Source organism: Podarcis filfolensis (genome assembly GCF_964270895.1).
Source record: "Podarcis filfolensis genome assembly, chromosome: 15".
In the NCBI taxonomy this organism is placed as follows: domain Eukaryota; kingdom Metazoa; phylum Chordata; class Lepidosauria; order Squamata; family Lacertidae; genus Podarcis; species Podarcis filfolensis.
Window position 1 is genome coordinate 13,465,119 of NC_139618.1, and position 281,692 is coordinate 13,746,810.

Below are 281,692 nucleotides of genomic sequence, written 5' to 3' on the forward strand. Positions count from 1 at the left end.
TCGAACTGCTAGGTTGGCAGGAGCTGGGGCAGAGCAACGGGAGCTCACCCCGTCGTGGGGATTCGAACCGCCAACCTTCTGATCGGCAAGTCCCTTCAGGCTCTGGCTGTACATGTGTGTAAATAAAAATATCCTAAAGACACCATTGTCTCCATTGACCTTCATGCCAAAGAAACCAAAGTGCAGGCGACGTTGGAGTCTTTTGCCACTCAGAGGTTGGAGTGCACATAACAGTCTATAATCCATCACCCAGAATTCAGCCCAGACCACCTCAGGCTCCTCTTGGCTTCAGCCAGGAACACTGCAACTTTCTCAGATTCCGAGCAAGGCGATGGAGACGCATTGCTTGTGGCCTGGCGACATGCTGCTGGCATGATTCCCTCACACGCTGGCATTGGTTGTAGCAGAAATTAGCTATTAATCTCCACAACCGCTTTACCTTGCGACCTTCATTCTGAGAAGGGAAATCTAGCAATAAAGAAATAAAGCGAGTGAGTTCTGTGGTGAAACACTGGGCGAGGAGCCAGGGCATTTAGAGGAAATGAGGCAATGGGCCAAAGCATCGACTAGACCCTCGGTTCTGATTTTGGTTCGCTCCCTGAGCGATGACAAACTCTAGGGCTTCCAGTGTTTAGACAGGGTTTGGTTTCCTTGCAAAACTGATGCAGGAATGTGGAGAACTGAACTTAAGAGGGGGGATGAGAAACTGGAGAGAGAGAAAATGAAATTAACAGATTTCTCTACTGTAGCATGAAGAGGACAAGTGGCACATTATTCTGATCAAAAATCAGTGAGAGTGGCTTCAGACCAGAAGTCTGGAGGATGGAATTCCTAGTGCATGGCCCTGTTTCCCGTAGGGTCATTTTAGTCGCCATCTTTCCTGGACCTAGCAAGTGTCAGGACTTAGGATCAAAGAATCATAGAATTATAGAGTTGGACATATTTAGGAGTTGAAAATAGACTGCCTGTTTGACTCCCCTATGGGCAACTTCAACAATGAAGAAAGGTTGTAGCTTTTTGGACCTTTTCATTTAGAGAAAAGGTAAGAGGTGACAAGACAAAAGATGATAAAATTAGGTATGGCATGGAGAAAATGGATAGAGAATTTTTTCCCCCCCCTCTCTTCTACCTATGGGACCGCCTCTCCTGGTATGTCCCACGGAGGACCTTACGGTCTTCAAATAAAAACACCTTGGAGGTCCCGGGCCACAGGGAGGTTAGGCTGGCCTCAACTAGAGCCAGGGCTTTTTCGGCTGTGGCCCCGATCTGGTGGAACGCTCTGTCACAAGAGATTAGGGCCCTGCAGGACTTGACATCTTTCTGCAGGGCCTGCAAGACAGAACTGTTCCACCAAGCCTTTGGCCAAGGCACAGTCTGACCCCCTCTCTCCTTCTGTAATCTTCATAGAACTCTAGCCCAATGGTTGCCTTTAATTTGATTCTGAACTGATTTTAGAATGTACTTCAATTAATTGACTGTGGTTTTATGTAAACTGTGCTATTTTTACTGTTGTTAGCCGCTCTGAGCCCGGCTTTGGCAGGGGAGGGTGGGATATAAATAAAATATTATTATCATTATAACACTAGAACTCACGGATATCCCATGAAGCTGAATGTTGGAAGACTCGTGACATATAAGAGAAAGTCCTTCTTCACGCAGCACAGTTAAATGATGGAACTCCCTCCCAAAGGAGGCAGGAATAGCCACCAACTTGGATGGCTTTAAAATAGGTTTAGGGAATTAATGGAGGAGAAAGCTCTCAATGGCCACTAACCACAATGGCTATGCTCTTCCTCCATGACCAGAGATAGGGATGCTTCTGAATTTCATTTGCTGGAAACACAGGAGGAGAGAGCTCTCCAGGGTTTCAGAGATGTCATCTAGGATTATCTATGATCATGGATGAGGATGTTGATGCACGCAAAGCAGATTGTCTAATCCTGTGGTATGGACACCCCTAGACTTGGGAATCTTCTATTACATTTAAAGGGACTTTGGGATTGTCTCCCTTTGGAAATGTGGCTGATCTGATATAACAACATGAACCCCAAAAAAGAAGTTTCAGCAAACCAAACCTGCAGACGGAACAGCAGGTGCTTCAAAGTTCTGAAGAAACATCAGGAGGGGCAAGATTGGCCCAGGGTCAATGTGGGTGGGTTGCCACGGTAACAATGACTTGCCCTCCTTTGTGACATCTTACTTCTCACTTAAAAGCCACCAACTACAAGGGTCCATTGTGGGTTAGTGAGGAGAGATCAGGAGAGATAGAGGTGTGGATGTGGTTGGCGGAAGGAGATTTAGGAGAGGCTTTGGATTTGGATTTTCTCATTTTGACTTTTATTTATTTGATTTTTTAAATCTGATTTTATTTGTTTTAATTGTTTTAATTTCTAATTTAATTTTAATTGTTTCAATTTTTTAAAACTTTTGTTCTTTATTTTAATTTTTTATTCTTTATTTGAATAAAGTTTCAACAGTTTCAGGTTAAGAACAGACCTCCGGAACGAATTAAGTACTTAACCCGAGATACCACACTATATTCATTTTGTTCATTGGCTCCCTCAGCCAATAAAGCGAGGTGAGCGCCGCAACCCCAGAGTCAGCCACGACTGGACCTAATGGTCAGGGGTCCCTTTACCTTTTACTTCAAATACAACATAAATTTCTTCCAGTCCTTTAGGAAAGTCTGGTCATGCTGGTTTCGAATTTTTCCTGTTAGTCGTGCCAGCAATTCTCTATTAGGCTAAACGTATTTCTGTCCCGCATCATCTTTTCTAAGCTCAGGCAACTGAGAAATTTTATGAACATCAAGAGGAGCAACAAAGTGGCACCACTCCAGCGCCAGGTGAGCAAGTGCCCAGCTGCTGCCATTTTTGGGAAGGGAAGGGCAGGAATAGGCTAGGGTGGCAGCTCAGGGTATAGGATTTGTGGGGGAGGGGAAGCTAGTAAAAAAAAAAATCAAAAGAGCTAGACTGCTGGATCCGACCCAAGGCTTATCTGGTCCAGCATCTGGAAACCCACTCCAGTGGCTAGCCAGTTTTGTGGGGTCTGATGAAGATGCTATTGACTGAGAAAAGGCATTTCTAGTGGAAGCAGGAGGCAGAGGCAGCTGATTGGACAGGGCTGGGTAACAGTTGTCAATTAGAGGGCCGCATTCTCTTGTGAGCCACATTCTGGGAGCTGCAGGCCAAGACTGGTCCCCAAGACCCGGGGTTTGCCAGCCCTGTAGTAGGAATGTAGAAACAGGGAAATCCAGGAGAAGATTCTTGGAATAATCTTGGAAGCTGCTAAGGGATTAACTAACTTGTCCCCATGTCCTTCTCTTGTTGCATTTGTGCCAAAGCTCTTCAAGGCTTTTCCAGAGCCTGAGATTAGTACTGGGGAAAACAAAAGAGTAGGGACTGGATCCCTCAGACCCTCTGCCCGCTGACTGAGGTCTTTGCCCCCAATTCTGCAGTCTCTGAAGTGGAAAAGCCCTCACCTCACTATGAACTAAGAGCCTGACCTTTGCCATTTCAGCCACTGGACCTTGAAAAGCTGTTTCTTTTAACGGATAAGGGTTGTGGTGGTAGTGTAGCCTTTTTAGGGAAGAAGGAGTCAACAGAGACACCAAAGGGTAAAACCAGAGAAAAAGCTGTTTATTCTACCATCCGGGCTAGTAAAAGGATCATTCACAGCAAGCACAAACCAAAAACATTTTACAAGCAGGTTTTATCCATTTTTTCAAATCCCCCTTCCCTCCCAATCTCCTGAACTTGCATAGAATTGTTTCTCTCTCTTGTTCTACTGGCCCAGTTCCCGGATAAAGTTGCAACAAGCTATGCGCGGCCGGCAAGGTCAAAGGCCTGGGAAGCACAAAACATTGTTCTTCTCAACTACCTTTGTTACAGCAGAGCAAAATGCTTAGCTAATGCTTTTAACTACTGAGAAAGTAATTTTGAAACATCTTGAGGCTTGAGGCCTGGTTTGAGGCTTGACGCCTGGTTGGGGGGCGGTGACTACACAGGCCTAGGTGGGGTCACCCACCCTCACCTCCTTCAGTAGCGCAGAGCTCTGGGATAAGCTTGGTGTGGGGAACAGCGGTCGCCAATGATAAGAAGCTGAGGGAACTGGCTGCCAGCAGCGTATCTTCGCTGCTGGCTTATGCCAAAAGGTTCCCTGACCTCAAAGTAAGCAGCTCACTTTCTTTTACTCATTTCTTTGAATACTTCCACCCCACACCCTCTAAGAGGCTCCCAAAGCAACTAATGCAAATAATGTGTGTCCCTGGGGTGTCAGGATGATGCCAGAGGCAGGTCCGGCCTTCTTCCCTAGTGCTGCCCTTCCACCTCTGCCCAGGAGGCTGCAGGGCCCATGGAGGTCCTGTGGGGCAAGCGATTGGGCCCAAGCCTGAGGGAGGCCAGTCTTTCCTGGCATGGGCCTGCTTGTGGGCTCCCTTGCACCTGTTAATGGTGGGTTTTGTAGTGTCACAAAAGACATCTGATCCAGCTTTCTCTTTCCTCTGCAGAAGGCAATAGTCAAATGGCAGCTGTCATGTATGTGGCCAGCACCCGAAGAAGGTAACCGAGTCTCCACACCTTGGGGATGCAGAGTGTGTCCACGGAGCTGACGTTTCACTTATTAGCTTTATTGTTTGACATCCCAGGCCTTCTTGCAGTGTTTGCTGTGCCTTGCAGGCCTTTTCCACTTGGCCTGAGAAGGCAGGGCCCTGACTGACGCCAGCTACAAAAATGACGTCCCATTCTGGGACCAGACTCAGAGGGAGGGGAGGGGGTTACCCGAGGCTGTAAAACCCTCCGAAAACCCCTGAAGGCAGTTGGGGGACAAGGGCACCTGTGGATGTCTTTGTGCCTGTTCCTGCTGAAGAAGAAGCAAGGGGGTTATGATGCTGTGTCTCAAGCCCTCCGCCGCTGAGGCAGTCTCCAAGTCCGCCATTTCAAGACACAGAGCTCCTTCACCATTTGGAATATTGGATCAAAATTAAAGGTGCCTCCAGATATGTGGACAGGGAGCTGTAATCTGAATGAGACTATTGAGATTGAGGGATGAAATTTGAGGATCCTGCCTTGATTAAAAATGGAGAGAATTATTAATTTTATTATTATTATTTAAAGTCTGCAAGGGCTTAACACCTACCCCATCTGGATTAAAGAAATGAAAGTATCACAAGTGAGGTTTGTTAAAGGGGAGCTGTAAGTTTGTGAAATGCTTGAAATTCTTTTTCTAAAATGGATTGCAGACTAAGAGAGGACCGGACATAAATTTCCAACTTAGTGAACTGTGCTGATATCAGACTATAGACATTACAGTAGACTATAAGTGATGAGAGGAGAACCATTATCTGGAAAATAAAGAAAATTGTACAGGAAGATTTTTGGATAAATGGATCTGGTATGCTAGCAGGTTTTAAGGTTAACTGTCAGGAAAACAATACGACTACAGAAGAGCAAAAGACTGATGGAGAAAACTGGATTTAAAAGTAAAAATAAATAAATAAAGTATTTAAGTTTTATTGTATGAACTGTATGTTATTTCAAAATCATTTTGTTAAGACATGGATGGAAATCCAAAAGGATATGTTATGATGGGAAAACTAAAACTGTCCTTGCTGGGTAGAATTTCTATGATAAAGATTATACTTTCTCCCTCCCGGTTATTAAGGAAATTCAGGCAACTGTTCCCAGAGTGGTTTAATTATCAATCCCTCCTCCCAGGGAATTGTAGCTCTGTGGAGAGTATAGGGTTCTCCTAACAACTCTAGGCACCCTTAACAAACTACAGGTCCCAGAATTATTTGTGTGGAGCGGTGACTGTTGAAAGTGGTATCCTGGAGCTTTAAATGCAGGGTGTGAATGAGGCCTCAGAATCTGTACACTCTAGTAACTGCCAAACCGATTTCAGTGTTTTAAAAAGCCCCCGTTCCCCTTTATCTCCGCTTTTTCTTCTTGGTGCTTCCCAAATAGCCGTTATTAAGCAGATACAAGTCTCACGCTTCTCCAGTCTGTTACAGGTTTATGATTTTGTCTCAGCCTCCTCTGGGGGACTGCTTCCTGCCAACCAAGGGGACTCTGATTGATGGCAGTCGAGTGTCTTTTATGCTTGGTGAACGGCAGGGAAGGTTGCTTTAGAGTTGGGCATCTTCCCACCCGCCCTGCCCTGCATCACTGACACCAACCAGGAAGAAATGGAGAAAAAGCAAGATTGTCCTTCTTCGGTGATTTCTCTCCTGCTGAGTTAGGCCTGATGGCATGAGGAGGGCATGGCAAACTTCTGAGAGGCTGGCACACAGAAAACGTAGGCTTCTGAGGCAGGTGTTAGGGCTGGGTATCTGCTGAAGTGTGGGTCCCTGTAGGCCGACTCCTGCAGCATCTACTTCTCATCCTTGCTGTTCCTGCCTGTCCACTTCCCCTGTCCAGGAACACATTAAGAGCCTGCCTGCTGAATCAGGCCAATCCCCCATCTCCAGTCCAGCATCCTGCTCTCTCAGTGTTAACTGGATATGTCTACCCTGGTAAGGAAGAAACTGAGAGGAGGTATAATAGCCAGCTTCAAATATCGTAAGGGCCGTCACATGGAAGATGAAGCAAGCTTGTTTTCTCCTGCTCCGGAAGGTAGGACCTGAACCAATGGCTTCAAGCCACAGAGATTCCGACTAACCATCAGGAAGAGCTTTCTGACAGCAGAACAGACTCTCCTTCCTTGGGAGGTTTTTAAGCACAGGTTGGATGGCCATCTCACATGTATGATCTAGTTGAGATTCCTGCATTGGAGGAGGTTGGACTAGATGACCCTCAGGGTCCCCTTCCAACTCTACAATTCTATAAACCTCAGAATGTATCATAAATTTGTATTCTAGTAGCTTTATGATGTGAAGAGGGTCTTAGTATCTCACTGCCGAATTTCAACCACCATATAAACAAGCAGGGAAAGAATCTGCATTCCAGGGACAGCATGACACCTACAGGCAGAAGCAACAGATTCAGGGTGCTGGAGGAAGTATCTGCAAACTATTCCCCTCCAAGCTGCCGGTGGTCACAACTTTACAGACCCTGCCCTCCAGTAAAATTCCTTGAATATACATGAGCCCAGAAGGGAAAGTGTTTTGCTATCTTGTCAGACATGTTCCATGTGTTAAGTATTCAAACATCCAGCCTTTCTACCTTCAGCCTGTACAACACACTGCCAGACCCTCCAAGTGTCCCTATTTTCCAGGGATGTCCATGATTTCGAGAAGACATCCCAGTTTCTGATTTGTTCCCGGAATGTCCCACTTTTCCTTAGAATGTCCCTATTTTCATTGGAGAAATGTTGGAGGCTATGGAGTTATCTGACCCCCGAGCCGTCTGAAGACAATTCTGTTTAAGAAAGTTTTTTAAATGTTTAATGTTTTATTATGTTTTTATATATGTTGGAATCTGCCCAGAGTGGCTGGGGCAACTTAGTAAGGTATGTGAGGTATAAATAGTAAGATTATCGTTATTGAATGTGATGTCTCTATTTTCATTAGAGAAATGTTGGAGGCTATGTACTGCTCTATCAGGCACGGGGAACCTGATTCCCATCAAGAGGTGTATGTGCAGAAACATCAGAGGGGCCATATGTCTCCACCACAGGGCTGAAAGCATAACAATCTGCTTGCACAGAAGCAAAGCTATCTTAGGACTCCCCACCAACCACCTCAACATCTGCCCAAAGAGGTATGTGGGGATAACCCTACTACGACCCCAAAACTTCCTTGTGGAAAAGCTCTCAAGTCTCAAAGCACTGATCTTGGCCTCTTTTAGGGAACAGGTCCAGATAGACACACACAAACACATGCATGTGAACACGCACACGCGTGCGCACACACACACACTCAGATCACCACACACTGGTTACACCCAAGGAACACATTGGGGAAAAATAAACAGGTTGTTTTTTAATTGTGGAACGGAATTCCAATCAACAGATTTATAGGGCAGGGCTAACATCAAGGCCTGGAAGCAGAACTCAATGCTTTGCTCCGGAAGCCTTTAAAGTGACATGATGCACCTTAAAATAAATTAAGGGGGCTGCAGTTCTCTTGTCATCAACAGATCTTCACTTCATGCTCTTGGCAAACTCTTCCCCTTTCTTGATGGAAGCTTTCAGCTCCGAAACCGCCTCTGCCACCATCTTCTCTTCAAAAGGAGAAATCTTGCCAATGCCTAGGTTCTTCTCAATGCCGTTTTTCTAAAAGGGAAGGAGGGGGGAAGTGAGGTGTGGGGAGATTAGCACAATGAAGCAGACACTAGAGAGACAAATGTTGCTTTAGCTAGAAAAGTCTCTGTTACAAAGGCCACATTCACACCACAGGTTTAAAACACTATGATGACAACTCCCATCAGCCCGAGCAAGAAAAACACATGGAGGTTAGAGAAGGCTTCCCTAAACTACCTAGGGCCAGGTAATGCTAAAGACCTCCTTTGCAAAATCTGGCTGGTGTAAAACCCTTGCCCTGAACTCTGCTCTCTCTCTCCAAGCAAGGTCACCCAGCCTGGCCCCAGAGGGATTTCAATGCCCGTTCACAACCCACCACTTCCTTCTGGCATTGTCAAAGTTATCTCCCTCCTCTATCCTTTTTTCTTCCACTCCCCTTCCCCCCGTTTGGGTATCTTGTCTTTTTAGGTTTATGAGTTTGAGACCAAGGCTTCTCCAACGCAATGCCAGTGACAGGCATATGCCTGAAAAAATGGGCAGAATTCGAGAATCAAGTGGTCGGAAGGTGGTCTACACATATATGCAAATAGACACAAGTGTCACCACAGCTCCATACCCCAAACAGCAGTGGCGTGGAGAAATATGGGCACTCGGTTTCCTCTGACCGGACGAAAGAGCACTCGATGACCCCCTCCTTCCCATTCATCGCATCCAGGACGGAGAAAACAAACCGGGCACCAGCATAAGCCATAGAGAGCGTGGCTGATCCTGTTGGGGGAAAATGGGAAAAGATTCAACAGCGTGGAGGAACACGGACAAGGGGTCTGCCTACCTAACGTGCCAGCACAATTCTGAAGCCATCATCTGGAGTGACGTGGGAAATGTTCCAGTGGTGAACCCTGCCCCCCACAGGCCAACTGTTTCCCCAAAAGGAATACAGCAAAAGCTTCCCAGCACACAGCATGCCTCAAAAGATGTATGCTGGTGCAGCCTACTAGCTAACAACATGAGCTAATAATCAAGGGGTCCTGCATTTGAATCTCACTTTTGCCATGGACCAGCTATTCTCTCTCAGCCTCAGCTGCCCATCTGTAATAGCCGACATGGTGCCCTCTAGATTATTTTTTACTCCTAATGCCTACCATCCCTAACCACTGACCACATTGGGTGGGGTTGGTGGGAGTTGGGAGTCCAACAACATCTGGACAGTACCACGTTGGATACCCCGATCTGCAATTACAAGGACAGTAATACTCCTCCCCCACTTAACAGGGTTGCTTTAAGACAAGACAGAAAAACATCTGTGGCCCTCCTCTAGATGTGGTTGGACTCCCAACTCCCAGCAGCCAGTATGGTCAATAGCCACGGATTATTTGGGGGGGGTACAGTCTGATAACACCTGGAGGACCACAGGTTACCCACCCCCACTTTAAAGATTGCAAAATAATGAATTCATCTGCAGCAATGGGAGATGAACTCATCAGCTGAACTACATACCAGCCACTATATGGCTCCTCCTCCTCCTGAACCATTTTTTCCCATTTCAGTTGGCCCTTATAGAAACTTTGTTCCTTTTACACCTTACTCCTTTTCCTTTTCCCTCCTTTTCCCTTTCATGCCATGTCTTTAAAATCTGGATTGTCACCTTCATGGCAATAACCATCTCATACAGCCCTTTATGAAGTGTCTAAAGTTTCATTGAATGGGAACAAGGGTCACTGGGACACTGCACCACTTTGTCTCTCAGGAAGAATATGAAGGCGGCTGGGGGGCGGGGCGGACCAGCCTAAACTCTATCCACTGGTCAGAGAAAGAAACCGTAGGGACCTTGCTTCCACTGGCCCTGCCACAAAGAACACTCCCAGCTGCCAGCTATTCTGGGACTGCAGAGCTGAAGGGAAGCTCAACACTCTCGCCTCAGCTGGAGCATTTTCACCTGCTTCCTTTGTGGTTGCTGGGCTGGGAGAGGGATCAGTCCAGCTGGACAAGAAGAACAAGCTGCACTGCTGGCCGGCAAAACACCTGGTGAGGAAGGGGAAGCCTGCGGCTGATAACTCACTAAGCCCCACTGATAGCACTGCCCCACTTAAGGATACTACATGGGAATCCAGAGGGGGAACGTTCCTGTGAGTCAACCTACCTGCACCTGCTTTTGCCTTGACAACCTCCGTCCCAGCCTCCTGAATCCTTCCAGTAAGGGCTGTCAACTGGTCCTGAGGGAAATCTACTTTGGGCGTACACTGTAAGAGGAGGAGGAATAGATTTATGATTCAGCCATGTATGAGTCATATATTAAGTTTTGTTTATTTTATTAAAATTATTTTAACGAGTGTTACATGTACCCTGCTTAAGCATTTATAAGATTAAGGGTTGTATCCAACATGTGTCACATTCAGAGGAGACCCACTGAAATTAAATGACATAACTCAGGTTTGCCGGTATCAATGGGCTGACTCCCAAGTAGAGTTTGGCTGGATACAACAACATGGGTGGGGAATCTCTAGCCTGCAAGTTGAATGAGGCTCAACAGAGATTCCTATCTGGCCCACAAGGGTGTTTCCTCCAAATCACACTCACTTGCCCCCATGGGGAAATCAGTAGCACACCCAACCCTTGCAGGAAGTAGAGCCTGAAGGAAGTGCCTATCAGCTGACAGCCACTGACTTCAAGCTTCTGGCATCGAGCGTCACTGAGCTCCCCACGCAGAATTTTGTCATCGGTCGATCAGGAGAATTTTAAAGTGCAAGAACAAAAGAGCCTGCTGGAGCACACCAATGGTCCAGCTAGTCTAGCACCCTGTTCTCAGTGTGGCCAAACAGCTGGGAAACCAGCAAGCAGGATCCAAGCGCAAGAGCACTCTCCCCTTCCTGTGGTTTCCAGAAACTGCTATTCAGAAGCATGGCTGCCTCCAACTGTGGAGGCAGAGGATAATCATCAAGGCTAGCAGCCATCAATAGCCCTCTCCTCCATGAATTTATCCAATTCTCTTTTAAAGCCAACCAAGTAGCCATCACTACCTCCTATGCAAGCCCCCTCTGAACTCACTATCGCATGCTCTAAGATGAGACTGACTGTAGGGCTTTCAGTCTCTCTTTCCAATTGGTCACATAAGCCTTTCTCTTCCCATTCATAGCCAAACTCTCCTGGAAGGCTCTGCAGCTATACTTCCGATAACAGACACTTTCCCCACATATACACACAGGCAACTTTTCCAGAGCCAGAGCTATCATGAAACTCTGGAACAGTCAGGACTCTAACACAGACCTGAGAAATCAGAGGGATGATAGTCTTTCCTGCATGGCCGCCGATCACAGGGACGTTTACACGAGCTGGATCCAAGCCCTGTGGAAGAAAGGCAGGTTTCAGCAAGAATCTGTAGTCAACATCTGCAGCAAGCTGGATGGGCTCACTGAAAAGAAGGAATTGGCACACTGTCTCTGCCACAATTAGCAGCAATCATATGAACTTAAAAGGCCAGCAGACCCAACAGTATTGCAAGTACACCAGCCCTTTAAATTTGTGCCTACCGATGGGCTGGTAGCCAGACGGGCTGGTATCAGTTTAAGGACTGATAAAGGCCACAATAACACCATACATTTAAAGCACTATGACCATCATGGCTTCCCTCAAAGATTTCTGGGAGTTGTAGGGTTTTTTTGAGGTTGACGAGAATTGTTATGGAAACTCCTATTCTCCTCAGAGCTAAACTTCCCAGTGGTTTAAAAGCCAATCCTCTTCCAATGGAATTCTGGGAACTGTAGTCTGAGAAGAGGAATAGGGAGCCTCCGAACAACAGTCAGCACCATTTAAAAACTACATGTGTCAGGATTCCTTGGGGGAGGTCATGCTGGCTTAAAGTGGTATCACAGTGCTTTACATATATGGCGTGAACACAGCCAAAGATTGGTACATCCACTTCCAATCTGGAAATGATCTGATGCATGTTGTTGTTGTTATTATTAAAGTGTAAAACTGAACTGTTGAATTGAAAGGAAGGTTCTGGGCACCAATCCCCAAAATACATGTATTATGTACTTTTCTTTTTTTAAAAAAGAAATTATGTACTTTTCTTTTTTAAATTTTTTTTAAATATATGTGCATGCTCTTTGCACCTGCAGATGGATTGCGATGATACAGAACCAATATTCCCAAGATCCCGACTTTCATTTTATGATTGGGGGGTGGGGGCGGGAGTTCCTATCCCTCATGGAACTGAGAAACGCTCAAATTAGTGGGAAATGTTCGGTTAAGACTTGGGCCCTTCCACGGCGTGATTAAGAAGTGAGGCTCTAGCACCTCTGCCATTATGTCTCTCCCAATTCCCATGCCTATCTTTCCTTCCCAAAAAGAAGTGGTAAAAGGCAAAAACTTTTATAAGGTACATATTCAATTTAATTTGCAAAATGCAAATGAATTGCAGGTGGGGGCAGAACGGAAACATCAAGGTAACCCAACACTGCAACCCTGAGAAAAAGCAGGTATTTAAAGTGCCCTGGCTGCGAAAGAGCAATGAGCACAGATTTGAGAGGCCTGATTTCTGGAAATACAGCTGCACACTTGAACCCACAATCTGTGCAACAGAACTGCGCTCAGAGGTTCTTCGGCCACCGCTTCTTCCCAACTCCAAGAGCGGGCTAATAATATGCGGAAGATAGATCTGGAAATGTTTTGGCCTGCAGCCGAAGTGCAAAGGAGTAAATCAAAACCACATCATGGGATTTCTATTTATTATCCCTGCAACCTTATGCCAAGGTGAAGGGAGGACATGCTGTTCTGTTTCAGCGGACAGCAGCTGGCCAGAGATCAGTTTTTCTTTGGCCCAGGACAATAGGCCTTCCATGTCTTTCACAAAGTGTGCCTAGCTGGCAAAGAGATCACAGGGCGTTGAAACATCAAGCTGCCTTCTGCTTTGTGACTAGACAGGCAGAGAAGGACCCGCAGAATCTAAGGAAGTTAGGATGCTGATCATCCTAGCAGACCCTGAAGCAGCAACCAGGCTGTTGAAAGCCAAACCACTCAAGTAACAGCTAATGTGTCACCTACGGAAGGATGTCTGCCACCCAGTCAACAGCCTGCTGGGCATGGCAGCTTACAATTTTTATAGGTTTGATTCAGCCGTCTGTAGTTGCAAAGGAAAGATTAAAGGGTACAAGGAATCCAGCTGTTGTTCAACAACAGTTCAACAATATCCAGAGGGCACCACGTTGGCTGCCCCTGCTTAGGTGTAATATGATTTGCCCTCTTGACTGGCTACTTCCTCCTGCAGCTGCTACTCTCTGAACCATGATTCTGTTCACAGTCCCTTGTTTAGATTATCCACATGCTGGAAGATAAGTCCCAAATCTGCACTCAGTAACAAAGTTTGTAGCATTAAACACTGGCTTAAGAAAATTAAAATCCAGGCACATTTTCTACAGTAGAGTCATTTCTGGCAGGAGTGGAGGCAGCTCAAGGACTTGGGCTTATGAAAGGACATAGCCAAAAATTCATTTTCTAATTGGGCCTGTACCACAGACAGAAATCTGGGGAAGTTCCATCACCACAAATCCTTACGTTACAGTGAGACCCAAGGACATTAATGGAGTCCTAAACGCCAAATGTGAGCCCAGACTGCAACAACATACCTTCAGTTCAGCCACAAAAGTGTTTGCTCGGACAATGTCCAGTGTTGTGACGCCGAAAATTTTGTTGGGGTTGTATACCCCATGCTTCTTAAAGACCTCAGAAGTAATTGGGATGGTAGAATTGACCTGAAAGCAAAAAGAAAAAATCATTGCCCTTTTAAATGCACAAAAGCTCCCTCTATATAGCAGGGGAGAAGAGAGAAAAAGGCACACACCTGTTTCCCAATCCGGCTACTGTCAGACACACTGAACTCCTTTACTCACAGGCAAAGGGAGGCTGGAATTTGCTTACCGGATTTGCAATCACACAGATCATGGCTTCAGGGCAGTGCTGGGCACAAGCAGCTGCCAGGTTAGCAACAATGGTGGCATTCGTGTTGAAAAGGTCATCACGGGTCATGCCTACAGAGCACAGTGGAGAAACTTATTAGCTGCTTTCCAGTATCTATCTAACCCCCATTCAGATGAAGAGAAATCACATCATAGGTACACTCATAGATAAGTCCCCAGCTGGGCACTACACACCAGAGAGTCTGTGGGATGAATGCGGCCCTCCATATCTCTCTGGCCCTCAGGGCACTCCCTAGACCATGCCTCTCTCTGCTCCTGCTACACACCCACCACAAGTGCCTTTGAACTGTGCTAATGCCTCTTACTTGCCTAGAAGGGCAATGGAGAGATGTGGAGACTTCTGCATGGCTGGAATGTAGTCTACCACACCAAAGCAAGAGTTGTATATCCATTGCCCTGCCCATCACTGACTGGCAGAAGGCTGCCCATGAGGGAATGCAGTCCCTGGGCTGAAAAAAAGGCTCCACCTGTGCTGTCGACATACATGCCCCAGGAAAAAGCAGGTGCCTCCCTTGTCTGCAACACCACTGCACTTCAACCATCTCTGGTTGCCAGCATGGAACAGAGTAGGCTGAAGCACCCCTTCTGGCAGCAGCAGGCAGCAAAAATTTCGGCTCTTCCTGATCCCCTCCAGAGTGGAGGGAGGAATGACACCCCTGGTGGCAACTGCACACTGAGCGCTCCAAGTACCTCTGAGGCCCAGTGTAATTGTGCAAGCTGGGTTGAATTTCAGGATTCAGCTGCATTGCACTGAACCACTTTGAATGCCAAACAAAGAATACCTCCCCCAAAGCGGATGAAAGAGCAGGGTCTCTCCCCAAGGCCTCACACTGATTTTCCCCTCAGGTTTCAGAAGAGGGCAGGAGCTCTTGACAAATTTAAATTAAAAGGCACGGTTGCCAGAAGTTGGCAAGCATGTCTGTGGATGCTTGCAGCACTGGGTAGCCCATGAGCCAAGTTCTCAAGTGTCAGATGGAGACAGCGGCAGGAGGCACAACAAGCGGGTAAGTATTTCAAGGAAAAACAGACTTTGCACTGCCTAAAAGGGCTCCAGCCTACCTCTCTCCTCCCCCCAAGCATTCTTGGATTGTGGGGATTAGAAGCACTGGAGGTCTGCAAGAAGGAATTCAGATCAGCAAATGTTGGACAAGGCAGCAAATTAAGGGGACATGGGAAACTGCCTTACATGGAGAGCTGAACCAAAGGTCAGTCTAGCTCAGTGTTATCTACACCTTGACTAGTGGTGGCTCTCCAGAATTTCAGGCATCGATCTCTCCCAGTCCTAGATATGCCAAAGATTGAACAATGGCCCTTCTGCAGTCAAAGCAGGTGCTCTACCACTGAGCTATGGGCCTTCCTATGGCAACTGGGAGAAGCCTGGAGAATAGAGAGGGAGTGAATTAATAAAATATTACAAGCTATTTTAAGTTTGCTGAGCTTTCTCCTCAGGCCATTCTGCTGCCAACTGCCCGGTGGGAAGACTCCCAGTTACAGTTTATGCATGCTGACGTTGTTTATTGTGGTTTCTAAAAATACAGTTTAATGTTTCCTGTAAGCTACCTCAGAAAGCAGGATATAAATAATTGTACACAATAAATAAAAATAAAATACAAGGTGTCAAGCGCTTTATTCCAGCTTCACTGAAGAGCCACCAAGCGAAGACTTATGCACAGCCCTTTGAGTCTAATAGAAGCTCAAGCAGGAACTGTTTTGATCATTGGCCTACAAGGGGAGGCAGAGGTACGAGTTGTCCCGGAATACTATACCTATTTCTCAGGCACAAAGTTGAGTGCCTCAACAGGGGCACCGGGAGATGCCAGGTGCGCTCACCCAACAATCCCACATGACTTGGCATTCCTTTAGAATTTCCGCAGATTAAAAGACTTACCCGGCTTTCTAGGAACACCAGCTGGAATAACAACAACTTCGCAGCCCTTCAGAGACTCTGGCAACTGCTCAGGTCCTAGGAAACCTGAAGTGGAAAAAAAGAGATAGCTGCATTTACACTTTTCTATTGGCAGATCATTCTTCCAGATGAATTCAACATGCTGAATTATGTGTGTGTGCAGGAACTGAAGACACATTTAGACCACGACATGAGCGGTGCTTAAGAATTTGCTGTTGATGAACCTATTTTTTTCTATTGTTTATTTTAAAAGCAGCATCCTGAAGCAGTATTCCATTGCATCAAGATGCAGCACCTTGCAGCTTCCAGTCAATACTTAACACATTTCTATACCACCCTTCATCTAAACAGATTGACAATATAGACAATACATTAACTAAAACCCAACACATCATTTATAATTAAAACTTAAGACAATGCATGCTAACATCAGGAATCTACATTGAAATATTCACCCTGAAGATTACACAAATTAAAATATCCGGATAAATAAAAATGTCTTAACCTTCATCTTAAGACACGGGCAGGCCAAGATGCCTCTTCAGGTAAGTGGGTTCCAAACTGTTTATGGCTTTATTAACAGCACTATGCACTGATCCTCAATGGGGCACAAATATAGGCAGATTAAGAGCTTCATGGAGCAGGAGCAGCAGATAGCATGTCAAGCAAGCTAGCTAGCCAAGCTCACTTACTCAAATTGGGAAGGCATATTCAAACGGGGGTGGGGGGGAATCTATACACAGAGCTCTGAGCTGAGCAAGCTCAAGCACCAACCAATAGAAGCCTCTCAATAAGCTTTATATTATTTTTAATTAAACCTGCAGTTGAGTGTGACTGAAGCTTTGTCCTTCTCAACACAGAGATAGGGTTACTGTGGAGGACAAACAAAGGGCCACCCTTTGCTGCTTGCTCAATTCACAGTGTGGGATACTGCAAATGGGAATGTGTTTCTCTCTAGGCAACCTTCCAACAGCGAAAGAGGAACTCATGAAGAGATTCATAGCCACTGCAGCCGCACACACACAAACTTGCATTTCTTACAATGTCCTCCAGTAATAAGAGGGCAGAGGTAGATCAGGAGAGATAGATAAGTAGAGATTCTCTGTCACTGTAGTTCCACCTCCCACCAACGATCACGGTGGGAAATGGAAGGATGAGGCCAAAGCTTCAACTCTGCTAACAGCCACAACACAAAAAAGGAACCACCCTGCTCTCCCTTGTTCTACACTCCAGAGCATTCATGGGTTTGCACTTTAGCACACAGATATGCCTTTGCAATAAACACAAATCACACTGATGCCACATCACCAGCCTGAATACCCTTTGCCCAACCGCAATTATGACAAGCATCTCCACCTTTTCCAAAGCAGAGAAGAACAGGAACTTTTCCAAGACCTCACACACACTTTTCCACTGGGCAAGTACATTTATAGGAAGCCTGTAGTGGTAGGTAGCCCAAGACTTTTCTAGTTTTTTCAGCACAGCAACCAGCCCATTCTGCAAACAATTTGACTCTGTGTGCAAAGCTCTGAAAAACCTTGTGGGGATAAATTAGATCTACCACATTTGTCTGCCTTTGGATGACACAAACCAAAACAGAAGCAAATGCTTCTTAATCCCTTTCTACAGCCACACCAGAGAAGTGCCCAAGCCAATGGCTCACTGCAGCTCATTATTGCAATGCTAAACTATAGTTTAGTGTAGGGGTGGGGAACATTTCTCATCCTAAAGTCCATATTTGGTCCTACCTGGCTGTGCTCACCTGGGTACTGGTTGCAGCACCAGGGCAGACTTGAGGTTTGGAGAAGGGGAGTTGCTGTATATAGACATTCTCTCCCCCTCCAGGCTTTCTGTCCAGTTTTGCAGGGTGGGGAGAATCTAAAGCGTGTACTCCTTGCATTGGGCGATGGATGTGCTGTTGTCTTGCTTCAGTTATGGACTGGATGAGAGCCAACAAAATGAAGCTCAATTCAGATAAGACTGAGGCACAGTTAGTGGGCGGTTCCCTTGACTGGATGGATGGAAGGTTGGCTATGAATCAGAGGTGGGAACCCAGGGGTGGGAATCCTCTAGTTGCTGCTGTACTACAAAGTCCCATCAATTTCTGACCACTGGCCATAGTGGCTATAGCACTGGGAGTCCAAGTTAATCCACATCTGGTGGGCCACAGGTTCCCTGCTCCTGCTATGAATGATTATTACAATCATTTAGAGAAAGCAATGGACTGGATAATCTGAAGCTGAATCCGGAGAAGACTGGAACATAGTTAGTGGGTGGTTCCCTGGACCAGATGTACCTGCATAGGAGTACTTCTGAATCCATCAATGTTGCTTGAGGCTCAGGTGGCATGAAGTGCCTTGTCAGCTTCGGCTAGTGGCTCAGCTCACTCTAGTTCTAGGGAACGCGTATCCATTATGGGTTCTTACAACCAACTACATCTATAAATGCTGTGGATTAGGAGCACACAAATTATATATAAACACAGAGCACTAGGCCAGAAGTTTAACTGGCAACTCATACCTTTCACTTCAGCTCTCGTTTCGATGTGGCTGAGGTCAGCTGCTACACCAGGAGTGTGGGCGATATCATAGAGGTTGAGGCGACTGATTAAGGGGCTGTTCTTCAGTAGGAGAGAGAGAGGTTGGCCAATCCCACCAGAAGCACCAAGCACGGCCACCTTAGCATTGTTCTAAGAGCAAGCAAAGAGAAGAAAATGATTTAAAATGGAATATTCTCAGGCGCTAACCAGAAGTGGTCAAGTAATGCTCTTGTGCAGAGCTTCCCAAAGCTTTACATGGTCACATCACATCCTTCATCATAACATGAAGAACATGTGAAGTTTGCATGACAGCCTGGATGCCCTGCGCTGGCTGTAGTGCAAACCTTCTGGAGGGTACCAGCTTGGCAAACGCTGCCATATAGCGTAAGTCCAAATCTTGCTTCATCACCCAACAGTTCCTATCTCACTTCCGGAAACACAAAACAGTACCCCGGTTGTCCCAAACACCAGTGGTCTAAGTATTTTCCCCATCCAAGGAAGAGTTTTTGAACATACACCAGAGATCAGTATACAAATTACTTTATATGTTTATGGCAATAGCCAAACAAACTGGTATTCTCTGGTTAGAATTTGTAACCTTCCTGGAACTAAAGATCTCAAATTTGAAAGAGCGCCCTATATCCTATACAGGAGTTTCTGTAAAAAAAATTATGCAGCTTACTAAATCACTCTAAATCAAATCCTTCCTTAAGCCCCACTTTTTTAGCACAGACTCTGGCTTGGCTGGAAAGTGAGCACCAAACCCTTCTCCTTCATTTCTTTAAGAATTCCCCACTATATTAGCAGTCATTGATTAGGGATCGTAGGAGACTTGGAAGCAGCTCTGCTGATAGACAAGAGGGACTTCTATCCTTTGGCCAAGGAGAAGTTAAGCCACTGCCAAGTTCTCCAATTACTTCCATGGCAGACTGATGCCGCTGACAGTGCAGTTTTGAAAGAAGGAAACAGCCAAGACTACTGAACCAAGCAAAGGTGATCCCAATGCCTGCGTTACAGGTGGTTAATAGCCCAAGGAGGAGGGAAAGGAAAAACATTGAGGATAATATTGGCTGAACTGCTCCCCCTGCCTTTGGAGGCACTCTGACCTCAGGGCTTTGAGACTCAAAATGGAGGATTTTTCAAGGTCAACAGGGACAAGAGGATTCACAGGCCAGATTAACAAACTGGATAACTTTCTCAGGGCTTGTATTAACAACTGACAAGAAACAGAATAAAGCTGCCTGCCAAGTCACACATTTTATTCCTTAGGTGGAATGCTCTGGTGAACAGAAAGCCCTGTCTCATCAAGCCAGCTCACTGCACCCGCAAAAGCTCTTGTCACAATAAGCTAGTTAGATCAAGGATGGGCAACTTGCACCCCTGGCGTCTAACTGTGTGTGTGTGTGCGCGCAGGCAAGGAAAAATGAAGGGGAGAGAAATAGAAAGAAGGGTTGGCACGCAGTCCTTCCCCGATAGGTTGTCCCATGGGAATGTAGCCTCTCCCCTGCCCAAAGTAAATGCTTAAAGAGACACAGTCACTGCTTTTCACCTCCAAAGATCTGCGCATACTTTAATCCCCCATTCTCCACTATTACTTCTAGAGTCCAGAAGATGGAAGGGGGGAATTTCAGTTTGAACAAGCCAACTAGACACATAAAGCTGATGTGTATTTTAATCCATAATTTTAGCTTAGAATACCATTTTAAACTGTTGATATTATTCATTTTGCTTTTTATAAACTTGTATTTTAAATACTTTGGTTGACAATTTTAATGTGCATTTTATATTGTTTGCAAACCACCAAGAGATTTAATTTTCAGTTAAGCAGTATACAATTTTTGTTAAATAATTCAAAAAAAGTGGCTCCAGGTTTTTAGAATATTTGGGTTTGCCCAGAAATGAAGCTTAGGCCCTCACTGGCGCAGATCAGACTGACTGGATGGACAACGAGTTTAGACTAGCATTTCAAATAGAGGACACTTAAGATACTAATATTTTACAGTGTCCCATTGAATGTTAAAATACACTGAGGAAGCCTCTCCCTCTAATGAGCTTGAGCCCCATGCCACATTCTCAGCCAAACCAGGATAGCTTCCTGCTTATGTATCTTGATAAATGCAGCTGTGCAAAACTATTAGAATCATATAATTGTAGAGTTGGAAGGGACCCTGAGGATCTTCTAATCCAGCAATGCGGGAATCTCAACTAAAGCATCCATGACAGATGGTCAACCAACCTCTGCTTAAAAAACCTTCAATGAAGGAGCGCCACCGTCTTCATAGGAAGTCCATTCTCTTGTCAAACAGCTTTGAGTTGCCAGACTTTTCCACAGCTCTAGCCACTGACCCATCCACAGGGGTAAAATATAGCCAGCTGCAACACAGCTCTTTGATAAACAGAACTGCCTTCATCCACAGCAGTTCCACCAGGCTACATCTGTGGGAAGCAAGGCAGCAATCCCACCACCACCACATGTGCCTGGAACCAACTGCAATCTGGCTCCTGTCCCTCCTAGACCTGTATCATGCCATGCCTGGGGCTGACAGGGAGTTTTAGTGCAAGCAGGCTGGAGAAAGATGACTCCCCTAAAGACACAAGCAGGGCAGCACAACAATAACGTTCCACCAATTGGCTAAAACATTCAAGGAAGCACTCCTGTGCAGTTTTTTTAGTACCGGTTCCACTGAAAATTCTGGACCTCTCTAGTATTTGTGCTTCTTTGTTTTTTACAGGTTTATTGCGCAAATTTTATCCTATTAACTGTCTTGCTATTTTATAATGAAAGTCTGGCTACAAATCTTTGAATAAATAGAATTAAGCAGAGCAAATGGGGGAAAGTTGACAAAAAGTAACAGGCACGAGCAAAAGCCCTGCAAGTTTAAGGCCAGCAGTGAACTGAAGAGTAACAGATTCTGTCTCCCACCTCCCTCCCTCTGCAAAGCCCAGGAATTTAATGTAATCAGAGGCCACTGATATTGCAGAGCTTTCTGCAGCGAACACAGATGATTCAGAAGGGAGTGTTCTTGCCCCAGTGGGAAGTAGCGGCAATTGTGCAAGAACAGGAGAGCCCCAACCCTGAAAAGAAACGAGCATAAATGTTACCGTTAATAGGTGGCAGCTGCAAAAGGCCCTGACTAGGAAGGGGAAAAGGTCTGTAAAGTAGCCAGGATGAGGGATGTCGCAAGACATTTGTACAAATTAAATGTGAGGCCTGAACTTGTTAATGAAGTGCTTTCCTGGCAAACAACCAAGAAGCAGAGCACTAATGAGGAACAAAGCCTAAAAAAAGGAATAGGATGAGAGTCCTTGTGTTATTCTGAGAGGCGAAACAAGCTAAAAGGAACTGGTGCAGACAATGCCATGAAACTTTATTTATTGACCACAAGGTCATTTGCCATCAGGAACCTGCGCCTCCACCAACACACACCTCCAAGTCTTGCTGCTTCCATCCTGTACCCCCAACAAAGTGAGACTCATTTCCTCAGCAAACCTTCCAACCATGCTAGCCTGACTTGTGCTCCTCCATCACTAGTTTGAGTCTTCCCATCCCATTCTGGCACTGCCAATACAAGTTCCTCCACACCTCTTTTTCAGTCTAGCCTCTGCTCAGTCATCTGCAAAAGGGTCATGCCATTCCTACCATCTGAATGGGACTTAAAATACAGTATTAGCCCAAATCTTTATCTGAACTGGCTTTTCACACCTTCTTGGGCTAATAGGCAGCTATTCACACTAAGCAATTTACTGAAGATCCTTCCAGTGGACTTTTAACAAGCAGTTCTTTCCCCCCACCCCCAAAGCACATTTCTCCATTCCCAATAGAATTTACTCACGAAGACTTCTAGAGTCTTAGTCAAGAGATTGGACAGATCAATTAAAAAACATATTGGTCAACAAACAACATTTGTCAGAGACCACACATTCCTTCTGGAAGTAAAATTTATTCATTGCATTTATATCCCACCTTTTTTCTTCTAAGAGCTTGAGGTGGCATATATTGTTCTCCCTTTCTCAATTTAATTCCCACAACAAGTCTGTATGGTAGGTTAAGCCGAGAGGCAGTGACTGGCCCAAGGTCATGGCTTCATGGCTGTGGAGATTTGAACCCTGGTCTCTCCCAGGTCCTGGTCTGACACGCTAACCACTACACCACACTGGCTCTTGGTGTGAATAAATAAAATGAATTAAAACGAATTATTTTAAAATGAATAAAGAAGACTACCACATTTATCAAGGGGATGACCAAAATAAGACAAAATGTTTTCATTATAATGGTATCATCCAGGACACACAGCTGTTTTTTATGCAACTTTTCTCCTTGCAGAGAGACACAAGTAATAGCAAAGACTGCAAAATTCCCAGCAGCTGCTATTTAAAATAAGGAGCACCCATGGTGCTCTCTGAATCTTACCTTTGTATAATTCTTAATCTGAAAGCGTTACCCACTCAGTTCTGTTTGTATATGCCAAATGCATTTCGCATAAAAGCTGCAATGACTGTGAGATGCAGCAAATAAATGCCTATTAAGACAAAATGCATCAGCTGCATATGCAGATGAATGGATTACACCTCCACTCAACATTAGGAAGTTTCTCTCTCATCTGCAAGCGTATGTGACTGAATGAATTAACCAACCCAAAAGGGAAAGATGAAGTCAGCTATAACCTCCAACGCTGAGCCAGTGTGGTGTTAAAGACCTGGGGGAGTCCAGTCCCCGCATGAAAGCTCTCTGGTTGACCTTGAGGGCCAGTCACTGCCTCCAAGCCTAACCTACCTCACAGGGTTGTTTTGAGGATGAAATGGGAGAGGGAGGAGAACCATGTGACCACCTCGAGCTCCTCGGATCAAAATGCAGCAGAGTAATAACAAAAATAATCAAGTGGGCAACAGCCGACCAGCCCCCGTAACCACGCGGGGTGCAGCGCCACCGAAGCCTGGCTGCCTTGCACAGCGCCGAGCACAGAAAACCAGACGCATGCGCACTATCTCATTCAAGCAGGCCCAAGCCACGGCTACTCGCTACCGCCGCTGCCTCGTCCCACGTCAGGTAACCCTCGCGGGCCCCCGTCGCCTCCCCGTTTCAACTACCTGGGAGGAGGTGGCGAACCCTCTGCGGAGCGCGGCGGAGGCGGGCCGGGTAAGGCGGGAGAACATGGTCATCGGCTGCGAACGGCGTGGGAAGAGTCGGCGCCTTCTTTCTCCTTCGGGAACGACCTCCAGGCAGCGAGGGCACCGCGAGACTTCGCCGTCGTTGTCTCGCGAGAGCTCGGTCTCTTGCCGCTTTGGGCTTTCCGTTTCCACGCTCGCCGCGCCCACCCCGTTTAAGCCCCTCTCGCGTTTTCTCGCGATGTTTTTGCACACTGCCTCGCAAGCTATGTACCTGTCTGGGAATTTGATTCATATTTATATATATATATTTTTTAAAAAAATATTTTTACACATTTTATATATGTGTTAATATAGTAATCAAAAATACATTTTGGCGTTGGTGGAAGAATCTTACACACACCCACACACACCTACCTACAGTGAGTTGCAAACTCAGAGTAAATCCATTTAAATTAATGGATTTAAATGCAGATGCAATTCTAATCCCATTTTCATGGAAGTAACGCCCCACTGAATTCAATGGGACTCATTTCTGCATATACCGTACATTGATTGGGAATGCGCTGTAAAATCACGTTCTTTAATTTGGATTGGTTTAAGTCTGAGTCTGGCGAGCACTGGATACACAAAGGCTTTATTTCAAAGACCTGTAATTTTCAAATTTTCATTTATCCATTTAAAAGAGCGATTGGCCGCCTTTTTAAACGTTAATGCTGATTTAAACCCTGGGTGTCATTTACACAAAGACAGAAAACTTCATGTTAATAATAGTAACCTGTAAACACTAAAAAATATTTAAATTTTTCCGTGAAGTTGCACAGTAGCAGAAGGGGGGGGGGGGAATAACCCTAATAAAGTACAATTGAAGAGACCTGATATTATTTTTCCTGTGCAGATACAGCGAAGGGGCATAAAGCCAATATACAGAATACCTATCAGTTCTTCAGAATGTCAGTTTCTTTATTTTTCCTTAGCCTTTAAACTATCCGGAGAGTAGAGCAATGGGGAAGGGGATGAATGGAGATGAACCTACTTTAAAAAAAAAACAACCACACAAAACCGATATTTAAACATTTAAATATTTAAAACCGATAAAAGGTACTTTTGATGTCCTACGAATAGAACAGAGCTAGATGCAAGCGGGGCGGGGAATAGGGTTTTTTTGCAACTCTCGCGAGAGTCTGTTGCGTCTAGGACCCCGTGTCCTATGGGCAGACGTTGCGCCAAAGTATCGCGCTAATCAGCGAGCGTGAGAAGACCGGCAGTGGCGTCAGGCCTTGGGTACCGTGAAGCCTCGCTGCACAACAAGAGCGAGACGATGGGCCTAACGAGAGTGAGGGAAGGCCGTGGGGCGGTGAGCCAAGCCGATAACGAAGAGATAGAGCCTGGTGTCCCGTTCGCCCGTCGATGGGCTCCTATATTGCCCGCTGTGAGCCAACCTATCTGTCAAGCAAGGCAGTCGCTACGAAGGTGGGCGTGGCCTCCGTGACTATGACGTCGCAGCTGCCGGCATTGTGGAACACAAGGTACCATGGTTACCGTGGCAACAGTTGACAAACGCACCATGGCAACGGGAGCCACAAGTGTCATAGCAACGGGAACCTGAGGCCACTCAGGTTGGTGGGCTTCCATCATTCATCATCATGCTGTGATGATGATGATAATAATAATTCAGTCAATAATAATAATTATTAGTATTATTATTTGTTTTCATGAATTGGATTGATTGATATTTGAGGAACATTTCCTTGCTTCATTTTTTAAATAATTGCCTCAGTTTGTGATGCAAGATGGAGTATATATTTCTTACGCAAAGCGACTAAATGGTCACAATCTGCCTGTTGTGGTCTGGCCTCACCTTATTTTTCAGAAGCATACAGTTAAAATCTTGCTGTTGCAGTGATAACCCATCTTTCCTTAAAGGGTGATTTGCAGGCTTCATCCCATTGCATCCTTGCATCACTCCTGCAGTAGGCAGGTCCAATGGGCATGATTATTATTATTATTTTATTGCATTTGTATCGCAGCTTTTTTTCTCCAAGCTTCTCAAGTTGGCATGCATTGTTTCTTCTCCCCATTTTATCTTCACAACAATGATGTGAGGTAGGTTAGGCTGTGTGAGGCAGTGACTGGCCCAAGGTCACCCAGTGAGCTTCATGGCTGATTGAGGATTTGAACCCTGGTACTGCAAGTCCTAGTCTGACACTCTAACCACTACACTACACCTACTTGATTGATTTCAGTGAGTATATTCTTAACTAGATACAACCATGAACCTCCAGAGACAGAGAGCGAGTCTTTTTTTTTTTTTTTTTGCAAGCTGCAGGGGCAGCACAAAGCATCACCCTCTCCTGAAGTTTCCAACAACTGGTGTTCAGAAGTGTTACCACCTCTGACTGTGGAGGCAGAACATAGGCATCGTGGCTAGCATGATTTGGTTCAATCCTTTTTTAAAGCCATCCAAGTTGGGGGCCATCACTGCTTCCTGTGGAAATGAGTGCCAGAGTTTAACTGCATATTTCTATATGCATCTATATTATTTATTTTATATTGTTGTTGGCGTCCCTCTGTCTTCACTGACAATGGAGGATAAAATGCTGGGCTAGATGAGCCATTGTCATGATCCAGCAGGCTCTTCTTATGTTTTTAATTCATTAAAGGTGGTGTGATTTCTATAACTAGATGGAAGCCCTGGTTAACAATCCACATTTTCTCTTTGCTTTTTCGGTTGAACAGTATCCAGACACCCAGATTCCTGCACAGAACAAACTACCTGGATTTCCAGACTGCAAGCTGAGATATGAAGAGGCCTTTTTCTGTTTGTGGATGAACTACCTGAATGTGAAGTAGCCTACTTACAGGAGTTCAGTTTTTTGAGAATACAGTTGTGTCCTCAGTGTTGAATCATTCTTGTCTAGCATCATGGCTGGGGTGGCATTGTGTGAACCAACAGAACTGTATAATATGTTGAACCAGTCCACAAAAATCTCTAGACTAGCAGAACCAAACTATCTCTGTTTAATGGGTAAGTTATGTTCTTTCATACTGACTGACTATGTCTTCTATTTTTGTTCATTGAACATTTATGTGACTTCTATTATTTGTGACTCTGATATATTTTCTGTCTATGTATTTTGTATAAATACTTGTTAGCACATTATTAGTTGTGTGTTGCTTGTGGTTGTTCAGAGTTTACCTCTCCCATTGGCATCAGCTGGACTTCCTGTCACATTATCATTAACCACCCTGTAGCTTGCAAATGACATTGTACATACACTTAATCCTTATAGCAAGGTATCATTAATAACAAGCCCATTGACCTGCGCCTGTTTCCTCAGCTACAAAATTAGTATCTTTCCCCACCCTACAGAAGCATGTCAAGGGTTTCTTGACTTCCTCCTGTTTCCAAATGATGAGAAATGAAATTGCTTAAACAATTGAAGGCTGCCCTGAGACCCATGAATGCATCCTCACTGACCGGTGCATGCCTCCTTGATTTTCACTTTTGTGACTGCTCCTACTTCCATCTGCTGGCATTGGGTGTAAGAATATAACGAGGGCTTCACTGAAAGAGATGCAAGTTCCATTTAGTCTGCAGTGACCAAGCAGATTGACCTGCCACAGAATGTGGAGATGCTACATAGCCATCAAGACCACCAGCCTTGTAAAGGCTTGAACCCCATATTCTATGGGGCTTTGTCATTCTGCTCCCTGTGCATCAGGTGTCCCTTCCAATTGCAGACCTGCAACAGGATTACTTGCCCCAGGTAAAGCCAGAGCAGTGACTCAAGCAGAAACACAGGGCAAGGGGGAATTCTTACCTTTTCACAGAAGTAAATCACATTGTTTTGCAGATAAACAGTTCATGTAGAGTAGAAATGAAGAAAATGCAGAAGCGTTTGAAAAAAATAGCAAAGGCGGAATAAAATTTCTCATTGTTTTCAGTTCAGTCATTTGCTTTCTTCATGTCTTTCTTTTCTGTTGCATTGTTTTCAGATGCTCGTACGAGGAGGGAGTACAATGAAAGCCACTTGATGACAGCGATACGAGTCAGAAAGGCGAGTGACATTTTGGGGTGTCTTGGTTGTTTGTTTTCAGCCATCTCCTGTTGTTGGACAGACCCTAAGTGAAGCATTAGATTCTCCCCTGCCGGAGCCCTTTCACTGTAAGGCAAAGGTTGGCGGAAGCAATTAAACCATTAAAATAAAATAAAAGCCATGTTATATATGTTGGTGCAATAGATCATTGGATTCTGAGATCCAAATTTCTTTTTGGTGAGAGAACCCCTGCAGAGATTTAACATCACAAAATATGTAGTAAAGTAAGGAAATGCAGGCTGTAAAACCTTTAAAATATGCTCTTTCAAGTGAGTTCCAAAATGTCCCCTGAAAATATTTTTTTCCAAAGGTTCCCTCTTCCCCCAGCATAAGAAAAGACCACAAATGGTTTATGTTCATGTGCTTCAGAGAAGTTGCCCAGGCAGTAAAACTTAGGTTAGTTACAAAGTTGTCAAAGTTCTTAGATCATTAGTATACAAACTCAAGAATGACTGGTGAGAGCCATGCGCTTGAGCTGGAGCAACCAGCTCAAACCTCTTCACACACTGAGCTTCCCAGGTGGACTAGAGGCGAGCAAAGGCTTGACTACCTAATTTGTCCCAAGGTGAAGGGAATGGACGTAGCTAAGTCTGGCAGAACATCTTCTGCATGGTATTATTCCCTTCATGCATTAATTAGACTTAAGCATGTTGGTTATATGAGGCTGGTTATTTCACAATACAAGTAGCAGATTAAAAGTCCAACTAAAGCTATAATCAGCACAGTGGGATTTAATTATGAGTAAATATGCATCTGATTGTGCTGTTTCACTGTACCATGAGGCTTGCCTGGCGCTCACATCAATATCTGTTCAGTGCCAGGTTAAGACATGCCTCAGAGCTAACTCCCAGAGGCCACATGCCAGCAGGAAATGTAACCAGAGAGGAAAGTGGGTGGAGATGTAAATTTTACCTTTATGCAATCAGTTTGACTCTCTTGTGTGATGCCCCTCCATTCTCCAACCAGGCAAGCAAGAAGCATTGTCAGATTCCAGCCAGGCAAAAACACTCAAGGAGAGTACAAAGTAGGGCCGGTGTGGGGCATGGCCTGAGGAAAAGAGAGGAGGAGTTTTAGCCTGTGGAGAGTCCCAAGGGCCAATTAGAAAGGTCTAGAGACCACATTTGGCCCCCAATTCTGAGGTTCCCTCCCCTCACATACCTCTTTTACCAGGCTTTTGAGACAGTTGGGCGTAATGCATCATTTGTTTAAAGCGGGGGACGGACATTTGTTTTAGCGTTAAACTTGCTGGCTGTTTTCTTTAATTATTCATCTAAAGTTGGTCGCTGAGAGACTTTTGGAGCAGGCAACATAAATTGAACAAAGAATGCTAATGGTAACAAAACAACAGAAAGGTAATTGAAAGGGTCTCTGTGCCTACAGTTCCGTTGATGCGAAAGGTACAAGATTTGACCTGGGCCTAAGAGGTAACAGGGCTCCAAGCACACACGTCTTTTAGAATGCAAGTATCTTTCATGCAACACAGTAAGAAGTGTATTCCTTTTCACAAAGTCATTAATCCAGCCCCCCACCCTTCTTTCTTTCTAAAGAATGCATTGGGCAAATTCATAGTTCCTCCGTCCGTCAATCTGGAGTGTGTTCGATACTGCGTGGTATACGATGGCAAATCTACCTCGGTGGATGCTGCTTATGACATAGATTATGATTTGTATGAAGTGGATAAAGAACTAACCCGTAAGTCTTCCTCTTTTTGCTGCAGGTTGCGCAGCCTTGCTGTTTTGATCTCATAATCCTAGCTCACGCAAGAGCGAAGCTTAAAAAGGGCTGGGACACATCTTGAAGTAAAAGCTCTTAATAATCTGTTACAAATTTTCTCATTTTTTTCTCCTCCACCCAGCATATGACATGGGAGAGGACATCAACAAATTAAGAACCAAGCCATCTTCTGAGGAGAGTAAGTTCTAACTGTAATCACGATGGTGGCAGTCTAGAGGTTGTTAAGACAAGCCAGGGAGCTACGAGCAAAACAGGCAGACACTATGCCGAGCCAAAGGGTCTGGTTTTGAAGTGTCCTCCTCACTGCACTTGGTGTGAACAAAACACATTATTGAGATCTGAGGGCAAAAGAAAGTGACTCTGCAGGTTTTGATCAAAAAGCCCCCTGTGGATGTCAGCATGGATGGGCAGTTAGTTAGTTGGCAGAGCACCTGATTTGGATGCAGAAGGTCCCAGGTTCAGTTCCAGGCATATCCAGGGTGGGGCTGGGGAAAGACTCCTGCCTGAACTCCTGGCGAGCCACTGCTGGTCATGGTAGACCAGGGTTTCCCAAACTTGGGTCTTCAGCTGCTTTTGGACTACAGTGGTACCTTGCTTCTCAAACACCTTGGTACTCAAATGCCTTGGTTCCCAAACACTGAAAACCCGGAAGTAAGTGTTCTGGTTTTCAAACGTTTTTCGGAAGCCGAACGTCTGATGCGGCTGTCGGCTATTGTTTCTGGGGATCCTGCACCAATCAGAAGCTGTGTCAAACAGACTTCTGGAATGGATTGAGTTTGGCACTTTTGTTTTTGCTATTTATTTTGCGTTTTTGCTTTTGAGGCTTTTTTGGTTAATTTGTTTTTGTCACTGTGTGGAACCTAGTTCAGCAACTGATGGATTGTTTGATTGTGTGACTATGGAAATGGATAAAAGCCCCCCATCCAAACAATGACTATCATCAGTGCATGTAAGAATTTTTTTAAAAATCATCTATAATACTGTCTTAATTATTTTATAGTATAGGACATTGATTATTGCTTTCATTTTATGGATCAATGGTCTCGTTAGATAGTAAAATTCATGTTAAATTGCTGTTTTTGGGGTTGTTTTCAAGTCTGGAATGGATTAATCCATTTTTCACTACTTTCTATGGGAAAGAGCGCCTTGGTTTTGGAACAGACTTCCGGAACGGATTAAGTTTGAGAACCGAGGTACCACTATACAGTTCCCATCATGACTGACAGTTGGTCCTGCTAGCTAGGGATGATGGCAGTTGTAGTGCAACAACAGCTGGAGACCCAAGTTTCTAGGTTGACACAGCTTCCTATGTCTCTATGTGATATCACCAGACACACTACAACACTCCAGGGGAGGGAGTATATGGGAAGAGGCATGCCTTCAGAAGCAGGTGGTCTTGAACGGTGGGAGGAAAAGGTAACAGAGATTGTCATCAGACTGTTTTGAACGGTGAGCTAAAAAAGTAATGGGAGAAATGCAATCAATAGCAAATCCAATGGTTCCGCTGGTGACAAGGCCAGAAGCGGGTGCCTCTGGAGTGCTTTTCTTTTTAAACACATGCCTCTCACAATTTATCTAGATGCCCCAGTGGGATCCGCAGCTCGCTGTGCCAGGATTATGCAGCGGTTCACCAGTTACCCAGTCCTGGTCCTGAGGGGCGGGTACGAATTGTTCACAGCGACTTACCATTACCTGCGGACCCAGAAGATATTCTGGATGCCTCAGGTGAGAGGGATACTTCAGCAGAGAGCAGGCTTTCAACCTCTTAATGAGGTTGTTGCCATCTCCTCTTCAGGTTGGGCTGCTGCTCACAGCGTGCATATTTTTGGCAGGGTATGGGGTGTTGGCGTATGTTGCGTGCACCCCCCTTTTGATTGGACCTTCAGACCAGGGTGGGGGGCCGCATTCCTTAAAGCGCAACCTTCCCTGGGCCACGTGGCAGTAGGCAGGTCCAGAGGCAAGTGTGGGCAGACCAGTGAATGTATAGTTTACCTTTGTGCAGTAGGCTGGTTTCTACATAAGCTCACTCCCCCTCTACCCTCCAGTCATTTGAGGTGTTATCAGAGCTCAGGGATTCCTTCCAGCTGGGCCAAAACACCCAGGTGTGAAGCACCACCAATGAGGATGGCCTGGGGAGAGTTCCAAGTGCCAGATAGAGTAGCTGTCAGGAGCCTGTGAAACACCAGTGTCAGTGAAGTTAACTCTTTATTCAAAGAAACCCAAACAGCACAGGCCTAGTGATCCTAGCAACTCATCCCAGTAGGTCTTGCCCTAATGAGGCAGTTGCAAGGACTAAAGGACCCCTGCTTTCCACTGCTCTCTTAAGATTCCTCCTCCAGGTCCATCCCAAGCAACCCTCATGAGGCTCCTTCATCATGTCTCTCTTTGCTTCACCCTCTTCATTCCTCTCTGTGTTATGGGAGACCAGGGGAGAGAGGAGCTTTTTGCGGGGGGGGGGGACGACTCTCTGGATTCTTCAGCAGCAGACATCATGTGTGCCTTATAGTCACTTCTTGCTGATCTAGGGTTGCCATATTTCAAATAGTGAAAATCAGGAGACAAAAGTTGCTGAGCTCTTGCTGACGTGGGTTGCCAAACGTCTGGATTTTCCTAGATTTTCCTGGCAATTCCCACCCGGACACTGCTTCCGACTATGCTGATCCCTTAGCCAGGTGCCTGAAGAGGAAACCAGGCTGGCAGTCCTTGAACTTCTTTGCCTCCAGAGAAGCTCAGGAGACCCATCCTCCCCTGGTCCACTCGTTATTTCTGCATGTTCTAGGCCACTCTCCACAACTCACCTAGGCCTTATTCACAATATTTGGCTTCCCCCAAAGAATCCTGGGAGCTGTAGTATGTTGAGGGTGTTGTTCAGAGGCCCCTGTTCCCCTCACAGAGCTAAAATTCTCAGAGGGAAGCTTGTTAAACCCCTCTAAGAATACTTTCAGGATCAACCCTATTATTGTGGATATAATATGTTTTAACTGTTTTTAAATCTGAACATGCCATGGTCCTGCTGGTGATGGGCAAGTCATAAATATGAAGTTGCTGTTGATGATGATTATGATATTTCCTTCCCCTAAAGGAGCTAGAGGCCTTCAAGCCCTACCCGGTGGAGATCCTGCCAGCTCGCTTGTACATGGGAAATTACGCCCAGGCCTGCGACAGCCAAATACAGAAGGATCTGAAAATCAAAGCCCATCTCAATGTCTGCGAAGAAGCTGGCACATTGTAAGTTCCGGTGACAACCAGCTGAGCAGTAGTTGGCTGTCAGGTTTTTTTTCCAGGGAACCGCCAGAAGGCCCTTGGAGGAGGACCTCAGTGTCTAGGCTGAATGAATGAAGCAGGTGGAGACCCTGCATCTTAGTGCCCCCTCCCAGAATCTCACTGTCCCTTGGGGTACCGCCCGTTTTGGGAGCCGCTGCGTTAGAGTGTTGGGCTGGGATCAAAGGGATCCCAGTTCAAAGCCCCATTCAGCCATGAACCTCTTGGGGCTTGCCATTATCAACACTGTCCTTGGTGTCTGATTGTGGGCCCTTCTTCCCCCTTTATTTGTTGCCTTTTTATCCCCTCCCCTTCCCCCAGGGAGCTAACCTTCACAGAGTTTGCTCCACCCCATGAGGTAGGGTATGGTGAGAGAGAATGACCGGCTCAATGCCACCCTTTGGGCTTCAAGGTGGGCTGGGGACTTGAACTAAACACTGGAATCTGTGACATTCCAGATGGTGCTGGACTTCCAGCTCCCATCATTTCTGCCATTGGGCAAATAGGTTGGTGACTATACCTGCATCATTTGCCATCTTTTGCTGGGCTGGTAGAGGTGTTTTTTTTTGCAAGTGCCCCAGCAGGTCTTCTCTTTGCTGTTCCCCAGTTTCCTTGAAGACAGTGACAGACTGCTTCATATCCCCATTCCGGATTCTCCAGATGCAGAGATCTTTTCCTACTTTCCCAAGATTTGCCACTTCATTGGTGAGTAGACCAAGGTGGCTTCTCCTCTTACCCCATGCCCTAAACATTGGGAAACGCCAAGGAGGGGCACCAAGCTCTGGTAGGACGGGGTGGGGAGCCTTTTCATCACTATCATACCCTTGCAGGCCAACTTTAACAGGAGGGTTGGGACAACTCACCTATCAGAGGCCCAGTTGATAGCTGGATTATCCCACCCGCTTTGTCAAAATCCTTTGTGTAGCGCTTCCCAAGCACCCAGAACCCAGCTCATAGTTGGACACTCGGAAAGCACAAGCCAAAGGAGCTTTGCCAGCCCTATGCTTTCTGCAGAATCACCTGTCTGCCTGAGTTCCCCATGGGGAGCTTGGTCATGCAGTTCATCCAGCTGTGTCTCTATCTCCCACTCTGTGTCTCATGCGTATATGATATCAGGCTGGAGGGCAGGTGGGTGTGGGGTTTTTTTTGGGGGGTGGGGAGGAACAGCCTTCCAGGCCAAATTAAGACCCATGCCAAGCTAAATCTGGCCTGCAGGCCAGAACTTCCCAAGCCCTGTAGAGAAATCTTATACACTTGACTTCCTGGTTGTGGAAATATTAATAATATTTATTAAATTTATTAGTTGCTTGTCACCCAAATGCTCTCCAAGAGACTTATATTAAATAGATATGCCTTATACCATAGAAAGGTCAGTGGTGGTGGGAATTAAGATTCCATATTGGGGAGACAAAAAACAACAACCCCACCAGCTCCTTCCCCCTGTAACAGTAACAAAAAAATTAGCAGTACAGTACACCAACAATAAACCGAACAATACCCCCACCCACCAGCAGATAAACATAAAAATTCAACACGCCAATACTCCTCTCCCCAGTCCAAAAATATACCCATTAACCCAGAATTTTCTTTTTTAATATCCCCAGCTCACCATGAAGTCTAGTGTCAAAGTCAGTGAGGGTTTATGTCTCTCAGGGAGTTGTACATCAGCCACTGCCGGTCTGGTGCCAACCAGATGCAGTGTGTGCTACATTTCCCAACAGCCTGAGACCAAATTCCAGCTATGCAAAAGCCTGAGATTTTTGTACATACAAACACACACACACATTTTCATCAGCACAAGCATGGGGGATTATCACAGTTCAAGGACACACTGCAGCCAGGCAGGTGCACTTGAGGAAGTGGGGGGGGACCCATGATTATTTAGCAACCCAGTGGTGCGCTTGCCCCTTTGAAGCTGACTTGACAGCAGACTGGCACTGAAAATTCCTTCCACCCTGATGATGAGGCAATGTCTTCCACCACAACTGTGAGCAGTGGGCCATCTTAGGGGCTGCTGTCTCCCAGAATCTCCTAAGGTGGATGCTTCATTCTGCCTAATGGTAGGGCTGACCACATTTAGCCAGCAAGCCTTACCCAAACCCTACAGCCTCTCCTGGTCACTTTCACCAACTCGACATCCACAATGAAAGCTGAAAAGAGTCTTTTGCTTAGAATGTTCAGTTACCACACTGGCATTAATTTTTGTTCCTCTTCTCTAGACAGTCACATCCACAAGGAAAGAGTCCTGGTTTTCTCCACCATGGGCATAAGCAGGTGCAGCACAGCCGTCATGGCCTACCTCATGCATTCCTGCAGGCTTTACTTAAAGGTAAGTGGAGGCAGGAGGTGGGCAGGAAGGATTGCTTCCTTACAATCCATATATCCTGCCTTTTACCCCTCCTTGGGGTGTTCATTTGTGGCTGCCCAAATCCAGAAGCACGACAGAAAATGACATTGCCCTCGTTGTTTGTAAAGCTCCATGTACTTAGCAAAGGCAGATATAAATAATCACAACAGTAGTGCCTGCTTTGCACAAAGAATGTCACCAGATAAGGCTGGGCAGAAAGACCAAGTTCTTTGGTAAGGATGTCTTTTCCATCACCAGACGCTTGAGCTGGAGATTAGTTACCTGGCCAAGATGCTAGGGGGTGCGGTGGAGTGTCCAGATCCCTCCTCTCCCTGTTGTTAGAAGACAGATTCCTCCCCACTCCCCCTGCTACTTCTGCTGTTTGCTTGCTTTTTTTGTAGAAGTCTTGGAGCTACGTTCAGAAATGCAAAATCAACATGCGGCCCAATCGGGGGTTTGTGCGACAGCTGTCAGAATGGGAGACACGCATCTACCTGAGCGACATCACCGATATCTCCGAACCCAATTACTGACCAAGAGCAAGTGACAGAGAAAGTCCCTGAATCACTGCTGGCTTCCTGCAGTGGCATTTCGATGGCTTTCGAGTGGTGGTGATTGAGATAGAACTCTATATTTTTGGAGGTTGATTTTTTTAAAATAATAAATAATAATATTTATTTTTCATTATCATTATCTCTATCCTGCCAAGTTTATGACATATCTCACAGGTTCTCTTTACTCCTGTGTACAGAGCTGAGTGGTGTTAGGAGCTTTTGTGTCCTTTATTCAGAAATAAATACATTCCGCCTCTGTGTATCTGGAACTTGTCTATCAAGATCATCGAGAACTTGCACCGGGGAGCTTTCTGGCCTGTCTTTATTTGTTTATGAACTTGAACGATTTCTGTCCCGCCTCTCAGCAAAAGCTTTTCAAAAGGCACCAAACAATAAAAGAGAAAAATGCAAGTATTAGCATGGAAAACAACAATAATGGGATATTAAAAACTGCAGAAAATTAAAAGGTCGTAAAAACACAGACAGGAATGATAAGAAATCACTGCCCTGTGGAAACCTGGGAAGAATTAGGCCAGCAGGCAAGTAGACGATAGCAGAGTATCTCTACAGAGAGCATCCCACAGCCAGGATACTACCACCATCACTGAAGATTTCCTGTCTCCAGCCATGGTACAAGGGAAAGCATGACCCTATTCTTAATGGCAATATCACACCAAATAATCCAACACATTTGAAAAGGGCATTGGATGTCAGTCGGCCCACCTGAGAGGTGCCAGAACTGAGTTCTGGCTGAAAGTCAGTTAAAACAATTTATATTCAGAAGAAAAGCTTGTATCCAGAGAGAGAGAGCTCAGTTGTCAAGGGCCAGGATAATAATTAGGTGTGTCAGCATATGATGGAAGTTATACAGTCGTGCCCTAGTTCCTGAACGCCTTGGTACTCCTATGTTTCGGCTCCAGAACGATAAAAACCCGGGTGTGAGTGTTCCGGTTTTTGAACATTTTTTGGAAGCCGAATGTCCAATCTGGCTTCTGCTATTTTTTCTGGCGCGCCTGCACCAATCAGAAGCCACGCCTTGCTTTCCAAACGTTTGGGAAGTCGAACGGACTTCCAGAACACATTCTGTTTGGGAACCAAGGTACCACAGTATACTCATGCTAGAACAGGAATGGAGAGCCTTTGGCCCTCCAGATATTGCTGAGATACAACTACTGGGCAACTCATTTTGTGGGTGGGTGGGTGGGTGGGTGGAGAAATGGGAGACAGGTTTTTCTATGTAACAAACCTTTTCCAACCTAGCAACTTCCAGATGTTTTGAGCTGAGACTCCTATCACCCTTCCCCAAGAATCCAAGTTGATGGCCTTCGCTGCCCCTGCGGGAAGGAGTTCCACAATTTAAGAATGCAACTGTGTTAAGAAGGACTTTCTTTCATCTCTCCCGAATCTTCCAACAGAAGCCCTGAAATGGCTATTCATGCTTGCATACGCTTCCCAGGGAAAGGCTGTACAACAATTTTATTTTCCTATAAATATGCATACATCTGCATCATGTATTCCTGAATTAATACAATATGATGCCTGGCAAAGTCTCTCCTTGATCATGCTTCTAGGACAAAAGGAAGCGCCAGAGTCCCATAAGCCCCGCCCACAGCCCCTCACCTCTCCGTGCCCTCGCGACGACGGTTGCCCCTGGATACGTCCCGCCCCCTACTGCCTAGAGGCGACGTCGATTGGCTGCGCCTACGCAGGGCAAGATGGGGGGCTCCGCCGCGGATTGGCTGGAGCTGCTTTCCGGAAGTGCCACTCTCTCTTCCTCCCCTTCTTATTCCTCGGCGCCCCAGCGCCGCTGAGGGGCTTCTTTCGCCGCCGCCATGAACCGACGGGCCTCGGTCAGCGACTGCCTGCGGGACTGGGAGGAGCTGCAGGACGGCTTCCAGCGCGTGCAGGTGCCGCCCCCCCACCTTCCAGGGGAGGGGAGGGCAGGAGAGGGGTGGGGAGGTGGCGGGAAGTGACATAATGGGGAGGGGCGTGACGTCACTCGTGCTGTGGCTGAGGTGGCGGGACCTGAGCCCGGGGACCTGACCTCCGGGTGGGGGTGGGGGTTCTAGCTCGGCATAAAAAGATAGAGGTATTCTGGGCATGTGCAGAGTACCTCTTTGTGTGGAGAGAAGGTACCTTTGGGCATGTGCAGAGTGCCTCCCCCCTTTCTCCCTGTGTAGCAAGAGTGCCTCTGGGGATGTGCTGAGTGACTTTGTGTGCTGAGTGCCTCTGGGCATGTGCAGAATGCCTCCCGTGTTTTATGTATATCCGTGGGGCGAGAGTTCTTTGGGCATATGCATAGTCACTGAGTTGACAGAGAGTGCCTCTGGGCATGTCCAGAATGCCTCCCCCTGTGTGTTTATAGCAAAATGTCTCTGGGGGGTTGCTGAGTGACTGTGTGTGATGAGTGCTTCTGGGCATGTACAGAGTGCCTGTCCGGCTTGTGTGAAGCAGCTTTGAGGATATTTGGACTCCTTTGTCTCACTTGGGACTTTAAAAATAAGCATAGGTTTCCATCCTGCTTTTCCTCCAATGAGTTCAGGGTGGCATGTCTTTTGCCCACCCCAGTTTTATCTTCACATCTACCCTGAGGTAGAGTGTGCAGAAGAAGTGTGTTTGATTGGTCCAGGGAAACCAAGTCAGCTTCATGGCCAAGCGGGTCTCCTGAGTCCTTGTCTGAACCTTCTTAACTACTACGCCCATGTGTGCACGTGAATGTGAAGAAAGTGCCCTTCTTTCTTTCCTCCCTCTGCTGCGTGTGAAAAGTAAGCAGCATTTATGAGCATGTGTGGAGCGCTTTCCTATCCCATCCATAACTTTGAAGAGGAGCACATCCTTGGGCATGTGCAGAGTGCTTTCTAATTCTACTCCCTCTGTGAGATGGAGTGCTTCTGAGCATGTGCACGGTGCATTCCCTGGCAACATGGTTGAAGCTACCAAGGAGCACATACAGAGTATCCTTCCCCAGTATTAAATAAAAACAGTTGAACAATAGGGCTTTTAATCAGTGGCTACTAGTCCTGATGTTGAAATCATATTTCTAGTATCAGAAGCAGCATGACTCTGAACACAAAATTGCTGGGGGGGGGGGGGGAAGAGTTCTTGTAAGCTTTTCAGAGGCCTAAGAACCTAAGAAGAGCCTGGTGGCCGGATCAGGCCAATGGCCCACCTAAACCAGCATCCTGGCCAAGCAGTTTTCCCATTGAAAAGCCTGCAAGCAGGAGCACAACAGCCCTCTTCTCACTTGTGATTGCCAGCCACCAGCATTTAGAGGCAAGCTGCCTCAGATGGTGGAGGTAAACCACGGTTGTTGTGGCTAGAAGTCTCAGATAGCCTTTTCCTTCATGAAAATAGAGAGCCACTGTCAAAAACAAGATGATGGTCTTAATAGGCAGACTGTGCTAGACATATTATCCTAATTATTTAGTTCCGTCCCTCTTGGGACCCTTGAAGTAGCCATGCCTTCTTGTAGCTCAGTTGTTTATAATCCGTGCGCACAATCCTGCCTTACAGTGTCCTGCTCAAATGTTTTATACAGCCAAAAAAAAATGTCCTGCAGCAAGAACGCGGACATAATTTGTAAACGATGCTGTAGTGTATTGCAACATGATAGCATCTTCTGTGGTTTTTTGGAGATGTACATAAGTTTGCGAAAGAGTGGATCATGCCATTTCTAAGATAGGGCAATTCAGAACATAAGGGGATAATGGATCTTCTAGATTCCTTCTCTAGAAAGCCAGCAAGAAGGATGTGAGCACAACTGGCATTCAGATACATTACTGCCCCCAGCCATGGAGACAGAGCATAGCCATTGATAACCTTCTCCAATAATTTGTCCTATCCTTTTTAAGAGCCATCTAAGTTGGTGGCCATCCCTGCCTCCTGTGGGAGTGAGTTCCATAGTTGAACCATGTACTGTGTGAAGGAGGACTTTTTTTTTACCTGTCCTGAATCTTCCAATATTCAGCTTCATAGGATGTCCACGAGTTCTAGTGTTATGACAGGGAGAACAACTTTCCTCTGTCCACTTGCTCCATGTAATGCATAATCATATAAACTTCATGTAGTGTTTAAAAAAACCCTCATTTAAAAACCCTTCAACTTAAAAAAAAAAATAGTTCATCCAGATGGGGCTGATGGGAGTTGTAGTCTGGGTAATACTAGGTCCGGGGAGGCTGCTTTCACGGATCAAAATATTTCCAGATTGCTAACTGGTTGATCGGCTAAACATCACAGCCATAATTGATGTTGTTTTGTTTGCATATGTGATCTCATGGCAGCACTGTCAGTTTATTTATACGCTGTGGACATCTGGCTAGTGGCCATGTTTGTGTGCCCTGTGAGTTAATGACTGAGGAGTGTGGCATTAAAGTCATTTTACGTGCTCACCACAGAGATGCAAGTGATCTCTGGGTCACCCTGGAATCTGGAATAATTAGGACACACCTTTTTAATGATCACACTGAAACTTAAATAATGGCAGAGTTCATTGCTCTGTCTCTCTGATGTACATTTGCCTCAGATGAAAGTTTATTCTTCTCTCTTGCAAAATGCAACAAATTAAGCAACGCCTCCCCTTTTCCTTGAACCAAGAGGCTCAGTTGCGACAACTCCCTTTCCCCCTTCCTATGCGTGCAAGAGTAGGCGATTAGAAACTTTTGTTTCATTCTCAAGTAGATGCTTTGCTGCCTTTGGCAACTTTCAGACAGAAAGGGTAGATAGAAAGAAATGTGTTACGTACAACCAACTTTGGATGGGAAAGCAGCAAGCCTGCGTATATAGATTATAAGTGGGTAATACAAGCAAACACCTTTGCAAACACTGCCAAAAATTTCCTGGGAGTAAGCCCACTGCAAATGAGCCCCCCCGTCCTCCTTTTTGTCTGTTTAAGGCAGTCTTTGCCAACCAGGCGCCCCCTTCCCCAACCTTTTGGATTCCAACTGTGCCGTTGTTGGAGTTGGGAGCAGCGGTGCCCAAATCCCGACCTAGGATGTCAGCTTTCAAAGCTGGGCTTGGGGATGCCCTTTGAGGGAGGCTGGAACTGGGACAAGAGCTTCAGCTGGAGGTGCTGCTAGGACAGGTGGCTGATCTCCAGGTATTTATACCAGGGCGACTCAGAAGCTTTGTGCTGCTTCCTGATCACAGGGGCCAACACTGTGCAGCCCCTGCTGTGTCTGAGACCCTCACATGGCCCCTCACTGTGCTCAATCCCACCATTGGGCTGAGAGAGTCTCCAATGTCAAAGTGTGTGTGCATGTGTTGGCCTGAGTGGTTAACTGGTAATAATAGTAATAATAATAATAATACCCTGCCCATCTGGGCGGCTCCCAGCAGAACAGTAAAAACATGATAAAACACCAAACATTAAAAACTTCCCTAAACAGGTTGTCTCCTAAGTCCTGACTCATTCAAGAGAAAGAGAGAGCCTGTGTGGTGTAGTGGTTAGAGTTTCGGCACCAGGGTTCAAGTCCACACTCAGCCACGAAGCTCAATGGGTGACCTTGGGGGGGAGCCAGTCTCTGCCTCTCAGCCCTAACTGACCTCACAGGGTTGTTGTGGGGATTAAGTGAGGAGCAGAGAACCATGAACACCACCTTGAGTGCCTTGGAGGAAAAGGTGGGATGTAAACGCAATAAATGATAAAATACATTGGAATGAGGGTGATGTAATAATGAAACATGTTCTTACCTCCCTTCCCCTTAAAGATGTTTTAGGCTGCAGCCTCAGTTGACACCCTTTCCCCCCTTTCTCTCCTTCCTGGCTAGGAGACTCACAGGCTGTACAAGCAGAAGCTGGAGGAGCTGACCAAACTCCAAGATGGGATTTCCAGCTCCATCAGCCGGCAGAAGAAGCAGCTGAAGGAGCTCTCTCTGGCCCTCAAAAAGTATGTTGAGGGCAACTGCGGCGGCAGCGCCTGCTTCCCTGGGGGAGGTTGCCGTGGGTCAATTTGTGGCTTGGCTACCGGAGCCATCAGGACCGCCTGAGCGCTGCTGAGTCAAGCATCGCTTGAGCAATGTGGGTTTAGCAACTGGGTGGGCAGGGACTGTCATCTAGTCCTGCAGCTTGCAACCTTTTGGGTATGTCAACTCACAAGTCCAAATTTATTTGGTATGGTGACCCGTCAGTTGTTTATTGCCACGAGTGTCAACAAAGGAAGATTATAGGCCAACGAAACCAAAAGGTGTAGGAGGAGGTATTCATCATACCAGTTAAGGATTGCAAGCAACAATTGTATTCTTTTTATAAATGACCATTGCTAACAACCCCACAGTGCAAAAGCAGGGTACAGTATTCTGTCACAGCATATACAAAGCAAGCAAACAATAATAAGAGGAAGAAGTGGTAACATACCAGCAAGAATCAAGGTATCCATTTTTCCTGAACTGGCATGGAGGGTGAATGTTGGGCATCTAAGCCTGAAGCATAAGAAATAAATTCTCACATTCTGAGTCCTCCGTCCCTCTAGCGACATGCAATTTATGTGTTATGTCTTCCACAACAGCCAAATTCCATAAGTACTTACACTGCAAAGAAAAATGCAGATTTTTCAAGGTTTTCCCTTTCTGGGCTACTGAAATTGTAGTTAACTGCCCTTCTAGCTCATAATGAGACGGACACAGGGACCTAAATCCACCACCATCATTGAAAATCTTAGCCATCTATAATCCAGTATTTAAGATTTCAACACCACAAGGTCTGGAAGCTTTCATTAACAGAAGAGTGAATTAATCAACTAGGTTAACTGGGTGATTAAATCATGAGCACCTTTCCAAGCAATTAGGCCATGTGTCATTTACAATATATACAGTTTTAATGCAAGTACAAAGATCTGGAGATCTTAGGAGAGGCCTTCTAAGAGAGAAGGGAGAGAAGGGAAAGTGCTTTTTATACAATGGTGATTGATGAGACACATGCAGAGATATATCCCTTTATAGAGCACACGTTTTCAGAACTGTTGTGTGTTTTTGTATGTAAAAATTTTCCAGGCTTCATGAACATAGATCGGGGTGCCCAAACTTTTTTCAAAGAGGGCCAGATTTGATGCGTGACGGCCAACCAAAGTTGTTGAGCTTTTTTAAGGATTTTACCCCAGGACATATATTGCCACAAGGGCTGCATTAAAGCGACCGGTGCGCCAGATTAGGCCCCCAATATGGACTTCGGAGACATGCCTGACATAGATGAATCTCTTTCTTGGTCCACAGCCAAATCCTAAATTAACTATTACAATAAACTATTGTATAATCTGACATTAGAGGGACTGGTAGACGGGGTGTTTCATCTCCTGTTCTGCCTGACCCTCTTTAAATAGGATAGCAGCTCCACTTGCCTTCCAGCTACACTGCAAGAACCTTCAAGATGTGGCTGTCCACTCTCCCCGGTGAGGTCCTTGGCACAAGGCGTTTGATGGATGATTATTTTGCTGTTTGTTTGTGGTGTGTTTCTGCTGTTGTTTCATTGGGCTTTGGATGGTTGCATGACTTCTCTTGTGCTGTTTTGCCCAGGTGCAAGTGCTCTCTTGCCGACAACAATGAAGAGGAACCGAAGGAGTCCTTCCAGGAGCTCCAGAGCATGATCAAAGAGCGGCAGGATGTCTTCTTTGAAATGGAGGCCTACTTGCCCAAGAAGAATGGGTAAGGGCCCACACCCTCTATTTATAAGAGCATCAGAACTCTGCTGTTCAACCAATGAACGCTTCCAGAGCGGTTGCATACAATCAAGCTGTAGCACACAAGGAAAAAGGCACAGAGAGGGAAGAGGGGGAAGCAAAACTCAGCTGCCGGTTCTTTCCAAGTTAAATAGTACTTGTAATGAACGGAAGTTAGCTCTGGAAGTCCAGCAGCTGGGAGGTTAATGGGACTCTGATGGCTCCCACCCAACATCCTTTTTCTCAAAAGTGGCCCACCAGATGTCTCTGAGGGAACTCACTTGAAAGTAGCAGCCCTCCCTGGTTGGTTGGCTGGTTCTGAGTTTTTTGTATTCTAAGGGAAAGAGAGGCTCCATTTTAGCCATTTGCAGCTAACTGCTGTCAAGAGAACAGGAAGATGTTCCTCCTAATGTGGTCCTACATCAGGGGGTGGGGAACCCTTCAGGTGCTGTTGGACTACAGTTCCCATCAGCCTCGGTGAGAGGTTGGGGACAACGGGGGTCCCAAATCTGGAGGGCCCCCAAATCCCTCAGTCCTGTCCTAATTACCCAGTGTTTGTAATGAGCGCGCACACCCCTTTACAATTCTGCTTTTGACTGTTTTCATAGCTTAACATTTCATACCCTAAACGCAAGCAGGCCTGAGACTTCATGCAGGAGAAGGCTATCAATGGCTCTGCTCTGCCTTCACAGTCAGAGGCAGTAATGCTTCTGAAGACCAGCTGCTGCAAACCACAGGAGGGAGGAGAGTTCTCTTGTGCTTGTATCCTGCTTGCGGGTTTCCCGCAGGCATTTAGTTGGCCACTGTGAGAACAAAATGCTGGGCTAGATGGACCACTGGCCTGATCCAGCATTGCTCTTCTTAAGCAGTCTGCAGTCTGAGATGTTGAGTGCGCTTGGCGTGTGGGAGCAGTTTGGCTTGAGGGTGCGTGTTGCAGAGGTGTATTTAATTATCTCCTCTTTCTGTTGTGATCCAGGTTGTACCTGAGTCTCGTGCTGGGGAACGTGAATGTCACTCTGCTCAGCAAGCAGGCAAAGTAAATGCTGATCTCCTAACGCTTTGCTTCATTGCTTGCCTTGTGGTTTGCACTCATATAGACTATGAACTTGTTTTTTGGGCGGGTTTGTTTGTCTTGTTGAAGGCTGAGGTTCTTGGAACGCCTGGTGCCATGCTCATTACCCAGTGCTGCTGCCTTTCTTCCACCTGACAGTTGGATGGAATTGCAGAATGCTTGCAATCAGGGCTACAGGAAATGTGTGTAGCTGAAGGAGAATTTGGAGACTGGAGTGGGCGGGGGCAGAGAGATGGGACAGTCAGCTAGAATTCTGCACCAGCAGAAGCTGAATTCTGTGGTTTGCATTAATTATGCAAATAAGCAAATGCTTGCATGATTTCTTATTTTGCATGCTGTCATATGCTACTATTTTGCATAACTTCTGGTTTTGCTACTTATAAGAGGGGCACGCACGTTGAAACCCACCATCACTGAAAATCTTAGCCATCCATTATTCAAGATTTAAGATTTCAACAGGCCTTGCTCACCTGCATTCCAGTGTGTTTTGCCACCATGAGGACTAGAAGCTTCATTAATATAATAGCTACAATGTTTAGCTGATTAATCAGCATAACTGGGTGATTAAATCAAGAGCACCTTTCCACAGAGTTAGAGAAGGGAAAGTGAGGTAGTGATTGATGAGACACATGGAGAAATGTCCTTTTGAAAAAGCACATGTTTTCAGAACTATTGTGTATTCAGAATTTTTCAGGCTTCATGAACGTAGATGAATCTCATTATTTGTCCACAGCCAAGTCCTGAATTCAGTTGCTTGCAAACTCTTGCAACTGATAGAGTTCACTGAGTTCTGAAGCCTGGCAATTTTCCAGCTTCTTCTTCAGATGATCTCTTTCGCTCGAATCCGCAGTGGCAACAGATAGCCTTCAACAATTCATGCAATTCCTGAAATCTCCTACCACAACCCAGAGAGTTTGCTGTAACCTGAGCCCTTTTATACACAAAGTTGTTTGCCAGATCTGCCCAGTAACACAGATAAGTCACAGGATGCCTGCAGGTGCATTGTGGGGACTGAAGCATCTCTACTGACTCATGTAGAATTAACCCAATAGCTGCATTCCTCAGCGTACCTGGAGAAAGGCATCTTCCATGATCTTAATGCCTAGGCAGGTTCCTTTGGGGGTTGGCCAAGCCTGTGTCCCAAGCCACAAAGAAAAGCTTAGGCTGAGCCTTGGAAGCTGGGTGCTAGGCAAAGTCCATTCACTGCTCTGCCTCCCTGTTCTAGGTTCAGGTACAAGGATGAGTATGAGAAGTTCAAGCTGTACCTCACCATCATCCTGCTCATAATCTCCTTCACCTGCCGGTTCCTGCTTAACTCCAGGTGAGTCTGCGGCAGCCTTGGATTGGGACCGCACTGCTAAAAGTGAGCCATCATTCCTTTCCCCCCCTGAAAAAATTATTATATTTTCCATAATTATAACAAATATCACATAACAAAATGACACACGAAAACAAAAACAAAAAAATACATCAAAGACAAAACAATAAACAAATAAACAAGAAAAACAAACTTAATTCTTTAAAAATCCAACCTTATAAACATCTTAATTACTTCCTCCAGTCCCTCCCTTCTGAGTTTCCTTGTAAATGAATGTAACAGCTTCCCAATATCATTATTAAACTAAAATATCTCCAATTATAATTCAACTTATTCACTTGATGGAGCTGGTCTTTCTGCAAAGCTGATGGAGCGAATCCTGCTACTACTGCCCATCTCTCCCACTGATGCAGCCCAGGCACCAGTTGAGGGGAGAAGAGGCCTGATAGTGCCAGCCTGTCACAGCAGCAGAGCCGACGGAGGGAGCTGCCCATCTCTCCACTGAGGACTGTCTGATGGACTGTCTGTAACAACCCGAGGTTGTTAAAGGTTGCAGGGTTCCTTGCAGGCAAAAGAAGGAAGACCACTATGAACCCCTTCTCTTCCATCAGGCACAGTAACCCTTTCCCTCTCTCTCCGCTTGCCGCAGGGTGACGGATGCAGTCTTCAATTTCCTCCTGGTCTGGTACTACTGCACCCTCACCATCCGCGAGAGCATCCTGATCAACAACGGGTCCAAGTAAGTTGTCCAGACCCACCGAAAGCTCTGGAGGCAGAGCTGATAAGATGATGAGCCAGGGCAGTGTCCTCTGACCAGCTGAGCTTTCCAAGACTTTCTCCAAGTCTTGCTTCTTGAGATCAACCTTAACCAGCAGTGCCAGGAGCGAAAATAAGGACTCTTGTGGTGGTAGGATAAGAAGCTGCCAGTGATCCATCTGGCGCAGCTGTGCCTGCTGTGATTGACAGCAGAAGCCATTCCTAGACCTTCCGTCTGACCCCTAACTAGAAGGGCTACAAGATGGAGCCTGGGATCTTTTCCATGGCTTTTCCTCGTACAGCTGTATATTTTGGATAGTTGCTTCTTCGCTATGCATTTGGGCACCTCTTAAGAGATCTTAAGCCCATTCACCATGATAGTTCCTGAGATCAAGGAGAAGATATCCTTCCATGATTGGATGCCATTTTGAATCAAGATAGCAAACTGAAGCTTTCAAAACTGCACCGAGTTTAACCACTGGTTTCAAAACGGCACTGATTTTTTATTTATTTTTGTCACTTAGCATGCACAAACAATGCCTCACTGTTAGCAGTAACATAAATGTTAACAGCCTGGTTGTTTGCCTATCTCCTCTAGGACCCTTTGTGACTCACACTGATAGGCATGTTTGGGCAGGCTGACATTTCAAAGACAGCACCTGCACGTTTTGCCCCTTAACTTTTCCTACAAGGCCTGGAGATTTCCTTTTTAAAAAAAAAAAAGAAAGAAAATGAAAGCTGAGAGTCTGGGGCACGGGCACCTGCTTGGTCACCTCTGAGCCAAGGTGTTGCAGGTTGCCACTGGCTGTTGCATCTGGTGGCTTGATAGCCCTCCTTGGAGCCACATTGCAGCTGCCTGTTGATGTTCCCTCGTGATCTTGAGGAGGAACTCCCAAGCAAGTATGCTGAGCTGCAGGGCTTAAAGTTAACACTCTCTCACAAAAGTCCCCTCCCCCATCCCTTGTGTTTCCCCAGAATTAAAGGCTGGTGGGTTTTCCATCACTACATCTCTACCTTCCTCTCCGGCGTCATGCTGACTTGGTGAGTCCTCAGCTAAGCATCCTCTCTGTTGCCATTATATGTTGTCCTGGTGGCCATCAGTGGTCCCCTGTGGCTCAGAGGCCCAGCTCACATTCACCTGGATTTCTGTGTACAGTATTGGGGGCCTAACTCTGCAGAGCTCCCTCTTGGCTGAGATCAAGCTGGCTGGCCCCCTTCATTTTATTTGTTGCGCTAATATCCCACCTGTTCCTCCAAATTGCTCAGGTTGGCGTGCATCTTTTGCCCCATCTCAGTTAATCCTCACAACAGCCCTGTGAGGTGGGTTAGGCTGAGAGGTGACTGGCCCAAGGTCACAACTAGTCAGCTTTGCGGCTAAGCAGGGATTTGAACCCTGGTCCAACACTCTTACCACCACAACCCACAGGTTCTCAAGGTGTGTGTTTTTCCAGTAGTCATTTTAAATAAACATTTTCTGATTTTTGTAGTTAGCTGACTTCATCTTCTGCAAGGTTTCCTGTAACCTCGTGGGATGCTGCTTAGAAACCATGGCATTAAGTAGCGTATAAATTGTCCCAATTAATAAGTACAGTGGTACCTCGGGTTGCATACGCTTCAGGTTACAGACTCCGCTAACCCAGAAATAGTACCTCGGGTTAAGAACTTTGCTTCAGGATGAGAACAGAAATCGGGCTCCTGTGGCGCAGCAGCAGCAGGAGGCCCCATTAGCTAAAGTGGTGCTTCAGGTTAAGAACAGTTTCAGGTTAAGTACGGACCTCCGGAACGAATTAAGTACTTAACCCGAGGTACCACTGTAATAGCATAGGAAGCCAACTTTTACAGAGTCGGACCCTTGGAGATTTCAGTGATTGAATCTGGGACCTTTTTGTATGCAAAGCACAAGATCTATGGCTCAGCTACAAACTTTCCCCTGTGCCGAGAAAATGTAGGTTTGTGCTGTATATTTCAAGACTGTGTGTCTCTGTGAATGTATGGTTACACTGTACAGCTCAGTGTGCTCCCCTCGTTAAAGCCATCACTGGTGGTGGAAATGATTATATCCTGCTTCAGTGAGTTTCCTCGGTTAAACATATGTATGTAGGAAGTTTGCCTAGCCCAGCACTGTTGGAGGAAGCTCTCTTGAACCTTCTTTGAAACTTTCATGTGCTGTGCCCATTCTTCATTTTCCTGTTGACTTGTTTTGCTGCAGGCATTGCCATTAAATGGAGTCAGGGAGCAATTTTGGCCCAGCAGGCCAGAACTTTACCTGAATCACACCACACCAGCCAATTTTTACAAGTGGGTAGGACCGCCCCGCCTGCCAGTCATCTGATGTTAGGACATCAGATGATTGACAGGTGTGTGGTGCCGCCCACCTGTCAAAGTTGCCTGCGGACAGGTGGAGAAATAGCAACCAGGTAGGATTGAACTCTAGGTGCATCAGCTCCCGCACTTCAGAACTCCCTGCCTGTTGACACCAGTCAGGCACCTTCCCTGTGCTCTTTTCGGCACTTGCTAAAAACATTTATGTTCTGGCAAACCTGTCCAGATATGTAGATACTTACATATGTTTTAATCTGGGGTTTTTTTTAGCTTATCACTGATTTTAATTCTTATTTTAATGTTTTGTATAGCTGTTTTTTTACTGAATGTTTTTATTCCTTTTTTAAAAAAAATCACTCTGTGGTTTTCTTTAACAATCATAGACTCGGAGAACTGCAGAGTTGGAAGCAACACACAGGGTAATCTCGTCCAACCCCCTTCAATGGCGTTGAAGCCTTAGATGGAGTTTTCCACCCACTTTGGGCTGCATTCCCAAGCAACCCAACTCCGAGAAGACCTGGTCTCGGCGCGCTGGGTGGCTCTACCGGCCTTTCAGCGTTCCTTCCAACTCTACGGTTCTATGAGTCTACGATTGTTAGAGAAAACCACAAAGTGATTCTCAAAAAAGGATAAAAACAAACGAACCAAACCCCCCATCAAAGTGTTATATAAATTGTATGAAATGCATACCTGCTCCACAATGGGAGCAGGTTGTCACAGTTTGGGGGCCCAATTTGGCCCATTGGATGGAGGGTCCCCACCCTGCGCTAGGAGAACGGGTTATACATTTCTAAATAAGCATGCTTTTCCTTTTATCCTTTTCTCTCCCCCCACTCCACCTGATCTCACTTTTCCGGTGTCCTCGCAGGCCAGACGGTCTCATGTACCAGAAGTTCAGAAATCAGTTTCTCACCTTCTCCATGTATCAAAGTAAGTGAAGCTGCCCACAAGGAAGCAGGAAGGTCAGCTGAGCACCCTTGAGCCTCAAAACCTTGTTGGTGTGGCAACATGCTCAATTAGCCAAGCACATTTTCAGAAGTGGGCTACATGAACTAATTTCAGTTGTGCTAATTTCAGTAGTTCAATTCTTGAGTAGGATACAGGCCTCCAATTCCATAACATGAGCTTGCGAGCAGAATTGTCTGGGTGAGACTAGCAAAACTTCCAGATGTCCTTGTTGAGAAAGAAAGGGGTTTGTTGGATGGAACGGGAAGGCAGGTGTGAGGAAGCCTTTTATAGCCCTGGTGGGCCAAACTCCATTCTAGGCGGTCTTCTGAGGGCCACCTGACAGCCGTGGGCAGGGTCAGAGGCAACTGAGTGGAACAGATGATGTAAATTTTACCTTCCTACATTTGACTGGTTTCTACACACACCTTTCTACCTGTAAGATAGATTAGGCTGAGAGGCTGAGACCAGCCCAAGGTCGCACCCAGTGAGCTTCACAGCTGATTGGGGATTTGAACCCTGGTCTTTCCTAGGCCCTAGTTCAACACTAACCACTACACCACACTGCCTCTTTACGAGTCAAACTTTTGTCCCATTTCTTAGCAAGCAAAAAAGTCTGCTTAAAAAAAAAACCTCATATTCTCAGGACTCTCTTGAAAAATAGGGAGTTGGAAGGGACCCACTGGATTATTATTTTTTTAACCTCTGATGCTCTGAAAGCCTTTGCAACGTCTGAGAAGCCAGGTTTTGGAATTGGCCTTCCAAGCTGCCCGCGACAGTGACCTTTCTCACCACTTCCTTCTGACAGGCTTTGTCCAGTTCCTCCAGTATTATTACCAGAGCGGTTGCCTGTACCGGCTGAGAGCCCTGGGTGAGCGGCACACCATGGACCTCACAGTGGGTAAGTGGCATCTCTTGCTTTGGCCTCCTCTCCTCTTGCTGAGAAGGCAAGCCTCTCCAGGCTTAGGAGAAACCCAAGCTTAGGAGAGGCAAGCTTGTCACCCTTCAAGCTGTTGGACTCTGCATTCCCCATCGCCATTGCTGGCTGGGGCTGATGGGAGCTGCAGTCCAGCTGTGAGATCGTTGCCACTGCTTAAGACTCCTGCCACAAGGTGTAGTGCAAGAAAGGCAACTACCTTATTTTTTGCTCTATAAGACTCACTTTTTCCCTCTTAAAAAGTAAGGGGAAGTGTGTGTACATCTTATGGAGCAAATGCAGGCTGCGCAGCTATCGCTGAAGCCAGAACAGCAAGAGGGATTGCTGCTTTCGCTGTGCAGCAATCCCTCTTGCTGTTCTGGCTGTTTTCCTCCTCCAAAAACTAGGTGTGTCTTATGGTCTGGTGTGTCTTATAGAGCGAAAAAGATAGTTGTTTCCCTTCTCTGCAACATAACTTTTTTCCCTCTCCTCCCGCAGAGGGCTTCCAGTCCTGGATGTGGAGAGGCCTCACCTTCCTGCTCCCATTCCTTTTCTTTGGCCAGGTAAGTGTGCCATGGCATTTGGGGGGAGGGCATCTAGGAATGGTGGGGTGTCAGGGACTGGACTGAGGGAGATGAGACTGAGGAGGAATGGTGGAGAACGCCCCCCTCCTCCTCATGAACTTCCCAGAGAAGAGGAAGGCAGTACAGTGGTACCTCAGAAGTCGAACGGAATCCGTTCTGGAAATCTGTTCAACTTCCAAAACGTTCGGAAACCAAAGCGCGGCTTCTGACTGGCTGCAAGAAGCTCCTGCTTTTGCCTTTTTTTAAAAAAAAAACTCTGTACAGAGGAACCTGCCATTTACAAGTCAGACCATTGGTTCAGCCAGCCCAGGATTGTCAACACTGGCTAGCAGTGGGTATCCAGGGTTTGGGGCAGGAGTTTCCCCCCAGCTCTACACGGAGATTGAAGTAGGAGCTCTGACACTGAACTACAGCCCTCCCTCACTGGTTAGGAAAAACAATGATCCTGCCTTTTTGGGCCACTAGGTGGAACAAAAAGGACATATAAATAGTAATCTGAAGGGTAGATTTGGGATTCATTCAGTCACTGTCCTCCAGTCATACACACACCAGTTTGCACTGGGCTTTATAGAGAAAGAGAAGGTTTGCGGGGAAAAGATCTGAGGAAAGCATTCAGCTTGCAGCCTGCAAGGAGTGTGTGTTTCTCTAATCAGAAGCTGTGACTGTGGTTTCCAATCTTGGGAGTAGGGCCCCCCTGAACACTGAGATGCTCCTATGCTGCCTTTGCAGGGCAGTGGGTGGGTGGGTGGGTGAAGAAGATTGGCTTTGTTCTTATTTATTAAATTTATATGCCACCCTTCATCAGAAGCCCACAAATAATGCTGCAAATAACATAATGTCATATTGATGCAACATAAAATAAAATAAAAACAGTTATTATAAGGAGTGCATAGTATGATGCAGATACTCCTAACAGCATAAAAAGGAGAGAAAACCAGCAACACGGGATCTCAACTGCAAAGGCAGCACACAAATACAGAAGCTTCTCTGAAAGAAAGCGACCCATATCTCCCCTTTTCCTTTCCCTGTCTCTCACCCTGGGAGATCTTCAATCCCCTGCCTCTCACTCAGCGTCCTTCCAGCAACCACCTGTCACTTCCATGTGGCATGGAAACTGGGGGGGGGGGTATTATTTATTTATTTGCTATGTTACACCCCCCCCCCGTGAGCTTAAGGTGGTGGTGCACGTGGGTCTCCTCCCTCTCCATTTCGTCCTCACAACAACCCTGTGAGGTAGGTTAGGCTGAGAGAGGCAGCAACTGGCCCAAAGCCACCCAGTTGGGATTTGAACCCTGGTCTCCCCATCCCTAAAGTCCAGCACTCTAACCGCTGGTCCACACTGGCTTGTGTAAAATGTTGCAAATACAATGTCTGTGCTCCCTTCTCTTCCCCCGACACCTCTAGTTCTGGCAGCTTTACAATGCCCTCACCCTCTTCCAACTGGCCAGGCACCCAGAATGCAAAGAGTGGCAGGTAAGAGCTCCTTGGGGCAGAGAGCTACTTTTCCTTCTTTTGTTTTAACCCTGTAAAACCTTCAGAGGAAGCTTCCATATATGCAGCATCAGGCTATTGGCGCAGCTAGGCTAGCTAGGATTGTCAACACTGACCCTCCTGAGGACAGAAAGCCCTTCTCTTTTCTATCTCAAGGCCTGGTCCCCATTTTGAAGGCTGCTTCGGGGAGGAGGGCTGAGGAACCTCTGGGTGGAGCCGTCATTTCCAACACCAGCCTCCCATAACTCCTTTCCCCCTTCCGTGCGAGGGGCAGGGTGTGTGATTCTGGTTGCCGCTGTGTGAACCAACCGTGGGCTTCTCTGCAGGCCAGGTGCAACTTATAGATCCAATTCAAAAAGAAAACTAGCAAATAGGAAGTGGGAACTTTCTTACTACAACAGACTTTTGGGAACTGATTGCTTTTTATGAAAGGGCTGGTGCTGTGCTGTTTTTATTGTAATTTTGTGTATGGTTTTCAATAGATCTTAAAGTTTTGAATTCTATTAGTGTTTCATTTTTTAAACTATTTTTAAAAACATATTTAGCTGTTCTTATTTTATCTGTAAGCTGCCTTGCATCCCTGTCAAGGAAAAAGGCAGGATATAAATCATTTTATGATAGGATAGATGGTAATGCAGTTTGGCTAAATTAAACTTTAGCTGTGATTCCTGCATTGCAGGGGGTTGAACTAGATGACCACTGCGGTCCCTTCCAACTCTACAGTTTTATGATTATATAAATGTCCTGCTTTCACTGGTGGGGGAGATGGACCTTGAGCCAAAAGGCAAGTAAGATGGGGGGTGGGGGGGGGCGGGATACACAACTTGCTGGAGCTCTGGAAGCAGCATGTAAAATGAGGGCAGAAATAGAGGTTCTTTTGAACAGCTCTTGGAACAAGTTCAAACAAATGAGATTCATCATGCCACACTCTGGTCCTTGACCGCAGTAAATCGATTCATTCATCGTGTTGGGTCTGTGACAGCTTCTTTCTTTGGATGGGGACGGGATGTCCACTCATCTCCAAGAACTACCACCTGGGAGAACTGCTGGGGTGACCCCCTGCCGTCTCCCCCAGGGAGCAGGGCAAAGTCTCACCAAGTCTTAAATTCCTCTGGCAGGTGCTGATGTGCGGCCTCCCCTTCTTCGTCCTCTTCACCGGCAACTTCTTCACCACCCTGCGTGTTGTTCACCAGAAATTCCAGGACAAGGCCAAGGTGGAGTAAAGGGGGCGGGGCTTGCGGGGCGTGTCCCACCCCCCTCTCCTTGTCCTCTCCCCCCACCTTCACCCCCGCCAACAAAACTGTCTTTGCCATCTGGTGTTCTTCCGTTTTTTCGCCTCGCTGGAAGCAGCGCTGGTCCTGCTCCAGCTGGTCTTGAATGGACAATCCGCTCAGCGCTGGGCGCAACTCTCCCGGAGTCCACCGACTTTGAACCAGTGCTTCAAACGAAGCAGCACGTGAATGGGCAAACTCCTGCGCCCTCGTCCTCAACGGTGGGAGGAGATTCTCCAGGATCATAGCAGTGTGCTGGAGGCCTAGAGCGACCCACTTGGACATGACTCTATGGTACCCTTGGGCCCAACCCTCCTACAAGAGCAGGCAACGGATTGCCAACAGCCGCCATGCTCTTTTCTAGCAGACTTTTAACAAGGAAGCAGGTTCAACTGAGGCCACGGTATGTATAAGTAGTGAGGATGTTGTGCAGGGCCTCCCCTGCCCCATTTTGAACCGCCTTGCAAGAGAAAGAAGTCTTTGCCTTTGCCATACAAAGCATCACTTCCTGCCTCGGAGTGCTGCTCTGCTCCTCAGAAGGGACCCTCGTCCTGCACCCTTGTCTGCTTTCTTACATCCTGAGGCCAGGGTGCATGGGTGGCAGAAGGGAGGCTTGCCCCAGCCTTGCACACAAGCAACCTTCCCCCTCCTATGACCCAGGAATGGTTCTTGGCGGTTGGCTGGCAGTGAGAAGTGGATGGCATGCCTCCGCTGCCGAGGGTCCGGCGCTGCCGTTGTTCAGAAGCCTCCAAAGGCTTTCAGGAAAGGGGGGATTAGGAAACAGCATGGTCTGAATTTGCTACGTGATGGTGTAGTAGGGGGACAGTGTCTTGTTCAAGCTTTGTGGTGTCTTTTGTGTGTTTGTGTGCATATCGATGTCTTCAGGAAGCTGGGAGGAGCTGGTCTGTGTCACAATCGTCTTAAAGAATGTACGCATGTTGTATTAAAAAAAGGAAAAAAACTATTGGAATAAAAGAAAAAAAGGGAAATGCTTTTGGTGCCTCTCCTGCCTTTCAGCCAGCAGGGGAGAGGAGGAATGGGTCAGGGTTTTGCACAATCTCCATTGCAATTGCCAGCACCGTTGGCTATTAATGGGTCCAGCTGAACAGGAAGGCACATTTGGGCCATTGCATAGTAATGAGAGACGAGAGATGGGACATTGGGTGGCTTTTTACAGCAAGGTAACTGGGCAGCAAGAGAAAAGGATAGCTTCCTTTGCATGCCTTTGCATTTGGAAAGAACTCTTTCCTCTCTCCCTGCCTTCCTGTGATGGGAATGTGTCCTTGAAGTGTGATAATGCCTCTTGCTTGCGTAAGCATTTTTTAAAAAACACGCTGATTTTGAGGGAGGGCAGCACAGTCTACTAGGCTGTTCTGCTCGTACCCACTTGAAAAGATTGCCCGAAGCAAATGCAGTCCTCAGGCTGAAAGAGATTCCTGTATTAACGAGGAGTCTTGTGCAAGTGCCAAGGCACCTCTGAGCAGGAGCTTCTGGGAGAGCGTCAAACATCTGAGGGAAGTAGAGTTCAGCTTTCATTCATTCTTTTGAAGCGACGCCTCCATTTTGCAGGATAGCAGGTATTGCCCCTCTGCTGCAGTCCTAAAGCAGCCAGCGAGGTGGCTGTGTTGAATTTCTGCTTTATCCTTGCTTCTCCCATGAAAGCAGCATATGTGAAATAGTAAAGAGAGACAGAAAATGCAAGTGTTGTTCAGGTTCTGCAATTTTCGCATGGGATGCAGTGTTTTGTACAGGACACAGAGAGAGAGGTGTTAGGTGTGCTTTGCCTGGAGAAGGGAAGACTAAGAGGGTGACCTTATAGTCATCTTCAACTATCTAAAGGGCTGTCCCATGGAAGGTGGAGCAAGCTGGCAGGACCTGGGCCAATAGATTCAAATGACAAGGAGATTCTTCCTTGCAGGTTTTTCAGCAGAGCTTAGAGTGGCTGTCAGTCATTGATTCTTGAGTTGCGTTTACTGCAATGCAGGGTGTTGACCCCCCCCCCAAGGAGGGGATCTCTCCCAAGTCTACAGTTCTGATCCCATGAGCTCTTCACTTACGGGCTTTGTTAAACTGTAAGCCTTTTGAGGAAGTAATGATGGGCACCAATGTGAATGGCTTATCGGCAAATGCATGGAGGATGAGGGCAAGCAATGGCTGTGAAGCATCTCCACTATTGGAGGAAGTAGGTTTCTGATGGCCTGATCCAGCAGGCTCTTATGTGGATGGCAAAAGATGCTTGGCTGGCCCCTATGAGCTTAGGGGGCTTTGAAAAGGAGAAGCAGACCACCACCCCCTCTTCCCCTCACCATGACAGTAACAGTGGTTCCCACACTTCACAAACACACCCTGACCACTTGGAAGTTGAAGATCCTTGCAGACCTGTTCAGGATTCCCCCCCCCCCCCCGTCTGCTGTAGCCGTTGTAATGCACCGTGCCAGATGCCGTCTGGCTTTGTGGCTTCCTAAGCACACGACAGAGCATGGTTGTCAAGGTTGCAGGTTCGAGCACCGTATGGGACAGCTGCATAATTCTGCATTGCAGAGGGTTGAACTAGAATGGTCCTCAGGGTCCCTTCCAACTCTACAGTTCTGTGATTCCTTCCTTACGTTTCACACAATTCAAATGGTAACCCAGTGTAAGAAATAATGCATTGGCTGTGCTGCCTCCCATCTCCAACCCCAAATCTGCAGACCACGTTGTGGACTCCAAGTGGACCTCAGCTTGGGAAACCCTGTAGTAAAAGCTCTCTCCCATCGGCAGTCTGTAAAGATTAGCAGCATTGGCAAGTGGGTTGCTGCCTTGATAATGTATCCACGAATGGTTTGGTGCATCCGTGGAAGGTATGGTTGGAAGCATCACTCTAGCTCCACAAGCCCCCACCCCACACAAGGCCTAAGAAGGAGGCAGAGCAAAAGAATCAGGTCATATTTTATTTCAAGAGCAAAGTCTCCTTACAGTTATGTACATTCAGTGGACAAGCTGCTCACCCCAGCACTCAATCCAAACGTACATCCTTGGGCACACACTGGCAGCTTCAACACGAACCGTTAAGTTGCATGGCTGGGGTGGCAAGCCACACCGGGACTGAAAAGCGCCATGGCTGGGCTCGGCCACGGCACACACATTTCTCATGCCAGGGGCAGCACCCCATCGGTCTCAGCAAGGGGGAAATGACAGGCGGGCCTAGGAACTGGCCGGAGGGGGCCGCCATGTCCGGAATGGGCTTCCCCACTGTTGGGGGTTGGGGAGAGGGAGGGAAATTAAGTGCCAACGAAAGAGGACTGGACAGCCAGGTACTGTCCTCCAGCCCAGACTGAACTGTGTCACCCTGATCCACTGCCACCGTCAACGGCTGTCTGCTGACACAGCAGAGAAGGGGAGAGTTTCATCCAATGAGGCTGTAACAGGAGGGGATGCAGGCAAAAGAGGCAGCACTGCCATCCCCAGTCAGGTGAGCCTGAGACATGCCAGCATGCAGCACCAGGTATCAGATCAGGACAGCCGCCAACCCAAATGCACACCTCCCGCGTTTGATCCAATTTCACACAGATTGTATAAGGTCTCCAAGCTTGTTCTAGGCACAGTAAGAAGTGAAGGGGGTGGGGAGAAGAGAGCCCCCCTCCGCTCACACTGCTGGCTTCTTAAATATGTCATTTTGCTCTCCACTTGACCCCCACCCTGTTACCCTACTGAGGACCCCCCCCCCAACAGCACAGGTCACTAGTCACTAAAACCCAAAGCAATGCCATCTCTGGCTGCGGCAGGAGCACCTTCCCCAGCAGCTTGGGAAAGGGCGGGGGGAGCGGGTCTGGGGGGGCCTGATCGTTTCCCGCAGGCTAAATGAAAGCTACGCATCTTCCGAGGAGTTAAGGGGAGGAGGTCAGCACCTGAGCCCCGCTTTTGCAGCTTCTCCTGATGCAGAGATGCCCGCCAGATGGGACTGGAGCGAAGTTCCGTTTCCCAAAAAAATGAAAGTAAGTTTTGACATGTAGAGAAAGGAGGATGAAAAACGCTGCGCACCCAGAAGTCCTCTGAAGAGCAGCAGCAGCAATTGCCGAGAGAGAGAGAGAGAGCGAGCGAGCGACTGGTGATTCTGGCCTGAGGTGGCCTAACCCACCCCCTGGAAAACCCTCCAAGTCGCCCTGCGGCACACTCTTAACATGGAATGAATGGGAGGGACGAGGAGGGAGCCAGGTGTGCACACCTGAGCAGAGTCCCACAGGGGGGCAGGATGCGCAGCCAAGTGAGAAAGTCCCTTCCCTGCCCCTCCTGCAGCCCCCCACTGAGAACCGCCCCCCCCTACCCAGCAAGCACCGCCCACCCTAGCTCCAGACGTCCAGGGAGTAGCGCCCCTTGGTCATCAGCTTCTTGACGTAATCCACAGCCTGCTGCTGGTTCATCTTCCCGTATTCAGCCACAATCTCGTAGAAGGCGTTTTGCACGTCGCGGGCCATGTTCCGGGCGTCGCTGCAAAGAGGAAGGCCCCCACAGAGAAGGGGAGGTCATGTTAGGCCAAGTGCAGCCCTTATTTATTGCATTCATAACCCAACCAGGTCTCTCACTAGTTTGACAATCGAACCACACGGAAGTCTCTTCAGATTTGACTCAAGGGCAGGTTTTAGGATGCAGGTGGGCAGGGTAGGGAAACACACAGAGGGGTGAAATTTCAGTAGGCAGCTTCAGGTTAAAAAGGTAAAGGTAAAGGGGCCCCTGACCATTAGGTCCAGTCGTGAGCGACTCTGGGGTTGCGGCGCTCATCTCGCTTTATTGGCCGAGGGAGCCGGCGTATAGCTTTCGGGTCATGTGGCCAGCATGACTAAGCCGCTTCTGGCAAACCAGAGCAGCACACGGAAATGCCGTTTACCTTCCTGCCGGAGTGGTACCTATTTATCTACTTGCACTTTGACGTGCTTTCGAACTGCTAGGTTGGCAGGAGGGGGGACCGAGCAATGGGAGCTCACTCCGTCGCGGGGATTCGAACCCCCGACCTTCTGATCGGCAAGTCCTAGGCTCTGTGGTTTAACCCACAGCACCACCCGCGTCCCTAACCTCCAGGTTAGGCTGAAGCAAACTGTGAAAGGAGTTTTATGCAACTTAATGCAGCCTCATGGGAAAACATTTTTTTGGAAAATGAGCGGAGGACTCATTGCATCCAAAGAGCAAGCCCTTGATTGAAACATCAGGAAGAACTTTCTGATAGTAAGAGCTATTCAACAGTGGAACAGACTCACTCAGGAGGTTGTGAACTCTCCTTCACTAGAGGTTTTTAAGCAGAGGTTGGATGGCCGTCTGTCATGGGTGCTTTGGTTGAGATTTCTGCATTGCGGGGGGTTGGACTAGATAACCCGTGGGCTCCCTTCCAACTCTAAAATTCTACAATTCAGATCCTATGTCTTAATTTTTAATGGCTCACAGCTCAGTGAGAGAGCAGAAGGCAGCAGGTTCTGGGAGGAAACCCTGCTCAACAAATGGAACTCATGTTGGTTTTGAAGACAGATTCCGCATCGTTTTGGGAGACAGGCATCATTTTCTTTCAACTGAAATACGGCTCTTGAGATACACAGCCTTTTGGTGGAGAAGTTCAGCAGGACTGTCTCCTCTTACAGATATACCTGGAGATTGGAAAAGACCTTAGCCCAGTTGCAGAGCACCTGCTTTGCATGCCGTAGGTCTCAGGTTCAATCCACAACAGCATATCCAGGTAAGGCCAGGGAGCCACTTCCAGGAGTGTAGAGTAGCCTCACTTCTGGGCTGAATTGAAGACCTGGAAGTTGCCTTAAGAGTCCCCCAGGCCAACTCCTCTGCTCAAGGCAGGCTCTTCAAGGCAGGACAGACACAGCAACCGTCTGCTTGCATACCTCCTCACTAAAGGAGAGTCCACCTCCTCCTGAGTCAGCTCATTCCGGTCTCGGAGCAGCTGAGGCGTTCAGGAAGTTTCTCCCAAACGTTTAGCCAAAAATTCTGCTCCTCTGCAGTTCCCAGCTGCCAGTTCCGGGTCTTGGCCTCCTTTTCCTGCCTGCTCCATCTTCTGCAGCTCAGAGAGGCAAAGGGACTGCAGCAGCAGCCTCAAGAGGGGGCTCTGCACACCCACAACCAAGCCCCCACTCACCCGCACACGTAGATGTGCCCATTTCCTTCGTGGATCAGCTTCCAGACATTCTCCTTGTTCTTCTTCAACAGGTGCTGGACGTAAATCTAGAGAAGCAAAAGCAGATTGAGGGGGTGGGATGGGGAACAGAAGCTGTTCAAGCTTGTGAAGTCTCCCAACTGTATCCTCTGCAGTCGTATCATAAGAAGCACGAAGCAACTTCCCACCAACCCAAACTCACTCACTCTCAAAACACACATAGGCAAACTCGGCCCTCCAGGTGTTTTGGGACTACAACTCCCATCATCCCTGAACACTGGTCTTGTTAGCTAGGGATGATGGGAGTCGTAGTCCCAAAACATCTGGAGGGCAGTTTGCCTATGCCTGCCTTAAACGCTTTAGTTCGGCCCTTTCCAAGTTTGCTGGGGCTGATGGGAGTTGTAGTCAAAACATCTGGAAGGTGCCGGGTTAGCATACCGTGTGGCATCCACTGGGAGCAGCCAACATGGTAACTTCCAGGTGTTGATGGACTCTAGCCCCCATCAGTCCCCCAGGAAGCACAGGCAATGGCCAGGAATTAAGGGAGTTGTATTCCAGCAACACCCGGAAGGCATTACAGAATCTTATCCTTTGCTTCATTAAAACACACACACACACGGAAAAGATTCTAGTCCTTATGATTGCAAAGGTGACTTGGCACATTTAAATGGAGAGGAGCTAAGGAAGACAACTCCGCGGAAGGGCCTAGGTGGACAATTGCAGTGGCCCTACCACAAACTCGATCAGGAGCATATATATTGGCCGGGCAAGAGTTCTTTGCCATGATGCCATGTTTCTCAGCTGCATGGGGGGGAGAGACAAGGGGGCGCCCCTCCTCTCCCATCAGTGCAACCCCCTTCCCCACCCCCTGAAGGGGCCTGTCATCCCTTAGAAGTGATTTGTGTGCTGCCTTCACTTTTCGGATGCCCCACTGCTGATCTCCTCCTTTTTATGCTGATGCTCTTATGACCATTTGCATTTCATCCTGCATTCCTTATTGGAGTTGCATTTATATAACTGTGTTGATCCTTAGGCCAGACAGATAGGACGTTGTGAAATTTATGTTGCATGTGGTGAACCGCCACGTGGCCTTCGGATGAAGGACGGTACAACAATTTAATTAAGAGGAGGAAGACAAGAATGAAAAAGAGAAGGGCGATGGCCTCACTGCAGTGTCAGAATTACGCTTGACAGATAAAGCCCTGCAAAAATCAAGGGAGGTGCACAGGATCACAGAGTTGGAGGAAGCCCAGAGGATCATCTAGTCCAACGCAGGAATACCTTCTGAGGTTGGTCCCTGGAGAAAGCGACGTTGAGCTGAGTGAGGGCCCCTTCCTTGAGAAGCTTGGCCAGCTCCTCCTTGTAGAGGTAGTCCTCGTTCTCGTGCCGACAGCCGTAATAAAGCACCGTCTCGCCCACATCCTTGCCTGAAATGGAAAAAAAAACCCCATCCTTCACTCTGGTGCAACTTATTGACAGGGTGCCCCCTCTTGCGATGGGAGGCTGCCTACTGCGCCTCTGCATGAAGCCCTGCTCCCAATCGCAAGACTCATTTTATTTTATTTTATTTTATTAAACTTGTATCATGCCCTTACAAAGGAGCTCAGAGACAAAGAAGTGGGTTGCAGGGTGCCATCTAGTTTTCCCTCCCAAGGTGCCAGAGCCAAGACAGGGAGGAGTGCCCTCATTCTGATTTGGTTTCAGGCAACGCCAACATTGCCTGGCAGCGTTGACCTCCATTGCATCAGGAAGTCAGTTCAGAGCAAGGGCAACGCTTCACGCCCTTGCTCTGATTGGACTTCACAACACTACTATGTCGCCTGGCAGCACTGGCCTACAAAGCACTGTTAAGTCAAATCAGAGCTAGACAGTGCTTCATGCTCCCACCCCAGCATTTTACAAGGAAAAAGCCATGGAGAAGCCAGAGGTTTCTACAGAGACACCTCTCCATCTAAGTCATGCAAGGACAAATTTCAGGCAAGCAAGAGCAGTTGCAGCCGGCACAGAGCACAGCCAGTGAGTGGCCAGAGTCCCAAGGGCACTCTAGGCCTTGAGATCCCTCACCCCAGTGCAGATTGTGGAATTCAACAACAAGCCATCCCATTTGCCACTGGCATGGCCAATCAGAGCCCAGTAAAGGGGGTGGGCTTGTTTGGGACGGCACCCACCTTGCTGCTTGAGCCAGCCCCGCTCCTGGATGAAGCCCATGAAGGGGGCAATGCCAGTGCCAGGCCCAATCATCAGGACGGGAGTGCTAGGCTTGAACGGCAGGCGGAACTGGGACTTCCGGACATACATGGGCACTGTGGACTTGTGCCCGTTCTCGTTGGGCTGCTTGTTCTTCAGCCAGCTAGTGGCCACCCCTTTGTTGATGCGGTCCGTCTTGGTCTTGTACTCCACCAGCACAGCGCAGATGTGGATGGAGTTGGGTTGCACCTGAGAAGAGAGGGAGAAGGCTGATGGCAGGGTTGGTGGAGGAGCTTCAAGTCACAGGCCTGGGCCAATGACACTGGAGGAACAACCAGCGACGGTCCTGCAGATGATCCCAGTGACTAAGCCGGGATAGAACGGCTCAGCAAGCCCTGTCTTCCTCTCCCCCACCCTTCACCCCCCAAAGGTATCCAGGCTGCTGCATTAAAATGAAACACCATGAAGGGCCAGGCACGGAATGCCAACTGTCAGTGCAGCTGGCGTGAGGGAAGTAGGAGGTCAGTTTGACCAGTCCTGGGGGAGGAATCCTTCACTAAAAAAAAAAAAGGACCCCTGGACGGTTAAGTCCAGTCAAAGGCGACTACAGGGTTGCAGCGCTCACCTCGCTTTCAGGCCAAGGGAGTCGGCATTTGCCCACAGACAGCTTTCCGGGTTATGTGGCCAGCATGACTAAACCATTTCTGGCGCAACGAAAACCAGAGCGCATGGAAACGCCGTTTACCTTCCTGCCTCAGCAGTACCTATTTGAGTACTAGAACTGGCATGCTTTTGAGCTGCTAGGTTGGCAGGAGGGACGCGGGTGGTGCTGTGGGTTAAACCACATAGCCTAGGACTTGCCAATCAGAAGGTTGGCGGTTCAAATCCCGTTGCTCGGTCCCTGCTCCTGCCAACCTAGCAGTTCGAAAGTACGTCAATGTGCAAGTAGATAAATGGGTACCGCTCCGGCGGGAAGGTAAACAGCGTTTCCGTGCGCTGCTCTGGTTCGCCAGAAGCGGCTTAGTCATGCTGGCCACATGACCCGGAAGCTGTCTGCAGATAAACGCCGGCTCCCTCGGCCAATAAAGCGAGATGAGCGCCGCAACCCCAGAGTCGCTCACGACTGGACCTAATGGTCAGGGGTCCCTGTGCCTTTACCTTTAGGTTGGCAGGAGCAACAGAGATTTGAACCACCAACCTTCTGATCAACAAGCCCAAGAGGCTCAGTGGTTTAGACCCCCCCACATCCCTAACCTCCACTAAAGGCTAGCGCTGGCAGATGGAAAGAACTGAATGCCACACATTAACCAGCAGACAAGGCCTGGTAGGGTGAGAATCTGAGGAAGCCCCGGAACACCTCCCTCCCCCCCCCCTCCCTGCGCCTCCCAGTGCTCACCTTGGACGTCGAAGCGATGGAATAGTAGCGAGCCTGCAGGCGGGGCAGCAGCTCGCAGAGGTGGTCAATGGGGGGCCGGAGGGAGGGCGTGTCCTGCAAGATGGCCAGGATGTTCCTCCGGGCTTCAACGACCCAGCTGAGGTACAGCGACTGCGTGGATCAAGGAAAGAAAAGACGCCCTCCAGTGAGCCACGTATTATGCTGGGCAGGCCCACAAAGAGATGCACTTGCTCGTCAGTGGTTCCTAAAGGCAGAAGTAGCACCCCCTGGGGGCAGGGGCGGTGGGAGGACCTGGGGGTGGGATGCTAAAAGGCAAGGAGGGCTGTTGGGGGGGTGATCCCGGAGGTGTACATTTTGCTATGCATTTTGTGGTTTTTATATTGTAATTTTATGTTGTGAACTGCCCCAAGATCTACAAGCGTAGGGCAGTATACAAATAAATAATAATAATAATAATAATAATAATAATAATGATGATGATGATGATGATGTAGCTAAAAGCTGGTATCACTGGATCAAGTTCATCCATTTTGTTGAATTAAACGAAATAGTTTTAATGGGATTAATTAATTAAATGTGCTATTTGTTGCTACTGTTTTAAATTTTATTCTGTTAGTGGGCTGTGCAATCCACTCTTCTGAATAATGCTTTTTGGAGGGGAGGGGGTGAGTTCATGGAACTCAAAGGGGACAGCGGCCCAAAAAAGATTTGGGAATTACTGAGCTACAGGCCGTCCCCAGAAGAGGTGCGCCTCCCTGCCCTCACTTGTTAGAATGACCCACAATGATGCATGCAGACACAGAGAACTAAGAGGAGATTTCAGTGCAAAAGGACTGTAAGGTCAGTTCTATTGCAGAAGACAAATACTTAAGGCTGAACAGACTTGAGCATGTGCTCAGATTAAGAATTTGTTTTCAGCACCATGAAGGATCCAAGCTGGTAGGGATGAGGAGACAAAGGGGATTCTCTCTCTGGTCAGAGCCCTGGAAAGTCACTGCTGGTCTGCAAGGAAAATCCTAGCGGGAGGAGACCACTTGTTGCTCCCTGTCCTACCCAGCTAAGTGTGAGCTGGTGACCTGAGCTCACCTCCCTCCAGTCAGCTCAGTCAAGGGTCTTGTAAACAAACGCAGGGGTGAAAGATCATTTGAGCGCAGATCATCTCTATGCTTACGTGAGCTGAAAGCAAGTCCTTCTGGGGTGCAAAATCAGGGCAAACCTCCAGCTATTTAAATTTCGAGAACTGCCATTCTGGAAACTGGACGGTTCATCAGCTCGACGTAACAAAAGGGAATCAATTGGAAGGGCTCCTGGGTTAGGGGATGGGGGGAGAATACGAGTTTTTGCCTCTCAGCAATCAAAGCAGGAATCAGACATTCACTGAGGTGAAGCCACAGACAGGGAGTATGTGATTCACCTCTCTTCAACCACCAGATGCTGTTTCCTGCTGGACCACTGAACAAGACTCCTCTAACTCTTGATAGGGAAAGGGTTAAGCAGGCACAGGCACGCACATGCACACACTTGGCTGAAAAGCAGCCCCTGCCCCACTCAGCGTACCCACCACGCCCGACACACAACGACCAGCTCTGGAATTGCAGAACCCTAATCAACGTTTTCCGAGACATTGCCTCCATGCCACTAGGGGGAGCTAGCTGCAGAGGGTGTGGCCGGGACCTACCTTGCCTTCGGTGTGGGAGGAGGCCATCTTGCGCAGGTGCTCCTGCTGGGTGGCGTCCGTGGCGTACTGCGCCAGCTCGTAGAGGACGTTGGTGCGGGGCGGGTTCGTGATGTCCAAGTAGTAGGTCAGGGCTGTGCGGTAGGTCGTGGGGCAAGGGAACGGGTGCTTCTTGTTGGACTCCTCTGCAGGAAGGAGACGGAGAGGGGAGAGTTGGGGAGCTGCGCTGCCACAAAGTACAGCTGCGGGGGTCTTTTTCTGAAAGTCCAAGCAGCTCCCCAACCCTTTGGTGGGCTTGCATGGGCTACGATTATCAAAGCAGTTTGATGCTGCCGTTCGTGGTCTCGATTTGGAAATGGGGTTTCCCCTATATAGAGCCCCAAGAAACCTGGGGATGCCCTGTGAGTGGTTCCATCAGCTATGGAAGTCCACGTGACTGGGGCTCAGAATAATAATAATAATAATAATAATAATAATAATAATAATAATAAAATTTATTTATACCCCGCCCATCTGGCTGGGCTTCCCCAGCCACTCTGGGTGGCTTCCAACAAAATATTAAAATACAGTAATGCATCAAACATTAAAAGCTTCCCTAAACAGGGCTGCCTTCAGCAGTGGTCTCTCCCACTCTGCAATTTTCCCATTTTCTCTCTCTTGAGATTAAGGCAGACCCCCACTCTCACTGAGTTTTGGTGGCAGAAGCAACTCCCCTGTGAAAAAAAGGCTGCAGCTCTTGGGACTTTTTAGCTTAGAGAAAAGGCAAGTGAGAGATGACAGGATAGAAGTTTTCCAGAGATGGAAAGAAGACAAAGTTTCAACCAGAGAAGAATGGCGGACTAAATAGATGGATTATGCTGAACTGGCAAAAACGACCGGAAGAATCAGAAATCAGGAAGACCAAAATTTCAATAAGGAATGGGGAAAGTTTATAACTTATCTTAAAAACCATTGTCAACAGTTAAAACCGTTAGTAGGACTGGAACAACACTTGTAGTTTAATGGTGAATTCTGGACATAGTGGAGATGTAAAAGATTTTGATTATCATAAAAGATGCAGGAGGAAATGATTAACAATAGGACCCACAAAGGGAGGAGGGAACTCCAGAAGATTCTTTGGAATCTTGTTTTTATGTTGTATATTGGATATGTGATTGTAAGTGGATAGAGAAAAATGGTTTCCTCCCTCTCATAGCAGTAGAACTCATGGGCATCCCATTTAACTGAATGTTGGAAGTTTGGGGACAGACAGAAAAAAGTCCTTCTTCACTCAGTTAAACTATGGAACTCCCTCCCACAGGAGGCTGTGATGGCCACCAACTTGGATGGCTTTAAAATGTTATCAAGGGCTAATAGCCACAATGGCTATGCTCTGCCTTTGCAGCTGGAGGCATAGATGCTTCTGAATACCAGTGGCTGGAAACCACAGAAGGGCAGGGCTTTCTTGTGGGTTTCCCACAGGCATCTTGGTGGCCACTGTGAGAACAGGATGCTGGACTAGATAGGCCACTGGCCTGATCCAGCACGGCTCTTCTCAAGTTCTTTTGAAGGGAACTCGTGCAAGCCCATTCACGCTTAAAATCAGAGAGGCTCAACTGAAGAAAGATAACAGCAAATGAATGGGACAAGCAAGAAGAAATGAGCGTTACGAGAACCGACACCCTGAACGGCCTCAACTGGCCACTGGGCAAGGAGCCTGCCTGAGGGAAAGCCAAACTCCTCAAAGATTCTGGGCAAATGGAAAGAAACTGCAAATGACAGAGTTATTCAAGGCACTCCTGGGTCTCCACCGCCACTTAACTGTGAACTCAATGGGGTGAAAAAGCAGAAAATGCATGGGCAATCTCAGGTTCATAAAGAGCATGGGAGAAGGTTCTGGAAGGCAGGCTAGACTTCAAGCCAAGGAACCAGATTGGACAGCTGGGCGCCAAACAGCTTTAGATCCAGAACCTCATGGGAAGAGAAACTGGTTCTGCCAGAAAGCTCATTCCAACTTGGATAGCTGTTTTGTTTTTCTTATTTTACAAAAAGCTTCTTTGCACCAACATGGAATGAGATTGTGCAAGCAGAAGCAAGTGTTGTACAGCAAGTGCAACTCCGCGCGATGCCATAAAGAGCGTTCAGATTTGGAAATGCCTATGTGAGTAGACAATTTTATCAGATTCTTGGAGAGTTACGCCTACTGCGCTGTAGAAGGCGGGTGGACCTCTTGTTTGGTACGCAAAGGAGCACCAAGGAGGGGAGAAGATTAAGGGCGCATCTTATAATCATAGAATTGTTGAATTGGAAGGGGTCCCGAGGGTTATCTAGTCCAACCCCCCGCAATGAAGGATTCTGGGAAATGCAGCTAGTTGAGGGTGCTGAGAGTTGCTGGCAGGCCCCCATTCCCCTCAGACAGTTACAATTCCTAGCGTAGTTAAGCAATCAAACCCTCCTCACAAAGAACTATGGGAAATTTTAGCTCTGGGAGCTGAATAGGGGACTCCTAGAGACCCAGCACCCAAAACAAACTCCAGCTCCCAGACTTCTCTGAAGGAAGCCAGGATTGCTCATAGTGGTACCAGAGTGCTTTGAATGTATTGTGTGAATGTGGCCATAGTGTGCTGTAAGGCGTTAAATGATAATAATGAAGGAGGTTTGGGTAAGGGTTGCCATATTTCAGAAATATGGCAAAGTTGTTGAGGGTTTATTTTGTTTTGGCCAAAGTTGCTGAGCTGCTTTATTTTTTTGCAAAATCTCAAAAAAAGAATTAGTTTTTGAGCTATTTTTAAGGAAATTCACCAAAATCTAGACTTCCGGCCGGGCTTGCCATACATCCCAGACACTTCAGCGATTTCCACCCAGACACTGCTCTCAGAGGAGGGTGCCTGTCTTATCTCCTAGTGAGCTGGTGACCTGAGCTCACCTCCCTCCACTCAGCTAGGTCAAGGGTCTTGTAAACAAATGCAGGGGTGAAAGATCATTTGAGCGCAGATCATCTCTACGCTTACACGAGCTATTTACATTTTGAGAACTGCCGTTCTGGAGACTGGACGGTTCATCAGCTTGACAAAATGAAAGGGAATAAATTGGAAGGACTGCTTTTCTGGGGCAGGGGAGAGAATACTCACCATCTAGATTGTTCAGGGAAATAACCGTATCTAAATCTGCACCAAGGATTTCCCCAAGCTGGTTGACCAGCGAAGTGTCGTTGGCTGGGTACACAGCGACGTGGTCCCCAGATTCGTATCTGGCAAAGAGATGAAGAGAGAGGCCTTGTCTCAGCTGGTCCGTCTTTCAGAGCAGAGCCCCACAACACCCGCCATGAGCAAAACTCTCCCAGGCTGCATGGAATTGGGGTCAAGGAGACCAGATGGCATCTCTAGGTAGGGCTGGGGGAGACCAGAAACCCTGCCTGAAACCCTGGTGAGCCACTGCCAGTTAGTGTAGACAATACTGAGTTAGATGGACTGTGGGTCTGACTATATTCCACTTAAAACACAATCGAAGAAATACAGTGGGATAAATGCATCTGATCAGGTCTCAGCATGTGATTGTATAAGAGAGTGATTATTGCACAAGGCTGGGATCTAGATTCTGTGTAGTGATCCGTGAAAATAATTCCGATCGGATCTTCTTGGACATCTCTAGGGTTGCCATATTTCAAAAGCTGATTCCAGAAGTATGGTGGCCCTATTCTGCATTCATGCACTTCGCTTCCTGGAAGTACGATTTCGAAACACCTGGGCTGTCAACACCTCATTGTCTAAATAGCAGCATCAACTTAAGGAAGACATCGCATTGCTCGCTGTGAAATCCTGCACATTTATAGTTGGAACTGAAGTCCCATTGAGTTCAGCGGAGCTTACTCCCAAGGAAGAGAATACAGGAGGACAGCCTAAGGGAGAGTTTCCACTATGCTGTATTAATTAGGCTAGAGACTGAGATCTGTGGCCCTTCAGATATCCTTGGACTCCCATCATCCATGACCATCACACATCCTTGGCATTTTCTCCCTCCCCCTCCCCCCGCAAAAAAATCCATTTTAATAGAGGCCTCCATAGTTCCAATCTTCCTTTATGCAAAATCATAAGCAAGGCATGGGAAAAGGATTGAAATACCAGAGAAAAACAGGCCCACTTTTACTTTAGGAGAATTTACACAAATTGTATGGGGGGTGGGGGGTGGGTAAGCAGAGTATTTGTACACTTCAGGGATCAGTTATGCCCTCAGAAAATGCAAGATGGTTAACATGCCTGGAAGTACAAAGCAAAATGTTGTGTCGATTAAACACCAGGCAGGCAAGAGGTTCACGAAAGGCAAGAGGAACTGTTTTTCTCCAGGCAACGTAAAACAAATGGAACTGCCATTTTCAGGGGGAGTCTATCTATGAACATCACTTGCTGGCAGGGAGGACAGGAGAGAGACTATTATCATGTTCTGCAGATGGGATCCCTGGAAGAGACATCTGTCTACTGTGAGAATCAAGGGACAGCCCCAGACAGGTTCTGTTTTCTCCTGCTCCAGGAGAGCTCTTCAGATTTCAAGTCATGCAACAAACTCAAGGAAGATGGGGTATGCAGGTGAATCAAATCCATTCTTAGCCATTTTACCTGATTTTTGAGCCTGTAATATCCAGTTCCAGGTGCATGAGGTACCTGTCCCCGCCTTGGTTCAGCTTCCGGTTCACAGAAACAGGCGCCAAGAAGGGGTTCTTGGCATCGAACGGCCTGGAATGAACCAAGAAGACCCATTAGACTTATTGGCCCACGTACCTGAAGTCATCGATTGCACTGCAGTGGGGACACGGGGTTTGACACTTCCAAGGACTGCCCCCAAATGAATGTGTTCCCCCACCCCAGTAATAGTAACACCTTCACCCCAAGTTGAACTTCTCATTATTGGGAAGGATACCGGTAATCAAAATGAAGGTATTGCCAAAAATGTTATTTTTATTACAATCAAAAGCAATGCAGTTTTTCTTTTAGGCATTCTATGTGCCAAAAGACCAGAAAAGACTATTTATGTATGTGGCCACTGCTGCTCGGATGTTAATGGCCCAGAGATGGAAAGAAGACGAAGTCCCTGCCAGAGAAGAATGGCAGATTAAGTTGGTGGATTATGCCAAAATGGCAAAAATGACCAAAGGAATCAGAAGCCAGAAAGACCAAAATTTTAATAAGGAATGGGGGAAATACATAACTTGCCTGAAAAACCATTGCAAACAACTAAAAACATTAGGATTGGAATAGCACTTGTATTTTAATGTTGAATTTTGGGTATAATCAAGATGCGAAAGATTTGGATTAATATAAGAGATGCAGGAGGAAAAGGTTAATACCCACAAAGGGGAGGAGGGAAGTTCAGGAGATTCTTTGGAACCTTGTTTTTATGCTGGTTGTTGGATAATTGTAAAATTTTAAAAGCTGAAAAACTAAATAATAATAGTAGTAGTAGTAATAGTAGTAGTAGTAGTAGAGAAGGTGTTACTATTAGTATATAAAGCCCTTAACAATTTGGGACCAGTTTACCTCTGAGATTGTCTTAACCCGATATACACACACTAGACTTCTTTGATCTATGGAACTTGTGCTGTTAGCAGTGCCATATAATCCCCGTTCCACATGTGTAAGAGATTGTGGAAGCACCTAAATTTTGGCTGCAGTAGACTATGGCTCTGGTAACCTGCAGGTCAATTACTGCAATGCTATTTGAGGCCCAAACTTACAACGACCCTTGGGGGGCGCAGTCCTGATACCAACCCTGCTGCTCCCACAAATGTGGCACTTACGGTTTTTGGTTCTCGTAGCTCTTGAGGCGGCCCACTTCACCCGTGTAAACCTTGTCGGGGCTGATGTCCGTGTGGACCACCAGCTCGTACTGCCGTATGCTGGAGAAGGAGAAGAAGGAGAAGTCAGAGGCAAGGACAAAATGGCCAGCTTCTCAGCTCTCCAGAGGACAACAGAGGAGAGCCAAGCAGATGGTACTGCCCAGTTCTTAGGCTTGGGACTGTTCCGGAAACATTGACAGGGGCCTGTGTGCGTGACAGGGCCTTTTCAGGGGTGGTCCCCTGGGCAAAATTCAAGACAAGGGTCCTAGCGTATAAAACCCTACACGGCTTGGGAGCCTAGTAGCTAAAAGAGTGCCTTCTGCGATACCAACCAAATTCGACCCTGCGATCAGCAGGTGAGGCCTTGTTGGTGCTGCTGCCACTGGGGGCTGCCTAGATGGTGCTGACTCATGACGGGGCCTTTTCAGTGGTGGTTCCCCAATTTTGGAAGGCCTTCCCTAGTGAGGTGAACCTGCAGCAGGCATTTGAAATGCAATTCCTGTGGACTCCGACGCATTGCTGGCTAAAGACTACTGTTCCAAGCAACCCCATGGGATCACCAGATGAAATCATGTGTTTAACTTTTTAAACTGCTATTTAAAAAACTGAACTGTGTTTTAGGTGTTTGTTGTTTTAAATGTGTCTAGAGTGTTCTAATCTGCTTTAAAATGTTGTTTTGCTTTTGTTTTAAACAGTACACTGTTTGCTGCCTTGAGGAGGAAGGGTGGGATATATTTTCAACAAAAATAAAATTAATCATCATTAGACAGGACCAGGTTCAAAAGAGTTTACTGTTCCCATGTGGCAGTCTTGAGACAGAGACAATGGGTTGCATCAGACATAAAGGTAAAGGTAAAGGGACCCCTGACCAATAGGTCCAGTCATGGCCGACTCTGGGGTTGCGGCGCTCATCTCGCTTTACTGGCTGAGGGACCCGGTGTACAGCTTCCGGGTCATGTGGCCAGCAAACCAGAGCAGCGCACGGAAACGCCATTTACCTTCCCGCCAGAGCGGTACCTATTTATCTACTCGCACTTTGACGTGCTTTCGGACTGCTAGGTTGGCAGGAGCAGGGACTGAGCAACGGAAGCTCACCCCGTCGCGGGGATTCAAACCGCCAACCTTCTGATTGGCAAGTCCTAGGCTCTGTGGTTTAACCCACAGCACCACCCGCGTCCCTTGCATCAGACATACTCCAAAGTAAAACCTTTGAAAACAATGGGCAAGGTCCATTAACTTCATTCAGAGTGAAAGGTAGATGCATACACTCCAGAGGGGCCCAGCTGTGGCCACACGGCAAGCCAACAGCAGAGCCCCATCTCCCACACTCAAACTGATGCTCCATCTGCAGCGGTTCTCAATCCCGCTACCGCCACCATCTCTTGGGACTGACCTTGTTTCGTCTCCTGTGGCTTCCACACCAAAATGTTCACAGACTGCCGGCCAGAACTGCTCACGCCACGTGATAAAATCTTCTTCCAGGCTGTCGAGAGAAGCGATGGCAGGGTAGGGGGTGGGAAGCAAAGTTGTCATTTAGAACAAAACAGCAGCAAGCTGAATGCCAGTGCATCGCCCTGAAGGAGGGGAGAGATGCCAGACCATCCTGGGAGGGCACTGGACCAACCCACCAATCAATCAATCAATCAAATAAATAAATAAAATAATAATAATAATAATAATAATAATAATAATAATAATAATAATGCCACTCTGGGCGGCATACATAAAAAATGTCAAAAAATTAGACATTAAAAACTTCCCTTAACAGAGTTGTCTTCAGATGTCTTCTAAAAGTCAGACAGTTGTTTATTTCATCATCATCACCATCATCGTTATTATTACTACTATTATTATATGCCTAGCGTCTCAAGCCTTGTTTCAGGGTCATGGATTAAAAGCTTCTTGCATGCACAGGTTAGGGAGAAGGTTCATTCCAACCCACCACCCACCCCCGACTTCTTTTGCTTCTCTCACGCTCAGCCCTCTCTACAATCACAGAAATGCCTCTTTAAAGTCAGAGAGCCGCTTTTCTCAAAGCAGAACCTGCCACTCAAACTCTTCCGGCTGGGTTAAATCCATTTGCTCTTAGCCACTTTCACAAATGCTCAATTTTGTGGCTGTTGCATTTCAAGTCTTCTCAGCAGTTTCAGCAGAATTAATTTTTTAAAAAAGCATTCAGAATAGCATTTTCTAAGGGGTGAGAAGAGAAGGACAAATTTGGCACTTGAAGTCCTAAAATCACAGAATCGTAGAGTTGAAAGGGTCCCAAAGAAGTCATCTAGTCCAACCCCCTGCAATGAAGGAATATGCAGCTGTCCCATACGGGGATTTGAACCTGCAACCCACGCCAACTGAGCTATCCAGGCTGACCAAGGCTCACTTACTTCCCGTCGTCGTCTCCCAGCCCAAGTTCAAAGATCCGCTGGGCTCCAAGCTCTTCCAGCCTCTTGTCCACGTATTTCCCCATGGCGTTGAAATGCTCATAGGTCTTGTTCCCCAAGCCAAACACCTAAGAAGGCAACAACAACAACAACCGGAATCAGCTTGTTGGCCTTTTCTGAACCACTGCAAAAGGCGCATCTCTCTGGAGTTGGTAAATATTCGAAGGATTTGGCTTTGTTTAGCAAAGAAAAACAACACCGCGAGAGGCGTTTTCTAAAAGTTGTGCGCAGGGTGGAGAAAGGAACTAGAGCCACAGGTCTACAGGCAGTCGGTCTGGACCCACAGGTAGGTCCATGAGGATACCCTGGGGGAGGTTGCGTCAAAATCGTTGCCACCATGTTGAGCTCCAGCAACTCTTCCCTGTAGGTCTTGCCCCAATGAGGCAGTTGGAGGGACTGAAGGTCCCCTGCCTCCCCACAGCTGCTTATGCCCCCTTCTCTCCTGGGTTTTTGGCAAGTGATCAGAGACTGTGCCTGTGCACAACCAATCTCTCCTCTGCTCTATTCATTCCTCTGCGTGTTTGGGGAGACCAGGTAGGAGGTGAGCGGGTCACAGCAGGAGGGGGAGACGCCCTGGATTCTGCGGCAGCTTGCCTCATCTCTGTCTCCTGGTCCCCCTCCTCTCCTGCCTCTGAGTCTGAACCGCTCTCTGCCACATCCTCTTCTTGCTCACTAAACCCTGTTGCCTCTTCTGCTTCTGACCCCTCCTCCTCCCAGTCTCCTCCTCCTTCTCCCTCTGACCACTCATTGTCATCCCGCCACCAATCTCCAGGCTCTGACCCTTCTTCCCCTGGGGATTCCCTGGGGGTCCCCCAGCTGCTGCCTCCCCCCACTCCTCTGAATCTAGCCAGTCCATGACATCCACATTCTTCTGATGAGATGCTCATTTCGTTAGTTTCCATGAGAGCCACAATATGGCAAGAGCAGGGGGCGGGGAGCCTCTGCAGGTTTAACAGGGCTAGGTATGTTTCAATTCTAAAATCACTGAGGTTATTTGCCACTCAGAATTCAGACTCACTGGGAGAAGCTGTTGAATGGTTTATTTAAATATTGAGGTTCATTATTGTTTCACAAGATGTGGATCTCTTTAAAGGCCAGAGTAAATATCATGATCTAGTTTTACAGCTGTGAAGCAGTATAGCAGGTGCTGTTAAGTTGTGTTAATTAAGCTGTGTCAGCAATTGGGTATAGTATATAAAGCACGTACCTCTCTCAGTACCCTGGTGAATGGGTCATACTTATAGATTTAATGTAAGAGGAGTTTTTGTTTTTGTAATTAAAGCCAAGCAAAAGATATTTCTGCATTTCTTCATTGTTTCCTGAACATGTGGTCTCCCCAGCATACTTTCTGCAGTGCAATAAATCTGCTAAATAGGAATCAACCCCACGAAAGATTTCAAAAAGACTGGAGCAAATTTATATATTATTTGAAAGAAAATTGTAAACACATGAAAACATTTGGTAATGTGGAAAGAAGGAGCTAATTTACAAATGAGAGGGTGATTTTTAAAAGATCATATAAGGTAAAGAAGTGATTACAGAAATGCGATAAATATGTTAAAGTTATAGGAAAGTCAGAAAGAGGGAGGGAAGGAGGTCGATGTTCTTTTTGAGTAATAATGTAAGCTTTGGATATGTACAATGAAATGAAATATGGAAAACTCAATAAAAATCATGATTAAAAAAATAATAATCTGCTAAATACGCAACAGATGCAACTAGATTTTGAGGCAAAGAGCCTGAAATAGCCCCAATGCAGCTTCTTTTACACAAACACACATACCACTTACATATGTCAAACCTGAGCCCCGGAAAAAGAATGGCAGAGGGAGAAATAAAAATGCTCACTGCAAATTTGAGGCCGGAGAGGTCAGCATCCGTTTCCTGCAGCCAATCGTAGAAATCCTGGGCGTTGTCTGTGGGATCCCCTTCTCCGTAAGTGGCCATACAGAAGACCGCTAGCGACTTATCGATTTCAGAGAGGCGGCTCAAGTCAGCCTGGGAATGAGAGTGGGGCAGCACGTAAGGAGACAGCTCCTGAGAATGTCAAGAGTTCCCCAGAAGAATCCCAAACACCCCTGGGCATGTGATCTTAAGCAACTATCTTCCTTTGGTTGGAAACGTTCTTTGGGACGAGCCAAGTATTTGTGTGCAAGGCAGATGTTGAAAGCACATTATGCCACCCACTCATCCAACGTCTCCAATGTGAAGGGGAGGACAATGCTTAGGTTGCAAGAAGGCAAAGTTACACAAAGGAATTACTGAAGGAATTCAGGGAAGGCCTTGCTTGTGGGAAAAGCAGAGCAGGGCTTGTCCCTCATCACGTCAAGGACCCAAAAGGGCTGGATTTTGCAGAGAACATACCAGGTCGTACTCCTCTGGGTCGGCAGACATGCCCCGCATCCCATAACGATGGGCGTCTTTAGCAAGGCGGTTGGCAAATTCTTCACCAGTTCCCGTCTGAGATCCATAGAACACCACTATGTTTCTGCCCTGAGAAGGAAAGACAACTCAAGTCGGTTCAAAAACTCTGGGATCGCTCATCACCAAAGGCCTGGTCCCAACCTCCGCCCCTTAAGTGTTTCTGAATCGGTCTATGCAAACTTGCTCTGCTCCACACTGGGGCAGCAGGAGAAATTGGTAAAACCCTCCCTGAACGGCACCCATTTCAGACAGCAGGAAGGTACGGGGGAGAGTTTTGTGGGGGTTTGACGCAAATCGAGCCAAATTTGCACTTCCTGACCCAGTACACAGATTGGACCACAGTTCCACATGCTCCTCTGAGTTTTGCAAGCTGGTCCTCAATTCAAGAAATGCATATTTTCAGAGTTTATTTTGGGGGGGGGGGTGAGTGCAAAAATATTAGTATTTTAGGGAGAAATGCATGCAGTATAAATTCTGGTGGGTTTTTTTTTATTAAACAACATTTATATACCACTTGATTGGCAGAGAGATGCCATAGCTCAGAGGCAGAGTATCAGCTTTGCATGCAGAAGATCCTGGGTTCAATCCCTCCAGGTAAGGATGGGAAATATTCCCTGCTTGAAACCCCGGTGTTGTTGCCAGCCAGTGCAGGCAATACTGACCTAGACAGGCCAATGATCTGACTCTGTATAAGGCAGCTATCTTCCCATTCCAGCCCCTTCCTAAGAACCACAAGGAGTAGAATCATCCTTAGGAACAGCTGGGGAAAGACTTCTGTCTGAAATCCTGGAGAGCAGCTGCTGCCACCCAGGAGCTAGACAGATCAATGGTCTGACTTGGGACAAAGCTACTTCCTGCATTCCTAACCAGTATCACCATTCAGCTGGCTCAGCCACTCCATAGCAGAGGATCAAGGCTTGTGGACAATGCCTTAGGCAGCTTCCATTTCTAGCCCACTAGCTTAAAAGTATGAACATAATAAAAGCCGAACATACCGTCTTTTTCATTTTCTCAATGAAGCTGCCCTCATTTGTTGTCTTCTCTCTGGAGGAAAGAGAAATAAGAGTTATTTTTAATATACATACATACATACATACATATATATACATATATATTTATGATTTTCAGTTATATACATTTCAATAGCTTCACAGTAATTTTAACATTTCAAAACTCGACTTCCTTCCTCCTCTTTCTGCGGCTCCTTAAATTCATTTTTATCATCAGCCCTCTGCTTCTGGAGTCACACTGTCTCAGGCTTCAACATCAGTAATGAAGGGGCAGCAATTCTGGCCTACCTTGCAGGGTCACTCTTAAGGATTACAAGAAAACGATACGCAAGGGCAGTTCCGACACCATCAGCAGCGGTGACATTATTGCAGCTTTTGAATCCCCACTCCTTTTCCTCCAATGACCACCCTTTGAGGTGAGCTATGACTATTTAACTCAGAGGATTTGCATACCACAATTTAAAATCCCCCACCAGACACTGTCTGGGGCAGGAGGAGCTCAGGAGGGCACAATGAAACAGGATCAGCAAGAAGCAATAGACAACACAATGTCATAGCTAAGAGAGTAGACGAAGAGGATCATGTGGAATGGGTAGAATATAAAAGTCAGAAATAAATCAAGTCCTAAGGTTATGCTGAGTGATAATGACTATGCAAAGGACACCCAGAAAACCTTCATGGCCAAACAGGCATTTGAAGCAAAGTGTCATTGTTTAGCTCTTGACCCAGTCTCCTACTATATGATTCCTGCTCACACAAAGAGCTATGCTTATAGGGTTCATGGTGGATTTCTTCCTGTTCAGAAAAGGACAACTGAAATGATCAAGAGGATGACTCCCTTATGAGAAGTTGCAGCATTTGGGAGTAAGAGGTGACATGACAGACGTCTGTAAAATGATGCACAACTGGGAGAAAGGGCATAGGAAGAGGTTTGTCTCCCTCTCTCATAAAACTAGAACTCTTTGGCCATTCAATGAAGCTGAACATGGAAGATTCAGGACGGATAACAGAAAGTCCTTCTTTGCGCACCGAAGTGTTAATCTATGGAACTCACTTCCACAGGAAGGTATCAGTTTGGATGGCTTTAAAAGAGGATTGGACCAACTCACAGAGCAGGAGGCGGCTATCAGTGGCTACTGGCCATGCTGGTTCTGCTCTGCCTTCACAGTCGGAGGCAGCAATAACAACAATAATAATTTATTATCTTTATCCTGCCCATCTGGCTGGGTTTCCCCAGCCACTCTGGGCAGCTCCCAACCAAATATTAAAAAAAAATACAGCATTAAACATTAAAAACGTCCCTAAAGAGGGCTGCCTTCAGATGTCTTTTAGAAGTAGGATAGTTGCTTATCTCTTTGACATCTGATGGGAGGGCATTCCACAGGGCGGGTGCCACTACCGAGAAGGCTCTCCTCCTGGTTCCCTGTAGCTTTGCTTTTTGCAGTGAGGGAACCGCCAGAAGGCCCTCGGCGCTGGACCTCAGTGTCCGGGCTGAATGATGGGGGTGGAGACGCTCCTTCAGGTATACTGGACCGAGGCAATGCTTCTGAATACAAGTTGCTGGAAGCCACAGGAGGGGAGAGGGCTTGTCTGCTCGAATTCTGCTTGCGGGTTTCCCCAATTGCATCTGGTTGGCCACTGTCAGAACAGGATGCCAGACTAGGTGGGCCACTGGCCCAATTCGGCAGCCTGTTCTCGTGTTCCCTGTTGCTCCAGAGGGCAGGAACAGGACCCACGTGGGACCCATTGCAAGGGAGCAAGTTTTGGGTGAGCGTTCGGAAACACTTTGCAAGGGCGAAAGGCTTTTTGACAGTGGAACAGGCTGCTTTTCCTTTGCTGGAGAGACCGGGCTGCTACCTGCATTGCTTCTGGGGGTCCCACCAAACTCTGCAATTCTATGATTCTAGGGGGGGGCTGTGTTGCAACCAGCACTGCAGATCTTGCACCCTGAGCAGGGGCTGGCTGGCCGGTCTCCAATGGGCCCCCCCTTTCAATTCTGATGCCCCGCAGACGGGACTGTTGCGACAACAGACCTTGCCCTGGGGGAGGAGGCAGCCTTGGAGAGAGAGGCCAGGCTGTCTGAAGGGGGAAGAGGCAGACGTACCCCTCCCCCCCCCCAAAAAAAAAGGAAGAAGAAGAAGAAGGGGAGTAGAGAGCCAAGCTCATTAGGCAGGCAAGCAAACAAGAGCTTCAAAAGAGTCCAGGAGGGTCCAAGGCCTGTGCTAGAGGAGGCTTTTGCAAGCAGCACTTCCGGCGGTGAGCAACAAGGACAGCTCATCCGAGAGGGACGTCCAAATTGGCCTGAACGAAGCACACATCTGGATGTGGGAGGAGTGGGCCTCAAGAGGCGAAAGAGATGGAGATGTTTTTATTTTGCATGGGGGAGACACACACAGAGAGAGAGAGAGAGAGACAGGAGGAGGAGTGAGCGAGAGGCCTAATTGGATCCCACAGGAGGCGAGGGTGCTTTTCAAAGGAGGAGGAGGAGAGGGGCTGGCTGTCTGCCTGCTCCTAACAGCAGCCAAGAGCAGAGACATGGAATTGGTTCCCATTCCTGTTTCACAATAGAAGAATGTGAGGCAGGCGGGGAAAGGAAAAGGGGGGGGGGCGGAATCAGCGTGGTTTGCCAGCTTTGGATTTCAAGCACAGCACAACACGCAAAGAGGCATTGCAGGGGGTTGGACTAGATGACCCTGGGCTCCCTTCTGATTCTATTGTCCTTTGATTCTATGACACACACACACACAGTCACTTTCTGCAGGGTCAGAGCTGGAGTGGGTGGGGCCAGAGGTGAGGGCAAAGCTTGGAGGGGATTTCAAAGGGGAGGGGAAGAGTCAGCGAGGGCCACACAGCGGCCGAGGCAAGCCAGTCAGATGGGCGGGGTACAAATAATGAATTATTATTAATAATAATAATAATTACAACTGGCAACAGGCAGATGGGCAAGGCAGATAGACCAGAGCTTCATCTCAGGAGAGCCAGTGGGGGTGGAGTGTTTAAGAGTGCCAGACTAGGACTTGGGAGAGACCAGGGTTTGAATCTCCACTCAGCCACGAAAGTCACCTTGGCAGCCAGTCACTGAGTCGCAGCCTAACCTACCTCATAGGGAGGAAAAGCCATGTGTGCGCCCTTCGGAGAAAAGGGTGAGATATAAACAGAATAAATGAATAAAAGCAAAAATTAATGGGAGCTGTAGTAAAAAGAAGAAGGATAAGACAGGATATTAACCCTGCAGATTCAGGGTAGATATAGATATAGATATAGATATAGATATAAAGCTACTCTTGAGGTACATTTCTCTCCTCCCATTTTACAGGAGGAGATCTGCTGTTGCCAACAGTATAGCCATGGCCAGAGAATCTGTAAGCTGAAACCGTCAACAACACACCCCTTGTCTTTGCTGGTCCATCATGGATCAGCATTTCACAGCACTCACATCAGAGAGCATGTGAGCCCTTTGCCCTGGCATGCAAAGAAGACAGGACTGATTTATTCAGAACAGACAAACAACAGTGGAACTCCCTCCCACAGGAGAGAAGTGATGGCCACCAACTTGGGTGGCTTTAAAAGAGGACAAGACAAATTCGTGGAGGAGAGGGCCATCCAAGTCAACTAGCCATCAGTAGAGTCTCATGCTCTACTGACCAAGCTAGATTTTCTTGCTGCAGATTTAAAATCACCTTGATGTAAAATCAAAAAATCAAAAATATGTATCAGCCCACCCTGCCAGCCACCGCCAAAAGATTAAAAAAGAAAAGAGAACACTGCAAAATGTAATTTTTAAAAAGGAACTTTAGAAGCAGGTAAAGGGATTCCTTTGGAAACCCCAGGTAAACACTCTTACTTGGGATAGCTATTCCTCTTAAATTTAATGGGTCCTTTTTCTAAGCAGGAAGTGCAGAGTTACACCAGAAATTGAATCTGCAGGCTCCTTGCACGGAAACTTTCTAAAACAGATTAAAACAGTCTTGCTAGTGAAGTCCACAGGAGACCCATGTAGCCACATACTCTCATAATTCATGACTCGTACAATACTGACAGCTTTGGCTCAACTCTTCTGGTTTACAAAAACCGCCCTGGCTAGTTGTTCGGAAGAGACTATGACTTGCCCTCAAGCCCAATGGGTATCTGCAAGCATGAATCGGAAAAGAGATTCTCCTCTTGCCTTTGCCATCCTAACTGTGACAGCGGCTGCATAGCTGAATGCTTTTAAAAACTATCCGAGAATCCCTGCTGAATCAGATCCAGGGGCCCCTCTGGTCCAATATCCTGTTTCCCACACTATCCGGCCAAGACGCCTCTTCTGGGAATCGAACAGGCGGAGGCGGCAGTAGATCCCCGTTACATCTGGTCGTCAACGATAGACTGGTTTTGTAAATGGAGGTTCCACTCCTCTCGTGACTAATGATGACATTAAAGGATGAGACTATGGGTCCATCCAGATTTAGCCAATCAGGAAGCTCCCAAGCAGGGCAGAAGCCCCTCCCTATCTTGGTGCTCCCAAGAAACTGACAGATATACTGCCTCCCAACCTGGAGGCTTGATACGAGCTGGCATGGTAAATAATCTATTAAGGGAAGCTAACTATTCCAAACAAATAAACCAATGCTGAATATCGAGAACCATGAATAAGTAAAAATGTGCAAAATAAGGGTTGGCTGGGAAAACACGATACTGACCCACCTTACAAGGCTGACGTCAGTGAACTTGCACAAAGAACAATTATTATTAATATAATTTCCTTAAATGTATATACCCTGCCTTTCCTCTGTTGCAGAATGCAGAGTGGCATATACAGGATTCCCAGATTTGGTGGCTAGTGGCCTCATGTGCCTCCAGACCTACAGATTTATTATTAGTCTGGAAAAGAGACTTATGGAGCCAGGTCAGAGCAATGGACCATCCAGCTTAGCCTGGACTTTGACTGGCAGCAGCTCTCCAGGATCTTTTAACTGGGGGTGCAGGGTGAGGCCTGTGTTGAACCAGGAGCCAGCATCCTGCCATGCACTGAGCCACAGGACCCCTCCTCCTAATTTTGACACCTGGGCCTTTGAGAAAGAGCAGGCTAGCCCCTATGAAGTTTTGGGTGCTTTGGCAAACTGGAACACAAATCCTGGTGGTGTTGGACCTTGGGCCCATCTAGCTCAGTACTGCCTACACGGACTGGCAGCAAAGGATTCAGGCGAGGAACTCTTCCAGGCCTCCCGGAGACGCCACTGAGGTTTCGACCTGGGACCTCCTGCATGCAAAGCAGAGGCTCTTTTCTGCCCTTCCCCAAAACGATGGGGGAAAGAAGAGAGAAAAAGGAAGAGGATTGAGCCATTCTTGCAACGCACCAGCCTCGCATGGCAGCATCCCTGCGAACTGCAGTGTGCTTTTCTCTCCACGGAGCTCCCCTCCGCCAGCCTCCAGGCAAGTTTTTGCATCCAAAACGGTTGGCTCAAGCAAGCTCGAGAAGAGCCAGCCTTGCATCCGAGGCGCAGAGCCACAAAACCTCCCGAAAGGGCACATCCGCTCACTTACCTCCCCGGAGGACCCTCCTCGGGTGGAGACGAGTATGTGCAGCCCATGGCGGGTTCTGACCCTGTACTTTCATGCCAGCTGCAGGGAGCCAGGAGGGCTGAGCCGCACTCCGCCGCGAGACAGGCACACACGCGAGGGGTCCCTCGCCCCCCTGAGCCCTCTCCCGGAGCTTAAAAAGCCAGCGGCCACAGCCCCCCTTTTGTTTAAGAGCGGAGCAGAGCTCTGCATACCAAGTCCCTGCAAAGAGACTGGCTCGATCCCACTGGGATTCGTGCCGGCTGCCTTTGCGAAAGTTACCCGGAGGGTCCGGCACGAACCCAACTATACTCCCAACATCTGGCGGGAGCAGAAAGGAATGAGTGGTGGCGGGGGGGGGAGAGAGAGAAACTCAAGAATGAAAACTCCCAGGGTCCCTTGCAACACTCCCCATCTCTCTAACCATTCAAGGGTTGAAGGGGGGGAGAGAGAGAGAGACGTCTCACGGAGTGAAACGCCCGTTGCCCTAACAACAGGTTTACATCACAGCGCTATTTCTTAATTAAATAATTAAAAGCATCTCTGTCACTTCCCCAGAGTTCTTGTCCCTGCAGGACCTTTTTCAGAACAAGACTCAAGGGGGGGGGGTGCAGAAGAAGCGAAGGGAGGGGAAAGTGTCCTAAAAGGTTAATCCTCTCCCCCAAAACTTTCTTTAATAAAAAAAAGTTGTTCCCCACGGCCAGCCTGCCCCATGGGCCTCGCTGTGGGGGAAATGCAGCACGCAGAAGCCACAGAATTAACACGCAGCGTATCTTGGCACAAGCTGGTTTGTATTATCCTGCTTTTGCACTGAAGGCAAGCTGCAGAGTCTGCGACAGAAGGAATGGCTAAACGCAGGGCTTCCAGACTAAGCAGCATCAACAAATGATTTTAAAGAGTCACGGTTTCCCCCAAAGAATCCTGGCAGCCGCAGTTAACATAAGGACATAAGAAAAGTGTAGTGCTGATTAACGCCAAGGCTGCAGGTTCGATTCTGTTATGAGACAGCTGCTTATTCCTGCATTTCAGAGGGTTGGACTAGATGCTCCCCAGGGGCCCCTCCAACTCTTATGGTTCTATGACTTGAGCAATTGTTTGGGGAGTGGCGTGGGTCTAGTTTGCAAGGCAACCCCCGCCGGCCTAGGGCTCTCCAAATGTTTTGGGACTCTCGACTCCCACCATGCTGCTGTTGGAGAAACCATTGCTTCAGTTCTTGGACAGGCCTGGCCACCTGAGAAGCGATCGGTGAGGAAGGGAAGCCAGCGATCAGGGGCCAAGATTAGAGGCAGAAAAGAGATATTATTCACAGTCAAATGGAAGCAGGAATAAGTGAAATGACAGCAGACTTGGCTATGGTCAAACGAAGCAAAAGATGCATTTTCAACAAACTCCTTTAAACTCCCCAAAAGGTCATGCCTGGTCAGACCTCTGCCTGGGGGGAAAAGGGGGGCAAACTGTAAGTGTGAATAAACGCTTCCTCTGTTCCATTTATTAAGAGAAGTTAATGCATTTTCCTCTAGTGAGGAGGAAGAAGAAAAGACAGCTGTTGATGTATAGAGAGCATCTGGAAAGGAGAGACTGAGGCCAACAGGCTGTGAGATAGAATTACAGAATCAGAGAGCTGAAAGGGGGCCGCCAAGGGGCATCTAGTCCAACTCCTTGCAATGCAGGAATCGCAGCTAAAAAATCCCTGGCAGATGGCCATCCAGCCTCCGTTCAGAAAACATGGAATGAAGAGAGTCCACCACCTTCTGAGGAATTCCATTCCACTGTCAAACAGCTCTTACAGTCAGACTATCGAGTCAGAATCTCCTTTCATGTCATTTGAATCCATTGGTTTGGGTCCTCTCCTCCAGAGCAGGAGAAAACAAGCTTGCTCCATCTTCCATGAGACAGCCCTTCAGGTATTGGAAAGTGGCTCTCATGTCGCCTCTCAGTCTCCTCTTTCCCAGGCTAAACATGCCCAATTCCTTCAAGCGTTCCTCATAAGGCTTCGTTTCCAGATCCTTAATCCTCTTTCTTGCCCTTCTCCGCACACGTTCCGGACAGACAGCAACAGGGGACAAAATGTCTGTAAAGTGGGGGGATCCACCACCCTGCAAGGTCACGAAGCGAGATGGGAGCATCACCCCACAGGAACAGCCAGCCAGCCCCATGGCAAAATGAGTAGATTGCCTGGGAGGAAACGACTGCAGTGTTGGTTCCCCTTTTGGGTAATACATTTTGCATTCTGGAGAATACTTATTCCTTCCCTCTTTTATCATTAGAATGGTAAAAGGCTCATCTAGTCCAGTATTCCTCTTCTCACAGCGGCCAGCCAGATGCCTGTGGAAAAGGAGGATCCCGCTCCCCTCCTGTGGTTTCCAGCAACTGGTTTTCAGAAGCATTCCTGACCACAGCAACTGTGGGGGCAGAGCAGAGCCAACGTGGCTAGTAGCCAACGACAGCCCTCTGCTACATGAATTTGCCCTATCCCTTTTCAAGCCATCTAGGTTAGCGCCCATCGTTGCCTCCTGTGGGCATGAGTTCCACAGGACCTTTCTTTTGCGAGCTGGGACTGTGGCATTCCACCTCTCGCAGGTGCATTAACCAAACCACAGATTCCTTCCCCTGCTCCCCAGGGTATTTTGTAAACAAAATCCAATCCCTCGAGGAAGGCCCAATTGCTGACCCCAGCTGGGGAAAATGATAGCATTCTCACACAGAGAGCCCTGGGTGGGGCAACCTCTAGGCCTCCTCCACACCATAAAGAAAAGTGGTGTGGTTAAGAGGTTGAGACTTTGAACTGGTTGCACCACCCCAGAAAACATGCTCCACGCGATCTCTGCTGCAATCCTTTGGTATCTAGATGTACTCCTTTCTCACACAGCTTTGCCCCTCTGAGCTAATTTTGGAGGTGATGGTGGTTAACAAGCAATTCTCCTCAAATACTCTCCTGGGCTTAGGAAGGCCCCTTCAGTGTTTTGCAAGTGCTGTACGATAGCTTTAAAACCATGACAAAGCACTTGTGAAGCATTTGCAAAACACTGTTAAATCACTCCGCGCAGTAAGCACCCAACAGCCCCGCAGGAGTTGCAACATCCCTAAACAGAGTCATTCTTCCCATTCTATAGAAGGGGGAAACTGAGGCTGAGACAGCAGCTCGCTTAAGGTTACCTCGTATGTTTGCTGCAGAGTTGAGACTTTGAACTGGCGACCTGCTAACGCACCTTCCCATCAGTCAGGTGGGAGGCAAAGGCCAGGATCCAGCAACCCTGGATTCAAGGCGGCTTGCCGCATTTTAAAAGCAAACATGATAGAATGCATCATAAAACAAAGGATCCAAAAACAGTACAGTCATACCTCAGGTTACAGACACTTCAGGTTGCACGTTTTCAGGTTACGGACGTGCCGAAACCCGGAAGTACCAGACCGAGTTACTTCCGGGTTTCGGTGCTCACACATGTGCAGAATAACTAAATTGCACTTTGCGCATGTGAGGAGTGCCAAATCGCAATCTGAGCGTGCACAGACACAGTGCTGCGGGTTGCGGACGCTGCAGGTTGCGAATGTGCCTCCCGCACGGATCACGTTCGCAACCCGAGCGTCCACTGTAGTCAAAATACAATAAAAGCACATTTAGAACTGGGAACTAAAGCTCATTAAAGCCCAGAGATTTGCATTGCCTGCACATGAGTTTCTAAAGGACTGCCTGGAGAGGAAGGTCTTAGCCTGCTGGTGGAAGGATAACAGGAAAGGAGGGAGTCAGACCTCTCCTGGGAGGGGATCTCACAATCTGGGAGCAGCCACAGAAAAGGCTCTGTCTTGGGTCACCACCAGCTATGCCTCTGGTGCTGATGGGGTCAAGAGAAGGGGCTCACCAGGCAGGTTCATGTAGGGAGACACGATCTTTCAGGTAGCCTGCGCCCAAGACACCTAGGGCTTTGCAGGACATAATCGTCAGTTTGGACTGTGCCTGGAAACAGACTGCTAGCCACTGAATTTGTCTTAACGTGCTTCCTGTACCTGGGCCCAGACACCAGTCTGGCCACAGGATTTGGGGCCAGCCGAAGCTCCCAAACCCTTTCCAAAGGCTACATGTGCAACATGACTCCAGCACTCGCCTCTCTGAAGCTGTTGGGTGTATGTCACCCTGGGTGAAACCCATGTACCTCACCACCAACCCACTCACCCCGTTGGTGGCTGGATTTTCGTAAAGTCAGGGACCTCCTCTTTCTTCTTGCGGAAGAAAAACCAGTACGTCAGCAGGCCAATGATGATGGAGAAGAGAAAGACGTCCGTCATGCTGAAGGGGACCGAAGCCTCCGGGGTCTTTGCGGAGGGAGAGTCATCCTTGGATGATGCTGTCCCCATGGCAACGGGAAAACTAAAGCGAGGAAGAGAAAGAGATAGCCGTCACATGTCACATATCGGTTTCAGGTCTTGGCAAGAAAGCAGAACTTCTGGAACCAAAGCATCCTCCCTGCTGCGGGGAGATGAGCAGGGATCAGCTCTGTAGCGGTGAGAAGCAACCTCAGAATATTGTGAAATAATAATAAAGAGCACCTCTGAGCATAGCCAGAGTTTCTTAAACAGAGTAGCTGCAGCCACCTACAGAGTGGAGCAAGGTAGTGTGATGTATATGCTACAACTTTCGAAGATTTGACTTGAGGTAAGAGTTTGACAGCACGCTGTCAGCACTGCCACACCTTATAAAATTTTGCAAGGCATGTGGGAGGATCACGAGTGCGTCAGTGAGTCTACTCCACAAGAGAGGGCAAATACTCCTTTTCTCTCACAACGGCACAAGCTTTATCTGGCCTTTCTAGATGGCAACTTCAAGGCAGCTCGTGTTATTCTTTGCTACGAAAGAGAGCATGGCGTGACAGGCGAAAGACACACAATCCAAACCAGCAGCACCGAAGAACAACTTCATAAAGAAGGCCTTATAGTGAGTCAGACCACTGGCCCATTTATCCGAGTACTGTCTGCACTGACTGGCAGCAGATCTCCAAGGTCTCTCTCAAACCTAGGCAGGGACTGAACCTGGGACCTTTGGCCTGCAAAGCAGGTGCTCTAACCACTGAGACACAGCCTTTCCCTGTTATTCTGCGTGTGGATTGTGTTTGGCTTTCACTGGGCCGCAGCAGAGAGACAGGAAATGAAAGCGGCACCCACTCCAGAATTTGTTTTATTCTGGACTGTTTCATTTGATGTTTTAATGTGTTGCAAACCGCTCTGAGGTCTCTTCTTTAAAATATAAAGCGGTATAGAAATGAAATTAGTAACAATGAAGCACGTGGGCTTTTCCTCTGTGTTTTAGCTGGGGGTTGAATGTGATAAAGACACAGCCTGACTGCAGAGAATAAAATGATTTGTTGCCTGCGTGCAAAGCCATCGCCCCTCCTCTCCGTCACTGAAGTTTCCACAGCCCCTTCGCTCGCTCTCCTTCCCACCCAACACACCCTCTCTCACATCCTAAAATAAATAAAACTTCTAGCACATATGTGTCATGGACTGTCTGGATGCAGAGGAGTTGTGAGAGGCAGCGGCTGGGGAACCCGCTGGGGAACCCGCAGAAGGCGGCTCAGAGCCAGAGGACTGGTGGTGAGATGGGCAATGAGTAGTCAGAGGGAGAAGAGGGAGCAGACTGGGAGGAAGAGGTGTCAGAAGGTGAAGAGGCAACAGGGTTTAGTGAGCAGGAAGAGGCTGTGGCAGAGAGCGGTTCAGACTCCAAGGCTGAAGCAGAGGCTGGAGAGGAGTGGGGTCCAAGAGGCAGCTGAAGAATCCAGGAAGTCTCCCCCTCCTGCTGCAACCAGCTCCCCTCCCCGCTGGTCTCCCAGGACACACAGAGGAATGAAAAGAGCAGAGCAAAGATTGTTGTGTGCAGACTGCATGGGGTGGGGGGAGGAAGCCTGGAGAGGGGGAGTCAGAGAGGGATCCTTGCAACTGCATCATCGGGGCAAGATCTGCTAGGAAGAGCTGTGGAGGCTTGAGCTCTGTGGTTCGTATCCTTGAGTAAAGATTTACCTTCACTGATCTGGGGTGATGTTTGTTGCTGACCTATGCCTGAAGCAAGCCCTGATAATATGCAAAGCTAAGCAGGGTCTGATTATGGCTGTTTCCTATATCTCAACTTTCAGAAAGGCTCCAAGAAAGCTGGGACTCTGGAATCGAGGGCGTGGGAAGAGCCAACAAGTTGTGTAAGAGGGAAAACCCCACTTTCCATGGCTCATCAGTGCGCACCTTTCCTGCTTGAGCTGTGGGAGGGGCGGCGGGGGAAGAGGCTCAAAGACCCAAAAATGTCCTTGGGTTATATAAAAGGCACAACCCTTTACTGAGCGCATTTTTTACCTTCTGCCTCCTGAAAAGAGTTTTCCCTGAGAGGAAGAGAAGTGGGCAGGGAATTCATAGAGCATGGCGGTTAGCAGTTAAACAGGCCAGGCAGCATCGGTGACCTGACAGGTGTGTTTATAACAGTAAACGCAGAGTACACACTCTGTTCTGCATTGATTCATCTGCATTTCAAGCCAACCTTTGCCAATTTCAGCGGGCTGGGGCTGATGGGAGTTGTGACCCCAAATTACTCAGCCCCAGCCCGCTGTAATCCAAAACATCTGGAGGTGGTAAAAATAAATAAATGGTGGCAGCCTCTGATGTCTTAAGAGGGACTGGGCCATGCAACGGATGCTCTGATGTCACAGCATTCCAGCCAATGGCGAGCCTGAGAGGCAGGAAAGGCAAAGGGTGGGGTCCAAAAGAGTGAGAGGAAAATGAAATGGCAAAGAGGAGGGAGAAAAAGAGGCAGGTCAAAGAACAAGGTGTGAATATATAAGTAAGAAAGGATTTGAAGCGGGAGTGGCTCAGAGGAATGAGCAGAATGCTGGAGGAGTTTGGTGAAGAGAGAAAGGAGGCAGAGTTCAAGAGAGGACAACATTTGTATTCCAATCTGGTGCAAGAATGCAGTTGGATTAGATGAGGTGGTCGTGCTTCTCTGCCTTGAAAGCAAAGAATCCTTGTGGACAAGAGCCCCAATTTATATCAGGCTAGAAGCTCACCCAGTCCAGCATCCTTTAGGAAAGGCCGTAGCGGAGTGGAAGAGTACCTGCCTTGCATGCAGAAGGCCCCAAATTCAATCCCCAACTGACATCTCCAGGTAGGGATGGAATATCCTGTGCCTGAAACCCTAGAGTGTGCCTGAGCTAGAGGAACCAATAGTTTAGTTGTGTATAAAGCAGGTTAGGAAGTGCCATAGCTCAGGGGTAGAGCAGGTGCTTTGCATGCAGAAGGTCCCAAGTTCCATCACCATCTCCAAGTAGGACTGGGAGGGTTCCCTGTCTGGAACCCTGGAGTGCTGCTGCCAGTCAGTGTAGACAATACTGGATGAGATGGACCAATGTTCTGACTCGAGAGCCACTAGTGGTGTAGTGGTTAAGAGTGTCAGATTAGGACCTTGGGAGACCAGGGTCCAGCTCTCCACTTGACCACAAAATTCCCTGGGTGACTTTGGGCCAGTCACTGCCTCTTAGCATAAACTATAGTGGAACCTTTGTTCCCGAGTGGCTTAGTTGCCAAATAAATTGGCTCCTGAACGCGGCAAACCTGGAAGTAAATGTTCCGGTTTGCAAACGTTTTTCGGAAGCCAAACATCCGACGCAGCTACCGCTTGAGTGCAGGAAGCTCCTGCAGCCAATCGGAAGCCGTGCCTTGGTTTTCGAATGGTATTGGGAGTCGAACAGACTCCCGGAACAGATTAAGTTTGAGAACCAAGGTACCACTGTACCTCAAAGGGTCATTGTGAGGATAAAATGGGGAGGGGGAGTATGTAGACCACTTTGAGCTCCTTGGAGAAGAAGGGGATGGGATATAAATGCAATAAATAACTGGAATCAAATGGAATGGGGCCGTGTTAGAAACTCAGATATTTAAGCTAATTGCCAAATAGCACCTTAAAGCTCAGTTATGGTATGTCTAGGTGCCATTCTTTCCACCAGTGGGGCTTGTGGTTCTTGATGTCCATTTCTACACCATTTTATATTTTAAGGGGGGGGGAATCTTCCAGCTGAGGATTGCCACTTTGACATCTCCCAAACTGTCCAGATCAGTGCTGTAAATTGAACTCCCACTTCTCCCTGCTGGCCTGGCCTCTCAGATAAAACACCTGGACTTCTCCCTGCCATTCTTATTGCTGAGTGTGGGCACGGGGCCAAGAGTTCCCTACAAAGCTGTGATTTTTTTGGTAGCGTGTCAACAACAAGGCCTGAGTGTGCCGTGCGGGCAAAAGTCTTCCTCAGTCGTGCAGAAACCAGGTGGCATTGGAGAGCTGCAGGAAGAGAAGTGGTTTGCCGTCATCTCATCCACCAACACCCCTGTTTTAGGCCGGCAACCCGGTGCTTTCCCCTATTCCAGGCCAGTTGGTAAACTTGACATCGAAACGCGGGTGAGGAAAGAGGCCGGCGTGGCAACTTTTCCCGGCACAACGGCCCACACGCAACCACCACAGAACGGAACTGCCTCCTGCGGGGCGCTGAGCCCAGCCTCCCACACACATCGTGCCAGCTCTCTGCGCTCCAAAGTCACGTTGTGCAAGAAGGGTTGATGCAACCATGGAGCAACACAATGAAGGCTTATCCGCCTGTGGCTGGGAAGGGCAGCTGAGAGTCACGTTCCTCAGGAGCCAGGTGATCAGCTGAGAGCGCAGAAGAGGGACAAAGGACTCCAGGGCAAAAGCCTCCCCTGAACAGTGCCTAGCACTACGGACAACCAGTTCTGCATCATAAACATTAGGAAGAACTTGGAGGCATTTAAACAGAGGTTGGGTGGCCACCTGTCAGGAATTCTTTGGCTGTGAGCCATGCACTGCAGCGGGGGGTCAGACTAGATGACCCCTGGTGCCCCTCCCAACTCTGTGATGTTATTATTGTTTTGCTGCCTGTCACAGATGCCAGTCTGAAAGGGCGGTAGGCTCAGTGGTCTGCTCTGTATGTAGAAGGTTCAATCGCTGGCATGTCTACGGAGGGTTGCAAATATCCCCTGAAGAGCCACTGCCAGCCAAGGCGGACACTACTGAGCCAAATGGACCCAGTGGCTTAACTCAGTTTAAAGCAGCATCATCATGTTCCTGTTTTAATTCAGTCATTTGTCCAGAGGCATGAGGACTAGAACCTTAGCTTGCTTTTAGGTGACGGGCAACAGCTCAGTGACAGAGCATCTGCTTTGGAGGCAGAAGCTCCCAGTTTCAATCCCCAATTGCATCTTCCAGGTAGGACTAGGAATGTCCCCCCTGGAGAGCAGCTGCCAGTCTGTGTAGACAACACTGGGACTGGTTGACTCAGATCAAACTTACTGTGTCAAAAAGCGCATTAACTGTCTCTACAAAGTTTTTATCATGCAACCAAAAGGAATTAAATTAAGTGCATAACTTTTGGCCCAATGGTACCCAACCTTTCTGGCATGGTGACCCTCAAGTCCCAATCTGTTTGGTACAGTGGACGCTCGGGTTGCGAACGTGATCCAGTGTGAGAGCCAGTGTGGTGTAGTGGTTAAGAGCAGTGGACTCATAATCTGGGGAACCGGGTTCGCGTCTCCGCTCCTCCACATGCAGCTGCTGGGTGACCTTGGGCCAGTCACACTTCTCTGAAGTCTCTCAGCCTCACTCACCTCACAGAGTGTTTGTTGCGGGGGAGGAAGGGAAAGGAGAATGTGAGCCGCTTTGAGACTCCTTAGGGTAGTGATAAAGCGGGATATCAAATCCAAACTCTTCATCCCTGCGGGATGCACGTTCGCAACCCGCAGCATTCGCAAGCCGTGTCTGCGCACGCGCGGGTTGCAATTTAGCGCTTCTGCGCATGCACAACCGCCGAAACCCGGAAGTAACCCGTTCCAGTACTTCCGGGTTTTGGCGGTCCGCAACCCGAAAAAACACAACCTGAAGCGGCTGTAACCCGAGATATGACTGTATATAACAACCCATTGATTTATTGCCACAGACCTGCCTGGAAATGCAATTGATACCAGGGACCTTCTGCATGCAGAGCATTCTACCACTGGGCCACAGGACCTCTTAGAAGAGGGATGTTCTCTCTTGTGACAGTAACCTCTGCTATGGCTGCCTTTGCCATCCACATCTGAAGGAAGCATTTTGGAAAATACCATGTCCTGTCCCCCCCCCCCCCGCCAGATACTTTTAATCGGAGGCATCCGGGATTGAACCTGGTCCCTTCTGTATGGGAGGTGGGTGCTCTACCCCTGAGCAGTGTGGCAATTCCTACATCTCACCTATATAGAAGCAAAGATAAACCACTTACGCACCAGGTAGACCAGTGCATAGAGTTGTGTACGTGTGGAATGGGACACCTGCAACTGTTGATAGGGCAGGGAACTAACTTACTCAAGATGCAGTGGGAGGAGGAGGAGGCTGGCACGCGAACGCCTAGGATTTCACATGTAACTCTCGCCTCCCACCCAGATCTGGGTGCGAGTTCCACCCAGTGGGACATGTGCTGTAACCCCAGGACACAACAGAAGCCTATGACTCTTCCCAAACTGATTAGCATTATTATCATTATCATTATCATTATTAATTTGTATCCCGTCCATCTGGCTGGGCGGCTTCCAACAAAGATTAAAAATACATTAAAATGTCACACATTAAAAACTTCCCTGAATGGGGCCTGCCTTCAGATGTCTTCTAAATGTCAGGTAGTAGTTTATCTCTTTGACATTAATGCAGAGGGAATTATTATTATTTTAAAAATTAAGAATGTCAGGCCAGTAACAGGCTAGTACCAGGAAGTGTGTAATGTCTGACGTTTTACTATGTTTTTATATACAGATAGGTAGCCGTGTTGGTCTGCCATAGTCAAAACCAAAAAAAAAAATAATTATTTTTTTTTATTGGCAGATAGCTCATCACAGCTATCTGCCAATCACCCATTCCCACCACCCTTCTGAGTAATACCCCTCCCCACCTTCTCACTATATAGAAGGATCTGACAACTTCTGTTTCAGTGTATCTGAAGAAGTGTGCATGCACACGAAAGCTCATACCAAGAACTAACTTAGTTGGTCTTTAAGGTGCTACTGGAAGGAAATTTTTTTTTTGTTTTGACTATGTTTTTATATGTGTTGTTGTTGTTGGTCTTTTCCGACTGTAAGCCTCCTGACAGAGACAGCCCAACACCTGAAGAACCACATATTCCCCATCCCTGGGGCAGACAATACAAGCTGGATAGACCAGTGGCTTGAGTTCATAGAAGTTGCTTCCTATGTTCATTACTTAAGACTCCAGCTAAATCTGAGCCCTCATCTTTTCCTCCCCACCCGCTCCAAATTTAGAGCTGCATGGTCCTTGGGGCAGGGACCCATTTGCTTATCCAGCTACCCTTGATGACGCAGAAACTTCAACTGGTCCGAAATGCAGCAGCCATACTGGCTGCATGGATTTGAGAGTCCATTTTCAGGCACAATTCAAGGTGCTCATATTAGCATTTTAAGGCCTCAGGCTCCAAATGCTTGAAAGACTGCTTCTTTCCCTACAGACCCTTCCTTGGGGGGTTGGTATCAGCAGAGGGGGTCCTCTTGACTGTTCCTCTATCCTCAGAGGGGTTGGGAGATGGCCTTCTCTGTGGTAGCCCCCTAAGCTGTGAACTCGCAAATGCTGAGGACGCGCCTTTTTACCCTGGCTTTTGACACCTGAGGTCAGGTGTACACTTCTTGGGTCCACCCTATTTCCGCAATTGGAAGTTGCTTTAAACAGTTTTTAATATCATGTGTTAATTGCTGCAGCCTGCCCTGGCACCATAGGGCGAAGGTCCATCTAGCTTAGCATTGTCTACACAGGCTGGCAGCAACAGCTCTCCATGGTTTCAGGCCAGGGACATTCTCAGCCCTACCAAAAGACGCCATTGGGGATTCAACCTGTGACCTCCTGCATACACAGCAGATGCTCTACCACCAAACCTGGCTGATGAAAAGTAATACCAGTCAGGTGCATCTGAAAGAGGGAAGCACCATCTGAAAAGGGCAAGGCAAGGCTTTAAAAAACACATGCCACCAAAACACTGAAAGCCACGATGTTGTCTCTGCTCACGTTGCAGGGTGGGCCACCGCAAAACCCAAACCTCTCAGGTGTTGATCCATTTTGAAGAGCACACCTTGTCTGAGAGCATGCATGGAAGCCGCCCAGCTATAATGTTTTGTGCAAAGATTAGCTGTAGAGTTAGGGTCAAGTTACATTCTCTGCCCCACGTGTCTTACATAAGAGCCATTAAACACAGGGCTCTTTTGGTATCTTGCAGCAGGCGTGGGACATGCAATACACACGTACACACACAAGCGCAGAAATATTATCTGAGCAAATTTGCTTTTTGAGAACTGCTCCTCTTAATCTGCCCACTACAGGTAATTTGGGTTTTATTCAGACAAGAGGCTATAGAAAGAAAAATGGGACTGAAAGAACTTCCTGAGTGTACATAATTTGGTGCAATTCACAGAATTTCATATTTGGGGTAGTTGCAGTGACCTCAGATGGGGTCGATCTGACATTTAAGCACTCAGCCTGAGATAGGAAAACATCTGCCTGACAGCCTCTTTTGGAACAATACTGAATTAGTTTTTGGAGATCCTCCCCAGCTCTTTCGCCAAGAAGATTTTTAAAGTCAAAATTCAAGAAAAGCGATCCTGCTTTCTGAATTCCTTTTCTAGAGAAGATGTGGGCAACCTATTCCTCTGGACCAGAAGACACAGCTAACCAGCACGATCCCCTACCTCCTGCTCTAAACTGTATGCAAATACACACAAAGAACCATTAAAGTGTGCTTTAATCTATGGCCTTCCAGATGTTGCTGCACTACAACTCCCATCATCCCAGGCTTTTGGCCGTGCTAGCTGGGGCTGATGGGAGTTGGGAGTCCAGCAACAGTTCAGAGGACCTCGTGGTCCCCACGCCTGATTTAGAGGGAAGCGTTGTATCTCCCTGGGAGAGCACCTGCTTTTGTAAAAGATTCCAGGTTCCATCCCCCAGCTGGAAGAAACCCCTGCCCGAAAGCCTGAAGGGCTGCTGCCAGTCAATGTAGATGGTGCTCAGCTAGATGGACCAATTGTAGTGATCAGGTGGGATTGCTAAGAGGAATTATAACAAATATAGAGTAAGCCATCTGTGTCAGCAATGAAAGCATTGCGTTGACTGGGTTTAAACTATTTTGATATGATTTTTGATCAATCCACACCTCTGCATCCCTGTTCCATTTCTCTTTCTTCACAAGTCACGTACACACTTAAGACAGGCAGGCTCCTGGGTCATCAAAGACAGTGGGCAGTTTCTTTGAAGTAGCCTTTCTGATATGTTAATCCCAGGATGTTAATCTCAGGGCCAGGAAACAGATCTCACCTGAAGGTGATAATGATCCTGTCCTCCTGGCCATCCTTCTTATCATGTATATTGCTTGCTTATGACCTCATGGGTTGCCAAATGCTCTCCTTTGTAGTTCTGTTTTATTTAAGGTAAAGGTAAAGGTACCCCTGCCCGTACAGGCCAGTCTTGACAGACTCTAGGGTTGTGCGCTCATCTCACTCTAGAGGCCGGGAGCCGGCGCCGTCCGCAGACACTTCCGGGTCACGTGGCCAGCGTGACGAAGCTGCTCTGGCGAGCCAGAGCCGCACACGGAAACGCCGTTTACCTTCCCGCTAGTAAGCAGTCCCTATTTATCTACTTGCACCCGGGGGTGCTTTCGAACTGCTAGGTTGGCAGGCGCTGGGACCGAGCGACGGGAGCGCACCCCGCCGCGGGGATTCGAACCGCCGACCATGCGATCGGCAAGTCCTAGGCGCTGAGGTTTAACCCACAGCGCCACCCGCGTCCCCTCTGTTTTATTTACCCCATGCTTAATTAGTTTTGGTAGTTTAACTTTGTTCCCACATGGGGTTTGTTGAAATGCTCAGAAGAAATCTGATTGGTTCTTAAGAACACTCTGTAAAAGTTCTTTTGTGAATAAAACGACCTGGGCCGAGGGGTGGAGGCACGCACAGAGAGAGATTATTATACACACCCTTCCCAGAGTCTTGCTGGTTCAAGTCTCTGTGTGTATTCTTATTAATCAGAGTTCAATCCTTCCTTTACTTTGTGAACGCCTCACCAATGGTCCAACTCTGTCAAAGGCAGTGTTTGTATGGAATGAAACAGTCCACTAATCAGGGGTCTAGATCAGGGATTCCTAAACAGGGGTCCATGGATCCCAGGAGGTCAATGGATGGGCTTCAGGGGGTCTGCGAACCAGATTCCCACCCCCCAGTGCAATAAAATAATTTGCATGCAACATTTTGTGTTTGTATGAATTTTTCTGGCAAATAGCTTTCATCAGATTCTCAAAGGGATCTGCGGTCCCAAAAAGGTTAAGAGCCACTGTTCAATTCTATCAGTTGACAATAGGTTAAATAGAGGAGCCTGCTTTTGGACAAGCCATACCATGATGTCTAGCTCCACACATTTTAAGAGTCTGACAAAGGGTCTTGCACTGGCAATTTGTCACCAGCCAACTGGACCCCTTAAACCAAAAATGTTATCTCACAGATATCTCACAGAATGATACTGTTGAAAGGGACCCTGAGGATCATCAAGTCCAACCCCCTCTAATGCAGGAATATGCAGCTGTCCCATACGGGGATCAAACCTACAAACCTTGGCATTGCCAGCACCACTCTCTAACCAAATGAGCTATCCAACTGGTTATCCAAGTTAACAGATGAGGACACAACCATATGCTTAGCTGTTAATACAATAACAGTGTGAGCCCCCACACTGTGGTGTCGCAACGGGGGGTGGGGGGGCGCCCCGGGTGTCATGTCTGGGGGGGTGATGAGAAGGCACCCCGCGGGGGCTCGCCATGCCACCGCGGCACAAACAGGCATCATACCGCAGCAGCCGCATGTGGAGGATGCCGGCGCTGGTGGCAAACCACTATGTACAATTCATGTGTGGCATCACACACATGCACTGTATGTAACACCGCCGCACATGCACCGTACATAGCGGTTTGCCACTGGCGCCGCTCGAGCGCCGTACAGACGGCGGTGGGATCCCTCCATTGCCGCTATAGCCGCATGTAGACGATCCTCCGTTCGCGGCTGCAGCAGTGAGCAGAGGATCCCGGCACCGTCCATATGGCACAAGAGCGCCGGTAAACAACTATGTACAGCGCATGTGCAGCGTCGCTACGTACGGCGCATGCAAATCTGCTGTGTTTTTTGCAAAATCTCCCCCCAAAATGTATTTTTAAAGCTATTTTTAAAGAAATTTGACCCCCAAAATTCAACACTTTTGACATGGGTTGCCATATGTCCGGGTTTTCCTGGACGCCGTTTTCAACAGACAAATCCCATATATGGATGGCAGCCCTATAAAAGTGTAAAAAGAAATGAAGTTGTAGCTTCCCAAGCTGTCCCTACAAGGCAATTTCCACTTTCAGAAGCAATTTGAGTTGGATTATGGGAAGACTGCATGGAATTATGGGAACATGGCCAAGGCAAAACCCAAGGATTGTCACGGTGGTGGTGCCCAGTGCCAGTGAGGTGGGCATGGTCTGTATATTCCACCCATCGAACCTCAGGCAGACGAAGATGCCCCACCAAACCTGGGTAAATAACACTTCACATGTCCCCAGAACGGCTCCAGTACAGCTTTAAGAACAACATCCAGCCATAAGCAACAGGGCAGTTATATAATACCAAAGGAGGCATTATGCATTCATAATGCCAGTTAGCAACACAATCTCAATACCAGGGTGGGGATGAGAGTCTCTTTATTCAAACAGAGTCTCAGGGAGATCAGTTACAGCTCAGCCACTCAACACAACCCTCTCCAAAATGGCTTGCAAAAGCAGCTCAGAGAAAGACTTGTCCCCAAGACTGCAAGTTTTCCTTACGGTAGCCTTTCCCAAGGGACTCTTCAGCTGTGATTCCTGCATTCCAGAGGTGTGGATTTGATTACCCTTTTGAGGTTCAGTGATAGAAACATAGATATATAAGCCAATTGCCAAATGGCACCTTAAACCTAGGTTACGGTCACAACAGAATGTCTAGGTTCCATCTTTCCCCCTGTGGGGATTAATAAATAATAATGTATTAATTATTATAATTATATAATTATATTAATTATAATAATGAACATTTTGGAAGTTGAACAGACTTCTGAGGTACGACTGTATACTTATTATTATAATTATAATAATTATATAGTCGTACCTCAGAAGTCTGTTCGACTTCCAAAACGTTCAGGAACCAAGGCGCAGCTTCCAATTGGCTGCAGGAAGCCATGGAAGCCGCAACGGATGTTCGGGTTCCAAAGAAGGTTCGCAAACCGGAACCATCACTTCAAGGTTTGCGGCGTTCGGGAGCCAAAACGTTCGTCTCGCAAAGCATTTGACTTCCAAGTTACGAATGTAATATCATTTCTATATTGCTTTATATTTTAAAGAAGAAATCTCAAAGTGGTTTACATCACATCAAAACATCAAATAAAACAATCCAGAATAAAACAAATGCAAGCTTCAAGGAAAATATTTCGGATCCTTCTCTAAGTGACATTTTGTTTTCCTCATATTTATTTACCTACTTAATTTATAGAGCTGCCCCATAGCAAGCCAGTGGGGTGTAGTGGTTCAACTGCCAGACTACGACCTGGGAGATCAGGGTTCGAATCCCCACTCAGTCAGGAAGCTCACTGGGTGGCCCTGGAGTCAGTCACAGCCTCCTAACCTACCTCAAAGGGTCATTGTAGGATTAGCCAAGGGGGACAATGAACCATGTACTCCTTGGAGAAAAAGGTGGGATATAAATGCAATAAATAAGCTCTTCTGTTTACCTGGTTAAGAAAGCTGGAGAGGCCAGCCAGATGGAGAGATGTCAGTCACCAACCTGCCACCCAGAGATCTCCATGTGGTTGCAACTGGATCCACACCAATCACAAAATGTGCCCATTGCCTAGGGCATTTTGAATGCTGTTACAACCCTATAGTCTATTAAGCCCGCGGTCTCCTGATATTTTTGTCCACAATTTGCCTTCAGCACCCAGCAAGTAAAAGTTATGCTGTACAGTTGATTATTTATCAAATGCTTGAGGAACTTGGTCTCCAATATATCTAAGGGCTGATTACTGAATTTCTTAGATATCCAAATAATTTGACTATCCCCACATACCGTATTTTTCGCCCTATAAGACGCACTTTTTCCCCTCCAAAAATGAAGGGAAAATGTGTGTGCGTCTTATGGGGCGAATGCAGGCTCCTTGGCTTCAGCGATAGCAACGCGAAGCCTCCGAAGCCTGCGCTCCGTAGGCTTTGCGTTGCTTCCGCTGAAGCCAGGAGAGTCTGCTCTTTGAGGCTGGTGGTGGGGGAAAGCAGCGCTTCCCCCATCGCCAGCCCCAGAGATTGGGGGGCAGCGGGAAGGCGAGCGACACCTTCCCGCTACTCTCCAACCCGGGTTGGAGGCTGGCGGTGGGGAAAGCAGCGCTTCCCCCATCACCAGCCCCCGAGATTGGGGGGCAGCGGGAAGGCGTGCGACGCCTTCCCGCTACTCTCCAACCCTCCTGTGGGCTTTTGCGGGAGTTGGGGGAATTCCCCCACCTCCCGCAAAAGCCGCGCGCTCTTTAAAGGGGCTCCGCGGCTTCTGCTGGCTTTTCTAGGCGCCGCTCTTGGGGGCTTTTCCCCGAGGGAGAAGGGACTGACTGGCCGTTTCAGTCCCTTCTCCCTCCTGGTCGAAAAGCCCGTAGGAGTCGCGCACGGCTCCTGTGGGCTTTTGCGGGAGGTGGGGGAATTCCGCCACCTCCCGCAAAAGCAGGGAGAAGGTCTTGGAGTAGCGCACAGGCTGCGTGCAGCCTGTCCGCTGCTCCCAGAGCTGCGGGAGGGGATCATATTTTTTTCCTTGATTTGCCCCCCTGAAAACTAGGTGCGTCCTATGGGCCGGTGCGTCCAATAGGGCAAAAAATACGGGACTGCCAGGATGGCCCCTGACATCTTCACCATTTGGTGGAACATGCCTGGGGATCCTCGGATCTTTACTGTTTTTCACACACCAGCAACACATCCTGTAGAATTCTACCTGTTAAATTTTATCTGCACAATCAGAATGAAATTCAGGAACCAAAAAATCGTATTGAAAAATACAGCTTTTGAGGCATCTGGCCCAAAAATGGCAACTAGGCATTCTGTTTTGGTGACTGTTGCCCAGCTTATATATCTGAGTGTCTAACACATGGTTTGTGCATGGCTAAAATGGGGCCACTCTTTAAACCAGGTGGTGGGTATTTTCATGCAAATGCTCCCAGCGCCCTTAAACTACAGCTCCGAAAATTTGGGGGGAGGGGAGCCATAACTGCTTAAAGTGGCATCAAAGCACTGTGAATGCATGGAGTGACTGTGGCCCTAAACCAGGCATAGGCGAACTTGGCCCTCCAGATGTTTTGGGACTACAACTCCCATCATCCCTAGCTAACAGGACCAGTTGTCAGGGATGATGGGAGTTGTAGTCCCAAAACATCTGGAGGGCCGAGTTTGCTTATGCCTGCCCTAAACCTTCTCCATTGGAAGAACTTCATGGCAGGGAAAGAGAAATATTATGCAACGCAAAAGTTTCATGAGACAAATTGGTTGGAGTGTGGGAGGGAGATTCTCAAAGCACCTGACCAACCAGAGACCAGGAACGAACCCCATTCCAGGGCCAGGTTCAGCGCATTCTGGGGCACATGCCAAGCTTGGCTTGTGCAGAGAGAAGACACCACCCTGCCAAGTCATGGCAAGGGTTATCCCAAAGGCCAGTGCCAGACCAGGACTGCCCAAACAGCTTAGGCTTCTTGGGAGACCTTGTCCTAATGGAAGCAATGATGCCCTTGAGCCAACAGGTGGCGCCGTCCCTTTAAATCCAACAGCCTGGCAAGGAGCCAGATCCTAAGCAAAAACCTGAGGTTGTTCCTTCCTCAAGTGTTGGAAAGGAACAAGCAAAGTCGAGGGCCTTATGCAACGAGAGAGAAATAATTTCCAAGAATCACAGGGAGGAACATGCAGCTTTAACAAACAAATGTGCTCAGGAAGCTTGGACCCAAAGCAGGTCTGCGCAACCAAGGCTGGAAAACAGAACATTCTGAACAACAACAAGCAACACGCCGGCCAATAATCTACTGGCAATGTTTTTATAACACTACACTGTTTCAAAATTCATACTTATAATTATCTAATAAATGTTCCATGAACAGGAATGGTAGGAGTGGTAAGCCACTGTCAAAGATCACTGAAATGGAGGCAGATGTTGGGTGTTCATCAGCTTGCTACACTTTTAAGCAGGCTTCCTCAGACTCAGCCCTCCAGATTTTTTTGGCCTACAACTCCCATGATCCCTAGCGAGCAGGACAAGTGGTCAGGGATGATGGGAATTGTAGTCTCAAAACATCTGGAGGGCCGAGTCTGAGGAAGTCTGCTTTTAAGTGATCGCTGATCCATGGCCATTTGATGTACCTTTGGGGACAATTAATTTCTTCATTATCAGACAGAACTGTTCTGTCTGCTGCTGTGCTTGGAGCACCCTATTGCGACGTTTGGAGCACCCACCATCTCATGTTTGTTGGATATTGACTGTGGAAAGGCATTCTGCCTCCATTTCAGACCAGGGCTGGCAGGTCAACACTAACCTAGAACTGACTACAGTCATACCTCGGGATAAATACGCTTCAGGATAAGTATTTTTGGGTTGCGCTCCGCGGCGACCCAGAAGTAACGGAGCACGTTACTTCCAGGTTTCGCCGCTCGCGCATGCGCACACGGTCAAAATGACGTCACGCGCATGCACGGAAGCGGCAAAACACGACCCACGCATGCGCTGTCGCGTCTTACGTTCTGTTCAGGATGCGAACAGGGCTCTGGAACAGATCTCATTTGCATCCCGAGGTACCACTGTACCTCACATTGGGGATGGCGGGGAGGCCAAGGCTTTTGATGCCCTTTGAAAACTCATTCCTCCCAGGATGGGGGTTGTCATGGGGATCCAGATCGTAGAGGAACTCTGGTCATGTCAAGAGTCTCATCCGACCACTTTTAACAAACCAGACCCAACACATCCAAGAGCACATATACTAGTTGCTGGAAACTACTGGAAGTCCAAGGGTGCTTTTGTGCTTGGGTCCTGCATGTACAAGATGCTGCACTAGATAGGCCATAGGCCTGATCGAGCAAAGCAATTATGTTAAACTAATCCAGGGGGCTCATTCCCTTTTTTTGTGACTATCCTCCTTCAGTGCTATAGAGAAGAGAGAACCAAAATTATGGAAAGGGCTTGTGACTTTAATTATCCACCACCCCAATCTTTTACTGGTTTTAAACAGGCATGGGGAAGGAAATGGGTACTTGTGGGTTTCATTAAGCTACCCACATACACACCCTTTGGCTAGCACTGTTTTTCGCATCTTGATTTCTTAGAAAATATTGGTTGCATTTCATAGTTTCTTGTTTTTAACTACTTCACAAATCAGCTGGAGGCCTTGACTGATGGGCGGTGCAAAAGTGGCCTAATAAAACAATCTCCTATAATCAGAGTCACTATAATCTGCTACTAACATCTGAAGTCACGCCTAGCATTGAAGAGTCACATGACCTAAGACGTGCCTGGTTGCTGAATCAGGCCAAAGGGATTGGGGGGGGGGTTATAGTCCAGCAACCTGTTCTCACAGTGGCTAACCAGATCCGTTGGGCCTGAACACAACAGTGCTCAAGATCCCCAGCATACTGCCTCCGATACCATGGGACAGCATATAGTTCTCAGTCCACCTATAAAACGTGCTTTGAAAGGCAAGGAGAGGAAAAGCCATCTGCCAGGACTCCCAAATAAAACCAGGTGAAAGACGTCTGAGTTTGCTTGGGGAAGAGCTGTTGATGCCCATGCTCCAGAAAAGACTGGAGTCCAGGGGACCATGATAGTCAAAACATTCCTTGCTGTCACATCTAATCCCAAAGAAGTTGGTTCTTATTATCCACGGTCCAGAAAACTGAACAAGTGCTCCTGGCTCACAAACACTGTGCTTATTCAGGAGGTTCTTTGGTGTCTACATTGCATAACCCCCACAGCAAGCAACGCTCCAAAATCTGGCTTCCATTCAAAGAATTGTAGAGTTGGAAGGGACCCGATGGTCATCTAGTCCAACCCCCTGCAATATTTTGCTCAGCATGGGGATTGAACCCACAACCATGAGATTAAGAGTCTCATGGTCTACCAACTGAGCTGTCATCCCCATCATTATTATTACATATTTATCTATCCCCTGCCCTTTTCCCCTGTAGCTTCTTTCCAGAACACAAGCTCTCTCTGATAGACAGTTTTGGTGAAGTATACATGTAGCCAGGATCAAAGTGCCTGCAAGGATTTGAAAGCCCCAGGGTCCCGAAGGAAGGAGCCCACCCTCAACATCAAGGATGGAGGACACCCTGTAGTCCTCACTATGTTTTTTGGACTCGGGCTCCCAGCAGCCCCAGCTACCATGGCTAATGGACAGGGATGATGGGAGCTGCAGTACAGCAACATTCAGAGCTGCACAGGTGGTCCCCAACCCTGAGACACATCTATTTACAGTGGTACCTCTGGTTAAGAACTTAATTCGTTCTGGAGGTCCGTTCTTAACCTGAAACCGTTCTTAACCTGAGGTACCACTTTAGCTAGTGGGGCCTCCCGCTGCCGCCACACGATTTCTGTTCTCATCCTGAAGTAAAGTTCTTAACCCAAGGTACTCCTTCTGGGTTAGTGGAGTCTGTAACCCGAAGCGTTTGTAACCCGAGATACTACTGTATTGTCTTTATATCCCATCTTTTCCCTCAAAGGACACATAGTACAAGGTTCTTCCAGCTATCCACATTGCTGTTTTTAAAAGGCTTTGATTTTTATCTGTTATGCTGGGGAACTCTGGCTCTTCGAAACATACTCCTTGTTCCTCAAAGAAGACGGAAGCAGCAGCTCTAAAGCAACTCAGAAGTCGCAGACTTAGCAAAGAGATAACATATATTTTAAGACCTTAAAAGAAAGACTTCAGAGGTCTGAGTTCACTTCATTCCTCCGCGTCCCAAGTGAACCCAGGAGTCCAGCACCATTCGCATTTAACTACCAGAGAAACCCTATGACTCCTGATTCTGTAAGACACCCTTGAAACGCCCCCTTGAAAAGGGGGTCCCCGATTTATTTAGCTGTTTGCTGCCTTCAGCCCCTTCGCCCCTCCTCACGTCCTTGCGGAACAAGCACAGGACGCTTTTCCCTACTCGACCTGCAGGAATCTGAACTTTCCTCTACTTCTTACTTAAAGGGACCCAGGCGTCCGGCCTCCGCTCACATCTTCCTTTTCAAAGCAAAATGGACCCAGGAGTCCGGGTGCTAACTCTCTTCCTCTTTTACAAATTAAAGGGACCCAGGCGTCCGGCTTCTACTCTACCCATCTTTTTTATAGACCCAGGCGTCCGACTCTGTACTCCCCCCCCCACCTTTTCTTTAAAGGGACCCAGGAGACCGACCTCTACTCTCCCTCCTTCTTTCAAAAGCAAAAGGGACCCAGGCGTCCAGCAGATTCTACTCTCCGCTTTCCCCCCACCCAGTTTCTAAAAGGGACCCAGGCGTCCGGCCTCAGCTCTCAGCCTCTTTAAAACAAGAGCGACCCAGGCGTCCTGCTCTTCTTCCTCCCCCCCGCCCACCGCCAAGAACCCAGGCGTCCGGGCCCCTTCCCCCGCCACTCACCGAGGAGCCCCCTCTAGAAAGCGGCGCTGGGAAGTGCAAGCCGGCAGCAGCAGCAGAACCGAGCAGGGCCTTCCCTTCGCGCAGGGAGAGAGAAAGAGAAAGGGAGGGGAGAAGGGGGCGGAGCTAGAGGAGGGAGGAATCTACCACTGAGAGACGCGGGGGAGTAGCAAACGGCATCACCTCCACCGTCCCCGTTCATGGCAAGGCGGGCGCCCCCAACGCGCCTCTCAATCTTCCTCTCCCCCTCTATATGCGCGCGTAATGGTACATCCCGTCCTGCTCGGAGTCGAAGGGAGGCAGACTTTAAAGAGACGGCGCATGCGCAGGTGGGGAGGAGTGGATTCTCAGAAGGCCAATTAGTCGGACTTTTTGCAAGGGGAACCAGACTGCAAGTTTTGTTTTAGGTTAAAGCATTGATGACGCCTTCTTTCTGGAACAGAAGCAGCAGGAAAATATGCATTAAAAAAAGCAGCAAGGGTGCCAAACTGACCAGCCTGACTGTTCCAAAAGTCCCTTCTGAAGGCTTAATAATAATAATAATATCATCACTGACTCACTAGGGGTGGAGTTTACTCTCAGGAGAATGCAAAACCCATTTCTTTGTCTCTAATGGAGGTTAGCCTCACCGTGAAACAGGCGAAGCCCCCAGGGAGAGGGCTGCTGACATTTCCTCACATTTCCAGAGCTTCAATCAGCAGGAGAATTTATTAAGGTTATGGGGTTGCTTTTATATAAGTAATTATATAAAATTCTATGCTAATAATATGTAACATTACTCATCGTAATCTTGATCATTTTAATTATATGGTGGCACCATTGTGTGCAGTGTTTTACAGCCTGATGCGCTCTTGAACCAAGCTCACCCAGGGCCAGCTGAAGCAGCCCTGCACACACACACGGAAGTTGTCTTTGCTGTGACTCTCCCAGGGAGCGAGGCCTCACACTCAAGGTGGCTTCTAGCGTACCTCTGAAGTAACTTTTCCCCTTTATTCCTGTTCCAAGAATATAAGAAGAGCCCAACTGGATCAAGCCAATGGCCCATCTAGTCCAGCATCCTGTTCTCACAGATGCTCTAAAGTGCTAACTAATAGTTCACTAGGTAGAACCCCACAAGCAGGACCTGAGCGCAAGAGCCCTCTCCCTTCCCACAGCTTCCAGCAACTGGAATCCAGAAGCATTTCTGCCTCCTGTGTGGAGGCGATCTGTAGCCATCATGGCTTGTAGAAGAAGAAGAGGAGTTTGGATTTGATATCCCGCTTTATCACTACCCGAAGGAGTCTCAAAGCAGCTAACATTCTCCTTTCCCTTCCTCCCCCACAACAAACACTCTGTGAGGTGAGTAGGGCTGAGAGACTTCAGAGAAGTGTGACTGGCCCAAGGTCACCCACCAGCTGCATGTGGAGGAGCGGGGAAGCGAACCTGGTTCACCAGATTACGAGTCTACTGCTCTTAACCACTACACCACACTAGCTCTCTCTTGTAGCCGTGGATCGCCTCCCCCTCCACAAATTTGTCCAATCTTCCTTTGAAGCAATCTAGATTGGTTGCACCATATTTTGTTGTTGTTGTTTGATACTGATTAATCAATCAATCAATCAAGCTCTCCCCTCCCTCCTCTTTTTTCAGGTATCCTGTTGGAGCTTATCAGGATAAGCCGAGAAGAGACAGCAAAGCTAGTCTGCCCAGAATTAGATGTTTTGCCTCATTACAAATCAAACCCAGTGTGTCACATTTTGAACCTGGCATAAATACATCTAAATGTACGTGGGTGGCTATGGCAAATGTGTCTGCGGATGTCATCATTCACCAGGGCCAACCTTACCCTTGTTCTTACAGTAGCCAGCCAAATGATTGTGGGAAATCACCAAGCAGGACTTTTGCAAGAGCACTCTCCTCTTCCTGTGGTTTTTAGTAACAGAAGCATTTGATGCCTCCCACAATGGAGCCAAAACATAGCCATTATTGTGTCTAGGAGCTAATTGATAGCCTTACCCTCCAAGGCCATTGGCCATGCTGGTTAGCAATGATGGGAGTTGGAGTCCAGTAATATCTGGCTGGCCTCAGGTTCCCCACCTCTGGTCTACATTGATGGGCAGCAGCTCTCAGGGTTTCAGGCAGGAATCTTTACCAGCCCTACCTGGAGATGCCATTAGGAATTGAACATGGGATCTTCTGTTTGCGAGACAGATACTTAACCAATCAGTTGATGTCCTTCTGTTCAAATCTAAACCACACTCAACAGCTATTCCCACGGAAAAGCATTTCTTCTGAGCAAAGGATTCTGCTGCTTCCATTTTCAGCTCACTTCCATAAAATAAAATAAAAAGACCCCCGGAAATCCATGGGACTTGCTGTCAAATAATCACGTTTGGGAGTGAGAGGGGGGTACATTTTTGTCGCTAGAGGCTCAACTGTCTTCTGTGGCCAGAAGAGCCTTTCGCCAGCTTTGTGTTGTTCACCAGCTGCAGCCATTCCTGGGCAGGGATAGCCTGACCACTGTAGTCTGTGCGTGGATAACCTCGAGACTGGATTACTGTAATGCACGTGTGGGGTTCACCTTGGGCCTGGTTCAAAAGCTCCTGCTGGTGCAGAATGTGGCGGCCAGCTGGCTAACAGCATGCAACACCTTTGTTAAAACAGCTGCATTGGCTGCTCATTTACCACTGATCCAAGTTCAAGGCCATTGTCTTGCAGTCCACTCTTGGCTTACACTGGGGTTATGTTTCGGGGATAGAGCCTGAAGCTAGAATCAGAAACAGTGGTACCTCGGGTTACATACGCTTCAGGTTACATACGTTTCAGGTTACAGACTCCACTAACCCAGAAATAGTACCTCGGGTTAAGAACTTTGCTTCAGGATGAGAATAGAAATTGTGCTCCAGTGGCACGGTGGCAGCAGGAGGCCCCATTAGCTAAAGTGGTGCTTCAGGTTAAGAACAGTTTCAGGTTAAAAACAGACCTCCGGAACGAATTAAGTACTTAACCCGAGGTACCACTGTGTAGTCAAAACAACCCATAAAAACCATAAGAAGCACAGCACTTAACTTACCACACTCCCCCAGGTGAGTGCGATATAGTGGGTGAGATTACTGACAGTCCCCCCTCCCCCCCCCAGCACATAAAGCTGTAATTGCACAAGTTAAATGCATGTAAATTGTGAGTCGGCTGTAATTTACAGAGCCCTGAACTACTTGGGTCCAGGGAACAAGGGACTGCATGAACCCTTATATCACAGCTCGATCGCTGAGATCATCTCTAAGAGCACCACTGGTCATTCCCTGGGTTGGCGAGACTCATTTGACAACAACAAGGAGCTGAGCCTTTAGCGTCATCAGCCCAGTCTTGCGGAATGCTCTGCCACTAGAGATTTAGTAAGTGGCTTCTGTGCCAACTTTTAAACACCTGCTGAAACCTTTTCTAACCTGTCAGGCTTATGACAGGCAATTGTCGACACATCTTTCCACAAAAGCCAGCTGATTTCTGATTTCAGCTTTCCGATACGGTTTTTCTGGTGTGGTTCCATGCCCAGTTGTTGTATACAGTGGTACCTTGGGTTAAGTACTTAATTCGTTCCGGAGGTCCGTTCTTCACCTGAAACTGTTCTTAACCTGAAGCACCACTTTAGCTAATGGGGCCTCCTGCTGCTGCCACTCCGCCGGAACCCGCTGTGCAGCAGTACCACTGTACTGCTCTGATTTTGGTGAGGGTTGAGAACCACTAACCTGTTCTGAAGTTGGATATGAAAGTTCTTTCAAGAAATCCCAGTGATAGTTCTTTCTTGCGCAACCCAGCTGACGTAAACGTTGTAAAGTCCACACAGAAAAAGTGCCTCTGGATGAATGATGAACTCGATGTCTCCGAGCTGGCTTTGCCCCTTGCTCTGGATCTCAGTACACAATACTTTGCCTTGGAGCTTCTTATTTATCCTAAGCCTCTTCCTGCTAGATTCAGCCTGTGCCAGAGGTCAGTTGCGGAAATGGGTGGAGGGATAGAGGAGGAGGGTGGAGACTGATTGGCTGGCACAGCTGGCTTCGTCCCAATGGGGAAGGCTCTCCAAAATTGGAAAGGTGGCAAACTTTTCAATGAACCATACCGCAGGCAACAGTGTGCAACCCTTTGCTGGTGGAATGTGGTAATTCATGCCTATTTGCTTCTGGGCCAGATTGCCCTGTTGCCACAGAGTCACGTTGCAAGAGACATCACTTTGTAATATAGAATAACAATGGCCAGAGTTTTGTTTGTAAGTTTAGGCTGATTATGGAAGCTGGAGACACATAGGAAAGTCTTGCCCTGAGCTAGACCCAAAGCTGACTGTGGGGCAGTGGCGTAGCGGGGGTGCAAGGGGGGCCGGCCGCACCGGGCGCAACATCTGGGGGTTAGGGTTAGGGGGCGCAAATCCACAGGTTAGGGGGCGCAAATTACTTGCCTTGCCCCGGGTGCTGACAACCCACGCTACGCCACTGCTGTGGGGCTCCCCCAGAAACCTTAAAGGGAGGCCAGATCTTTCAGGGTGTTAATGCTGTGAGCCCATCCATCCTATGCTCAGGTGGTATAGATGTGTAAATAAAACCATATATCCAAAAGACACCACAGTCTCCATTGACCTTCATTCCAAGGAAGCCAAGCTCAAAGACCCCAGAGTCTCTCACCAGGTGCAGGCACTTGAGAAAAGTGCTCCAGATATCAGGGAGAGGTGTGTGAGTGATGTTACAGGCCCTAGCCAGTAGGTCCCTATCACAGCCAACTTTTTCTAGTGTTCAGTGTGGAGACTTGTAGGGTCAGTTTTTTCAGAGTTCACCCTGGGAGAGAAAAAAGGTGCATTTTCTCCAAACCAGCTCCACTATGCTAAAAAAGAAAAAGTGACATTTGTCTTCATTGAGATCACATGGCTTTCAAACTTCCGATCTTTATGGGGCACTAGCGGGGAGAGATGTAGGGCTGTGTAGATGTAGGGCTGTGTAGAAACCAAAAAAGATTGTGATTTTAAAATGGATAGTGCAATTTGTGAGTTTGGACCTGTCACATCAAAACTGGACAAAGTCACTCCAAAGTTATATTTCAGCCTGCCAGCTTGATTCATCATCATTATCATCATCATCATCATAATTTTATTATTTATACCCCGCTCATCTGGCTGGGTTTCCTCAGTCATTCAAAATGGCTCCTGGTATCCAAACATCAATGAACATGGCTAGACCACTTCAGGAACCCTCATGCTGAGTTTGATGATAATATATCGTGAGGCAGCCAAACCTATGCCAAAAAAGTCACAGCCAAGCCGCACTGGAGTCCGCCATTTTGATTCAAAATACTGCCTGGCATCCAAAAAATTGTGCCAAAGTGACGTTTTGGTTTGCTAACTTGATTCAAAATGGCGGCTGGTGGCCAAACATCAACAACAACTGCTGCCCCCACCTTGGGAACTCCATACCCTCCAACATTCTTCAGATGAAAATAGGGGCATTGTTCAGTCCCCCCACTCCAACTGATCCCCTCATCCTCCCCTCCAGCATTTCCTATCCAAAGAAGTGTGAATGTCACCACCATTCCACCAACAGAACGCAGCATGCATGCCCTCCACCGTCCTGTAAAAAACCTTAAACCCTATTTTATTCTATTCTTTGGTAGACTTGCAAAACACACACACACCAATAAATAAATTTTAGAAAGGGGCAAGATTAGATGTGGATGCATAAATAGATTTTTTTAATAAGAAAAAGTCAAGACATTTTGCGCTCCAGTCTGCTCCCCCTTTCTTCCCACCCAGGGTGACCCTGCCCTCTGCCCACCTGTCACACAGGGTTGGGTCTTAGCGGCCGCAGCCTCCTCTCCTCCTCCTCCTCCTCACTCGCTCTCCAGGAGCAGCTATAAGCTGCCCAAGGGAGGAAGTCAGCAGCAGCGCCCATGGGGAGGCCACAGGATGCTCCCTCGCTGCTGCCACCACTGCTCAGGACAAATGCCAGCTCATCCTCCTCTCCAAGCTTGGCAGTGGCAGCACTGGCGGGGAAAACAGGGAGGTTCTGGGATCAAATCAGAAGGCAGGATGGCTTTGGTAATTCCGGAACTGTCCCTGGAAAGGTATGGAGGGTATGGAACCCTTGTGCCGAGTTTGATGACAATATTTTGAGATGGACAGATAGATAGACAAACCCCTTTCCAAAATTCGTTGCTCTTAATTACGCCACCCAACTCAACTATGTGATGCAAAAATATTCTGGTGCTTATTTTGGAATGACTATTCCCAAATTTTGTGCTGGAGGACATCAGTGTCACAAGAGGTGCCCTTTCCAAGCATGTCAGAAAGCAAGCTGACTCACATTCTGTAAATAAACCTGCCAGCTTGCTTGCATAGTAAAAGCATAGCGTGCTTTGCTTGTTTGTTTTCATTTATTTGGCTTGCACATAGAGTCTCTCTCTCTCTCTCTCTCTCTCTCTCTCTCTCTCTCTCTCTCTCACACACACACACACACACACACGACACAAAATCAACCCACACAGTATTCCGGCCTGATTAATCCACTGCTGCAGAAGGTTAAAGGTAAAGGAACCCCTGACCATTAGGTCCAGTTGCGGACGACTCTAGGGTTGCGGCGCTCATCTCGCTTTACTGGCCGATGGAGCCGGTGTACAGCTTCCGGGTCAGGTGGCCAGCATGACTGAGCCGCTTCTGGCGAACCAGAGCAGCGCACAGAAACGCCATTTACCTTCCCGCCGGACCGGTACCTATTTATCTACTTGCACTTCGACGTGCTTTCGAACTGCTAGGTTGGCAGGAGCTGAAACAGAGCAATGGGAGCTCAGGAATACTCAGGATGAAATGGTTAAATCTACTATGATTAAATGGGCACAAGATGTTGGACATAACATTATATTTGCTGACTGAACCGCGACCTTCTGATCGGCAAGCCCTAGGCTCAGTGGTTTAACCTAACCACTATTAAATGTGATGAACTATTTGTAGGAACATAAAACTCAGAGGGACCGAAAGTCTGTTGCATCCATCCAAGCATAGGATTTTGTGCCAAGGCTAGACATAACCTACTCCAAGCTTACCAGATGTGGCAGCTGACACCACATAAAAGCCCCAGCGAGCCTATCTTGCTTTGAGGAGCTTTCCGTCTCCTTCCCCTGCATTGCCTGAAGTATCAAGGATGCACCTATTACTCGCTTTGGCCACTTTCCCACAAGCGTTGATCTGTATATTTAGGCAACAGCCTCTTGTTTGGTCATTCGGTGTCTCTCTCTCTTTCTCTCTCAACATTTAACAAAATGTACATATGTATTACCAGACCTATATTTTAGACATCCTAAGATGCTCATCAAAAATACAGGAAAAAAACAAGTGACTTTTTTAAAAAATTATAATATGAAATAAAACCAGTAATTATAAAACACTAAAATAATGGATTGAGGCTGCAGGCTAAAATTACATGCCTGCATAGGCATTCTGGAGCAAAATATCTGGAACAAATTAGGTGCCTGCCTAACATCAATGAGTAAGGAGTTCCAAAGTGTAGCTGCCACTGCCCTGAATCACTGATTTATTGCAAGTGCAGAATGACTATTATTTGGCACTTGTAAAAGACACAAAGGACTCTCTAAACCCTTAGCTCCAAATGAGGAGAACAGCAAGAGGCTTTGAAGAATCCACCCTTGGCCACTGACCCCAGGCAAAAAAGGTAAAGGGACCCCTGACCATTAGGTCCAGTCATGGCCAACTCTGGGGTTGCGGCGCTCATCTTGCTTTATTGGCCGAGGGAGCCGGCATACAGCTTCTGGGTCATGTGGCCAGCATGACTAAGCTACTTCTGGTGAACCAGAGCAGCACACAGAAATGCCGTTTACCTTCCCGCTGGAGCGGTACCTATTTATCTACTTGCACTTTGAAGTGCTTTCAAACTGCTAGGTTGGCAGGAGCAGGGACCGAGCAACGGGAGCTCACCCCGTCGGGGGGATTCGAACCGCCGTCCTTCCAATTGGCAAGTCCTAGGCTCTGTGGTTTAACCCACAGCACCACCCGCGTCCCTGACCCCAGGCAAAGGGCTCCTTAAATCCCTAGTTTTAAGTGAGGACATCAAGAGGCTTTGGCAGAACCACCCTCCAGCACTGATTCTGAGACTTGGGCAAAGGGCTCCTTAAACCCTGAGCTCCAAGGGAGGAGGACGGCAAGACTTTGACTGCTTCCACCCATGAAGAGGTGAGATGTTTGTGAGAGAGTTGCGCAAAAGATAGTGGTCCCTTCCAACTCTACAATTCTATGATTCTATGTTTCTAGTAGGCTCCTTCCAAAGTGGGAGGTCAAAGAGACCTTAGCATTTCAGGGGCAAGTAAGAGGGGTCAGTTGTGCCTTTCGCTCTTGCTCTATTCAAAATACAGTCCTCCTTTAACGAATTAAGTTGTTGATGCTTGTGTACTTGCAAGTGCATCCTTGAAAAGTGCACCACCCTTCCAGAGAAGGTTACTCAATGAAATATAGGCTATGCTGCAATCGTAAGAAGGCAGAGGAAACACGGCACTGTAATTAGCCAATGGGAGCTGTGCCCAGATTTCGAAGTCCCCATGGGACTCGTGGCATACATGGCTAATTGGGGGTTTAAACCATATGATTAAAATATTTTTAAAACACTTGGCAGATCGATACAAATGGCGGAAAAAGGAAGAAAACTCAGGGCGCAAGACTCTAGGGCTTTCCTGAGTTGAGAGGCTTTTAGCGCAAACTGCGCTGTGTTGCTGCCTGCTGCTGCTGCTGTTATTATTTTAGGAATATGCCGCCTATCTGACTGGGTTTCCTCTGCCACTCTGGGTGGCTTCCAATAAAATTAAAAACACAATAAAACATCAGCCATTAAAAACTTCCCTGAACATAAACGGCTTGTTCGAGCTAGACAGCAGGTAATTGATTTTATCAATGTCACTGAAGGGGGTTTCTTTAAATATTTCGCCCTCAGAATTTCATATAGCTTACAGTACAACATACAATGAATGGGGTCCTCAATTGGCTGACATCCACAGCTGCACAGGCATGTTCTTTGGGAATGTTTTTATATCGCCCTTCCAGGAAGTTGCTTTTCATTGTCTGGATATTTCACTGGCATAGATCTTTCTCAGTTCCAAACTTGTTCTTTCTGACAGGATAGGTTGTGGAGAATCTAGATACTATCACTGTTTCCGTATCCCATTTAGCCAATAGATCCTGAAAATAAACCTTCAGCTAGAATGCACATTAGATGACAGGAATGTCAGTGGATCAAAACATAATTTTTGAAGCAATTTATTACAACTTTCTATCCAAGAAGCCTTAGAGAGCGATTGCAGTTGCTCTGCCACACATAGCTTGACACATCTGGGATCTTTCCTTTTTTCTCTCATCCTGGCAGACCAACATTTCCCCACTTCCCACCCAGGGTGCCCCCCATCAAATTACAGTTTCCAGGAGTCGAGGTAAGAAGCCATGACCATTTCAAGTGGTATGATACCGTCTTAAATGTATAGCACAGGTGGCCCCTCAGTTTGGGTGCTTCCTTGCCAGTGTGTACACTGACCCGTTATTGTGTTATTATTTACTCAACCTTGGGATGCACCTGTTCCCAGGTGAATAATGGAGCTGAAAGCACAGGTGCATTTGCAACAATACACTGAGCTGCCAGTGGGGCTGCCAGTTGCTGATTGGTATCTCATTCAAAGCAGGGACCTTCTGAACCATTATCCTGGGGAGTTTTTCCAGCTGAGGGGGGCTGTTGTTCTCAACGGACCAAGCAGCAATTTTACCACTTCATCTTGCAGGACATTCAATAGATCTTTGGTGACTGCTGCACCTCCCAACCTGGTCTGGAAGGTAAGACATTTGCTCCAGGGGTCTCTGCTTAACAAGGGCACTTCTGATTTCCTGGAACCTACCTGTGATAAATCACTGGGATTTGTCCCTAGTAGGGAGTGTGTTTTTTAAATGTTTGGAGGGGCTGATTTCTGCAGTGTCCGCCCTTCCAGTTTCAGACTTGCCTCCCCACCTCCCAAGGTTTTTAAGCAGAGGTCGGATGGCCATCTGTCAGGGATGCTTTAATTCAGATTTCTGCATTGCAGGTTGTTCAACTAGATGTCTCTTGGAGTCCCTTCCAACTCTATGATTCTGTGACCTTTTTTTTAGCCATCTACTATTTATTGTTGCTTGTATTTTTATTTTTATTTTTTTGGTAACATTGTGATTTGTAAAAATAATTTTTATTATAATTTGGAGAAAGGAATACAAATATCATTATCAAATATCTTTTCGATCAAAACTAAAGTGTTAATCTAAATAAAAACACAAACCAAAAAGAGAAGAAAGAAAAGAAAGAGAAATAGAGAGACAGAGAGCAAGAGCGGGGATAAAGGGGAAAAGGGAAGAGAAAGAGAGTGAGGAAATACTGTAATTTAAAAGAGAAAGAGAAGAGAAAGGGAAAAGGGGGGAAGTTAAAGTTGTTTTTCATGTTGCTGTATTATTTTTTTTACAAACGTGGGCTCTGTAGATAGATTAAATATTGAATTAAATGAAATGTTTCATTTAGATTGTAAATTAAATTAAATATTTGCTAAATTAATTAAATGAATATGGGCATCATGAGACCTGGCAACCTTGGCCGACAAACTGAAGCCTTAGTTAAAAGAGTCCGGCTGTTCAGCTGTCCCTCAGATCCCCTCAGACCTCAGGGGAAGGAATGACTCCAGAGACTTCTTTGTCAAAGAAAAGAGATTTATTCAGTAGCTCTGCATGCAGGGGCAACCAGCAGATAAGTTCTGCAAAGATGGCTGCGACACATAGTAGCAAAACAGCGATATTTATACCTTTCACTTCCCCCCCAACTACGTACCCCTCCCCAGTCCCCCTCCCCAGCCCTGTGCAACGCGTGATCAGCTCATGTGCTATACATTCATTGGTACCTGTGTGCACGTGATTATTACGTATGTGGTGCTGCTAGATACTTGGTACCTGTTACTCTGCCTGGTACCTTATCTTGTTTTTCCTCTTACCCTCTGAACATTCCTTTCCTTATTTAGTCATGTTTTCAGTTGGTTAGCTAATGCAGCCCCCCTTAGCTATATGCGGCTGCCTGTTCTGTTCTATATGTGGTTGCCTATTCTGTTCTATATGTGGCCCGTTCAAGAATTTAAAATCTGTTCCTCACACTCCCTCCTCTTTTTGTGGATCGCTATTGAGCGCATCCACCGATAGCTCATGGTAGCCACGCATGACAGCTACAACCTTCGGGCCTAGCAAATGAGATGTTACACGGCGTATCATGTTTTGCAAGCATTGCATTAAGCAAGGTATACAGAAGCAAAGCAGCAGCAAAATTAGTAACGAAATTAAAAGAGGGCCAGCCACCAGGACCACAAGGTGTCGAAGCCAACTGCCGTCCGGCAGCCAGGAGTACAACCAACTCCATAGATCTGCTCCAGTGTCCATTTTCATGTGGTGAGTCAAATTTTGCAAGTGGGATACCTGCTGCTCTATCGCCTTGGAATTATCAGTCAAATTGAAACAGCACATCCCCTCCATCTGCTCACAGCCATAATGATGGAGCATAAGTAAATAATCGATGGCTGCACGGTTCTGTAGGAGCCCATGTCTTAATTCACTTTGCTCCTTAGTCAACAGGTGAAGGGCCTGTGACGTAGAATTGAGAGCTTTTGCAGCAGAGCAAGCTAACCCATTTATATTTCTGCTATTTCGGGTTGCCAATCCAGGGACTCCTACAAGGGAAACTGCTAAAGAAACATATTCAGCTTTGCTGGGAAGAGCAACAGAATCATCACAGTCATTGGTTAATTCCACAGAGCGCCTAGTCCGTGGTGTATGGTTAAAGAAGTGGTGCTTCTCTGGTAAAATCATTGAGAGACGGCTCAGACAACATGGTGTTCCATGGCTTATGTTTGCAGGAATGTAATTAAATGTGTACCCGGGGCAGGACCAAAACCAACCCCCTGGCAACTCAGTGTATTTGTACACATAGGAAATATTCACATACTTAGAGCAGTTAAAATTGTCTCGGCCGAGCCTTATGCAGTTAGATTTTGTACAATTCACCATCCTGGCACAGGTAGTATTAAAAGAAGCCACGTAAGGGGTCAGCAGATCAATAGCCAAAGGCGGACGGCGTTGATACTGCCTACCCCAATTGTGGTATCCGGGATATCCGAGACCCTGGAGGGAGTCATTTTGGGGCAGGGATGAATAGAACCATGTATCATTATTAATGTCACCAAGATCATGGCATACAGGGATCAAACAAGACCCCAAAAGGTCGCCGATGGAAACCTGCTGTGTTAGGCAAAAAGATGACACGTTAAGGGTTTGTGCAAAGGATTCCCATACATTAGTTGGAGGGGATGCTGGGGTAGGTTTCCCACACCCTAGGCCAACTAAGGCCAAGAGTGCTAGAAGAAAGGGGAGGGAAGTGGGCTTCTTTCGTCCCCAGAAGCGATGGCGCTCATGCCAGCAAAAATAGAATAGCATCCAAAGAATGAGGGTAACTACTAAGGCACCCACCCACCAGGGCCAACTATCCCAGAAATTGAACATTATTTAAAATTAGGGGAGTAGTCCCAAACTATAGCAGTATTTGTCTCGGGTACGTTGGGAGCGCTGCCAGCGGGCGCTCCTCCTATCCACTGCTTCAGCCGTGCGAAGAGATACCAGCCTCCGGAGTGGTATCAGCAGAGCGGTTGTCAGGTGCCTTCCTGGAGATGGTCAGCCTCAAGGGATCGTCAGGATTCGGGGTAGCTGTCCAGTTTGACACGACCTTCTTAACACGAGTGTGGTGGACCCATGGAGTGATGCCAGCGACTTTAACAGCAGTGGGTGTGGATATCAATACAGTATGTGGGCCTCTCCAGCACGGTTGCAGGGGTGTCTGGGCCCAGTCCTTGATCCACACTTCGTCACCTGGCTCGAATTGATGCAGAGACTCGATTAAAACACAAGGCGTGCGAGCCTGGGTCCACCTGTTGAGACAGAGGAAAACTCGGGAGAGTGATTGCACATAATTGTCTAACTGGACATCTCTGCTCGCGTATGGTGTTATCATCCTAACGTAAGGGACCGGTCTCCCAAACATTACCTCAAAAGGGGACAAATGGGTGCGCTTCAGGGGTAGACTCCGTACCCGGAGTAGGGCCAATGGCAACATAGACACCCAATTGGAACCCGTCTCCTGAGTGAGCTTTGCTAATTGGTTTTTCAATGTCCTATTCATTCTTTCAACCTTCCCAGAACTCTGGGGCCTATAAGCTGTGTGTAATTTCCAACCAATGTGTAAGGCTTTTGCCAGTTCTTGTAATACTGAATGTACAAATGCTGGTCCATTGTCTGAGCCAATTGTTCTAGGTAGCCCGTAACGGGGTATGATTTCTTTCAGGAGGCATCGAGTCACTTCGGTAGACCGCTCAGTCTTAGTTGGCCATGCCTCCACCCACCCTGTGTAGGTGCACACTGCCACTAGCAAGTAGCGGTAAAATCCGCAACGGGGTAGCTCAGTAAAGTCTACTACAAGGTCCTCCATAGGGGCACTCCCTGCGTGTTGGGTGCCTGGGGGCACCAAAGGCCCAGTCCTAGGGTTGTTCGCCTGACACAAAGTGCATCCTCTTGACACTTGTGCCGCTAGTTGGTATAAGTTAGCCATATAAAAGCATTTTCCCAGCTGCTGGGCGATAGCATCTGGTCCTGTGTGTGTGGACTCATGATATCGCTGAATGATCTGGCGAGATAAAGAGGCTGGAATCCATATTCGATCATCAGGTGTAAGGTACCATCCTTCTTCAGAAAGCCTGAATTCCTCGGCTGATGCAGTAGCTTCCTCACGTGCAGAATACCTTGGTTTTGATGAGTTGTCCAGAATCTTCTCTGGCACTAGAGCGCCAATAAAAGGTGCTGGAAATGGGGTCCGGGCTGCTTCCTTTGCTATCCGGTCAGCCAAACGGTTTCCTCTAGCTGCTGCACCCGGTCCAGTCTTGTGCCCATAACAATGTACTACTGCCACTGCTTCTGGCTCCCAAACGGCATCCAAAAGGTCCAAGAGTGCCTGGGGATGGGCTACCTGGTTTCCCTTGGAAGTGAGTAGGCCTCGCTCTTTCCATAGTGCTCCATGGGCATGCAGAGTCAGGAAGGCGTATTTGGAGTCCGTATATATATTAATCTTCTGTCCTTTTGCCAGGCACAAAGCTCTAGTGAGTGCCGTGATCTCTGCAAGCTGCGCTGAAGTACCGGGCGGAAGGGGCTTCGCCTCAATAACCTGGTCTTCCAAGGCTACCACTGCATACCCAGCTTTCCGCTGGCCATTTTCCACAAAGCTACTTCCATCCACAAACCAGGTGGGCCAATGTGGGTTAGCCTCATCCTTCAAGTCAGGTCTGCTGGAATACACTTCGTCCATGACTTCTACACAATCGTGGGTCGGCTCCTCATCTTCTCCAACCGGTAATAAGGTCGCTGGGTTGAGGGCTGCTGTAACCTGAAACTTCAAGCGTGGGTGCAGTAGCAACACCTGGCACTTCCTCATCTTCGCTTGAGACAGAAAATAAGTGCCTTTCATATCAAGCAGGGCCGGAACCGCATGTGGCGTCACACAAGTAGTCTCTTGTCCAAAGGTAAACTTGTCTGCTTTTTCCAGCAGGGTAGCCACAGCCACTACTGCCCTCATGCAAGGGGGCAAGCCCTGTTCCGTCGGGGTCAATTGTTCTGATAAATAAGCAACAGGCTGCTGCCAACTTCCCAGTCTTTGGCACAACACTCCCTTGGCCACCCCCCGATCCTCATCTGTATACAAGGTAAACGGCTTTTCTGGGTTGGGGATGCCAAGTGCTGGGGCTTGTTGTAATGCAGCTTTAAGATCCTGGAAGGCTTGTTGTTGCTCAGGTCCCCACACAAATAGATCTTTCTCTGTTCCTCTCGTGGATTCATGCAGGGGGCGCGCTATACCACTATAATTGGGAATCCATATTCTACAAAACCCTGCAGATCCCAGGAATCCGCGAAGTTCCCGGCGGTTCTTAGGTTCAGGTATTTGGATTATGGCCTGCTTCCTTTCATCCCTTAGCTTACGCTGCTGGTGAGATATGTCAAACCCCAAATACCTGACCGTAGGCTGACAAATTTGGGCCTTTTTCTTTGAGACACGGTATCCAGCTTCTGCCAAGTGATTTAACAGCTCTATAGTTGCCCTGAGACACGTGTCCTTATCAGGAGAAATCAGTAAAAGGTCATCTACATACTGTAGAAGAGCCCTAGTGGGGTCAGTAGGGAAGCTTGCCAAATCAGATGCCAAAGCTACCCCAAAAAGGGTAGGTGAGTTCTTAAAACCTTGGGGAAGTCTGGTCCAGGTATATTGTACTTTAGTGCCAGTTCCCGGGTCAGTCCACTGAAAGGCAAACAAGGGTTGGCTCTCTTCCGCTAGGCGGCAGCAAAAGAACGCATCCTTCAAGTCCAGTACAGTAAAATACCGTGCAGTGGGTGGTATAAGGCTGAGCAAAGTATATGGGTTTGGCACATTCGGGTGGAGGGTCTCCACGGCCTGGTTTACCATTCTAAGGTCTTGAACCGGTCTAAACCCTCCCCCTTCCTTTTTTACTGGCAGTAGGGGCGTATTCCACTGGGATTGACAAGGTCTTAAAATTCCATGTTTCAACAATCGTTCCAAATGAACCCACACTCCTTCTGCTGCCGCTCGTGGGATGGGGTACTGGTTTACTGCCACAGGGTTGGCAAAGGGCTTGGTCTTTACGATAATGGGTGGGATGTTTTTGGCCATGCCTGGTGGGTTGTCCTCAGCCCATACACGGGGGTCTGCTTCCCGTAAAATCACCTCAGGGATCTGCCCCTCCTCTTTTTGTAACACCATCAGCCTCCAATGCTCCCTAAGGGGTACTTCTAAAGACAATTCACCCTTTACACCCGTGTTCATAGTTACTTCTCCACTTGGGGTAAAGGTGATCTGAGCTTGCAATTTAGCTAACATGTCCCGGCCCAATAATGGAATGGGGCATTCAGGGATATAAAGGAACTTGTGCAGGACTGTATGTCCTCCCAGCTTGCAGCAGACAGGTTGCAGGAATGGTGCCTTTTGCGGTTCGCCCGTGGCCCCTACAATGGTGATTGCTTGTTGGGTTGGTTTGGATATAGCTGTAGGTAAAACCGAATGGGCAGCTCCTGTGTCCACCAAGAAAGAAAAAGTCTGGTTCCCTGTTTTCATTTTGACCGTGGGCTCATGGGAACCTAAGTCAGTTGGGCCCGGTCTGTCCTAATACTGGTCCTCTTGGAGACTCATGGCTCCAGCAGGTCCTCCTGGAGTGGGGGGGTACCAGGGCGGTCCCTGTCCACGACCTCTTCCCCTTCCCGGCACCCAAGATTCAGCTGCTGGATTCATTAGGTTTCCTCTTCCTTGGCCCCTCCCTTTGGAATTTGCTTGGGGGCATTCTCTCTTCCAATGCCCATCCTGCTTGCAAATAGCGCACTGGTTTCTGCCGAGTCGGGCGCGCCCTCCTCCCCGGGCGCCTCCCCCTGTGGCCCCTGCCTGAAGTGCCATCAATTTCTTAGCTTGGTATTTTTCCTTTTGCTTCTGGGCCTCCTCATCTCTCTGGTTATAGGTAGTCTGCGCTATTTCCAACATCCATTCTAGGGTGTTCCCCATGAACCCCTCGTGTTTTTGAACTTTTTTTCTAATATCGTGTGCCGCCTGGCCCACAAAGGCTGCTTTTATGATGGGAGCATTTGCTCCTTCATCTGGGTCTAGGGGGGTGTATTGCCTGTACGCCTCCTTTAGTCGTTCCAAAAAGGCTCCCGGGGGTTCCTCAGGTTTCTGAACCACCTCCCTGACCTTCACTAAGTTAATGGGTTTTCGGGAGGCCCTCCTCATCCCAATCAGAACATACTGACGGTAAGTATTCAGGGTGTTTTGACCATTTATTTCCTGGTAGTCCCAATTAGGGGTTTGAAGGGGATAGGCAAGATCTTCATTTACATTTTGGGCCCGCAAATGTGCCCTGGCTTCTGTATGAACTCTTCGGACCTCCTCCGTAGTCAGCAAAGAGTTTAAGAGGTACTGCACATCATCATAAGTGGGGTTATACGTTTGAAAAATCCCCTCAAACAACTTTATAATTTTTGCTGGGTTTTCCTCAAAAGAGGGATTCTGGTTGCGCCAATTACACACATCAGAACTAGTAAAAGGGACATGCTGGACGGTATATGTCCGAGGTGGTATCGTCCCATCTTGCCCCGGGGGTCCTGGTGGGTCATAAACTCGGCGCAAAGGGGCTATTGTGCTTGCTTTTTCCTTTTGTTTCTGAGCTGCCTCATGCAGCTTCGCTCTATCCCATGCTTCTAACCAACACCTTTGCAATTTCTTTGTCTGTTTTGGCGTATACATTGCCACGTCCAGCAAATGTGGGGATACATCCACCTCGCTTTTCCACGGCTCAACATCTCTCTTTACCTTCAGTTCATCTTGCTCTGACCACCTCTTCCCTGCCTTATTCCGTTTTTTAAGTCTTTCCCTAAAATGAACCTCGTCTTCCTCACTATCCTTCTCATCATCTGAGGTGTCTTGCTTTGCAGGGGTCCCTCCTGCCCCTCCTCCCGCCCCTGCCTCCTCTGGTAGTTGCGGATCCGGCAGCGGCGCACCTGGTGGTGGCGGCGCCGTTGGCGGGGCATACGGGGGAGGGGGCTTCAAGATCCCTCCTTCTTCCTCTTCTGGCTCTGGGAGGACTGGGGGTACAGGCTTTTCTTTTACTGCACAGACCCGAGCCTCTTGGGCACCACGCCCCAAGGACGTTCGGCAATTCTGTAGCCAAGGTGGATTATTCTCTGTGTTCCTTTTCCAAGTGGAAATATATGGGATTTGGTCTGGGTGGATGCTCACTATATTTCGCCACAAAGGATTTATTAACTGCAAATCGAAGGTTCCCTCCGAGGGCCACCTAGTCCCGTGGGCGGGCCAATCCACTTCGCACAAAGTTCGTAGGCGTTCTTTTCTTAGCTTAAAGCCCCAATCATCGTCCTTCGTGGCCGCTTTCCAGTTATCCAGAAAGCATTGCAGGGGGGTGCATTTACTGCCTCCTGACCCCATCTCCTAATAGGATACTCCGCTCCTGCACAGGGTTTTACAAGCACTCACAATTTCGCTACAGGCTGTGGCTTGGTCGAGCTCGCGCTGCCAAGAACCTCACAGCCCTACACACGCTTAGCCAAGGGGACGCTAAGCCCCGGCCACTCACACATTCATCCTTTCACTGGAGTATCCTTCACTCCTAATACCCCACCACCCAAAACCTTTCCCCCTTGTACCACCCTTTTACCTTTTACTGGCGGCACTTTACTGCCACGGCCAGTCGAGGCTGATCAGGCCTCACGCCCTGCCTTTTCCTTCCCCAGGGCTTACCTGTTCCGCTGCGGACTGTCACCCCTCCGGCCGGCCTCTCTCTCTTTTCTCCCTCGACCACAGGTGTCTCCACGCAGGGACGGTGCAGCGATCTCCCCCTACAAACTGGCAGGGTGCGCGCTGGAGGTTGCAGACGCCGTTCCTGGCTGTTCACCGGTCGAGCCTGGCCCCTGGTCTTATGCGAGGGGCGGGGACATATCCCGGACAGGAGCCCCCAAATGAAGCCTTAGTTAAAAGAGTCCGGCTGTTCAGCTGTCCCTCAGATCCCCTCAGACCTCAGGGGAAGGAATGACTCCAGAGACTTCTTTGTCAAAGAAAAGAGATTTATTCAGTAGCTCTGCATGCAGGGGCAACCAGCAGATAAGTTCTGCAAAGATGGCTGCGACACATAGTAGCAAAACAGCGATATTTATACCTTTCACTTCCCCCCCAACTACGTACCCCTCCCCAGTCCCCCTCCCCAGCCCTGTGCAACGCGTGATCAGCTCATGTGCTATACATTCATTGGTACCTGTGTGCACGTGATTATTACGTATGTGGTGCTGCTAGATACTTGGTACCTGTTACTCTGCCTGGTACCTTATCTTGTTTTTCCTCTTACCCTCTGAACATTCCTTTCCTTATTTAGTCATGTTTTCAGTTGGTTAGCTAATGCAGCCCCCCTTAGCTATATGCGGCTGCCTGTTCTGTTCTATATGTGGTTGCCTATTCTGTTCTATATGTGGCCCGTTCAAGAATTTAAAATCTGTTCCTCACAAAACAGGAAATGGCTTTGAGTATCAGGAAATGCGTAAGTAAGATTAGCAAACAGGCTCTGCATCGGGTGCTAATTGTTAAGAATTAATCGATAACTCTGCACGTGTAGCTATAAAGCTGCAGGCACAATAAGCCCCAGAGCAAAACGCAAAGCACGCAATCCAGCCCAGGGCTGTAATCATATTTTGCCTGTCCTGATTAAAGCTATGTTCACACTCCCAGATCCTTCAAGTGTCCCTATTTTCCAGGGACATCCCTGATTTAGAGAAGCCGTTTGATCTGATCCCGGAATGTCCCACTTTTCCTTGTTGTTGTTTAGTCGTGTCCGACTCTTGTGACCCCATGGACCAGAGCACGCCAGGCACTTCTGTCATCCACTGCCTCCCGCAGTTTGGTCAAACTCATGCTGGTAGCTTCGAGAACACTGTCCAACCATCTCGTCCTCTGTCGTCCCCTTCTCCTTGTGCCCTCCATCTTTCCCAGCATCAGGGTCTTTTCCAGGGAGTCTTCTCTTCTCATGAGGTGGCCAAAGTATTGGAGCCTCAGCTTCAGGATCTGTCCTTCCAGTGAGCACTCAGGGCTGATTTCCTTAAGAATGGAGAGGTTTGATCTTCTTGCAGTCCATGGGACTCTCAAGAGTCTCCTCCAGCACCATAATTCAAAAGCATCAATTCTTTGGTGATCAGCCTTCTTTATGGTCCAGCTCTCACTTCCATACATCACTACTGGGAAAACCATAGCTTTAACTATACGTACCTTTGTTGGCAAGGTGATGTCTCTACTTTTTAAGATGCTGTCTAGGTTTGTCATTGCTTTTCTCCCAAGAAGCAGGCGTCTTTTAATTTCGTGGCTGCTGTCACCATCAGTTAGGATGTCCCTATTTTCATTAGAGAAACGTTGGTGGGTATGGTAAAGGTAAAGGTAAAGGTAAAGGTACCCCTGCCCGTACGGGCCAGTCTTGACAGACTCTAGGGTTGTGCGCTCATCTCACTCTATAGGCCGGGAGCCAGCGCTGTCCGCAGACACTTCCGGGTCACGTGGCCAGCGTGACAAGCTGCATCTGGCGAGCCAGTGCAGCACACGGAAACGCCGTTTACCTTCCCGCTAGTAAGTGGTCCCTATTTATCTACTTGCACCCGGGGGTGCTTTCGAACTGCTAGGTTGGCAGGCGCTGGGACTGAGCAACAGGAGCGCACCACGCCGCGGGGATTCGAACCGCCGACCATGCGATCGGCAAGTCCTAGGCACTGAGGTTTTACCCACAGCGCCACTCGCGTCCCAGGTGGGTATGGTAGGACGTGCCTATTTTCAAGCTACAGGATTGCCTTCAGATGGCTTGGGGGAGCCGGATAACTCCATACCATTCAACATTTATCCAATGAAAAAAGGAAAATAGGGACACTTGGAGGGTCTGCAAGAGCCTCTCCTCTTCTGTGGCTTCTGGCAACTGGGATTCAAAAGCACTGCTGCTTCTGACCGTGAAGGCAGAGCACAACCACCAAGGCTCATCTCCATCGATAGCCTTCTCCATGAATTTGGTCCAATCCTATTCATTCATTCATAAAAATATTCAGTGCTTTTTCTCCTTTAAAAAATGTTTAGGTGCACTCTCATTTTTACTCAAGAAAACCACCGTTTTATAGTACAAATCGGGGAAAATAAATACAGTAAATGGATAAAAGTACAAAGATTTGCAAAATGTTTAGGGGTATACGTACCCCTGCGTACCCCCAGAAAAAATGCCCTGAAAATATTTATGTACTGCTGTATCATAAATATACTGTTTATCACAGCAGTTTACAACAATATAAAAGAATAACATCACAAAATGTTAAAAACTAGTGAAAAGCAAGAAGAAATCAGAAGCAAACACCCATAGACCATTGTGTGAAGTGTACTCTTAATAGCCTGCATTTTTAAAGTCATTTTGCGGGAGGGAGTTCCAGAGTTTAACTACTTGCTGGGTGAAGAAGGATTTCCTTTCTTTTGCTGCTGTTTGATGCCTGGTTTCTCAAACCCAGCACACTGACGGGAGTCCTGAAGCCTTTGCACAGGGCAAAGACATCGAACCCCTCCCCAACCCTATGTTTACATAGATAGAAACCAATCTGGCACTAATGAAGCTGCGCAGATGCAACTTCGCCGTGCTCTAAAGAGACAGCGTGAACACACCCTAAATCAGGCATAGGCAAACTCAGCCCTCCAGATGTTTTGGTACTACAACTCCCATCATCCCTAGCTAACAGGACCAGTGGTCAGGGATGAAGGGAATTGTAGTCCCAAACATCTGGAGGGCCAAATTTGCCTATGCCTGCCCTAAATGTACACTGTGCTTCTTTCATTCCTGTTCCAAGGCAACAACTGCTCCCCAAACTTCCCAGTCCTTCCTTCCTTTTGTCTGGTTTAACTATATTGTTATGCAAAACCTTAATCTTCCAGCATTGAGAGACCCCAGGGATTCCAAGTGGTTTCCCAGAGTTCATTTTCCTTGGAATGAAGGTCAATGGAGACCTTGCCAGCAGATATTGCCCCAAGTTCCTAATATAATGCAATTATTTTTATACTATTTTCACTAATAGATGCATCTTGGTGAGGTTGTTTCCCTCATGGATGCTTCTGGTACATTTCCCTTCCCTTTCTGGGAACTCTAGCTGGGAATTGTGGATTTTTAAGGGTTCCTGTGTTCTGGTTCATGTACAAATGATTCATTCATTCATTCCATTTATAGCACACCTATTTTCTCCAAGGAGCTCAAGGTGGTATATATGGTTCTCCCCCTCAGCATTCCTGCATTGCAGGGGCTTGAATTAGATGACCCTGGGATCCCTTCCAGCTCTACAATTCTATGATTCTATAATTTAATCCCCACAACAACCTTGTGAGGAAGATTTGGCTGAGAGGCAGTGACTGGCCCCTAGGTTCATGGCCAAGTGGGGATTTGAACCCTGGGCTTTCTCGGGTCCCATTCTGACCCCTCTGGTTACCCTCCAAGGGCTGTTTAGCTCAAACTACTTTGAGATTGCAAACGTTTTAATGATTTGAGTAATACTCCAAGGGCCTCTAATACTTCCCTGTGCATCCAAAGCCACCCAACAAAATTTGCCACCAAGACTTAATGTTTTAAGACTGGGTACATATCTATTTACTGCATTTCAGGTGGGTTTACCTCTGTCAGCAACGTGACTACTCTGCAAGACGTCAGAATGGTGCAGTTCCATTACCAAAAGGTAACTTCAGTGTGTGGGTATGTCCCCTCACCATTTTAGACTCACAACAACCCTGTGAAGGAGGTTAGGCTGAGAGATGGTGACAGGCCCAAGGTCACCCGGTGAGCTTAATGGCCAAGTTGAGATTTGAACCTTGATCTCCCAGGCCCCATTCTGACACTCTAACCATACACTATGACTTTAGTCTTGTTTTAAATGCATTTGGTTTTGGGTATGTGCATGTGTGTTTAATTATATGTAAATTGCCTTGAGACAGTGGTTTAGAAGGTGATCCATGAAATAATAATAATCATCATCATCATCATCGGGATCAGTTGAAGTCCCGTTCTCCACACTACATTTTAAGAAGGGCCTTGATAAACTAGAATGTGCCTTCTCTCCTTTGTTTTGGTTTCTGTCCCCTATTGGAGGCAGTGTGCCGGAACAGATGGACCCTTGATCTGATCCAGCGCAGGCAGTTATTACGTGCCAGAGTCAAATGGCTATTTCTGGATCCTCTTTCCGCAGCGCAAGAGGAAGGTGCAACGCTGCTGCATTTGCTTCGTGGAAGTCCTCAGCGGATTCCTCCTCTTGTTGCTGGTAGCGACTGTCTTCACTCTCCTGCGCTGTTTTCTAGGTAAGGCCCTTTCCTTTATCTGTGCCTGCTTTGAATTAGAGTGTAACATTGATTTACTTGTATGCTGCCTTTCCATAACTGGGAAGGGAGGGAGCCTAAACTGGTTCGGTTAATAATGTGGACATGTCCCCACCCCAACAGAGTTCTCCGATCTTACATTAGCAAACAGTGGGAGTAAGGCAGAGCTATTGAGGAATTCAACCACACCTACAAAAGGCCTTGCGTTTCTCAGGACTGTTCCTCACACCTCAACCATGAATGAGATCATTTCTCAGCAGCCCACAGTACCCCTGAAGTTGGTGTCACCTCAGGCCTCATCTCAGAGCAAGATGGGTTCTTCTCCATCAACCACTGAAAATTCCAATCCAGAGACTTCATTGCCGCCATTAATTTCAGTGACGCAAAGTAGTTCGCCACAGCAGCCCGCCTTAAGCACGAAACTGAGGTCCACTCAGCTGGACCTGCACATACAATGGATGCCTTCACAGCAGCTTACCTTGGCTGCAGAACCATTGCCTCCACCAACCACAACTACAAAACTGGAATCTCCTCACCAGCTAACTTCAGATGTGAAGCCGGTGATGCCTCAACATAGCCCCTTAGCAATGGAGGAGTCTTCTGGACAACCAATAACCCCAGCCACCAAGTGGCCTTCTCCTACCCAGCTAAGTTCAGCCACAAAACAGAAGTTTGTAACTCTTCCAATTGCAACTGTGCAGCCGATGCCACGGCACCTAACCAAAACTGCAACCTCAGCTTCTCTGCTGTGGTTAGCTGCTTCCACAAAGCTGAGATTTCCTCAGATCTCCTCAGCCATGCCATCTTCACCACAGCTAACCCAATTCACCAGTCTGCCACCTCTACAGCAGCTGACCACAGCCATGAAAGGAACAACTTCCACCACAAAATCCATTTTTTTACTTCAGTTGATGACAAGCTACAGAGTCTCGACTTTGGAAAGTTCCAGCAGTGAGGCCACAAAGCTGGACTATATGGTAAGCATAATGTTTCACTATCCGTTGCATGTACTAAATGTGAAATGATATCTATGCAACCAAGCCAAATGCAGCAACGTTTTAGCCTGTTGTTCAAACATTGGGTGTCAGGTTTTTTTTCCAAATCTGAAATAGAATTTGTGAACGGGCGCTGTGGGTTAAACCACAGAGCCTAGGACTTGCTGATCAAAAGGTTGGCGGTTCGAATCCCCGTGACGGGGTGAGCTCCTGTTACTTGGTCCTGCTCCTGCCAACCTAGCAGTTCGAAAGCACATCAAAGTGCCGCTCCGGCGGGTACCGCTCCGGCGGGAAGGTAAACGGCATTTCCATGCGCTCCTCTGGTTCTCCAGAAGCAGCTTAGTCATGCTGGCCACATGACCCGGAAGCTGTACGCCGGCTCCCTCAGCCAATAAAGCGAGATGAGCACCGCAACCCCAGAGTCGGTCACAACTGGACCTAATGGTCAGGAGTCCCTTTACCTTTACCTTTAACCCTAAAGATAACCAAAAACTTGATTTTCGGAGGTATTGACAACTGTCAAGAGTCAGTGACAAGGAAATCTCAGGTTGTCAATTTCAGCGTATTTTGATGTCAGACTAGTCAAGAAATATCCACATATTCAGATACGTCCAGTATCATTGGATGCCAAAGACCAGCGTCAAATGTTTCGTGATTATTTGGGAAATGCACAAATATTCAGGGGCTTTCAATATAGTATTGTGGCTATTCAGGAAATATCCAAATATTCAGGGGATGTCTGGTGAATATCCTACACTGAAATTGACAGGGGAGAAGGGCAAGGAACATTGGGAGCAAATTCTTTCAGTCCCAGAGTATGGCCACTATCCTAATGAATCACTGATAAGTTTCTCCCCTCATCTCATGGTGTATCAGTGTATCATAAAAGCTTCTGCTTCCTCCCTTGTTGTATGTGTGGCTTGACTGACTGGCTTGAATCAGCTTGACCCGTTGGTGCTGGCAAATGTGCCCCCTGTTTACACTTACAATGACAGCATGCAGAGCAGCCTCACAAGTCTGCTTGCTCATCCACCTGGTTCAGGATTTCCCACTCTGAGACTGACACCAGTCCCACAGGAAGAAAACAGCCTTTCTTCATCACCTGCTTTGAAACTGAGATATATTAACCAGGGGTCTCCAACCATTTTTGGACTAGTGGGCACATTTCAAATGTTGAGAGTGTGCTGGGGACGCACGTCACAAAATGGCTGCCAGGGAGGGGGCATGGCATAACACAAAATGGCTGCCATGGGGAGCATGGTGTTAGAGAGATAACCACTCCAGTGACCTCATGTTGACCATAGGAAGTAGCTATGTCCTGCTCGTCTTGGTTATGGAGAACACACACACACACACACACACACACACTGTTGTGATGCTGCTGCTTTCTAATAACAACAGAGAGCATTTCTCAGTACCAGGAAAAATATACGAGGTAGCCACACCACTCTTGTTTGGGAGGAATAACTTAAAAGGTACCTCAAAACAAAAACAAAAAATTTCCTTCCAGTAGCACCTTAAAGACCAACTAAGTTAGTTCTTGGTATGAGCTTTCGTGTGCATGCACACTTCTTCAGATACAGAATCTGAAGAAGTGTGCATGCACACGAAAGCTCATACCAAGAACTAACTTAGTTGGTCTTTAAGGTGCTACTGGAAGGAAATTTTTTTGTTTGTTTGTTTTGACTATGGCAGACCAACACGGCTACCTATCTGTAACTTAAAAGGTACCTGTACATTTTGCCCCATAACTATCTTTCTAGGAGGGCTACTGACTTACTGTTTACAGAAAGCTTAGAGTCTGGGGTACCTACCCAGGGGCACCACTAAATGCCTTCACAGGCACCATAACACCCATAGACACCCCCTGCTTTTAGCTGATACCAGGGATTGAATGAGGGACTGGCTGCCTGGTAAACTGAACTCTGGCCTCTCCCTGACATGGCTTGATCTGTAGATTGAGTTGATATGCAGATGGATTACGCCTCCAGTTCGATACCATTATCAGCTTCTGCTGATTTCCCAAGCTTCTCTGCCTATCCAGGATTTCCTGTATTCATTCCAAGAACATACGCATGCCACATTAGTTGGATAACTAAGCCTTTAATTTAGGCTAATAGATCTCATCGGAATTTGAACCCATAACTTGGACCAACAGAGATGCTTCAAAGGTTCTAAATCAAGGCATGAGAACCTCTTCCAAGTGGGTCAGTTGGCAAAGCAAGCAGGGTGGGCACCTGCAGCTCCTGTGGGACAAAAGGATGTATCTAGCATTCGCACAAGCTAGCAGGGCTGATCATAAGAGCGTAAGAAGACCTTTCTGGATTGGACCAATGGCCCGTCCAAGTCAGTTTCCTGTACTCCTTTTAGAATACATCCGAAGGCAGCCCTGTATTGGGAAGCTTTTAATGTCTGATGTTTGATTATGTTTTTATATGTGCTGGAAGCCACCCAGAGTGGCTGGGGCAACACAGCCAGATGGGTGGGGTATAAATAATAAAATTATTATTATTATTATCATCATCATCATCATTAGTTGCCTGGTGATTCGGGGCAGCCCTGAACAAATTCCGGTTTGACAACAGCTGCGTTCACCGCCAGTGGTGCTAAAAACTAGCTACCTCCCTAGCAGGTTTGGGGATCACCCCTGATTGGGGTGCAGGTCAAATAAATGTGCCCCTACCTCCCTTGTTCTCTTAGATTGAGGCAGATGGCTGGGGCAGCTTAGAAGAGCCCTCGTCCAAATGCACGTGTGTGCAATAGTAGAGGCCTGGCTGGAAAGCTGAAAGCCTCTGCCACTACATGGGAGACGGATTGAAGAAGAGGAAATGCGAATTGGCCCTGCCCTGTAGCTTGACCAATCGCGGCTAGGAGCTAGGTGGAGTCATAGTACAGTGGTACCTCGGGTTACATACGCTTCAGATTACAGACTCCGCTAACCCAGAAATAGTACCTCGGGTTAAGAACTTTGCTTTAGGATGAGAACAGAAATCGTGCTCCGGCAGTGCGGCAGCAGCGGGAGGCCCCATTAGCTAAAGTGGTGCTTCAGGTTAAGAACAGACCTCTGGAACGAATTAAGTACGTAACCAGAGGTACCACAGTATAGACTTGCACACACCGGCCAGCTTCCATTTTGACTTGAAATATTCATTTTGGGCTTCTCAGAAATACACAAAGGCAAGAAGCAGGTGAAGGGGGGGAGCACTGGCCCGCAGTGGCACCCACCTGAGAGGCACCGGAATTATGCTCCTGTGTGCTCTAGCTGAAAAAAGCACTGACGGTATGCAGTATTCCAAACATGGTTGCACCAAAGTTTAGTATAACAGCACTGTGCGATCAGCAGTTTTATTTTCCATTCCTTTACTAATGATCCCTAGCAGGGAATTTGCGTTTTCAAAATCTGACCCGCACAGGGTCAATATCTTCGTTGAGCCATCACCATGACCCCAAGGTCTTCTTCCAAGTCCGTCACCCCTTGACCAGCTGTGTGAAATCATGTTACATCACTTTACTGCCTCCAGAAGATGTCCCTGCCATAGCTGTCAACTTTCAGATTTGAAAATAAGGGATTAGCAGCCTCACCTGTCCCAGGGACAGTCTACGGGATATCTAACAATCCGGGATAGCAGCGGGAAGCAGTGGGAAATGGTGCTGGAATAAGGGAATTTCCCGCAAAAAAAGGGAAGATTGACAGCTGTGGTCCCTGCCATCTCCATTTTCAACTGGGAGAGACCCCTCCTTGAACTCCTGGAGAGATGCTGCCAGTCAGAGAAGACAACACTGAGCTAGACGGGCCAGTAGTCTGACTAAGGCCGTTTCCTGTTTTGCACGCTTTACATCATTTATGCAAGTTTTGATGCCTGAAGAGCCTTGTGGCTCACAGCAGAAGGGCATGTTTCACCAGTGGCGTAGCGTGGGTTGTCAGCACCCGGGGCAAGGCAAGTAATTTGCGCCCCCTAACCCGTGGATTTGCACCCCCTAACCCATGGATTTGCGCCCCCTAACCCTAACCCCCAGATGTTGCGCCCGGTGTGGCCGGGCCCCCCTGCACCCCCCACACTACGCCACTGTGTTTCACAGCCAGTGCATGGCCACCCATAAAAGCAACAGCCCAGTCATTTTTCCTCCCATCCCTGTTCCCCCTCCCAGCTATTTTGTGAAACACCTGGTGTGATGTCAATGAGTCACCAGTGTAATTGTCTCCCATTACCATTCATGGAGGAGAGGGCTATTAATGGCTGCTAGCCACAATGGCTATGCTCTGCTATAGTCAGAGGCAGAAATGCTTCAGAGTACCACTTGCTGGAAGGGACGCGGGTGGTGCTGTGGGTTAAACCACAGAGCCCAGGATTTGCCGATCAGAAGGTTGGCGGTTCGAATCCCCGCAACGGGGTGAGCTCCCGTTGCTCGGTCCCTGCTCCTGCCAACCTAGCAGTTCAAAAGCACGTCAAAGTGCAAGTAGATAAATAGGTACCGCTCTGGCGGGAAGGTAAACAGCATTTCCGTGCCCTGCTCTGGTTCGCCAGAAGTGGCTTAGTCATGCTGGCCACATGACCCAGAAGCTGTACGCCGGCTCCCTTGGCCAATAAAGCGAGATGAGCGCCGCAACCCCAGAGTCGGTCACGACTGGACCTAATGGTCAGGGGTCCCTTTACCTTTACTGCCACTTGCTGGAAACCAAGGAGGGGAGAGAGCTCTTGTGCTCAGGTCCTGCTCATGGGTTTCCCAGCAGAGGCATCTGGTCAGCCACTGTGAGAACAGGATGCTGGACCAGTTGGGTCTTTGGCCTTGATCCAGCACTCAGGTTCCCAGGCCCTCCAACTATCCCTATTTTCCAGCAACAGTCCTGGATTTACAGAAGCCGCCCCAGTTTCTGATTTGATCCCAGAACATCCCGCTTTTCCCTAGGACGTCTCTGTTTTCCTTGCAGAAATGTTGGGGGGCATGGAGTTAAGTGATCCCTGAGCCAAGAAGATGCGTAACTATACAACCTTTAGAAGACATCTGAAGTTTTTTTTAATGTTTAATGTTTTATTATGTTTTTATATATGTTAGAAGCTGCCCAGAGTGTCTGGGGCAATTCAGTCAGATGGGTATGAAATAATAATTATAATTGTTATTATGGAAGAGGACGTCCCTATTTTCATTGGAGAAATGTTGGTGGGCATGGGTCCTCTTATGTTCTATATCAGGCACCCCCAAACTTGGCCCTCCAGCTATTTTGGGACCACAACTCCCATCATCCCTAGCTAACAGGACCAGGGATGATGGGAATTGTAGTCCCAAAACAGCTGGAGGGCCAAGTTTGGGGATGCCTGTTCTAGGTCCTTTGTGGGAGGCAGAAGATGCCTCTCAATAATTGCTGGTTAATCACATGCAATTGCACTCAGGCACTGCTTACAGGTTTCGCATTGATACATCTGCTTGGCCCCCATGAGAACAGGATGCAGAACTAGAAGGGCCATTGGCCTGATCCAGCTGGCTCTTCTTATGCCCCTAGCAGCTGTTGGAAGTGGACTGGGGAAAATGCAGTGACATCACAGCACTCGTTTGCATTGCCCCATGTGACGGGGCAGAGCAGAGGTGATGAGCACCCTCCATTTCCTCCTGCACAAACAGAAAATTAAATTAAAATGAGAGCTTTCCTTGTTGCCAAGAGAGCTCCTGCTTTTCTCCTTGGCCAGGTCCTATGACCGCATCTCTGATGCATTGCTAACCACGCTCATGTTTCAGCTGACATACCAGCAGAACAACAAGGCAAGATAGTAATCTCATCCTTGAAGAGTTTTGCTTATTAGCAGCTTGTTGACCACCAAGGAATTTTATCTCTTGATGTGATGCACCTTCCTGAGGGATGGAGCAGATGCGGGGCATTGATAGAATCATTTGGAGAAATGTGACCTCCACAACCCTTGGCTGTGGGTGCACAACATCCTTTTACAACAGGCTGCAATGTTACCAGCAGCACCGTTCTGCTTCCTGCTGTTGGTTGGACAGCAGATAGGACTGGGGAAAGCTTCCAGCCCCCAACGCTTGAGAGCCACTGCCAGGCAGTGCAAACATTACTGAGCAAAAGAGGTTGGTGGTCTGACTTGGGTTCTAGTCACCTCACCTCAAAAATGGATATTGAAGACATGAAGAATGGTTCAGAAAAGGGCAACCAAAAGGATCAGGGAGAGAGAATGACTCCCTTGTGATGCGGAAAGGTTGCAGCAATTGGGACTTTTTAGTTCAGGGGAAAAGTGAGTAAAAAGTGACATGATAGAAGTTTATAAAATTATGCAAGGCATGGAGAAAGTGAGCAGAGAGAATGTTTTCTTCTTCTCGCCCAACTCTAGAACTTGTGGAAATCCAATGAAGCTGAAGGTTAGGAGATTCGGGACAGAAAAAATTAATTCCTTCATGCATCACAGAATTAGACTGCAGAACTCTCCCACAGGAGGCAGCGATGGCCACCAACTTGGTTGACTTTAAAGGTGCATTAGTCAAATTCCTGGAGGAGAGCTCTATTGATGGCTACGAGTCGTGATGGCTATGCTCTGCCTCCTCTACAGCTGCAGGAAGCAATGCTTCTGAATACAGTGGCACCTGAGGTCAAGTACTTAATTTGTTCCGGAGGTCCGTTCTTAGCCTGAAACTGTTCTTAACCTGAAGCACCACTTTAGCTAATGGGGCCTCCTGCTGCCGCTGCGCCGCCACTGCACGATTTCTGTTCTCATCCTGAAGCAAAGTTCTTAACCCGAGGTACTATTTCTGGGTTAGCGGAGTCTGTAACCTGAAGCGTCTGTAACCTGAAGCGTATGTAACCCGAGGTACCACTGTCCCAGTTGCTGGAAGCCACAGGAGGAGAGAGGGCTCTTGTGCTCAGGGTCCTGCTTGTGGGTTTCCCAGAAGAGGCATCTGGTTGGCCACTGTGAGAACAGGATGTTCTGTGAGCCGCCCTGAGACCTCTGGGTATAGGGCAGAATATAGATTCAATAAATGAATGAATGAATGAATGTTGGACTAGATATGCAACTGACCTGACCCAACAGGCTCTTCTTATGCCCCTTGCCTGCAATCAAAACCACAAATAGTTTTAGTCACTTTGTTATTAACTTTGGAGGCAGCTGTATTAAGAGCACAAGAACATCCTTATTTTCATTGATGAACCGACAAGGGTTGTCAGGTGCCACTCCACAACCTTTCAAATTAAAGGTTAGGCAGCCTCTGCATGGCACAGATCACAGAGATCTAGCAACATCGTTTTAATGATGGCCTCTTCATCATTGCAAATTGGTCACTAATGCTGCATGGCTCTCTGTGACCCTTGTTACCCCATCCAGCATTTTCCAGGGAAGCGATGACAAGATTGTTATCAGAACAACATGTAATTATATTTTCTTTTAAATATATTTGCTCTTTCTCTGACTCAGCTTTAACAACAGATCCAGTGCTTTTTTCCCTGGGGGTGCCCAAGGGTTTGCAGTGCCAGAACCATTTTTTCTAGAAGAAAAGCACTGAACAGATCCACCATTTTGAAATGGAAGGTTTTAGCACTCGTGATTGTGCCTTTGCAGCCAATGTGGACAAACTCCTTTGGTTTTCTGCTTATACTGGGAATGGTTCAACAAATTCCCAAACACAACTGCTGGTGGCGCCCCCTTACACTCAGACTCTTGGGTCCATCTAGCTCAGTATTGCCTACACTGACTGGCAGCAAGGGCTCTCCGGGGTTTCAGAGAGGAAGTCTCTCCCAGATGCCACTGGGGATCGAAGCTGGGACCTTCTGCATGCAAAGCAGGAGCTCTGCTATTGAGCTACACGATTTTGCAAAAATATATGTTAAGATTCCACTCCTCATGGTTCTGAACAATGGGCTGATTTAAATAGAAGTGGAGGAATCTGCCTGATGCCAAGTCAGACCATTGGTGCATCTCAGTCAGTAGATACCAGATCCTTCCTATTTAGCCACCCTAGAGAGGCCATTGGTGGCGCTGTGGGTTAAACCACAGAGCCTAGGACTTGCCAATCAGAAGGTCGGCAGTTCGATTCCCCACGATGGGGTGAGCTCCCATTGCTTGTGAACCCAGAGTCGGTCATGACTGGACCTAATGGTCAGGGGTCCCTTTACCTTTAGAGAGGCCATTGGGTGTACAAAGGGGAGGCCATGAGCACCAGCTTGCAGCAAGTAAGGAGCTGGGAACCAGCACTGAGCACCAAAGAGCAATCAGAATCAGAGCACACACCAAAAGGCAGGACTGAGAACGAGCCGAGAGTCTGGACCAACCAGTAAAACTAGAAACACAACACACGTTGGGTCACGTTACCCAAGCAAAGCTTCACTGATGACAGGAAACCCACATTTAATCTTTCAAACTTCTGTGGGTGGAGCCAACCACTAGCCTGGGCGGAGTCAATCTGGAGGGGTGGGGTTCTTCACTAAGAAGCCGCAGTGATACAACTCACCACATGGGGCAGCAGCCAGCTGGCCTTGGAATCATAGGCTCTGATCTGACCTGGTGGGTTGAGCAATTTGCGAAAGGCACTCTGCACATGCCCGCAGATCTCACCTTTCATCTTATTTCACAATCTTCTTATGGCAGGCCCAAGAATATTTGTGGCCCCTGATTCCAAAGCAGCATCGCTCATGTTTCATTCCAAATCAGAAACCGATGGTGGGGCAGTGAAAATTTCACTGAAGCTGAGTTGCAAGCATTTGTTCTGTTCCACTGCAAAGATTTGCAGTCTGCAGAACTCCTTCTTGAAAAATATGCTTCTTGAAAAACAGGCCTGTGTGCAGCCTTGTGCTATGCTTTGGGAAGTTTGCATATTTATATTTATTTATTATTTAGTTTAAAAAGAGCCTTTGTACCCAGCTCTTCAACCAAGAAGGCTCCTGGAGCAGCTTACATACAATAAATTAAAGCAAGACGAGGGCTGATGATAAATGTGGGCCAACAACATCAGGAGAGCACTAACTTGGCAAAGGCTGGCTGAGGGCCTAGGCTAATCTGCCAGAAAGAAATTTGAAAGGCTTGTTATTGCCGGGTTCCCTTGCCAGAGCAAAGGGAGTCTGTCAATTCCATGTGTGTTCTGACAGATGATGTCACTGCTGCTGCTCTGTAGAGCTCTGCTATTCCCCCTGTGACATCATTGCCTCAGGCAAAATTACTTGCGGTGCCTGTTCTGTTTCATGAATTGACACGCTTTTAATGTTGCAACGAACTGTTCTGCTAATTCACTGCAGTGGCCACCCGATCCTAACTCATGATGATGCTAAATTGAGATTTCCATTTCCTATTATTAGGCTACAGGTAAGCTCTTCTCTAGGGAGAAGGAAGGGGAATGCAAACAGCCTAACCCAATTTTCAGGTCCAAAATGCCTTGAGCAGGCAAGGTATGTAAGACAGCAAAAGCGGAAGGTGAAAGGCAGAGGCCAAATGAGGATGTTTGGTTTATGCGAGTGTTACATACAGTGTATGTGACTGAATGCACATGTGTGTGTGTGTGCCCCTCACCTGTAGTTATACACACACTACCAAGAGGTTTGGGATCTTTTGCTAGAAATATGACGTGCGCTCGTTATGAATATGTGTCTGCCCTGAACCTTATGCCCACAAAATTCTCACACAAAATAAATAAATAAAGATTGCTTTATTACATGAAATGAAAGTGATGGAGTATATAAATGCTGCTTCGGATAGCCAAATTACAATTTAAGCAGGCAGCAAATACTACAGTACATAAACACCTTGCTCTGAAGGGTAACAGAATCCCTGTTCTCTAAAGCCTAAAGAAAGTGAGTGTGACAGTTTTGCCACAGGACCCACACTAATGTCAAGGGAAGAAATGCTTCACTGCATTCTAATGGAGAAGGGAGGAGGACTCTGAAATGAGCAATTCTTCTAATTCCAGTATTTATATTGTTCTATTGTCTCTTCTTTGAATTTGCTGCCTATTTCCCATTTTGTTTATTTTGCTTAACTGAATGTTGAAAGAATATAACCATAGCGAGCAATGACTAAAGTAGATTTCCTTGTTTGTTTCCTGTCTTAAAGTTATTTTAGCATTATCTAGGTGGGAACCATTCTTTTACAGGAGGTGTAGATTAAACTTTGCTGGTCACCAGGTTACATATGCTGATCTTTACATAAGGTGTTATGAGCTCAGGGCATGCTGGAGATAAGACTGGTACCAGGGTCAAAAAAGTTCATAATGGGAATCTTTACTCATATTAAGTTATGCCAACCTTAATGTGTGTCATGATCCACAGTAGCAAAGAACAGAAAAAGCTAATATTTACAATAGGGCTGCCATATGTCCAGATTTCAAAGGTGGAATTGAAGTCCAGGGGGGATTTTTTCAAAAGGCAGCGCTTTGTCCTGGATCTTAGGCAAGTCAATAGAAAAATCGCATTTCTTTGGCAAACCTCAACAACTTGGGGGTTTGTCTATGAAAGGCTCAACAACTTCCGGGGTGCCCTGGTTTTTTACTTTTTGAAATATGGCAACCATACACTAGGATTACTAGGATTACAAAAGCCGTATTAGAGTGGCACACTGCACCAGGGCCTTTGTGTGCTCGTTTTCTGCTGCTCCAGAGGGTAGAACCCAAACCAATGGCTTCAAGGGAGAAGAAAGGAGATTCCAACTAAACATTTGGAAGAACTTTCTGGTGGTAAGAGCTGTTTGACAGTGGAACACTACCTCACTGAAGGTTCTTAAACAGAGATTGGATGGCCACCTGTCAGAGATTCTTGAGCTCCAATTCCTGCATTGCAGAGGGTTGGACTAGATGACCCTCGGGGTCCCTTCCGGCTCTGCAATTCTATGATTCTATAAGCCAGACCAGCCGCTTCATGGATGAGCATGGCCTTATTACGAACCGATCTGGTATTCAGCAACAGCACTACCAAACCGGAGGGCTTGGCAGATAAGCTCCCAGTACCTTCTCAAGGAGTAGGAGGGCTGGAACAAGACACAGAGACCAAATATGTATGCCTCTACCGCAGATGCAGGAAAGTCTTGCATAATCGTGCATGCAGGAGCCTCCCCCCATCCCTCAATTGGTCATGCCTGAGATACAGCCTTCCACAGAAACTGGCAGGCTTATAATTAATTTGGATTATTTTGCTCCTGGCCACGAAATGCCGTCTTTACACATGTAATACCTTATATAAAGACTGAGCACAGGTGCTTTAATTCCACTGTGATTTCCTTTTCTTTCTTTAGAGCCCAAAGAAAGGAGTAAGAGGATAAGATACCATCTCATTATTATAATTTTTTAAAAGGAAATAAATAGCTTGCTTTGTAAAGGGACAGATGTGAGCAGGAATTAGTATCCTTGTGGGACCTGATGGACTAGAACAATAACTAGTTTGTTTTCGGAATGAACTTCATCATCCCCTTGACCACTGGCATTCCTGGCACTGGGGCCGATTGGAGTTGCAAGCCAAAGGTTCTGTACCTCTGCTCTAACCACTACACCACATAGGTGAGGGTGGGCTGATGGGAGAGAAGGTGCCTCCCCAAGTTTGCTGGTCTAGAGAGGATAAGATGCAGTGCCCCTGAGCATATGTGGAGTGCCCTTTTCCTCAACGGAGAGTAATTGCAGCCACTGCCCCTCCCTTTAATGCACAGGACAAGAAGGGTAAGGCCTTATTATCTTGGTGTTTCTGCCACCTTAGCCACTGTCCATTGATGAGCTTGCCATATGCCAAGGATGGCAGAGCTCTTCCGCCTTTGATGGTTGTGTGGAAGAGGATTCCAAGAGCAAGAGAACGATAACTTCCACTGACATTGGCCGTAACTTTAAGAACTTATTTTGCGCTTGCTTTCCTCCTTCGCCCTCCTGTTCCTTTTTTCCTCACGTGCCCTGCCTTTTTCAGATTGTGAACCTGCGGGCAGGGACTGCCTTAGAACTGATTCATGCCAGACCTTTTCAACTTAATGGGTGGGGCACAAACGCTGTCAATAGATTTTTCTTTATTTCCTAGGATTTATGAAATCGGTATGTAAAAACCTCAATGCGGTTTGCAAAAAAGAATAAATAAATAAAATTACTAATAAAAAACCAAAACATTCAGAAAACTAAAACCAGTAATAGACTAAGAACATGTTGGCATTCTAGATAAAGTGGTACCTCAGGTTAAGAACTTAATTCGTTCCGGAAGTCCATTCTTAACCTGAAACTGTTCTTAACCTGAAGCACCACTTTAGCTAATAGAGCCTCCCGCTGCTGCCGCGCCACTGGAGCACGATTTCTGTTCTCATCCTGAAGCAAAGTTCTTAACCTGAGGTACTATTTCTGGGTTAGTGGAGTCTGTAGCCTGAAGCGTCTGTAGCCTGAAGCGTATGTAACCCGAGGTACCACTGTATCTGGGTAGGCCTGCCTAAACAAATCAGGCACCGAAATGAGTACAGTGAAGGATCCGTCTGCCTGGGATCAAGAGGCAGGGAGTTCCAAAGTTCAGGTGCCGCCACACTTAAAGATTGACAAATGAGGAACAGGCATTATGTGGCACTTGTAATAGAGCCAGTTCTGCATATCGGAACTGAACCAGATAAGGGATGCACGCGAGCCTCAGAGATCTCCTCGCTCCAAGCAGAAGTACAGGAGCCGCCCATCCTCCTTGGCTTGTGGTCATGCTCCCAGCTGGCTGCCATGGAGACGAGGGTTAAGCCAGGCCATTTCAGAATGTGGCTCCCGGCCTGCATTTTTGTTATGTACTGAGTTGAATAGGATCCAAACTGCAGCAGTCTGATTGGTCCTAGAACAATAGGATCCAAAAGGCAGCAGTCTGATTGGTCCTAGAACAATAGGATTCAGAATACAGCAGTCTGATTGGTCCTAGAACAATGCAGCAGTATGATTGGTTGGCAGGAACCACCCAGTCATGCTCCAGATAGAAGTGAATCCACAACCTGATTGGCTTACAGTAGAATTCCGGAATTAGCCAATCATTTGCAGCCCATTGTGTAAATAATGTATATAAAGCAGACATTTTGGGGGAACTTCCATTCCTCCTCACCACTATGAGCTGAATAAAGAGCATGAAATCACTTTGCGACTCTGAGTATATTTCACTGGCGACGAAGGTGGGATCCCGCTGAGCTGACTGCCACACACAGCACCGCAGTACCGCCACCTGCCGCACCGCTGCCTCGCACCGTGTATCCAGGCTTCAGCTCCGGGACACAAGGAACTCAGAATGGCAACCGACAGCAGCTTCTCGCCGTTCAACCCAGCATCTGGAGACTGGGAAGCGTACGCCTCCCGTTTCACCTTCCTCCTAGAAGCCAAAGGGGTCACCGATGAAGAAGACGCCAAGAAGAGGGCAATATTCTTCAATTTTCAGCTGCTCTTTCACAACATGAAAACCCATCGCAGGGGTGTTTGTACAAAAGTTAGCCTCCTTTGCTGCTCTTTCTCCCCTAGCATTGCAAACTCCTCTGACACGCTCACCTAAATCTGGAACAGCCTTGGGGAGGGTCCAAAGGTCCCTGTTTGGAACAGGTTAGGTGAGAGCAGAGGTTTGCGTGCCAAGGGGTGGCGGTCACCCGAGTTTGCCAGGGTTCAAAACCCCTGCTCTCTGGCAGGCCGCCTCTTCCAGAACATTCAGTGCGCAATCCCAGGCCCTGCCTGAAAACAAGAGACAGGGTAGGCCCCAGGAAGTCAAAGGGAGGAGCTGCTGCTCAACAGGGCCACCTGACTGGGCCTCGTGAAGGAGTTACCAGACCGTAGCAGCCCAGAAGGGCCGCCCCACCTTTTGAACTAGTGGTGGGGAACTTTGATTTCCTACCCCCAGTTGAGGACAGCATGGTAAGCTGTCAAGGGCTGCATGCTGGCCATGGGTCTAGCCCGAGGGGGGGGGCAAGGAGGCAGCTGCACTCCATCAAGTAAATAAATAAAAATACTTAACCAATCACATCTCACATAGCTCGGTTCTGCCCCCCTAACATAAGTCCTGCCCCCCAACATAAATCCTGGCTACGCCCGTGATGGTGGCAGTGGCTCAGAGACAAAGCCTGGGCACCCCTTCTCTCTCTTTCTCTTTCCCTCCCTCATTCTGACACCCCTTTCTCTCTTGCCCTTTCTGAGACACCTTTTCTCTAACACCCCTTTTTCTCTGTGTATAATTCTTTCTGATCCCCCTTCTCTCCCTGACACCCCCTTTTCTCTCTACATAACTGTCTCCCTCCATCTGACACCCCTTTCACTCTTTCTCTTTCTGTGACCCCTTCTGTCACCCTTTTTTCTCTTTCTGTCGGAGATGGTTTTAGACTTTTCTTGCTGCTTCCCCTTCATCCCATCCAATAGGCGGAGCGAGGAGGTTGCCTCAGGTGGTAGATGCTGAGGGGTGGCAGTTCAGCGTTGGATGACAGAACGGTGTGCGAATTTACGCACCCTGTTCTACATTCCCTTAAATTAGCCTTCTGCTCTCAAGGTGTGATGGAGGATGCTGGGCCCATTGCCAGCACTGAGATCCAACAGCCTGTTTGTTCAACTTCCATCCATGCCATATGCCTTGTCCTTCAGACAACAAAGTTATGTGTTTTGTGGAACGTTTTGAACAGAATCAATCATATCTGGAGGCTTTTTTCATTTATCACCAAACTAGTGGGTATTTTCTAGCCTCACTATGAATACTCAGTAGAAGGTCAGCTGAAAAGAGTATTTCTCTCAGGGACCCAGACGTTGATCACATGTAAACTTGGAAAATACTGCATGTACCTAGAAAGGACTTTAACTGGATTTGTGTTGTTTAGTACATAAAATAGTTTTAAACGAGGTTCTCATCCCCACATCTCTCTTTCTTTCAGATCAACAACTCGTTTGCTAAAGGTGTGTTAAACCTCCAATATCGAAGGTCATCCACCCTGGAATTGAAGTAGGTTAAGCTGCTTCTCCTGCAGTTCACTGTTAATTAAGTAAAATAAATGTGTCTATATTTGTCCTTGAAATCCGATGAATGCAGAGTTTAGGATCTTCCTATATTTGTCTCTAACAAACCTGACCTTACTAGACTGCCAGATACACAAGATGGCCCTAGTGTTTCTGCTTATTAGGGTTGCCAACTTAGTAAAATCCATCTTTAAAGATACAAGATGCATTTAATCAACACAGGGTGACTGGTGCATCAGCTGAATCTGAGTCTGTCTGGAGCTGGATAAAATAAGCAGTCAAATAAGCAGACTTGGATTCTAAAGCTGCCAACCAAGGAGGGAAAAAGCACTATCAGTTTGCTGTTGTGCAAGTGGAAAGAGAGAAAGGACTGGGGATGACTGAGTCAAAAGGAAGGATCACGGGGAAATTTGGTTCCGTTTACGCTTAAAGGTGAATCTGCTGAACCCAGACTTCCTGAAATGTGATGGGAACACAAATGCAATCACCCTTTGAAATTTGCATGTCTCAAAATTTTGCAACCCAGTTTGCAAAGCAAGTAAATGTGTGCCAAAAAAAGAAGCATGTATTAGTGAAAGTGACAAACGAAAGTGCATATGGGGAAATGGCTTTGTTTTTCACTAAAAGTGAGACACTAGTCCTCATGATTCTCCATAACGTTCTGATTTAGGACATGCCATAGATGGAACCTGGAACCTTCTGCATCCAGAGTAGAAACTCTACCACAAAGCTACAACTTTATCCACAATGTGCATAAGTTTCGAGGGCAGGCCAGCAGGGATTAGGCAGGAAAACCTCTTTGCGGGGCTGCCATCTCCTGATTTATTTTTCCAGGGCTGGCCCAAAATCCAGAACCTCAGAGCCGCCAAGTTTTCGCAGAAGCACCCAAGCGTCGAAACTGAGCTCCAGCAATGTGACCCAGGAAATGAAGCGTGGCTACCGAGAAACTCACAATGAAACCGGAGTCCTGGTAGATGCAGAGAACATACATATTGAAGGTGAGCTGTGCCACTAAAGTACAGTACACTATTTATTTATTCGATTTAAATAATTTTTATCCCGCTCTCAAAGAAAGAAAGAAAGACTTCTTGAGGTTTTTACAGTTCACTGAAAAGAAAACAAGGCAGCATTAAATGTTGAAGGCGAGAACTTAGTATGCCACCTTGAGCTCTTTGGAGAAAAAGTGGGATATAAATGTCATAAAAATAAAAAAATTCTGCTTAATTTCTTCAGGCTGCATTTCTAAAGAGATCGTGCACTTCACCAGAGAATGATCCCCTTGTAGAGAGCCAGACTGAATTCCTTCCTTCCTTCCTTCCTTCCTTCCTTCCTTCCTTCCTTCCTTCTGTGATTTTCTCAACTTATTTAACAAGCATTGCTTATTCTGCTCCAACCCACTAGCAGATTTAATCCGTCAGATACACACAGATCTCTTTTCTGTACATGACACCAGAATTATGGAATTACGGAATTCAGTTACGAGGTACTACAGGGTCCTAGCATGACATGCAAACACTGCCAATATATTTACCAAGGAGGGAGGCAATAGACTCTGACGTAGTCTGCCAAAGGCCAGAAATGTAGATGGACCTACTTGACTAGGAGGGGCCAGATCCTCTCCCCACAATCCTCTGAGCTGTTCTGTTAAAAACTTCCATGCCTGTCTGTATTCCGCAGCCCCACAACACCACAGAATCACCCCTTTCATTTTTTTAAACCTACACATGCATCTCTCAAGCATCTAGTCCTCAGGGCTGCGTCATGTACTATATTAGGCGAGGAAGGTGGGAGTTGGCAGGCTCACCAGGGCGGGGCTTCAGCACCCTGGACAGCTGGTTTCCCCTCTTCCCTGATTACCAGATATATACAGTGCTGAGGTTCCGTTTCTGACACCTCCAGTGTGTAAACATTAGTATTGTTTATTGTTTTTATTGTTTTTATTATGCTTTGATTATTTTTATTTTTATTACATTTTTATTATTTTTATTACATATTTTGTGCTTTGTATATTGTACCTTTGTGTTGTGGACTGCCCTGAGACCTACAAGTATAGGGCGGTATAGAAATGTAATAAATAAAATAATAAAATAAATGAAAAATGGATCTAGGAGGTAGGTTTGGCAGGGAAAGAGACCTCTTTCTGGCTGAGACCCTGAAGACTCTAAATAAGGGCCCCCTCCACCCAGAACTCCTCCATTGTCCATGGGCCACCTGTCAATCACTTGCCATCATATGGCATTGATTCATATTTGATCCCGCAGTTTGCAACTGTGGAATTGGAAGCCCACTATAAGTATGCTCCTCAAAAAAATTCAAGTCACCTCTGCAAGTGTCCACACCAATACTCCATATTGGGGGAAGCCAATATGGCATCCTCCAGATGTTATTGGACTACGACTCCCATCATCCCTTGCTGTTGACCCATGTTGGCAGGCCTGATGGGAACTGGAGTCCAACAACATCTGGAGGCCACCACCATACTGGCTTGATGGGCTTTACTCAGCCTAAGGCATCTTCAGATGTACTTTTGCCTACTTATTTTCAATATTTAGAATTCAAGTTGTTGGGTTTTTTAAAGGATCAGAATACAGTATGCAGAATATGAAGAATGCCAGTTGTTTGTGAACCCAAAGAAACTCTGATACAAACCTGTTCTCACCCCCACATTTAGATTCCAGCGGATTCTGTTTGTTGAAACCGTCGTTTCTGTCCGTTAACGGTGTGGGTGACAACGCAGGCACCCAGAAGGATCACAAGAGCAACTGGGGTGGCAAAGATCTGCAAAAGAATGGGAAATGGCCTTGGGTAGCCAGTGTCCTGAAGGGCGGAGATCCCATTTGTGCAGGAAGCCTGATTGCAGAAAACTGGGTGCTGAGCGCCAGGAGCTGTGTAGAATCTGGGTGAGTTTCCTGTCAATCTTACCATTTTGCCCTATTCCATCAGTTTGGTCTGCCACTCTTCTCTGGTCTTCTTTCCATCTTTGGGCTAAGAGCATCCTTGCTGCTGTCGTTGCATACATAAACAGTCTTTTCTTTTGGTAGTTCCGCACCTATGATTCCTAACAAAAAAGCCTCGGGGAAATATATAGATATATAAGGTAAAGGTAAAGGGACCCCTGACCATTAGGTCCATTCGTGGCTGACTCTGGGGTTGCGGCACTCATCTCGCTTTATTGGCCGAGGGAGCCGGCATACAGTTTCTGGATCATGTGGCCAGCATGACTAAGCCGCTTCTGGCGAAGCAGAGCAGTGCACGGAAATGCTGTTTATCTTCCCACCGAAGTGGTACCTATTTATCTACTTGCACTTTAATTGATTAATTATTTAAACGCTAATAGAATTAAAACAATTTAAAAACAAATCTATTAAAACACACATAATAAAAACAGCGCAGCACTATTTAAAAGCCCTTTCCAGGAAAAACAGTCATTTCCCAAAGGTCTGTTGGAAGAAAACAGTCTTCACCTGCCAGCAGAAGGACAGCAAGGAGGGGACCAGTCTGGCCTCTCTAGGGAGGAGTTCCAAAGCCTGGGAGGTGCCACCAAGAAGGCCTTCTCCTGCATCTTCACCAAGCATGCCTGTGAGGTGGTGGGATTAAGAGAAGGGCCTCCTCTGAAGATCTCAGAGCCCAGGCAGGTTCATATGGAAAATACAGTCCTTCAGATAGCCTGAACCTCAGTTTGCCCTGTTCAGACTATGCCACTGGCAATTTGATTCATCTTTTGGCTGTTTCAAGTTACCATTCTCAAAAAAGTACCGCATGAAATACTTGAGTAAGCTTAGCAGTCATGGGATAAGAGGCAGGGTCATCTTCTGCATCAGGAACTGGTAAAGACACATGAAATATACTCGGAATCGAGAGTGGATTTCATGCTCTTCAGCTCATAGTGGTGAGGAGGAATGGAAGTTCCCCCAAAATGTCTGCTTTATATACATTATTTACACAATGGGCCCCTCGCGATTGGCTAATTCCGGGATTCATCTGTAGGCCAATCTGGTTGCGGATTCACTTCCACCTGGAGCTGGATTGGGTGGCTCCTGTGGACCAATCAGGCTGCTGCATTCTGGACCCTATTGTTCTAGGACCAATCAGACTGCGGCATTCTGAATCCTATTAGGACCAATCAGACTGCTGCATTCTGAATCCTATTGTTCTAGGACCAATCAGACTGCTGCATTTTGAATCCTATTCAACTCAGTACATAACAACACAGAAAGCAGAGAGTAGGAATAAATGGGCAGTTCTCCCAATGGAGGGATGCAGAAAGTGGAGTCCCACAAGGATCCATATTGGGACTCACACTTTATAAGACATTCTAGAGTTAGGGATGAGCAGTGATGTGGCCCAGTTTGCTGATGAGACCAAATTGTTTGGGGTGGTTAAAACAAACTGAGTGAAAGGGCAGTAAAATGGCAAAAGCAGTTCACTGTAAGCAAGTGTAAACTGTTGCATACCCCGGCAAAATATATATATATATATCTTAATTTTGCATAGACGCTTATGGGGTCTGAACTGGCAGAGACTGACTAGGAATGAGACCTTGGGTTCATAGTGGATAGCTCCATTGAAGACATTGACCCAATGTGCAGCAACTGTGAAAAAGGCAAATTCAATTTTGGGGGTCATTAGAAAAAGGATTTCTGAGAATCACAAGCAGGGAGAGTCCTGTTGCATTCAGGTCCTACCTGGGATCTTCCCACTGGGGCATCTGGTTGGTCCCTTGAGAGAACAGGATGCTAAACTAGTTTGGCCTGACCTCTGCTTATGCCCTTAAACTGTTTTAATGACTTTATTGCTTTATTCCTAGAATCATAGAACTGTAGAGTTGGCTGGGACCCAAAGTTCAAGGTTTATTATTGTTTGGAGCCAATTATCATTACAGTATTATGTTTTTAGATATGCTGTAAGCCACCCAGTGGGATGCGGGTGGCGCTGTGGGTTAAACCACTGAGCCTAGGACTTGCCGATCAGAAGGTCGGCGGTTCGAATCCCCGCGACGGGGTGAGCTCCCGTTGCTCGGTCCCTGCTCCTGCCAACTTAGCAGTTCGAAAGCATGTCAAAGTGCAACTAGATAAATAGGTACTGCTCTGGCGGGAAGGTAAACGGCATTTCCGTGCGCTGCTCTGGTTCGCCAGAAGCTTAGTCATGCTGGCCACATGACCCGGAAGCTGTACGCCGGCTCCCTCGGCCAATAAAGCAAGATGAACGCCACAACCCCAGAGTTGGACCTAATGGTCAGGGGTCCCTTTACCTTTTTAAGCCGCCCAGAGTGGCTGGGGAAACTCGTTCAGATGAGTTTAACAACAACAACAACAACGCTCTGTCAAAAGAGACTAGGGCCCTGCGGGACTTGACATCTTTCCGCAGGGCCTGCAAGACGGAGCTGTTCTGCCAGGCCTTTGGTCGGGGTTCAGTCTGACTCCCTCTCCCCTTTCATAAGAACTTGCATGAAAGTGGCCTCCCAATTTTTCTCTCAGCACAAACAGTTGGGCCTGGTGAGCATTTAAGGTCCCCAACCCTAATCTGCGGGTTGCCATCTGATTGGATTTTATTCTGATCCTGATCTGATTTGAGGATGTATTTTAATTGATTGTCTGATTTTATGTTAATGTGTTATACATTTGATGTTAGCCACTCTGAGCCCGGCTTCGGCTGGGGAGGGCGGGATATAAATAAATATTATTATTATTATTATTATTATTATTATTATTATTAACAACAACAACAGCTCCTACTACATTAAATGCAGCGTAAGCCAGGGACAAACTCTGAAAACACAAACAAACATGATTTAAAACATTCATTTCATTTAAAGTTTCCCTTAACAGTTTTTTGTCCCCATGGCACCTGGTATTAGAGGTATATTTCCCTCACATGGAAGATCCATTTGGCAAATGGCTGCCTAATCTAGGCCAGTGGCCATCTTGGAGCAGAGAGTTCCACAGAAGTTATTCAGTACCTAAGCATAGTACAGAGTTCTTCTGACCAATCAATCAATAATCTTGCTATAAGGAAAATGAGATAGACGCAGCATCAGGAATGGTTTAAAAACAATCGCTGTGTTTTCTTCGTAGAATTGTAAGAATGAGCTCCAGTTTATGATCCCTATTAATCGTTTATCCTATAAAGTTTCTCAACCCACCAAATTAACCTCAGCACACGGCTTGCTCAACTGCAAATCTGGCTCCTCCTGTCTATCTCAAATTTATCTGGCTTTGTCAATAACTGAAATCTGAGTTTGGCTGTCTGCTGATGAAATTAACAGTGCAAGCCCCTACATGTCCACATCAAAGTAAGTCTCAATGAATTCAATGGGGCTTATTACCAGGTAAGCATGTACACAATGGTAACTTAAGCCACTTAGCTGGTTTGAAGTAATGACTCCGGTGGTGCTGGTTACAGCTATATTTCAGTTTTATTGCATTAGCCAGTAGGCATAACACATAATCAAAACTTGGGAATGTTAGATTTTCTGCAGCACAGTTTAAGAACCTAAGAAGAGCATGCTGGATCAGGCCAAAGGCCCATCAAGTCCAACATCCTCATCTCACAGTGGCCAACCAGATGCCCCATAGGGAAACCAGCAAACAGGATTTGAGCATAGGAACACTGTCCCCTCCTGCAGTTTCCAGCAACTGGCATTCAGAAGCATTGCTGCCTCCAACCACAGAGGCAGAGCATAGCCATCAAGGCTAATATATATTGATAGCCCCCTCCTCTGTGGATTTGTCCTATCCTTTTCAAAGCCATCTAGGCTGGTGGCCATCACTGCCTCCTGTTGAGGTGAGTTCCGTACTTTAACTATGTACTGCGTGAAGAAGTCCTTTCTTTGGTCTGTTCCGACTCTTACAACCTTCAGCTTCATGGGATGTTCGCTAGCTCTAGTGTTATGATAAAGGGAGAAAAACTTTGCTTTGCCCACTTTCTTCATACCATGCATAATTTTGTAAACATTCTTTATGACACAATGGTGAACGAGTTCAGCACAGGATCTGGCTAAAGGCAAAAGGAATCGACCCATTTCCTTGATGAAGTGACTTTGATGTTACTAGTAATATTTTAAAAAAGAGAGATAATAGTAACAATAATAATAATAATAGCTATCACAATGGCTGTGTTCTGCCTGCTGGAAATCACAGGGTGGGGGGTGCCCTTGTGCCTGAATCCTGCTTGCAGGTTTCCCACCGCCACTGTGAGGTCAGGATGCTGGAATAGATGGGCCACTGGTCTGATCCAGAAGGCTCTTATGTTATACAGTCGTACCTTGGTTGTTGAACGGAATCTGTTCCAGAAGTCCGTTTGACTTCCGAAAACGTTAGAAAACCAAGGTCCAGCTTCCGATTAGCTGCAGGAGCTTCCTGCACTCAACTGATAGCCGTGTAAACCGCACCAGACGTTCGGGTTCCAAAGAACGTTTGCAAACCGGAACACTCACTTCCAGGTTTGCAGCGCTCAGGAGCCAAAACGTTTGAGTCACAAGGCATTCAATAACCAAGGTACGACTGTATTCTTTTCTAATGTTCCCCTGAGTGGGACATGGTTTGGTTAAGTGTGTGTGTGTGTGTGTGTGTGTGTGTGTGTGTGTGTGTTTGTGTGTGTGAAAGAGAGAGAGAGAGAGAGAGAGAGAGAGAGAGAGAGAGAGAGAGAAGGCTTTTAGATTAGAAGACATCTGAAGGCAGCCTTGTTTAGGGAAGCTTTTAATGTTTAATAGACTACTGTATTTTAATATTTTGTTGGAAGCCGCCCAGAGTGGCTGGGGAAACCCAGCCAGATGGGCGGGGTATAAATAACAAATTTATTACTACTACTACTACTACTACTACTACTACTACTACTACTATCACACACCCCAACGCAATCTAAGCATTTTTGTAACCCTTACCAGAATTCCATATGCTGACTGCGCATTCTAGAAGCAGACGCACTGCCCCAACAAACTCACTGACTTGTGCATTGAGAAAGTTGCCCCATTCCCAAGCACATCTCCTCAGCCCCGAGGGCTAGAAACTTGCATTGCAAAATTCTGCAGTGTGAAAAAGCAATGGGGGCCTGGTGCTCGCAATCCAACCTTGTATCTTGTGCACTAAGTACAGAGACACTTAGTGGGAGCTAAAAGCTGGTGACACCCAGCTTTCAGTGTCCCAAGGAAGGGCAAACCACCCGCTCACCCACCTCCTCACAATTCAGCCTACTATACAGCCCATGTTAGGTCACAAGCAGGAATGTTGAGGCTTGTAATCCTCCAATAAAACTTCATCCTGTTAAATAAAGGCAGAAGACGGGTTTCGTGGCTGAGAAGCCGATCAGTTCCAGCTAATGCTCATCCCGCCTTACCAAGAAGTCAGTGCTTCGGTGCAGCAGCACCTTACACTTTGGAACTCCCTACCTTTTGACAAAAGAACCCCCAAAGAGCCTGGCTGTTGGATTAAGCCCAGGCCCATCTGCTCTGTTCTCCATGTGGCCAATGAAATACGCTAATGGGAAGCTGGCAAGTAGGACTTCAGCACAGTAGTGCTCTTCCCCCATAGGAGAGCAGCTCCATCCCCTCGATCAGTTTGGCTGCCATTTTCTGATGCTTTTCCAACTCTACAATACCCTTCGTAGGTTAAGATCCAATTGCATGGGCAGGGGAAAGCCTGAGCAAAAAGATAAAAAGTCTTCACAAGACAACTGATGCTCCGTATCTGGCAGAGGGAAGGGCATTCTCACATGAACAGGAGCAGCAGCAGAAAATGCCCATTTTCGGGAAACTGCCATGTGATATTCTGAAAGGTGCAGTGAAAGAAGAAAGAGTTTGGATTTGATATCCCGCTTTATCACTACCCGAAGGAGTCTCAAAGCGGCTCACAATCTCCTTTCCCTTCCTCTCCCACAACAAACACTCTGTGAGGTGAGTGGGGCTGAGAGACTTCAGAGAAGTGTGACTAGCCCAAGGTCACCCAGCAGCTACATGTGGAGGAGCCGGGAATCGAACCCGGTTCACCAGATTACGAGTCCACCGCTCTTAACCACTACACCACACTGGCTCTGCAGCAAGTAGAATTTCCTTGATAATCTTTAGAAGAGGCTTTGAAAGAGGATGGGACAAATTCACGGAGAAGAGGGCTATTGATGGCTATTAGCCATTATGGTTGTGCTCTGCCTCAACAGCAGTCATGCTTCTGGGTTTCCCTTTGGAGCCTCTGGGTGGCCACCATGAGAACAGCATGCTGGACTAGATAGGCCCCCATTGGCCTGACCAAGCAGGCTCTTCTAATTTGTTTCTTCTGTACCAGCAGCAAGCTACAGGTGTTTATTAGTTATTTATTTACTATATTCATGTGCCATCTTTATCTTCCAAGGAGCTCAAGGTGGTGTAACTGGTTTTCCTCCTCTCCATTTCACCCTCACAACAACCCTCTGAGGTAGGTTAGATGGTGACTTGCCCCAGGTCACCCAATGAGCTTTGTATAACCCTCCCGCTTTCCTATACAAGCCTGATGACTCTGTTGCGACGCCATCCTCTCCCCCTTGCCCCCCATCACATGTAACTTCCAGCCCATCTTTTTGCTTTGCAGAAACATCTCCTTGTACTCTGTAAAGCTCACTTCTTCAGATGAGCTATATCCAGTTGCCAAGATCACCCCTCGCTCGTCAGGTGCCCAGGATGATGTCGCATTAGTCCAGCTGGCAAAACTGGCACCTATCACATCGACCACCCGTCCCATTTGCCTTCCTGACCCGCTCTACGTTGTACCACCTGGGACTGGGTGCTGGGCGATAGGATCAAAAGAACATGGTGGTAAGCCACAGGTATTTCTGTCTCTGAAGGCTGGGAGTGTCTCATGGGGATGGGGCAAAATTTAATTCTGTTCTCACTTAAAATCATATATCTATCTACGTAATTTGCAGTTTCTGAAACAATATGGAAACCGAAATGCAGCCATCCCTTGAAATGTACACTTCTCCAAATTTTGTGGTGCAGTTCTCAAGCAAAATAATGTGTACAAAAAGGCATAGACTATAGTGACATACCATTCTAATCATTCTGTTTATGGAAGAGTTAAAAAAGGCAAAGGTAAATGTCAGGGAACTAACTGCCATCGGAGCTAGAGGCGGAGGGAAGGCTCCAGAGGGATGCCGGAGAGGGTCCCAGTAGGGAGAGAGGCAGCCCATCTGCTGGGGAAGGAAATCAGCGTAACACCAGTGGAGAAGGGGGCAGATGGGGGAATCAGAGAGGAGGCTCCAGGACTCTTCACCGGAGACCAGCGGGGAGAGCATGGGTACGCCGCTGCCCACGCCCTCCCTGCGCAGAAGACTTCCGCGCAAGGAGAGTAGGAGGAGACTTGGTGTCAAAGAACTTCTTTGCTGGAAGAGGTTCAAGAAACGCCCACTGATGGATTCTGCCAGCGACTGAGACAGTCACGAAGTGAAGGGCTGTCCAGACAGAAAGGGTTCAACCAGGTAACCTAGCCAGGAGTGGCGGCAACTTACGCATGAGCAACCCCTAGAACCATTACAGTAAAGGACCCTGACAGTTAAGTCCAGTCATGAACGACTCTGGGGTTGCGGCGCTCATCTTGCTTTACTGGCCGAGGGAACCAGTGTTTGTCCACAGAAAGTTTTTTCCAGGTCATGTGACCAGCATGACTAAGCCGCTTCTGGCAAACCAGAGCAGCGCACGGAAATGCCGTTTACCTTCCCGCTGGAGTGGTACCTATTTATCTACTTGCACTTTGACGTGCTTTCGAACTGCTAAGTTGGCAGGAGCAGGGACCGAGCAACGGGAGCTCACCCCGTCGTGGGGATTCGAACTGCCGATCTTCCGATCAGCAAGCCCTAGGCTCAGTGGTTTAGACCACAGCGGCACAGTTGATAATTATTAGTTTGTGACTCCCTACACTGTTTATGAATTTTGAAACAGTTTGATAGTGTTATATAAATATTGTCAATATATTATTAGCCTACATGTTGCTTGATGTGGTTCAGGAATGCTGTACAGCTGAAAATCTGTAGGAAAATAGGAAGCTGCCTTATCCAGACAATGGACCCATATATCGCTCAGTATTGTCTACACTGACAGGGTTTCAGGCAGCATACTTTCCCAGTCCTTACCTGGGATTTTTATATTTTGGTAAAGGATTTTAAAATTTAATTTCATGATGTTATATAAAACAAAAACAACAGTTGTAACAAAAGACGAAAATTAAAAGATGAAAAGCAAAACTACAAAATAGGCGCATAGAATGAGTACAGTTGCACATGGGTTAAGTCCAAGTAAGGACCAATGCAGTTGCTGTAGCACCTCTTCAGGAGGTCCTCTGGAAACCCTGTGAATTATAGCAAAATCACCCTATAGGTTTATTTAGGGCATTTCTAACTCATTGGCTCCCACAAGAGGCTTGTTTGTATACTGCACTTTCACATTAGAAAATACTGACCCTCTGGTTTGTCTTCAGAACCTTACAAATAAGAGAGGTCTTATAAAAGGCACTGGTTGTTTGCTGATCTGGTTTATCCTTGTCATCAAAAAGTATAAACATAAATACTTCTGAAACAAGAATGGCTGGGGAAATCGTGGGGTACTATTTCTCTCTTGCAAACTGTCTTGAAGAGATAAAATGAGGAATGTGTAAAAGCATTGCAGGGATCTTGGGTAAAGTTTGACAATAGAAAAGCGTAGTCCGTGAGTTAGGAAAAGCAGATTTCACATTGCTCCACAGACAGGGAGCCCCGTGCGTCCGAATTTGAATTGTAATGAGAGCTATTTATGGGAGACTTTTGAGCAGCCAAGGTTGATGGGCTTGGAGGAGAAAAGATCACCAGCCACGGGGAGAAAGAGCAAAGAGGGCAGGCAGATCCTTAGAGGCTTGTGGCGTTCCTTTCCATCAGCTCACCCTGACATCCTTCAGTGGACCGTAACCTTGCTGGACAGCTGCGTCCCCACCTCTTCCTTGGTCTCCACCTGTGCACAGCCATCCAACCTCAAAAAGGACCCTCAGGTAATTACCCTGTTGCTTTGAATTTCATGGATGATGGCTATGCTCTGCCTCCAGGGTCAGAGGCAGTGATGCTTCTGAATATGGCTGCTAGCTTTCCAGTTGCAATCTGGCAGCTCATCTTCACATTTTGGTTTTCTCTCTCTCTTGATAGCTGAGTACAGGAGGGCTTTTTGTCTGCCCAGGAGAGGACGGGCAGCTTTACCTGGAGGGAATCTTTACATCTTCAGTGGAAAGTCAAAGCAAAGGAAAGGAGACCAGCCACTCAGCAACCTTTGTGCGTGTCGCCCCTTTAGTTCCATGGATCAGCTCTCAACTGCTCCCGAGAAGGGGCATGGGAATCCTCGGCCAGCTACAGCAGGACCCTCTGGGCTCCTTGTGATTGGGGTTTGTCGAGGACCACGTGTGTATTCACAGAAGTAGAGTTGGAAAGGACCCCAAGTCATCTAGCCCAAACCCCTGCAATGCAGGAAACACAACTAAAGCATCCCTGACAGATGGCTATCCAACCTTTGCTTAAAAACCTCCAAGGAAGGAGAGTCCACCACCTTCGAAGGAAGTGCATTCCACTGTCAAACAGTTCTTACTGTCAGAAAATTCTTTCAGATGTTTAGTCAGAATCTCCTTTCTTCTCACTTGAAACCATTGGTTCAGGTCCTCCCCTCGGGAGCAGGAGAAAACAAGCTTGCTCTCTCTTCCATGTGATGGCTCTGTAGATATCTGAAGCTGGCTATCATACCTCCTCTTAGTCTCCTCTTTTGCAGGCTAAACATTCAAAGCTTGCTCCATACAGCCAGCAAGATTTTGTTCAATGGGAGACTGTGGGGTGGGCTTCCTAATTTTTAGTCCAGCTTCCCCCAAACCTGGTAGCTTTCCAGACGTTGTTGGACTACAACTTCCATCCTCCCTCCCCGGTGACTATGTCAGGTGAGGCTAATGGGCGTTGGGCAAGTCCATCAACATCTGGAGGGCTGCAAGCATTCCCCATCCCTTCTGTACAGTGTCCGCCCAGAGGCCCAGTTTCTGGGGAACATGAGGCAAAGGCTACTGGACTCGGGTCCTGCTTGTAGGATCCCCAGAATCACCTTGCTGGGCAGGGTGAGCAGCAGGATGAACCTTTTGCCTGATCTTTTATGTAGGCATTTGATCCTAGCCTTTGAAAGCATTTCTTATACAGATTGCATTTTATTAAGTCTATAGATTTCCATATCCTCTCTCATGTGAGTTTAGATAGTTCTTCTGCAGAACCAGCTACTTTGCATGGCTAGACTTTTATTTTATCTTTTACCGTGGTGGGTTTTCCATTTCTCTGATAGTTGTTCATAAAGCCACTTGAAAGGTCTTTTGGCAGAAAAAGTGGCCTATAAATAAAGTAAGGCGACTTCTTCAATGGTTTTGTGCATTCTCTCTCTCTTTCCGCCCCCCCCCCCCCACAAGGGTGGTTTGGACCTCCAAGTGTGGTTGGACTACAGTTTCTGGCTGGGGCTGATGGGAAGGAGTTTTAACATGGGGGCAGACATGGCCTTCCCCACACCTACCCCTATCACACACCAATGCCTCATTAAAGCACCTGAAAAAAACCATCTACACGCAGCATTATGGCCAGGAGGAATAGTGGTGTTTTGTGGGCAAACAGGGAGGGTGCCAAGAGGCTCATCCAGATGTTACAAGTTGTTTATATTCCAGATCAAACTGCATGCAGGCTGTCCATTTTTTAAAGATTTATTATGTCTTGTCATAACCTCTGTTGACTGGAGGAAATGTCAGTCCTGGGGAAAACCAATCAGTTGTCCAAAGCGTTCAAAAGAAAGGATGGGATAATGCCTCATTCTCCCCATCTCTGCGACATCAGGCGTTGAATCTGGGGACTGAAAATGTCCAGCACAGCTGATGGCTGAAGTACAGCTCAGAATGAAGGACCTATGTCCTCATATGGTCAGACAGCACACAGCCAGCTCCCCCTGCAGTGCTCCTCCAGCAACCAGCCCCCACACCATCATACTAAAGAGCCAGCTAGCTTGAGAGGTTTCTACACAAAAATTGGAGGAGACATCCATAAACCACAGTATGGCAATCACTTTATTTGGACCAGCCGGAGTGTCATAAAGTCAAATCCCAAGCTTGGAAGGGACCTTGCGGGTCATCTAGTCCATCCCCCTGCTACAGCACCGATAGATGGTAACCTCTCCAGCTAGGCGCAAGGAATCGCTCAACACCTCCAGAACTGCTCATCAGGCTGGATTTTAAATGAAACAAGGGAGAGGATTTTGATATTTGCAATTTGCAACTGTCATGGGATGCAGATCTGAATGGCTTGTGCAGCTTAGCCTCTGCCAAGGCCTCCTGGGACATAGAAGATATAATGACTGTTCTCCCACTGGCTTAAAAATATAAAATAAAATTGGTTGCATCGCTGGCACTGAGCAGGGCACATAGGTCCCCTTGTGAGGCACAGGGTGATTGGAAACAGCCACAGTGATCTTTGTAGAAGATATATTTGGTTTATGTATGTTTTGGGATAAGACTGAAGTCTCCTCTCTCCCCTTTCCTCACTTCATGGAACTTAGGAAGCTGCATGCTAGCAGGGTCAGAGTATTTGTCTGCCTCACCACATCTACTCTGACTAGATGAGGCTCTCCATCACCTGCAACCCAGTCTTTTTTAAGATACCAGAGATTGAATATTGAACCTTTTTTGAACAAAGTGGGAGCTCTGCCACTGAGCTATAGCCCTTCCCAGAACTGTAAGCAAACTAGCATTATTTCATACAAAGTCACAATGATTTTTATCAGTAGCAACATAACCCCCAAACCCAAATGAACATACCTGTAAAAAATAAATCAGAGCTGTAGGCTACAGTCCCTGATTTGGGGTGTCTGTGGTTGCAGACCCAAGTCCTGTAGAAAGCTCACCTGAAGACACCATGCTTTCAAGCAGGTACTAGCTGCCACCTTTCCATACCCTTATGAAATCACATGTGTAGGATGCCCCATCCAAGGGTTCAGGGTTCATAATGATTCAAGGCCAACACACACATATACAGAAAAGGCACAGTAGAAATTTACCAGTTCTGGCCCAGCCAGACCCTGTCAAAAGATAAACCACATGAAATCATTTTGTAAGATTGCTCAAGCTTAGGTATAACAAGGAGATGGAGCCCTGAACTTGTGGAGCTCTCTGTGTTACACTGATGATCGAGTAGAGAGAATACCATCATCTGATTCTAAGGGGATGTCACAAGACATGGGGAGAAGGTGGTTTCTTTGGTACATTGAATTGAAGCTGTTTAGAACTTTAAAAATCCTTCATCCACCTGGAGGAGACTCCCATCTTGGAGGGAAAACCTTTGCCGATCCTCACATGAATTGCAGGCAGTAGAATACAGGAATTTCACCCTACGTGAACTCGGCAAAGCTCTGCTGATTCTGATGCTGCTCCAGCAGCTGGAAACCCAGGTGCATGGGGGACACTGAAGCAATCTGTCCTCTTGGGTCCCCCCGAGTCAGACCCACTGAAATGCTGTGAGATGGATCCTGGCGGAGATTGGAAATGGTGCTGGATGCATGACCCTCCAAGGGAACCAGTGCACTGATTCAGCACAGGAGCGGGTATGCACTGTGGCTGAGATCCAGGAGGGCATGTACTGGGGTGTTGCATATGAACAGCAAGCAAGGAGGGAGGAGAGGAACTGTGATAGCTCTGAGTGGGGTAAGAACCAGGTGGTGGGTTTAGCCTGAAGAGAAGAGAGAGGCATCATTCCAGATAAAATAAATGACTTCATCACACAGCACATAGTTAAACAATGGCAACTTGCTCCTATAGAAAGAAGTAATGGCCAGCAAGATGGATTTAATAGACAACTTGATGGAGGAGAGGTCTATCAATATATATTAACCTTGATGGCTATGCTCTGCCTCTGCAGTTGGAAGCAGCAATGCTTTTGAATACCAGTTGCTGGAAACCCCAGGAGGGGAGAGGGCTCTAATGCTTGGGTACTGCTTGAGGGTTTCCCATTGGGGCATCTGGCTAGACTAGATAGGCCACTAGCCTGATCCAGCAGGGGTATTCATGTTTTTATGTTCTTATCTAAAGCCAATCGAGCACATGACTCCCTTACTGGGACTGGCATACTTACTTCCTGCTCTGAGAAGCCCTTCTCTCTGCTATAGACCCTGGAACATACTTCATTCCTGGTATTCTCTTCAGCAAACGGAAAGGGAACTTTTTATCCATACGGGAGACTGTTGATTCTGGGAGATCTGCACCGAAGCAGTAGCCGTAACCATCTGAGTTTGGCAAGTAGCTAAGGAAGAGCTAGAAAAAGAACCCAGGCTGTCTCCCTATGGTGCATTATTTTATAATCCTCTAGCTCAGCCTCCCCATAGGCACTCTTTCTGTTCTAAAATAAAGAGGCACTGACACTGTAGCCTTTTCTCATAATGAGAGTGCTCCAGATGTCCTGATTATTTGGGTTGGCCTTTTGTTTATTTATTTTTACATTTCTAACCTACTATTCCTCCAAAGAGCCCAAGGTGGTATACGTGGTTCTTCCTTGCTTTCCCTTTAATCCTTACAGTGACCCTGGGAGGTTGGACAGACTGAGAGACTGACTGGCCCAAGATCAGGAGCCAGATTCACAGCAGAGTCAGGAATTTAAATCCTGGTCTCTCCCAGGTCCTAGTTCACAATAACCAAATTCAATTTTGACCAGGAGAGGGTCCTAAAGGCCAGATAAAGAGGTTTGAAGGGCCCCATTCAGCATTTGCCCAAACTAGCTTACGGGAATCTATTCAAAAGGATACAGATGTCTCCAATTAAGAGGCCGCAGATATTCCCTAGGAGAGAGGAGCTTAGAATAAGCCAAGCCACGCAAATCAGGACCCACGGTACCAGTGTCACATGGATGTTGACTCCAAACAGCAGTGTCCTCCTCATCTGGGAGCGGGCAATGGATGCAGCCAGCATGGCAAAAGCCACAGGCACAAAGCCTTTGGCATCTGCCACTTCCCAGAGCCTGGAAAGGGCAGCCCAGAGCATCAGGTAGAGCAGAGCTAAGGAAACGGCAAAGGCCACAGTGAGGAAGCAGTGTCTCACAGTGCCCACAGTCTTCTCAAAGCTGCCAGCGAAGTACCAAATGATGATGGCGCCACATACCAAGGAGATCACATCCTCATATACACAGATGTAGGTCACCAGCCTATATACTGAGATGGGAGGAAAATGCCATGTTGGTAAAATATATCCTGTTCCTAAACAAGAAGCAACACAGTAATCTGACTTACACTGGGTAAGTCCATTGAGCTCAGTGTTGCCCACACTGACTGGCAGTGGTTCTCGAGGGTTTCAAATTGGCGGACGCTTGCAGCCCTATCTGGAGATGTTATTGGGGGCTGAACCTGGGACCTCTGCATGCACAGCAGGTGCTCTTCCTCTGAGCTTTTACTTAAAAGCAAAGGAAAGCTCCAGTCCACGTTATCCTAAACTAAGGGCTGGTTTAAAGAGGAACATAGGAAGCTGCCTTATGCTGACTATTGGTCCACCTAGCTCAATCTTGTGTAGCTCTCCAGGGTTTCAGACCATGCTCTCTTTTCCCCAGCCCTCAGTGGACATGGCTTGGCAACTGAACCTGAGACATGCAAAACAGATGTTCTAACCCCGTGGTTCCCAACGTGGGGCACACGCCCCACAGGGGGGGTAATTTGATTTCTAAGGGGAGCAATTCGATAACGAGTTAGTAACAGTGAATGGCCTTTTAGGCTTCCTCCATGTGAATAGAAGCATCAGGATTTGAGAGGTGCTTAGGTGGGGCATGGCCAAAAAAAATGTTGGGAAACACTGCTCTAACCACTGAGGTTCAGCCCTTAGCGTAGGAGTCCCCAGTTCCTCCTCCCTTGACTCAGGACCCCCGAAGACCCTACCCCCCATTTTGGCAATAATTCCCCCCCCCGTCGAAAAGAAAGGGGGGTCGGCGTCCCTCCGCCTCACCCTGCCCCTCCAGCACCGCCTCGGGGCGCAGCGAAAAGGCGGAAGAAAGGTCTCCCGGCAGGCCCCGCTCCGCGCCCCACCGCAGCAGGCTCGGCCCAGAGGCCAGGAAGGAGAGCAGCACCGTCAGAAAAGTCGCCACCGGCAGCCGCTCCATCCTCCTGTTTCCCTCAGAATCCAACTGCCGGGATCAGAAGTACTTCCGCCTTCCCCTGGTTTTGCTTCCGGGTCCTTCGTGGTTGCGTCCGTTGCCAAGGAACCTGCAGGCCGTCTCTCTCGCTGAGGGAGGAGGGCGAGGCGCCGTGGCGCCTGCTTCCGATAGGATGGCGCCTTTTACAGCCACGCCCACCGCCTCCGCAGGTCCTCGCGGAGGGAGACTCTCTCGCTCCCGGCTGTCTGACGTGATTGGTGGGAGGTGACGTCAATCCCTGTGGTAGTTAAAGGGGAGGGACGTGGCTGAGGTAGAGACGGGTTCCTTTGGGGCGTGGTTAAGGGAGAGGCGTGATCAGTGAAGGACAGCAGTTAAAGGAGAGGCGAGGCCACTGAGGGCGTGGCTGACCGGATTTGCTTCCCAAGGGGCATGGCTGAATGAGAGAAATTCATGGAGGCGTGGTTAAATGAGAGCCAATGTCCATGATGGGCGTGGCTACAGTAGAGGCGAACACTGAGATGTCACTTGCAACCCTATTATTTTCGGCATGTATTACATTTTGCCTTCTGCTTGGCTTACATCCATTTACTTTGTTAACAGTGTCAGCCTTTTTAACTCATAGAGGTGATTTAAATCGTCTCCATGTAGGTGGCCTTTGCAAGGACAAATATCCCAAGGAAGAGGCTCAACAATCACCACCCATTGCTCGGTGAGCAAAGGCAGTGACATACATTTCATTGCAGATCGTGGGCTAAGTTGTTCCTCCTATATTCGGGCAACCTTTTAAGTTACATCCAGGCAAGTTCAAAAGTTCACTTTTCTCCTCAGGTGTATTGGATGTGAAGAGACGGCCCCAATTTTCCAGAGGTGGAGCCCACTCTACTTCCCTCTTTGAATAATGTTGGGGGCATCTCTCAGTCTTCAGAAAGGCTGGCCTGATACCATAAATGAAATGCATAGAATCACAAAAAATGTGCCAGTTTAGAACTTATTTTATTGAGTTATGCAGTAAATGTAATTTGAAAAGATCAAGAACTATTTTCTTCAATAGTTCTTGCAGCAAGAGCTAAATACTGGAGATAAGAAAAATTGCCCATATTGAAAGGATATACCCTCCCAGTCCACCAACGTGCTATTTTGGCCAAATATATGCACTATTTAAGTATTAAAAGAAGGAAGGCAGTGTTCTCTTCTGCAGAAAATAGCCTCAGGCCTAACCCCTAAACATCTGTGTTGCCACCAGGGCCCCACAAAGGGTTGGAAGGTATTAGCTCAGTGATGGCCAATCTTGGCCTTCCAGCTGTTTTGGGACTAAAACTCCCATCATCCCTAGCTAACAGGACCAGTGGTCAGGGATGATGTAAATTGTAGTCCCAAAACAGTTGGATCAAACGTCCAGCTGCCAGGACCCTGCCCCTCTCCAGCGTGTGGGGAAATACGGATATCATAATGGTGTTATAAAAATCTATGTTGCAGCTGCATTTGGAATACTGTGCGCAGTTCTGGTTACAAAGGGTTTTGTAAAATTTGAAAAGGTTCAGAAAGAGCAAAAGAAGTCCATAGTCGGAGGCAGCAATGCTTCTGAAAATACCAGTTGCTGGGAGCCACGGGAGGGCTCCCATGCTCAGGTCCTGCTTGTGGGCTTCCCTTTGGGGCATCTGCTTGGCCACCATGATAATACGATGCTGAAACACTGTAAAATTAATGAATGTTAAAATGATGTTGGATTGAAAATAAGTGGCATTAGCAACAAAGTTAATAAGAATATGTAAAAATGGATTGATAATGGATGAAAATATAGAGTTATAATATGTTAAGATATAGAGTTAAGATAAATGAAAGAGGGTAAGGATTTGTTGATTTAATTATGTAAATGGGAACACAAAAAGGGGAGGTGTGAGGAGGTCAAGGAAACAAGCTAATGAGTTTAAAGATACAAAAAAATGGATTTGTTTTTAATTCTTTCTTATTTATTCGTTTTTTTGCATTTTGTATTTTTATTTTTTATTTTTTCTACTTTATGTATTTTTGTATGTTTTTTTATTTCTTTCTTTTTATATGTTTTCTTTTTATTCTGTAAACCTTTGTTTTTTGTAAAATCCCAATAAATATTTTATTTTAAAAAAAGAGATAATACGATGCTGAACCAGGTGAGCCATTGGCCTGACCAGCAAGTTCTTCATATGTGAATATCTGGCTGGCCATTAGTTGGTTGGAGGATGCTGGTCTAGATATACCTTGGTCTGATCCTGCGGAGCTCCTTGGGTCTTCTCAGAAGAAGACGCTCACTGTGCAAGTGTGGCAACAGGAATTGTGGGGCTCCCTGGCTTTCACCATTTCACCAAATGCAGCAGAGACAAGCTTGTCTTCAAATGATTTCCTTCTTAAAGGCACCAGAAGAGGACAAGGGAAAGAAACAGCAGCACTCCCCCCAAACGCCCCATGCACCAACTTCCCTGCCCTCGAACCCAATGGGCGCTTGCAGAATTAGACGGTTTCTTGGTTGGGTTCAAACTCGGCTGCTTGTTGTCTGGCTTTCCGGCAGCTGCATCGGTGAGCGTCCTCTCCAGATGGACCGGCCGGCTGTTTTGGTCGCAAGCCACAACAATGTATCTCAAGCTGCTGGCTTCCGCCACGTATTCGCAGTCGTCCCCGTGTCCCTGAGAGAGCCTGCAGTTTGTGATGCGGAACTTTTTGGGGCTCTTTTTGTATTCCCGGTTCCGGATCACGTATGGCTCCCCCGCCGTGCACGCCTGGTCGACAACTTGCTCAGGAGCATGGATGAAAGTGTTGAGCGGCTTGCACCCGTTCTCGGTCTGAGAGATCCGCTTGTTCCGCATCTCACTGTTGCATTGGTTGTGGTCTATGTGATCCAGGAACGTGACGTGCTTCCTCTGGAAGGCCTTTGAGCTTTGAGCGTGGGAGACGCTGGTGGTGGAGATGGCGAGGAGGAACAGGCCCAGCAGAGGCGCCATCCTTGAAGCCATGCTGTCCGGCTGCACCTGCAGGGTTTGTATATGTACATCTTTAATAAAACTGTGATGAAACACGGGGCAAATCTGCAGCTTTAACAATCTTTCAGTGGGCTGTGTCCAGCAATAGTCTTACAGGGCAGAGACTGCTGGAACTATCAGAACACAAGCATCTCCACATGCTTTGCCCAATCCCCCTGCCTGGGACACTTACAGGAACATGGGAAGCTACCTTATACGGAGTCAAACAATTGGTCCATCCAGCTCGGTGCTGCCTACATTAACTGGCAACTGCTCTCCAGAATTTCAGGCAAGAATCTCTCGCATCCCTACCTGGAGATGCCAGCAGGGATTGAAACTGGGATTGAGCCCCCGAGCTAGGGCTTTTCTCATAAGGAAGAGCTGATGCTTAAGCATTCTGCTCTTTTCCTCTCTTGATGCTTTTGTAGAGAATGCTCTTTGCCTTTTTGGCAGGACCATGGATATTTTAGATACTTTTGAAATATTAGGGTTTTTGTTTTCGAATTTGTGTTCTTCTGTATCTATTTATTATTTGTAAGCCGCCTGGGGGGGCCTTTCCCTTCAGCCAAAAAATGGTATATAAAGAAACAAAACACTGCAAAGTAGACCCGTTGAAAGTAAATGGATATGACTAACTTGGTTCGCTTAGTTTCAATGGGTCTGCTTTAAGAAAATTCATTTCACAAAATTCATACACAGCTCAATTGTAATAAAACAGGGTTGCTGTTGTTAATGGAGAAATCCGAGGGCTCCCTTGGACAAAAAACAAGGACACCAGCCAGGAATACCAGAGCAAAACAGCAGCCAGTAGGCTTGGTCTTTATTGAAGACTGTCGCGACAGGACTCCCACCTGCCACCAGCTGAAACAAAATGGAAGCCCCGAACAAAAGAAGACCCCAACTTTTATTACGAATCCCCCAAGCTACACTCCTAGAACTACATTACAACTACATCATGACTACATCATTGACACATCACAAAAAGGAGGAGTTGAGGGAGGAGTTGTGGAGGTAACCTGAGTATCTTGTCACCTCGCTGGTTCCTCCTTTCCCCTTCCCCATGAGTCATTTCCAGAGGACAAAGGGGAGTTGGCAGTTTCCTGCCCCCAGAGGGAAGATCTGATCATTGTCCTTTGTTCCAATCCGTGTTGAATCCACTCCCATATGCAAGTCCTTTGTGACCTTGATGGTCTTCTGTCTGGGACCATCAAGGTTGTCATGCCAACTGGGTAGGGCTCCTGAATACGTGATGGTACGCTTAAGGGATTATGGTCATCCTGTATCAAACAGTCCCCCTTTGATAGTCCTTCCTTCATGGAGCAAAATAAAAGTGGACTGGTGTAAATCTGATGTACGGTTGATTTACTATGAATTTATAACACCGTATTTCAAGAGGTATCAATCCGGACATTTCTTGAGCATTTTTTGGGCAATCGCCAAAAAAGTTGTTGAGATTTGGGGGGGCAGAGTTGTTGAGCTCACCCCCCAGCTATTCACCACCGCCAAGCCACCCACGCCAAACCCAGAGCCATAGCCTGAACCGGAGCCATCAGTGCACAACACCCCCCCAAACCCCAGACATTAAAAATTCCCCTAGATAGGCATGTAGGCCCCCCCAAAAGAGACCATGTCAGGGATTTCCCAGACATGTGGCAAGTCTAAATAAAATCTCCAAGAGGTTTACGAAAAGAATAAAACAGCGAAATAATCAGTTAAAAAGAACTACTAAAACATTCAAAAATAATTAAAACCAGCTATACGCTAAACATTATACATGTCTGGAGAGGCAAAATGTTTTTAAGAGGCACTGAAGAGAGTACAGCAAAGGCACGGCTGCCTGATGTCAATAGGCAGGAAGTTCCACAATATAGATGCTTCCACACTAACAGAGCAACATCTTACAAGTGCAGAATGATTATTGTTATTCCCTCTAATAGAAAACTCAAGTGGCCAAGTGTTGACTGGACTGGAATCTAAATGTGGTCTACAGAGAAACCAGTGGGCTGCATCAGAATATATCTGCAGGAATGTGGAGCTTTCCAGCAACACAAAAATAAAATAAAATTATGGAAAACAAATGAAAAAGCCAGCCCCACCCCTTCTCAGAAGCCCAACCCAATGAGGACTATGCGTATCCAGCAGCCATGGAATGCTGTGTGTCAGCTGGAAAAGGAAAAGACAGGGAATGGTCTGCTGAAGGGGAGCCTGACTAGCTGGCTGGCACATTGAACAGGAGCACTCCTGTAGGGAGTGCCGATAATGCTGCAACATTTTGTTGCAAGAGGCACTTTTGCTCAGTGCCAAGGTCCCTTGCAAAAGAAAAGAAAGCAGAAAATAACATTCAGGGGGCGGCTGGGGAGGGGGAGATTAATGGAATCATGGAATTGGAGAATTGGAGAAGACCCTGCAGAAATACACAGGAGACCGAAACAGGGATCAAACCTGCAACCTTGGCATTATCAGCATCACACTCTAACCAACTGAGCTATCTAGTAAAGCGAAAGAGAGAAGAAGGCAAAGTACACAGCATGTTCTTGTCCCAGCAGACTGGATAAAATACATTGCAAATACAGTGGTACCTCGGGTTACAGACGCTTCAGGTTACAGACTCCGCTAACCCAGAAATAGTACCTCAGGTTAAGAACTTTGCTTCAGATGAGAACAGAAATTGCGCAGCGGCAGCTGGAGGCCCCATTAGCTAAAGTGGTCCCTCAGGTTAAGAAAGGTTTCAGGTTAAGAGCGGACCTCCGGAACGAATTAAGTTCTTAACCCGAGGGACCACTGTAGCTTAATTCCTTCCAGATTTGTTGCTACTGCCCTCCTGGCGAGAGAGAAGCCATCTTTGTTCACATCAGCAATGATGGGAAAAGACCTCTGTTTTCTTAAAACAGGGAGAGAGTGTTACTCACAATTTCCCCTGGCAGCCAGACCGGAAACAGACCCTCCTCTTCACCGAACCTACAAAGGAGCTGTTCTGCTTAGTCCCTCCGGTCTTCTGATCCAGTAGGAAGTTAGATTCAGGAGGAAAGTGAGCCTGTGGATTCTCCCATCTCTCAGCTAGCAGTTTGCTTGCTGGAACTTGACTCCCTTCCACTCCCTCTAAACTTTGTGGCTGATGAGTCATTTCTTTGCATGTCTGCACTTCGTTAGGATGGTTTATGCCCTGCCCCTCAGGCATCCACTCAAACAGGTTACAAAAGGCTTAAGACAGCATTTGTTTGTTTATTTATTGCACTTCTGTTCCACTATCTTTCTCCAAGGAGCTCAAGGTGGCTTACATGGTTCTCCTCCTCACCATTTTATCCTCACACAACCCTGCAAAGTAGGTGAGGCTGAGAGAGCGAGACTGGCTCCCAAGGTTACCCAGTAAGCTTAATGTGGCCAAGTGGGGATTTGAACCCTGGTCTCCCATGTCCTAGACCGACACTCCAGCCATGCTATGGCATGCTGGCTCAACTACAATTGGCGCTAAAACAGAATAAAATGACTCAATGTGATTCAGCCCCTCCCTCTAATCCCCTTACACTGACTTTCATGGGAATAAGTCCCCTTGAACTCTGTTTTCAGCAGAGTTCTATTCTATCAATAATGCCACATGTATCTCCACAAAGATAGCATTTCAGAGGTGTGGAACCACCACTGAGAGGTCCCTGCCCACCACTACCAGCCAGCCTCATGGTTCTTGCAGCCAGGGCAAAGAGCAGGACCTCTCCTGATCTTACAGTATTGGCAGATCCATACAGGTGCACAGAGTCCTTCAGATCACAAGGTCCCAAATCATCCAGGGCTCTAAAGACTCAACACAGCACCTTTAAATTGAGCCTGGAAAGGTAAGGCCACCAATGTAACCAATACATTTTGCCCTCCATGCCTCTCTGGGTGGCCCTCAGAACTCTTCTCCAGTTTTACTGGCTCAATTTTCTGCGGTAGATTAGGTTAAGAGGCATTGACTGTGATGCAGCTGTTAAAAGTACAGAAACTAGATTTGTACAGTACTATTAATTTATGGCATGGTGATGGCCAAGAAAGCTACACCTTTAGAATTTCTATCTGTTGTATAGCAGCTAAAGGCCCCAATAACCATGCCTGTGGGGGAAAAGAGGTGACAGCTCTCCTGAGGCATGAACCCTTATTGCTAGGATGTGTGAGGGAATTGCTCTGATTACACAGCCAAATGCACTCTGCACGCTATCAGAGACGTTTTATCTACTACAGTTTGGAAAGTTGTTTGTTGGTCCTCTATTTATTTGGACACTTCGTAAGATATCATCACTAAATTTTGCTTGATGGCTCCTGAGGTTAAGGAGGCAACTTTTGTCCGTGTTTGGATATAATTGGGTGTAATTTTGAATCAAGATAGCAAACTGAACCTTTCATGGCTGCACTGATTTCAACAGCTGATCTCAACATTGTACGGATTTTTGGGTTTCTTGCCATTTCCAAAGGAACGCCTGGTATAAAGCTGCTACTTTCACAGGTTCCCTATCATTCAAATCTAAGCAAGCTAAAATGGTGTGTATATCACACACTGAGTTTAATATCACAGTTTTGCCTCTTCACTAATTACGGGGATCCACTGTGTAGCGGTTACAGTGTTTGGACCGGATCCAAGTTCAAATTCTCGCTGCCATAAAGATATTAGGCAGAACACTATCTCAATCTAACCTACCTCACAGGGTTGTTGTGAGGAAAAAAATAAAAAGGCGGGGGACAGACTATATATGCTGCCTTGAGCTCCTTGGCTGAAAGCTGGGATATTAATGCATTAGTACATTTTCCCTTCGCTTTAAAGAGCCCCAAAAGCTATTATTTCACTGAAGCCACAGTGGTACGTTCCATTCAGTCCCTTCCTCTCCTCCTCTGTACGCCAAGGTGGTACAGCCCGCTTTGGAACACGGACAGAACCTCCCCGCCCGTCATCGATTGGAGCAATATTCTTGCTCTCTCTTCTCTCTCGCACACACCCTTGCAGGGCGTCAATAGGTATGTTCCAACACGCCTATTTATCTCTTTCCCCCCCATTCTTGCGCGCGCTGTTCAGTTGGTAGGCGCTGCCCGCTCTGATTGGCTGCGCCGCCCCGCAGCCGAAGCGACGGCGGCGTCGACAACGCTGCTGTTGCTGCCGCTGCTGGCAGAGTCAGTCAGTCAGCGAGTGGCCGACGGAGCGGGTTGTTCGGGGTCCCGCGTCTTTCCCCCGCCTCACCTCTTTCCCCGCCGGGGTCGCTGACCGGGATGGCGTCGGGTAGGTGGCCGCCTCCCTCGCTGGGGGAAACCGGGGCTTGAGGCTGTCACTGAAGGGGAGGCGGGAGGGGGCGTGGCCTCTGGGAGGAGGGAAGGACCCCAGCGGGTCTGGCAGTTGCCATATTTGAGGGGGTTGCGCCTGCGCAATGACTCCTCCCACAAGTTTCAGGCCCTTTTGCAAAGGTTGCGCTCGACTGATCCGCGAGTGCGCCTGCGCGCTCGCCCCACAGCTGACTCTTCTCACGTGCTCAAGGCCCCTTGGGACTATTCTTGGCCAGTCGAGGCGTGAGTGGCGCCTCAGTTTGTGGTTTATTTATTTATTTTTAAACTGGAATCCTTGAAGAAGGCTATATAATAGCAATATTATTTTATTTTTAAAAATAGTAATAAAAATGTTGTTGGCAATAGTTGAGTGTTTTACAGCTTTATAGTAATATATCGAAGTTTTTATGTTTTTGTAATTTGGGAAAGGCAATACAGTAGTCTTCAGTTAGTGGGTCGGGATCAACTGCTGGGTCATGTCTGATACAAGGTGGGTCACAGCAGGAGCACCACTGGCATGCAGATATATTTGAATTAAAGGTGGGTCCTGGATCTGAAAAGATTGAATATAATAATATTATTATGGTAGGGTTGGGAAACTTCAGGCAAATTTGCCCCCCTGGGTTTCCTTATTTGGCCCTTGGTGCTGTCCCCAGGCTGCAACCTTCGTTGGCAGTGTTTCACACCTTCCTTGAGTGTTTTTGCGTGGCTGGAATATGAACAGTTCCCTCTACTCCTCTCTCGGCCTCAGCCCGTCAACTACAATATAGTCCTATCTCTTTCCACAAGCCAGGGTCCTCCAGATGCTTGCTGGACTGCAGGTCCCAACATCCTTGACCACTGGCTACGTTTGTTGGGGCTGATTTAGTCCAAAACATCAGGAGAGCATCAGGTTTGAGAAGGCTGCTCTTAAGCGTGAAGGATGATGCTGGCTACTAATGGGGGACGCTTATGAGGCATATGTGCTCTTGCTGTTTGTGTGGAATGTTTGGCGGTGGTCAGAGCATAGCCCTTTCCAAGCGGCTGTTGCAGTCTTAGAGTTCTTTCGCAGTGGGAGTTCAAGTTGGAAATAGGCTTCTTGTAACTGAAGGGAGGAGAGAAGCAAAACAGTTTTTGGAAACACATTGCAAACTTCTGCTGGGCACAAGCATCTTTGAGAGGGTTCTGTGGCTGTTCACCATGGCTAGCCATGCACCTATATTAAATAGCAAATGATATCCAAGACGAGTTATTTATAGTTGTAGATACTGCACACCTCATTCACCGTGTCTGAAATCATGCTCAGCACAAGTACCCACCTGTCTTCTCAATTGTTCATCTCCAGTTGCTGACATCTCTAACAGAGGATCGAAAAAACAAATACTTAAGGCAATGATTGTCAAGCACTGTGAACTTTGGCCCCACATCTGAACTTCCTCTGTCTTGTGTCCCCCACCCTTTCAACCCCAGCACCAGCAATCTTTTCCACAGGTGAACATGCTGGGATTTTCATCTTCTGTTCTGTGCAGGACTGCAGCTACATGTGAGGGTCTGTGGCCTGGGATATTTATCTAAGACTGGCTTTAAAGGAGGGTCTCTCCTAGTCTCTCTTAAAAACACGTACAGGGAACTATTCTTGCAATAAGGCTGGGCCTCTTTTAGACTTTCTTCACATTATCAGGTTGGAATGGAGCAGGGAACAGAGTTACTGTCACTCCTACAAATCCAATATGAATCCATGATGGTCCTTTGCCAGTGGGCATTCAGCCATCCACACCCCTCTTTCCATTCTTGGCAGAAGGAATTTGAGATCCGGTCATTCCCTGCTACTTTTTGCTTCCCCTTCACACATTCTCCCACCTCTTGCAAAGTTTTGGAGACTATTGCCATGTGTTCGCCTCTACATAGTTCCATCCTTATTTCAGACATTGTGATATATTGTGATGTTTAGCTGCTGATATATTGCGATATTGAAAACCAGATGTTAACCAGCTCTACCATGTACTTTTTATATGTGAAAAAAGGGTAGTGGTGGAGCAGACAGAAAGCTAGAGGCCAAAACCTTCACTCAGCTGTGTGGAATAGTTCTCGTACTCAGAACAATTCCCTAGACTCCGGATTCTTTAATTCTACATGTTTGTTTTTTACACTTGACTCTATATGGTGGCCTTTGGGGTTCTAGGAGAAGATCCCATCAAGCCTGAATGTTAATTTTCATTTGCATGTAACTCGGGCAGTTTTTCCTGGCATTGGCAGCCTTGCTCTGATACGATTTAGAAGTCCCTAGTCACAGTTAAAACACATGGCTTCCCCCATAGAATCCTGGGAACTGTAGTTCAAAGGCACTGGGAATTGTAGCTCTGTGGGGGTAGTTTACACATGTTGAGGAACACAGTGTGCTTTAAATGTATGGTATGGATGTGATGCCCTGCTTCTCAAAGCAGACGAGCAGCATTGTAACACACATGCCTTGCTGCAAGAGAGCCTGAAATCATCTGAACAGAGGTTGTGCCAGCTTTCGTTATGAAAAATAAACTGTTGAGCTCCTCATCACAAATAACCAATTCATCATAATTTTTGGCTGAAAAGTTCATTTCTTATATAAGTGCCTATTTGGAATTTATTTTTGTTTTTGTTCCTTTAAGATTCTGGAAGTTTCAGCCATTCTGGAGATCAGCAACAAAGGTATGCAAATCTAATGATGATACCGTATAGGGCTTAAACCTGTGGAGAAAAACACAAGAACCCCCATGTTGTGGTGTAATATGTTGCTATCTTCTTGAGACTTTTTGGAAGGTTGGTAGTTACCATTCTGCCTCTCTCTTTTGGAATCGTTTTCCTCCATTCAAATTCCCACATGCAGAGTTACAGTTTATGTCCAAGCCATTTCTGCCACCCTCCCTTTTGCTCAGTGTTACCATTTAGCCTCCCTGTCCTGCTCTCCCAACCAGGTAAAAAGAACAGCTTGTGTACTTCCTCACAGGGAAACAAGTACAAATACCTGTCCCTTATATCCCTTTCTCTCCTGCCCAATGCTGTATTATTTTACAGTACTTTATTTAACAAGATTTAGATATCACTTAATCAGAAAAACCTCTAAGCGGTTTACATAAAAACAGTATAAAACATTCATAAGAAAATATTGGTAAAATCAAACTTTAAAAACAAGTGGACATAATAACTTTTATCAAGTACTGTATAGATAAAACCAACAGTTTAGAAACAAAAATATGTCATAAAATTGCTCACCTGGATAGGTTTGCCTAAACAAAAAAAGAGTTTAGCAGGCTTCAAAAGCAGTACAGTGGTACCTTGGTTTACAAACTTAATCCGTTCCTGAAGTCTGTTCTTAAACCAAACCTGTTCTTCAACTGAGATGTGCTTTCCCTAAAGAGGCCTCTCACCACCGGTGCCCTTCCACCGTTCTGGTTCCGTTTGTAGACGAGGTAGAGTTCACAAATCGGAACACTACTTCCAGTTTTGTGGAGCTTGTAAACCGAATTGTTCGTAAACAGGACTGTTCTTAAACCGAGGTTCCACTGTACAGCAATGATGCCTATCTAATAACAAGAGGCTCAAAGTTTCAGAGAGTAGGTGTCATGCTAAAAGGATAGATTCCTTGCAAGTGTGTAACGAACGTTATGTGGAATTTGTGAAAGTGCCATTTCACATTTTGAAGCAGTTGAACAGGCACAATTGGGGTAAGGCAGTCTTTCAAGTAAGCCGATTCCAAGCTGTTAAGGGTTTTATATACTAACAGTACTGTATTGATTAAAATGACTGGATGGCCCCCCAAATTCAAACTTTTCATTTGGATGACACAATTAAAGTGGTGATCTATAAAGTAGCCTCAACTGCTGTGGGTAAAATTCAGATCTAGTCACAAAGTGTGTGCGTATATGTCTAAACAAGGTTTGTTTTATTGCAACATAGGAAGCTGCCAAACTGAGCCATACCATTGGTCCATCTACTTCTGCATTATCTACATTGATTTGCAGTGGCTCTCCTGGGTTTCAGGCAGGAATATTTCCCACGCCTACCTGGAGATGTTGGGGAGTAAACTTAGGACCTCCCGCATTCAAAGCAAATGCTCTACCACTGAGCTACGGACCTTCCTTAATGTGAAAAAAAGTCTACATATAGTGCAGATTGAATTGCAAAAATAAGCCAGACCGCTGGTCTGGTTTCAAATGCCTAAAGCTGTACAAATTGGAGAGATAAGTCCGTGCTGAAGTGATGTCTTAAGTGAAGGCGTTCTTTGCAAATTACTTCTGATGTGAAGTTGGTCCAGTGGGAAATTAGCACTTATTGACGTGCTATAAAAGGAACTCAGTAATTCCTCTAGAGCTTTCTCCTTCCCCTGGTGCCCTTCAGATGTTTTGGATTACAACCCCCATCTGCCCCGGCATGATACAGCTTTGGTGACTGGAGATCATGGGGGTTGCAGCCAAAAACATACGGAGGCACCAAGTTGGAGAAGGCTGCTCTAAAGAGCCCAGGTGCATATGTTTTTTCCAAAGAGAACAAAGTGCCAGACCGTGTGCCACGTCTGGCTAGAAGGCGTCACTAGGGATTTCCAGAGTCACTGGTTTCTATACTTTCTGCTGGTCAACAAGAACACAGTTATGTCTCTGCAAGAACAGTTTGTGCCCTTCCCTAAACTTCAGGTTCTGTGCATAATGTTTGTGTGCCAGAAGTTGGCTTCAGTTCACAAAAGCTTAAGCTGCAACAAAGAACTGCTCTTTAAGATGCTGCAGGATGCTCAGATAGATGTGAATTCTTCTTTTTGCCCCTAGGGAGGTGCTGTGTGGAAATAACACTTATCTGCCACCTTCTCTTCCAGCTACACAGGATATAGCAATCAAGGAAATCAAAGCTATGGACAGGCACCACAGGTGAGCCAAATGACCACTTTTGTGCTGCTTTAAAAAATAAATAAATCACAGCATCAGTTTTTTTATGACAGGATCATGGTGTAATCAATGTCTTTCTTGGTCCTCTTGAGAGAGATAGACAGCTGGTATTTGAGTGAACTTTGTGGGAAGAAGGATCAAGTGTGACTAATGAGATACAAAAGGAGCCCATTTGAGATTTAGACTGCAGAAATTATACATGTGGATTGATAGAGTGCTTGCCATTAAAAGCAAGCATGATCTCACTCTATCATGAGTTATTCCTCATGTTATAGTAGAGTGGTAATGGTAGAGTGGAGAGATGCGGGTGGCGCTGAGGTCTAAACCACTGAGCCTCTTGGGCTTGCCGATCGTAAAGTTGGCAGTTCAAATCCATGCAATGGGGTGAGCTCCTGTTGCTCTGTTCCAATTCCTGCCAACCTAGAAGTTCGAAAGCATACCAGTGCAAGTAGATAAATAGGTACCACTGCGGTGGGGAGGTAAACGGTGTTTCCGTGTGCTCTGGCACTCGTCATGGTGTTCCGTGCACCAGAAGTGGTTTAGTCATGCTGGCCACATGGCCCAGAAAAGCTCTGTGGACAAACGATCTTGACCTGAAAGTGGAGTTAAGCGCTGCACCCCATAGTTGAATTCGACTGGACTTAACCATCCAGGGGTTCTTTACCTTTACATTTTGTAGAGTGGAAAGTCCTTCCAGGCCAGAGTTGAATCTGTATCAGTTTACTATAAGGCTGATTCTCCTGATGTATGATTTACCCAGGCAACTAAGCTGCTATGCACCTCATATCACATGCAATGTCAGGTATAGGGCATATGGGCATGGCTTGGCCAGAACAGCCTGTGGAGGCCTGGGAGAGGTCCTGAAGGTTCTCTGCTCCTGTGACAACTGGTTGGCGGATTGGTGCTGCCAGCTACTCCAGACTTCAGAGGGTTCTTTTTCTTGAGCCACATGAACAGAGGTAGTCTATAGCTTGCCCTGTTCAGCCTCCTTAACCTGGGACTGATTGATGCCACAATCATATTTATATCCCACACCCCAGCCCTTCTGCCAAAATGGCATGAAGAAGATTTGTACCTTGCAATATAATAAAGCAAACAGCAAACAAAATGGTAAAGCCAGTGAGTGAGGGGTAAGTGGGATACAATTATTTGGAAAATATAAAGCCTTAAAAAAACATATAGTGGGATACCCATTTAATCCTCACAGCTGCTTAGAAGCCTATTTTGGCTTCTAAGTTATGTAAAACTTAATAAATAACAACAACCCCGTATGGTAGGTTAGGCAGGGAGCCTGTGATTAGCCCAAGGCCACCCACTGTGCCTTGTGGCTAATCAGGGGATTCAAACCCAGGTTTCCCTGCCCAAAGCATACCGTTGTAGTGGCTGTCTTGGTTTAGTTCCCTGGTCTCCACAAATGCCTGTGGCCTGACTTCTCTTTTGCCCTCTTCCTGTTCGATTTCAGGGCTATCCTGGCTATGAGCAGAGTGGGGAGAGCTCCTCTTATGGGCAAAGTTATGGAGGCTATCAAGGAAACTATGGACAGACCCAGACAGGTTTGGCTGAGCATGCTGACATTTTTGTACGTGTGCACTGTTCAGGGGCAACCGTTTACCTAAAGCGTTCCCTGTTGGATCTTCAGGTTACGGGCAGAGCGGCCAGCAAGGATATGGGGGATATGAAAATCAGAACCAGAGCTCTTACAGCCAGGAGTCTTACGGCAGTCAGGGGCAGCAGAAAGAGCCATCAGGCAGGTAAGGAGACTGACTTGTTTTGCCTGAACCTGATAAAAGTATGTCACTAATTTAACTACTAACATCCTCCAGCTACAACTGCTGTAAAGTTCTCTGTGTTGTGAAGCAGTGAAAACTTGTAGAAAGATTGCATTGGCATTCTGATTGGGGGGGGGAAAGGGGGGATTCAGATTAATTCTGGCTTTCTTAGGCTTTTGCTGGGCCAATTTATATGCCTGCAATGAAATCTCCATTGTTTTCTGCCAGTTTCTGGGGGCGAAGATTGCTGGTGTAGATTATTGGCTGGGTGAGTTAAGCTGGGATTCTGCTTGTCGTTAGGATATAAGCAGAGGTGATTGTGGCCGTCCAGGAATTAGTCGTGATGGGGTTGGTTGAAATTGGGCTGATAGAAATTGGAGATTTTTAAGCAGAGGTTGGATGATCATCTGACAATGATTCTTCAGCAGTGGTTCCTACATTGTAGTTCAGTGACAGGGCATCTGTTTTATGTGCAGAATGTCCCAGGTTCAATCCCCAGCATCTGTAGGTAGGGTTGCGAAAGACTCTCTGTCTCAAGCCCTGAAGAGTGGCTGCATTTCATGGTATATAGCCGTGGGCTAGATCTGAAATTAGGGGTTGCTGGAAAGATTTAAAACAGGGATGCAGAAAGGGGAGGTATGGGGAAGTCGCTGAAAGAAGGTTTAAGGAAAAAAAGGTCAAGATATTATACGTGTTTGTATGTTTGTTTGTTTTTGTATTGTGTTGTATTGTCTTTTAATATGTGTTGAAAAACCAATAAAAAATTTATATTAAAAAAAAAAAGCAGTGGGCTAGATGAGCCAGTGCTATGACTGTATTGAGCAGCTTCCTGTGCTCCAGATGCCAAAAAAGCGTGCTATCATGATCTGAGTTGCCGTTGACTTGACTGCCTTGGAACTCTGTCCTGTATATGCATTGTCAATAAACCGACGAAACTTCTGCACATTTCGGTCATGCTTCTTCATCAGTTTTCTCCTCTGCTTCAGCAATAGGACTTCCTATGACCAGAAGTCCAATTATGGACAGCAGCCAGGTTCATATAACCAGCCCTCAGGTTACAGTCAGCCACCAGGCTCCTATGACCAACTGTCGGGTTACAGCCAGCAGCCGAAGCAGTTTGACCAGCCGTCGGGCTACAGCCAGCAAGGACAGCAGCAAAGCTCATACGACCAGCAGTCAGGTTACAGCCAAAACCGAGGCTCCTACGACCAGCAGCACGATTTGGGGCCACAGCAAGGCTCCTACAACCAGAAGTCCAATTACGGGCAGCCGCCAGGATCGTATGGCCAGAACCAGCCGTCCTACCAATCCCAGCAGAAGGAAAGCTATGGCCAGAACATGCAAGGTAAGCCTTGCACAGGCTACCCAGAAATGTTTAACGAAAGCAGCATCACATGCTTTGGTAGCTTATAATCCTCCAGGGTCACTTAGGCCACATTTACACCATACATTTAAAGCACTATGATACCATCATGGCTTCCCCCAAAGAATTCTGGGAGCTGTAGTTCGTTAAGGGTGCCTAGTTGTTAGGAGACGCCTCTTGTCTATCAGTCCACAGTAACTGCTTTGTAATTCTTCAGATGATCGTCGTGAGAAGAGTAGGTATGGCGAAGACAACAGAGGCTATGGTGGGCCCCGAGGAGGTGGAAGCAGGTTCGATTCTGACAGCAGAGGTCCGATGTTGGGCTTAAGGTAAAGGATTTTTACACTAGTAGCTGCAGAGGTTGTATGTGGCTGCCTCTCCCACTGTTTTTCAGGCTTGCTTGGGTGGATGCTCGTGCAAAAACATGTGAGCCTTTGAGATTTGAAGGCAGTGGATTTTTTTTTCTTCAAGCACTCTGTGATGGGTACTGCCTGAAAACTGGACAGAATTGGTGGGAATAGCATACAAACCAAGATTCTCCAATGTAGAAATGGAATCTCTTTCTGCAAGATAAAATAACTGGGTATCATGGGACACCTCCAGTGCCTGTTGACCAGTAGGATCCAGCCATACTTTCAGCAAAGAATTCGGCTACACTAGTTGGTTCATTTTAACAAGTGAGGTGGGCAATGATTCTTCTCAGCTGACAGGTCCTTCACCTTTTAACAGCACCTTGGCCTGATTGTACCATGAGAAAACCAAGTCAAACAGCTGTTATAAGCCCTGTTCAGGCATTTTTGACTTAAATGACTCTAGTCAGGGTCCCTGGCCTTACCCTGCCATTCTTCCTTGCCAGCCCCACTGCCCACAGTATTTGTGGGTCCGCAATCTAAAGTGTGACCTTGATCGTGCCAGGTTTTAAGTCACATGGGGAACCTACGTCCGCCCCCGCCCCCATGCATGGACAGTGAGCGCTCTGGGGTGAAGTCAGTAAGCATTGCCCCAGAGTTGGAATTGTGCAAGTCCTGAAAACCCCAGCAAGGCTACGGCCACCGGAACAAGTTGAGCTAGGTTTTTTTCTGTTCAGTTGGCGACCCTGGTGGGCATTGAGCTGAGGCACCCATAAGCTTGGGCCTAAGCTGGGATTGGGTGCCTGGTTTTCCCCAGGCCCAGTTCATAAAGTCATGCCAGCTTTTCTCCCCGTTTTACACCTCAGCAAGCCAACTGGATGAACACTCTTCCTTAGGGTAATGATTTAAAGTTGAGCATACAAGCTCTGGCTGCTGTGTTCCTAAGGCTATATCAGCATGATTTAGTCAAGCAATTCTGACTATTAAAGACAGCGTGATGTCAAGCGATACTGAAAATATAATTGATAGTTTACTATTGTTCATGATTAGCAAGCATTCCCTTAAATTATGTTACCAGCTAAGATTCTCAAACCCAACTTAGGATGGTTGATTTCCAGCTTGATGAAGCTCCGTGAGCTCTGTGGAGTGTTTATGGCAGGCAGGGATATACTGGATTTGCTGCCCAGACAGAAGGAATTCTCTGCTTGTCTGTGTGGCTGGCTATCTGTGGCCAGTTTCTTACCAGAGCAGAGTCTAGTAAAAGCAGGTTTGTCACACGGCAACTTCAAGACAGTGCAGGCTATATCTGCAGTGCTGGAAGCTGCCTCATAAAGCAGTCTGTGTGAAGCCAGTGGTGGGCAATAAATGTTTCCACATTGCTAAACAAGATTTGCAGTGGTGGCTGCTCTTCCAAAGAGATTGGAATAGATGTGGGGAAACCTGAGGCCTCTCAGTAGCCCCACTCCATACACACCTCTGATTCTTTCCCTTGGCTGGAATGTGTCCTTTAAATTGTAGTGATTATTCATGCTTGGGTGGAGGATGAAGAGAGGTTTGTGTGTGTAGAAATGTCTGGCTTTAATGTGGCTGGAAGGTACCCTATTTCCCAGAGGTCCATAGCATTCCTGGTCCCATTCTCTTTCACGGCTGCTTATTCCCGTGCTTGCTACCATTGGCATGTGGCTCCTAGGATGTTGTCCATGAAGGGGTGCAGCTTTCTGGCTGAGAAGGGTTCCCTGCCCCTGGAATGCAGCTTGCATCTAGACAGGCAATGCTGGAGAGAGGTAGCATACCTGTTGAGATGTGCCAGGCCAAAGCTCAGGTTGCCCATTGATGCTTGTGTAGGAAATAGGGAGAGGGGGCAGAAGCTTGGCGGAGGACTACTTGCTATATTGCACCTCTGCAGGTTCTCAAAAACAAGGTATAAAATAGAACCAGATTTATTAAGGTGAGGCAAAGCTGCGTATATGTTTCCTACCCTGGTCAGGGGAGGGGGCCAAATGCAGCCTTCTGGGTTCCTGTATCTGGTTCACAGGACTCTTTCCAAAACACATCCTTTCCCTCAGCCAAACCCCATCTTCCCCAGGCCATCCCCTTCACCAGCCCTGCATCATACTCTCCTTGAATGTTTTTGCCTGACTGGAATGTGTCCCTGAACTCTTGCTTGCCTGGGTGGGGGATAGAGAGGGGTCTTGGTGTCGAAAGGTACCACCCAAAGGTAAAATGTACGCCTGTTGCTTCACTCACTTTTGCCTTTGCCCTGCCCACTGCTGCCATTTTGCTCCTAGAGGGGATGTGGCCCTTGGGCAGAACCAGTTTCTTCACCCTGGCCTTTGGTGTTCCACCTGCCTTCTCTGCAGCTGAATCTGCTGGCCACCAGGGTCAGAGAACCTGGAGCTTTGCAGATGTTCCTGGACTGCAGCTCCCATCATCCCTGACCATTGTTCATGCTAGCAGTGGCAGGCTCTTCCCCCCCTCCACACACCTTGCTTTAAATTATGCACTGATGAATCCCTTTACCTGCAAATTCTGGAGTTAAGTACTGGCTTCCAGTTTAAGTTTAAATAACAATAAATAGTGTGCCACTTGGTGAAATAGGTCCCTACCAGTCAGGAGTTAAGGAACGTTGGTTGTGCTTTGCGGCCACATGGGACTGCCACTGGTTGGAGTCTTGTTTGGGTGGAAGGTGAGAAGGCACAGGCCCCACTTAAGCTGATGATGGAAGAGGGCCTTGCCTTCTCGCTCCCTCTTGTGCCTCAGGTTAAAGCGTTTGACAAGCCCTTGTGGGAGCTTAAGCTACGAAGTGCGGCTGGACAGAAACCAGGCGCTGCTACTTGAGGGCAGAGGAAGAGTGTGTTTTGCTGACACAGAAAGGAAAGGGCAGTGGTTCAGAAGCGCTTGGTTGTAGCTTGCTCAGGTTCAGAGTGGAGGAGTTGGGTGGGTGGGTGGCATAGTTGAGTGCAGTAGGTCACAACTATTAAAATAACTGTCTATAACCGGATACAATTTCTGTTGTGTGTCAGTATCTCTAAATATAAACCTTCTCTGATGTCCAGCAAACCTAACTGGCGTTATAGACTTTACAGCCACATTCACACCATGCATTTAAAGCTCTATGAGACATGTGTTTAAACAGTCCTGGCTTCCCCCAAAGAATTCTGGGAGCTGGAATTTCTTAAGGGGGCTGAGAGTTGTTAGGAGGTCAGTATTCCCCTCCCACAGCTCCCTGTGAAAAGGGAGAATTGTAGCTCTCAGAGGGGAATAGGGGTCTCTTAATAACATGCAGCCCCCATGACAAACCACAGCTCCCATAATTATTTTGGGGAAGTTGCAGCGCTTTAAATGTATGATGTGAATGTAGCCAATCTTTATTTTCTCTTACTGAGAACAATTTTTTTCCCATTTACTTAGATCTGGATATACTTGTATTTCTTTAGCACTTTGAAAATCTGAATCCTCCTTTTTAAAAAGCAAAAGAAAGCCTCCAGAACTTGGAGAGGGGCAGCCATGACATTCCCAAACTGATATGACAGCCCTGTGTTTGGTTCCAAATGTGACCTCTCTGTTTATAAGACTTGGAGTCACTCTTGCAATGCAGGGAGGCTTGAATGAGAGCAAAGGTTGGCATTCTGAAGCTTGTTCCCTTGTTCCCTTCGCATATGTAAAATAATTCCCAAATAAGGAATGAGTCTGCTCATGACTGTAGGTCAGTCCTTTTTTGAGTGTGAAGCATTTCCTGGATTGGAGTTTAAAAACTGGATGTATTTTTGGGCCTAAGTTTTAGGACCAAAATTATTTATTTATTTGCATTGTTTTATCCCACCCTTCCAATGCGCTCTGGGTGGTTTACAAGCTTCCCCTCCCTCCTTTTTTTTTATCCTCACAGCAGCCTTATGAGTTACGATAGGCTGACAAATAGTGACCAGCCTTAGCCTGAGAGAGAATGACTGACCCATGTTCATGGAGTGAACTTCATAGGCTGCTGGGGCTTTGAACCTATATATCAAACCTAACCCACATGCTTTGCTGCACAGCTAAGAACGCAGATTTTATTGGAAGCCAGAGGGTGGCATTTCTCCAAACTCATGAAAGGCTGTCCTTTAAAAAAAGAGCCAGAGTATATTTTACCCCACCCTTCCTGCCATGAGTTCAGGATGGCACATAGAACTTCCTCCTCTTGTATCCTCACAACAACCTTGTGAAGAAGGTTAGGTTGAGAGGGAGGCTTGGCCAAAAGTGAACTTCATGACTGATGCAGATCTTCCTTGTCAAACACTGTGGCTGCTAGTCCAGACTAACTGTAGTTAGCCTAGAAACAGTCTCCCTCTCCCCCCCCCCCCCCGCTCATGCATATGCACACCCACACATCTTTTGCAAGTACTCAAATGGGTAGGAAAGCAAGCAATGATTGAGTGTGAAAAAAGGAAACCCACACTGTTTGGAACTTCAGCTGTGTGTAAAGGGAATTCTGTGGTAAGCAATTTTTAAGCATTCACTGTAGGATGTTTGCTGGTGGCAAGCATTCTCTCTGGCTTGTGCCCTTGTGAATAGAAAACTGCATTATTCTTTATTTCTTTATCATGCACCTGCTGTCTATATAGTGTGCATAAACTTCTGCAAAGGACAGATCAGACCTTTCCCCTCGAGCGTGTGCACAGTTAAAAATAAACACACCCCTCCCCCAAAACAAAACCCCATGATCAACCAGTCACAGCAGATAAACTCCTTGGTCTGAACAGAACTCATGGTTTGTTTAGGACAGAGCTCAAGAAGCAAACCCAGTGGGATGGTGGCTGCAACATGCACACCTGTTGAGCGCATCCCAGGTGTAAATGGCATCTTACCAATTACTACTGGGATTTGGGGCTACAGAAGTGGGCCTGGGAACACCTGCATACCTACCCTCTTCTCTTAATCAATGAGACTAACAAGAGCTCCAGAGCAGGAGCTGAGCACGTGTTACTTATTGCTGAAGGAGTGTGTGCCAATTCTTAGGGGACGCATTCAGCAGCTGCACGGTAACATTCAGTAAGTGTGGCTTTTGAGCCCTTGGGCTCAGGGTGTAGAGACTTTAAAAGAAGGAATCACTTCTTCAATTTTTCCTCTACAGTGGTGGTGACCGAGGTGGCTTCAAAAATTTTGGTGGTAAGTGCTGAGCATCGGAAATAAAACATTTCAGTGGAAATTCCACATTAAAAGGCCAATAAATAAATAAGTAACAGTCTTTAAAAGCCACCAAATACCATGTTCCATTAGAAGCATTTTTTTTTTGTTCTCTTTGTTTTCCCTCTTTGAGCTGAGGCTGGTGTGTACGTGTGCTTTAAAAGAAAAAGAAAATAAGGTGCTCGTAATAATAAAGTTAAAAACCAGGATTCCGGTTTCTTTTCTCTTCCTTTTGTCCATTTGCATGAAAGGATTTTTGTTGTTGTTCCTTTCCTTGCCACTTAGTGGCACGTAATGCAAAGTTCTGCTAAGCAAAACCTACCAGTGAGAGAACAATCGCGGCACACGACTTGAGAATGGCCAGCCAGGACCCACAAGATGACCCCCCACCCCATAAACCTGGGTGGCAGATGCCACAACCTTCGGTTTTAAAAAAAAGACTGTGACCAGTTTTCTTCTTGGATGCACCTTCCTTCATTTTTAATCATCTCTTCTAAATCTTGTCTCGGCTTAAGGGTTGTTGCATATACCTTTTCATTAATTCAGAATTCATTTACGTCGTCAGTTTGTGTATCGTCAGGTGTTGTTGTTTTTTGGCTAAAATACCCTTTGGTTTTTCTCTCAACCATTTCTCAGGTCAGAGGGATTATGGGCAGAAGCCAGACACAGGTAAGCACATCAGCATATAGCTCCACAGCCTTCTATTATTTCCTTCACTTTCAATGGCGGCACACAGCAGTCTTCCTCTTTAATGGGGAGGTGCACCAATCTTCTTAGGTGCTTTATGTTCAGCCTGGCCAAGAGAAGGCTTGAGAGCTGATGTAAGAGGGCTGTCACATGGAAGATGGAGTGATCCTGTTTTCTGCTGCTCTAGAGGGTAGGAAATGAAATATCCTTCATTAGGCATAGCAAACCACACATTATCAAACAAACACCGTATACAAATTGTATAAATACGAACTCAACATAACAAAGTTTGTCCCAGTCAGATCTTTAACTCCAGATAAAATCAGTTTGCATAAATAATGCAATACAACACTACCACCTCACCAATCAGTTAAGAACCACTAAATCTCTTTATAATGGCCCAGTCTTTCTACATGGACAGCACTCAAAAATTCAGCCACTATTAAAGTAATTTGATCATTCCTGTCCGAGAGCAGGTCCCGAATCGTTAGAGGGTAGGATCTGAACCAACTCATTCAAATGACAGGAGTGTCTGACTAAACATTAGGAAGAACTTTCTTAGGGTAAGAGCTGTTTGACAGTGGAATGGGCTCCCTCTGAGGGTGGTGGACTCTCCTTCATTGGAAGCTTTGAAACAGATTTTGTATGGGCACCTGACAGTGATTCTTCATCTGTGGTTCATGCATTGAATGGGGTTAGACTAGACGACCCTTGGGTTCCCTTCCGACTCTACAGTTCTATTATTCTATTTCCTAAACTTAAAATGATTAAGTTCTCTGACACAACTTCCCCATATACATGCAGAGCTTTCCATAAGATTGGGGGGGTGTTGCCGATGAGCCTTGCAGATGCAATGGTGACTGTTCTGACTTGAGTAGTCTTGGAAATCTGTTCCTTCTAGCTTGGCCCCTGCAGAAGTTATTTCAGGTTCTAAAATAACTCTGGCTCCTCTGTGATGTAGATTCGGAGTCTGACAACTCTGATAACAACACCATCTTTGTACAAGGACTGGGAGATGACGTTTCAACAGATCAAGTTGCGGAGTATTTCAAGCAAATAGGTGTCATTAAGGTGGGTGAAGTAGTAAAACTACTTACAGAGAAACCTGGTAAGATTGTGGGGACGATGCCGTTGAGGCAGGTGATAGTTCATAACAAAATCCTCAAATGGATAAAAGCAAGGTATGTCTCCTAAATTGGATGACCAATCAGAAAACTGAGGCATTTCAGGTTTCTGATTGGAGCATACTTAAGGTTGGACTTGGTGGGTGTCCATAATTGTAGGGCAAGCATCAGACTTATTCTTTACACACAACACCCTGGTGTCGGTGCCTTAGCTGTCTGAATTTGGTCTCTGACAATCTCAGGAAGTCACTGGCATGGTGGGTGTAGGAAAGCAGCTGGCTTTTCTGTCTTGAGTCCAAGAAGTTAATTATACCTTCCCTAACTGTCATGGATTCAGCTAGAAGTTACTCTTGTTCCTGTAGGACTTGGTGGTGATGAACTCTTGTTAACCAACTCCCAAAATCTGTCTGGGTTTTCCCCCTTCACTGTCACCTGGCCTCTGTTTTTGATGATGCAATTTCTTGCCGGATCTCTACCAGTGGAAGTTCTTAAGAGTGAAAAGACCAAAAGATTAGTGATCCAACTTCCTGTCCATATGGAGACCCGTCACCTATTAGCCTCCGCTCAAAATTTTCGCTTGTACCAATGTGCACATCCATTGCAAAAACATAGCTGTTACATGTTTTCAGATATATATTTGAGGTGTGGGTGGGGATTCACTCCTCTGGCACCCAACAGCCTTTCTCTAGTTGCTGGTGCTCCAGAGCAGGAGGTTCCAGCCTTCTTAGGTCAGTGGCACTTTTTGGAAATTTGAGAGAGTGCCATGGGCACCAGTCACACAGTTTGTGGCTTAATCTGCAATGTCTAGAAGATCAGAGAAAGCCAGAACCATAACACTGTGTGGTCCTGCCCCACATTAGTCCCCCACCACCAATGCCAGACACAGCAGTTCTGTGTTATATGGAGGGTGACGACAGGCCTTTCTCTCTTTTTTCTTCCCAGACTAACAAGAAAACTGGCAAACTCATGATTAACCTCTATACAGACAAGGATACTGGGAAGCCAAAGGGTGAAGCGACAGTGTCTTTTGATGACCCACCGTCTGCTAAGGCAGCCATTGACTGGTTTGATGGTAAGACTGGCCTCCTTCATCTCGGTAGCCAGTACATGATTCCCCTCCTCCTTTTTATGCAGCAGTCTTAAAACAACTAAGATCAAGAGTGATGGTGAACTGGAGGCTTCTTTCACAACAGGATCTGGAGAACTCATGGCTTGCTAATTTGCCCTGCTTTCTCTCTCTCCCTCCTGCTGGCTCAATTAAAGGTTCTTGTAGGCACCAACTAGCTTTACTTTATAACATATAGTCCTTGAGATGCAAGATGTTGTAGTACAACATCTCACATCATCCACAGCCAGCACGGCCCATGTTTGAAGGGTGGTGGGATTTGTAGTCCAATGGCATCTGGGAACCAAAGGTTAAGGAAAGCTGCCTCAGATTTTTGGAGCTGGGTTTTTTTTTGGGGGGGGTGAGAGCACAGGGAGTACATATCCTCAGTCAAGTAACCGAGCTTTTAGCCATCTCTTTTAGGATCTGTGATGGAAGGTTTCTTTTTCATTGTGCCTGAGCAGCTGTGGATTTTTCTTTCCTTCCTTTTAATTAAAAAAACCAAGAATTATTATTATTATTATTTTTTTCAGGAAAGGAATTCAACGGCAGTGTTATCAGGGTTTCCTTTGCAACCAGACGGCCTGAATTCCTGCGAGGAGGCAATGGAGGTGGTGGTGGTGGTCGCCGAGGTAGGAACAGGACCACCTCCCCGGTCTCCTTTGCATATGATCCAGAGGTGCTGTTATTTTGAGACTGAGTGTGGGAGCAACTTTCTCCCCTGAATCTCTTTTTGGCTGTCCCTCTCTCCGAAGCAGGGAGCAGAGGCCATTCTGATGCTTTTCAGCTAAGTCCTACCCACATGTGTTTCTTTGGTTTAACTGCAATGTATTTGTGACAGCAGGTTCCCGAGGAGGGGGCTTCGGAAGAGGCGGCGGCTTCCAGGGCCGAGGCGGAGAACCCAAAAGTGGCGACTGGGTTTGTCCCAACCCGTAAGTTCCTATCCTTAGGCCTGCATCTGAATAAGGGCTTCATCATCTTCCATGTTGGAACATAGGAAGCTGCAATGCAAGCTGAGCAGCATAGGGTATCTGTGGCCCTCCAGATGTTGTTGAACTTGAGAGTTGCACCATCCCTAACCACTGGCTGGGCGCTGAGTCCAGGTTAGGTTGAGAGCGAGCGACTGGTCCAAGGTCACCCGATGGGTCTAATGGCCGAGTTTCAACCCTGGTCTCCCACGTCCTAGCCCAGCCAGGACTCTAACCACTACACCACACTGGCTATTATTTTTATTGCATTCTGTTTTATTGATGGTATTTGTAGTCTGCTCCTCATATGTTTTCAGTCACAGGGCTGGAAACAAAAGTAATAAAAATAAACGCCATATACAAAAATTGCAACAACACAATTTAGCATTTCCAAGTGTCCCCCCCTAAAAAATCCAGAGCACTTTCTAAAACGCGTGTTTCCTTGTTTCCTTCAGGAGCTGCGGCAATATGAATTTTGCCCGTCGAAATTCCTGCAATCAGTGCGATGAGCCCAGGCCGGATGATGGGCATCCATCAGGAGGAGGTGTGTAAAAAAACCCAACCCCAAAGCAAACCATAACCCCAGAAATGGGGTGGGGGGCAGGATGCCACAGCTTGGAGAAAGCCTTCCCTTGTGTTGCTCATCTTGCTTCCCCCCCCCCCCAGACTTCCGCGGCCGGGGAGGCTTTGGAGGCGACCGGGGATTCAGAGGCCGCAGAGGTGGTGGCTTTGGCGGAAAAATGGGAGGCCGGTCAGTGCTGAATTTATTTACTTATTGGAATGGCCAAAGGGCATGTTAGATCTGGGATTTACCCAAATCAGAATTCCCCATCATTGCATCTTTGGCCACTTTCACACCCTACATTTAAAGCGCTACGATACCACTTTAAACTGCCAGGGCTTCCCCCTCCCAAAGAATCCTGGGAGCTGTAGTCTCTGAAAGGTGTTGAGAGCTGTTAGGAGGCCCCTGGTTCCCCCTTACATGGCTCCAGTTTCCCATAGTTCCCTAAGACGAGGGATTGATTGTAAAACCAACCAACCCCCAAAATGCAAGTGTTTTTCATAGAATAATTTAAAATATTCAGAAGAAGGAACTGATAAAAATGAACAAGCTTTAAAAAGAAGTAGACACAGTACAATGAACGGTTTTAAAAACAAAAGTGTTATGTCTAGATAGGCCACAGGTCAGGAGATGATTTGTTACCTGCCCTTCACCAGCAGGTCCCGGAGCGGGTTGCAACAGTTTTAAAATTCAGAGTTAAAAGCAGTTAAAACATACTACATCCACAGGCATAGGTTGGGTCCTGGAAATGCACATCTCAAGAGTCAAAGGCCAGAGGAAGGAGATGAGAAAAGGGAAGTTTTTTGGAAAACTTGGCTTAGGGTGCCTTGACCACAGATTTACACCTGGCCCATTGAAGCTGTCCAGACCTTTACTGCTTGCAAGGGTGCCAGCCAGGTCCATAGTCCAGGTGGCTGGTTCTAGGGTGCAGTCACTGGACATGAAGGTATTCGGGTTAAAAAAACAACCTCCTTTCTTTCTCTTCCAGAAATGACTTCAGAAGCGATCAACGCAACCGACCCTACTAAGAACAGCTGTGAAGGTCCCCCCTCCCTAACCCATCTTTCTGACGGCTTTTCACAGCAAACTTTGCTGAGTTTCGCCTGCTGCTTTATACCCCACATGCCCTCTTTTGGATAGTGGAATTAAATGTGAAATTGGATTTTTTTTTTCATTTGGCGGGAGGGAACTTGGGTCAGATTCCTCCCCCTCCTTTTTTATTTTACTTTTAAAGCAAGTCGATCAAAATTTTCATCTTCTAATTTCCATCACCCCCCCCCTCCCACCACCCCCAACTCTCCATCACCTAAAAAAAAAAGAAAAGAAGGCTCTCTCTTCCACGGGCTGTTGAAAAAAAAGAAGGAATGAAATTGTAAAATATTTGCCAAAAATCTGACATGTTTTATAATTCAAACAATAAAAGCTGATTGTTTATTTGTGACATTTTGCCTGTTTTCCCCGCCCTTATCCAGGTACCCCCAGCAACCCCTGTGTGTTTAGTAAGGAAGTGTTGAACTGCATGGATACTTGGGACTCTTTGCAGAATCTGTGTTGCAGAAAAATATGGAGTGGGAATAGCTGTATTTGGCAGTTCATCTAAATTTGGCAAAGCGGCATATATTACTGTAGCTTTTTTAAATTTACAAGTGGGAGAGAGGGAGAGACATTAAGCTGTAAGGGCCCTTGCCTCTAGAAATTTTACTAGGCATTGTCTGCATACAAGTGTATATTTTCACTCAAAAAGAACAAGAAACTCCTGAGGATGGGGGAGAGAGAACAAAAAGCCAAGATTTCTTGGGATACTAACTTGCAGGCAGTACCAAATTTATGCAGCTTTTCTGTATGTGGTGGAATGTATCCAACCATTATCATTATCACAATTGCACTTATTAGTCACTTTTCCCACAAAATATCAACTCAAAGCAACTTGCAGTATCATGCAAAAATAAAAATCCTCCCAGAGCTGAAATGAAATGAAAGCTAAAAACATTGATGCGCATGAAAAGCTGCATTAACAAATCCACCCCACTTAGAGGCCACAATGTCAAGCAGGTTAAAAATTTGGCTCAAAAGTGTTTTGTTGCCTGGCACCTGCATTTAGTCAGTGATGGCTCCAAGAATACCAGTGAAAAAAACCCATTCTCATGTTGCTACCCTCCAGATCTCACTTGGAGACAGTGCACTGAGGGCCCTTTGAGGATGAATGCAGGTTCTGGGTAGGTACATATGGGGAGAGGCAGTCCTTGAGGCATTGAGGACCTGAACTCAATGAGACAGGGATGTCAACAACAACAGCAGTAGCCCTGTGATGTCCTAATCTAATTCTATCCACCACTCCATACCTGGTCTCTTACTTTCTTAAATCTTACCATCCCTGGCTACTAGGCTTATTGGCTGGGGCGAATGGGATTAGGACTCCATCAACATCTGGCGAGCCACATACGGCCCTCACTCATTTTCAGAGTGTCTTTGTGCCGCATCTGGCAGCCTTCGCATGGGAGCCCGAAGTGCGGCATGCGCGCCTATCCCGCTCGTTCCCTCCTTCCTCTACAGCTGTGGGCGTGGCCGGCGGGGATCCGAGTGGATGCTTTTGGTTCGAATGTCACCTGAGCTGTTGGGGAGCTGCCATTGGCTGAGAGGAGAGAGAAGGCTGAAGCCGCGGAAGCCACCTTTAGTTTGGGAGCAAGATGGCGGCGAGGAAACTGAGCGGGAAGTAAGTGTTGCTTTAAACGTGCATTTAAACGGCTTAACTCGCACCCCAAAGTTCCACCCTTATTCCTGCATGTTGTTAACCGGTTGCATGGCAATCCTGTGCTTTTCCACCTAGAAGTAAGCCTCGTTTGGTTTAATGCTTGCTTTCTCCTAAGTAAGGGAGGCTAAAATTTGCCTGTCTCCTCGGAAGTAAGCCAGTTGAATGCATTAGGACCTACTCCCAGGCAAGGAAGTGTCGGATTTTAGCCTGTGAAAGCCCCACTAAATTCAGTCTCCCCATTGCATTGCAGCGGGTTGGACTGGATGGTTCTTAAGAGATCCCTTCCAACTCTGCAATCTATATTTCAGTAGCGTAGTCAGAGAAAGTCCAACGGCTTATTTCGTTTTATTGGTCTGCTGCAGCTTCGTTTCAGATACGTTGCTTTAGAATGATAGTTTTCATTACGCCTTTGGGACTGGTTGCATTTTTATTCCTACCTAATTATCCTAGAGGTCCCGTGGGTGGAAGAGAGAGAGAGAGAGCAAATGGAAGGAGAAAGAAGATGTTCTGTGGTAGACTTAGCTGAGTGTAGGTCATTTCCAGTTGCACTGCAAATCCTATGAAGGTGTATGCAATTTAAATCTGTGCATTTTTCACTGCAAAAGGTTGCGAGGCACTGATGGGGGTGTGCTATTTATGGCCTAAGGCACTGTGGGAACAGGATGCTGGACTAGAAGGGCTCCGTTTTAGCCTGATCAGCTACCGGGCTCTTCTTTTGTTCTTATAATTGTCTAGCCATAGCATTTAACCTTTCTGGGGGAAATCCAGCAAGTTGTTTTTTTAAAAAAACAACAAACCAACCAACCCTCTTTTACAGTATCTCAGCAATGCATTTACAGTGTGGAGCACCCTGAGAGTCAGCCCTGTTTCAGAGCCAAGCTGAGGAACCCTGCAGACACTTCTTAAGACCTGCAGACACGTCTAAAGTTATTAAGGCCCTGATTTAACTAGGAATGTAGAATGCTGCTTCATTGTGAACCAGACCATGTGGCAGTTGCTGTCCAGGATTTTAAGCAGGGTTCTCTCTTGTCCTGATCTGGAGATGCTGGGGATTGAACCTGAAACCTCCTGCACGCAAAGCATATGCCCTGCCACTGAGCCACAGCCCCGGGGGTGCCTGTAAGATATGCCAGAGGCAATGATGAGTGAAGTATAGTCTGACCTGGTATTGCCACAACTTCTGGTTTGGCTCTGACCAGGACATGATCATGTAATCTTCTCTCTGAGCAGATTTTGGCTGTCTGCATGCAGGTGATCTCCTCTCCTTGGCGGTGGTTGGGATCTTATCTCTTAAGGTTAACCCCATCAGTACTAACTTGGAGTTGTGATAAGAGTTCTGTTAAATTACTGCTGGAAACAGTAAACCAGGACTGGGCAGAAGGTGGATTGGAATCCACCTTGGATGCCCCTTTGAAGCAAGATGGAGGACTGAACCTTTAAAAACTACTTTTAACCACTGATTTCAAAGCTGCACTGATTTATTTTGGCTTCTAAGAATTCCTGAGCAATGTTGGGATGAGGCTGCTAACAAATAATACATGTGTTCAGGATTGCAACTTTCCAGATATGTAAACTGTTCAAAGTGGCTTTTGCAAATGCAAAAATCCCACTGCTCAATGTGGCTTTTGTAATGGAGGTTGCTGATATCAAAACAGAACACCTTAATGTTGTCTGGGAGTTAAGTCCAATTGAATTTACTCCAGAGTACCTATACAATCTGGAGAATTAGCATGTAGTGATTGCAGAAAGTTTTGAATTAAAATGTCCAATGTCCTACATGATCTGGTGTTTTTTTTCCCATGTCTAAGCAAAAAAAAATTTATACTGGCAATCCTAAACATGCATCTTTACTTCACACTAAATCATGGGGCTTGCTGCCTAGTAAGTGCATCTAGGGTTGCATGTCTGCTATGCCATTTTTGCAGGTTTTGTGAATATTTCTCTTTTCCTGTGGTCAAAAGTATTTAAATGGAAATATTTGATTTGCAAGGGTGGGACATTTAGCAAAACACACTAATTGTGAATTAAATGTTATAAGTAAAAAAAAAAGATCAGAAGTTTTATTGGAAATTATTTTTATTGGAATTCTTAGTAAATAAAAAATTCTGAGTAAATTTTATTGGAATTCTAAGAAAATATTTTAAGGAATCTAAATATTTTAAGAACCTGCAGTTGTAAATACGGTGTTTTCAAGGTCAAGGAATCTGAAAAACCAGGATGATTTATACATTTTTGTATATAAAAAACCGAGTCTATAACCTCGGAGAGACCAGGGTTCAAATCCCTGCTCAGCCATGAAGCTCACTGGTTGACCTTGGGCAGTGCCTGCCTCTCAGCCTAACCTCCCTCACAGGGTTGTTGTAGGGCTTCAGGAAGGGGAGACCCATGTATACCACCTTGAGTTCCATGGAGAAATGCAATGAATAAGCATAGTGCATAGCTTTATCTCAACATAGCTCAACCATCATTTTTGTCCCCACCCCACCCCCCCGGTGACGGCTAAACTTTTATTTGCGAATTGTCATATCCAACCTTTCCTGTAACCTGATACCCTCCAAACGATTTGGACTACAACTCCCATGAGCCGGAAGGGCAAGGCTGGGGTTGAGGAAGAGTCCAAAATGGCGGTGGTGGCTTGGGATGATGGGAATTGTAGTGTAAAACATTATTTGTCTTATATGTTTTTTGGATCGCATTTGCTTGAACGTTTTAACAGGGACCACTGTTTCCATATCTTGCAGGTAATGGTCTTCTGCTCCTGTTGACGCATAGAAAAGGAGGTAGTGATGATGATGTGGGAGGTTCACCCACCAAGTGCTACGCTTCTGAAGGGGAGCCCATGGAGGAGAATCCCTCCTAGCAGAGTCCTGCTCTGACCCCCGCCCTCCCTCACCAGATATTAAGAACACCTCCTGGAATCGGACACAAAAGCGTCGTTTGCCATAGTTTATGGTGGGGCTGACCAACAAGGTGCTTCCATGGTATTGCTGAGTTACTTGCCACACTAGCTGGGGCCGAGGGGAGCTGCAGTCAACAGTTGGCCATCCTAGAGCCCATTTGCTCTGTACATTTAAAGCAGTGTCATAGCCCTTTAAACAGCCGTGCCTTCCTCCAAAGCACCTGGGAGCTGTGGCTTGCTAAGGCTGCAAAGAGTTGCTAGGAGACCCTGCTTCCCCTTACAAAGCTCCAGTTTCCTTGGGAGTTCCTTGGGAAGAGGCATTGATAAACCAGAAGTTGTAGCTACGTGAGGGGAATAGGCATCCCCTAAGCCCTCCAGCTGTTTTTGGCCTACAACTCCCATCATCCCTAGCTAACAGGCCCAGTGGTCAGGGATGATGGGAATTGTAGTCCCCAAACAGCTGGAGGGCCAAGTTTGGCCATGCCTGCCCTAAGAACTCTCCACACCCTTGCTCCAGCATCTAGAGGGACACAGGTTGTGTGCTCCTCTAGTGCTCACCAGAGCCAGGCCCTGACTTCTGAGAATTCTCTAGTTGGGGCTTCTCCACCTCCTTGGCTAAAAGAGGAATTTCACCAGGCAGCTCTCCACCAACTCTCATCTGCAGCACCTGTTCTATCAGGCTGCTGGGGACGGATGGGAATGAAGGGGCTTTACATCCAACTACTGAAAGCTCCTCTTCCCATTTGAAGCTTTCTGTCCAGCTGATCATGGTGAGAAACCTGCGACTAAGACAAGTGTGCTTTCCCACCCTATTCCCTCCTAAACCCCTTTCCTTTTGTGTCACATCTTTTATATTACAAGTCAGCAGGCAGGGAACTGTCTTACCAGTAAACTCTGCTGGGAGCCTTTTTTTTTTTTTTTTTTTGGCTAAAGAGCAGAATATATATATATATTTAACCTAAAACAATAAATAAATTGTTCTCTCTCATGACCAAATTGGATGTTGTGAATCTAACTTAGCAAGCACTTTTTTAAATGTAAATAGCAGCTGGAGGAATCCAAAGCAGCCTCAGGAACACAGCAGATGGTAGGGAGGAAAGGGTTAATGCCCCGTAAACACTGCCCCTGGGAAGCTGTAAACAGATTTCCTTGAAATGCAAATACAGTGGTACCTTGGTGGTCAAACAATGCCGCAAACCTGGAAGTGAGTGTTCCAGTTTGCGAACGTTTTTCCAGAAGCTGAATGTTCAACGCAGCTTCCGATTGAGTGCAGGAAGCTCCTGCAGCCAATCAAAAGCTGCACCTTGGTTTCCGAACTGTTTCGGGAGACGAACAGACTCCTGGAATGGATTAAAATCAAGAACCAAGGTACTACTGTAGCAGTTTTGGATTAGATTCATCAGGACTCTGGAAGGGACACATCCATTGATACCCATCACAGTCTAATTTGTTACAGGGGGAAATTAGCTGAGCAAAATAGCCAGTAAGAAAGTTGAGGCACACCACTCTGGGCACAGGGAGCCTTCTGGATCCTCATATATGGGAGCCTGCAATGGAGGTGTGCCTTCACGTACTGAAAGGAAGAAGGCAAAGCAGGCTTATCTCTCTAGTTCTCTCACTCAGCTAATCTTCCTCAGCTTCTAGGAGAAATAAGTTGAGCGAGATAACCAGAGAGTTCTCAACGGTCAAAGCCTGCCTGCTTTTCATACAGTAGCCAAGCTCATAGATACCACCAATAAAACGTCATGGGATGCCTGCGTAGCAGATAAATTTCATGTGTGTACAAGAGAAACACATACAAACATAATCAAGTATCCTATCCAGCCACATGGTGCCTGAGACAGAGGATGTGGGCCACCTCCGTCAGTTTTCAGGGGTGTACAGTTTGACAAGGTGCTGGAGTTCCGTGGCGTAGCCTGTGATAGGACACCGCTGGTGCTGCTTCACGTAGTTGTAGGCGCAGCGGTAGCAGAAGACAAAGCCGGAGGTGGAGAGGGCCGTGTCGTTGGCGCGGATTTTGCGGCACAGTGGGCAGACGGTCTTGAGCTTCGGCAAGAGCGGGGAGCCTGCCCTGCAGTCCAGGTGGACAGGCGGCGGAGGAGTAGGCAGAGCTGTCAGGGACTTGATGGACTCCTGGTTCTCAGATGAGTACCACCATTCCAAGAACTGGAGAAAGAAGACGCCCACAGAGAGCCCGGTGGAGAGGGAGAAAGCCAGGCCACCCAAGGCTTTTTTTGCGGCAGACTGTACCTGCCGTTTCAAGCTATGAGACACAAGACAGATAAAAAAGAGCACTGAGTGAAGGCATCTTCTCTGCTGCCAGCTGACCACTGTAGTCAGTATCTTGGGGCTGGATTAATGTAATGCAGTCTTTGTGGGGCTGCCCTGATGCCTGGATCGGAGGCTCCAGCTGGTGCTCAATGCAGAGGCCAGACTGCTGATGAGGACATCTGGCTGAAAAAAATTGACACTACTGCTAACTGTCTACTGGCTGCCCATCTGCTACGAAGCCAGTCTCAAGGTTCTTCTCTTAATTTGCAGAGCCCTGAACCACTCAGGGATTGCCTGAACCCTTATATTCCAGCTTGATCACTGAGCTCATCTGCAGGAGCAGAGTGGGTTCCTCGAGTTAGAATCATCGAATTGTAGAGTTGGAAGGGACCCTAAGGATCATCTGGTCCAACCCCCTGCAATGCAGGAATATGCAGTTGGTCCATACAGGGATCGATCCTGCAAGCTTGGCATTATCAGCACCACGCTCTAACCAACTGAGCTATCTGGGTTGGTGAGGCTCATTTGACAGCAGGAAGAAACCGAGTCTTTAGTGTCATCGGCCCAAAACTGGGGAATCGTCTACCATTGGAGATTCAGCACACACCTGTGCAAGCTTTTAAACTGCCTGCTGAAAACTTTTCTATTCTTATATATAGGCAATTAATGATAGAACAGTTACCTGATTTCCGATTCTAAAATCTGGAATTTATCGTACTGTGTTATGCACGATTAGTCTTACGATCTTAGAATCGTAGAGTTGGAGCAGACAACAAGGGTCAGCTACCCCAACCTCCTGCAATGCAGGAATCTCTTGCCCAATTGCTGTAGACTGCTCCAATATTTTGGTGTCAGGCTCTGGCAGGGTCCTAAAGCCCTCCCACTTTCTTTCCAAAGCTGGAAAAACACTAGGCTTTGGGAAAGAGGTGGGATCTTGCCAGAGCCATCACACCTCCTTCCCAAAACCCAGCACCTTGTTTACCTGGCTTTGGGAAGGCAGCACAAGGGTTGCGGGTGTCAAATGTTGCTGAGGGCTGCCAAAATAGGCCACATGCGTGCTGCACTGCCCTGGTCCAGACAGATGGTTTGGCTGTCCTTATGACCCTTTCAGAGCTTGCCCGTTTCCCCATTTCAGCTCACCTTCCTGCTGGCTGTGGGCTCCCGCTCACAGCCGCTGCCGCCTTCTCTAAGGCTCGCACATCTTCCGCCGTGAGCCTGACCAGCTGGACGCCAGCCAACATCAGCATGGGCGAATGGTGCCGGGACTTCCCCAGGACGTAGCAGAGCTGCTGGACCAGGAACCAGCCCTCCCAAGCCAAGTTCACAAAGGGGTAAGCGGCTAGGAAGGCCCTGTAGAACCGCTTCCAGGCCGACGATGGCGGGTGGATAGAGTAATCGTCCTCCTCCCGGAGACGGGAAACCAGCGCCTCCAGTTTGGTCCTCAGGTAAGGAACGAGGACCAGCAGGCAGAGGGATTTCCAGTGAGGCCTACGTGGCAACCCAGCAGTGACTGAGTGCCTCTGCCTGGGCTTGCTGCCCCCGTAACTCATCACCACTCTCTTCAAGCTGTAGAAGTTCTCAGCGAAAGAGGCACTGCACCTTGAGAGGAAGTGATGCTGGAGGTGCAGATCCAGGAGGGCATAGATTTCGTCAAACCAGCGCCACAGGAAGCCGTACCGGCCAGGGTTGGATTCAGCCAGCACCTGGCGCAAGAGAAAGCAAGGCCTAGGTAAGGGGTAGGAAGTCTCTCCCCTCCCTACCCCTGATAAGAGCTGCATTTTCTCAGGGGTAATTCTCAGCCCCAGCCAGCATGGCAGGCGCTCTTTTGGGGAAGGTTGCTGTAGACAATCCTGAGCTAGATGGAACAACGGTATAAGAATTAAGAGCCCTTCTGGACCAGGCCAAAGGGCCATCAAGTCCAGTAGCCTCCCAGCGCCCAAACAGATGCCCCTTTGCAAAAACATGCAAGGTAAAACACAGCTTCCTAGGTTCTCCTGAGCTTCCGGGCTGCTTACTGAGTTATTTCACTTAACAAAATTTTTATATATTGTTTGATAGAAGCTGTTTATCAAAATATAAAGCATTAGAATTACTGACAAGCAGGTATATAAAAATATTCAATGGATGATTGAAATCAGCAGTAGCTATAGGTCGAATCTAGATATATAAAAAAATGTGAAAATGCTTTTTTAAAAAAAGTTTTGAAAAATATATTGATTTTGCCATAGCTCGCCATCGCCATCTAGTGTCACATTTGTATAATGCACTTTACAATACACTTAAAATGTTTTATTTGCAGCCATCTTGGGCTGGTCCCACAAGCACAGAGAAGTAGCAGTGGGCCATCCTGCTGAATACCACTCAGCAGGGTGGAATGCCGCCCACGGGGAATTTTTGTTACCTTGGCCACATGTTGCAGTGCGGGTCTCACGGCTGACATCAAGCTGTCTTGGGCAACGACTTCAAAGATGGATGGCCTGTCCTCATAGATGGAGGCCGCAGTGAGGTGAGCCCCATGCTCTGCCATGGCGTCTTCTGGAATGGAAAATCTGGATTGCTGGTGAAATCTTACGGAAAGAACAAAAATGGTTACCGCAGGCTGCTGTTAATAGGGTGCACAAAGTTCTGGATTTGGAGGAGCGTTAGGGGCATTCGCCTTTCGGTGCGCAATCTGGCGCCCTACTGCTTTGGACTCAGTGAAGCTTCACAACCCTCTAGCCTTCGGAAAAATTGAAGGCTGGGAAATTACAGCACCTGCACTTGGGAGGAGGGAGGGTGGCGTGAGGACGGTCTCAAGTTCAAGCTCCAGTGGCATCTCCACATAGGAAGGGGGGGAGACTCTGGCTTGAGACCCTGGAGAGCTGTTGCTGCCGGTCAGTGTGGGTAATACTGAGCTATGCAGAGCAATGGACGGACTCTGCATGAGGCTGCTTCCTGTGTCTGCCTCCATCACCAGCCACCCCTCGGGAGAAGGAAAGGCAAAGTGGCTGGGGCTACTCAGCCAGATGGGCGGGGGACACATGATATTATTATTATTAAAGGAAGGAGCAGGGGTGGGCTGGGGTCTCCCTTTCCTCCCCTTCCCCGCGCTTCCCTCTTAGCACAACCTCAGATCCTCCTGCACTCCGTGGGTCTCCTTGTCTCCTGGTCCAAATGTGAGACCGGAATTAGCTCAGGGGAAGCCTATTGTTCTAGCTTTCTTCCTCATCTCTATGGTAAGGTAGAGTTAGGAAGGGGCTACGGCATGAGGCATCTTATTTTGTTGCATATTAATATATTGTATAAATGTATAATATAGCAAGCAATATAAATATATTATATAATATTTTTTTACTAAATATAAAAAATGCGTATTGACATACACGCACAGATATATGCAATAATGAAGATTTTATTCATATATAAAATTGAACATTTTCCAGGAAGTAGTAGTATGATAAGGAGGGTGGAACTTCCTGCAATGGCCGGAAACCCGCTATTGCCGGTGGAGGAAAGTAAAGCGTCTCCTCCCTAGCCTTCGTCATCTCTGTGGTTCAAAAAACCCTGTATTTATATCTTCTTTGAGAGTATAATGAGCGGCCTTTAAAAACAAAAAAACAGAAACGCACAAGTGCGGTGTCAGGTGTGTACACGGGCCACTCACTCCTTTCTATATCTATGTCCCTCCGGCCGGAAGTGAGCGTGGGCCGACCTAGGCCCCTCAAGTTCTGTGGCCGCGGGACGCTCTAGGCGAGAAGGCGTGGCGCGGACGGGTGGTTGGTCCTCCGAGACATCCCGGTTTCCGGCCGCCTCCCCAGCCGAGCTGCTTGTGGCTCTCCGCGGCCGTTACTGTCCCCCTCCCGCCGGCCAAAGAGGCTCTCGAGGACCCGCCACCCCCTTGCAGGTGAGTCGGGGGGAGGGGCCCTTCGGGGTGGCCCCGCCCCTCGGGGGGAATTGGTGGGGGGGGGGCGACGGATACCTCTGTTTTGGGCTGGGCTAGAAGAAATAGGGGAGGGGCACATCCCTTCTCCGTTCCGAAAAAAGGGGGCAGCATCCATTGGGGGGAGGGCTGCTAGGCTTGGGGGAGCCCTCTGTTGCTTGTTGAGGGGGGAGGGCAGGAATTGGGGCTCCCTCCAAGGAGGGGCTTGAGATGGGGTGCGGGAGGGGCATGCCTTTCAGGAGGGCTGGGGGGGATGCGTGCCCCTCCCCCAGACTAGGAGGATTCTTTATTTTCCCCCTACCCCAAGGTTGTGCTTGGGGGGGGGGGCTGGACTTGGCAGTAATATTATTATTGCCATTATTGCTTTTACCATTATTATTATTATTATTATTATGGAGCAAGGTGAAGGACCTTGGCAGTGTTATTAATATTAATAGCAACAATGTAATTTGTTTAATCATTTGTTAATCTGAGTCTTTATTTAGATTATTTGTACCCAGCCCAAAAGGCACCCAGAGTGGCTTACCTACAGTCTGCATGATGTGTACATTAATGCAAGGGTAGAGTTGTCCCTGCAGTGGGGCAGCATGTGGGGGGGGGGCAAGCGTGGAGCACCCCAGTGAATGAAGAAAGGCATTCGGAGTTGGTTGTGGGGGGAGGCTGGAGAAAATGAAAGATGGGCTTGTTTGGAGTGAAGGAATGGGAGGACCTGGGGTTTGGGGGGGGACTCCAGTGGGGGTAGCTTGAAAAATAGGTACCCCTTCCCTTTTCACTGGTGCAGGTGGAGAGAGGGAAAGTGGGAACTGGCCCTGTTCTTATGAATGGAGGCAGGGCTGGGTCAGGTCAGAGACAGTCTTCTGGGGGTGGAGGAGTGTCTTGCAGGTTTGGTATAAATGGACTGAACATAAAATGGAATATTGGAGAGGATTGAAATTGGTCGAGATTCTGGCATGGGATGGAGGCAGATTCTGTCCTCTTTCTATCTCCCCTCCGAAACCTGCCTCTTCCTCTCCTCACTCTGCTGCCTTTTTACGGTTTGGAAACTGGGGTGGGGTAGTGCCCCCTCAATGCAAAGTCCAGTTGAAACCTTCACTCTTTCTTGTTGGGTCTCTCATCCCAAATCTTTGTAACTGGATTCAGATTTCCAGGTTGGAAGGGGTGTTCAGAGTCTGAGAGAGAGCATATCAGATCATCCTTGCATCATTTAATTTGAGCAGGTCCCAAACTAAACCAAAGTGGAAAGGCTTAGAGCAGACTCAAATGTTTTTCGGAGGAGAGCTTCTACTCCCCCCCCCCCCCAGTTTAGCCAGAAGGGCTGGAGAAGCTTAATTTTTGGAGTGGTGACCTGGATTTTTAACCTGGGCCAGAAATAAGACTTTTTGCCCTGGAAATCCCTCCTTTTTTGATTTTGGAAATACAGGGTGAGTCTTTTAAAAGAGTCCCCGTAGAACATGTGTAATCTGTATCCACGGGGCCTTTTTAAAGGACTCACTCTGTATATGCAGAGAGAAATGCACTTTGCAGTTTCTCAGAGGGCAGTCTGTCCCTTTATACATGCTAGGACTAGGATCTGATGAGGCCTTGGGAAGTCTATTCTGCATCCTTTATATCAGCATTTCTGATTCTTACACAAATAAAGATTTGTCCAGTTACAACATGAATTTGTATCCAGGACTTCTTGGGACCCCCCCCCCCCATAAATTTGAATGCATCAGTGACAAAATTCTGCATCAGTGTCAGATTGCAATTTTGACCCCTGGCCTTGTATCATACCTAGAGAAATAGATCAGATTTCTTCATGCTGTTATCAGAATCTTAATTTCTGGTCCTTTCTGTGCCAGGTTCACTCACCCTGTTCATTCACTCAGGCATTTTAATTCTGCTTTAAATCCAGGTTCCAGGTCTTGTAATTTTTATTAGTATTTACTTCCTTCTATTGCTTTTTGATTATTGGAATCATGGTATATATTGTACTTTTTAGCACTGTTTGTTTCTTTGTAAGCAGCCCAGGTAATATTTATACACATTCAATAAACAAAAATAAATTTCCAGTAAAGGATCTGTATCTACCTCCCCTCCTCACAGTTCCTAGGAATTTGGTTTGGCACGATAGGTCATTAGATGCTCCCCACCTGCCAAAATCACCTTTTGGTCTATCAGATCTTGGTTCCTAGAAAAATGTACTGCCACCGGTGAGGCATCCCTCCTACTTAGACTGCTGTGGGATGGCTAGGTGACTCTATGAGAGGTTTTTCATCTGTCCCTTGTTTAAAAAACTTGCTCAGGCACCCTTCCCTACTAATTTTACCCAGGGATGGGAAAACATCTGCAATCTCAAAGTGCCAGCATCCTGTATTATTGTTGTCAATTAGATTTCTATCTAATTTCTATCTATCTAAATTTCCCAACCCTTTCTCCCAAAGGAGCCCAGGGCGGCAGACAGCAAAACAATGCCATTAAAATAAAATCCCATTTCAAAATGCTAATAACCCCTAAACTCATTTTAAGAAATAATCACATAGCTTCACTTTGAATATTTTCAGGGTTTCCTGAAACAGTATATTTTGGCCATCAAAGGCCTGGGTGGATAGGAGTGTTTTAAGATCCACCATGAATGTTAATAGCAAGGGAAACAAATGCACCTCGCTAGAGAGGGCATTCCGCAGCTGGGGAAACCACCACTGAGAAGGCCCTGTCATAGGTCAGCACCAGCCGGGCAGTGCCCTCACCATCACCCACTGGCCTCCCCTACTGATCAGAAATATAAAATAGTTCTACAAATAAATGAATTACGTGAATACTTCTAGGGATACAGGATAGCCTCATCCAGAAGTCAGATATTTAGTGTCTCTTTGGAAGGCCCTTCCAGCAGAGATTCAGCAGGCATCCTGGCATCCTTGTTTTTAACTTTCAGGAGTTTCTCTGAAAGTTTGTTTGTTTGTTTTTTGTGCCAACAGGCTATGCAGTTGTTTAAAATACTTTTTATTCAGCCAGTCATTTTAATTATTGTTTTGTACTTCTTCGGATGATATATTTTTTTAAAAAAGTTCCTCTCCCTACAGAATTTATACATACTGCTTGATTGCATTAAAACTTCTAAACGGTTTACAAACGATATTTAATTTGCCAAGAAAAAACAGGTACAATTGTTTAAAAATAATTAAAATTAGTGGTGAAAGAGTTTAAAACACGTCTCCTATGTGTCTGGAAAGACTTACCTCAACAATTTCATTTTAAACAGGCAGCCTACCTCATGTCGATAGACAGGAAGCTTTGAAGTGTTGGTACGACCACACTGGAAGATCGATTTCTTACTATTTTTAAAATCATTTTTATTTAATACAAATTTTATATTGCTCTATGCCACCCTGATATTTTATGAGAGAGGGTGGTGTGTGTGTGTGTCTGTATATGTATGTATGTCTATATGTATATATGTACATAGTGGGCAGGATTTGGATGCAAAAGAATGAATGAATGAATAACATGACAGTGCCCAATCTTATGGAAAGACTGGGCAAAAAGGTGATGGATTATGGATATGGGTGGATTTCTGTGTGACGTTAGATTGACCCTTTGTGAATATAGGATTAAAAATGGAGAAACAGGATACCTCTCTGACAGGTGCTAGAAAAAAAGCAGGAGATGTCTGTGAGAGCTGCCTGGGATCTTCCAGTGGGTTTCTGTTGATAAAAGTGCTCTTAGATGGACTTTTGGTCTGACCCAGGAGAGTTTTTCTTTAATGCTTCAAATTGATAAAGTTCCCTCTTACCTAATTCTCAGAGCATCCGGAAGAGTATAAAGCCTAATTCTTAAATGTATTTTGATAATTGTATTATGTCTCCTCTTCTCTAAAGAACTATTTTGTACCATTTTATGTAAACGGCATAAGATTTTATTATTATTATTAAGCATTAAAATATTGCTATATTATTTGTTTCCAGGTGTGATAAGAACTTGAAATCATGACGGACTCCAAATATTTCACCACCAATAAAAAAGGTTAGATTCCACTCATTAATGTGATATTGCAGCTTGTTTCTAGAGACACCTGGGTTGGGGGAGGATTTGGGAATGATGCAGATGTGGTTCAAAAGCCTAGGCAGCATGCTAGATCACATGGAGGCTCTTCCTTCCATGCCACCTCTCTTTCCACTGGGTTTGAGGGAAACGCTTTGGCAGCCATCCTATAAAACCATTGCCGAGTCCAGTGTCTGCAGAATATTAGGTTTTGCTGAATCAGTCTCCGTTTAAGTTCTTGGGAAATGTTCTAGATGGATTCTAAAGCAATTTTCCTGCTGTTTAGGTTGAATATAACAACAACAACAACAACACGTTTATACCCCATCCATCTGGCTGGGTTTCCCCAGAGTGGCTGGGCGGCTTCCAACAAAAGATTAAAAATACAGTAAAACATCAGTCATTAAAAACTTCCCTAAACAGGGCTGCCATCAGATGTCTTCTAAACGGCAGATACAGTAGTTGTTAATTTATTTGACATCTGATGGGAGGGATTTCCACAGGGCGTGTGCCACTACCAAAAAGGCCCTCTGCCTAGTTCCCTATGACTTCGCTTCTCTCAGGGAAGGAACTGCCAGAAGGCCCTCGGCGCTGGACCTCAGTGTCCGGGCTGAACAATGGGGGTGGAGACGCTCCTTCAGGTATACTGGGTATACTGCATGATACCTGAGCGGTGGGGAATTCCTTTTCCTGGAAGAGGGGGCTATTGGTGGCATTAGCCACGATGGCTATGCTCTGCCGCCACAGTTGGAAAGGGAACAATGCTTTCTGAAATACCAGCTGGTGGAAGTCGCAGGAGGGCAAAATGCTGTTGTGCTTTGATCCTTGTGCGTTTCCCTCAGGCATCTGATTGGCTGCTTTGAGAAGAGGGTCCTTGGCTTGATGGGCCATTGGTCCAAACCAGCAGGAGTAATCATTATGCCATATTATTTCTGTACACTGTGGCTCTCTCTCACGGCCTCACGTTTCATTTCAGGGGAGATCTTTGAACTGAAAGCGGAGCTCAACAATGAGAAGAAGGAGAAGAGGAAAGAAGCTGTGAAGAAGGTCATTGCTGCCATGACCGTGGGGAAGGATGTCAGGTAACACTCCTATATATATTTAAATTTTCTGTTTTACAATTTAAAGTAATCATTTTTACATCATTACGATATCAATGACTTCACTCCTTCTCTTTCTATGGTTCATTTTACATATCATAAATCCCTGCATATTTTACAAAAACCATACCGTTCAGTATTCCATTATTACATCCATCAAAGCTTATTTACACTGTTGAATTTATCTTAATGCTGCCAGCGTTTTCAGCTGTGCACAATTATTTCCCATATATTCAATAAATGTTTTCCAGTCTTCTCTAAACATATGTTCTTCTTGTTCTCTTATTCTATATGTTAAGTCTGCAAGATGCGCATATTCTGCCAACTTAAGTTGCCATTCTTCTTTGGTTGGGACCTTGCTCATTTGCCATTTTTGAGCTAACAAAACATGGGCCACAGTAGAGGCATACATAAATAACCTTTTTGACACCTGGGGATTTCAATCTGAATTATCCCCAACAGAAAGGACTCTGTTTTTTTGGGGGGGAAAGTGCATTTGAACATTTTTTTCAATTCATTATGTATCATTTCCCAATATGCTTTTACCCGTAAGGTAACACCCCTTTTCCTCTCTTTCTGTCTCTGCAGTGCTGGAGCCCTCTAGCAGGGATGCAGGAAGCTGCGTCTCTCCTCCAGCCATTGCTGCAGTCCAGCTCCCATCAGCCCCAGTGCACCGTGCCCAGTCACTAGGGGTGAGGGGAGTTTTAGTCCAGCAACACTGGGAGAGCGGCAGGCTCCCCACCCCTTTTCCATGTGTCTGGGACTCTTTGCTGTCATGGAGGAAGCAATCTCTGGGCATACTCAGGGGAAAATGTTCCTCCTCTAAAGATTGTTGAGATTCCAGCTCCCATCAGCCCCAACACATCATGGGCAGTCCAGCAAAAACAGGAGGGTCATACGATCCCCTATTGCCAAATTCTGTAGGGCAGGTGGTAGTGGTGGTGAACCTCCAGCCCATGGGCTGAATCAGGCCTGCCAGGCTGTTTTGGCCCAGCCACACCCACCAGCTTGCAAGTCTGACCTGAGACCCTGAGTTTCCACGCTTCAGTTTTTCCTCCGTTGGGGCCGGCCCTACTGTTAGGCAATGCAGATTTGTTTTAAAAGTGTGTTTTATGTTTGACTGCCTTTGGTAATGTTTTCTTTTGAACTGTTTAAGGTCATTTTATTTGTTAAATGTGCATTCTGTAGTTGATCTCTTCTGCAGTGTTTTGTTTTGAAATCTTTTGACTTTCCTGTTAATTATGATGCTTTGACTGTATACTTCAGCAATGTTTAATTAGATGTTTTAGTGTGTCGTTAAACCGCCTCGAGATTTATTCCTTTAAAATATAAATAAATATTGCCTTAAAATATATAATAATAATAATTAATTTGCTTGGAATGTTGGAGGTGTGCTTCCAGTTTCAGGGTTCCTGCTTCAACTCAACATTCTCATTCCGTCCCTCTCTCTGTCTATCATCTAGCTCCCTTTTCCCAGATGTAGTGAACTGCATGCAGACCGACAACCTAGAGCTGAAGAAGCTGGTCTACTTGTACTTGATGAACTATGCCAAAAGCCAGCCGGATATGGCCATCATGGCAGTCAACAGTTTCGTGAAGGTAATGGGGGCAGTTGGGAAAATATGGGTGCTTTAATTTTACTACATGCCAACAAAGTGCCAGTTGTCGCGATGGCCGGGTTGCATGCAGAAGGAACCCCGATGTTATGATGACATCCTTATAGGCAGCATGTCCTCCGACTGTAGGAAGAGCCATTCTTCAGTGAAATAGCATCGCAAGTTCAAGCCTCAGTATCTTCAGGCAGGGCTGCACATCTTTAGGAGAATGACTTTATTTAATAAAATCTATATACTGCAGATTTAAGCGAAAAAAGACCTCAGAGCGGTTTACGAAAAGAATAAAACAGTAAAATACGAACAATTAAAAAGGCCTATTTGAAACATTTGGAGAATAATTAAAAAGTCAAAGGTTAAATCAAGGCAGGTTACAACACATGTCAACATTTTGCAAATCTGGGTAGGGTCATCTAGGCAAGATGGTTTTAGTAAAGGTAAAGGGACCCCTGACTGTTAGGTCCAGTCATGGCCGACTCTGGGGTTGCGGCGCTCGTCTCCCTTTATTGGCCGAGGGAGCCGGCGTTTGTCCGCAGACAGCTTCCGGGTCATGTGGCCAGCGTAACTAAGCCACTTCTGGCGAACCAGAGCGGTGCACGGAAACGCTGTTTACCTTCCCGCCGGAGCGGTACCTGTTTATCTACTTGCACTGGTGTGCTTTCGAACTGCTAGGTTAGCAGGAGCAGGGACTGAGCAACGGGAGCTCAACCCATCAGGGGGATTCGAACAGCCGACCTTCTGATCGGCAAGTCCTAGGCTCTGGTTTAACCCACAGCGCCCCCCGTGTCCCAAGATTGTTTTAGCAGGTGTTAAAAAGAGTACAGTAAAGGTGCCTGTCTGGTGTCAATAGGCAGGGAGTTCCAGAGCGTCTGTGTGGCCACGCTAAAGGTGCGGAACAGGTATTACATGCCAGCAGATTGAAACGGTTGAGTGGGCATATACAGGGTAAGGCAATCTCACACGTAAAATGATCCCAAGTTCCTAAGGGCTTGATACCCCAATAGTAACACCTTGAACTTGCCCAGGTAGCAAACTGGCAGAGGCGTTGCATGTTGACATGGCCTCAGTCCTGCCAGCAGTCGTGCCACAGCATTCCGCCCTCGCTGCTGCTTCCAGGCCAAGCGCAAGGGAAGCCCCACATAGAGCACATTGCAGCAATCCAGCCCTGAAGCAACTTGATTGCGTCCCAGGAAGTGGCGGGACAAAAACTCTCTCCCTTTGGGGAAGTGAAACTGCACAGAACACCTTTGTGACGACCTGCTCCCCCCCCCCAGGACTGCGAAGACCCCAACCCTCTCATCCGTGCGCTGGCGGTGCGCACCATGGGCTGCATCCGCGTGGACAAAATTACCGAGTACCTGTGTGAGCCGCTCCGCAAGTGCCTGAAGGACGAGGACCCCTACGTGCGGAAGACGGCGGCCGTCTGCGTGGCCAAGCTGCACGACATCAACGCCCAGATGGTGGAGGACCAGGGCTTCCTGGACTCCCTTCGCGACCTCATTGCAGACTCCAATCCCATGGTAAATAAAGTACCCCTCCCGCAGGGGACGCTTCCTTGATGCTTGGCATAATGTTTCTCAGCTAACACAAGTGTGTATGTGCGCAGGATTGTGGCGCTGTGTAGCTCAGCGCCAGAGCACCTGCATTCCGTGCGGAAGGCCTCAGGATCAGTCCCCAACAGCATCTCCAAGTGGGGATGTCTGAAACCCTGTCGGTCATTGTGGCCAGTGCTGAGCTAGATGGACCACTGGTCTGACTCAGCACAAGGCAGCTTTCTATGTTCCCGTTTCAAGCCTACACTCAGAACAATGAGAACTAGAATCGTGCTTGGGTATAGGAGTTGTGTCTGAAATCCTGAACAGCCGCTGTTGGTCAATGTAGGCCAGGGCTTCCCAAACGTGGGTCTTCAGCTGTTTTTGGACTACAATTCCCATCACCACCTGACTACTCGTCCTGCCAGCTAGGGATGATGGGAGTTGTAGTCCAACAACAGCTGGAGAACCATTTCACATTATGGTTCCTGAGACCAAGGAGGACGTTTTTGACTGTTTGGGTACAGGCGGAGGCCATTTTGAATTAAGATGATTTTTAACCACTGCACAGGTTTCCTTGCTCCTTAGAATTCACTAGCGAGGTCCGATGCGTGGCTGCTGGTTATCAGTAAAACAATTCCATGTGAAATATTAGAATGTAAACACCCATAATGAAAAGATGCGATAGAAACGGTCGTATTAAAGCAACATGGCAGACACAGGTTGAGAGATCAGGGGCCTATTTGTCTGAACATGTGTGTCTTCAAAAGGTATGAGGATGTCTCTACAGGGCCGTCTTCTGTATTTCAACGGGGACGGCAGCTGCCAGCTCTTTTGGGTTAGAACCAGGGAGAAGTGCTCTTGTTCCAGTAGGGTCAAACAGATTGCCCCCCCCATAGGGATTTGGGGTGGCGTTGGTTGGCCATGATCTCATCTACCATGGGCTGCTGAGATAGATGCCTGCCCACCCCTGCTGCAAACAGAAATAATCCCCCAACACCAGGGAACTTTACATTTGGGCGTTTGGTGGTGGGGCTTTTAGTCAACCCCTTCATCTCCAAATCTTGATGCGTGTACACAGGTCATAGTTGGTCTGTGTGCAGAGTCCCTGCTTACAGGCTGCCAGATTTTTGGGATCATCTCCAATTTACCATACTCTCATGTGTTCATTTGGGTAATCATCTGTGGCAGGAAACAAGCCTTTGAGATGACCAGCAGGTGAGCAGAGAGCACCCTTTCCCGGGCAGCTTATATCCAGATTGGCGAGGGGGTCTAAAACATCTGCAGGGAAGGCTGGTCTGGATTATCTAAAGGCCTAGCCTCTAAGGTCTCCCCAAAGGGCTGAATGCAGCTGCTGTGGGCAGACTTTTCTAATGCCCTGCCTTGAAGGCTCCTGATAACTCACCATGTTAAGTTACTAGCTTCAAATACATCCAGTTCTGACCAGGCCAGTCAAAGCAAGTTAGGGCCAGAATTGCCATCGAGAACAGATTCCCAAACCTCCTCTCCCTTTCTTGTTGCGCGTAGTTGGTGGTGGTGGAGGTGACATCTGGTTGCAGCCCGTTCATCCTGGGGTGTTTGTGCCATTGTCCGGGTTTCCCACTTTCTGGGCCCGTAATGGAACAAATGGACCGGAATGCCAATCCCGCCGGCTTGAGCCTCTCCTGATAGTGATGTATTTGCTGGCCAAGTGCCAGAGTCCCTTCCACAAACAAGGAACCTCAGGACGATCTGTTCTGAATTTGATCTTCTGGCTTTTCCTGAGACAATGGCTCCGAAAGTGTCTGACTTTGCTGCCCTCACATTTTGCTGGAAGCTGCTGTTTCTCTCCCCCCGGCCAGCCCTTTGCTAGGAAATTAGATGCCTTTCTGGCTTTTGAAAGGCAGCATTCCAAGCTGGTTCTGTTCAGACTTCCTCCCATGAATATTGATGGTTTCTCAGAGACGCAGTGTTCTCGCCAAAGCAACTGTCTCCTTATGTTGGGGAGTGTAAAAAGAATGCCTTTTCTATGTCTTAAGTCTTTATTTAACTGTCACCAGGTTAAAATAGCCGTATTTATATACAACCCCCGAAATGCCAAGACAAAAATCCTACAGCAGAAAGGTGAAAATCTGGGTTGTGGTCCTGTGGGGACACAAATTTGGGGCATTGCGAAAGACGGAAGCATCCTATTAAAGCTGAGAACGTGGACGTTTTGCAGGTTGAGTGCAGGGGATCCAGTCATTTTGCTGAAAGCAGCAGTGTGGTATAGCGGTTAGAGTGATGGAATCAGAAGAGGCCCAAATTTTCTCTCAGCTTTAAAGTTTACGAGGTAACCTTAGGTCTGTCTCTGTCTGCCTATCTTAGCCTTGCCTACCTCACAAGAGTGTTTTGAGGGATATTAATTTAATGAATAACAACAGCAACAACAATATACCAGCACCTTGAAAAGGTGAAGCTTGTGAAGTAAGCACAGATTGACTGTTAAAACCTGGGGATTTGTGTCTCCCCATTGGCTGAACTGCAGTGATGTCACAGAAGCCCCAGGGGAATGAGAGCTGGCCAGAGAGAGGCGAGAGTGTTCTTTATCTAGTGTTTTCGAGCATCCAAAGCCTATCGCAACCTCATCCTATCGGAATCCCTGAAACGGCCTTGTGAATTGGGCCAGTATTATTATTTCCCGTGTTGTGCGTGAGAAATGACGCGGTTTGCCAGAAGCGAAATGTACTTTAGAGGAGGGCATGTGTGTTCTGATTGGTAGCCCATTCTGCTATCCGCTGTGCCGCCCCGGCTTCCAAGAGAAAAAGGAGAAGGCCTCGGATTACACCCCTCATACGGAGAGCAAATGACATAGCAGCAGGAAGGCTGGGAAGCCCCAGGGGGTCGGTGGAGGCCCCTGGTCCTGTGGCCGATGGGCCGCGATATAACCCAAGTCTTCCTTGTCAGAGTCTGCAACTGGTTCCCGAAAGCTGGGTGCACCTTGGGCTGTTTCTCCTGTAGCTGTGGAAGACGAGCCACAAGGGGGCAGCACTGGACTGCTCCCACAAGGCAGGAGATGCAGTTTTGTTCTAGCTGGAGGGGGCCTTAAGGGGGGCCGGCAGTGCAATTCCAGGGACTTCCTTGTTTGACTTTCTTTGATGATGGGCCAGTTCCCCTTGCACCTTTAGACAGAAACAATAAAACCGCTAGCACATTTGCAGAACTGAGCAGGGTCCGATAACGGTTTCAGATTGGACGGGGGACTGCATGCTGAGATTTCTGCATTGTGGGGGGCTGCCCTTGATGACCCGTGGGGTCCCTTCCAGCTCTACAGCTCTGTGATTCTTTGATGGTTGGCTGCTGGCTACGATGGCAGTGCTCTGCCTAAACGGTCTGAGGAAGCCATGCTTCAGAATACCAGTTGCTGGAAAACGCAGGAGGGGAGAGGGCTGCCACGCTCAGGTCTTGCTTGCTACTGTGAGAACAGGATGCTGGACTAGGTGGTCCATTGGCCTTATCCTGCAGGCTCTTCCTATTTCCTTATCTCTCTGCCCGAGATCCTGAATTGTTGCCGGTCAGAGTGATGATGCTGGACCAAGCAGACCAGAAGGCCTGGCTTGTTTCAAAACAGATTCCTAGGTCCTACTGGAAATAGACCACTTGTGGCTATTCCTCCCACTTTGGCCGTGGGCATGTTCTGAAATCTGAAGAAATGGAGATGGCTGCCTGGTCGGGGAGGGGGCTATACCTGACCTCCTCTCCCCTCTGGTACAAAGAGGCAGTGTGTTGAGTCCCTAGGTAGCCGTGCGCGGGCTGTTGAACCCGCCCCGTCCCTGTTCCCCCACCTGCAGATCTGCTGCAGAACAAAACAGTCAAGTGCACCCCCTTAACCTTTCACTTCTGCCGCTCTTATTTTTAACGCCAAATGAAAGCAGCTCTTCGCAAGGGGTCCATTGTCTGGCATGTTCTGTTCTTCTTGCTGCTGTGATCTTTTCTCTCTCCCCCCCCCCTTTCCCAGAATCATTTCGACATCCTTTGTTGACTGCCACATTATTATTTTTTGAAGTGAAAACCTTTACTTTTCCACCCTCCTGCTTTTCTTTTTCTTCTCTGCTGTAAAAAAAAGAAGCAAAACCGATGCCAAAAAACAGCACGGCTCCAAATCCAGGAGAGCTGGTGTGGGCCTCTTTCCAGATATTGTTGGATTCCAGATCCCATCCATTCTGGCAAGCATCAGGGCGCAGCGATGGCACCAGCAGGTTCTGATCAAAAGCATTTTCTGAGATCTCATTGGAAAAGGATTCACTCCCCCCTTCCCTGGCTTGCCTCTTCTGAATTTGTAGATTCGGATGGAGATCTGGTCTGGCATCTTTTGACTGCTCCCTGGGCCGCAATTGCTAAGCTTTGGAAGACTCTTGAGCTCAAATAATCTGGGCTATTTTAGTATCCTAAGACTTGGCACATCTCGAAAAAGAACCTCACATGAGCGAAAACATTTTGTGGGCCAAAGAGCTCGAGATGACTTCTTTGCCACTTGGCCTCATTTCATTTCATCTACAAATATAGCGGAGAGCTGCTGCCAGTCAGTGTTGACAGCGCTGGGCTAGATGGAGCCCATGGTCTGACTTGGTACGAGGCAGCTTCCTACATTCCCATTATGCAGAAACATGAGGACTAGCGTCACACTTCATTTTCAGAGGAAGGACCATAGCTCAGGGGCTTTGCAGGCCCTGGGGTCCAGTCCCTGGTGGCATCTGCAGAGAGGGCTGGGAAAGACTCCCTCCCTGGCACCCTGGAGAAGGGCTGCCAGGCAGCATAGATGCTGAGATGGACAGGCTCTGTCTAAGGCAGCAGAAGGGTGATTATGTGCTGCTCAGCACCGGAGAGCCAACCTCACCTTTATTTGCCACCCTCTCCCTAACCATCTTTCCTCCTCCACCTCCTGGTGCTGCCTCCATCCACCTCCTTCCCTTCCTGGCACTTAACAGGCTGCTGAGTCTAAGATTCAGGGCCTCTAAATGGCAGGCGCATTCCCCTCCATTAGCCACATTCCACACTTGGTTTAATTTCCAATTAGCCTTGGATAATAACAAAAGTAATCTAATTGCTCTTCCTCCTGGTGTCCCGGATCCCCTCCTGCTTTCCCCGTCTATCACATTTTCCCCTTCTCTGCTTGATGGAGAGAGACAGGCTTCTTTCTCCCTCCTCTCCCTTCCACCCCCCACCCCCTTGTTCATTAAGTCATTTTATTCACTGCTGAATTGGCAGTGAAGGATCGTTCACGTCCCCAGTTTCTCTCTCACACACAAACCCACGTCGCTCTGAGCTGGCACTCTTTGGAATTAAAAAATAACAATGCTTAGGGAGCCAAGAATGCTGCTCCTTCCACATGTTTGGGGCTAATTTTTATTTTTATTTTTAAAGATGGGTTCTGGGGCTCAAGCCCACTTTTTTTTTTTGGCAAAGATTTTTTTTTAATTGTATTTTATGTTATAATGCATATAAAACAGACAGGACTGTTATATAGCAACAGAAGAAAATTAACAGATAAAAAAATGAAACCGTAAAGGGGGCATGTAGAATAAGCACAGTTCCATATGGGTTAAGTAACAAAGCCCAAATAGTGAAAGGAAAAAAATGGAGAACAAATGTTGCCTTTGCATAAAGGAAGAATATTTGTGTTATTTGAACATTGAGGATTGTTCCAGATTTGCCAGGCTTGCAGCGAGGGTTGTATTGAAAACGATGGTCCTTACGACACCCCTGTGAGAGAGGTTTGGTCTGAGAGAGGCAGGGACTGGCCCAGCTCACCTAGTGAGTTGCATGGCGAGTGGGGATTTGAACCCTGGTCTCCCAGGTCCTGGTCTGACACTCTTAACCATTACAGCGCCCTGAGTGGAACCATCTTTCTCTCTTTCTCTCTCTCTCTCTCTCTCTCTCTCTCTCTCTCTCTCTCTCTCTCTCTCTCTCTTTGCCACCCACATGAAATTAGGTTGAGGATCCTGTGAGATCAGGTCGAGGGTCACAAATGGTCAGCCCCAATTCTACTCCCAGATAACTGTGGACTGGTTTTACTTTGAGTTTTGCTGGTGTGCATAATTGCTTTGTACAGTGGTACCTCGGGTTAAGTACTTAATTCGTTCCGGAGGTCCGTACTTAACCTGAAACTGTTCTTAACCTGAAGCACCACTTTAGCTAATGCGGCCTCCTGCTGTTGCTGCGCCACTGGAGCCAGATTTCTGTTCTTATCCTGAAGCAAAGTTCTTAACCTGAAGCACTATTTCTAGGTTAGCGGAGTGTGTAACCTGAAGCGTATGTAACCTGAAGCGTATGCAACCTGAAGCGTATGTAACCCAAGGTACCACTGTATATGCTCAGAGACCATCTTGCTTCTTTATATAATTCCAAGCTTAGCCCTTTGGTTCTGCATTAAAACGCCCCCACAAAATCTCAGCCAAGATTTTGAAAGCATGGATTGTTCCTTTTTCCTTCCCTCTTGCAGGTGGTGGCCAACGCTGTAGCTGCATTGTCCGAAATCAGCGAATCTCACCCAAACAGCAACCTGCTGGACCTGAACCCCCAGAACATCAATAAGCTGCTCACTGCTCTGAACGAGTGCACTGAGTGGGGACAGATCTTCATCTTGGACTGCCTCTCCAACTACAACCCAAAGGATGACCGCGAAGCCCAGAGGTAGGTGGGCCTCGGGTTGCAGACCCCTGTTCCTTAGCTCCACTTGCTGCCTCCTGGCTCAGCGGCTTCACATCTGTGGGCAGAGGCATGTGACGCCTCTAGAGTAATACGCATCTGACGTGTGGAGCCCCTTGCTGCAGGATTCTTGTAACAGACACTGGGGAAAGCATGGAAATAGCCATGGGGGATGTCAGCAGCTGAAACGCAGTCTCTCACTTCATATGGCTTGCCTTTCAAAAGAAGAAAAGCAAAATAAAAATAAGATAATTAATTTAAAAGAAAGGAGAGGGAACCTCAGCAAATAAGGCTGCCAACATATTAAGGGGGTTCAAGTTCAGATTTCAAATCACCGTAAAAATTGTCCTGTCTACATCAATTTCACATTTTTGTTGGTGGTATTTGCTATAAATAATAATGGGATGTGAAACCTCTATAGCTCTGTAAACTTACAGGTTTCTTTTTTACAGTCTTTTTTATTGATTTTCAAAAATATAAACATACAACATAAAACATAAAACAATTCAAAATCCAAATCTCAAGATTACTCTGAATCTCCTGACTTCCCCCCATCCCTTCCATGGGTCCTTTAGATTCTGTTTTCAACTGCATATCAATACTTCTCCATCTTTTTCATCTTCCTGGGTTATCTATACATTCTTGTTACAAGTGTATTTAAAACCCTGCTAGTGTTTCGACCAGCTTACAATGATTTTGTATAAACATTATGAACATTTCCTCTTCTTTTTAAAATTTCCTGTCTTCTTGATTCCCGAGCTTCCGAGTCAATTTTGCCATTTTGGCATAGTCCATCAACTTGGTTTGCCAAACTTGCAGGCTTCGAAATGCAACTGTTGGTGTGCATTAAGGCAGGCTGTTAGTTAAAGGGCTAGAGGAGGCTGGCTGTGCAACAGGAAATGTCAGGGCTGTTGGTGCAACCCGGCGCAAGAACCTTGCTGAATTCCTGCCTCTCCTCTTGCCGTCCCGCTAGCCCGACTTGTACACCCTTCAGGAACTTAACTTAGCCCTATGTTGAGTTACTCCCAGCATTTTCCGGGTGCATCCTGAATCTCGGCCCCCCTCCTGTCTCCCCCCGGCAGTATCTGCGAGCGAGTCACTCCCCGCCTTTCTCACGCCAACTCCGCCGTGGTGCTGTCGGCCGTCAAGGTGCTGATGAAGTTCCTGGAGCTCCTCCCCAAGGATTCTGACTACTACAACATGCTGCTGAAGAAGCTGGCCCCGCCGCTGGTCACCCTGCTGTCCGGGGAGCCCGAGGTCCAGTATGTCGCCCTGAGGAACATCAACCTGATCGTGCAGAAAAGGTCAGAGGGCAGCTTGGGGAAACTCTTCCACCTGGATGGCTGCCTCCCTTCTTTGTGGCCAATCAGTTACCGTATTTTTCGCTCCATAAGACGCGCCTTTTTCCTCCTAAAAAGTAAGGGGAAATGTGAGTGCGTCTTATGGAGCGAATGGCGCTGCGCAGAGAGAGAGAGCTGCACAGTGCCCCTTCAGTGAAGCAGGAGGAGGAACGGAGCCTCTTCTGTTCCTCCTCCCGCTTTGCTAAAGAGGCGCTGCACAGTTTTCCCTCTCTGCACAGCGCCTCTCCTGCGAAGCCGGAGGAGGAACAGAAGGGGCTCCTTCCGTTCCTCCTTCCGCTTGGCTGAAGGGGCGCTGCGCAGAGAGGGAGAGCTGTGCAGCGCCCCTTCAGCAAAGTGCCTCTCCTGGCTTCTGCCTTAGCCATGCACAGCAGGGGGAGCCTTCATCTCGCTGCCCAGGAGAGGCTGCGCACAGCTATCCCATAAGCCAGAACAGCGAGAGGCTATCCCAGAAGCCAGATCCCTCTTGCTGTTCTGGCTTCTGGGATTCAGAATTTTTTTTCTCGTTTTCCTCCTCCCAAAACTAGGTGCGCCTTATGGTCTGGTGCGTCTTATGGAGCAAAAAATATGGTAGTTGCATTTCTAGCCCACCTTATTCCCCAAGGAGCTCTAGGTAGATCCATGATTCTTTTTTCCTCTCCTCACAACAACCCTGTGAGGTAGGCTAGGCTGAGAAGCAGTGACTGACACCCTGCCCCTCCAAGGTCACACCCAGTGATCTTCATGTCCGAGTGGGGATTTAAATCATTTATCTTTCTCAAATAAAGCCTGATGGAGTGGCTCCCTCTTGGTGACAGATACATGCTCGCATCCCAGCTTTTGGCAGTGGCTTTGCCTCTTTACGAGGAGTCGCTAAGCGGGTGGGGGCGGCTCTTCACACAGCCTGACGTCATCCCTGTTTAAGGCACCCGCTGCGTGTGAGATGTGTATTTTTAGGAGCCACCCTGTTTTTGTGATTGTAAGTTGTTTTAAATGTATTTTTTTGAATATTAGTATTTTTGTTGAAAAAAATTCAATCACAAAAGGGGAAAGGGGGGAGAACAAAGAAAGAGAAATATATATATACAAAAATGCAACGTAATATACTACCATACATTCTTATATAGATTGATAAAGTGTTGTTATCCTATTAGGTATGTGGATGTTAATAGCCTTCTGCATTCTGTATAAGCTCATTTCAAATGTCATGTTGATCCAAACAAAGTCTACATCTGTAAGCAGTCCGTTCGTAAGTTGCAGGTGTTGTCATATTGTCAGTCCATTGATTAAAGGGTGTCATATCTTTATTCTTTTAATTCCTCAGTATCAGTCTCCTGGCCACCATTAGTGCACGAAGAATCCATTTTCGTTGTCCCCTTGTTAATTTCCATACAATAGCTATACAGTTCACATGTAAAACGTTGTGTTTTAAAACAGTTGTAACCCATCCCGGGATAGGGACATGGGTGGCGCTGTGGTCTAAACCGCTGAGCCTCTGGCTTGCCGATTGGAAGGTTGGCGGTTCAAATCCCGACTGTGGGGTGAGCTCCCGTTGCTCTGCCCCAGCTCCTGCCAACCTAGCAGTTTGAAAGCACGCCAGTGCAAGTAGATAAATAGGGAAGGCGTTTCTGTGCGCTCTGACACTCATCAGGTGTCCCGTTATGCCAGAAGCAGTTTAGTCATGCTGGCCACATGACCCGGAAAGCTGTCTGCGGACAAATGCCGGCTCCCTTGGCCTGAAAAGTGAGATGAACACCACACCTCATAGTCGCCTTTGACTGGAATTAACCGTCCAGGGGTCCTTTACCTAACCCACCCTGGGGCCTTGAGGTGAAGGGCTGGTGATAAGTTAATAACAACAATAATAAATTGTGCATGCATTCCCTTCCCCAGACCTGAAATCCTGAAGCAGGAGATCAAGGTGTTCTTTGTGAAGTACAACGACCCCATCTATGTCAAGCTGGAGAAACTGGACATCATGATCCGCCTGGCATCGCAGGCCAACATTGCTCAGGTCAGCTCTGGGGGGCCAGGGGACACCTGACTTGGTGTGTGTGTGTGTGTGTGTGTGTGTTCTACAGAATAACAAACATGGGAAGCTGCAATCTGCAATTAATATCATTACAAGATTGCTTCTCCACTAACCTCGCTAGGAACTACAGGCTTGCAACGTACAACAACACAGCACACAAGGAAAAGGGACAGGGAGGGAAGAAGAAAAATCAACATCGGGCACCAATTCTTAAAAGGTTGTTCTTATAATGAGCAGGTGGCACAGTTCAGCGTAAGAGATGCCTGATGGAGCTGGGCTTTCGGCAAAGCTGATGGAGTGAGCCTTCTGTCTTTTGGAATCTGAGGCAGTCTGGGTGCCCCCAGGTGACAAACATGGAAGTGGAGTCCTGATGGAGCTGGCCTGTCTTCCGCAGCCTTTGGCTTCTGCAAGGCCAGGGAGGCAGAGGCACTGCAGGGGACTCCTCCTCTGAGTCAGAGGATGGCGGCAGGGCTGCATCCTCTGACAGGGTGGGCTTGGAATGAGGTACCAGCAAGGCTGCCCATCCCAAGGAAGTAGCCTGAACAGAGTCCTCATAAAAGCCAGAGGCGGATTTAGGACAGCATGACTGGTTCCTCTGCACTGGGCGCCAAGCCTAGGGGACGCCACAGAGCATCACAACTATGATGTTGTGAATTGAGCAGAACGGAAGGCAAGAGGTGGCGGGCAGCTGAAGTTTGTGCTCACACAGGGTGCTGCTGAAATTTGAAAGGCCAAAGTCCGCCCCCGTCAAAGTTCCCTGCCAGTGACTTTTTAAAAAAATAGAAGGAAGATGGAAGTTCCATTGATTGGGTCAAAGCAGGGGAGAGGGTTAAACTATAAATCTTACTTATTATTAAGTGATCATTATCATTACTACACAGACGCGGGTGGCGCTGTGGGTTAAACCACAGAGCCTAGGACTTGCCGATCAGAAGGTCGGGGGTTCGAATCCCCGTGACGGGGTGAGCTCCCGTTGCTCGGTCCCTGCTCCTGCCAACCTAGCAGTTCGAAAGCACGTCAAAGTGCAAGTAGATAAATAGGTACCGCTCCGGCGGGAAGGTAAATGGCGTTTCCGTGCGCTGCTCTGGTTTGCCAGAAGTGGCTTAAGTCATGCTGGCCACATGACCTGGAAGCTGTATGCCGGCTCCCTCGGCCAATAAAGCGAGATGAGCACCGCAACCCCAGAGCCGGTCACGACTGGACCTAATGGTCAGGGGTCCCTTTACCTTTACCTTTTTATCATTACTACATCATCGTTGTCTGATTCCAACAGGTTCTGGCGGAGCTCAAGGAGTACGCCACAGAGGTGGATGTCGATTTTGTCCGCAAAGCAGTGCGGGCCATTGGACGCTGTGCTATCAAGGTGGAGGCAAGTGAACTGACCCCCCCCCCCGTTTCTGCTTTGGTGTATAATGGGGACCTTCTGCATGCAGAGCAGGTGCTCTGCTACTGAACTATGACCTCTCCCCTGCAGAGAATCCCACTCTGATTTCTATAATACCAGGCGGTGGGTGAGCTGCAGAGTTGTGGGTTGGATGCTGGCCAGCATTTGCACTGTGGCCTGGCCTCTGCTAGACCCTGACCTCCTCCTCTGTCCTGTCCCTCTTCTCAGCAATCGGCTGAGCGCTGCGTCAGCACCCTCCTGGACCTCATCCAGACCAAGGTCAACTACGTTGTCCAGGAAGCCATCGTGGTGATCCGGGACATCTTCCGCAAGTACCCCAATAAGTAAGCATGGCTCCCCACAGTCTACACCTCTGCAGCAAAAAGCCCTGGGGCAGCTGATGCCGTCGTTGATGTCCTAGCTCTGCTTAGGCGTTGGGGGGGCTTCTAGGCTTCTCACCTCTCCTGGCAGAAATTCCCCTCTTCCATTTTTGAAACAAACCCAATTGCTTATTACCATTGACTTTAAAGCTGATTTTAGACACCTGGTTTAAATTGAGCCATGGCTAAGTGTTCTGTTTTTCTTTACTCAGTTTTCACCCTCCTTTTGAATTATTTGATTTTCTAGGTGATTTATAAGTTTTTAAAGACCTTAAGTACAACTTCTGGATCCTGAAAACAACTTTTAGTGGTTTGACAGCAGCAGTGAGGTTCAGTCCTTGTTTTCAGAGTTTGATCAGGATTTAAAAAAAAACCCCATGTTTTTACCTGCTTTAAAAAGGAGACAAGTGGTGGGTCCAAGCAGACCTTTTTAGGAGGGGGTGAGTGGCTGGGATCTCCGAAAAGGCCTGTCTCTTAGTGGATGGAAATCTTCCATCCTACACATGTTCACTTGAGCTGGGGTTCACTCCCATATTTTAAAGCTATGCTGGTTGAAGATTCCTCCCAAATGGAGGAATGGGGACAGCTGACAGCGGGTGGCAGAGAAGAGGCAAGAGCAAGAGTTATTAAATTTGAGGACTAGGAGCTTGAAAAGGTTGAGCCAGAGAATCGAAAATTTAGGATGCCACAGGAGTTGGCAACCGTAGAGAAAGCAAAGCGCTTAACTTTGCCTTGGTGAACCAGATACGAGAGCATCATTGCCACCTTGTGCGAGAACCTGGACTCTCTGGACGAGCCGGATGCCCGCGCGGCCATGATTTGGATCGTGGGCGAATATGCGGAGAGGATTGACAATGCGGACGAGCTCCTGGAGAGCTTTCTGGAGGGCTTCCATGATGAAAGCACCCAGGTAATATTTCCCTCTCCAGTCCTATGGTGCCCTTTTTTGGGAAAGGAAACTGTCTTAGAATGAAACGGACCATTTGTCCCTCTAGCTCTCTGATGCCTCTGCACTGTTTGGCATCAGCTGCCTGCTGGCCACAGTGGCTTTGCTCTTCCTCCACCGTCGGAGGCACCAGTGTCTCTAAATTCCAGTTGCAGAAGGGGAGAGGGCTCTTGTGCCGAGGCTTCCCAATGGTATGTTTCAGAACAGATGCTGGACTAGGTGATCCTTTAATCCAGCAGGCTGTTAGGATGTTTCCAGGGCTTCAGGCGGGAGACATTCCAAGCCTTTCATGGAGAAGCTGAGAATAGAACCTAAGACCTTCTGTATGCAGATTAGGCACTCTAGGACTGAGCTGTGGACCCTCCTTTTAGCTGCCTTAGACCGAATCAGACCCTTGGTCCATCTAACTCAGTATTGTCTACACTGACTGGCAGTGGCTCTCCAGGGTTTCAGACATGGAATCTTTCCCAGCCCTCCCTGGAGATGCCATGGGGGATCGAAAATGGGACCTTCTGCATACAAGGCATCTGCCACTGAACTGTGTCCCCTCTCCAAAGCATGCTGCTTCGAAGGAGCAAACGGGGCCCTTGCATTTTAGTAACTGGGTGCAACCCAAAGACTTGCCCACATTTCCATTTTTTAAAAAGGAATTTACTCTAACCAGCACCCACCTGAAGGGTCTCTAGAGCCATATTTAACAACTAATGAGTTTGGGATAATTACTCCAGGTCAAAAATTATTTCAATTAAGTTGATGGGAAACAACTCAAGACACTATTTAGGAATTAAGGAGCAGTAGATCTACAGGACCAGATGAGTTCTGGGTGGATTATTGAAAGCACTTTTCAGAAAATCTTATTGCACACATACTGGATATATTTAAGAATGTTTTTGCCTCAGGACAGATCCCAGAAACCTGAAGGCAATCTAAAGTAATACTCATTCCTAAAAACCAAGCAAATATGTTTAGCAGCTTGATTCCCATAGGCCAGTCACATTGCTTCGTGTAGATCACACTTTCTAAAACTACAGTTCTAGCAAATAGACTCTAGATATTTATAGCACATTACATTGACCCAGACCAGTTCATTTTTCTGGTGCAAAGGTTCATAGCAGACCTCATCAGAGAGTTACTGAATGCTATTCATTATTCCAGGTAAAATTAATCTGAATTAGGTGCCTTGGCTTTAGATGCCTTTAAAGCCTTCACTTGTATAGAAAATACATTCATTTTGCAAGTAATTTCAACTCATGCCTTTAGACTTATTTACAAGCCCTCTGCAGCTAAGATTAGGATAAGTGGCTGATTCCAAACGTGCAAAAATGTCCAACAGGTACTAAACAGGGACTCAGTTTCTCCTCTTCACTTATTTGCTCTCACTTTGGAAAGTTTGGCAGTGATGCTGTAAGCTACTGTTGAAATCAAAGGACTTACCGGAAAAAGGAAGGAGCATTTAATTTATTTTTGGGTGATAAGTTATTTATGCTCTCTTACCCATTAGTTGCAGATCCTTATTTTTAAAAAGAATTGCAAAAAATGGTGAAATGTTGCTGGGGGTCCTCGCCTCTTAATAGCCACTTTCTTGTTCAGAGTTCAGTCTCAGTCCTTCTCCCCCAGGAGGTTGTGGGCTGTAAGGAACAGACCTAGAAATGGTAGGGAGCAGGAGAAGCAGGCAGGGAATAATAATAATAATAATAATAATAATAATAATAATAATAATAATAATAATTTATTTGTACCCCGCCCATCTGGCTGGGCTTCCCCAGCCACTCTGGGCGGCTTCCAAAAAAATATTAAAATCCTCTAATACATCAAACATTAAAAGCTTCCCTAAACAGGGCTGCCTTCAGATGTTTTCTAAAAGTCTGGTAGTTGTTTTTCTCTTTGACATCTGGTGGGAGGGCGTTCCACAGGGAGGGCGCCACTACCGAGAAGGCTCTCTGCCTGGTTCCCTGTAACTTGGCTTCTCGCAGTGAGGGAACCGCCAGAAGGCCCTCGGCGCTGGATCTCAGTGTCTGGGCAGAACAATGGGGGTGGAGACGCTCCTTCAGGTATACTGGACTGAGGCCGTTTAGGGCTTTAAAGGTCAGCACCAATACTTTGAATTGTGCTCGGAAGTTTTCCATCTCTGACCTGGGGAGATAGGGGGCTGGGAAGGAGGATAGTGAGGATTAGGGCAACATGGGTTAGGGTGGGGGAAAAGCAAGCAGAATGTTTGCTGAAAAAGGGAGCAGTCCAAGCCTCTTGGGTGCACCCTGGGAGGTGGGCAGAGGAAGGGGCTCCTTCTGGATCCCAATAGCCATTTTTTGCCCCCTGAAGTTCGCCCAAGGAAGTCAGTGGGCTGCCTCTTAATTGCATTATCCTGCTTTGCTACAGGTGCAGCTCACCTTGCTGACTGCCATCGTCAAACTGTTTCTGAAGAAACCGTCCGAGACTCAGGAGCTGGTCCAGCAAGTGTTGAGTCTGGCTACGCAGGTAAGAGCATGTGTGGGACTCCGTTTCCTACACTGGGAGAACAAAGAACTGCAGGGTTATTGAGGAAGGCTCAGGTGCAAAGAGGCCAAACAGTGGCTGGGATTCTTGTCAATGGTGATGCATCTAAGGGCCTACGAAAATCACACCTGGTTGCATATGTTTTCCTGTGTTGTGTGGGCACAGGGCCTCCTGCCTTTGGATTCTGGTGTGTTGAGTCTGCACAGCAGGTTTTTGTTTGAGATAACTTCCCATTCCTTCCAGACTCAGGGCTTTCTTGCCAAGAGTTTATAGATCGCTTGCACTGCTCAGCAAACGCCCGGTGTTATAAAGCCCACTCAGCTGAGTCACGCAGTGTTTTAATAGCATCCTTGGATTGGCGTTGGCTTCTTGATGTGTCTCGGGACTTGGATTCCGATCCGTGGTGGTGGTGGTGGGAAAGTAAAACCAAATCAAAACAAGACTTCTTGGATGCGTTATTGTTCCTGCTGATTTATTGGGAAGTAGAGAAATACTTCATTTCTCTCCCTCTGCTTTTAAACAGAGGTTGGGGGGGCATCTGCCAGGGACTCTTTTGCAAGGGTTGGGCTTGAATGTCTCTTGGGGGTACCTTCCAACTCCACAAGCCTTTGATTTTAGTAACTGGGTGCCCAGCCAATCATTATCATTTTGCCACTGAGCTGTGGCCCTTCTAGGAGTAAAGTAAGATTCTGCTCCTCATAAGTGGGATAGCTCAGCCAGTAGACCATGAGACTCTTAATTTCAGGGTTGTGGGTTCGAGCCCCTCGTTGGGCAAAGAGATCCCTCTACTGCAGGGGCTTGGACTGGGTGACCCTCATGGTCCCTTCCAACTCTACAATTCTGTGATTCTAGTTCTGAAGGAAAGGCTGATTTAAATAGGAACGTAGGGCTGTAGACAACTATTTTCTGCTCTGAGTAGACCCCTTTAAAATGGTAGACCTAAATTAGTCATGCCCTCATAGTAATGTCCTGTCTGATTCCCACACCCAGAGTTTTTCAGTAAATATATATATTTTTAAAGTGCAGCTCTCCAAGGAAATAGGTGGCATTGCACACTCCTTGTGTCTTCCTGCCCAGTGTTAGAAACTGAGTTACGAAAGCTAGGAACTAAAATGGCACTTTGAAACTAGGTTATGGGTGCCGCAACGGAGTGTCTAGGTGTGCTTTTTTAAAAGCAAGAATCCAAAGCTGAAAACGAATGAGCTGCAGCTAAAATATTCTGTTCATTTTTCATAATCCTTCCCCAGCCTGTGGTTGGCCCTGTGTTTCCACAACCACATTTGAATATGTGTCTGTACAGGAGAAGAAACATTCAGTTTGGCTGGATTTTACTGTTTCAGCCATGTCAAAAACGTACGAGCGTCAAATGTTCTGAGCAAAATCTTGATAGCACAAATATGTAAAAAGAATGAATGAAAGAAAAACCCCACCAAGCGCTCTCTCACTTTCCCGAGAATAGTAATCAAATCTAAACTTTAAATCAGAATGAAAACACTTAAAGCATCCATATAGTGAAATCCAGGAGCTGCTCAGAGCTGAGAGGCCAAGGAGATGCTCTATGCATGCAGGAGAATGGGGTGGAGTCCCGAGATGGTAGGTGGATTGTACCACTCCATGCAAAACAAAACAAAAACCAGAAGTAGAAAGCTATTTTATCAGGGAGAAGGAGGTGATATCAGTCAGGAGTGCAAAAGGACAGATACCTATAAGCTAAAATTTGTCATGAGGCTGGTGCCATGTGAATAAATGTGTGCTGTGCTCTTGCGTTAGGATTCCGACAACCCGGACCTGCGTGATCGCGGCTACATCTACTGGCGCCTCCTTTCCACGGACCCCGTCACCGCCAAGGAGGTGGTCTTGTCAGAGAAGCCCCTGATCTCGGAAGAGACCGACCTGATTGAGCCCACTCTGCTGGACGAGCTCATCTGCCACATCGGTTCTCTGGCCTCCGTGTACCACAAGCCGCCCAACGCCTTCGTGGAAGGCAGCCACGGGATCCACCGCAAACACTTGCCCATCCACCACGGAAGGTAGGGATTTGGGGAGCTGCTTTGTGCGGAGCCAGGCCAATGCTCTGTCTCACTTACCTTACATGGACCGGTGGCAGCTCTCCTAAGGGCTCAGGCAGTCGGAATGCAATCGCCAAGATCCCTCACAGCCACATTCATCCTATGTGAAGTTAATCCTATGTGAACCTAAGCTGAGTCCAGCACACACACCCCATGCCACATGTGTAGCAGTTGTTTGCCATCATCTTAGTGAGTTCCTGGGCAGGATTTGCTTCTGTATACTGTATTGGCCCGAATATAAGCTGCACCCGCAAATAAGCTACACCTTTAAAATTCAAGGGGGGAAAAAGAAAAGAAGACAATACCCGAATATAAGCCACTCCCTTAAAATTGTGTCTTATGGTGGTGCTGGTGGTCCCAAGAGCTACGCGCTGCCATGGCACCCGCCATCTTGCCTCACTGGAAGTCCCATGCAAGCCACTTTCAATTTTTCACAGTTGGAATTTAGAAAAAAAGCGTGGCTTATATTCAGGCCAATATGTGTCGCTGTGGGTTAAACCACAGAGCCTAGGACTTGCCGATCAGAAGGTCGGCGGTTCAAATCCCCACGACGGGGTGAGCTCCCGTTGCTCGGTCGCTGCTCCTGCCAACCTAGCAGTTCGAAAACACGTCAAAATGCAAATAGATAAATAGGTACCACTCCGGCAGGAAGGTAAACAGCATTTCCGTGCACTGCTCTGGTTTGCCAGAAGCGGCTTAGTCATGCTGGCCACATGACTCGGAAGCTGTACGCCGGCTCCCTCGGCCAATAAAGCGAGATGAGCACTGCAACTCCAGAGTCGGTCACGATTGGACCCTTTACCTTTACCTATGGTAATAAGCAAGTGAATAAAAATAAGCTGGGACATTGCAGCACTTACCTTTCCCCTGTGTTCCCCCTGCAAGGCTAATGAGGCATTGCAAAGCTAATTTAGACATCTTGCAGTAGAAGTTCCTATGCCCCATGTCATCCTTTTCTAAAAAGGCTCTAAACTAATACCTCCCTTTACCCCCTTTCCTGTGCAGCACTGATGCAGGCGACAGCCCGATGGGGACCACGACCACCACCAACCTGGAGCAGCCTCAGGTGATCCCCTCCCAAGGCGACCTCCTGGGTGACCTCTTGAACCTTGACCTCGGCCCACCAGTGAATGTGCCCCAGGTGTCTTCCATGCAGATGGGGGCTGTGGATCTTCTCGGAGGAGGGCTGGATAGTCTGGTGAGCGGAACGCTTTTGAACTTTATTTTGCTGGAGGTCAAGTTGCTTTGTCCCTGGAGTCCCCAAGCTCTCAGTCTCTAGGCTGGCTGCATAACTAAAAAATCCAGACTGCTATCTGCTTCCTTTTGTGCTAAGTAGCAGGAAGCAGGGGAGGGAGGAGGGGTCCAGGCAGCCGCCACAGAAAGTGAGAGCCACAGGGATCTTCTTCGCCCCATTTCAGATTTCCCCATTTCAGCAAGAACAAAGCTGCCACCTCTCTCTATCCCTGCCCTCCATTTGTGGTGGGGGAGCAGTATCCAGGGTGGACAGCTGCTTAGAGTGGAACTAAATATCACAGCGGTCGTGGGGAACCTGTGGCCCTCCCAGATGTTGCTGGGACCTTGCTTGGCTGGGGCAGGTGGGAGCTGCAGTGTCCTATCCTGGTCTCGTGCAGGAGCCCACAGGGTAAAGGCAGGTCAGCTGCCTCAGCACCACGGAGAGCTCCTCCTGAGCATCTTGCTCCAACAAGGGCCCCTGTTTTCTGGAACAAGAATCTCTTAGGGCAGATTCCTGCCATTCATTTAAAGTGCTATAATACTGCTCCAAACAGTCCTGGCTTCCCTCAGAGAATTCTGGGAACTGTTGCTTGAATGAACCTGAATAAATGGGGAATCCTCTGGATGTTGCCAGACTTAAACTCCCATCATCTCCTGCCTGTTGGCCATGTTGACTGCGGCCAAGAGGAGCCAGAGTCCAAATGCATTTGGAGGGCCACAGATTCCCTGGTTCTGAAAAGAATATAATTTTCTGTCTTGCCGGGAACTTAACTGCCAAAGGTTGTATTCACACTATACTTTTAGAGTACTGCGTTACCCCTTTTAAGAAGTCACGGCTTCCCCCAAAGAATCCTGGGAGTTGTAGTTGGTTCAGGGTGCTGAGAGTTGTTGGGACGCTCCTTTTTCCCACCACAGAGCTACAGTTCCTAGAGTGGCTTAACAATCCTCTTCCCAGGGAGCTCTGGGAGGGCAACAGGGGTCTCCTAGCAACTCCCAGCCCCCTGAACAGACTCCACTTCCCATAAATGTTTAAAGTGGTATCAGACCCATGAGGGTCCTGGCTAGACCCTGGAGCTGAGTAAAAGGTGTGGAAGATGGAGCATGAGGATATCATGTCTTGCATCTGACTTTTGGACGAGATGTTCTTAGAGAGGAGGAGGAAGAGGAGGGAAACACAGCTCCTGGTTCTCTGTATCCATCTTGCCTTCTTTGTAGCTGTGCAAACTTCAGCCTTGCAGGTTCTACTTCAGTGTGTTGTGTTTGGTTTTTACTAGAACCCCAAGATCCTCCAATTGCAGCCAGGTACAAAATGCTGGAGGTGGCGGTGGTGTAACATACCCTTGGGTTTAAGGAACAGGGTGCCTTACTTGAGTGCATGCTCAGTAAAGGGTTTGTTTTCAACACCCAAACTGGGCTCTTGGTTCCCCCCTCAAGCTTTATTCATTTCAACTGCATAATTTAGAAAGCAGAGGGGGGCGGTGGAGGGGCAGAGCCTTGTTGTTGTTGCTATTTTTAAACAACGGGGAGTCAGAATCTACCGCAGATCTACAGCAAATCGCTCTGAGATCTGCTTTCTAGCCCAGCCCCAGTACTAGCATATTCAGTGCTGTTCTCAGAGACAAGGGTGCTGTGACATAATTATATATATATATATTGCATTGATAGCACCACCTTTTTCTCCATGGAGTCCAAGGTGTGGTGTACATGGTTCTCCCCCTCCTCACGTAATCTCCACAGCAGTACTTTGAGGTAGGCCAGGCTGAGAAGCAGAGAGTGGCCCAAGGTCACCCAGGCTTTCGAACTCTGTAGTGCCAGGAGCCCTTTCCTCCTCCGCTGTTTTGCCAAGGGACCTTATGTGCTCTAGCAGAGGGTTCTGGGAGATACTTGTAGGAGACACTGTCTTCTTGCTGTTGATATTTTATTTCCCCTGCCCCGCCCTTCCTCTCACAAGCGCAGTAAGAAAGGCACAAGGTAAAAACAAAGTGGAAAAGTGCAATCCAAAACACAGCGGGCCAGTCTTTTCCCAGGGGCTGTTGACCAAGCGCCTGAGAGCATCCCCAAAGCTCTCTCTGTCTGGCTGTAGGAGGGAAGGCAAGATCAGCAGCAGAGAGCGAGCCATCCTTCAGGGAAGCTCATCCGCTCTGATGGAGCTCCTCTTGGAGGAGATGGGGGGGGTCCCCTGGGAAACAGCGGCCAGACAGGCTTAGAAGGAACTGGAGTCTAATCCAGAGTCTAATCCAGAGTGGCAGTTCTCCTAAAAATCATTAAAATTCTGCGCCAGGAGAAGGAGTTCTGTGACCGTGTGTCAGTTATGCAGATTGGGGAAACTTTTTTTTGCATAATTTTGCGTTTGCATCTTTTATTCAGGAACGCACACTGCCTTGCACTGCCTTTGGTTTATGCTAACTTTTGAGAAGGTCGCAGAGCTAGGCGGGGCTCAGTTTCCTTCTCCTCCCCCCACCAGGGTGTTTTGCCATATGTCAAAAAGCTTCCTGCTTAGGCAGGTGTTCGGTGTTTAGCCAATGCACCTTGCTTTTATTATGCTGTGGTTTATTTTTTTGCAAGGAGAGGGGGGCATTGCATTTTATGGTTGGTTTAGTTCAGTGGTTCTCAAAGCAGACAGTGCTGGCTCCCAAGGGTGGGGTGTACGGGGGGAGGGGATGGAAGTGCAAGTGACTATCAGACTTTGAAAAGCCGGCATCCCTGGATCAAGTTCATCCATTTTGTTGAATGGATTAAACTAAATAGTTTTAATCGGATTTTGAATAAATATGCAATTAATTGTCCCTGCTCTGAATTTTATTGTGTTTATCATCTTCCCTAGTGGGCTGTGCAAATCTCCATTCTGAATAATGTTTTTAACATGGTAGGGTTTGGGCCAGGAGAGGCAGGTTTATGTAACCAAGGCAGCAGTGGCCCCCCAAATTTTGGGAACAACTGCTTTAGTTGGTCTGATAAAAATCTACATCTAATAAATCAGCAAAGTAAGAAGTAAATAAGCAAAATGAAAACCCTTCTGTTCCTTCAAACACTGAAAATCACATTCTGTCCCAGCTCCTTCCAGTTTCTAATACTTATGGAAATGCTGCCAACACATTTTAATGCATATTTTTGCAGCCTTGAGGGCTAGAAACATGTGCGTTAAATGCTTTGTCAGATTTGTTATTGGTTTAGTTTCATGATTTTATTAGGATCTTTGTTGGTTTTGATTGTGATTATTATCAAAACCCGCTCTAGGACGATCTTGGGGAGCGGGAGGAAGGGGATGGTGAATACAACTAATAAGTAAGTGAAAGCCAGTGGCGCTTTCCAGGGTGCTAAAGTTTTAGCACCCTGTTCCACAACGCACTTTCCCTGCAGAGCCGCAATGTGTGCAGAGCCCTGTTTTCGTTCTGAGCTGCGGCCTGGTTGCCCCCCAGCCTGGACTCTGCTCGGGAAATGATTTGTTGCCTCCCGCCACACGGACTCCGCTTTAAGCTCCGTGGAGAGGAGGCGCTCTGGGGCTTCCTGTCAGCTCTCTCGGCTGCCGATGTGCTGCTTGCGAGCAGATGCGCTGCCCTGTCACTCATTAGCCCTTCCATTAAGGGCTCTGCGTCTTCCGGCTGCCCTGGCCCTCCCCGATGGCTGAGCCTTTGAACGGCAGGTCTCCCCGGCGCTTCTCTCTGTTATTAGCTCCACCTTGCTTCTCATCCCGGCTGGGACTTAGAGGCGCCACGTCCCTCACGTAACATTGCAGGATCTTGGCAGCGCCTCAGCAGAAGAGTGCTTGCCTTCTTGTTTGCCTGCCTGCCTGCCTGCCTCCCACATGGCTCTTAGATAGGAATCCAGAGAAGGCAGATGCCCAGAGTAAAACTGGATTAGCGTGGAGGAGAATTTTGCTGGAACGAGTTTCTGGGGCAGCCTGTCTTGTGGGAACGGAGCCGAGAAATGTCCCCTGCTGACTCAAGCACCTGCCGTCATTTCTTTTTGTTGGCATCTGTCTGTCTCAGGAGACAATAGAGGAGTGGATGTGAAGTCAAACTTGTTGGCAGTTTGCAGCGCCTGCTTTGGCTGTAGAGACTGATAAGGGAGAGGCATGTTTTGTTGCAGCTCGGGCAGACAAAGGTGTCCGGTTGTACTGCTGCAGATGCACTTTGGTGTTTCTTCTCTCTGCGCTCCTCCCAGCGGTCATTCCTCCTCTGCTCACTGCTGTGGATGCATGACCTGACTGCCTGTCTCCAGGCACATCATTTATTATTTAGAAAGCTTTTATAAACCGCTTCACGTTTTAAAAATCTCTTAAGCAGTGTGCAGTCTTCAAAACAGATGATATTATTAGGGCAGTAAACCAACAGTATGAAATCATTAGAAACAAATGAAAAAGCAGAACGGAACATGTTACCATATGTGGTGGACATGCAGCTGTGGTTATTAGAATAGCAGAAATACTGAGACATGAAGTTCCCTTAGATCCAGCATTGATATTGCTCCACTATATGTCATTTATCGTCCAGAAAGAACATAAGGAATTTGCATCCTTTTTGTTAGCAGCTGCAAGAATGTTCATAACTCAGAACTGGGAAGTTACACGACGCCCTTTTGGGGAAGGATGGCTTTGAAAAGTTTGGGATTTACCTAAGAGCGAGAATTGCAAGTGGCTGTAGAAATAAATTCTGGGGAAACAAGTCGTTTAGCAATCCCTCTTCCCAGGAAATTTTGGGGCTGACAACTCTCGGCACCCTGTACAAACTAAAGCGTCCATGATTCTTTGGGGGGAGACATGACTTTTGACAGTGGCATAATGGTGCTTTAAGACAGGGTGTGATTGTCACCAAAGGAAACTGCTCAACAAGATTCCCAGCCACTTCAGCACCATGGACAGCACTTTGCTGTCTTGTAGTCAGACCATTCTGGCCCATAATCAGTCAGCTTCCCCCTAGCCTGCTGCCCTCGAGGTGTTTGGAGCTACAGCTCCCATCTGTGGGACTCTGAATATTTTTGGTGGGCTGGACCAATCCAGAAGTCTTAACGCTGCCTGCCAGTCACACAGGGCTGACATTTCTGCCCTCTGGGACTCGAAGAGGACTCTGAAGCTCAAAAACACACACGGAGTCCCAAGAAGCTCGCTAGGCCAATGTCCTGTTTAGATGCCATAAGGCTACCTTTCTTTTGGGGAAACTTGGGTCTCCAGGAATCCCCCTTCCCCTATTTCAGCCAGATCTACAAAGCTTGGGGAAGAGGTGTGTGTGTGTAAAAATCATAATTATTATGTGAATGAACGAGAAGCTGTGATTGTCTCTTTCAAAGTCGGCTTCCCAGCCCCGTGGCTCTTTTTGAGATAATCTTGGCGCAGGAACCGATGAAAGGCAGATAAAAACATCTGGTGCTATTATGCAGAATTATTCACAAGCTGTTTTGACACTGCTTTTATGTAAGAGGCTTGCTGATAAGAAGCTTGCTTGCTGTTTCCACCCTCCCCCTTCCTCGTTTCGCAAGGGAACACTCCTGAAGGCCCCTGGGGGGGCACCTCTGACTCCTCCATGGCTGGGAATGAATCTGCCGGGGGCTCCTCTCTTTCCCTTACGAGGGCTGCCTTCTCCGCACAAGGCAAGCCTTCCGTTCTGCCTGCAAATGCGGCAATAAATTGAAACGAGGCAATAGCCCCACACGGTTACGACTGCAAGAGGGAGTCGTAAATGCATAAGTGCTCAGATATTTTCCCCCTCTGGAAATACAGCGCTCGGCTGGCTGTAATGAAGGGCTGTAGCTCAGTCGCAGAGCAAATACCTTGCATGAAGCTGGTGGGCCCAGGTTCATTCCAGGAAATTCCCCCTGCCAGAAACAGTGACTCCTGTTGGTGCAGTCAGGGCAGGGAACCCCTTTGGCTCACTGGGCGGCTTTCTGGGAGGTGCAAGCTAATAGTGGGTGGAGCCAGATGCAGAAGTGGGCGGAGCAGCCCATGTGGCCCTTAATCTGCACTCCAGCCACACAAAAGCAAGGGATTTTTACACACATGAAACATCTCAAGCAAGAGATGGGACTATAGTTCACTTTCTAGCCAATCCAAAGCACTTGAGAAGGGGGCAGAGCAAGGGTGGAGAGAAGGAGTGGCCTGGGGAGAGTCCCGAGGGCCAGATAGAGGAGACCGGAGGGCCTGAGGTTCTCTGGCCTTTGCTGTATACTGTACTTTGAGGTAGAAGGAGCAGTGGCACCTGACTTAGTACCGTATTGGCTCGAATATAACCCGCACTTTTTTTTTCAAATTCCGTCCGTGAAAAGTTAAAGTGCGGCTTAAATTTGCAACCTTACAAAAATTGGCTTTTACGATATTGCTGTAGGATTTTCTTCTACATTTGCCATTTAAGGGTGTGAGTGCATGCTGAATTTTAAGGTAGTGGCTTATATTCGGGTATTTTCTCCCCACTCCCCTTGAATTTTAAAGGTGCGGCTTATTTGTGGTGGGGCTTATATTCAGGCCAATACGGTATAAGGCAACTCTGCTCCCCATCAGCCAGGCCTGACCATTTGCTAGGAACTCTGCAACACACATTTCAGTAGAACAGCATAAGAAGAACCTGTCTCCTGGATCAGGCCGGGGGGGGGGGCACGGCATCTAGCCAAGCACCCTCTTCTGACAGTGGCTAACCAGGTAGAACCATAGAATTGTAAAGTTGGAAGGGACTCCAAGTCTCATCTAGTCCAACCTCTTGCAGTGCAGGAATGTCACTTGGAAGCGTGGAAGTGGGACCTGAGCACAAGGGCACTCTCCCCTCCTGTGGCTTCCAGCAGCTGGTGTTCAGAAGGGACCACACTGCCCTCATGCCTAGGAGCAATTGCAACCCAAACCGTCCATGAATTTAGTAAAATTGGTAACTGCGCTCGAGAGCATCGCAGGGAGTTTCTTGTGTTGGTCACCTAGCCTTAATTGTTATTTTTGGTAACTTCAGTTGTACTCTATAAAGTCATAACTGGGTGTGTGTGTCATCTCTGCTGGAGGAATACAAATTCTATGGGTTCGGATGCAGGTGGTCATCTAGGAACAACTTGGACAAATATGGTGATGCTTCTTTAAAAAGTTGTAGCTTTGGTACTGCAGATCTCCTGGTTGTCTGATCTTTGTGGCCAGTGCCCACGATTTGCCTTTTTCTTGCTTTTGCCTGGATTCAGCTTTTACTCCCTGTGGACTTTTTGGGGTTTCAGGCTTGTGTCTGTCCTCGCCTTTGCTATATTGATGCTCCTGCTGGGCGACTAGTCTGCTCACGGTGAAAGGGACGGGGCGTGTGGTGTTGCAGCACTTCTTGGGGTCCTTTGTTTTTCTGGCACCTGACAACCTCGCTGAAATGAACTCTCTCTCCCCCCCTTTCTCTTTTCCCCCTTCTCCCTGATTCTTTCTCTCTTGCAGCTTGGCAGTGACCTTGGCGGGGGAATTGGAGGCAGCCCAGCAGTAAGTCTCCCCCATTCATTTTACCCCCTTGGAACACAATGCTCTGTTCTCTTTTCCTCTTCATCCCCTTCCCACATCCCCTTTCCAACACGCACACCAGAGGTGCCCTAAATACTCAGAGGAAGGGCCGTTGCTCGGTGGTGGAGCCTCGCTTTGCATTGCAGGATATCCCAGGTTCAGTCCTCAGCTGCAAGCCCAAGTAGTCTGGGGGAAAAGACCCATTGCCATTTTATCCTCTGAGGTAGGCTAGACTGAGAGGCAGTTTCCCTCCAAGGTCACCCAGTGAGTTTCATGGCTGAGTGGGGATTTAAACACTGGTCCTAGTCTGACACTCTAACCCAGCCTTTCTCACCCTTGGGTCCCTGGAAGCTGTTGGACTACAACTCCCATCATTCCTAGCCATTATGGCCAGTGGTCAGGGATGATGGGAGTTGTAGTTCAGGAACTTTTGGGGGCCCAAGGTTGAGAAAGGCCGCTCTAACCACCACACCATGCTGGCTCTTCATGGGTTTATACAGGGCCAGTTGTTTCATTCTGAGTTTTGTACCCCCACTTTGCCCTCGGCTTCCTGAATTCTTACAAGCTCCTGATCATTTTAATGTCCTGGGTGCCTTTTTGTGTTGTTTTTTTTGCAAGTGCTTGAGAATGCAGGAATGGAAATGAGAGCTGATTAGCACCACCTGGGCTAAAGAGCTCCCCTGAGTGTCCCTCGCTCGCCCTCCGCCCTCGGCACCCCCGCGGCCCTCCCCACCCTCCAAAGCCTTTTGAGAAGAAGGGAGGACTCTTAGGCAGGCGGTTTTCAAAGGACGCTCACCCTGCGAAGGTGATGGGGGAGATGATTGCGGGGATTAAATTTGCAGAGCGCATTGGTATGCAAATCCATTATTTGGCACTCTTGATAATTCAACGAGATTCCGGTAAAGAGCTTTGAAATATTCAGGATATAACCCAAGTTTGTGGTTTATTTAATAAAGGCATCCACTGTGTGCAAAACGCTGAGATGCCGTCGTCCCTTTCCTCCTCCGTTTCCTGCTTCCAGGTAGGGCAGACCTTCATTCCATCATCAGTTCCAGCAACCTTCGCCCCGTCTCCGACGCCGGCCGTGGTCAGCAGCGGACTCAATGACCTCTTTGAGCTCTCTTCCGGCATTGGGATGGCGCCCGGAGGATACATGGCACCCAAATCGGTACTTGCAGAGAGAGAGTGGCTGCAGCATTACACCTTTCCCAGTACAATTTGTCTGGCGGTTTCCGTTTAGGTTACAATAAACTGTTTTTGTTTTCTACTCCCCCTCCCCATTGTTGCACATTTAGTTATTTGGAATCATTTATATACCGCTCACTGTGGAAAATCCCGAAGCATAATACATTAAATCTATACCTACATCACAAATTATCATTAGAGGGGAAAACAGGACAACCCAGTCTAGAGCAAATGATCAGGGAAAGCCTGAGCAAAAAGGGATTTTTTTTTTTAAACATGGCAGCCCTCTAATCACGCTTCCCTTGTCTGCCAGTTTGGTTCCAAGCTAGATGGTTTAAGCATTAAAATCATAGAAATTGTAGTGTTGGATGATCTGGTGGTCATCTAGCCTATCTAGCCTGACCCCCTGCTCAGTGAAGGATCTACAACAGCTACAGTATCCCTGATAGCTCCAGGGAAGGCCATAGGCAGCCTATTCAATTGCCCAACAGCCCTCACTGCTAGGAAGCTTCCCCATATGTGTTGCCAAAATCTACTTCCCTGCCATTTCCAGCCACTGGTTCTAATCCTGCCCTCTGGAGCAACAAGAGAGCGAGTCTGCTCCATCTTCTGCACTCTTGATGGCCTCCTCTTGTGCCATCCTGCCCCATTTGCTCAGGTCAGCACGGGAGGAACCCCCCCCCTCCGGCAATGCATCCCCCCCCCTGTCTTAAGGCACCTTGAAAGAGCCTTCTCTGTTTCAACACCCAGGCTGTGGAACTCCCTGCCCCAGGAAATTCATCCAGCAATTCGTATTGGTGCTTTGGCACCTCTCTTAACAATCTTCCTGTTAATGGCAGGAAGTCCTCGGGTTTGAACTCTCTATGCTGGGCTGCCCCATGAAAGTTGGGGTTTTTTTTAATAAAAAAAAACCCGATTCTCTCAACCATCCAAAAATGATTTCATCAGCCATCAGAACCTGATTACTTTTTAATTGCTGAGGCTTTGAAATGGAGAAGGCAGGATGTAAGCATCTCTCCAGGCCCAGCCCCATTTGACTCTTGACCACGGTTTCCCCGATAACCTTTCAGGTGTGGCTGCCGGCCGTGAAAGCCAAAGGCCTGGAGATCTCCGGCACCTTCAGTCACCGGCAAGGGCACATCTACATGGACATGAGCTTCACCAACAAAGCTTTGCAGCACATGACGGACTTTGCCATTCAGTTTAACAAGAACAGGTAAGGCCGCCGAGTGACGGGTGTGGTTGCCTGGAGTCTGTTTGCCTGATTCTGCTGGAGGGCATTCCTGATAAGGATGACGTCTCCTCCTGGAAGAATCAGACAGGTCCTCTGAAGCCTTTTGCCTCTTCTCCAGGGGTGGCAGGAGTCATCCCTCTCTCCAGGCTGTACCCTGCCGGCATTTGGTGATGGTTGAGTCTTCCCCCACCCCTGAGAAAACTAGTATTTCTCATGTTTGTTTTGTGCTGCTCCATCTGTTTGGTGATCTTTAAGACTCCAGCCAAATGGGTGGGGTAGAAATAGCAACATTATTAAAATTATTAATACAGGGCAAAACTAATCAACACACGCAGTGGGCATGTGGGAAAGCGGCTTGGTTCTGGGAGGAAGTCCCGGGACTCAGGGCAGATTACACAGATAAAATAGAACAAGCTAGCATAGAAAGGACAATGTAATTAAACACTAACAGAATTAAAAGGGTATAAAAAGAGATATTAAAAACACAGACAACAACAGTAAAAACAAGAATAAAAGCAATTACTGGACTAAATGTCTCTAAGCATCCGGAGCTGGCTCTCCTCAGTCTTTTCACGGGAGACAATATTAACTTACAGTTTAAACCTCTAGAAAGATCTCTTCTGCTAGCAAAGAGGCTCCCCATAACAAGATACAGGAAGAACTCAGAGGGTGCTACAAATTTGTACAACAAACTATGGCAAAGAGCTCTTATGGGACAATTCAATAATAAAATAAAATGGGCACGAGGCTTGAAGCACAACTGATTGGCACAGTTTTATTATGTACATGGCTAAAAGTGAAAATTACATTTTGATTAACATAAATTATATTTTGATATATTTTATATTTTGATGGACATAAAAAATACAGCTACCCCAAATATGCAGTTTTATCTAACTAAACTAATTCAGCCTGTCCTTTGACTTCCTATGCCCAATGAGGGAAAAAGTTAGTCCAGAAATATGAGACCTTACTGGATAAACCAGTTCTGATTGCCAGTCTTTGATCCGGATTACCTGGCAAGAGGGGGAGTCAGAGGAGGGTAAATTTCTCTTTCCAGATCAGAATAGAAATTGCAGTGCAGGAGTACATGGGCCATAGATTCGGGGACTTCTACCTGATGTGGGACCATGTTGTACAGCTATTTGTGAAACATTAAATCTTGCAAGTGGAACGCTCTGCAAGCTTGTTTGTTCTTAATGGGATGACGTGTTTCTCTGTCCGTGTCTCTGGCCCTTCCTGTGAGCTTTCCAGAGGCATCTGGCTGGCCGGTGGTTGTTGTTGTTGATGATTTATTATATTTGTTCAACAATGAATGCTAGACTAGCAGACCACCCCAACCACCCTCATCCAGAAAAGCAGTTCTTTCAGTCTCTTCCCCCCACCTCAAAAAGAGAGAGATCCTCTGCCTTCTTTCTCTGAGCCTTTCATCTTCTTTCCCCAGTTTTGGGGTCATCCCCAGCACCCCGCTGGCCATCCACACCCCTCTGATGCCAAACCAGAGCATTGATGTGTCTCTTCCTCTCAACACCCTGGGACCAGTCATGAAGATGGAGCCTCTCAACAACCTCCAGGTGTGGAGCGGGGCTGGGGTGGAGGAGAATTGGGGAAGGGGCATTGGCGGGGGGAGAAGAGCCTGGGATGTCTGGGGTTTGCAGAGGGGGAATTGTAGCAGAATCTTTAAGCTTTTTGAAGCTCCGTCTGGGGAACAAGGCAAGCTTTCTCTCCTTCCCACTCTGGTCAAACTAGAATAGGGTTGACAACATGCTCACTACACGTTGACGGAACTCCCATCAGCCCCTGCCAAGCATGGCCATTGGTCGGTTGTGATAGGCATCCACCAATACCTAGCAAGCACTGCATTGGCTCTCCTTGACCTGGAATCTGGGGTTATCCAGTGACTTTGTTTGGTGGTGCTTGGCACAGGCAGAAGGAAGGACTTCACTTGATGGTCTTGCTCTCGTTTTGAAAAGATACCTATTCATAGTCGGCAAATACAGTGGTACCTCAGGTTACAGATGCTTCTGGTTACAGACTCCGCTAACCCAGAAATAGTACCTCAGATTAAGAACTTTGCTTCAGGATGAGAACAGAAATCGTGCTGTGGCGGCAGCGGGAGGCCCCATTAGCGAAAGTGGTGCTTCAGGTTAAGAACAGTTTCAGGTTAAGAACGGACCTCCGGAACGAATTAAGTTCTTAACCCGAGGTACCACCGTAAAGCAATTATTTTTTTACTAAACTATACTAGACTCAAATGTTTAAATGTTTCATTGCTTGTCCTTGAATCTTCCTGCCACACCTGCATGCCACTGCTTTAAATAGTTGTTTCCAACTTTGGATTCCCCTCCGCCTGGACATTTCTTTTGTTTCGTTCTTTCTGTTACCATTGAGCAGTATATAAACATGGTGAAATAAATAAAGCAAATTAAATTTAAATGTGAGACGCAGCAGCAACCAAAGCGCATCTCTGGGTTTGGGGGCTGCAATTCGCCTGTCTAGTCAGATCCAGCGCTCTGTTTGGTTGTGTGACTTGATTGGGGCCAGTGCAGAGGCACCAGATACCTGTGGAGGTTTCGCCCGGCAACAAAATTCAAGGTTAATTAACTGCTTAAGGTGCCGGCTTCTCCTTTCAGCTGTTCTCTCTGGTGCCTTCATGGTTTATTAATGAACCTTCAGGCAGGTGGCTCGAAATAGCAGCCTCGGCACTTGGAGGCTGTTGCTTTGGTGCCAAGAGGTGCGGCTGTAGCGGTTTCTGCGTGTATGTCTTTGGGGAAGATGGGGAAGGGGTGGAGCTGAAAACATCCTGAGAGGCCCCAAATACACCTGCGACGAACCTCAAGGTTCAGGCTGCCTATCTCTGAATCCTAGTTGCCTAGAGTTTTGCAGACATTGTGGGCAAATTTTAGCAGGCTGCAGGCAAGGCCTCTGAATTTTGGTTCTCCTTTGGGAAGAAACAGGATCCGTGATGTGGGTTGTCTCCGCCCATCACATCACTGGCAGGAAGTTAAACTTTTGAGGAATACATCAGGAGCAGGTCAACCCCCTAATTCCATATTTACTTCCTGCCTTCACTACTAGTAGGAGGTTTCTTGCCTGCACGGCAAAGGAAAAGGTGGGAATGCCATCTCAGAAGGGGTTTATCCTTTGTTTCTTCCTGGATCATCTCCTTGCAGGGCTTTGAAGTGGCCCATGTATGCTCACAACAGGCCCTTCAAGGTAGATTAGGCCTGATAACTAAAGATTAATGGAGTTTGAACCCACATAATGGAACAGGACGCTGGACTTAAATGGATGCACTCTGACAGCATCCCTGCTAAGGGGACCATCCAGCCGCTCCTTTAAACCCCCTAACAAAGGAGGATCCAACCTTTTCACGAGCCTCCCTGTTCTGCTGTTGGCAGCTCAAAGCATCAGAAACATCTTCTTAACGTTTAATCAGAAATGAACAACTGATTTGCTCCTTCACCTTCGGGGCAGCCCTTTGGAACACCTGGAAGCCACAGAACTCGAGAAGCATTTTGAGGAAAACCACTGACAGGAATGGTTCTGAAAAGCATTTTGCAATCCAAGCGCACACCCCACCGGCCTCCTCCTTGCCAGCAGAGACCCTCTTGGAAGGCTGCCTCACTGTTGACTTACTCAGGAAGGGCTCTTAGAAACCTGACACGATAAAAGTTTATAATATTTTGCATGGCATGGATAGATAGGTGGAGAAATACTTTTATCTATCATAGCACTACAACTTGTGGACATCCAATGAAGCTGAATGCTGGAAGATTCAAAACAGATACAATAAAGTCCTCCCATCATGCAGGGCATAGTTAGACTATGGAACTCCCTCCCACAGGAGGCAGGGCTGGCCATGAACCTAGATGGCTTTAAAATGTTTAGCCTGGAAAAGAGGAGCCTCCTCTTTTCCACCTTCCAATATCTCAAGGCCTGTCCCATGGAAAGCCACCTTCCAATATCTCAAGGCCTGTCCCATGGAAGAGGGAACAAGCTTGTTTTCTCCTGCTCTGGAAGGTAGGACTCAAACCAATGGCTTCAAGTTAAAAGAAAGGAAATTCTGACAACATCAGGAAGAGCATTTTGACAGAGGAATGGTCTCCTTTGTGAGGTTGTGGCCTCTTCTTCCTTGGAGGTTTTTAAGTAGAGGTTGGATGGCCATCTGCCAATAATAATAATAATAATAATAATAATAATAATAATAATAATAATAATTTTTCTCCCGCCCTCCCCGGCCAAAGCCGGGCTCAGAGCAGCTAACAACAAGTGAAAATAGCACAGTATATGTAAAATCACACAGTCAATTAATTAAAATGCATTCTAAAATCAATTCAGAATCAAATTAATGGCAACCAGTGGGTTAGAGTTCTATGAGGATTACAGAAGGAGAGAGAGGGCCAGACTGTGCCTTGGCCAAAGGCTTGGTGGAACAGCTCCGTCTTGCCGGCCCTGCGGAAAGATGTCAAGCCCTGCAGGGCCCTCGTCTCTTGTGACAGAGCATTCCACCAGATCGGGGCCACGGCCGAAAAAGCCCTGTCTCTGGTCTATTTTAGCTGAGATTCCTGCATTGCACTGGGTTGGACTAGATGATCCTTGCGGTCCCTTCCAAATCTACAGTTCCATAAAAAAAGGCTGGGACAAATTCATGGAGGAGAAGGCTATCAGCCAGGCTACTAGCCTGGATGGCTATGGAGGCAGCGACACTTCTGAATACCAGTTGCAGAAGGATAGAGGGCTCTTGTGCTCAGACCCTGCTTTCTGGTTTCCCTTTAGGGCATCTGCTTGGTCACTCTGGGGAACAGGATGCTGGACTAGATGGGTAACTGGCCTGGTGCCGCAGGGCTCTCTATTTACGTTCTGACGCCCTGTTGCTCACTTTATGTCCCTGTTTCAGAGAACGGCCTTTGGGACCCAGATCTTTTCTCGAGAGCTCTTTCCAGGGAGATAGGCCGCCCTTCTGACTCAGCTTGTGCCTGTTGTATTGACGTTTGTCGGTGGAATGTTCGAATTTGGAACATTTTCTTCGCTCGACATGCTTAGCTGCTTCTTGAGCCACCTGGCACTTGGCACGCTCTTAAAACACAAGTGCAGCTCACAAGAGCGTTCTGCTTTCTGGCTGGCGCCCCTCCTCCAAGGGGTGGCAGTAGCACGTGTCAGTTTTACTTGGTGCAGAAATTCAGCATTCCAAAATCCCAGAGCTAGTTTTTTGGGCCAAGTGAGAAACTCCAGGAGGGGAGGCGATTTATTTTTATTATGGTAAAATCTATTAATCACCTTCTAAACTGCCACCTCAAGGTGATTTACACATAAGGAAAAAGAGTTTTAAAACAATCAACGCTTTTAAAACAAGACTAACATGTCAACAAGTGGGGACTTGTAGCAAAGTCGCCTTTAACCAGCTGGAAAAGCCTATCAGAACCAAAATGGCTTCAAATATTTCTGGAAAATACATAGTGGGCGCCTGTTGTATCTTAACAGGGATGCTGTTCCACAAAGGAGGGGCAGCCACACTGAAGGCCCTGCTCCGAGATACAGTGGTACCTTGGGTTAAGTACTTAATTCGTTCTGGAGGTCTGTTCTTAACCTGAAATTGTTCTTAACCTGAAGCACCACTTTAGCTAATGGGGCCTCCTGCTGCCGCCACACAATTTCTGTTCTCATCCTGAAGCAAAGTTCTTAACCCGAGGTAATATTTCTGGGTTAGCGGAGTCTGTAACCTGAAGCGTATGTAACCTGAAGCATATGTAACCCGAGGTACTACTGTACTGCTTCCAAGATCTCTGGAACCTCCTGGATAAGGCTCAACTAACCTTGGTTCTGAGCTGTATAAGGCCTTATATTCTAGTACCAACACCTTGAGCATGGCCTGGTAACAGACTGGCAACCAGAGCAAATCCCGCAAGCAAAGTGTCCTATGCCGGCAGGAGTTTGCCACCACAAACAGCCTATCTGCCACATTCTGCACTAGCTGCAGCCCCTGGACCAACCAAGAGTAGCCCCGACATAGAGGGCATCACAGTATTCCACCCAGTGCACAGTTGGCAGTAGAGAGCTGCCAGAAGTAGGGATAATGGGGAGTTGATTAGAGCAGGGTTTCCCAAACTCGGGTCTCCAGCTGTTTTTGGACTACAACTCCCATCATCCCTAGCTGGCAGGACCAGTGGTCAGGGATGATGGCAATTATAGTCCAAAAACAGCTGGGACCCAAGTTTGGGAAACCCTGGTTTAGAGCATCATTAGGGCTGCGTTGACCAAGTCCGATAAAGCGTGGAAGCCATGATCCTCTGGATCAGCCTTTCTCAACCTGTGGGTCCCCAGATGTTGTTGAACTACAACTCCCATCACCCCTAGCTAGCAAGACCAGAGCTCAGGGATGATGGGAGTTGTAGTCCAACAACATCTGGGGACCCACAGGTTGAGAACCGCTGCTCTGGACGTTGCTGGGCTCTCATCTCCCATCATCCCCTGCCATTAGCCATGGGCAGACACTGTCTTGCTTTAAAGGATTGTATGCAAGCTGCTCTGGGAACCTTTTTGGCTGATGCGTGGAGTAAAAATGCTCTAATAGAGGGCAGCTCCCTGTTTGTTTGGAGACACTCCCATAATGGGGATAAAACCTATTCCTCACCCCAGAGAGTGGGGACAGTTAGTCTCCACTGAGAAAGAGAAACCGTAAGGGGGTTACAAGAGGTTGTGATCACCAGCAACACTCAGATGCAGATCTCTCCCCAACATATACACGGCTATATTCCCTAATAGCTGGTGTTCCTGACACTAACGGTAGCCACTGAAGCTCGCCTTTCCTTCTCTGGCATCTCGCTTCTGTCTACTGAGAGCCGTTGGCATCGAGCAAAATAGCAGACTGGCTTGCTGGGCTGGGGGGGGGGAGGAGGAAGACTGGACAGCTGAGGCCCCTGATGGCTACAGCTGCTGCCGCAGTTGCCAGGGAGCCCCAACCTCAAGACAGTGGCATATTTGTGATGCACTTGGGTTTGGCCATGCCTCGCTGCAGAGCAGAATCGATCCACAAACATAGCATGCGGCCATTTGGATAGAGTGTTTATGTACTTTAGGATGAAATGGTTCAAAGCAAAACACCGGCCAGTTGCTGTGAGCCCCTGGCAGAATCCAGCCATGGCTGGAACCCAGTTTTTCAAATTTAACTAGAAGTTGTTTCACATGTATTTTGTCAGGGATGTCACGCAGGCTTATTGGGCAGTGCTTTTAAGGATCCCTCCAGTCCCCTTTCTTACGTGTCGGAACTGCGATAACTCAAAGGCAGTATCCCCATGGAGTTAATTGTTGCCCATTGGCTCCCGCCATGTTGGATCTGTGCAAAAACTTTCCAGTGGCAACATATCCTCATACCAGGGCTTTGCCTAGGGAGGGTTTTCCAGTGAGACTTCTTGTTTCTGCTTCCGTATCAGGGAAGGCAAATAGGTAACTCCATCAGAGTTGAGTTTATCCATTGTTTCCCACTGCTCTGCTTGTCCCTGTGTTTTATGTTTATATTGCAATGGCCATTGGCCACAAACAATAATTGAACTTCAACACTGCCCTCCACAAGGCAGGGGGCCTGGAGGGTGGGCAGGATTGCTTTGACTACGGGCACCGAGGGCAGCTGCACGGGAAAGCTTCCTTGTACAGTGGTACCTCGGGTTAAGTACTTAATTCGTTCCGGAGGTTCTTTCTTAACCTGAAACTGTTCTTAACCTGAAGCACCACTTTAGCTAATGGGGCCTCTTGCTGCCGCCGTGCTGCCGGAGCACGATTTCTGTTCGCATCCTGAAGCAAAGTTCTTAACCCAAGGTACTGTTTCTGGGTTAGTGGAGTCTGTAACCTGAAGCGTATGTAACCCGAGGTACCACTGTATTGAGTCTTGGCCTGGTACTTAGTTCAGTACTGCTCACTACTCACTAGTGACTGGTCCCTTCTGCATGCCAAGCAGGCGCTCTTGTCATCCATCTATTTCCTTTTCCATGGAAACAGAAAGCCCAACTGAACTGCTCTCCTTCGCTGGAGGTTTTTAAACAGAGGCTGGATGGTCATCTGTCAGGGATTCTTCAGCTGTGATTCCTGCATTGTAGGGGGTTGGTTTGGATGACCCCTGGAGTCCCTTCCTGTTCTACAGCCCTATGATTGTTTAGGATTTATTTCAGAGTGGCAGTGGAGGATGCAGAGACACATTAAGTGAAAAGAGCAGTGCTTTTTTTCTTAAAAAATGTTTAGGGGTACTCTCATTTTCCTACTCATATTGAAATACTGCCCCTCAATGAGGCCAAACTCAGATTCACAAAATGTTTAGGGGCATGTGTACCCCTGCGTCCCCCCAGGAAAAAAAGCAGTGGAAAAGGGGTTGCAGCGTTAAGACCAAAGGGGTTGCTCAGTGCTAAAAATGAGATTGGTGGGGGAATTCTCATTTCCTAGACCACCTTCTGATTCAGTTTTTTCCCCCTAGGAAACCCCATCTCTTCCCCCCGCCCCTTGGTGACCCTTAATTGGAGAAGCGGGATGCCAATCACTTTCTCCCTCTTTCTTCTTCCTCTTCCTGGCAGGTGGCTGTCAAGAACAACATTGATGTCTTCTACTTCAGCTGCCTTATTCCCCTCAACGTGCTTTTCGTCGAGGATGGCAAAATGGGTAAGCAGGGCCTCTTCCGTCGCTTGACCTCAGGCGGAGGGCAAAGTGAGATGTCGAGGAAGGGGGCCAGTCTCTTCTGCTTCCGCCAGATCCAGATCCGTCTGGGAACAAGAGTGGCAGAGGGGAGATGGGATGGGTAAAGAGGAAGGATGCCCTTCAAGGCCAAAAAGGATGCGATCGACATTTATTTATTGACATTTATTTATTGGGCAATTTTTAGTCTGCTTTGTACTTTAGTCTGCAATCCCTAAGCGGTTTACGGTATCCTAAGCATATCACAAAGAAATACAATGCGATTTCACGTTTTTTAAAAAACAGCACAAGATACTATATCATCATAAACACGAGTATAAACTCAAACGACTAATGTTTGGAAGACACACCTCTTTACCTGGCCCCAGTGACACTTGAGAGATTTAGGACACACCCTGTTCTTGTAACTGTAATTTGTTTCAAACTGTTCTTAATATTTTATTTTTGAATTGCTATAACCCATTCTGAGACCTTCTAGTGAAGGGGTGGGTAAGAAATTGAATCATCATCATTATCATTATTGCTGCTGCTATTATTATTATTATTATTATTATTATTATTATCATCATCATCATCATCATCATCATCATCATCATCATTATCGTTATCATCATCAACATCTACTAGCAAAAAATCAGTACCAGAAATGCATTAGCAGCCGGTGGAAGTCAGAGATAATAGCTGTAATAACCTCGTGCCTGGATTACTGCCGTGCATCCTATGTGGGGCAGCCCTTGAAGACTGTTTGGAATCTGCAGTAGGTGCAGAATGATGTCACCTGGTTGCTGAGTTACACACCATTTCAGCGTCAGATTATGCCTCTTTATCGTGATCTGCATTGGCTGCCTAGTCATGTCCAAGTCCGTTTTAAGGCGTTGTCATTGACTTCCAAAGCCTTAAATGGCTCAGGGCCTAAACACTTGGCAAAACCCATGTTCCAGTTATGGGCAGCTCAGTCATTGACATCATTGGAGGGGAGCCATCTTGGGGTGCCTCCTGTGAGGTAGGACCTGAGGGTGGTGATACAGTCAAGGACCTTCTCGGTTGTTTCACCCTCCCTGTGGCACTCTCTGCCATTGGAGGCCTGTCAGTCATAATCTTTACTCCAGTTTCATTGGGTGTAAAAAGGCACACCTCTCATGCTTTCTTGAGGTTATTGTCAGTTAGGACTCGGGGGAAATTTGATCATAGAACCATCTATAGGATTGCTGCTGTTTTAGAAAATGGTTTTATAGTTTTAATTTACTAGATGACCCTTGGGTCCCTTCCAACTCTAAGATTCTAGGATTCAATGGTAGCCCCACATTATGGTAGTCTAGCTTAAGAGTGCTTTTCATCTGCTTCTTGCATCTTTCCCTCCGGGTATTGGGTTTCAGAAACTGTGCTGCCTGAAATATGGCCCAATGACTGGGGGGAAAACTAGTCTGGATGGAGAGATATAAGGATGTCTCAAACAACTCTTGCGTTTCTCCTCTCCCACCCACGAACAGAGCGCCAAGTTTTCCTCGCCACATGGAAAGACATTCCAAATGAAAACGAGCTCCAGTTCCAGATTAAAGAGTGCCACCTGAATGCTGGTGAGTGATATTTTTTTAAAATAAACAGTCCTGCATGTGGGGATCTTTGTTAAGTTTTGATTCAATGCACTAAAAAGGTAAAGAGACCCCTGACCATTAGGTCCAGTTGTGGCCGACTCTGGGATTGCGGCGCTCATCTCGCTTTATTGGCCGAGGGAGCCGGTGTACAGCTTCCGGATCATGTGGCCAGCATGACTAAGCCACTTCTGGCGAACCAGAGAAGCGCATGGAAACGCCGTTTACCTTCCTGCCAGAGTGATACCTATTTATCTACTTGCACTTTGACATGCTTTCGAACTGCTAGGTTGGCAGGAGCAGGGACCAAGCAACGGGAGCTCACCCCGTCGCGGGGATTTGAACCGCTGACCTTCTGATCGGCAAGTCCTAGGCTCTGTGGTTTAACCCACAGCGCCACCTGCGTCCCCTAAATGCACTATAGTACCACTTTAAACAGCCATGGCTCCCCCCCCAAAGGATTCTGGGAGCTGTAGCTTGTTAAGGGTGTGAAGAGTTGTTAGGAGACCCCTATTCGCCTCCCAGAGCTACAAGGGATAGCTCAGTGGTCAGGTATGAGATGCTTAATCTCACAGTTGTGGGCAAGCCCCACCTCGAGCAGAAGATTCCTGCGTTGCAGGGGTTGGACTAGATGACCCTCGTGGTCCCTTCCAACAATTCTACAAATTCTCAAGCGTTACCTACGATTGAATTTCATACTACTATGGGCTTCCCATGGGGGCATCTCTTTGGCCACCGTGACAACAGAATGCTGGACCAGATGGGCCCTTGGCCTGATCCAGCAGCCTCTTCTGATGTTCTTATGCTTCATTAAAGGGTTTTTAAAAAATGGTTTCACAACCTTGGGGTTTTGCTAAGTCGGCTGATTGTCTCCCTCCTGTGTTGATGGTGGGGGTTTGACTACATGCAGATGGGTTTTTGGAGAATGGTGATGGCAGGGAGCCTCCTGTGGCAGGCACAGTCTATCTAGAACAGTCTCAACCTCTCCCCTGTCTCCCCCTCGAGGATGCTTCCCATTGTGGGCTCCTCCACAAGGTGTGCCTCCTTTGGGAAGGTTCTCCTCAGTCACTCTGGCCTCCCTTAGCCAGTCCCTCTGCCACTGCTGGCAGGTCTTAGGAAGATGTATTACAGGGAACCCCCCATTTATGCGGTGGTTATGTTCCAGGGCACCACGCGTCCAAGGGAGATTGCGTACATCTGAAACACCATTTTAAAAGCCTGCAAATGCCCTGTTCTGTCCCTTTTTGTGACGTTTTGGGTCATTTCCGGGTTTGACGTGTGTGCGTGGTTGTGCACACATTGAACACGCCTGTATATCAAGTCAGACCATTGGTCCACCCAGCTCAGTACTGTCTACACTGGCAGCAGCTCTCCAAAGTTTCAGAGACAAGTCTTTCCCCAACCCTATTTGGAGATGCCCAAAATTGGGACCTTCTGCATAGAAAGTATGGCCTGTTCCTTAAAACCTTGTCCTTATCCTAAAAATAAAGCAGGATTCCATCCTTCATGGTTCAGAACAAAGGTCTAGTTTAACTAGGAATATAGGAAGCAATCTTATACAGAGTCAGACCCTTGGTTCATTTAGTTCTGTATTGTCTACACTGACTGGCAGCAGCTTTCCAAGGTTTCAGGTGCGGGTCTCTCCTAACCTACCCAGAGAAGCCACAGATGGCCTGGAATTTTCTGCATGACCTACATCCCTCCCCTAATCTGCCTTTTATGGAGTCTGCACTCAATTGTCTGCATTGACTGGCACCTGCTCCCCAGGGCTTCAGGGAAGAGTTATTCCCAGCCCTACTTGGCTATGCACCGGGGAATGAACCACGCGGAGAACACGGCCCTCCGCCGATCTTTGCCTCTTCCCCTTGTTGGAGATACTGCCGTCTCCAGCGAGCTCAGCAGCCTGATCTCAAAAGCACAGAGTAAGCGGAGAGGAGGAGCAGGCCGGGAAGCCGTCCTCTGTAATTGCTACGGGGGCAAGGCATTAGCTTCCGAGATAGGGGAAGCCAGCCAGAACTGATAAGAAGAAACCAAAATCATGTTTATCAGGCATGACCCACTTTTCAGGCTCTCCACAAGCAGAGGGAGACTGGCAGATTCTCTTGCGTGCTACTGCTTTCCCAGCGACAGCTTCATCTCAGAGATGCCTCATCTCTCTGCCACGGTTTTCTGGGGTGTGGGGGAGAGGCAGGCAGGGTCTCCCTTCTCCCTGATCTGGGGAGGTGGCTGCGGAGAGCTTTGAAGCACGGAAAGTTTACTGACCATGTTACCAAAGCAGGATCAGAGCGGTCCACACTTCAAAAGTCGCTGCTCTTTTCTCAAGTCCCAAGCAAGACAGAGAGCTGAAAAGCTCTGTTTGCACCAGGTGAGCTGGCCTTGCCCAACAAGCAAGGCCTGGAGCTTAAAGCTATTTTCATGCAGGGTAACCCCAAGCAGATCTGGGGCAAAAGGAGCTTTTTAAAGCTCGGCTTTGCTAGCTAGGCAAGGCCTGCTTGGTGCTCCAGCTCTGGGAGGCTAGGGATTCTCGTGTGAGATTTCTTCCCACTCACCTGCTAGCCACAAGGCAGCTCCAAGGGTTAGGCTATATGCGATTTTCACGTATGCATGTAACCCTTGGAACCGAACCTCTGCATAATACGAGGGATTACAAGTGTACGCAGCATATAAATGTGGATGAGAGTATACGCAAGCACACAAAAATCTATTTATTTAACTTTGTATATATGCATCACACATCCATACTAAGATTTCCAGCTTGGCAAAATTTGTGCCACAGATTATTCCATTTGCATTCCTAGGAAGAAAATTAAGATCCTGTTAGTTAGCTAGTTTTCTAAATGGCTTCAGTTGCCTTATAATGAAGGCGAAATGTTCTTTTTCCGTGGATTGGGGCTTTTCCTCTCTTTCCCATTCTTGTGCTTCCGTCGACGCCCTCCTCCTGACAGCTGCTGTCTCCCAACCACTTCCCTTGACTTATTTTTTTTTAATAAAAAAGAGAGAATAATAAAGAGTGTTCCAAGGCGCAATTATCATCACGCAGGAGAACAAAAGGCAGCCTGCGGTTTCCGAAGTAGGAAGGTCACACAATAGCAGGCGCCTGGGAGGGGTCTTGAAGTCAATGGATGCTCAACACACACACACACACCCATTTCCCTGCCTTCGGAGCTGTTTCGAGCAATCAATAGCAAGTTCTTGGTTTTTTCCTTGTTCCTGGGCTGCCCCCTCCCGCCCCGTGCGAGAGCCACCCCCTTCGGCAACGACAAGGTCACCCTCTGTGGATGACTAAGCCCTTGAAACATGTCAGCAAAGCCATACACATTACAATTAAGTAAACAGCGGCAGCGCTGCCCTCCTTTGTGCTGCTATCAGCCGGGGGTTTCGTTTTCCACATGTCAAAGTAACTTCACTGAGCGGCAACCGGGGCGGGCAAGAGGCTCTATTTAAAGCCCTGTCGTTGCTTGCGAGAGAGCGGAGGATGGAAGCAGGCGGGGAGGGGGGTTTTCATCCCCCCCCCACATTGTGTTCTCTTGGAAGCTTCAGAACGCCCTCCTTTGAGAAGCGTGTCAGCACCCGCTCGTGATCCGGCGAGGGCCATTCACGGCTCCATGCCTGGAGGGAGCGCAGAGAGGCACAGTGGGGAGAAGTGGGAGGCCGGTCACCTCCCCTCGAGAAAAAGGATCTGGTGGAGTTGAGGAAGAGAAAGGGAGCCAAAATTATCAAGGAGCAGCGTATGGTACCTTTTGGTTTAGAGCAGGGGTGGCCAACTCCTAAGAGATTGCGATCTACTCACAGAGTTAAAAACAGGCAGTGATCTACCCGCTTTTTCGGGGGTTCGGGTCAAAGTTGTTGAGTTTTTTCAGGGAGGAGGTAAAGTGTTGAGCTTTTTCTAGGGGAGCCACAGTTGTTCAGCTTCTTTGGGGGAGCCAGTGATCTACCACTGATCTACCACAGACGTCCAGTGATCCACCGGTAGATCACAACCTACCTGTTGGACATGCCTGGTTTAGAGAAAAGGCAAGGAAGAGGTGGCACAATAGCAGCTTGTAACGTTATGCCCGGCATGGAAAAAGTGGAGACAGAATAGTCCCCCCCCCTTTTCCTAACACTAGAACTCGGGACAGAGAAAAGAAAGGACTTCTTCATGGAGCGCAGAGTTAAACTCTGGAACTCCCTCCCAAAAGAGGCCGTGATGGTCACCAACTTGGGTGGCTTGAAAAGAAGATTGGGCAGATTTGTGGAGGAGAAGCAGTCAAGGCTTCCCCCTAAGACTTCTGGGAGCTGTAGTTTTTGTTAAGAGCGCTGAAGGCTGTTAAAAGGTAAAGGTATGTCCAGTCGTGGCCAACTCTGGGGTTGCTGCGCTCATCTCGCTTTATTGGCCGAGGGAGCCAGTGTACAGCTTCCGGGTCCTGTGGCCAGCATGACTAAGCCACTTCTGGCGAACCAGAGCAGCGCACGGAAACGCCGTTTACCTTCCCGCCGGAGTGGTACCTATTTATCTACTTGCACTTTGATGTGCTTTCGAACTGCTAGGTTGGCAGGAGCAGGGACCGAGCAACGGGAGCTTACCCCGTTGCGGGGATTCGAACCGCCGACCTTCTGATCGGCAAGTCCTAGGCTCTGTGGTTTAACCCACAGCACCCCCTGCGTCCCTGCTGAAGGCTGTTAGGAAACCCCTATTCCATTTCCAGAGCTACAATTCCCAGAGTTCCCTGTGGGGAGGTATTGATCATTCAGTCGCTTTGAGAATTGTAGCTCTGGGAGGGGGGCAGAGGTCTCCTAACAACCCTCAGCATCCTTAACAAACTACAGCTCCCAGAATTCTTCTGGGGAAGACATGACTGTTTCAAGTTGCACCGTATCGCTTTAAATGTGCAAAGTGAGTATGGCGCTAGTCACAGAATATTAATTGCATGTTTGAAATAGTGGGCTGGACTGCTTTTCTCGAATTGGTAAGGTATGGCCTTGCGGTGCCCATTGCTTTAAGGAATTGGCTTTCTCGTACGCTGCTTTGACAACTCTGTGTCTGGGAAGCGGCTTACAAATCCATTAGACAAATGGACCTTCCCGTTTGCCAGGCCATGCACTCCCCCCCACACACACACTCCAGGCCTGCGAAAGAGCCTGAGGGATCTCTAATGCTGTTTGTGCAGATTTGGGCAGTGGAGAAAGGAGCCGGCGTCAGATCAGCAACTCTTTGGTCCCCTGCCCTGTTTGCCGAGGGCTCAGCACCACTCGGAGCAGGTGCCTGCTTCTGAAGACAGCGGGGCCCCTCTGCCACCGGTCACGTGGGCCCGAGCCGTTTTGCCTTGTGTGTCAGGCACTGCCGGGCAGCGTTGCCTAGCAACGCTTCCTCGTTCCCTCCGAAGCTGACATCAGCCTTGGCATGACAGTGCCGGGAAGCGGAGGTTGGGGCGGCGGGGGGAGCTGGCATTGCTACCTGTGAATGAAAGGGAAGAACTCCGAATCTCCCAGCGCACGCCCTTCGTAGTATTTTTCAATGGCTACTCGCCGCAAGGGCTAATGCTCCACAGTCAGAGGCAGGGATGCTTCTGGAAACCGCAGGAGGGGAAGATGCTCTTGCGCTCAGGTCCTGCTTGCGAGATTCCCTTTGGGGCATCTGCTTGGCCCCTGTGAGAACAGGATGCTGGGCTAGATGGACCATTGGCCTGATCCTGCAGGCTGTTCTTCACTCGAGCTGCTGACTCTGCTAGGTGCTGCTGGACAGGATGTGAAACTGCCCCATGGAGCTTGCAGGCGCTCCCAATTTTGGATCACCCTCCCTGGAACCTGCCTAAACAATATTTTTCTTTGGCACCCTGGGCATCAGAAGGGCTGACATTGGCTTGCGGTTTTCTTCCAGCGTCCATAGTTTTAAAAAATATTTTGTTTTGTCATGGTTGCTTTGCACCATTCCGAGATCCATCTGTGTGAAAGGGAGCATAGAAATCAGTAAAAGAAATGGAATGATAAATACGGCCGAGGCAAAGCCAGCGTCGCAGGCTCCGAACCAACTGCGGTGTTTTAGGAGACGGGGGGTGGTCGGCTTTTTTCAAACTGCCCTTCTCGGTTTGGCCCATTTTAGACAGTGGGCGAGTTCAAATGCATGTCTTGATTTTTTTAAAAAACCAAATATATTCCCAAAACTAATCCTTTTTGAGGCCTTTCCGTGCCTCTCACTCACAATTCTGGTGACCTCATAAGGTCAGTTGCTATGAAGGCTGGCAGGCTCAGCCATTTAAATGGGTGGAGATCAGTCAATGGAAACTTCAGTTGCTCGGCAAAGGAATTAAGATGTGAAGCAGCAGGGCAGAGAAATGACCCTGACCGCCCTACCCGTTTCTTTTTTGAAGCTCCTCTCTTGTTTCTGGTTTGGCCACGGGAGAAAAAAATATCAAACTTTAAAATGGCTTTTCCTTCCTACTGGAGCAGAGGTGGATGACCCCCAAGGTCCAGGTTCTCTCATTTGCAGGCTTCCGGGGGCCACGTGGTGGCAGTGTGCAGGGCCAGAGGGAAAAGTCGGTGGAGCACTGGAAGCAACTCTTACTGTTTTGTAGTAGGCTGTCTTCCAGCCTCTCCAAACTCAGAAGTCTCAGTAGTGTAGTCTGCATGAGTGTGTGTGTGTGTTGGTTGCAAAGTAAGGGGTGTTTTTTTGCAAAATTGGAAGTGTTTGCCACACCACCATCCTATAAACTGAGGATTCTGGTTTAGATTTGGGGAGTTGGCTTTTGCAAGGCGATAGTCCCCTCGCAGGGTAGGATGAGGTGGGCTTGGCGAGTTTCCCACCCTGCTCCCAAAGCCCCATGATTGCAGCCTGCTGTGTCACCAGCTGTTTTGCAGCTGCATTTTTAGGTGGGCTGTGCGGGTGTCATTTCCCTGGATAAAGTTGTATGGAGGGAAGGGGGCTTTAGCCCTGGGAAGGGATAGGCACTTGTGTTGTGTCTCTGTTTCCACAGCGACCGAAGACAGGGAAGCCCATCAGATTGTGAACATGGTGTGTGTGTGTGTGTGTGTGTGTGTGTGTGTGTGTGTGTGTGTAGATAGATGAGTGAGTGAACCTTGTGTGACCCCCTGCAACCAGCCATTCCAGAGTCTAGCTGGGTGTGAGGCATTGATCTGGCCCACCCGGCTGTGCCTTCCACATTCTGCACCTGGGGAAGCCCAGCTCCCGTGCTGAGAAGGCGTGCATAGCCAGCATTTTGTGGAGAGGATGCTGTGTCGCGAAATGTGGAGTTTCCTGGCAGTTAATGAGAGAGTTGCATGTTAAGCAGAGCTCTGGGGAAATGAGGCTAGTCAATGGTGTGCGGATGTTTCTCGACGGCACTGCAACTGAACAGCACTCGAATGTTTCTGGGGGTGAGCTCTTTATGTCTCTCCTCTGTGCACACCCAGTCATGCACACATCCGGCCTCTGGAGAGTGTGTCAGGAGCAATGCACAGAAGAAGAGTCTGCTGGACGAGGTCAGGGGCCAGTCTAGCCCTTGTATTCACAGTGGCACCCCCACCCTGGTGAAGCACATTACTGGCTTGGATCCTTTGTGTGATCTAATGCGGTTTTTCTTCCTTGTTTGCCCTTCCGCCCAGACACCGTTTCCAGCAAGCTCCAGAACAACAACGTCTACACCATCGCCAAGAGGAACGTGGAAGGACAGGACATGCTGTACCAATCCCTGAAGCTCACCAATGGCATTTGGATCTTGGCTGAGCTGCGCATTCAGCCAGGGAACCCCAACTACACGGTAAGACCCCCACTGGCAGGGCTGGCCTGGGAGTATTGGGGAGAACATGCATCAAATGCTGGTGCGGCCTCCAGAGCCTCACTGTCCTCCCTTTCTCATCTGCCGCCCAAGGCAGCCTAATGGTAGGACCAGCCCTGTGTCTGGGGGAAGAAAAGGCACGATAAATTTCTGCCTTCAGATTTATTTGTTCATTGTAGAAGACCTCAATGCGGTTTACAAAAAGAAAAATCGGTAAAAGCAATTAAAAAGAACAATTCAGATCATTTAAGAAAATTGAGACCTGTTCTAAACTAAAAAAAACATCAACATTTGGCATGTCTGGGGAGGCATTTCTCAACAGAAATGTTTTCAGCAGGTGCCGAGAATTGAACAGCGAAGACGCCTGGCTGGTGCCAGTCGGTCAAGAGTTCCAAAGTTTAGGTGCTGCGGTGCCGAAAATTTCATTTTGTACAACTGCGGAACGAATATGATGTGCCCCTGTAACAGTGCCAGTTCCACAGATAGAAGCTGTCGAGTGGCAAGGCGATCTTGCAGGCAAACTGGTCCCAAGTTGTTTAGGGTTTTACATACTGATAGTAACACCGTCAGCATGGCCCAGCTGCCAGCAGGTCTTGGGGCAGAAGTGTTAAGGGCTGACAGGGTCTTGCTTGAGTCAGCAATAATTTGTAAACCTCAGTTTGGGGAGTGAGGAGGGAGGAAAACGAAGGCATTTGAAACCTGTCTCAGCAACTTTATGCCTCCCCGCCCCACCTCCCAGGTGCCTTCAAATAAACCATCCCCCTTCCCTTCTTCTCATGCCTCCTTTTCTCCCACAGCTCTCTCTGAAATGCCGAGCTCCCGAAGTCTCCCAATACGTCTACCAGGTCTACGACGCCATTTTGAAAAACTAAGCCCGTCGAAGGCGCCGCCGCTGCTGACGGCCGGCCTCACCGCGCAGGGAAATCGGGACGGGGCTGACTCCAGACACTCTGCCGCCCCCATTTTGCCGGTGCAGGCCCAGAACCCTCTTGGCGTGGGGGGAGGGGGAAAAAAAGCTCTGTGTTGTTGTCTAAGATCTCGGTGCGACGCGCTGAGGCAAAACCAAGGTAGCGAGTAGTGTCCACGTTGCTGGTAACTGTAGGGGGGATGTCGTCCCATTTGATACTTTTAGCATCTGTGAGGAGTTTGTAACCACTTTTTTTGCACCACCCGTTGTTTTTCTTTTTTCTTTTTGTAATATAATTTCATTTTCCCGCCAGTCCCGTTGCCACGTCTTGTCTCGCTCATCTGTTCCCCGTGCGGCTTCTTCATCTTGTGCCAACGCTTTGCGTTTTCTTGAACCACTGTAGGCCTCTAGTTGACACTTCAGAACATGCAGTCTCATTTTAAACACTCGAGAGACACAGACACACACACACACACACACACACGCACACGCACACACACACCATCTCTGCCCAGCCTGAGAAAAACCATTCGCATCGCACTTTATTCTTTTACATTTGTGTACTTATGATGATGATGACGACAGTGATATTATTATTTTTCTGCAATTAAACCAGCTGTCTCAAGCAGGCGAGGCTGAAGGAAGGGGCATCTGAAAGAGGCCAGCCTTGTAAGAAACCACACTGAGTATTGGTCAATTTGGTCTTTAGGAACTGGCACGTCTCCCCGCCCTTAAATTTGAAGTGTGCTCTCTTCCCACCCTGGTTGAAAATCCTGCCTGCTGCAAACATGGCAGTCTTTCCTGACCCATGGAGCTTTTCAGCATGAGCAAAGGACCACCCAGAGCTGTGTCTTACAGCTGGGAAGAGACTCCATTTCTAGGGAACCTCAGGAGGTGTGAAAGGTCAGAGAACCAGCTCCAATATGCGCCTGCATGCATCTCACAAAAGCTGCTTTCTGGGGCTGCATTTAATGCGGCTGCCTTTCCTGATGGTACGGCGCATGTATGGCATTATTAAGGAAGTGTGGGGCCCTCTCCACATAGGGGCCAAGTCCTTCCTCAAGGCCGAGTAGGGTGCAGTCGAAGAGGCACCCAATTCAAGCTGCTGGCTAGCATCTGTTATCGAGGGTGGTGGGGCGTCTGTGGCCCCTCCAGAAAGTGTCGCTGGGTTCCGACTCCTATCAGCCCTTGCAGGCAGGATGGCTGATGGTCAGGGAAGGTGGGAAGCTGGAGTCCAGCAATATCCGGGGAGGGAGAGCGCACATTTTGCCAACCCTAAACTTAAATGTGCCCCATTACTGAGGAAAGGTTAAGATGGTCCTCCCTTTCTTGCCCTCTTTCCTACTGCCACCTCCTCGCTTCACCTTAGGGAGCAGATCCTCGATATCCAAGGGCCCTCTGTGCATGTACAGTTTTTGGAGCAGCGCCTGCTTCATTCACACCCCCACCCTCCCGTTAGCTTTCGGCAGAAGATGGAGGCACCTTCCTTCTTCTGCAAGGAGGAGAAGAAGAGAAGAAACAGGAGAAGAAACAAGGGATGGCATTAAGCACTGAGGGAAAAGGGGGAAGGGGTTGATCCATCTGGCCTCTTGCTGCTTCATTGGCCCCCGAATCCATGACATGGATCCTGTCAAATCCAGTGGAACTGACAGGAAAGCTTATTCACCAGAACCGAGCTGGGCAAGGGGGACAGACAAGACTGTTGGTTGCCAGCACTTAAAAACAAAAAAAGACCCTGTCAGGGGGAACGGGACATTTAGAGGGCAAAAAATGTGCCAGGCGACTTCCTTTACTGCTGCTTAGAACTACACAGGAGCTTAGCTCCCCCTAGCAAGAATCATTGACATGTAAGGAATCCCATAAGAATAATTTTCACGGTGATGGCTTCGTGGCTGCTGTCTCCCCAGGATCTTGTGTTGTGACCCTTTGGGAAGCGTCAGCCAAGGACCTGGTCTCCTTTCTGAGGCTCTGGAGGCCCCAAGATAGCTATCCAATGGGCTCCCTCAAGCAAGCCATGGGGCAGCAGCCCTACACAGGAGCCCCACCCCCACCCCAGGGGCTCAGTAACCTCACTTTTGCCACCTGCCTCTGATTGCCCAAGCTCTGCTATTGAGCACCAGTGCATGGAGAGGAGGCTGTAGTCTGTGGCGGACTATCTCCCTTCAGGCCTGTTCTTGTGGGGAAAAGGTCAATGTGGCTGCCGCTTGGGTCGCTGCTGCTGCTGCTGAGCTGCTCCAAGAAACAAAATGGGATCTCACAGCAGTTGCAGTTTGGGGCAGGAGATTTGGGGAGCTTAGCTCAAGCGTCTTAAGGGTTGAGAAGGCCAACAGTGCCTCTGAAATGTTGTCGTTTGGGGCCAAGATATCTGCAGTAGTGAAAGGTCTGAACTTGGAGGCCAAGGAGAACATTTGGGCCTGATCCCCTCTTTACTCTCTTTTTTGAGCACAAGGCTGCAATTACTCAGCCTTATTGAGGTGTCCCAAAGGGGCTGCGTGAAGCCCCCTCTGGATCGAAGTTTGAAGCACCCTGTGGCCCAACTCTCTTTTTTAAAAACAAAGGAGAGACATTGCACACACCAAGTGACTTTTCCTCCCTGCTGTGTTCTTCAGGAGGTAAAGAATTTAGTGCATCCCAAAAAACCACTTCCATAGCAGTTTCAAGAATGGGGGTGTGTGAAGTTCTTGAGGGAGAGATGGGCTGGCAGCGATAAGCTTTGGGTAACTCTTCTGACTCAGTGTTGAGCCACATTCAGATTTCAAAAGCGTTATGATGCCAGTTTAAACAGCCGTGGCTTCCCCAAAAGAATCCTACCGTTTGTTAAGGGTGCTGTACGTTTTTGGGGGGACTCCCCTATTCCCCTCCCATAATTCTGTGTGAAGAGACGATGGACTATTAAACCACTCCAGGAATTGTAGTTTTGAGGGGAAATGAGGGGTGGTGTCTCCTAACAACTCTCAGCACCCTCAACATACTACGGTTCCCAGAATCCTTTGAGGGAAGCCATGGCTGCTCAAAGCGGCATCAAGGTGCTTTAAATGTATGTTGTGATTGTGGCCTCAGTGGTGCCCAGCAACACCACGCCCAGGGGAAATGGAGCTGCTGAAGATGGAAACAAAATGGCGGGTGCAAGCCCAGGACCTTCCAGAAATGCACCACGCCCCTGTTCTCTCTGTCTCTCTGCTGGGCCTCCTGCTGTGTTTCTTTTTGTCTGCATGCTGTGAAGTGTGGGGTGGAGGGTACTTTTTGTTTTTGCTCAAAATTGCTGCATTCTGAGGCATTTGACTGCGGGGGGGGGGTGGGGGGGTGGAATGAAGCTTTGCCTTGTATCATCAATAAATGTCATTTACACAGATCTGGCTGCCTGGTGGTGGTGCTTTTGTTCAGGAGGAGGGTGGGACAATGCCCTAGACTTGCCAGAGCAGGGGACTGAGGAGCAAATGCAGCCGGAACCCTGCCTAATTAGCCCATGTCTAATGGCAGCGGCCTGATTTAAAGGCAGGCGTTTCCGCAATTTGACATTCCATGTTTCAAGCGTGAAGAATTGCCAGCCCAGGCTCTGTACCTGCATTCCGAGGGCGAAAGCAGAATCAAAATATCACGTTAACGTCGAAGGTGGAATTTCCCTTGAACGTCAGGCTAGAAGGGCAACTGGTATGCATGTTACGGGTAGCGTTCTGCGTTGCAAGTTAAAAGCCAGCCTGTCCCACCTGCATGCATGCCTATTTGCAAGGGACCAGGCGAGCTGTAAAATGTGCTGCAAGGTGATGCCTGATGTTCAAGATATTCTAATGGAACATGGTGTGGATATTTGCAGTGCAGTTCTCATCTTTGTAATGTGGACATCCAGATCTATCCACGCATCCATTTTGCAGAGTTCCAGTGATTGCAGAACAGGGAGGGGGGAGATGTAAAACAGCAAGACAGTTCTCAAAAGTTTAAGCGGGATCAGAATTGGTTTACCCCATGTAGGAAGTAGCAATGTGAAGGTCAAGAAGAAGAAGAGTTTGGATTTGATATCCCGCTTTATCACTACCCTAAGGAAGTCTCAAAGTGGCTAACAGTCTCCTTTCCCCTCCTCCCTCACAACAAATACTCTGTGAGGTGAGTGAGGCTGAGAGACTTCAGAGAAGTGTGACTGGCCCAAGGTCACCCAGCAGCTGCATGTGGAGGAGCGGGGAAGCGAACCCGGTTCACCAGATTACAAGTGTACTGCTCTTAACCACTACACCGGGGGGGAAATGGAGGGTGGGTCCCAATCCCCCTGGCTTTTGGTGGTTCTGAGATCTCTGCTCCCTATATTCCTTTTCTTTTTCCTGTTCAGGAACTCGGGGGGGGGGGCGTGGTTTAGGAGAGTGTCAGAGGAAGAGCTTCCTGCCCTCAGTGAGCAGGCAATTAGCTGTGTGTTGGAAGGCGGTTGCACTCAGATCAGAGACTGGTGCAGGGAAGTAACGGTGAGCCTCCTCTGAAGTCTGGAAATCCCGCTTTGTTTCTTGTTAGGCAGCGAATGAATTACCCAGCCACACACTGCAATGACTCCCCCCTCCCATGGAAGCTGATTGGCAGGAAGCACAGAGTAGACCGGTGGATCCTGCAGAGATTCAGCAGGGAGGCCCCTCACAGTGGGTGGGTTCTGTGGAACCAAAGCTGTTTTGTTTGGCACACTGCGTGCTTTGGAAATGGTTAGCCCGGGGTAAAGGGGGCCTGTTCTGCACCTTGAGCCCCCGAACCTCTTTGACACCCTCCGCTCTTCATGCCCTGCCCTGGTGAGATGAAAGCTCCCACTACAGGGAAGGGAAGGGCTTTTTATTATTATAGCTATAAAAGCCAGGCTCCCAGGTATTGTTGCAAAAGAATCCCTGTGGCTGCCTGTCTCCCTCTGCTTTGTTCCTGCTTGTGAATACAAGCAAGTGTCTTCACTCCCTTAAAGGCTTCCGCTCAGGGATTTGGCTGCACTTTCTTCCTCGCCTCAGATCGTCTTGTGATCTCAGCCTCTGCCTTGTTGCTACTGCTGCTGTTGAATCCTGATCATTCTGCAGGCGTCCAGAGTCCACTGAGGTGCCCAGCTGCTGTGAAGAAGAGTTTTCCTCCTCGCGTGTTTTCTCTGTGTGTTGACAGGAGCATGCAGAATTCAGAGGAGAATTCAACTCCATGAGAATCTCTCCCCACCCTTTTTAAAAATCAAGTTTCTAGTCCATATTGCTGAAGTTTGAAGTCAGGTGTGTGTGTGTATTCTGCCCTTCAGAAAATCCTCCCACGGTAGAATACAACAGAACAAAGATGCGCATTTATAAAAATTACATTGCTCGTTTCTGTTTTGTATTGGCATGTATTTGTGTTGGGATCTATTTTATTGTGGTACTCTGCCTGGAAATCTGACTGATTGGTATATATTTACAATAAATACAATTCACACTAAAACCACAAAATACAAAGAATAAAATGTAGTGGTAAACTGTATCAGAACCTAAAGCCACAATGATTAAGATGATGATGGTGGTTCAAAATAACTGAATGGTACCAAATTAATCAAGTCTGATCCAAGTGGAATGTATTCCAGAGTGTAATAAACTGTGGTTTTTTGGGGGTGGTGGGGTGGTTGAGGACAGATAAAACACTAAAACACCAGAACTAGAAAAGTAGAAGATTCTCTACCTTTGCTTTGTTGATATGTGCACAGTTTTGATTCCTTTCGTTTAAATTTTGTTCAGAATGGGCTGGTTTGGTGTTTTCCTGTGTGAAACCTCTGCTGATGTCCCATTCAGGTCTGGTGCCAGATTCCCCAGGGCAAGTCAGGTCAGGAATTTCAGGACCATGGGTAGTTTCAGCTTCACAGATAGGTCCAAGGGGCTGAGAACAAAGTAAGTCTTTTTAGGCCTCTTCTCTCCACCCACACTGCCTCTTATTTAGAAATTAAGGCATACCACACAATGTAAGTTTTTGAATTAATACTATGAATTTGAATTAATATATTAATTGCACCATTGCCAAAAAATATGCACAAATGCAAAAAAAAACCTTTAAAATACCAAGAACACTTATTTCTGACTGCAATCAGGTTCCCCACCCCCCACCCAAATTTTAATTTTCATCAGCCAAAACTCTATCTTTTCTCTTAAAGAACCAAATAGTCTACCTAAAAGACACGACAGTTTCACATGAGCCAGACCACATTAGGGCATAATTTGCAATGCACAGCTCAGTCCTGAATATGTGAAGTAATAGTATCTGCTCATGTGCAGAGTGCGTCCCACCTGTGAGTAATCGTAATCAGCCTCTTATGTATGAAATTAAGAAGAATATCTTCCAGGTCTGAGGAAGGATGAGGAGTCCATCGCTGTGATATCCAAATAGGCTCAGAGGCCAAACTTCATTTTAAAAATTTGCTAAGCAACTCAGAAAAAAAGAAAGAAACGATGGCACCAGCTTTTTTCCTCCTTTCAGCATTCAAGATATTCTGAACTTAAACCAGGAAGGGGTGGGGGCTTCTTTGAAGCAAATCCACAAACCTTTTCAGGAAATAATGTGGAATTCCACGTTCCTCTGATTTACCTGCAGTGGCAGCTTTTAATGAGTGAATGCAGGGAAATAGTAGCACAAGGTTGTGGTATATGCTCCCTGCTGAAATCAAGGAACTCCCATCAGTGTTGGCATTCCACCAGCTTCTGAAGACAAAATTTAACTTTTTATTTTATCGCTTTAAGTGGGGGGTGCTTCAGATGTTACACTTTTTAATTGTTTGTTTTACTGTATATTTTAATTAAGGATTTTTTTGCCTTAATGGATTTGTTTATTGGGTATTTTAATTATGTATTGATTTTGTAGTTCCAAACCACTTAGAATACATTTTTGCATGTAAGTGATATAATACAGTAGTCATCGTCGTATACAGACCGTTCTCCTAAGACTCAAGTAAGGTTCCAGTCCTCATGGAAGGGCTGATTTAAACAGGGCATAGGAAGCTCCCTTATCCCCCGAGTCAGCCCTAACTTGAAGATGTCTGGGGGTGAACCTGAGACCTTCTGCATGCAAAGCAGACGCTCTCTCACTCTAGAATTCCAATTCTGTGGTTCTGAAGAGAGGGCAGATAGAAATAGGTTCACAGGCCTTCTACTGAATCAGTCTCTTGGCCCATCTAGCGCAATATTGGCTGCACTGACTGGGGGCAGCTCTCCAGGGTTTTAGGCAAGGTGATATTTCCCAGCCTTACTTGGAGATGCCAGGACTTGAACCTGGGACCTTGTGCATGCACATCTAGTGCTCTACCACTCAGGAAAGGTCCTTCCCAAAACAGAGCAGGCTTGGAAAGCGACAGGCTTAAAAAGCACATGCAGCAAATTTCATTAACTGGGCAATGATTTGAATCCAGGTCTTGTTGGTCCACTCTGCCACACCTGTTCTCCTGACATGCCCATTTAAATAGATTGGCTTCTCTCCCCACCCCACCCCCACCCCGAATCAATGGCATAACCAAGGTATGGATTGAATGCTGGAGGGAAGCAGGTCTGGGCCCAGGCAATTCCTGGATGGGTGACAAGCTCAGAAGCCCCATGATGGATGAAAGGCAGGGCAGAAATTAAAAAAAAAACACCACCACCACCACCACCACCAACAACAATAAAGAGAGAAAATGTAACACAATTCCTGGAAGCAGAAAAGGTGGGTCATGTATAAAATTATGCATGGAATATAAAATTTTGCATGGTTTTGCAAAAGCAGATACGGAAGTTTTCCTACCCCTCTAACAACACTAGAGGTTGTGGACATCCCGGGAAGCTGAATGTTTGAAGATTGAGGACTGATCAAGGAAAGGACTTCTTCATGCAGCGCACTGTTAATTTGTGGAACTCCCTCCCGCAGGAGGCAGTAATGGCTGCTAACATGGATGGGTGGCTTTGAAAGCGGATGAAACAAATTCGTGGAGGAGAAGGCGGTCCTTGGCTACTAGCCACAATGGCTATGCTCTGCCTCCACGATCGGAGGCAGCAATGCGTCTGAATACCAGGTGCTGGAAGCAATAGAAGGAGAGAGGGCACCTGGTTGGCCACCGTGAGAACAGGATTCTTGGCAGGATCTTCTTATGCTCACCTTCCTAAATACCCTGTGGCCGAAACACTCCCTCTGACCCGGCTGATGGCTGGGAATGCATGGAAAGCTCTCTTCCGACAGCATCATCCAGCGACCCTATAGGCACCCTATAGCACCCACAGCTGGTCTGACGTCCTTCTGAGCTTTATGGCCCCAATCCACACCTGCTGCTAAAGAGAAACTCACAGGGGTGAAACTGTGAAGCCTTTAGCTGTTTTCTCTCTCTCTGTGTACCTCTCTCTCTCTCTCTCTCTCTCTCTCTCTCTCTCTCTCTCTCTCTCTCTCTCTCTCTCTCTCTCGACAGAACATGTCAGGCTTTGTGACCCTGTGGATCTCCTGCAATCAGTAGCAGGAGATTTCCAACCCCCCCTTCTCTCTATCCTCACACATACACGCACACAGAGGCTGTTCTCTCCATCCAAGCTGACTTCCCTGCATTGCAAGAAAATATAGGAAGGGGGGGTGGGGAGGAGAAGAATCTATTTCTCATTTTTGTTGGAGGGGGGGAGGAAAATAAAAAAAACAACAACCCAGATCAGATGAGAGAGAAATTGTTTCAACTGTAGAACCAGCCTCCTTCCCTTTACCATCGCAGGTTTCGTTTTACCAGATTATTATTTTTTGCCTCCAAGTAAGCGCTGCAGCCCCCCAGTTCTCTGCAATATATATATATATTATACACCGATCCGAGCTGCCCCCTCCCCCAACAACTCCAAAACCTTCCAAGATCTGCGTGAGGATACTGAATGGAATATCTTTCCTTCTCTGCAACCAGCAGGCACCCCCCGTTTTTTCAAGGATTTGGGACCCATCACTGGAGACACCGCCTGGGGGGGCGAGTGTCCTTGGCCTCCTCGTCATCTCTGCAAGGTAAAGGGTGGGCTTTGGGGTTGGGGTGGGTGGGAGGAAGGCGGCGAGGGGGAGGAGGAGGGCTCCCCCTTCCCGAGGGGCGCCCATCTATGGGGAGGTGGAGCAAAGGGCGCTGCACAGGTGAGATGCACCAGATGCACCTGTCCTATGGACTCAGCGCAGCAGTGACGGGTGGGAGGATTCTAGCTGATGCTCAAAGTTAAAACCGTGCACCTGGAAGGAGTTGATGGGGAGGGATTGTTATTACTCTCTCATCAGGATGGGGTGTGTGTGTGTTAGGGCCAAGGACCTAGTTTTGGGTGTCCCCCCCCCCAGAAGCCAAACCGGGGGTGCATTTGAAAGTCCTGTGACTGTGACTGTGGCTACCTGTTCAGCCAAGGAAACTCATACCTGTTTCCACAGATGCTGCACCTCCCTGCTTTCTCCAAAACCATCACTTTCTTCAAAGGGGGTCTTGTGCCCCCAGCTGTAGCGTGGTGGTACAGTTACTCTGGCATCACAGAAGGGGTCTGTGTGGAAGTCAAGTGGTGGGTCTTGTGTGGGTTTTGGGCTGCTCAGTTTCCCTGCAAGCATAGAGAAGACCGACTTGAAGCAAGAGAGGCCTTCACTCCTGGCACATGAAGCCCCATACCTTAAATTCCACTGTGATGCTCGCCAGCTCAGCCCTTAAACCGCAAGCGGGTTATCACACGAGGCCTGCTGAGTCTCCCCGACCTCTGGAGCTGGCGCATGGCACATCTTGAATTCCCTTCCTGGGTTGCCAGAGTGGCACCCCCGACAAACACACACTCCCCCCCCGCGCATGGTGTGATGGGCCACATGGTAGCTTGCGTGTGGACAATATGCTCGGCACACTGTGCATGGAGGTGCGTGTGGGTGGGCATTCACCGCCCACATGTTGGGTCCGAGATGTTGTGTGTGGGGAGGTATAATATGCTGCCACAATAACACACATGTAGATGAGTTTGCTCTTCTGGGTGAGGGTCTGTCTGAGATTGTCAGGTGCATTCAGTTTGCCCCCCCCCAAAAAAAGAACAACTTTGGGCCCTTGGTACCTATGTGACAGGTAGGGCCATAGCACCTGGTTTGCAGGCATCCCAGACATCTCTAGGTAGGGCTGGGTGGGACCCCTGTATGAAATCCTGGGGAGTGGCTGCCAGTCAGTGTAGACAATATTGAGCTGCGTGGTCCAATGCGCAGATACAAGGCAGTCTCCTATGTAAGTGCTGTTCTGAACTCTTATACTGAGTCAGAGCGCTGCTCCATTAGCTCTTTAAATTCCTGCACTCTCAAACACTCCGGGGTTTGAGACAAGTCTCTCAACGTAGGGGCACCCCAAGAGCCTGGCTGCTGGATCAACCCCATGTGGGCCCATGGAGCCTAGCACCCTGTTCTCACAGTGGCCAACAAGATGCCTCCTTTGGGAAGCCCACAAGAGCAACAGCACCCTCTCTCTAGTCTGGGATAGCTCAGTCGGTAGAGCATGTGACTCTTAATCTCAGGGTTGTGAGTTCGAGTCCCGCGTTGGGGAAAAGATTCCTGCATTGCAGAGGGTTGGACTAGTTGACCCACGTGGTCCCTTCCAATTCCATGATTCTATGATTATGACCTGCTCTGCACTTATAAGAAATCAACCTGTTAGTGTGGCAGCACCCACATTTTGGAACTGCCTGCCTGTTGACATCAGACAGCGGCTTTTCCTGCACTCCGTTTGGTGCCTCCAAAAAACATTTTTATTTAGGCAAGCCAAAAACAGCATAGAAATGTTTTCCGGGCAAACCAGGGGTGTACATTTAAAAGCATAATTCCTTCTCCTCACCCTCAACTTCACAATGCTCTGGACATGATGCATGATGCACTATGTCTATGTGTGTGTGTGTGTCTCTGTGTATCTGTTTACCAGGCCGCGCATGCTGCCTTCACACACTGCTGCCACAGATCAGCTGACAAAATGTGGCAGCCTCCGTTTGTGAGGATCCATGTGCTCCGGAGGCTGCGCATGGATGGGCTGCCAGGACGGGCGTGTGCTTGTCTTGTCATCCCTGCATATGCACACCTAGCTGTTCTCTGGCATGCAGGTGTGGGCCTCCTAAACTTTGCTGCTGTTCTACACACACACACACACATACACACACCCTGGAGCCGACTTTCAGGTCCAGGTTCTCGATGTGGAGAGACTGACTAACTCCAAAGCAGCTCACTCCAGAGTCCAAAATGCAGGTCATAAACCCAGGGTGGGATCAAGTCCTTTAGAGACCCTAAACACTGGAAATATTCGGCATTCCAGTTTCTGGAAACTGCAGGAGGGGAGAGGGCTGCTCTTGTACTCAGGTCCGGCTTGCCGATTTTCCAGAGGCATCTTGATTGGCAAGTGTGAGAACAGGATGCTGGCCTAGAGGGGCCACTGGCCTGATCCTGCAGGCAGGCTTTTATCTTCTCATGTTATGAAAAAATGCAGTCAAGCTTTTGAGTTTAAGAGGGAAAGGAGGATTAAGGGGCACACCACAGAGGTTTCTAAAAGTGTGCATGGTGTGAGAGAGATTGAGGAGGGAGAACAGACTTTTCCTCCGTCCCTCCATCCTGCTGCAACTTGGCTGGCTGCAGACTCAGGATGAAATAACTTATTCAGCAGCAAACAATTGCTCTGTGGAATTTGTCATCAGGAGCTGTGGTGAGGGCCTTCAGCTTGTATAGATGCATTCTGTTTGTTTTCATTAACCGTTTCTGCACCGCTTTGGGAGGCAGTAACACTTCTGTGAGTACAGTGGGTACCTCAGGTTACAGACGCTTCAGGTTACAGACGCTTCAGGTTGCAGACTCCGCTAACACGGAAGTAGTACCTCAGGTTAAGAATGTTACCTCAGGATGAGAACAGAAATCATGCGGCGGCAGCGGGAGGCCCCATTAGCTAAAGTGGTACCTCAGGTTAAGAACAGTTTCAGGTTAAGAACAGACCTGTGGAACTAATTAAGTTCTTAACCCGAGGGACCACTGTATCCGTGGCTAGAAGCTGCAGGAGGGGAGAGTTCTCTCCTGCTCGAATCCTGCTTACGGGTTTCCCAGCAGAGGCATCTGATTGGCCACTGTGAGAACAGGATACTGCACCAGGTGGGTCTTTGGCTCTTGTTACATTCTTAAGTGGGTAGACACCCCCCAGTGGTTTATACGAATGTCGAAACAGTGTAGTAGTGATGGTGGCAGCAAGCAGGACAACAACAAAAGTTGCTTGGAAAGGGTCTGAGGCAAATTCATAGGGAAGGATAGGCCTACCATCCACACCTGTTTGCTTTGATTGCTGGTATCCAGAGACAGGCTGCAATCTGCCTCTGGTTCCCAGCTGCCGGGTGACAGACAATAAAGAAGGCCTCTTGCCTTTGCACCCTGTTTTATGGGCTCCCAGCAAACCAATCAGAGGTTTGCTAGGAGCCCATAAAACAGGGTGCACTGTGAGCAACAGGATGCTCAGAAATCTGGACCTTCTGTTTGATCCAGCGGGGCTGTTCTTAGCTTGGGCTGAGGTCTCTCTTCTTTCCAGATGCTCGCCATCTTCCCACAAACTTCCAAAAATATCCCCCACCCCTGTATCTGCCAGGTGGCCCTTCCCTCTTCCCTTGAGGTACCTGCTTATTCTCCTGTTACGGTGGGAGTTTGGTGGAGTCTGGCAGAATCCCAGGTGCCCTTGGAATCTTTGAATTCCCCCTGGGCATAAGGCTTCTGCTAGGATGCCAGATACCAGCCTTGGCAGCGGAGAGTCAATGCAGACTTTAAAAGTTGGAGGGGGTGCGAGGAGCACCGAAGGTATTTCGGGAGATCTGTTGCTGGGTTGTCCAAAAAGCCCCATCGCAAAGCCGGAGTTAGCTTGGCAATCTAGTTTTTGTCAAAAGAAAAAAAGAGGTCGTTCATCCCTTGGAAAAGAGGGGGAAAGGAGGACACAGGTTTACATAAGATTTGCATGTGCTGATTTATATGCATAGATGCAAAATTAGAAAGCAGGGCTGTGATTTGAATAGGAACACAAGCCGTCTCACCCTAGTGGGGAAGGTTGTGGGCAGGTGGCCTGCGGGTGCCTCCTCACTTTGTGGTATAGGTGCTCACTGTGGGTGGGAAAATGAAAGCCTCTGCACCGCCAACCCCCACCCTTGGCGCTTCTCCCTCCTTAGGGTTCTTTCTCTTTAAACTGGACTCAGAGCAAGTGCCCCTTCAAACACAGGGCCCCTTCAAACAGAGGACGGGGAGGGGGGCAGTCCAGTGTGACCTGGATTCTTTGGCAGAAGGAAATTCCATTTATGTTTGCAGACTAGAAGAAAATGTAAACATGTGCACATATATGTATATTTAGGTAAAGGAGCCTTGGACAGTTACGTCCAGTCAAACTTGACTATGGGGTGCGGCGCTCATCTCGCATCAGATATGTCTGTCGATAGATAGATAGATGATAGATAGATAGATCGATCGATCGATCGATCGATCGATCAATCAATCAATCAATTGGACACTTGTAAACAACACGTGCAGCATTTCAAAAGTCCAGGGGGACAGGTTTGTGCCCTGAGCAGCTTGGAGTCTAAACCGGCCTTTGCTTCCCTGTGACCTCCAAAATGTTTTGGACTAAAACTCCCATCGGCTCCTCAGAACATCTAGAGGACATCACAGAGGCTGCCTGATATTGCATTGGCCCATTGGCCCATCTGGGACACTGCCTGCCATTGATTTTCTCTCTCTCACTTTCCCTTCAACTATTCTACTCATCCCAGAATTACAGATGCCACCCCGGCTTCTGATTGGGTCCCGGGATGTCTCATTTTGGCTCCCGCGATAGGGTGGCTCCAATAGGCGCCCATTTTGGGGGGGGCATGCTCTCTCGCCAGTCACCTGGCTCCCATGAAAGTGTGGCCCTCAAAATCACCCATTTTGGGGAGTGTGGCCCTGAAAGGAATGTTATGATTTTCCTCTGCAACATGTTGGAGGGAATGCTCTCATAAGAAGGTAGGAAGGACCTAGCAGCTGGATCAGGCCCAAGGCCCATCTTCTTGAGTCCAAATGCCGGTGATGAGTGTAACTAGAGACACAAACAGGTGGAGCATCAAATGTGAAATTTATTATTATTATTATTATTATTATTATTATTATTATTATTATTATTATTATTACTACTACTATTATACCGCCCTATACCTGCAGGTCTCATGGTGCTTACAACATAAACTCACAATATAAAAACACAAATCCATAATAAATTTTACCTTTCTGCAGCCAGTTTGTTTCAGAACATACTCACCACAACTCCTGCCCTCTATCCAGACAGATAAGAGGCATTATCGGAGTTCAAGGACACTAAGGGAGGGGTTTTTTTGGCAGGGTCAGTAAGGGGTGTGGCTGGGGAGGGGTTTGGCCTGTAAGGAGGTGTCCCAAGGGCCAGATAGAGTGGCCTGGGGGGCCACATTTGGCCTGCAATTCCCCATCTCTGACCTATAGCAAGGTCAGGGACCCCGTGGCCTTCCAGACTCCAATTCCCATCATCCCTGACCATTGGCCATAGTGGCTGGGGCTGACGGGAGTTGGAGTCCAAGGGCATCCGCTGTGCCTCAGATGTTCCCCACTTCTGAGCTATGGCAAGGGCAAAGAGGCGTGTGGGAAATATTTGAACTGCATGACGGGAGTAGTTAAAGGGAACTGAAAGTGAGCGGCTACCCATTCAGAAATCCCAGCCCTTAGACTCCACTGTGGAAAGGGAGATTCTTGGAACTGTAGAGTTTTATGGATTTATAGAGAGCAGGTGAGAGCAGTTCATTCCAGCGGCCTCCTAAATTAACACGTCGCTGACTTGATTGCATCAGAAAGATCTGTACAAGCAGATTACATTAAGCACAGAGGCAGCAGTGATAACACCAGGAGTTTAATTAACTTCAGCCGGGCTTGTATTTTTTGAAATAAATATCAGGCATTGCCAGGTGTGGCAGAGTCAAGAGGGTGGGAGCAGGGTTGCCACCTTTTCCTCCGCTGGTGCTCTTGTGCAGTTATTCCACAGGTGAAGTTTGCCCTACAGATGCAGAGGTGTTACCAATTTTACTTTTGCCTGCCTGGTAGGTGTCAATGAGGGAGTGTCCATTTCTTGGCTTCTTCCAAAGTTTGATTAGGAAACTTTTATTCATTTGAGATGGGGGTAGAGAATCTGTAGTCCTCGCACTGTAAGACTACAACTTCCATCAGCCCCAACCAGCATGGCCCATGGTCAGGGATGATGGGAGCTGTAGTCCTTCCACATCTGGAGGGGCACAGCTCCCCCACTCCTGATTTCAAATATTTGTATCCCACTTCTGAGGAGACATATGGGGAACCTTTGGCTCTCCTTATGTCGCCGAGTTGTAGTTCAGAATCTCCTCACAAAGCATCAAACATTAGTGGACAGTAGCCAGACCAAAACCTCTTTAATTATAGAAATTTAACAAATAAATAAAGGTCTTCAGCCTTTTAAATCATGCTGAAAGCATTGGAATTAGTCAGCGTGTTAAAAAACCACAGTCTACCTGGCACAGATGATAAGCAGAATAAAACAGCACCACTGTGTCAGCAGCCCACCTGAAAACCTCCTCACAGCCCACCAATGCGGGGCTACCCCCAGGCAGTCTCTGTCCGATTGGGTCACTTTGCACGTGGACAGGGCCTCAAATACAAATCCTCCAGATAATGCAGCCCCATACAATTTAGGGGAGGTGTGGGGAACCACACACCCAGAGGCCAAATGCGGCCCTCCAGGTCTTTCTGCTTGGCCCTCGGTACTTCCTCCCCGGCGCTGCATCTCATCTTGAGCGTTCTTGCCTGGCTGACATGTGCCTATTGCTTACGCAAGACCAGTTGCGGTGTTGTTTGTTTCTTGTTTTTCACTGCCCACCTTTCATCCAAGGTCCCAGGGAGCGTTACAGCAGTCAAAACACAATATTAAAAAGGGTTTCACACAACTTATAATCACAGAAATAAGGTGGCTCCTAAAAATATACACCTCAGGTTCAAAAGGCCCAGGCCAAAATCCTCAGGAAACTGTACAGATGCACCTCTGTGGAGAGGGAGTTCTACAGCTTAGGGGTCACCCCAGAGAAGGCCCTCTCTCCCAAGCCTCTGAGGGCAGAGGAGCTACCCAAAAGGCCCTGCCTCTGCCAATCTCAGCATCGGAAAGGGTCTGTGAGGAAAGGAGAGGTCTTTCAGTTATTGAGAAGGTGCTGGGCTGGTTCCTGTCTCAGCACTCCCCATGGGGTGCCACGCTCTCGAAGACCCTCCACTCTTTTTTTTTTTAATTACTAAATTTGTATACCACCCTTCTTCTGAAGGTCACAGGGCGGTTCACAACATAAAACTACAAAACAAGAACCCGAAATGCAAGAACACAACCAAAAGCAGACCAATAACACACACAGACACACCCGTCCCACACCTGACTACAACTCCTCACCCACAATAATACAATAACCAGACTTAACATGGACACTGGTACCAGAGCCTGCAATAAACCCAGATTGCTGCCACATACACCCGGACAACACCATTACTGGCCCCAACAACATCAAACATACCATCTCAGGACTATTTAATTGCTCATCTTCTAACATTGTGTATGCCATCAAATGCCAACAGTGCCCTTCAGCTCCCTATATTGGACAAATAGGCCAAACCCTACGCCAAAGGATAAATGGACATAAATCTGATATCAGGAATCGCAAGACAGAGAAACCAGTAGGAGAACACTTCAGTCTCCCAGGACATTCTATACAAGATCTCAGAGTAGCTGTCTTATTACAAAAGAATTTCAGAAATAGACTGGAAAGAGAAGTTGCTGAATTGCAACTTAGTACCAAACTTAAAACCAGGGAGATACCTGGTCTCAATAGAGACACTGGATTCTTATCTCGTTATACATGATATAGCTATTTTTAGCCATCTCACCCCTTGCTTTTTCCTGTAAGACCAATTGCAGTCTTTAACAGTCGTCAACAGGTTTACCACACCTATCAGCCAATCACCCATCTCCCACCACCCTTCTGAGTAATACCCCTCCCCACCCTCTCACTATATATAAGGATCTGGTGACTTCTGTTTCAGTGTATCTGAAGAAGTGTGCATGCACATGAAAGCTCATACCAATAACAAACTTAGTTGGTCTCTAAGGTGCTACTGGAAGGATTTTTTTTATTTTGTTTCGACTACGGCAGACCAGCACAGCTACCTACTTGTAACCCGTCCCACAAACACATTTAAAAGGACATAATAGAGTGTCTGTTTTTCTGTTCTTGTTGAAATGCATTTTATTTATTCAAGGTATTTTCAGCTGCTTTTAAGAGCAGAACGCCCTCAGAAAGTGACATGCAAGGGAGGGGAAGATGGAGTACGAGAGGGAAAATAGCCCCAGCAGAACAGAAGCAGAAGCTGCTCTGGGAGATGGAGCTATTTATGACTCCTGTGAGATGGGTGTTTGTCTGTGATGCGGGTGAGGCTGTGGGTTGGCTGCCACGCCTGCTTTTCAGGGATGCCCTCCACGTGTATCCAGTCCCCGCCCCCAAGAGGTTGCCATGGAGCCCCTGTTGGGACCCAGAAAGCTTAGCCAGCCCTGCATTTGTTGCAGCTGCATAGAGGAAGGTCTTCTAACAGGGCCGGCCCTCCCATGAGGCAAAGCAAAACAGTTGCCTCAGGCGGCAGATTCTGAGGGGCGGTGACTAGATGGAGCAAGGTTATGGCTGGCCTGCGCCTTTCCTTCTAGTGGAAGATGTTGAAGTGAGATCCCACTGCTACTCTGGTCAGCATGGCAGCAAAATGTGCTGGTGTCAGCCTAAGACCTGCCTAAATGTTGGAGCAGAAGGGGCAAAGTCCATTGGAAGGTTGTTTAGGGGCCATCACGGATAAGGCGCTGCATTTTGTGTGTGCCAACCCAGCTGATTATACAGTGACCATTCAAGAAGAGTCGGGGAGGGGGAGTTGTAGTGCAGTGGTTAGAGTATCTGCTTTGCATGAGGAAAATCCCAGGTTCAATTCCCAGCATATCCAGGCAGGGATGAAAACAACCCCTGTCTGGGACCTTGGAGATCTTCTGTCAGTCACTGCAGAAAATACTGAGCTAGATGGAGCAACTGTCTGATTCAGTATAAGTCTGCCACAGGTCCAGGATTTCCTGGACGTTACCAGGATTTCAAAGTCGGAAGTGACGTCCGGAGGGAGGGGGATTTCTGGAAGGCGGCGGTTTGTCCTGAATCTTCAGCAAGTAAATCGAAAAATCATGTTTTGGGGGTTCAACAGCTTTCATGGTGTCCTTGTATTTACTTTTTGAAGTATGGCAAGCCTAATAAGGCACCTTTCTGTGTTCCTAGATCTCAGCATGTGAGCAGGATTATATGGGTATATATATCTTAGCAGTGCTTTTTTCCTAGGGGGGGACGCAGGGGTATGCATACCCCTAAACATTTTGTGAATTAAGTTTGGCCTCACCGAGGGGCAGTATTTCAATATGAGTAGGGAAATGAGAGTACCCCTAAATATTTTTTTAGAAAAAAAAGCACTGTCTGTCAGTCACTTTACCCTACCCAGGGCAGCCCAAAGGGGCTTACAACCAACTGAATGCACAGTAAACCTCACACAGATACATTAAACCAAGAGGAAAGATAAAAACATCCCATCCACTTCTAAAAGAAAATTAAATGAGGATGGGGAGAAGAACCCTGTACGCCATCTTGAGCTCCTTGGGGGAAAAGGTTGTATATAGAACCTGCATGTTGTCCTATATCTAAAGGCCTATACCTCCCGTTGTCCTATATCTAAAGGCACACAGTGAGGGAGAGAGAGAGCTAGCGCTGGACCTGGCAGACTCCTGGTCTGGCCCTGCGTGCCCTTGTCTCCTGTTCCTCCGCCTGACGTGGTTTCTCCTGGTCTTCCAGTGACGGGCCAAGCCGGAGAGGACATGGTTGCTGACTGTGGCTGACATCGCAGCTGCCGGAATATGCAGCCCGGGGGCCTTCCTGGCAGCGCAAAGGCAGCGGACTGCGCTGAGGAGCCGATCGCCACGTCGCGCAGGAGGGCCACCGCGGCCGGGAGGCATGGTGACAACGTTCAAGGTGGCAGTGCTGGGAGCTCAAGGGGTCGGGAAGAGCGCCATTGTCCGCCAGTTCCTCTACAACGAGTTCAGCGAGGTCTGTGTCCCCACCAAGACCCGACGCGTCTACCTGCCCGCTGTGGTCATGAACGGCCACGTCCACGACCTGCAGATCATGGACTTTCCCCCAATCACGGCGTTCCCAGTAAACACCTTGCAGGTAGGTCTCCCTCGCCTGCTCAGGCCTGCAGAGGACGGCTCTGCCAGGAGGGGGCAGCAGAGGACGGCCCATTGTCTGCCATCACCATCTCCTGTGGGAGCCAGACCAGATCCATAGTTTTCCATCTCTCTTCACAGGGGACTCTGGAAATTGTAGCTCTGGAAGAGTAACAGGCTTCCAAACAACCCTCAACAACTTCCAACCATTCTTTGAGGGAAACCATTTGTACTGAAAGAGGCATGGCAGTGCTTTAAATGTATGGCATGAGTCTGTCTGGAGTTTCAGTGTCCAAATGCGTCTTCATGCACACAGAGAAACAGCTATGCCAGGAACAAGGTTAATTCTGAATCCTTCTCCCAGACACGCTAGCTTTCTACATGCAAGGAGTGATACGAATCTCCACTTGCCCGCAGCATGTCCGTTCCTGGCCACATGCACAGCGTACATTTAGAGAACTAGGATGCCAGTTTAAACAGTTGTGGCTTCCCCCAAAGAATCATGGGAGCTGTAGTTTCTTAAGGGTGCTGAGAGTGGTTAGGAGGCCCTGACCCCCCTTTAGATAGCTACTATTTCCCAGAGTTCCTTGAGAAGAGGGATTAATTGTTAAACCACTCTATATTAGGGGAAAGTACTCATAGAAATCCCATTCTTAATAATAGTACCAGGCCTGGTCCACTGATGAGGCAGGGTAAGGTGCTCACCTGAACTGCGGAAGCCAAGATGCAACACCCGCCTTGCCTCCGCCACCTGCCCCACCAACTCTGCCACCAGCATTGGTTTCTAGCAAGATCTCACCGAAACCTTGTGAGATCTCACAGAGCACATGAGGGCTCACAAGACTTCAGCAAGATCTCACAAAATCTCACCAGACGTCGGTGTTGCTGCTGGCGCTTTGTGGGCATGCAGTGCAGGTAAAAGAGGTGTGAGGCAGGTGGTGAGGTGCAGGGGCACAGCATGGGGTGGGAGCAGGAAAGTCGTTGCCCCAGGGGCAGGATTTTGAGGGGGCACAAACCAGGCGCCCCTATGCGGGGATCCCTGTCCTGCCCTGCCTGCCGCTCGGAGTTCCTGGGTTCTTGAGCCCAGCCAGCCTTGCTGCTGTGGCCCCAGACCCCTCACACCTGGCCAGTATTAAGTAAAGGTAAAGGGACCCCTGACCATTAGGTCAGTCGTGACCGACTCTGGGGTTGCGGCGCTCATCTCGCTTTATTGGCCGAGGGCAGTATTAGGGGGGGCACCTGCCAAGGGCCGCATCGGCCAGCTGGGCTCCCCGCTGCACTTGCAGGCAATGCAGCATGGCCCCAGGAACCCCCCATGCCCCACTCCTGCCGGTAGGGAGTGCCTTGTTTTGATTTCATGTAAGCATCTCTCGCAGCCTTTTGGGCTGAAAAAGGGGCCACAAAAGCTCTAAATATAGAAATAATAGATAAATAGACGTGGCATGGCTGACTGGTAAGAACCCTGATCAGGAACACACACACCCGACGCAACCTTTGGTTGTAGGTCCCCCATATAATAAGGTAATAACTACGTTGTCAGTTGCCAAAGATCTGGTAAACTGCCCTTTTATCCATGCCCATTTTCAGAGCAGGATTAATTCTACAGCTTCAGCCTGAGAACATAACTTCAAAAGCCTCGCCTTTACCTTTCCTTTCTTAAAATGATGGTCCCTTGTTTATAGAGTCACAATGGAGAGAGATAAATCTCTGGGTAGCCTTTCTAAGGCTTGACACCCACAGTCTCCAATTTCCTAGCAGGGGTTTGGAAGACTCATTGCCTACCTATTTATTTAAAACAGGAAGTCTTAGTTTGCCTTCGTGCATTGACAGTGGGCTTCTCAGTGACACCTGTGCGGAGCTGGAAACTGGACCAGGTAGATCTGTCGGAGAGCTCTTAGGTTTTTGTTGATCTTGATGGCTAGGAATGAAACCTCCATGTTCAGAGGCAGTCTACCACCCATGGGTAAACTGTGGGAGAGGACGATTGTCTTCAAGCCTTGTGGGAGGAGGCACCAAATGGGCCACTATCTAGAAAGTCTGATGATGATGATTTTCTTCTCATTATCTTCTTATTATTTGAAAGCCTCATGCCGGGGGCCAAATGTGGCCCTCGGAACTCTCTCTCAGGCCCCTCCCCTCCCCGCCTCTTCTTCACACCCCACATGCTTTTGTCAGGCTAGGATGGGTCCTTGAACTCTGACGAAGCCTCTTGCTTGCTGGCCTGGATGGATGGATGATAGAGAAGGGTGTGCGCTAAAGGGGAAATAAATGCTCCACCCCTTTTGCCTCTGGCCCTGCAAGTGCTGTCTGGGGCTGATGGGACCTGCAGTCCAACCACATCTGCAGGGCGCCAGCTTGGCCAAGGCTGTTTTGCAGCAATATACAGTGGTACCTCGGTTTTTGAATGTCTCCATTGGTGAACAATTCAGTTTTCAAACGCCATAACCCCGGAAGTAAATGCTTTGGTTTTCAAACTTGCCTCGGAAGTCCAGCATGCCACATGGCTTCTGTATTGAGTTTTTCGTATTGATGCTTCCGTACTGAGTTTTTGGTTTTCAAACGTTTCGGAACTCGGATGGTCTTCCAGAACAGATTACATTCGAAAACTGAGGTACAACTGTACAGTGCTACCTCGGTTTACGAACTTAATCCATTCCAGAAGCCCGTTCTTAAACCAAATCCGTTCTTAAACTGAGGCGTGTTTTCCCCTCATGAGGCCTCCTGCCGTTGGTTGATGCCCTTCCACTGTTCAGCTTCCGTTCATAGACCAAGGTAAAGTTTGCTAACCGGAACACCTACTTCCGGTTTTGTGGAGTTCATAAACCGAATAGTTTGTTAACAGGGCTGTTCGTAAACCGAGGTACCGCTGTACATGTTAAGCTGTAATTTGCAGTTCGCAACAGAAACCGTAAACTGGCATTGAACGGTTCAGCCTGAATCTCCAGGTGGCTGCAAGGAACCTGCCACTATAGAGGCAGCATCTCTCATCCCAGGCAGTGGCATAGCGTGGGTGGCTGGTGCCCAGGGCGGGGCAAGTGTTGTGCTGCCCTGGTGAACCAAGCAGCGGTCAGTCCCTTTGCTGGCCAGAATCTAATGAAGGATTGTCTCTCCTTGCAAACTAACCCCACCCTGGGAGCCTGTATAAAGAAGCTGTGTCGACTCGCCCTCCTGTCCTTGCCTCAAGGCGCTCTGGGCAGTGCAAGTGGCTCCAGCAGTGCTTTTCCACCTTTCTCTTCCTCCCTTCTTCCTCGGTGGGCGCTGGCACCACCCTCCCCCTCCCCCTTCCTCCCTCTCAGCTGACCCAGGGGCGGCCATGTTTGGGCCTCTTTTCAATGGCCACAAGGAGAAGGAGATGCTGCCCCCGCCTGGCTTGGTCATGGCTTGCCTCCCCGTGGCTCTGGCCTTGATGAGGGAGCCTGTCAAGGGGGCAGCTAGTTGCTCCTCCCTGAGAAATTTGCACCCGGGGCCACAACCCACGCTATGCCAATGACCCCCCAGCCAGGTTCCGGGATGCAGGATGACGTCTCTCATTCTCCTCTCCTGCCCTGGAAAGGGTGCGTCTTCCTGGGGGGAGTGCGGAGGAGCAGGTGACGAGGAAGATTTGCGTGCGGGAAGAAGGAAAGGTCACCGAATGAGGCAATCGGAAATAGCACAGGATAAATGATCAACAGAGGCATATGGCGGGGACAAACTGGATTGGGCCCATGCCTTGGAATGCAAATGGGTGGGTGGGTGTGATGCAGGAGCAGATGGAGGCTTGTGGGGGGGGGCAGGAGGAGAAGCTTTGCTGGAGATGGTGACATTGTTGGGCAGGACCCATAAGGAGGCAGCCTGTCAGAGAGGAGGGGAAGGAATCTTGTTTTCTGCCACATTGAGAAAGGGGGAAAGGGGGGAATTTGCATCCATCGCTCCACCCACTTTCGTCTCTGGCCCTGCCCACCACTGATGTGTGGCCCCCGGGAGTTCACACACAAAGGAATGCGGCCCTCTAGCTGGACAGTACTTCCCTCCCCTGGCCTTATACAGTGGTACCTTGGGTTACAGACACTTCAGGTTACAGATGCTTCAGGTTACAGATTCCGCTAACCCAGAAATAGTACCTCGGGTTAAGAACTTTGCATCAGGATGAGAACAGAAATTGTGCGGTGGCAGCACAACGGCAGAGGGAGGCCCCATTAGCTAAAGTGGTACCTCAGGTTAAGAACAGTTTCAGGTTAAGACGGACCTCTGGAACGAATTAAGTACTTAACCTGAGGTATCACTGTAGAGTCATACTTTGCTTATCGAACTTCATCCATTCTGGGAGTCTGTTTGACTCCCGAAACCATTCAAAAACCAAGGCGTGGCTTTCGATTGGCTGCAGGAGCTTCCTGCGCTCAATCAGAAGCCGCGTCGGACGTTTGGCTTCCAAGAAACGTTCACAAACCAGAACACTGACTTCCGGGTTTGCGGCGTTTTGTACGACGACTAAGCCGTTCGAGAACCAAGGTACGGCTGTAGATCAAAGTAGCACTGGGAATCAGGCTTTGAGAAGAAGAACCAAAGACGAGCCCGGCTTCATCAGGCGAGTGGCCCATCTCGTCATGGAATCCTTGAAACATAGAATTGTGGCATTTGAAGGGATCCCGATGGCCATCTAGTCCAACCCCCTGCCTTGTTCCATCATCCTCTTCTCACAGTGGCCAAATAGATGTCTGTTTTCTGGGAAGCCTGCAAGCAGGACCAGAGCACAAGAGCCCTCTCCCCTCCTGTGGTTCCTGGCAACTGCTATTCACAAGTATTGCTGCCTCCAGCTGTGGAGGCAGGACAGAGCCATCGTGGCCAAGCAGTAGCAGCCCTCTCCTCCTCCATGAATTTGCCCAACCTTTTTCCAAAGCCATCTAGGTTGATGACCATCCTAGCCTCATGTGGGAGGGAGTTCCCCAGTTTAACTACACTATGTGCTGCTAGTAGCTATCGACGGCTTTCTCCTCCTTTTTATGGCCTTCTCCATAAATGGCCGTATAATAATAATAATAATTTATTATTTATATCCCGCCCATCTGGCTGGGTTTCCCCAGCCACTCTGGGCAGCTTCCTACAAAATATTAAAATATAGTAATGCATCAAACATTAAAAGCTTCCCTAAACCGGGCTGCCTTTAGATGTCTTCTAAAAGTCTGGTAGTTGTTCTCTTTGACATCTGGTGGGAGGGCATTCCACAGGGCGGGTGACACTACCGAGAAGGCCCTCTGCCTGGTTCCCTGTAACTTGGCTTCTCGCAGTGAGGGAACCACCAGAAGGCCCTCGGCGCTGGTCCTCAGTGTCCAGGCTGAACGATGGGGGTGGAGACGCTCCTTCAGGTATACAGGACCCAGGCCGTTTAGGGCTTTAAAGGTCAGCACCAACTCTTTGAATTGTGCTCGGAAACGTACTCAAACGTATAGACTGGTTTGAAAGCCTGTGTACAATACCAGCCAAAATTTCAGAATCCAGAGAGTGAAAGCAAATATCCTATTATTATTATTATTATTATTATTATTATTATTATTATTAGAAATAGGAAGCTGCCTTTAACCAGGCTAATCCATTGGCCCACCCAACCTAGTATTTTTTACTCTGATTGGCAGCAGCTCCCCAGGATCTCCATGCCCAGAAAAGTTTTTCTTAGGAACTTGATCTATTTCCTTTCAGTGGATCCTGCCGCCAGGGTTTGAACACAGCTCTTTCTGTGTGCAAGGCAGGAGAGGGGTTTCTGCTGCTGAAGGATAAGCCCACCCTGCGGAGCTCCTGCCATGAGCCGAATGGATTATGCAAAATGAGAGAGGGGTCTCTCCCCTCCCCCATTCTCCTCTCCACCTTTCTTTTCAATTTGCACTATTTTTAACATGGCTCAGGATTCCAGGTTTCTGGTTTCTCGGGTATTGTTGTTTTTTGCAACCTGAAATTCAGTTTTCTACGTTTTGCAGCAATCTGCAATTATCAGCGTTTTAGTGCAAATTTCTCCTGATTAATGCAGGTTTGACTGACGTATACATGTTTATAAGTGTAGTGGTTCTAGGGGTTGCTCGTGCGTAAATCGACACTACACCTGGCTAGGTTACCTGGGTGAACCCTTTCTGTCTGGACAGCCTCTCACCCGTGGCTGTCTCAATCGCTGGCAGAATCCGTCAGTGGGCGTTTCTTGAACTTCTTCCAGCAAAGAAGCTCTTTGACGCCTAGTCGCCGCCTATTCTCCCTGCGCGGAAGCGTTCCGCGCAGGGAGGGTGTGGGCAGCGGAGGACCTGTGCTCTCCCCGCTGGTCTCCGGCGAGGAGTCATGGAGCCACCTCGCCGATTCCCCCATCTGCCCCCCTTCTCCACTGGTGCTACGCTGAATTCCTTCCCCAGCAGA

The 281,692-nt window shown here is 47.6% G+C and overlaps 11 protein-coding genes and 2 long non-coding RNA genes across 27 annotated transcripts in view; 7 read left to right on the plus strand and 6 right to left on the minus strand.

Moving 5' to 3' along the window:
- The first annotated feature begins 3,642 nt into the window (after positions 1–3,642).
- Positions 3,643–5,517, plus strand: LOC310750241. The gene is made up of 2 exons (XR_014542012.1): positions 3,643–4,169; positions 4,508–5,517. It is a non-coding gene; the product is annotated as an uncharacterized lncRNA (long non-coding RNA).
- Positions 5,518–7,897: 2,380 nt separating this feature from the next.
- Positions 7,898–23,861, minus strand: MDH2 (malate dehydrogenase 2). Its single transcript, XM_083587972.1, has 9 exons — positions 23,687–23,861; positions 18,580–18,748; positions 16,042–16,125; positions 14,095–14,204; positions 13,803–13,928; positions 11,443–11,520; positions 10,319–10,418; positions 8,795–8,946; positions 7,898–8,211 (listed from the first exon to the last, which is right to left on the minus strand). Exons 1-9 carry the CDS (start codon positions 23,756–23,758, stop codon positions 8,080–8,082), a joined length of 1,023 nt encoding a protein of 340 aa, XP_083444098.1. The 5' UTR covers positions 23,759–23,861; the 3' UTR covers positions 7,898–8,079.
- A 1,027-nt stretch (positions 23,862–24,888) lies between these two features.
- STYXL1 (serine/threonine/tyrosine interacting like 1) lies at positions 24,889–35,833 on the plus strand. Of its 2 annotated transcripts, XM_083587975.1 has the most exons (10): positions 24,889–25,241; positions 26,444–26,732; positions 27,704–27,765; positions 29,352–29,496; positions 29,660–29,716; positions 31,118–31,263; positions 32,621–32,766; positions 33,407–33,504; positions 35,019–35,128; positions 35,548–35,833. In XM_083587975.1, exons 2-10 carry the CDS (start codon positions 26,630–26,632, stop codon positions 35,677–35,679), a joined length of 999 nt encoding a protein of 332 aa, XP_083444101.1. In that variant the 5' UTR covers positions 24,889–25,241; positions 26,444–26,629; the 3' UTR covers positions 35,680–35,833. The 2 variants fall into 2 exon arrangements, with proteins under 2 accessions (XP_083444101.1, XP_083444100.1); XM_083587974.1 differs by lacking the exon at positions 24,889–25,241 and having other exon boundaries at positions 26,408–26,732.
- Positions 35,834–37,316: 1,483 nt separating this feature from the next.
- Positions 37,317–55,724, plus strand: TMEM120A (transmembrane protein 120A). 2 transcript variants are annotated; one of them, XM_083587970.1, is made up of 12 exons: positions 37,443–37,607; positions 41,466–41,584; positions 43,206–43,334; positions 44,325–44,384; positions 45,646–45,741; positions 46,388–46,477; positions 47,470–47,535; positions 49,685–49,746; positions 50,570–50,662; positions 51,176–51,240; positions 52,666–52,734; positions 53,871–55,724. In XM_083587970.1, exons 1-12 carry the CDS (start codon positions 37,533–37,535, stop codon positions 53,973–53,975), a joined length of 1,029 nt encoding a protein of 342 aa, XP_083444096.1. In that variant the 5' UTR covers positions 37,443–37,532; the 3' UTR covers positions 53,976–55,724. The 2 variants fall into 2 exon arrangements, with proteins under 2 accessions (XP_083444097.1, XP_083444096.1); XM_083587971.1 differs by lacking the exon at positions 44,325–44,384 and having other exon boundaries at positions 37,317–37,607.
- Positions 55,725–56,934: 1,210 nt separating this feature from the next.
- POR (cytochrome p450 oxidoreductase) lies at positions 56,935–109,338 on the minus strand. Of its 4 annotated transcripts, none has more exons than XM_083587655.1 (16): positions 109,084–109,338; positions 86,802–86,996; positions 77,078–77,126; positions 76,023–76,151; positions 75,507–75,656; positions 73,602–73,726; positions 72,611–72,700; positions 71,179–71,277; positions 70,001–70,117; positions 68,519–68,637; positions 65,412–65,593; positions 63,734–63,883; positions 62,319–62,586; positions 61,432–61,577; positions 60,133–60,218; positions 56,935–58,490 (listed from the first exon to the last, which is right to left on the minus strand). In XM_083587655.1, exons 2-16 carry the CDS (start codon positions 86,981–86,983, stop codon positions 58,346–58,348), a joined length of 2,037 nt encoding a protein of 678 aa, XP_083443781.1. In that variant the 5' UTR covers positions 86,984–86,996; positions 109,084–109,338; the 3' UTR covers positions 56,935–58,345. The 4 variants fall into 4 exon arrangements, with proteins under 4 accessions (XP_083443781.1, XP_083443779.1, XP_083443780.1 ...); XM_083587653.1 differs by lacking the exon at positions 109,084–109,338 and adding an exon at positions 107,354–107,388; XM_083587654.1 differs by lacking the exon at positions 109,084–109,338 and adding an exon at positions 105,362–105,578.
- On the plus strand, positions 105,706–157,637 carry LOC310750048 (uncharacterized protein). The gene is made up of 11 exons (XM_083587658.1): positions 105,706–106,073; positions 115,145–115,196; positions 127,684–127,754; positions 128,262–128,370; positions 128,512–129,365; positions 144,188–144,255; positions 145,104–145,267; positions 146,941–147,169; positions 153,827–154,050; positions 156,141–156,250; positions 156,402–157,637. The coding sequence occupies exons 3-11, from the start codon at positions 127,731–127,733 to the stop codon at positions 156,627–156,629; spliced, it is 2,010 nt and encodes a 669-aa protein (XP_083443784.1). The 5' UTR covers positions 105,706–106,073; positions 115,145–115,196; positions 127,684–127,730; the 3' UTR covers positions 156,630–157,637.
- A 666-nt stretch (positions 157,638–158,303) lies between these two features.
- Positions 158,304–162,877, minus strand: RHBDD2 (rhomboid domain containing 2). Its single transcript, XM_083587959.1, has 4 exons — positions 162,233–162,877; positions 161,050–161,451; positions 160,383–160,533; positions 158,304–159,980 (listed from the first exon to the last, which is right to left on the minus strand). The coding sequence occupies exons 1-4, from the start codon at positions 162,384–162,386 to the stop codon at positions 159,638–159,640; spliced, it is 1,050 nt and encodes a 349-aa protein (XP_083444085.1). The 5' UTR covers positions 162,387–162,877; the 3' UTR covers positions 158,304–159,637.
- Positions 162,878–164,742: 1,865 nt separating this feature from the next.
- On the minus strand, positions 164,743–170,682 carry LOC310750178 (ribonuclease pancreatic-like). 2 transcript variants are annotated; one of them, XM_083588058.1, is made up of 2 exons: positions 170,577–170,682; positions 164,743–165,382 (listed from the first exon to the last, which is right to left on the minus strand). In XM_083588058.1, exon 2 carries the CDS (start codon positions 165,365–165,367, stop codon positions 164,765–164,767), a length of 603 nt encoding a protein of 200 aa, XP_083444184.1. In that variant the 5' UTR covers positions 165,368–165,382; positions 170,577–170,682; the 3' UTR covers positions 164,743–164,764. The 2 variants fall into 2 exon arrangements, with proteins under 2 accessions (XP_083444184.1, XP_083444185.1); XM_083588059.1 differs by lacking the exon at positions 170,577–170,682 and adding an exon at positions 168,283–170,311.
- Positions 170,473–190,080, plus strand: TAF15 (TATA-box binding protein associated factor 15). 5 transcript variants are annotated; one of them, XM_083587827.1, is made up of 16 exons: positions 170,479–170,615; positions 173,281–173,320; positions 175,479–175,530; positions 177,011–177,101; positions 177,188–177,299; positions 178,304–178,662; positions 178,898–179,009; positions 184,141–184,175; positions 184,830–184,862; positions 185,842–185,951; positions 186,947–187,076; positions 187,643–187,741; positions 187,951–188,041; positions 188,533–188,621; positions 188,744–188,828; positions 189,628–190,080. In XM_083587827.1, the coding sequence occupies exons 1-16, from the start codon at positions 170,606–170,608 to the stop codon at positions 189,665–189,667; spliced, it is 1,488 nt and encodes a 495-aa protein (XP_083443953.1). In that variant the 5' UTR covers positions 170,479–170,605; the 3' UTR covers positions 189,668–190,080. The 5 variants fall into 5 exon arrangements, with proteins under 5 accessions (XP_083443957.1, XP_083443953.1, XP_083443954.1 ...); XM_083587828.1 differs by having other exon boundaries at positions 187,954–188,041; XM_083587831.1 differs by lacking the exon at positions 177,011–177,101 and having other exon boundaries at positions 170,473–170,615; positions 177,147–177,299; positions 187,954–188,041.
- A 3,369-nt stretch (positions 190,081–193,449) lies between these two features.
- On the minus strand, positions 193,450–194,139 carry LOC310749948. The gene is made up of 2 exons (XR_014541880.1): positions 193,877–194,139; positions 193,450–193,691 (listed from the first exon to the last, which is right to left on the minus strand). It is a non-coding gene; the product is annotated as an uncharacterized lncRNA (long non-coding RNA).
- A 1,910-nt stretch (positions 194,140–196,049) lies between these two features.
- Positions 196,050–199,764, minus strand: PEX12 (peroxisomal biogenesis factor 12). Of its 2 annotated transcripts, none has more exons than XM_083587275.1 (4): positions 199,669–199,764; positions 198,963–199,128; positions 197,702–198,264; positions 196,050–196,553 (listed from the first exon to the last, which is right to left on the minus strand). In XM_083587275.1, the coding sequence occupies exons 2-4, from the start codon at positions 199,086–199,088 to the stop codon at positions 196,154–196,156; spliced, it is 1,089 nt and encodes a 362-aa protein (XP_083443401.1). In that variant the 5' UTR covers positions 199,089–199,128; positions 199,669–199,764; the 3' UTR covers positions 196,050–196,153. The 2 variants fall into 2 exon arrangements, with proteins under 2 accessions (XP_083443401.1, XP_083443402.1); XM_083587276.1 differs by having other exon boundaries at positions 198,963–199,096; positions 199,669–199,738.
- A 302-nt stretch (positions 199,765–200,066) lies between these two features.
- Positions 200,067–259,427, plus strand: AP2B1 (adaptor related protein complex 2 subunit beta 1). 4 transcript variants are annotated; one of them, XR_014541915.1, is made up of 23 exons: positions 200,067–200,444; positions 204,425–204,482; positions 205,477–205,582; positions 207,064–207,199; positions 208,488–208,733; positions 215,206–215,396; positions 216,494–216,715; positions 218,642–218,762; positions 220,054–220,149; positions 220,393–220,508; positions 221,289–221,454; positions 223,867–223,965; positions 225,754–226,013; positions 227,058–227,250; positions 234,667–234,708; positions 235,748–235,894; positions 236,982–237,127; positions 238,590–238,719; positions 245,707–245,791; positions 247,315–247,401; positions 254,998–255,152; positions 255,968–258,852; positions 259,078–259,427. XR_014541915.1 is itself a non-coding variant. In XM_083587584.1 (22 exons), the coding sequence occupies exons 2-22, from the start codon at positions 204,446–204,448 to the stop codon at positions 256,040–256,042; spliced, it is 2,856 nt and encodes a 951-aa protein (XP_083443710.1). In that variant the 5' UTR covers positions 200,067–200,444; positions 204,425–204,445; the 3' UTR covers positions 256,043–259,427. The 4 variants fall into 4 exon arrangements, 2 of the variants coding, with proteins under 2 accessions (XP_083443710.1, XP_083443711.1); XR_014541916.1 differs by lacking the exon at positions 234,667–234,708; XM_083587584.1 differs by having other exon boundaries at positions 255,968–259,427.
- Positions 259,428–264,531: 5,104 nt separating this feature from the next.
- Positions 264,532–281,692, plus strand: part of RASL10B (RAS like family 10 member B) — a 24,615-nt gene continuing 7,454 nt past the window's right edge. Inside the window, exons 1-2 of the mRNA XM_083588057.1 lie at positions 264,532–265,032; positions 274,950–275,324. Coding sequence (XP_083444183.1) covers positions 275,109–275,324 — 216 coding nt within the window. The 5' untranslated portion in view covers positions 264,532–265,032; positions 274,950–275,108. The remainder of the gene's footprint in view (positions 265,033–274,949; positions 275,325–281,692) is intronic.

Coding starts and splice junctions, on each gene's coding strand:
- STYXL1 (XM_083587975.1), top strand. CDS start 26,630: ATGGCTGGGGTGGCATTGTGTGAACCAACAGAACTGTATAATATGTTG. Junction 32,767..33,406: donor TGCGAAGAAGCTGGCACATT/GTAAGTTCCGGT, acceptor GCTGTTCCCCAG/TTTCCTTGAAGACAGTGACA. Junction 33,505..35,018: donor CAAGATTTGCCACTTCATTG/GTGAGTAGACCA, acceptor CCTCTTCTCTAG/ACAGTCACATCCACAAGGAA.
- LOC310750048 (XM_083587658.1), top strand. CDS start 127,731: ATGGTGCAGTTCCATTACCAAAAG. Junction 127,755..128,261: donor TGCAGTTCCATTACCAAAAG/GTAACTTCAGTG, acceptor CTCTTTCCGCAG/CGCAAGAGGAAGGTGCAACG. Junction 147,170..153,826: donor AGGAGCTGTGTAGAATCTGG/GTGAGTTTCCTG, acceptor TTTGCTTTGCAG/AAACATCTCCTTGTACTCTG.
- POR (XM_083587653.1), bottom strand. CDS start 107,373: ATGGCCAATGGCCTTGGAGG. Junction 76,152..77,077: donor TTGAGAAAATGAAAAAGACG/GTATGTTCGGCT, acceptor TTTCCTTCTCAG/GGCAGAAACATAGTGGTGTT. Junction 60,219..61,431: donor CCAGGGACCAACCTCAGAAG/GTATTCCTGCGT, acceptor TTGCTTCTCTAG/ATTTACGTCCAGCACCTGTT.
- RHBDD2 (XM_083587959.1), bottom strand. CDS start 162,386: ATGGAGCGGCTGCCGGTGGCGACTTTTCTGACGGTGCTGCTCTCCTTC. Junction 161,452..162,232: donor GGCGGTGCTGGAGGGGCAGG/GTGAGGCGGAGG, acceptor CTCCCATCTCAG/TATATAGGCTGGTGACCTAC. Junction 160,534..161,049: donor CCTCTTAATTGGAGACATCT/GTATCCTTTTGA, acceptor TGCCAAACTCAG/ATGGTTACGGCTACTGCTTC.
- PEX12 (XM_083587275.1), bottom strand. CDS start 199,088: ATGGCAGAGCATGGGGCTCACCTCACTGCGGCCTCCATCTATGAGGAC. Junction 198,265..198,962: donor CACTGCAACATGTGGCCAAG/GTAACAAAAATT, acceptor CTCTTGCGCCAG/GTGCTGGCTGAATCCAACCC. Junction 196,554..197,701: donor AGCCCACAGCCAGCAGGAAG/GTGAGCTGAAAT, acceptor TGTGTCTCATAG/CTTGAAACGGCAGGTACAGT.
- TAF15 (XM_083587827.1), top strand. Junction 177,102..177,187: donor CTATGGACAGACCCAGACAG/GTTTGGCTGAGC, acceptor TTGGATCTTCAG/GTTACGGGCAGAGCGGCCAG. Junction 184,863..185,841: donor TGGGCAGAAGCCAGACACAG/GTAAGCACATCA, acceptor TCTGTGATGTAG/ATTCGGAGTCTGACAACTCT.
- TMEM120A (XM_083587970.1), top strand. CDS start 37,533: ATGAACCGACGGGCCTCGGTCAGCGACTGCCTGCGGGACTGGGAGGAG. Junction 37,608..41,465: donor ACGGCTTCCAGCGCGTGCAG/GTGCCGCCCCCC, acceptor CTTCCTGGCTAG/GAGACTCACAGGCTGTACAA. Junction 41,585..43,205: donor CTCTCTCTGGCCCTCAAAAA/GTATGTTGAGGG, acceptor TGTTTTGCCCAG/GTGCAAGTGCTCTCTTGCCG.
- AP2B1 (XM_083587584.1), top strand. CDS start 204,446: ATGACGGACTCCAAATATTTCACCACCAATAAAAAAG. Junction 220,150..220,392: donor GCTGTGCTATCAAGGTGGAG/GCAAGTGAACTG, acceptor CCCTCTTCTCAG/CAATCGGCTGAGCGCTGCGT. Junction 235,895..236,981: donor GATACATGGCACCCAAATCG/GTACTTGCAGAG, acceptor ATAACCTTTCAG/GTGTGGCTGCCGGCCGTGAA.
- LOC310750178 (XM_083588058.1), bottom strand. CDS start 165,367: ATGGCTTCAAGGATGGCGCCTCTGCTGGGCCTGTTCCTCCTCGCCATC.
- MDH2 (XM_083587972.1), bottom strand. CDS start 23,758: ATGACCATGTTCTCCCGCCTTACCCGGCCCGCCTCCGCCGCGCTCCGC. Junction 14,205..16,041: donor TGGTGTTCCTAGAAAGCCGG/GTAAGTCTTTTA, acceptor TGTGCTCTGTAG/GCATGACCCGTGATGACCTT. Junction 13,929..14,094: donor TCTGTGTGATTGCAAATCCG/GTAAGCAAATTC, acceptor TTTTGCTTTCAG/GTCAATTCTACCATCCCAAT.